At 35.6% G+C, this 288,358-nt stretch overlaps 1 protein-coding gene across 1 annotated transcript; it reads left to right on the top strand.

The window, feature by feature from the left end:
* The first annotated feature begins 91,127 nt into the window (after positions 1–91,127).
* LOC145660616 (pickpocket protein 28-like) lies at positions 91,128–242,503 on the top strand. Its single transcript, XM_081725891.1, has 12 exons — positions 91,128–91,294; positions 96,177–96,281; positions 102,223–102,443; positions 143,511–143,744; positions 145,719–145,830; positions 156,831–156,946; positions 179,553–179,751; positions 191,621–191,888; positions 197,879–197,935; positions 201,990–202,107; positions 214,070–214,155; positions 240,904–242,503. The coding sequence occupies exons 1-12, from the start codon at positions 91,157–91,159 to the stop codon at positions 241,026–241,028; spliced, it is 1,779 nt and encodes a 592-aa protein (XP_081582017.1). The 5' UTR covers positions 91,128–91,156; the 3' UTR covers positions 241,029–242,503.
* The last annotated feature ends 45,855 nt before the right edge of the window (positions 242,504–288,358 follow it).

The following is a 288,358-nucleotide window of genomic DNA, read 5'->3' as shown; positions in this document are numbered from 1 at the left end:
TTTACTCCGTACCCTTTCTTAAATATATTTTTAAATGTTACACCTAATTACAATTTTCCGAACAAAATCGAAACTTCTTTTTAAATGTGCCTTGTTGTGGTCAAATGGTTCAAGTGCATTGGTTCTGGATTAGATTTCCAGTGAGAGCTAGTGTATCTTCATCCAAGAGATGTGACACGTCGGTGCAAAGAAGAAAGTGTTTAAATAAGCCTAACCAAGCTAATCAACAAAAGAAATAATACAATGTTACGAAATTATCGTAGAAACGTTGTTAATATTAGGTAGGTTCGACTGGAATGTCCAAACAATTGTTAATTCCAAAGGTCTTTGTTTTCGTCCGGCGGGAGCTCATGTGGTTCGGATTTCACGTTAATCAGTAGGTCCACGTCTCATATAGCCTCGCTGCTGAAAGGGACGCTAAACTCAAAATCACATCACACATCTTTGTTTTCGCCTTTGTTTTAGCTCATAAATGTCTCTGTTCATAAGCTCCTTAGTGGTTAGCGTACGCGCCTTTGGCGTGGAAGACCCGGCTTCGATTCCCGGCGAGAGCTCACGTGGTTCGCAGTCCACGTTAATCAGTAGGCCGACGTCTCATATAGCTTCGTTGCTGAACGAGACGTTAAACTCAAACTCAATGTCTTTATTCATAAATGTCTTTGTGTATGGTTTTTCATATACGTGGCATGGACATTAAATTTTGATTTCTACGCCATATGTATCTAATTACATACACATGGCAATCAACGTATTAAGAAATGTATAATAATAAGAATTATTATTATTATTATTATTATTATTATTATTATTAATAATAATAATAATAATAATAATAATAATAATAATAATAATAATAATAAACAGAAAACGATACGATCACTTACATAATTTATAAATATAAGTTAACATTTAATAAGCATATAACTGCAATGGAATTAAGTTGTTTTTCTCTCTCCCTGAACGCTACAGCCCTTATTGTTCTAACGCGTAGAAGAGAACTTGTGGCACCCGCGATTTGGGGCGGTGTGTGGTCACAACTTGGTATCCCTTTGTTGTTAGTCCTAGCTTTCTAGACGGATGCAGTTATTACCGGTAGAATATACAAGCAAATATACAAGCGATAGAATATACAAGACTTTTGTATTACTATTAAAGTAAATAATTACACTCATTCCTTCAATGTGATACTTGTGGTTGCTTAACCGTATACAGACAGCTGATCCATGGAAAAATCGTTAATAATAATAATAATAATAATAATAATAATAATAATAATAATAATAATAATAATAATAATAATAATAATAATAATAATAATAATAAATAACAGGAACTCGACAAATATTCTTGCAAATAATAGGAAAAAGCTTGCGTCACACTGTTCACTTTGCTGGACACACCAGTGTGGCGCGTTATACCGATTGTGGCACACTCGAATATAGGGTATGTTTTTTTTTATTTTTTTTTTCAACTATTCCAACTGCTTCAATTGAAATGGATCTATAATAATAAGAGAATGAATTTAGTCTTCTTACCCTTCTATTTAGAAATAAGGTTCGCGAGAATTTCATAAAAGAATAATATACTCAGAATTGTATATAGTAGTTTGTTTTATTCGAAATTACATACTTCCTGCAACTGTTTTTTGATTGAAATGATTTGAAATGAAATTTTTAAGTTTTACGTCCCACGATTATGCCGGATAGGCTAAAGGAGACAGTGATGATAAGAAATGAATGAAATGGTGGAATGAAAAAAGTGGGATAAAACGGGAGAACCTCGAGAAAATCCACACACACAGTGTTTGTCCAGCACAAGGTTCACTTGGCGCGAGTATAGATCGAACCAAGGACTCCATGCACCAAAGGTGAACGCTCTACCACTGAAACACCGTGGTCTCTGAAATTACTTATGGAACTACCGAGAACTATGCTGTAATATTTGAATGTGTTTCAAGTTTACAATAATTAGTTTAGTTAAATTCATTATTAACAATTAAATAATTGCATTCATTATTAACAGGTAAATGCTGCTGATGCAAAGACTTAAATCTAGCGATACCGCGAGCGTAAGTATTAAACAGAGGGATTTTAAAGGGCCCCCTGAGCTGGGGGCCCTGGGCTCCATTGGCTCCGCCCTTAATCCGCTAATGCCTATAGATTATAAATTAAAGGGGACGGGCCGGGTCCGTTCTAAAAATTCCGGCCCGTGCAGACCTCTAGCTCCTGTGTATATGCTATCTGAAAATACAGTAGAGTTTCGCTTATCCGACATAAAACAGGCAGGCAGAACGCCGGATAATATGGATGTGTTAAGGAAAGACCTATAAAAAGTCAAACTATGATATAATTTTACACATTACGCATCTAATTATCATCTTTGCAAGAAACAAATATAATGCATTGACTCAGTGACGTATCCAGCGTGAGGTCCTGGAAGCTGTCCCTTACCAAACCTCAAGCACTTTTTAATAAGCCTACTTTTTCCCTTTTGAGTTTTTTTTTTTTTTTTTTTTTTATTTATGTCAGATTACTTTGAGTCAGTGTCCAAACTGTGGACAATGCGTTGTTGTTATAATTCTAACAAGTAACACTTCCCAAGTGTAACACTCCGATTTTGATAAAATTTGGCAGGTAGATACTATACATAAAATAAACAAATAAGTGCTTTTTTATTTTTTATTTATTTATTTTTTTTTTGCTGAAAAACGGTCTTAGGGGACAAAAGCCCTCACCCAAAATTTGAAAGTTGACGCTCGAAAGGCAAAAACAAGTAGACCAAAGTGAACGAAATTGTGAACAGATATTGCGGACATAAAATTAGAGAATACGTGTTTTGTATTTTTCTGGAAAAAACGGTTAGGTGGGGCACAGATTCCTCCAAACCTTTGATCATGAAATATCAAAAGTGCTAATAACAGTATGTCAGAAGTGCCTAAATTTACATGAAGAATTGGAACAAAACTTTGTGTTAGGACAATAAGCAAAAATAAACAAATTCTGCTTTTTTATTTCCTGCGAAAAAACGGTTTTAGAGGACAAAAGGTCCCCCGCATGAATTTTGAAATTTGACGCAAGAAAGGCAAGAAAAAATGTACCGAACTGAATGAAATTGTTCACAAATGTTGTAGAGGTAAGATGAGGAAATACGTGCTTCGTATTTTCCTGAAAAGAGAAAAAAAACTTTTGAGTGGACCGAGGTGTTGAGTGTCGGAAGGATTGGACCGAAGCGAATGAAATTGTCTGTAGATATTGGATATGAAAAATAAAGCCTCTCGTGCTTCACAAGTGTCTCCATCAGATTTCTTCAAATTTGGCAGATCAACAACAAGCACAAACAGTATAGCGTATTTTGTAGTATTTCACGAGGCAACTTTAACCCTTACAATGTTTTTCCGCATAAACAAAAACACGTGCCGATTAATTTCCTGTTTGCTGTTGATGTGCCAAAATTGATAGGGACATCTTTAAAACACGATAGTCCTTATTTTACATACAGTCTATACAATATCTACACACAATTTCATTTGCTTCGGTCCACTCCTTCCTGCACTTTTACGGTAATATTAACTTTTTTTGGAGGGGCTCTAGGCCCCAACACTGTTTTTTCATACAAATTAAAATGCATTTCATTTATTGTTTTGCAAATTGTCCCTATACGAAGTTTCGTTGCAATTCTCCATACTCTTTAGGAACTTCTGACGTATACATATTCATTTGCACTTTTGATATTTCCTAATCAACAGCTTAGAAGGTCCGTGCCCCGCTCAATCCCTTTTTTTTCAGGAAAATACGAAACACAATTACTTCAATTTACGTCTAGAATATCTGTGCACGATTTCAAAATTTTGGGTGGGGAATTCTGCCCCCTAAAACCAATTTTTCGCAGAAAATAAACCCGTTTTTTTTTTTTTTTTTTTGCGTATTGTCCCTACACAATGTGTCGTTCCAATTCTTCATGTCCTTTAAGCACTTCTGACATACTGTTATTAGCACTTTTGATATTTCACGATCAAAGTTTTGGAGGGGTCTGTGTCCCACCGAAACGTTTTTTTTTTTTTTTCAGGAAAATACGGAACCCATATTCCCTCATTTTTCGTCTACAATATCTGTGCACAATTTCATTCATTTCGGTTCACTTCTACTTACCTTTCGGGCGTCAACTTTCATCATTTTGGATGGGGGATTTTGTCCCCTAAAACAGGCATTCGTTTAGTTTTTGCGTATTGTCCATACACAAAGTGTCATCGGAATTCTTCGTCCTTTACACACATCAGACATATTGTTACTAGCACTTTTGATATTTCATGATCAAAGGTTTGGAGGGGTCTGCGTCCCACCTAACCGTTTTTTCCAGGAAAATACAAAACACGTATTCCTTCATTTTACGTCTGCCATATCTGTGCACAATTTCGTACACTTTGGTCCACTTGTTTTTGTCTTTCGGGCGTCAACTTTCAAAATTTTGGGTGAGTGCTTTTGCCCCCGGAAAACAGTTTTTCCGCAGAAAATAAAAAAAAACATGTATTCGTTTATTTTATGTGTAGTATCTGCCTGTCAAATTTTATCAAAATCGGAGTGTTACACTTGGGAAGTGTTACTTGTAAGAATATACCGTAATGCCATTGATACCAGGTGGAATTAAAGAACAGTTTTAAATGGGATTACAATTTCGTTTCCGGTCTGTTTATAACATTACTGTATTAGAACGATACACTCATTGCCATTTGCTATTTTTGTTATGTGATATACGTAGCAGACAGTTTTCCTTACATGTCTCTAGAAAATATTTTTTGATTTCGTGTGAGTTAGAATTAAGTTTGACCGGTTCATAAATGACAAGTAAGAAACGTTTAAGAGAAATACAGAACTGTTGCATTATTATTATTATTATTATTATTATTATTATTATTATTATTATTATTATTATTATTATTATTATTATTATTATTATTATTATTATTATTATTATTGATATTTTTGAATCATTAGAATTACGTGCTTACGAGGATTCGTGTCGGGTCCCCTCCGAAAAGAAAAGCTGGATATGTGCCTGCACTGAATGATAGACGTATGAGTCAAGGTATAGACGAGCGTGCTAGGCGATCGAGTCCGGAGCATCAGAAACAGACTAAGACCACAACTTGCAGTTCTTCTTGCCGATTGATGCTGCTTTTTACCTGCTATGATATGTCGGATAATAATGTGAAATAAACGAAGGTCAAGACCATGGCGTATTGGTGTTTCATGCACCTAAACCTGTAAAATATTTGTGCCGAAAACATCTTTCACTCACTAGCTAAATTTGAGGGTATGATCGCTCATCTTGCCTTATAAATTATAGTCTTATAAAGAATATATATAGCATAATAAAAACCTTAAGACCAAATTCAATGATTTTCTATAGTTTTATTTTTTAATAACGGGAAACTTGTTTATTTCATCACGATAAATCATGTTTGATATTAAGATGTCTGTTTCTGACTATATATATTTTTTATACTTTATTGGAGACATTTTTTTTTTCAAGAAAAGAGGATGATAAAAAAAGCTATACAACACCATAAACTGAAAGCAATCGGTATTACTAATAGTACACTAATTCTAAATAAATACGTCATCAGAAGAAACAAAAAGTTATTTCCTAATTGTATTGTTTCAGTTTTATTAACATAAAAATTATACACTTTCTACAATGTTTTGTAAAGAAAAAAAATTGAACAGGACCGGATGGGATTCGATCTGGTGTCAAAACAGTATAAGAATTACTAGTCCGTCACTCTACCCACTTGACCACACAGATTTTCTTTTGTTGCCTATCTTTTTCTTGAGAAATAAATGCTCATGGCTATAGAGCATGTCACTTCCAAACTTAAGACAACAGTTTTTCTCTTTGTTTATATTTTCCGTATAACATCTTGCTTACAGAAGCTAATTTATATTTGGCAGACAATTTACACCCTAGATTTAAGCCAATAAATGCAATATTTTGCTCCAATTTCCAGTTCCTTGATTCAGTTGTTCTCCTACTAATCTTGTTATTCCCTCTGCAATCGTGCTGTGCTACTCCAAAAATTCCCTCGAAAACATTATTGCCAGTATACACAAAACCGAACATAATTTTGTTTTTTGCTTATATTTTTATTATTTTATTATATTTTTTGGAAATATCTCCTTAGATGGATTGCTTTCTATTATCTCCACGTACTAATAACTGAATTTTACCAATAAACATATGGAAAATGGAATAATTGCGAAAAATTGTGAGTTACAGTATACGCGCAATATTTTTTGCGCATGGGAGTACATATTAAACTGACATCTCATGTGCCATCCCGACTTCTAGTCCATGGTTATAAAGTAGGAGTATCATACAGTGGACAACCGATTACATGTTTCCGATGCCAAAGCTCTATGCATACCGTAGCGAACTGTGTACTGAAACGGGGGGCTCAACACCGAGGGGCAACGAGTGTAATCCCGACCACTTCTCCGTCAATTCCTCGCATGACAGAACTCGGAAAAGTGACTCCTAAGACATCCTACAAATTAGCCCCACCTGTCATTTCTACGAAATCTGGTAACCAAGAAGATGATCTTGAGCATCGACCCTCGGTTCCGGACCCAAAGGAGTTCCCTGCACTTACAATAACGTCTCTTGAGAAAGCAAAGGACGATACCCAACTTCCCAGTAAACGAGTGCCTTTATCGCCTACATCGGAGGCCTCCGGCATACGAGTAGAGCAGCATATCACCTCACACAACATGGAGGTTGAACCACATCCCTCACCAGTTGAGGATAGTGAGATCCCGAAAGAGACACAGGAAGAGCATCTTGAACCCTTTGAAAGCGAGTTTCTCCAGCATGAGACACAAGGAATTAAATTTAGCGATATTATTTCTAAACAAAAAAGACGCAAATTATCCCGGAAGGAAGAACTGAATTCTCACTTGGAAGGCAGCCAAGTCTCTCTGTCTTGCGATCGAGACCCACGGACTCGCCCACAGCAGGTGTTTGAAACAGATACATAAGGTATTGGTCTTCAAGGTCAATGGATACGAATTCACCCCAAGTAGTGTGGTGTGTGCCTCCGTTGGTTTGTTTTTTTTTTCTCTACGTCACGTGTGTACAACACAAGTGCCCTCCGATTCTAATAGTGCAAGAGTGCAGAGTGGAACAGCGGTATTTATCACGTATACAAACAGGAAATCCTTGAGTGTTAGTTGTGTTTAAATCTACCATTGCCGTATGGTTATAATTTCACCTGCAGCACTTATATTCATAAACATCTATCATGGATTTTGTAAGTTATTTTTTGCTTCACTTCTTAGTTTTAAGACTCATATTAACTTTGAGTAGCATAAACTTACGTAGATATCGACATTGCACAGAAGTGTTATACTACGAAATTTTCCTCTATATGACTGTGATAAACTCTTTATCCTTTCTCACGATAAATTTAAATCGCGCAAGTAGTGACGATAAAAAAGCATATTTAAACCAATTTCTCGTATGTCATAAACCGGATGTAGTTTGTGTGCAAGAACTTATACATGATTCATTTCACAATATGATGGACTATGATGTGTTTGCTAATTTAGGACCCACCACTGGAGTAGGGATGTTTATCAGAAAAGGATTGGGGCATACCAATCTTACTCTCTCCCCTGACGGACGTATTATTCATTGTGTCATACAGGGGCACCTGGTCGTCGGACTATATGCTCCTTCTGGCTATACAGCTAAGAAGGAACGGGCTGAATTTTATGGCCAAAGTTTGCCACAATTCCTGCCTCCTAATATTTCTCGTATGGTAATCATGGCTGATTGGAATACCACTGAAACCAGTGCAGATTCAATTCCGCCCACCCCCCCTTGTCCCGCATTTTTGGAATTTTTGCGGGCTTATCACTTACGGGATGTAGTCATTGTTTCCAATTCACCGAGGACCTATACCCATTGTACTTCACATTCGAAAAGTAGGATTGACAAAATATACGTCACTCCTGACTTATTTCACACTATTATTGACGTACAGACTATTATACCATCTTTCAGCGATTATGCAGCGATCAAGCTCCACATAAAAACAGATCAACCCTTGCCAGCCCTTAGCAGGCGAGGATACTGGAAGTTAAATACATCCTTACTTCACCACGACGGTTATCGGGAGGAACTGGAACAAGAATATTCCTATTGGGAAAGGATGCAACAATATTTTCCAGATCTCGCCTCTTGGTGGACGACATTTCTTAAACCTAAGATCGCTCGGTTCTTCCAAGGTAAAGGACACGAAACACGACACGATCGGCAGTTGATGTTTGAATTCCTCTATGAAGCATTGCGTCAGGCATGGTGTGCGGCCCCCTCACTACAGAATAAACGCACAGTGCAACAGCTCAAACTACGACTCCAAAATCTCCAGGCTCCCACACTCATGCCTTCTTTTATTAATGAGACCACATATTATAGGCTTGCCCAGGAAACTGTCACTATTTACGACGTTGCACGTCTATTGCACCGGCGGAAACAGGCTACAATAGTAGCTTTCCGACTCCCGAATGGTGATATGACTAGTGATTCGATTCAGATCCTAAATGTTTTCCGTGAGCATTACCATAAATTAGTACAACCCCGACCTTCTGACACCAATGTTACAACTCAGTTTTTGTCGATTATTCCCAAACTGATTACGGAGGAAGAGGGTCGTGATCTCATGCGCCCCATAACTTCTCAGGAAATATGGATGGCCCTCCAGGCAACAAAAGGAAAGGGCGCGCCAGGATATGAAGGTCTGCCGTACGCGTTCTATAAACAATACTGGACTTTTCTTTCCGATACCCTAGTCAAGTTATTTAATACATATTTACAGGGAGGCCCCATCCGCGGTAACGTCGGAATCACAATCTTTATCCCGAAATCCGCCACTTCCCAGACTGTACAGGAGTACCGACCCATCACTTTACTGCCTACCGATTTGAAACTTTTTACCAAAATTCTGACGGCACGTTTAAAACCCATATTGCAAAAGTATATTAGTCCATATCAGGCAGCCACCCACCCCAAATATAACATCTATTATGTGTTACGTTCGTTACGGGATTTTATAGCGTACGTGCAAACTCGGCGCATTAAAGCGGGGGTCCTTGGCATAGATTTTTCTTCCGCATATGACTGCGTTGATCACGGGTTTCTTCTTCAAACTTTAGACGCTTGGGGATTTCCTCCTGCATTTCAACAAGTCATAAGACAACTATACCAATCGGCCCAATGTCGAGTACAGATCAACGGTCATCTTTCTGACATATTTGCTCTGCAACGCGGATTACGGCAAGGTGATAGCATCTCGACGAGCCTCTTTGTGATAGTTCTAGATACCTATCTCCGGGCTCTGGCTAACATTACCTCTCCCGGTATACCGGAATACCATCAATTACACGTCTTCGGATTTGCGGATGACGTAACCTTAATAGGAACTACGCCCAAAGATATGCTCACCGCCATCCGCATAACTGACGAGTTCACCCAGTGCTCCGGCTTGGCATACAATAAACACAAGACCAAACTCCTGTCATTTCACGGATTCTCCCTACCCTCTTTACCTGATTCACGCTCTCACATTCCCACGGTTGATGTTTTAACAGTACTCGGCATAACTTTTCATAGCGATGTACGCAAACAAATGGATGCTGTCTGGCGTCCTATAGTTCTTCAGATTAAGCAGCTGCTATACTTACAACGGTTCCGAGGTCTGCATATCATACATAAGGTCCAATATCTTAACCAGTATGTTGCTGCTAAACTTTGGTACTACGCGCGTATCTTTCCCCTCCCTTCTGTTTACGCTCGCCAAATTGAATCTGTATTTATGTGGTTTCTTTGGCGGGGCTACTACTTCCGCCTCCGCCACAACACTATTTATCTTCCTCGCAGCGAAGGGGGCCTTGGACTCGTAAACATTCGTCTTAAAAGTCAAGTTCTATACATGCTAGATGCGTATCAAGACGTTGAGCCCCACATGGACTATACACGGGTGTGGATCGAATGTTTCTGGCCCGAATACTCCCAACCAAGGAATCCGCCTTTCTGCAGATTTGGCAAATTATGTCCTACCTATGTCACCAATCTTGTTCAAGCATGGACATATTCTGGTGCGCTTGCTTCCCCTACTACATATACTCACCAAACCTTATACCAGCAATTGTGGAGAGCGTCACTTGTAGATGTGAGAGTCCGGGTACAGGATATGTTCCCCAATAAACAATGGCGCCATATTTGGCAAAATCTAAGAACCAATGTCCTCCCTTTGCACACACAAGCGGTATGGACGACCATAGTTCATCAACTGCCTGCCACACAAGAACGACTTCTGCGCATTGGACGTACCACAACCCTCACCTGCAAATATTGTGGCCACTCCGACACACTATCTCATCGCTACATGTCATGTTCAGGTGCCGATATTATTTGGAACCTCCTCCTTCGTATGTTGAGCTTGATCTGCCGTACACCTGTTTCTTTATTTACAGTCGATCTCCTATTCTTTCCTGCATTTCAGTATTACCCAAAAACCAAACATAATACGGTCCTCTGGTTAGTTGGTACCACATTGTTATATGTTCATCATTCCATGCCGTGGAATGATGAATGCTTATATTTCGATTTTCTACAACGGGAACGCCGCAAATATTTTTCAGTCAATCTTGAAAGACAATCTTTCAGTGGTTTTTTGCAAGCAGCTCTGTCCCACCTGTCGGGAAAGACCGGGAGGCCATGAATTGTGCTTGTGAACTTTTTCCTTGTTATGCATAACCATTATCATCGTACAGCGGAGTAAGTTTGCTCAGAATCACATCTTGGACTCTCTTCCCAGTGGTCGGTCCTAGATTACGCCTATATTGTCTCCATGTAATTTTGCTATGTAATATTAGTGACAGAGTACAATAAATATTCAGTGGTTTGGGTCGATACACTATCAATCACATGTTTGTGTGTTCAAACCCGGTAACAACTTGTTTCTTTTTTTAAGTGTCTTCCTATTTTCATCCGGAGGCTGAAAATATTTCTTTGAGTAACTCATTGAAAACTTCTTTTGTTTCAAATTCGATTAGAACGGAACATTATATGAATTGCGAATCTTAAATCGATAGCTAAAAAAAAAAAAGTATACTCACTACTCCATTATCCTCTGATTTGTAACGAAAAACTATTTATAAACAGTGGTGACTTCAGAAAATTATCCCCGGGGGGAATTTCAATATGCGGGTGGAGGGCAAACATTGGTAGTCCACATTGAGCACGATCGAATATGTGGTCCTGAAGGCGGAAATTTCTTAGCTCGAAAGGGGTCTCAAATACTCCGTCAAATCACGTCCTGACAGTATCATTGCTTAAAAGCTTTTCGTAGCAAATATAATATTACACTTATTTCTCGTTCTACATTTAGAATTGGTAAAATCATAACTTACAGAGGATTATAATAAAATCATAAAAATTACAATACCAATCATGTATAAATTATCCTGTAAGTTACCAACTTTGGGTCAGATTAAAACTCAAATATTTGTTTTCGGATTGCACTTAGAAGTAAGTCCTCTCTATATAATCCTGATTGGAAAGCCATGTATAACTCTAATTAATTAATCAATATTTATACAAATATTTTTTTATTTTACTATTTTTACTATTCAATATTATATACACTTCATTTCCAAAATCAAAATCTCGAAAATGTATATTGTACGAGTGCAGATTCGGAAATAAATGATTATTTATCATATATATTGGTCTCTATTCGAAATTCTATTTAATCGAATCCGACAAGAACACAGACAGAAACATTGAGAACAGGTGAAAAAAAGAGAGAAAAAGGTGATGTACCCGGCGGAGACTCGAACTTAGTTCGAATGGTGCTTTATAAGGCGAACGCCTTAGACCACTCGGCTATGGTAACAACTAGTGATTGTAGCAAAGGCTTCGAGTAGTAGTTCCTATTACAGAATAACGTTTTCTATTGCCTAAAATTTAAACCTAATTTACTTTGATATAATATATCTATTGATTTGTTTCATGAACACGTTTTCGTTACTTTGATGAATGATGTATGTTGTTGATATAGATTCTATTACACGTTCTTTCGTAAATATTATAGAAAGTATCAGGGTTATTCATGATCTTTCATGGAAATTGACTGGCGCATGCGCAGTACACAGACAGTTCAATTGGAAGGCGAGGAAGGAAACGCTAACACACTGTTAGAATGTTTCCCTCACAAGGAGTAGTTCCCAACCGAGGGATGGCGGGACGCACTTTCTCCTCCTGGGGTGGCGTGAAGGGTTTACGAAGTCCCTTCGTTGTGTTAAAATTCTTGAATGATTATGCACAATATACAGTCACATCTTCTACACATTTGGAAGTGATAAATCGTAGTATAAATAAATCGTCCTCCACACACAGTGATTGTTGCTTTTCCAAGATTATAAACTGGAACACTTTTTATTTCAGTAGAATATAAAAGTTTCCATGGGAGGGGTTACAACCCCCTGGGTCTTTGATATGTCACCGCCTAAACTGTAACTTTCAAGTTAGAATCGAAAAATGGAGACATGTGACCTACTAAATATATTTTTAGTTCATTTTACATTTTCATAAATAAAATATCCACAATTACAATGACAGTAAATGCTAAGTAATTATTGTAAATGTTTGTACTTTCATTTTCCCTCTTTCTTCTCAACTGAGCTTGAAAAATGTAAAAATGGGAGGTTAAGAGTTTCAAATATTACATATATTTTAGCGTATTACGAAATTATAATTAATAGAATCCAGCAGGATCACAAACAGAAACGTCAAGAAGAGGTAAAACCAAATTGTACTGTGGTGGGTTTCGAACTACTCTTGAATGGTGCCTTAGAATGTCTAGCCGAATGCCTTAGTCCACTTTTTTTTTTTTTTTTTTCATTTTCTTTATTACAGTAGAGTTACATATAAATCATAAAGTACAGTAAGATTACATGAGTATCAGAGAACAGTTCCTTGTTTTCTATTAGTAGAGTGACAGAAATCAGAATACACGATTACATAGTGGTAGAACGTCCAAGGTCAGGGCGTTAGTTATAAGCTTGAACAAGAGCTACATCGAGGAAATGTTCAAATAGGGTTTTTCGTCTGGTTGGTGGAAAATGTCTATATCTGGTATACAAGTAATCCTGGTATTCGGTGATACGGCGTAACTCAGGAGTAAAGATATAATGAACAGTACTCGAGATTAACCACAGCACTGAGTTGTGTTTAGCGTTGGGAAAGAGACGGAAATCAGGAAATAAGACGAGATCACTGGTAACAGAAGCTGGCACTGTACGGCAAATAGTACTGATCATTCGTTGAAACTTCGCCCAAATATGAGCTGCATTACAACAAATTGTTAATCGATGGTCCAAGTCATCGACACGACCACATTTGATACAAAGGGCACTGTCACTGAAATGTAAGCGATGTCGTTTAGCACGAGTGTCCACAAGGTCGTTCACCACAGCGTACCAACTCGAGATTGTCGGTCCAGAAAGGTGAGAGGCAAAGATATTACTCCATACTCTCGTCCATTGTCTTGCGGGGTGCTTTTCGTAGAGGCGATGAGGAGGGAGAGAAAGTTGGCTAAGTAAATACTGGTACAAGTCTTTCACTGAACTAGGCAACCCAGCCGTCAGACTGGCAGTCATATAAGCATAGGAACAAATAACATCACTATAATACCAATAAACATCAGGAATATGGCAGACATTAAGGGGAAATGTATATGAGACAGTGTCATGACAGTAAGAAAGAAGGGCATGGCTGATTCCCGTAAGGCTGGTTGTAAGGCTCTGGAAGCCTCGGAACAGAAACAAAGCCCGAGCTTTTAGACCGACGTGGATAAGGTTGAGACCACCAGCTTTTGGTGAGAGGCATGTGAAGGGATACTTAACTCTAAAGACGTGACCATGCCAAAGAAACCAATTAACAACACTCGTAATGCGTTGAGCAATATCATTGGGCATAGGAAGCAGCTGACACACATACCACAATTTGGATAGAGCATAAGTATTCAGAAAGTATATCCGAGACAATAAGCACAGCTGGCGTGAACGATGAGACTGGAGAATATGCCGGATGCTGTTTACGAGTATCTTATAGTTCACATGGACTGTTTCAGAAATGGTAGAGCAAAATGTGATGCCCAAGATTTTTAACTGAGGCACTACATTAGTGATAAGTGGATACTCAGAAGAAGCTTGTGTGCCAAGAACCAAAAGCTTAGTTTTCGACTGATTGATCTGAGCGCCAGATAATGCGGTGTATTCCATCAAACAGGTATCAAGGGTGCGAATATCACTGCAATCGTGGATGAAAACTGTCACATCATCAGCATAACTGCAGACTCGTAAGGTATGACCATGAAGGGAAAGGCCGGAGAGACGAGCATGAATACTATAAAGAAGAGGGCAAAGAGAAATGGCAAACAAGCTCATACTCAAGGGGCACCCTTGACGCACACTTCGTTTGACACGCACAGGCTCAGTGAGAAATCCATTGATTTTAAGTTTACTTTGAGCATTGTCGTACAAGATACGAATCCAGCGAATGAACTGCTCCCCGAGACCTAACGTGGAGAGTATACGCCACAAATAATCATGGCGGACGCGGTCAAAGGCTTGATGGAAATCAAGTGACAGGAGAGCATGACAGGCAGAAGAGTCTTCAAGGGTAGCAATAACGTCACGAATGCACTGTAAAAGATGGTAGATCTTCTTGTTTTCAACACACGCATATTGGTGAGGACCCACTAACTTGGCTAAATAGGGGCGTAAGCGGTTGTTCAAGCAGCGAGCGAGAATCTTGTAGTCAAAGTTCAGCAAGGTGATTGGCCTGTAATGGGAAACGGTAGTAGGATGTGATTGCTTCGGTAAAAAGATAGTCACGCCAGCCGCTTTATACGGGGTCCTTGCAGCAGGAGCAAAATGTTCGTTCACTATAGCAGTTAAGGTATCACCAATAAGTGGAAAGAAACGTTTGTACCACTCAGCCGGAAGGCCATCAATTCCAGGAGATTTTCCAGACGAAGCACTCATAATTGCGGTTTGCACCTCTTCTTTGGTGAATGGAGTTTCCAGTGATTGCGCTTCACGTTGATCGAGCACACATGGGAGGCGATCTAAGAAGGAAGATGGTATGTCAACGGTGTCCGATGTGCCATATAAGGTGGAGTAATAGGTGTAAAAAGTCCGCTTAATACCTGCAAAGGTATGGTGGATGTTGCCTTCGTCATCCTTGATGTTCTCAATATATTTGCGTGTACCTCGTTTATATTCTGCCAAGACATGGTAGAGCGACGGTTCTTCTTGAGGGTCGAGGACTGTAGATTTGCTGCGGATTTTCGTTCCTTCCATGCGACGGCGGGTCAGACACAACAATTTAGCTTGATACTGCTTCATGAGAGGTAAGGCAGAAGGGTTATGGAGAACAGCACTTTTAGCATCAGCCAAACAACGATAGTAGAAATGGAAAAGAGTTCGGTGATCACGCTCCCGCTCAGCACAATACCAGCGACAAAAGCTGGCAACACGTGGTTTGAGATATTGATACCACCAATCAGTAACAGTCCGAAAATGTCTCTGCTGGGTTAACCACTTCGTCCACTTGGTTATAAAAGATTCGCAAAATTCGTGATCCTCAAGAAGAGAAGTATTAAAATGCCAATAACCAGGCCCGCGTTCAACCTTGACATCAGGTATACGCAAGGTAACAATATAAGCACAATGATCAGAAAATATGGTAGGCACAATTTCAGCGTCAAATATGTTGCGAATCAGCATGGGACACATGTACATGCGGTCGATGCGAGAAGCACTATTACGGCTAACATAAGTAAAGGTTTGGTGACGTGGAGAGGTAGACAGCCAGCTATCTTGGAGATGAAGACCTTGTGTTAACTCCTGCAGGGTCGGACTATAATTAAACCCCGGAGACTGGTCTCCAGGATTTAAAACACAGTTAAAATCACCAGCAAGAAGAACCATGTCACTGTTGGGGAGAATGCAGGAAGCCACATCAGATGCAAAGAAATTGTTACGAGCCACACGTGCCTGAGAGCCACTAGGAGCATACAGGTTGAGAAGGTGAATATTACCGAGCCGACCACTGATAATACGGCCAGTTGGGTGTAGTAAGATAGGGGAAAACTGAACATGATGCTGAGCAACAATTGCCGTTCCAGTGCCAGTGACAGTAAAATTATTGTAAACAGTAAAATTAGGACCAAGGTCTAACACTTCCAATCCAACTTCTTGCAATAATGCTATATCAATATGTGCTTGTTGTAAAAAGTCACGCAGCGAGAATAGCTTGGTATTACTATGTAAATTATTAATATTAATAGTGGCAATCTTCAATGTCATTGAAAAAAGAAGGAACCATACATAGAAATGAGAAGTGGGCATGACAGGCACGCTCACATCACAGAACTTTCAAATAGGCACTAAAAACAAGGGCGGAGCACAGAGATTAAAAAAAAAGGAAAACAATAACACATTTGTCACAATTCGCACTTAGCACCAGCACTGCAATACACACACACAAAAAGCAAACATCAGTATCAAGAAATGTGCCAAAGGAAACCAGGATTACCTATAAATATTATAGCATCAGAGTTGATTCTGCGAGGAATCATCTGGTTGAGAGTCAACAGCAGCAGGGACAATTGGAATATCAACGTCAGGAAGGATCTCAGTCTCTTCTTTATTTTTCTTGAACAGTTTGTCACTGAGTTCTTGGCGTCTCGAACGTTTAATTCGAGACCGTTCGCCAGTACCAGAAGCAGAAGTAGGAGAGTTCACACTAGCGCCCACGACTGGAGGTTCCACAACGAGAGGAGAAGCATCAGTATTAACAGTGGAAGGTGACAAATCGTTCTCACCATCGACACTTTCTAGGTTGCCAGGTCCGAGCACGCAGGAAACCACAGAGACCGCCGGCGCCATAGAGCTGGTAGAAATTGGCAAAACATTCACAGAAGGGAGAGTTCGTGCACTGAACGCACTATCACTGGTCGTCATACCTGTGGTGGGTAAAGCCGAAGAGTTGACGCCGCTGTAGCAGAAGTATGCGGAGAATCACTGACGACCAAAGATGACAAGGATGAGGAGACTATCGGTGGACGATCAGCGACAGATGTCGATAAGCTGCGCTGTGCGACAGACGGAACTGAAGAAACATCATCCGGAGGGATGGCAACAGAGGGGAGAGGGGGGTAGTCGCTATCCTGAAGACGAGGTGCATGGTGCTCATGAAGATTATCTGTTGTTTGAGGAACATTAATGTCCATGGAGATCTGATGGGACTGAGGTGCCTCAGATTGCAATAGGTTGGGAACCCGATCCTGAGACGTCACTGGTAGGCTGGAGAAGTGAGGAACAAAAGAATTCACTGCAGCATCCAAACTAGTAGCATGACGTCACTGCAGCATGACGTCGCAGCACTGCAGCATGACGTCATAATCTTAACATCTATTTTTTCCCTTTTTTAGCCTATGTTCATTATTTTTTGGCGGGCTTATTTTTGAACGTAGAAGATTGAAATTTTGCACAAACATTCAGTCTACCGAGTAGTATTTATCAGATTTTTTCCGATCTCTGCATTAAAACGGGAAGGGGGTCCAGAGAGGGGGAAATTGAGAAAAGGGATTTTTAGACCAAAAAATCCCGTTTCTCACGATTTTCCCGCCTCACATACATGATGGAGACACGAGAGTCATATCGTCTGAAAGGCAGTTCCATTCTGAAGATAATGACGTTCGAATTATCATTCTAGGGTAATTAGGGCCATCTCAGTGAATTTTTATCCAACTATACTTCTGTATAGGGTAAAAGTGGAGCATGGTCGGGAAATTTTTTCTGGCGGGCCTAATTTTTCACGTAGAAGATCGAAATTTTGCACAAACATTCAGTCCACCGAGTAGTATTTACCAGAAATTTTTTCCGATTTCTGCGTAAAAACAGGGGGGTCCAGAGGGGCAAAAGATGAAAAAAGGGATTTTTAGGCCAAAAAATCCCTTTGGTCAGTATTGTCCCGCCTTACATACATGATAGCGACACGTGAGTCATACCGTCTGAAAGCCAGTTTTATTCTAAAGAGAATGATGGGCGACACATGACCGTAGAGTAATTAGGGATGTCTCAGGAAATTTTTTCCCTAAGATCATGATGTTTTGAGGTAGTTTTGGGCATGGTGGGAATTCCTGATAAAATTTCTCCCGCCCTTACTACTAAGATAGAAACTTGAAATTTGGCACACACATTCAGTATACCAAGTACTATTTCTCCGATTTTTTTAGATGGCTACGTTCACACAGGGGGGGTCCAGGGGGGGCCAAAATTCGAGAAAAAAATTCCTCCGAAATTTTCACTTTGACATTTTTTCCCGCTTCTGGTATATTGTATGAGCATGCAAGTGATACCATTTGAAAGCCAGCTCTATTCTGAAGAGAATGAGGTATGAACCATGATCCTAGCATAAATAGTGACGATTCAGTAGCTGCTTGACGGAAAGTCTTAAAAATAGCCCAAAAAGCCAGGATCCGGAAGAAAATTACATTTACTAACTTAAGAGGTTCCGAAAACACTATACTTTTTATCACAAACGTTGAACGCACCCCCTCCCAGCATATCGATACTAACGAAAGTGACCTAAAAATGACTCAAGCAAAGTTAATAACAAACTATTTAGTCATTATCTGCTATGAAAGTAATAATTTCAAACGATTTCTCCCGGAGTGAATTTCAATACGCGGGGGAATAAATAAAATTAATATTGTAAATATACTGGCAACTCTTATTGAGCACGACCGAAGGTTTTGTCCAGAGGTTGGAGGGGTTCCATTGCTACGGGGTTAATCCCATCCTTGCCTCTCCCTAAAATCGTCACTGCTTGATGATGAGATAAACAACACCGATTTCATTTTTCGACATTGTTCCATCACGTTTTAGAAGTTGAACTTTTGAGAACACTACAATATGTCTTCACTTACTTCTATAATGAATTTATATAGCCTACCTAATTTCAAGTTCCTAATATGACAAACTCCTAGATACTCTTCATTTGATTTGAAGGGGAAAAAAGACAAAATAAGGGAGACAGAAAATACCACAGTTGTGTTTGGATGATAAATTTGTTTTGTAAACTACGAAGAAACCCTAATTGAATCGATGAAATATTTATTTATATAAAGAAAATTATTATTTGTGTGGGAATGTGCACTAATCTCATATCCATTGGCGAGGAAAATGTCACCTTGTTAAGAAACTGTGGCAGAAAAGAAACTATTCTTTCTGCGTAGAACAAAGAATTTTAATTACATACTTGGTAAAGCAAAGTATCGATAACATATTTTTCAAACAATCTTCTGCATTATAACGGATATAATATAGGAATTTTCTGCCAAAATTGGGTGTTTATAAAAAGAATCCATACAAGCAAGGAACTTTGCACAGTTGTATTACTTGACGAGCTTCAGTTTTTAAAGGATTACTTTAAAATGAGGAGATACAGCATAAACTATAAAGATTAAGGATATGAAGTGAATGAGAAAGCACACAGTTTAGTAAATAATACATCTCTTTGGATTTATTCGTTAGGGATATATGGAACTTAGCTATAGAAACTTTATTATTTTGTGCAGATATTTTTGTTTCTATGGCAGAATTCGATCACTACATATTTCATTCTTACTCAAATTGTGCATTGGGGCCGCGGTGGCTCAGTGGTAGAGCGTTCACCTCTGGTGCTTGGGGTCCCGGGTTCGATCCCAGCCCCCGCCAAGTGAACTTTGTGGTGGACAAACACCGTGTTCGTGGGTTTTCTCGGGGTCCTCCCGTTTCCTCCCACTTTCTTCATTCCACCATTTCATTCATTAGTCATCATCACCGTCTCCTTTAGCCTAACCGGCATAACCGTGGGACGTAAAACACAAAGATTTTCAAATTGTGCATTAAAATGAAGAGGATAAAAATACAGCTTTTGGTGTATAATATATTTACATATCTCTATCAGTGGCTTGTAAATCAACAGTAATAACATCTTTATTTATCAGTGGCGATCTTTAAAGTTTACAAAAAATGTAATTGTTTTGCAGTAGACATAAATGTTTATTGAGTATAGTTTATTTTTCTTAAGAAACTTCTAATTTTGACTTATTTTTTTCAATGTTTATATTATTTTTAAAGCTACTACTATATTTTTATATCTAAGGATGCTGAAATACATTAGAAGACAAGAATTTATATTGAAAATTAGTATTAAAAATATGTTCTCTTGTTTTTTCTTTGTATATGTAATTTAAATATCAAATGCACATATTTCATCTTCCTTTTCTTGTGAAGAAAAAACATCTAAGTACTTATTACACGAACAATCCTGGCAATAACCGCACATTGACGAACAAGGCAGCCTAGTGTTGAAACAAAAGCCATTCTTGCTACAATTATCTTTACACTAACAAAATATTAGTGCAATATTTCTGAAGGAGCGGGTTTCCGTATCAGAACAAACTGTCACAAATTTGATGTTAGGTTGTTTCCATCCCGAATTTGTAGGCTGTAATGAATTTCCCTTCCATTACTGCACATCATAATGTACCAAATTTCACAAAATTAAATCCCCACGTTAAGCGGGTTTGCATATCCAGGCTCCTAACTATGAAAACATTTACGCTCACTCCAACCTCAATCATTTCACGAATTCAACCTGTTTTACGTATGTTATTAGGACATAATATCGATTGTGATTTATTCTAAAAACACTTTTATACATTGCAAGAGCTGTAACGTCCAAATATTTACTGAGAACTCATAGTCGTATCGGAATAAACAAAAGCGAGTATGGAACAGTAAACTGCTTTCACAAGAGGCAAAAGAAGAGGTGCAAAGGCGTGCAAACGGTCGAGTGGTTTGGGTCGATACACTATCAATCACATGTTTGTGTGTTCAAACCCGGTAACAACTTGTTTCTTTTTTTAAGTGTCTTCCTATTTTCATCCGGAGGCTGAAAATATTTCTTTGAGTAACTCATTGAAAACTTCTTTTGTTTCAAATTCGATTAGAACGGAACATTGTATGAATTGCGAATTTTAAATCGATAGCTTAAAAAAAAAAAAAGTATACTCACTACTTCATTATCCTCTGATTTGTAACGAAAAACTATTTATAAACAGTGGTGACTTCAGAAAATTATCCCCGGGGGGAATTTCAATATGCGGGTGGAGGGCAAACATTGGTAGTCCACATTGAGCACGATCGAATATGTGGTCCTGAAGGCGGAAATTTCTTAGCTCGAAAGGGGTCTCAAATTCTCCGTATATTATACACCAAAAGCTGTATTTTTATCCTCTTCATTTTAATGCACAATTTGAAAATCTTTGTGTTTTACGTCCCACGGTTATGCCGGTTAGGCTAAAGGAGACGGTGATGATGACTAATGAATGAAATGGTGGAATGAAGAAAGTGGGAGGAAACGGGAGGACCCCGAGAAAACCCACGAACACGGTGTTTGTCCACCACAAAGTTCACTTGGCGGGGGCTGGGATCGAACCCGGGACCCCAAGCACCAGAGGTGAACGCTCTACCACTGAGCCACCGCGGCCCCAATGCACAATTTGAGTAAGAATGAAATATGTAGTGATCGAATTCTGCCATAGAAACAAAAATATCTGCACAAAATAATAAAGTTTCTATAGCTAAGTTCCATATATCCCTAACGAATAAATCCAAAGAGATGTATTATTTACTAAACTGTGTGCTTTCTCATTCACTTCATATCCTTAATCTTTATAGTTTATGCTGTATCTCCTCATTTTAAAGTAATCCTTTAAAAACTGAAGCTCGTCAAGTAATACAACTGTGCAAAGTTCCTTGCTTGTATGGATTCTTTTTATAAACACCCAATTTTGGCAGAAAATTCCTATATTATATCCGTTATAATGCAGAAGATTGTTTGAAAAATATGTTATCGATACTTTGCTTTACCAAGTATGTAATTAAAATTCTTTGTTCTACGCAGAAAGAATAGTTTCTTTTCTGCCACAGTTTCTTAACAAGGTGACATTTTCCTCGCCAATGGATATGAGATTAGTGCACATTCCCACACAAATAATAATTTTCTTTATATAAATAAATATTTCATCGATTCAATTAGGGTTTCTTCGTAGTTTACAAAACAAATTTATCATCCAAACACAACTGTGGTATTTTCTGTCTCCCTTATTTTGTCTTTTTTCCCCTTCAAATCAAATGAAGAGTATCTAGGAGTTTGTCATATTAGGAACTTGAAATTAGGTAGGCTATATAAATTCATTATAGAAGTAAGTGAAGACATATTGTAGTGTTCTCAAAAGTTCAACTTCTAAAACGTGATGGAACAATGTCGAAAAATGAAATCGGTGTTGTTTATCTCATCATCAAGCAGTGACGATTTTAGGGAGAGGCAAGGATGGGATTAACCCCGTAGCAATGGAACCCCTCCAACCTCTGGACAAAACCTTCGGTCGTGCTCAATAAGAGTTGCCAGTATATTTACAATATTAATTTTATTTATTCCCCCGCGTATTGAAATTCACTCCGGGAGAAATCGTTTGAAATTATTACTTTCATAGCAGATAATGACTAAATAGTTTGTTATTAACTTTGCTTGAGTCATTTTTAGGTCACTTTCGTTAGTATCGATATGCTGGGAGGGGGTGCGTTCAACGTTTGTGATAAAAAGTATAGTGTTTTCGGAACCTCTTAAGTTAGTAAATGTAATTTTCTTCCGGATCCTGGCTTTTTGGGCTATTTTTAAGACTTTCCGTCAAGCAGCTACTGAATCGTCACTATTTATGCTAGGATCATGGTTCATACCTCATTCTCTTCAGAATAGAGCTGGCTTTCAAATGGTATCACTTGCATGCTCATACAATATACCAGAAGCGGGAAAAAATGTCAAAGTGAAAATTTCGGAGGAATTTTTTTCTCGAATTTTGGCCCCCCCTGGACCCCCCCTGTGTGAACGTAGCCATCTAAAAAAATCGGAGAAATAGTACTTGGTATACTGAATGTGTGTGCCAAATTTCAAGTTTCTATCTTAGTAGTAAGGGCGGGAGAAATTTTATCAGGAATTCCCACCATGCCCAAAACTACCTCAAAACATCATGATCTTAGGGAAAAAATTTCCTGAGACATCCCTAATTACTCTACGGTCATGTGTCGCCCATCATTCTCTTTAGAATAAAACTGGCTTTCAGACGGTATGACTCACGTGTCGCTATCATGTATGTAAGGCGGGACAATACTGACCAAAGGGATTTTTTGGCCTAAAAATCCCTTTTTTCATCTTTTGCCCCTCTGGACCCCCCTGTTTTTACGCAGAAATCGGAAAAAATTTCTGGTAAATACTACTCGGTGGACTGAATGTTTGTGCAAAATTTCGATCTTCTACGTGAAAAATTAGGCCCGCCAGAAAAAATTTCCCGACCATGCTCCACTTTTACCCTATACAGAAGTATAGTTGGATAAAAATTCACTGAGATGGCCCTAATTACCCTAGAATGATAATTCGAACGTCATTATCTTCAGAATGGAACTGCCTTTCAGACGATATGACTCTCGTGTCTCCATCATGTATGTGAGGCGGGAAAATCGTGAGAAACGGGATTTTTTGGTATAAAAATCCCTTTTCTCAATTTCCCCCTCTCTGGACCCCCTTCCCGTTTTAATGCAGAGATCGGAAAAAATCTGATAAATACTACTCGGTAGACTGAATGTTTGTGCAAAATTTCAATCTTCTACGTTCAAAAATAAGCCCGCCAAAAAATAATGAACATAGGCTAAAAAAGGGAAAAAATAGATGTTAAGATTATGACGTCATCGCCTCCTATGTCTGGACGCAGGACAGTCTGAAACCATACGTAATGTCTTCTACAATGTTTCTGGACTTGAAAAAAAAAACGGACGAAAAAGCTCAAATAGAACAGAAATAATGCAATGTACCATGAAAAATGCGTATGGTACAAATTGTACCATAAGATCCCCAAAGGGTTAAAAGCCCCTTCTTAAAAATAAGATGACACTTACTACAACATTTTCAAAAATGTCGCCTACATGGTTGTCAGTCCACCTTCCGAATAACTCCAAACTCATTAGCCAACTAAAAGGTCTTTTTCACTGCATTAAATATTAGGCGTACTACTGAATTTCTGAACCCTTGGAACACTTTCTGTACGCCCCTCTTGGAAGAATGCTTGAATGTGGGTTTTCTCAAAGTGGAAATTTCACTAAATCAGATATTCGTTATATGAAAAGATAATATGAAAAATGATTATATTGAATTATTATTATTATCATTATTATTATTATTATTATTATTTTAATAATAATAATAATAATAATTCATTATACTTACCTTAGCTGCTTATAATTATCCTTTATCGCACAATGGTCAATACCTTTCTGCTTGTCTGCCGAAGAAACGGTTTCTGTATTTTATATAAGCGAAGATTGCACATGTTAATTTTCAAAGTGAATGCGTAATATCATTTCTGTTACTGCTCCACCGACGCCCTTGCGGGACTTAACTTCTTCAGCAACAATATGAAATTTCATTTACTTTTAATTAATACTTGGTTGTCATGTTATTGACAAGTACCATTCATTTCATTATTTGTCTTAGCAAAAGTCACTTTTTGTCTTTCAACATTAGTCACTAAGTCACATGCATAACAGAGCTCTGAACGCACAAATAAGCAACATCAATTTACACAAAGTGTTTAAAAATGCCGCAGCTCTTATTTTATAGGAAAGAATTTATAACGATACAAACAAGATTCTACTAATACCATTCTGTGAAAGAAAATTTACTCGAAGATAGTAAAATTAAAAAAAAAAACATAAACTGCATAAATCAATAATAATGAAATCTTAAAGAAGTAATATTAGCTTTAAAAACTCATGATCTAGTTGCACATACAGCTAATTAACACAATTAATAAAATGCCTATATTCATGTACGTACACATAGTCATCAAAATAATAAATACATCTTAATAAAATGCAGCTTACATAGCTAATACTCTATTGGAGCTACTTTGGGCTGCAACAAAGCTTGTAACTTTCGCAAATTGAGTTAAGTAACTCCTGAATTGATTCCAGAGGTATAATGTACACATAATGTACATAATAATGTACACTCAACTACTTTAGCAATGATAGAGATAAAAGCTCGTTTGAAAAACAATGATTAAAGATGTTTACTAATCATATAGAAATAAACGGTGCAGGGCGTTCGTGCTCACCGCAATATTTATTTTTTGAAGCATTTCCAGATCTTTCTCAACCTGTATTATTCTTCAGATAAGAAAATGCGGAAAATTTGATTATCAAAGGTTCGTATGTCGTGGCAAACGGTATTAAATTTACTTTCTCCCCTCCCCATTCCTTCTCCAAGTATTTTGCTTTTTCGCCACCAGATGCTCAGTTTTTCAGCTAGCTGTCATTACTAGCGTCTCTAGTGGGAAGAACTGAAAGATCGTACCAGTCAGTATGAATGCGTCCAGGAAACCCCTGACTGAAGTATGCACACTTGAACTGGGCGGGACAGAGGTATCCATCCAACAACCTTTTTAGTGCACCTGCAGTCTATTTACAACAGGTCTGTCCATGAATTGGCTCCCGGAGCCGAAGCGTGAGCGAGCACGAGCGGAGACAAGAACGGGTGAGCACAGGTGTTGGTAGCTTCGCCCCTTCCACTACATCCGATAAGTGTTGCCAACCACACACGATGGCAAAAAACCTACGGCCAAGCCTGGTCAGAAATTCGCACGATGTTGAAGCATTGAACAGACGCAAGCGTGAAAGTGCAGGTGTGCTCTCCCCCTCCCTATTTCGAAAGCAGTGACGCGATAACAATGCAGGAAATAAAATTGGTACGTTTTTTGGTCGAGGAAGACGCATGGTAGAGGTTACAGTTAGCGTTGAAGTAACTAACAAATGAACAAAAAAGAAAGAAAGAAAGAAAGAAAGAAAGAAACTAATATTAAACCTGTCAGCTTACAGACGTAAAAACGACTGCAAACATCGGGAACGAATTGTTTCAGACCTTTTTAGCTTGCTTACACAATTCGTGACGTTGTATTACATTAGCACTCGGTCTGTAACTTGTCACCGCTTCACGTTTGCTAAGTTGTAAACGCCTTTCGTTGCTAGATTGATAGCAGAACGACGAGAGGTTGAAAATAATAATAATAATAATAATAATAATAATAATAATAATAATAATAATAATAATAATAATAATAATAATAATAATAATAATAATATAATATATTTATTTTAGTGCCATGAACAGCCAGATAGCAAAAATACAGCACTTAGTCATAAAACTAAGGGTTATAACACACATCTTATATTCCTTTTAATGTTAATACATTTGTTTCGACGACAGGAGGTCATTGTCTATCTTATAATATACACATAATTTTATTATTTCTATCTTGTCTACATAAACATAATTAATTCATTATTCATTAAAATAGTTAGTCAATTTTCTTAAAATTGTCCTTAAAATAAGGATGCCGTCAAACATACAGATATACTATATAAAACATACATACCTATTAAAATCTATACGTCAGTTCAATAAATACAGTTATCCCGATAATATATTAAAAGAACTTGTCAGTTTTCTTAAAATTATAGAATTTTTATTCATGGGAATCATTTCCGATGCTTTTCTAAGGTTATATGTTGGTACCCTTATACCTATATTATGTAGGCAGTATTCACTACTATATCTATTATCTAAAATTTTCTGAATAAAGTTTTTCTCTATCATTTTTCTTCTTACATGTAATTCTTGCAACCCCCAGTATTCGTTCCAGTAATCATAACTATGAGAGTAGTAATCTTTTTTCTTATTTCTACACAATAGTCTAATGAAACATTTTTGAACCGATTCAATTTTGCTACATAATGTTGTGGATATATTATTCCATATAATTGCACCAAATTTTAATCTGGGTCTTACAAGTACCTTAAATAGATAGACATATGTATTTGCATTTTTAAACTCAGGCCACTGTCTAAATACAAACCCTATAGTCTTTCGTGTTCTATGTACTATGTCATTAATATGATAATTAAATTTCATATTCATATCAAATATTAGGCCTAAATCTTTAATCTTTTCAACTTTCTGCAGCGATATTCCATTTATGACATATTTGCTAACATAGTATTGCGTCTTATTGGTATATGAAATAAACTTAGTTTTATCACAGTTTATTTTCAGTAGATTATTTTTACACCATATACTAATACTATCCAAGTCTTTTTGGAGTAAGTAGTTATCATATTCGCTATTCACTATTCTGAATAACTTCAAATCGTCCGCATATAATAATATATTTGAGAATTTAATCTTTTCCGTCAGGTCATTAATAAATAATGAAAAAAGAAGTGGTCCTAAAGGAGATCCCTGAGGTATACCATTCTTTATGCAGCCATTACTGGAAGTTATATGACCAATTTTCACTCTATATTCTCTGTTTGATAAATAACTTTGGAACCATCGAATATACTGAGAAGATAGACCAACATTGGATAATTTACGAACTAGAAGTCCATGTTCTATAGAGTCAAAAGCCTTTGACATATCAATATATATAGTGTCAACCTGTAGTCTGTTTTTAAGAGCTAAGTACGTAAAATCTGTAAAATGTACAAGATTCGTAACAATTGATCTGCCTTTATAAAACCCATGCTGAAATTCAGTTAGTTTATTTTTTACATTAAAGTATATATGGTTATGTATTATTATTTCAAATATCTTACTAAATGCATTAACTAATGTGATTGGCCTATAATTTTTCATATTACTTCTATCTTCTGTTTTATGTACAGGTACAATATATACTTGTTTCCATGTCGATGGAAACTCTCCACATCTGAGAGATTCATTGAATATATTTGCTAGAATGGATGATAACTCAGTACCACATGCTTTTATTATATAGTACGGTATGTTATCTGGACCAGGAGAGGTACTTCCATTAATCTGTTTAATTGCACTAAGGACATCCGATTCAGAAATATTAGGTATATTAATTATATCTCCGCTACAAATAGGTGATGCAGAATACATGTTATGGCCATTTACATGACTTAGTCCCAAATTAAAATTTTCACTGAACATTTCTTTAAACAGCTCCACAACATCAGTCTGTGCAGTAGCTACTGTTTCATTATATTTCATTTCATTAGGTAATTTTTTGTCACCTGAGTTTTTAAATACTTTCCAGAAGACCTTATTGTCACTAACAATGCTGTTTTCTAAACTAAGATAATAGGCCTTTCTCGCTTCTAGATATTTCTTTTTTACAATTTTACGTAATGTAGAATACCTTTGGTACCACATACTGTCATTGGTTTGTCTTGCTTTGACGAAACATTTAGTTTTCTTATTTATTAAAGTTTTTAGTTCCCTATTCATCCAGGGGTCTTTAAACTTGGGCTTATTAATGACTACTTTCTTAGGTACATAAGTATCTAGAACATTATATATACTATCATAGAAACTGTTGGTCATAGTGTTAATATCACTTGTATCTACATTCAATTCATTCATTGCCTTGATACCTTGATATACACCTAAGAAGTCAGCATTCTTAAAATCACAAACTTTTGTTTGGTTAAAGATATTGTCTTGATTGTTATTATTACTTTTAATTACCTCCCATTCAAAAACAAAAGGTGGATGGAAGCGGTCAATTTTTATTAAAGGTGGGACATCATACACAATGGAACTATTATCCATGTTGGTTAGCAACAGGTCAAGAACTTTATCTTTCCTATTAGGATAGGAATAATAATAATAATAATAATAATAATAATAATAATAATAAAAATATCATGTTCGAAATATGCATAATACCTGCTTGAGTTCTGCCGTAAATTGCCACTGGATGCTAATGTAGGAAAAGAAACAGAGATGGGGAACAAATAAGATTATTTGAGTAGATTTTATTCGTAAATATATTATTCAATTAGAAATCATCCAAATAGTGTATACTTATTAGATTTCCGTATTATTATTATTATTATTATTATTATTATTATTATTATTATTATTATTATTATTCCTAGTATCATTCGGAACAAAGAGGGATGAAAATGGGGATAGGAGGAAATTCATAACGAGGAATTGCATAGTTTGTAGCGCTCACCTAACATTGTTAGGGTCATTAAGTGTAGAAGGCTCAGGTGGGCAGGCCATGTAGCCAGAATGGAAGAAATTAGAAACGCTTTCATAATTTTGACTGAAAACCTAATTGGAAGAAGACCACTAGTAAGACCTAGGCGTAGATGGGAAGATAATATTAAGATGGATCTTGCAGAAATAAGAGTACAGAGTAGAAACTGGATCCAGTTGGCTAAGAACAGAAGTTAGTGGAAATATTTTGTGAACGCGGCATTGAACCTTCGGGTTCCATAAGCCATAGAGTTAGTTAGTTAGTTAGTTAGTTAGTTATTATCTAAAAGAAATGTTCAAATGTTGTTGAGAGACAATTACACAGAAAAACTGAGTTCCGACCAAACACTAATTTGCCGGAAGGAAATTCCAGTGCAGTCCAGCCCACTTTAAGCGTTATCTGTGGAACCCACGTTTTATGTTCAAGACATTGGGAATAATTGTTCGTATCATTCAGTTGAAACGTTTCTTTCCGAGTTTACGCTGTTACAGTAGGCCTACAACGTTGTGACTTTCAAAATCAATCAGTAACTATCGAAGAAAGACACGCGTGTAGCTTCAGTCGTTGATATGATTTAACATTCTTTTTCACTTTTAACAAGCCACCGGCAAGCAACCAGCCAAGGACAATATAGTTTTCATTATTAAAAAGACACTCCTTGTTTTAAAAAAACGCAGTAATGGTAGTCACTAATGGTCACTCTTAAAAATGGAAAATCTCTTTGGATCTCTTAATATTTTGTTTGATTCTTTGCGATCAAAGTAACTTTAAAAGTGGAGTAAGAAATACTATTCTTCCTATTGATACTGTATTGATCTCCACAACCAACCTCTTGCTAAGCCTATTCGTACACACATACATGCATAAGCTAATTTTCTGGAGATAATACTTTGATAACTACAAACAAGTGTTACAGTATTTTTTTTTTGTATCAACAGATTCTCTCTTTTCCTAAAAAAAAAAAAAAAAACGAGACAACATAATATAACAAACCCACACTCGGATTAAGAACTTGGTTTTATATATATTTATTTGAATATTATATATATATTTATTTGAAAACTGGTTTTACATTGGGCAAACTAGCAAATTTTTATAAATGTAAGCTTTGGTTTGGTTCCACCACATCCTTCTTCAACAAAAGAAAAGAAAAACAGAAGGAAAGGAACGTTCATAGTTTATCATTTGATTGCTGTTACAAGTTTGTGTTGTCTATAGTTAACGGTTACCACATTGTAAAAAACACTTTACACTAAATGGCAATCAGTTACCATACATACTTTTTTATTTGGTAAGCTAGTGATTACCCCCAAGGTTGACAACACTTCCGCTCCTCGAAGGATGAAACCCGAAGATGCACGAAATACGAACAACGGTATTTGCACGTAGAATGCTCGTGAGCGTTCACGAGGAGAGTTTCCACTATCTGCTCGCCATGGCCAGGGCTGGTCCAAACATTTCTACAATTTTGATTTGGCTTCAGGTGAATCTGCATATCTCAGCCCTTTGTTACTCTCTATCTATCCATCCACTATGTAAACAAGTATCAGTGAAAGAAAGGCTGAGAGCTAACACGTTCTCTGTGAAGGACGTTGTCATTCCTTTTACTGGTATATCTAGAGAGTTTTCCGCATTCTCTTTCCAAGATGAGATAGAAACTTAGAAAGCATATTCAGTCAATTGTTATAAAATAACCATGGGCGTAGCCACGGATGTTTAGGGACCCTTGGCGAATTAGTACTGTGGGGCCTTATTATTTGGGTTGGTGACACAGACTCAAACATATTTTACATTTTACATACACACATTCATATACATATTTACGTACATGTGTGTTACACATAATTTAATTAATTAGCGGAACCCTGCCCCAAAACCCGCCTCTGGGAGCTGGGGTGAATGTGCACCCCCTGAAACATAGAGGTATGCTAATGGTCTGAGGAAGAGCACCCTTAGAAAAAAAATCTTCGTTTCGTATTGTTTAACTTCTGTATAATTGGAAGATTTTATTGTCACAACTATCAGAGCCACACAGAGATGATCCTGCATTCCTCGCAGAACTTCCCTCGTCGCTCCCCAAACTTTCACACTATTCCCTCTCTCGGCCCTCTCCCCCGCAGTAGTTTTAAGAATTTTTATATGTTTAAAAGCGTACTATTTACAAAAGCGCTATTTCAGTCCTACAATTTACCATTTCGCAAGAATGCATTGTGATTTTAGTACTTGTTACCTTTTCTAAGTGTTAATTATACATATGTTGCGCCGTAGTGGGGGCATTCCTGGTGGGGGCCAATCTTGCCATCCCCTCGATACAACTCTACCGATAATTACAATTAGCGCAGGCACAAGAGAAATATTTTCTTGTAATATAAAGTCAAAATTAATTTGTATCATTATTGCAACAATTTACGTTTGGACCCGCTGTCTTGGACCGGTAATGTAACATTAGAAACTTCTCAATGATTTTCCGTTTCTAAGTTAACTGAAATTCAATAGCAAAGTGAACAAACTATTGAATTTTGTACAGGGTGATTTTTGTAAAAAAAAATATATATATATATATTTGGTTGCAGAATTTCTAACTGAATTCCAATTTTCACGCGGTTTGTTACAAAGGATCAAGGAGAGATGGGAGATTTATGGGACTATGTTTACTGGTTTAAATTCATCAGTAATAATATCGACCACGCCTGAAGAAAACAGCAAATATTCGCCAGTGTACCTTAGAATTGAAACGAGGTTTTGGATTTTTGAAGCGGAACTGCAGAATTCAAATTGAGTGTTAGTGAAAATACAAATTAAGTGTTAGTGTTAACACCCATAAATCACATGTTGAATAGCAACAGCCGGTTTCTTGCGACAAACGACGGAGAGAATTCTTGGACGACCTAAGGAGTCTGTAACTGACATCTTCCACAACACCCACCTGCGGAGGCCGATGCTTCCCTGCCTCACTCAAAAGCTATCCTGTTTCTTCCAATTTATTAACTAGATCCCATTTTTGAGATTTTATTATACACCAATCGCGCATTCAACCAGAAATTACTCAGTATGGAGGATGAATATTTCATTTTCATAGCGAAGGAACACCAGAGCTCCAACAACTGATTTTCTTCGTTCTTTAGCAACTCATTTTCCGTCTCTAGGAAAGGATTTTTTACTCACTGCAGTTTTTCCTTTTTTAATGGAAAATACTGTATGAATTTTAAGGTCATGGTTTCTAAATATTGCACAGTGTATTGAATAATTGAGAATTACGAGCACGAGGCTTGATATAATTCACAATTTTCACTGAATCGTCCAGAGAGCTTTTCATTTTGTATGGCACATCTCGTGAGGCTTATGTTTCTCTGTGAATACTACAATGGGCCCATTTCGCTAACGGAGCAATCGATTGGATGCGTACTATATCAGTTCTTTATACTTCCCAGTCATTGCTCGACCACTGTCTTTACTAATGTCTACACAATGTGACCAATCTATGTGATTCTCCATCATAAACGAGTTAAGAATTTCGAACATATGTTTTGTCGTTACGTGTAGCGGCAGCTGTTTACAGTACAAAATGTCTTCTTGTATGGTACTGTCATGCCCATATCTTTTTCAGATTGGAATGCGCACCCCCTGAGATCGTCTTCCGGAAACCAGGTTACGAAAGGCTACTCTAGAGTGACTATTACAGAGAACTATTTATGTACATTACAATGATAGGAACCACTTTATTAGGAATTTTACTGTAAACACAATTTATATAAAAATATTTGTTCACAGTAGAAAGACTCGCAACAACGTATTTGTTCGTTCAGATTTTGTATGCATGTTTTGGTTTTATTTTTATTAGTCATTAGCTATACTCTCTTAAATGCTGACTAACGATATTTTCTTCGGTATGTTTAATGTTGCTCACATATCCCTTTATTCTTAAATTGTACTTGCATTTGGTTTATTCAATGTATTTGCCTGCATATGAAGCAAACACTCCACAAGAATCTATAAATGTAGCCTCACTTATTCTATTAGTACGTTTAGTAGTATCTAACACCATTGGGCGTAACTAAACTGTTGCATTAATAAAATTCATATATGCCAATTTAGCTGTAATGGACTGTAAAAGTACGCAAGCAGTTAATTTCTTTTTTATGTAAAATAAACGAAAATTAAAGAGTAACATTTCCAAAAAAAAGTAATAAAATTACAACTTTTTTCTGAAGTTAAGGTTTTGAGTAGCTGGTTTTACTATTTTAATGGTTAGGCTATATTTTTCTTTAATTTTTGTTCTAATGTAAACTTAGACTTGGTAGGGATGTGAAGGAGATATAATGACAGATTTTTTTTATGATGTGAGTATCCTAGAAGAGGAAGGGTTCAAATACTACAAATCTATTCTACCAATGTGAGAAACGCACATAACAAAATATTGTGTTAAATTTAAAAATCATTAATACAGATCTTTAGTGATTAGCAAATGACTGCTCAAGATAATTGTTTGAAAAATTTATCGAGTTAGTAGACAGAGACTAGTTCTTAAGTAGAGTAGGAATAAAATAGAAAGTTTATTATGCTGCAACCAACATTGTGCAAGAGCACAACTGTATTATTATTACAACAGTTTCATTGAAATGCGTCTACAAAAGGGTGATAAGAGGGTTAAAATAGTTTCCATTAACCGACATTTTAGCTACTATTTAAATAATTTTAGCTACTATATGCACTTTCAGACATGTTTTACTATTTATCTTAAAATATTTTGACTTTCCTACCTGATAAAGCTGTTTTCCTTATGCGTACCACTGTCATCAATAAAATAAAAGTAGTTCAAACAAAGCAAATGTGCCAGATGAATATAATAGAAGCAAATGCTTCAAAGTATGAGCATGAAGTAAAAACACCTGCTTCGGAGCAAAAGGTCAAAGTATGAAAATTTGTTTTGACCTGTATAGTAAGATCTACCCTTCAACCTTGTACTTCCCGTGATCGAAGCAAGCAGTTCATTCTCTGTATTACATGACTACATACTACAAGCTTCTAATTTAGTATTACAGATGCAAGGTCTCAAAAACAAATAGCGTCTTTTAGTTTCTCTGAGGTGTTTATATACGATGACATTTTGGCATAAATTCTGTGATAATCATACACTTGTAGGTCAGTAAAAAAAAAAAAAAAAAAAAAAAAACAGAATTTACTTACATTTTATATAAGACCCACATCTTGCATTCAGGCATAAGACAATATTCTGCTATACCTGCTTCATCACAGAGTATGGGAAGTGCGTCATATATTCATTGTGTCGTTTATGTTGTCCTTTGGTCTTATTTGGACAATATCAAATTTCATCTTCTTTAAGATAACGCAGAAAGGACTCTACGGTACCCCGTCTGCTGAATCCATTATATACCTTCTAGAGTTGCTAAGTCTAGGAACAAAGCTAAGTCTCGGGTGGCATATACTGACAAGGAACGGACATGAATCTGTCATCCGGACAACCGAATCAAATCTAGTACATTCTACAAACATAACAAAGATAAGTTACGCACAAAAAGTTAGGTGTCATGGACAATGGAGTAAGTCCTTGGGCCCATTAACCCTGTTAGCATAAACAAAATCGTAGACTCGCAGTGAAAATAGCTATTGCATCAACACTGTTCATAGGAAAGTCATGGAGTATAGTTCATTCTCTTTAGCATGAAACAAGCTTTCCATGGATCTATGTATTGGTATACGAGCTTCTCCCTTATATCCATTAAGTACATCAATACAAAACTTGGTACTTTCATTTCTTATCCCCTATAGTATTTTTCGAGATACAATTTGATTGTTTGCTTTTACCCGGGGCCACTCCAGAAGGCTCCAAAGCTAATGGGAAGGTTTTCTAGAGAAACTTTTTCCGGCATTATCCCGATTTTCCCTGTTCAAGTACGTTATCGGTGCAATACATAACACATATAGAAACTTTGTTTCATTCTAAAAAGAATGAACTATAAACCATGACTTTACAATCAGCAGTGTTGATGCAATAGCTACTTCACTGGGAGACTACTATTTTCCATATACTAACAGAGTTAATGAGACCCAGGGAGTTACTCAGTTTTCCACGGCACCTAATGTTTTTTTTTTTTTTTTTTTTGCATTAACATGTCTTTGTTATGTTTATCGAATAGACTAGGTTTGATCAGGATATCCGGATGACAGGTTCATGTCCGCTCCTTGTGAGTTTAGTATGATTGAAATGAATTGCAAACTAGTATTTGTGAAGCATGAGACTGATTCATTTAAAAATAGCGTCACTGTTACCATTCAGAAATGTAAATCTAATTTTAAACATTACCCACATTTAATTTCAATTGATCTTTTTTCAGATAACTGAAGCAATCTAGTAATAAAATAGCTTTAATTACGAGGGCTATCCAGAAAGTAGATTACGTTTTCGTCTGTGTCCGCTAGGGGCGGGGCTAGCGCGGCCATCTTGGGGTCAGAGCGTTGCGCAGCTCAGTCGGCATCTAGCCGTGCTAGTGAGAGGTTCGTGCTGTGCTCCGTTAAGATACTGTGACGGTTTGAAATGTCTGCGTTAATTGAAAATCCCGCGAGCTGCGAGGTGCGTGCAGTAATAAGGTTTCTGACAGCAAAAAACTGTAAACCGATAGAAATCTATCGGCAGCTGTGTGAAGTGTATGGGGACAACATTATCACTGAAGGTGGAGTGCGACAGTGGGTCATAAGATTTAAAAATGGCCGAACCAATGTTCACGACGAAGATTGAAGTGGGAGACCCAGCAAAGTGACTGCCGAACTTGTCGAAAAAGTCGATGTTAAAGTCCGTGAAAATCGAAAGTTCACAATAACGGAACTTTCTTTGAGTTTTCCACAAATTTCGCGAAGTTTGTTGCACGAAATCATCAGCGAAAAGCTTGGTTACCACAAGTTTTGTGCAAGATGGATTCCAAAAATCTTGACAGAGGACCACAAAAATCAGCGAATGGCTGCAGCGTTGCACTTTTTGGACGCCTACAATAAGGATGGTGACTCTTTACTCGATCGCATCGTTACTGGTGACGAAACATGGGTGAAACACGTGAACTGTGAAACGAAATTGCAATCAATGCAGTGGGGGCACACAGGTTCTCCCCAAAAACCCAAGAAATGCATGCAAACAATGTCGGCAAGGAAGATGATGGCGACTGTTTTTTGGGACAGAAAATGTGTGATTTTGGTGGACTTCCTGGAAAGAGGCACTACAATAAACGCTCAAAGGTATTGCCAAACTCTGCAAAACCTCAGAAGAGCAATTCAAAACAAGCGCAGAGGAATGTTGAGCTCTAAGATCTTGTTGATTCACGACAACGCCCGGCCCCACACGGCAAATGTCACGCGTGAAGTTCTTGAATCTTTTCAGTGGAAGTTGTTTCCTCATCCGCCGTACAGTCCCGACCTGGCACCGAGCGACTTCCACCTATTCCCAGCAATGAAGAAGTGGCTGGCTATGCAGCGTTTTGATGACGACGAACAGCTGCAAGAAGAGGTAACGAAGTGGTTGAAGTCGCAGTCGGCCGAATTTTTCGACGAAGGAATTTCCAAGCTCGTACATCGCTACGATAAATGCCTTAATTTGAATGGTGACTATGTCGAAAAGTAGTATTTGTGTGTGGCTTTCATCTGTATATAATAAAATTTGTTTCCTATACTTTGTTGATTTTTTATTCCAAAACGTAATCTACTTTCTGGATAGCCCTCGTATTTTACAAATATCTAAACTTATAAGGCCATCTGGGATAAAAGAAAATCTGATATTTAGAAAACTTTTATAAAATCGCAAAACTTGATAACAATTTTAACAATAACTAAATTTGTTTGTAATATACATCTCTTGAAAAAATTCAATATATACGAATATAGTAATATAAACTATTAATTAATAATATCTTAAACATAAGATCAACACCTATAATTATTTGACAGAAACTAATTTTATTTACAGTTGAATTTCATTCTACACGTCATAGAAGTACATAAATATGAGTCTCTTTCATATAACAAATATAATAGTTTTCAACTCATCATATATTTAAAACAATGTTAATTATAACCTCCTGGCATCCAACTAGTTAAAGAACAGTTATTATATCCAATTTTATCTAATACCCTTTAAAATGCTTTCGACCGGTTAGATACTAATTTGCAACTGACGCCTGAAATCAAACATTCCAATTACGACAGCAATAATTCCCAAAGACACAATTATTAATGCTACAAGTTTAATGACTCTAGCGGCCAAAGCTGATATAAATACAAGTACACTAATCAAAACTTTCTCTTCCAAATTGAAGCATAATTACGAAACGAAATATCTCAGAACATCACCTAACTTTTATTCTATATTTCTTTCTTCTATATTTTGTTCTATATATATATATATATATATATATATATATATATATATATATATATATATATATATATATGTAGTTTGTTTATTTGTATGTTTGTGTATTTGTTTATTTATTTACTACACAGGAAAAAATTGTGGTGTTAATTCAAGTCAAATTTAATACAGGACAGTGATTCCAGCGAAACTACCACTATGCGATGTTAATTCAACACACACCTCGCGATGTTAGCGTTTAACACAGGCGGTGTGTTACGTTTTTAATGCACAACTGGTGTTGAGCGGTGTTAAATTCGGATCTGTATTAGTATTTTCGGGGTTGATTCGACACCATTTCAAGGTCGGTAGTGGGTAAAGATGTTGAGTGTTATTTGTGGCAATGTTGCATAGTGTGTAGTGTGTAAATTATTTTGTGTTAATATTACACCATCTCAAGTTAATATAGCACAGTCCCTGTGTTATTTGAACATCATTTTCTTGTTATTTCAGTACACAATCTGTGTCATAATTCAAAGGCAAAGTGGTATACGTCACACCATTTTGGTGTTAAATTAACACTCTGTGTGTTGAAACTCAAGGTCAGACCACCAGATTAATACTGTTTCTGGTGTTAGTTCGACTCCAGTTCTATGTTACTACGACACCTATTTCGGTGTTGAAATAACTTAGTTTCCGATGTTGATGGAAACATTATTCTGTGTTGGAAATGCTTGCGGTGTGCATGCTTACTGAGGACTCTACTTTTGAAATAAGAATAGTAAACTACAGAACGTTTCATTTAGAAAATCTTCATAAACTTTTTTGTCGCCCTCCCCAGCACTTATTGTGAGTATTTCTTGATGGTTCGAAACACAGCCTTCAACAACAACTTGTTCAGGAATGATAGAAAACTCTTATCTACATCCTTAAAGTATATTTACCTCTTAATCGTGTTTGTACTGGTTTTCCGCCATTTTTGAAAGTTTCTGGTGTTGACTGGTGAGCTCTAGTGCAGTGCAGAAATGATATAGCTATACGGTGTTGTTCCTCGCTGTTGACATATTTCTTCAGAAACATTATGCAAAACAATTGAGAACATATGGTGTAGTTTGCACGTTGACATTTTGCGTATACATGAATTTGTTTAAGTATTCCCTTCTACTGTGTTTGACTGTAGTTTCAAACATAAGCCTTTATACTTAGATTGCCAGCATATTTGGCAATCACGCAGGAAACGACATCGAAGATTCCACACTTGTGTTAATTTAACACACAGGCGATGTGCCATTTCAACTACCGGCATTCGACTCACAACTCCAAACGGAGATTGAGTTATTTTAACCATCTGTTGGTGTTATGTTTTAACACAATTGCGTTAACACATAGCCATGTCTTCGAAATAACACAACGATTTTTTATAGTGTATATCCAAAAAATAAACGGTATTTGGAGGGTTCAGTTCACATGTACATAGTATTTATGTGAGATTATAAAACAAACATAATATGTTTTATAGAAGTGATTATACATACAGATAAATTATTTTACATTGTTATTTATATTTCTGGATATTCTTTAACACTATAAAATTCTTTCTCTATTAGATACTTTTTAAAATTTTGTTTAAATTTATTTAAGTTTTTCTTCATTTTTATGTGGGATTTCCCTTCTCAATTTAGAGATACTCCTTTTATGCATTGGGGCCGCGGTGGATCAGTGGTAAGGCGTTCACCTCTGATGCATGGTATCCTGGGTTCAAACACTGCTCCCGCCAAGTTAACTTTGTGGTGGACAAACACCGTGTGCGTGGGTTTCCTCGGGGTTCTCCCGTTCCCTCCCACTTTCTTTATTCCTTCATTTCATTCATTTCTCATTATCACCGTCTCCTTTAGCTTAACCGGCATAAGCGTGGGACGTAAAACCCTAACATTTAATTTTTATTAATTCATTTTCGCTTTTTCACTCTTCCTTTGTAAGGAAATTCAATCGTTACTGACTAAGCAATGAGAAAAGTGTGTGGCTTCAGGAGAGACTACTTTGACTAACCAAAAAGTGTAGCTAGCAAACCCCAGTCAGACATTTCGTTCACACTAACTTAATATTTAACAACATGTATAACTTTCATTTGTTTTGCCTTTCTACTTTTTCATTATTGAACTAGATACATTTGTGATTGATCCATTTCAGCTGTTCCACGAAATATTGGTGGACCAGGTCCCGTCCGTCTCTTGTAAGAAACGATCGTGGATTTACCTCATTTTGTAACACAAGTATAGGGTGCGGCAGAACCAACTAAGCAGTTTCAAGGAGCAATAAAAAGTAAATCTGGATATATAGAGAAAAACATGTTTTTATTTTCTAAATTAGTACAATATACTATTTTACATTCATTTAGTTTTGAAAATAATATCCTGAAGATGACGGCCGTTAGCATCAATACATTATTTTAGACGATCCCTGAAGTTTCGAGCAGCTCTTGCACACATATAGCGGGATATGGCATTCACTTTGTCAATAATCCGCTGTTTTAACTCTGGTAGGATGTGAGGGCGACTTTTGAAAACCTTTTCCTTCAGATATCGCCAAGGAAAGTAGTCAGAAATGCTCAAATCAAGTGACTGCTGTCTGAAATTCTCAATACAACAGCATGTCGTCGAGCAAAACGTTGCGGCGATTGTTGAACTGCTGTTCTCACCCGCTGCACATTTTCTGTTGTTCTGACGGATCTGCGTCGGCCATGTGTATCTATTCTTAGTGTGCTACCAGTTTCCTCCAACTGCCGAACCCAGGACCGAATTGTGTTTGCATTAGGAACGGCATTGTTGCGTGGAATGTTGGACTGTCACCGAAAAGCTCCTTGTGTAGCAACCACAGATCTGTTGTTTTCACAATAAGCGCGAACGGCAAAACCACGATGTACACCGGTCTAGACCATATTAGCTACTAAAATGGGGTCAACGACGGAACAAAGGCAGACCACGTGCAACTGCGTACCCCCACCACAGCTCTCGCGGTAATCGATAGAAACTGCTTAGTCGGTTCTGCCGCACCCTGTAGTACAGCTGAACTATGTTTCATACTAGACTTTCATTTTGTTGTTATGCCTACTAGCTATAAAATTCTATGCTATGTTATTATTATTATTATTATTATTATTATTATTATTATTATTATTATTATTATTATTATTATTTCTAATATTTTAGAAAACATAGCTTGTAGAGCGACGAGTGTGGGACAAGATGGCGCTATTAATTTCAATGCAAGCAAGTTGGTGCAGTACCAACGCAATATGATAATACATTATACTACTGCATTACCAAACAGCTTAAAACAAATAAATGTCATTCACTGATGAAACTGTTCTCCAGAGATCGTCCTGTGAAACGGATTATTATTATCACCATTTATGCATTAGTATGGTCTATATTAAGAAATTCCAAGAGTGTAAAATAATAACACATACCATACACATACATACACACACATGCACACACCTTCATACTTTTCCATACTATTCATATGTATTCTTCATACATACTTTTCTTTTGTCTCCGCTAGTCTATTTTAATCCTCCTCGTGTAAATTACATCAGCACCAACGTTACAGGCATTTGTGTTGTTCGTATGCATGGGAAAGTTTGCGCTGACCATCTTGACTATTACGTCAGCTTTCTACATGGTGTTCTATTAACGTTTATTCACAGATTAGCCCAAACAATTCAACATATTATTGGAAGTGAGACGAACACACATTCGAAGGTTGATTGCGACAGTTTGGTGATTTACACTTTGATGATAAGATTAGCCTACAATCTTGCAGGGTTGTTGGTGACTATGAACGGAACCTGATTCCAGGAGGAGATTTATGGAAAACGGCGCAAGAGGTTGAATAGGAATTGGAAAATGTGAAAAAGTGGACAAATTGACAAAGAAAGAAAGAGATCCAAACTTCAAGTCTGCTTTATACTGGTGCTACTTTTGTGCTACGAAAAGTATCATTCTAACGAAGTAAAATTTAATCTTGAACGACAATTGACATGTTCTATGAACGTTTGGATGAAGTACTACATTACCAGTCCAGCTTCATGAAGGATTATCGTATTTTCAAATATGAAAAAGGGAGAATTTCGTACAAATGATTTTCGTGACTAATCTTCTACAAGTTTTGACTTTCTTTTCTATCTCAAATATTATGGTATTAATCTATGTAGGTCATGGTTGGTTGGTTTGGTTTGTGGTTTGTGGTTGAAGTTACACAAACATATTTATACCAATTTTACAATGTTATTATTCAAAGTACTTACGTCTTCAATGCAGTGAGCATTTAACTGAAGTAAATAGTTGATTCTCCACTTCCCTTTATACTTCATTTGTAGTTATAAATTATAAATTATAACGAATACTTTTCTTTCATTTTTACTTATAACTTTCCTTTGATCTAGGTGTCTGTTATGAAAACCAAGTATCATGATAATACAAATCTAATTTGATACATTTGATATAGCATACATAACGACTAAAAACGACTATTTATTTCAATCAGCAAATTAAAGATTAAATAATATATCCAGTCATAATAGAAAGGAAGAAGATACTCATTGCACTACAAAACAATTACCTCTCTTTTCTTCTGTTCCTTAGACATTTGTTATGCTTGGAAATAGAAAGTAGCATTTGCGTGTTATATCTAATCCACTGAGCATTTTTTGATTTAATAAATAGACATAAAATTTTTCGAGGATCCAAACAGATAATACTATTTTGACACTTCTCGTCTCAAAAGCGAGACAAAAATTGTCATGTTTCTCGTTGAATAGAATATTCTTGAATGGAATAACATTCCAACTTCAAGTCTCGTCTGCTTATGATCGTGATCTCGTGTCGTGATCTTCACTAAATCATTCCAATATTAAGCATTAGCTTATGAATCAGTGGCTGCAGTCTATTAGAAAAGGAAAGAAAATTCCCATCCTTGAAGGGAAAAATAAAATAAACAATTAATTTCGTAATTATTCTTTAATCCATTACCCACAACTTTTTTGCTTTGAAACATAATAATTATCTCTATCGCTTCTACTTTAAATCTGGCAGGGGAAAGTAGTGAAGTTGGCATATTTTGTAAACTATGTTTATAAGTAGTAAGTAAATAAAGAGTGTCATTGTTAAGGAGAGACAGATGACAATATGCTAATTAACTATGTATTTTCCTACATATTCGCTATATTCAGTACATAATTAAATAACATGTTCACTAAAATGAATACTACCAACTAATACTAGTAATGAACGGCATAGTTTTCAATTTCATACAAGTTTGTTTCTTTTTATTTTGTCAGAATTACACTTAAATATGTTTTTGTTCAGCTCGATGTGGCCTACTAATTCATACATGTCTTTGGAAAACATTTTGGTTAAACAACAATTAAAATTTCAGAGGTTAAAGTTAAACTTATATCTCATAAACCATATCATAGAGCATCGTCTATCAAGTATCATAATAAAGAGCTTAATCAAGGTACATTTTAGTACTGTATTAGATTTCTCCCAGCATGTAGCTCCTACGGTGTTAATTTTACGGTTATTAATTAATTTTTGTCCATTTTCTCGAAAAGTATACACATGATCTCTTACGCTCAGGAATATAACTTTGTTCAACACAATTAGAGCTATCATTTTTCTCACTTTTGAACTTCTCTTTCGTTTAGCGCTAATCATAGTTATTGAGGCGAAAGGGCCCTAGTTGAATTATTTTTTGGGCCGCTCAAATTTGGAAGTGACCATTTGTGTCTAACACATTTACGGAGAAAATAAAAAAACATAGGTTGAAATGAACACACACACAAGATTAGCCTAGGATTTTCTGGTAAAATAAGTTAGTTCAATTTTATATATAGTCAGTTTCCTTTGTTGAAAAATAAAATTTGAAACAACTATTGCATTTACTTCATTTAAACAAACTAAAAGTACTAACAGATCTAAAAGTAGATAATATTTCGTTCAACATTCCGCAATTCTACTCGGAAATTCAGGAGACCAAAGTGGTAATGATCATTAATGAAATGGCAGAATGAAAATAAAGCAAGACAAAACGGGAGAACAAAGAGAAAACAAACGTACACTTTGTTTGTCTACTACGAAAGTAAACGATATAATTTTATAACGAACATTTTACTTCAGATTGATTATAACAAACTAATTCTTTTCTTTTTCTTTATTCTGGTGCTAAACTTAAAGGTTGGTGCTTTTGGAAAAGCTGCTAGTATATTAAAACAATTTCAAATTATCTAAAGCACGAAGTGATTATGAAATAGTACGGCAGTTCTTCTATATATTAATTTGTGGCACATGACTGGAAGGGGTAACACTGGGAAGAACGTTTTTGAGTAACAGGCATGCCTATGTACAAAGTATAGCTTTACTAGTTCTTATCTCACTTTCATGAAGTAATGTATCCGTCTTCTTTAAGCCTCATAAATGGCTCTTTATGTTTGTGGTTGAAGTTAATCGTGGGGGAAGGGGAAGAAAATGAGTAGCTTCAATTCCTAAAAAATGCTTCATCAGCTTTGGCCATCATTTCAGATTTTCATAAAATGAAGAGCGCTGTTTCACTATCTTAAAATTGCTTCTATTGCTCAGGGTGGGAATTGACCATGAATAAGGTGAAAAAATCCTTAAAAGAAGGAGGAAAAAAACGATCGCATGACTAACTACTTGCAATAACAAACTGTGTGCCATTCATGAAAGGAGATTACATGACAATTAACTGCGTGAGTAATTATATCAGTGCGGTGATGAGTATTTATCAGCAAATGAACCAACGCCCTGTTACGTGTTATATGCAAGCATATAGTTAGCTTTAAGGGAAACGCACAACATCTTCTGAAACATTACTTCGAGAGGTATTATTTAAATATATTTTCGCTCCGTGTTATAGCATCATTTGACAATCTTCTTCCGAAAATGAACTAATCTTATACAAACACAATTTTCAGACTCTTCTCTAAGTTCAAACCCACTTTTCAAACATTAGTTAAAGACTTATACCAACATTTAAAATATACGAAAATATAGAAAGCAGGTCTGGTAGTATCGATAAAATAATATTAGATAAAATAATATTTAAAAAAAAAATTAATATTTTCAATCCATTCGTTATAAGCTTCAATTCAACAAAACAATAACAACAAAGCGCATCACACATTTTTAAACGTAATACAACGGTTCAAATCCAAGGTCATCGTTTCGTAAGTCTAGCCGCTAAAACAGATGTACAACTAATTCTAAACAACAATAGAAACACATATACACCATATTACAGTGGCTAGGACTCATCTAAAGTGATAGTTCATGTTTCGTTTCCTCTAGGTGCTGAAAACGATCGGAACTCCAATCCAACAACAGCAGTAAAAATAAATCCACCACAAATTGTTGAACATATTAGAGTGTATCGAAATTCATCTTCATCTATAGGTACACGGTTCACATAGTTTCGTTTCCACAGAAGCAGAAACCACAGTCCAAAATCAAGAACAGCAACAAATCCCGTCATAAATTTGGGAAAATATTACAGTGGTGTGCATTCAACCTTAAACTGTGGATCCAAAGTCTCATATGATATAACCACTGTTTTGTGAGCAATTATCTCGAAACCGACAATAGCAATAAAATGTAAGTAATTATAATCTCTTGAACACACAATTGGTTGGAATTTAAACTACAATTCAAGGACAAGAACAAAAGAAATTTCGAAACATTTTTTTTAATTACTCTGATTCGGATTCCACTTTAAACTGTGGATCCACGTCTCGTACAATATCGATGTTGACAGCAAACTCATTGAAATTCAACCACAGAAATAACACTAAACCGATCATAACTTCTTGAACAAATTAGAATGCTTCGAATAACATTCACCTATAGGTTCACGTTTCACGTGGTCTCGGTGTTATAAGGTATCAAAACCACAATCCGAAAACGAATAAAAATAAATCACATAACGAATTTATAAAAATATTAGTGTCTCAACACTCAGCTAAGTTCTTCCTTGTTTTATGTTTCCGCAGATTCTCGTTTTGCACAATTAATTTATTGTTTTGCTTTGGAATGTCCCGATTTGATAGCAGTGCCAGGAATGCCAGAAAGTTCCCAAAATTTCTCAGCCTTGAGAATAACGTGTTTTATAACATCATCCCTTTCATCTTTCTGCATGGGTTCACGATTGAGAAAAAGAAAGTAGCGAAGCACTTCCTCTTTAGTAGTCTGTTGAGATCCTTTTCTAGGGGGTCAAATCTTGCAATAAATTACCTAAGAGTCATGCTTCAGACATTTGTTTGTCATCCTTTCGAAGCACTGGTCGGTCTGGTGTGGATGAAATTGGAGGAACCGCGTCCTCAGGTGGTTCTTTTTCCATACGTTTACTCATTTCTGCCTTGGTTATAATCTGTAAAGAAAAAAGCAAAGACATTTAAAAAGTTACTTAGTGTTATGAATGTGCGCTTTCAACTGAAAACTATTTTTGAGGTGGGCGGGGGTCAAAACGTGCCCTACAGACCTGAAAATTAGCACACAATTTTGTCTCAGTAACTGTAACAATATGGTAGGGGGCACAAAAATATTCGATTTTTTTTTTTTTGTGATACCCTACTGTCTCACTATTGAAAAACAGCTGAATCATTTGAAATGTCTTCTGAACATAGCACTTTTGTCGCGTTTAGTATTCATCAGTTCACTTTGATTAAGGAGAAGAAGGAGGTCTAAACAAACGTTCCAAATAATTTTCGGATTTGCATTTGCATTTGCCACGTTTAACTGAAATTCCAGTATCATAGAGCTTTGGTGTTGGAAGACGACTTTAAACTTCCAACAAATAATTTTTGGGAACGCTCGGTGTTAAAGTAAGATACTGATAAAATATTGAAAATAGGTACTACTACTAATCCGTAAATAATGCCTAATTATTGAATTGCCCTGTGAAAGATAGATTTACGCAAGTTGTAGTGTAAGTAGAAGAAAACATACATCTTTTGATTCGGTATTCAGTAAGACAATTTAGGCATTCAGAGCACAAGGGAATCAAGTAGCATTATCTAAGTTGTAGAAAAATAGACCAAGTGTAAAGGAAAAGATTAACTATAAGAAAAAGTTTACACGTTCTTTTTTTATCTTATAAGAGTTATTTGCAATAGTATAACATTAATCTTTCAAGGCCTTAAAGTACATTGAAGTAGAAATCTTAAAGGTGATATATGAACAAAATACCAAAAGTTAACTTGATTTCTTTGTGTACTGGATGCGCCTATTCTCTGTATAAAATACTTGTTTCCGCCACCAATTAAAACTCAATAATATGTTGTTCGTCTGTAGTGAATTACACGTGATAAATGCGACTTCTCTAAGAACATTCTCTTGCAGTTGATTGGTTTGGTAAACACCTTGTAGGAAGGTAAAATTTTCTTATTGTTTAAAACCATAATGCCAAACAAACTACACATAAGCACGGTATACAGTCTAGAACTGGCCAGAGGGTGTCAGGACCAGCTAAAAAGGAAAACGACTTGGTGTAGCAGTAATCAGTGATGAAAATTTTCTGGAAAAATTTGAAACGGAAAATTTTCCGGAAAATTTTCTGGAAAATTTTCCCGGAAAATTTTCCGATTCATAAAAACATACTCCACTTATTCCTACATCGTTGTTTAGTCGAGATGTGAGGTGGAAAATTTTCTTCTATATTTTTCCGGAAAATTTTCCGTTCTTAACAAATATCAGTGGTTAAGTAACAATTCGTCAGTATTCGTAAAATTGATTGAATTCATATATAGAAACGTTAAAAAGTGAAAGATCGTTGAAAAAATATGAAAATTTTTATGGCTTAGACAATTTTCAGTACGATGTAGGAACTAGTGGAACAATTTTTCATTAATCGAAAAGTTGTCTGTCCTGTACAGTGATGAAAATTTTCCGATTCATAAAAACATACTCCACTTATTCCTATATCGTTGTCTAGTTGAGATGTGAGGTGGAAAATTTTCTTCTATATTTTTCCGGAAATTTTTCCGTTCTTAACAAATATCAGTGATTAAGTAACAATTCGTCAGTATTCGTAAAATTGATTGAATTCATATATAGAAATGTTAAAAATTGAAAGATCGTTTAAAGAATCTGAAAATTATCATGGCTTAGATAATTTTCAGTACTATGTAGGAACAAGTGGAACAATTTTTCATTAATCGAAAAGTTGTCTGTCCTGTACAGTGATGAAAATTTTCCGATTCATAAAAACATACTCCACTTATTCCTATATCGTTGTCTAGTTGAGATGTGAGGTGGAAAATTTTCTTTTATATTTTTCCGGAAATTTTTCCGTTCTTAACAAATATCAGTGATTAAGTAACAATTCGTCAGTATTCGTAAAATTGATTGAATTCATATATAGAAATGTTAAAAAGTGAAAGATCGTTTAAAGAATCTGAAAATTTTCATGGCTTAGATAATTTTCAGTACTATGTAGGAACAAGTGGAACAATTTTCCATGAATCGAAAAATTGTCTGTCCTGTACAGTGATTAAAATTTTCCGGAAAATTTTGAAACGGAAAATTTTCCGATTCGTAAAAGAATAGTCCACTTATTCCTACATCGTTGTTTAACCGTGATGTGAGGTGAAAAATTTTCTTCTATAGAGAGAGAGAAACACTGTAAAATTTTATTTCCCAACTTGAAATACAAAATTTTCCGGTTCCCGAAAGCTAATTGGAAAATTATAATTTGTTGCTGACTAACTTTCCTCTACTGAAATTCAATTTTGTAGCTCTATGTGCAGTTAAATATAGTGGAAAATTTTCCACCTAACATCACTATACATAATATCCAAAATTGTCAGGCCTATGAAAAGTGTTTTCCACTTGTTTCTACATCGTGATGAAAATTTTCCGATCTATGAAAATTCCTCTTACTTGTTTCTACAGAGCAATAAAACTTTCCGATTCAGAAAACCGTTGTTTTACTTCTTGCTTCGAAATGATGAAAACTTTCCGACTCATAAAAAATTCTTCAATTTTTCCATATAAGGCAGAAAATATTTCGATTCATGAAAAATTGTTTAATTTGTTCCTATATAGTACTGAAAATTGTCTGAGCCATGAAAATTTTCAGATTCTTTAAACGATCTTTGACTTTTTCACATTTCTATACATGAATTCAATCAATTTCATGATTGCTGAGGAATTGTTACTTGATTACTGATTTTTTTTAGAACGGAAAATTTTCCGGAAAAATATAGCGGAAAATTTTCCGCGGAAAATTTTCCGCCTCACATCACTAGTAATGGTAGACGAAGCATGACCACCAATGAGCGTCTACACTTTGCTCTTAAAACAATACAAGAACACAACATTCAAATTCGCGTCAAATGCGACAAGCCCTTAATAAACACATGATAGGACAGGATTATGTATAGCACGATCACAACAATTGATGACTGAGATGATTAAGTCATTGGATATGAAAATATTTTAGTTTAATGTCTCATTCGCATGCTCTTAATACTAACAAGTAGACCTCACCACTTCGCCGTTGAGTTAGCAAAAGGAAACAACTACTGTCCTAGAGTAGGGTTGAATATAAGATATTGACAAAAATTTTAGCTGCTAATGAGCACTAGAAATATGAGAAAACGAAATAGAAACACGAATGTGGGAGAGCCATCTACAATATAATTTGATAGTTGCAAGACCGATATTTTTTCGAAATAGATGGATGAAGAATAGTTATGACTTCAACTATGTAAACCGAGTTAGGAGAGATGTTTTTATGGCATTACAGATCATGGCCGCCATCTTGGAATCCGCAATATTGGATCGCCGTCAACTTTTTCAAATGGAAAGAGGGCCATGCGAGGTATCAAACAACAATGATTTTTGCCACCCAATCTCATACACTTATTAGTTTTTCCATATCTAGAACGTTTAGAACTTACAGTTCTTTCAATGTTGAAAAATTCGTTGTTTATAGTAGATAACAGATAACTATAGTGACGATGAATATAGCTCCAGAGATAGCATTCTTACTGGACAAAATTACGGCAATGCAAGAAATGAAACTCCTCAGCATTCATAAAATGGTCAAAACAGAATTTTGCAAAGTACCATGAGCACCTAATAAAAAATGAAGCGTCACAAATATCACAAAAGTTAATGCCGGGAATATTGAAAGCGTGCTTCTTCGGCACTTCGAACCATTCGATCGGCTCATCAATATATGCTGATTTACAAAATGCTTATTGAATCATTCCTGTGAAGCGAGGAGACTGAAATTGATTGTACACAAGGGAATGCAGACTGACAAAAGTATCTCTGTCATGCAGTTTTGAATGGAAATGTTCGTCCTTTATTGCATAGTCACATATAGTACGCCAATGTTTTGTATAGTCTAAAAAATTACATTCAAAGGTTGAAATATGCCGGTGGTACCTTTTGGAATTTGTCACACTTCCACTGATTTCCCAGGTGACGCTATTGTACTTCGCACCTCTTCATTATTAAATAATTCTCAGATATCCAGCATAAGTGAATTTCTGCTCCCTGTATTCGACCAATAGCAATTCACATACCATTCCGCTTCCACACTAGCTTCTTGATTGTTTATCTCATGATGTGCCTCCTCTAGAATATCCAGAGTGCATTCCATTTCGAATTCCAATTCTTTATCCGCTAGGAATCTAATTATGTCATCTGCGATTACTCTTTCCTGTTCTGATATATTTATCGCATTGTGCTTGAACCGTAATGTCTGTAACTGCTGCAGGAGGTACATAGCAATGTTTGCCTTATTTAGCGATATGGTGTGTCGTTTTTTACTCTATAATTGTTGCCTGCACACACTCTACCTAACACACACACACACTCATGCACCTCACAGAATTACAGGCTTAATGCAATAAACGAAATAACTATTTCTCAAACACTTCCAAGTTCACGGGTAGAACTCACAGTGAGAATAATATATTTCCTGCACTTGTCTCCTTACAAAGAGTTTGTCGCTGTAGAATGTGACACGATGCGCGTAAGCTTATACCTTATACCGTAGCTGCTACGACCACGAATGCCTTTGGCAACCAATATTGCTATTCTCTTCATCGTGCTGCCCCGACTGCTTATAGTTTCAGTTTGAATCTACAAACGCACACACGAAGTGGGGAGATCAGAACCACTTTATGAATGCTGAGGACTTTCATTTCTTGCATTGCCGTAATTTTGTTCTGTAAGAATGCCGTCTCTGGAGCTATGTTCATTGCCACTGTAGTTATCTGTTATCTGCTACAAACAACGAATTTTTCAACATTGAAAGAACTGTAAGTTGTAAACCGTTCTAGATATGGAGAAAGTAATTAGTGTATGAGATTAAGTGGAAGAAATCATTATTGTTTGATACCTCATATGGCCCTCTTTCTATTTGAAAAAGTTGACGGCGATCCAATATGTCGGATTTCAAGATGGCGGCCATGATCCGGAATGATATAAAAACATCTCTCCTAACTCGGTTTACATAGTTGAAGTCATAACTATTGTTCATCCATCTATTTCGAAAAAATATCGGCCTTGGAACTATCAAATTATATTGTAGAGGGCTTTCCTACATTCGTGTTTCTATTTCATTTTCCCATATTTCTAGTGCTCATTAGCAGCTAAAATTTTTGTCAATATGTTATATTCAACCCTACTCTAGGACAGTAGTTGTTTCCTTTTGCTAACGCAACGGCGAAGTGGTGAGATCTACTTGTAAGAAGACGAATGGCTAATAAAAGTGAATGAAGAGAAAATTAAATTTTTGTATTCTTCGACTGGAATCAAACCCGGAAAACATACAGCAAGGACACACGCGGTACTTACTATTTTTTCATAAGTTTGTCCCAACCGAGATACTTGTTAATCTCCTTTAAGTCCTATACAATTCAAACACATAAAGACACATTCACAGAAATACAAAGGACAGTTAATGATATCTACCATACTCTTTAGACGGATTCAGAGACAATGAGATCATTGGAAATTATTGAAATATTAGATATAATGAAATTACTTTCGTTTAACTTCCCAGGAGACGAATAGTTAATAAAAGTGAAAGAAGAGTAGTTGTTGAGTTGAGTAGAATTGGGTTTAACGTCCCGCTCAGTAGCGAGGCTATATGAGACGTGGACCTACTGATTAACGTGGAATCCGAACCACATGAGCTCCCGCCGGGAATCGAACCCGGGTCTCCCATGCCAAAGGCGCGTACGCTAACCGCTTAGCCACGGACGAGCTAAGAAACTAATTAAGAATAAACTAGATTTTTGTGCTTTCCCACCGGCGCGCCATTGAAAACGGAATCACTTCCCGATACTCAAGTGATTAACGGAAACTGTTTTATTTATTTATTTACTAACTTATTTCAGCTGCAGCCAAAATACCACTTTACATCGGAACATCAAAAACAAAGGAACAGACTTTTAAAGCAAGTTTGCCGAGGCTTATATATTAAAGGTGTGCCTGAGGAACTGCTTAATCACATTTATGATGGGTACCTAAATTTGAAACATGGAAACTAACAATTGAAGACGTCAGAGGAAAATAATATAACCCTCAAAATCGTAAATAATCATGTAAATAGCCTATGTTGCTTGCCGGTGGATCTGTTATCCCTCTAAGAATTACAGAGTTTGGTCAACAGATCACAGAGATATGGTTAACCATTAACATGTTCGCCATGTTAACCATGGTTAACCATAGAGATATGGTTAACCATGTTCGCTTGCAAAATAATACCAAACATTTTTCTGTTATTATTTTTTCATGTGTATTATTTCATGAAACAAAATATAAATGTTGTACTAGAGTTGAGAACTATTCCTATTACATTTTTAATCGACAACAAATAGTTTACACTCATCTCTTCTGTCCATTTTCTACACATTACCTGCAGAGATTATTCGAAGTAAATGCTTTAATTAATTATGTTTTATTGACGTTTGGTCATATGTTAATTAAAACTTCAAATATTTCAAAGTTTATTTTATTTATTTATTTATTTATTTATTTATTTATTTATTTATTTATTTATTTATTTATTTATTTTTTATTTTTTGGTTATGACAAAGATTAGAAATTAAATTTTCCCCTTTTGTACCATTCTTAATAATTTTAGCATTTTAAAATCCATTATTCTTAATTACTAGTAAGTCCAGCATAAATAAAATAAAGAGTTTGTCTGTGTGTCATTGTGCGGAATGTGGACCAGAGGAGTGGACCGAGAGTTACCAAATTTTTGTCACGAATACCGTGGTGCAGGCCTCAGACTAAGACGAAGCGTTTTGTGTTTTCAAAATTCAAACTAGGGTGTCTCATGGGGGTGCGTTTACCAGGACATAAAATTAGTAGAAAATGACCAATATTAGTGTCGAATTTATAGTTTTCGCGGTCGCTGAGATCAATGGTGAAACTCCGATCGCATCTACTTTCAAATTCACCCGATTCGGCTGCACCCCGGGATCACTGGGAGGGATGCCGAGGCATGTAAAAATAATCCAAAATGACCGATATTAGTGTCAAGTCCATAGTTTTCAAATTAATGTTGATACTTCCATTAGAGACGACTTGCTAATTAAGCTTCCATTCTGGCAGGGGCTTTGAACCAGGGGGTCTCAGGGGGTGTTTACCAGGATATGCAAAAGTAGTAGAAAATGGCCGATATTTTATTACTTTCATTGTTCACATAGATATAGTTATATTGTTAGATATAGTTCAATAGTTATATTGTTAAAGGTTTGGATATACATTTCAACAATCTAGCGATTTCAATAATGAAGAAAATTCTAAATGGAAAGTTGGTACGGACTGTTGTATTTGATAGGGTATGAAGTTCCTTCTCTAAAAAATTTGAAGTCTCTAGGCTGAAATTTGTAAGGGAAATTGTAAATTTTCGTGAAAGGTAAAAAATTCACGAGAGAGATACGAAGACTGCAGTAACACATATCGGCAAAACTTGTCCATTTAAACCAACCTTAAGACGCTTCTTCCTATTTCTCATGCCGTTTTATTTTCCATATGTATGGTGTTCCAGCAGTAGTTTTACATGTGCCAAATTGGTTCATTTTCGTCTTTGTCTTGGCATGTGCACTTTGTGTAAGATACGATTTTCTGGAGGTATTTTCCTATATTTCGAGTACGTCATATGTTCCAGAAGACGTGGGACATGATACAAGTTTGTGATTTTCACGCTCTAACAGAATTTGAACCATGGGTTAAGAGATATCTTTTCATACGTGTCGACTGTAGGACAATGTCACAAACAAAGAGGGACATTGATACAATCAGGTTCTAGTTACTTTCTACCAAAAAGTGCACCAGATGTAATAGCATAATGTACAACGTTATTTTCCTAATTTTTGCACGTGGGACGGTGTCCCAACAGTGGTGGGACATGTTGACATTTGTCATTAAGCTACATGTTGATATCAACACACATTGACCACATTTAAATATCGATCATGCGATCCCACTACTGACATTCTTTGAGTTTACCCAGTTTCTTTGTGAGTCCCCTTGCACAATTTTAACTTGACCTCAGTTGTTGCATCCTTATTGGTATCCAACCGTGCAGATCACATTGCATCGGATTGATGAAATATTATTGGTGAATTGGCAATGGCTTTCATGTTCTTGATGCTATTTCTTACATTTCCGACGCTTTGAACTCACGTTTACTGAGTATAAGTGCATCTCTGGACATTTTTCGTTAAGTGTTTCCACACATGTGAATCACCCTGCTTCATCCGTACCTGGTGATTATACAACCACACACAACTGGCATGGTGTCCACCATTTTGTATTTGTTCCTGATATCGACTTAAGACAAACGAATTAATGTTACCTGGTAGAAACCCTATCAATTCATATCCGTTTAGACCAATTTTCATTTGGCAGATTATTCAGGACTCCCTACGTTCCTTTGGAGAATCCCTTGCGCGTGCATGGTAGGATTGTGAAACATGCAAAATTCAATACAACAGGTATGACTTCTTCAGTGAATTTTTTACCCGCCCCCTTTACGTTGGATAGTTTCCGAATTATTGGCGTCCGAAAGTCATTTTCCCACGCTTCCGGCACATTGTAGATCTGAAACTATGTCCGATAGCCGAAAGTTCAACAGAACTTTTTTCTTGTCTTAGTGTCAGGAGTCACCTCCCAAGAGTTGTAACACTTATTTTGCAATACCCGATATATATATATATATATATATATATATATATATATATATATATATATATATATATATATATATATATACAGTTTGTTACAAAATAACTGCACCACCTGCTAAAGCTACAATGTTTTAATTTTCTCTAGAAAACTGTTAATTATTTTAATCTCTAAATGGGCTTAACGTATCACACAATTGTTAGCCATTGGATTTTGATATGGTTTTGTTCGTTACTGCTCATGGATTTTGTGTGCTCTTTGTTCAACAGGTTGCAGTGCACTCAGAATGGAAATGGCTGCCTCATGTATGCACAAGTGAGTGGTGATCCGCTGAACCTTATCAATGAAAATTTGTTCCATACGTGACCTTTTGTGCTTGTGAGTTGTTGTTTATGATTTGCATATGATATTTAGTGCTTTTTGATTGTTCCTTTATAGTTAGTGTGATTACGTACTGAAACTGGGTAAAATACTGAACGACACATCCCCTTGTAAACAAGGGAAGATACTAGCGTTGTACCATTGTGGCACTTCACGTCAAATTGCAAAACAATTTGAACTGCATCATTCAACGGTTGGTAGAGTTATTAAAAAGCAAACAATGTATAATAAGTCCTCTTAGAGAAACAAATGTGGCCGAAGCGAAAAACATGCCTTTGGATAGACAGAAAAATAAAGGCCCTAGCTCTGATAAGCAGATCATCATCTTCATGACAAACTGCTCAAACTGTGTCCTATGATAATGATATTAGTGTAAGCTACGTGACAGTTGTTATACGGCTAAAGGATCAAAGAATTCGTAAGAAAACACCTAGAAAGAAGCCGATACTTAAAGAAAATCACGTAAGAGGCAGAAAACACAGTGGGCCGTATGCAGAGTCATTTTGAAACGTAATTAGAGCCATACTAAAGAGTTCGACTAACATAAGGTTCCTGTAGTAGTCAGACCTTTAGTATGACGCTAATCATTCCTCAAAATGACTCTGCATAAGGCGGAGTATGTCCGAAGCGTGGGGTGTTAAAGAATGGGAACATGTGATTTTCTCCGATGAAAAAGTTTAGGGTGCTTAGGAATGACAGTGGCGTCCGACTATGGATGAGAAGTGGGGAAGAACTTAATAGCGACTGTATATCACCGACAAAGAAGTTTGGTGAAGATGTAACGGTATGGGGCTGTTTCACGTCAAAAGATGTCGGAAGACTAGAAATTTGCAACAGGTCATTTAATGCACAGTATTACATGGACATTTTAACCGTAAACTTCTATCAACAGCAAGGGATCATTTCTCAGGCAAAAACTTAGATTACTTAATATTTCAAGATGATAATGCGCCGTGTCACAGAGCTGCTGTGGTTAAGAAGTGGTTTTCAGACATGCATATCGAAAGGTTTTGGTGGTCTCCACTTATGAATTCTATTGAAAATTTATGGCATATCATGTCCCGCAAGCTGTCAGGGAAGTGCTTCCAAACAAGGAAGGAGCTTATTGAAGCTGTGGTGCAAGTTTGGTTCCATGAGTAAGACATATCCTTGTACCAGTCTCTCGTGCGCAGCATTCCAAGTAGGTTGGCAGCACTGAAAGCGACACATGGGAAACATACAAAATAGTGAATGGGGTATATACACAGTTATGGTTTTTACCCACTTAACAGTACTGTTCAAAAGACTCGCAACCATTTCTTGTTCATTAATGAGATGTTTTCATGCATTCATACAAAGTGTATGAAAACAAATATGTTCAATCTTTCTGCAATAATGGCTATTTGTTGCGCATTATTATGTAATATATTGTACTTGAATCATTTGTCTCTATATATGTAGTAGATAAAACATCAAACGATGTATCAAAAATAATTTGAAACCACTGCAATTAATATCGCTCATAATATATCTAACAATTCGCAAAATGTATTGATTTTTCTTAGGTGGTGCAGTTATTTTGTAACAGACTGTATATATATATATATATATATATATATATAATCAAAATGACCAAAATCAGTGTCGAATTCAGTTTTTGAGGTCGCTGAGATGAACAATGACATTTCCGATGCCGTGCCCGACAAAATGGTTTGGGGAGGAGGATATATAAAAATCATCGACAATGACCGATACCAGAGAGCGTTTTAGTAATAATAAAAAGTGACTGAGTAACGGAACATGCTACTATTTATTCTTAATTAAACCCAGCTATGCGGATAATTTATACTAGTATTTAAATAAAGTACATTGAGAAAAATGATTGGGTTAAAATTGATCCTAATTGTGCACATTTTAACCCAACCAGGTGACTAAAATTGCTCCGACCCAAATAGGGTCAAACCGTTTAGTTAAATTGGGTTGAAATAAATTCAACCCAACGTCTAGTTAAATGTAGGAGTCCAACCCAACGATCTAATTGGTGTAAAATGTAGGGATGCATTCGAGTCGAGTCGAGTCGAGATTTAAGCCTGTCTCGACTCGTCTCGAGAAAATGTTGTCTCGACTCGTGTCTCGCCTCGAAAATATGTTTCTGTCTCGACTCGTTCAATCACATCCCACAAGGGACATCACTCAAATGTCCGGCTCCAATTTCAATGAAACTTTTTTTGCTGATAGAAGGCATGTATGTATCATTACTTGTGATGACAAATTTTTGCCATGGTGCATGTTTTCTATTTTTTTTAATAACTTTTAAGAATTGTGATGTGTTTATTAGAGATTACTACAGAAGTCCCTTACTACCCTTTGTAAACGGAGCGTTAATGTAGAAAAGTGAAGAAAAACCATGTGGATACATATAAGTCCTGGGGGGAAGTCGTATGGTAGATATTACCTTGATGGCAGCCATCTTGAAATCCGCCATTTTGAATTAAGGTCAAGTTTTCAAAATGGGAATAGGGTAATATGATACATAATTTCGGGCTAGAATTTAATTAGAAAAATAATGGTGAGGTTAGTTTTAAGATACACCCATTTGGGGGAAAGTTACAGGCATATTAATTGTTTTTACTTACTGTGTGCGTAAGTCCCTTCTTACTTTCGTCTCAACACCTGTAAATCGATCGCAACGGCAGAGCCCGGTTTCGCACTAGTGTTTAGAAATCTTTAAACTCACTTGAGGCAATATTTGCGGATTATTGTATTGTATTTTGCCTTTAATTAAATTTGAACCCACTTCATGATCTTGTGTAAAGTATCACTAAAAGAGAATTTCTGTTTTTATGGAGAACGTAAGCATGGCAATTATAAAAGGTGAGTAAGGTGCGTATGTATTTATAAGAAAGTTTATTTTACGAGTCTTTTGTGGTTCCGCCAACCTATTCTTTAGTTGTTGTTTTTTTTTTTTTTTTTTTCAAAATACTCATATCCCATAAATAAAAGAGCTATTATAAAATTTCTTACCACTATTCTTTAATACTTATAAAATTTTATTTATTGTAAAAGCACTGGCGAGATATTTCTTATCGCCCACTAAAATTATGGTGGAGCTCCTTCGTGGCTAACGGTTAGCATACTTGCCTTTGGCGTGGGAAACCTGGGCTTGATTCCCGGTGGGAGTTCATGTGGTTCGGATTCCATGTTAATCAGTAGGTCCACGTCTCACATAGCCTCGCTGCTGAACGGGACGTTAAACTCAGAATCAATTCAACTCAAAATTATGGTTTTGACTTTATTATGATGTCATTAGTTTAAACGCCCAACTGCCCAGTAATTATAAACATTGACTACATTATAAAATTGTAATTTGTGACGACTAAAATATCAGAAATTAAAGATTATTCTTTGGGTTTTGGAACATTTTGAAAAACGTGAAAAACTGGTACTGCACCGATACAACACACCTTTTGGATTTATCATAACATGTCTTACATAGCTTTGGTTCGATTCTCAACACGGACTGCAACTACCCGTTAAATTGTGCATCCGAAAGGCACTCTTTGTTAAACCTCGCTTATCACCGCTCATCTTAATAATATATATAACTTCACCGCGAAGCAAATATTGCATTTCTCTCTTTCATCCTAACACAAAACAAAACTAACCACAGCTGTGACACGAAGGAGCTATTTCGAAAAGAAACAAGCTATGCTTCATAGAGATGTGTACCAAATGATAGAAGTATAAAGTATTGTTTTCTTTACTGTTTATTGATATCAGTTGGTGTTCTTAATGAGTTTACTCATTAGTTTAGAAAGAGTATATATGGAATTTGGATATATGTTGTCAAATGTTGGACATATGTTGGACATATGTTCATTGTTTTATAACTTAGTGTTTACAAAAATCCTTTTAAAAAATACCTATTCATAGAAGTGAATGATACTTATCTTTACTAGTGGCATCCAAGCAGTCCATTTATTGTAATACTAGCTTAATATACCCATTCTTCGCATGGGGGCTGTATTTGGAAGTCAACACCTGTGGAAGTATCACCATTCATTTCAGTGACCGCGAAAACTATGGATTTGACACTAGTATCAATCAATATGGGCTATTTATACATGTCTCGGTATTCCTCACCCGCTGACACCCGGCCCGCATACAGTAGTAGCTGAATTTGCAAGTCATCGCTGATGGAAGTGTCACCATTGATCTCAGCGACCGTGAAAACTATGGATTTGACACTAATGTCGATCAATTTGGATTACTTTTACTACATGTCTCGCTAAACGCCCCCCTGAGACCCCCTGGTTCCAATTTTGACAAAAACGCTTCGCCTTAGACTGGGACCTGGACCAAGGTATCCGTGACCAAAATTTGGTAACTCTCGGTCAACTTGTCTGGTAACCAGGTCGGTCCCAGTAAACGTCCCCCCCCCGAGACCCTCCTGGTTCGTAATAAAAAAAACGCTTCGTCTTGATCTGAGGCCTGAACTAAGGTACCCGTGACCAAATTTTGGGATCTCTCGATCCACTCGTCTGGTCCCCAGGTCGCACACAGACAGACAGACAAACACACAAACAAACTCTTTATTTTATTTATATTAGATAAGATATACTATGTAAAATAGTCTCGTATCATAATATGTGATTTACAACAAATGTTACATTATATATTATCCGTAGCTCGTGATATGCTGCAACATATTAAAGCCTCAGAATAGTTGGGCAAGCGAATAATCCAGAAGTTACGTAACCCTATTGCGTTCATGGGAACGAAAACACAATAATTATAACTATGCTAAATTACTATAGACTACCAACTGCTCATTCAGAGAATTTATGAAGTTCACTTTATCGCAATAGTTTTATACAAACTAGATTTAGACTACGGATAATAGTTTTATACAAACTAGATAATCAATTATTATTATTATTATCATTATATTTGAAGTACAACCAAATACAACGACATTAACTATTAGTTCTAATTAACTGAATTGAGCTGAAAATTAAATCTTGATCTTTAAAGATTAACTATTAATTTTATGCGTTCTGTACCTTTCTGAAGGAATAAAAGCTGGAATTGGTTTCAAGGCTGTTTCTGAGTGAATACTTTCTTCAAAATAATATTAAAAATTATAGAAAGATTTTCGAGACATTCGAGTCGAGTCGAGATTTTTAAGAGCTGTCTCGACTCGACTCGTGTCTCGACTCGAAAATTCGAGTCGAGAAATACGTTTGTCTCGCCTCGTCTCGAATTTTACAAAGTGTGTCTCGACTCGAGCGCATCCCTAGTAAAATGGCGTAACCGGTTAATACGATTAACCCAACAAAGTGTAAATTTCATCAACTTGATAATGCGTTTGACCAAACGTATAGTTAAAAGTGAACAAGCGTAGGGTAAGAAATGAACACATTATTTCCCATGCAGAAGGGTGGAGTGCAAATAACCCATCAATGAGGTAACATCGACCACGGTGGAATTAAAACATGACGAAATAATGGGTTAAAAGAGTAAATATCACATTAACCGTTACGGGATTTAACACAACATGTGGTTAACATTTAACCATCAGTTGGTTACAAAGATGACCCATCATAAAATTATTACCACGTTACTTGACATTTTCTTGAAGACAAAGGATATCGCCTTCCTAGTGTATCACAAATAACTATTTACTGGCTGTGAATATTTTCATTTCTGAGAGCCAGAAAGTAGTTATTTCAAAGCTTTTCGCAGCATATTTGGCATTTATGCGAAGCAGCAAGTAACGTTCTATGCTTTCTGTAATGACCACAATAATAGTTAAAAAAAAAAAACTTGTGAATAGTCTGACAGCAGTTACACGAGTAATAGTCAAGGGCGCCGATTTCTCTGTAAATTTAGGGGGCCCATTCAGATGCAGAAGGCATATATGAAGATTTTTAAGACAAATTGCATTCAAATTATGTCAAACATTGTACATTCATAAATACAATGCGGGCGCAAACCTAAACTTTGGGAGGTCCGGCTCCCCGCTCCCCCCCAGGGGGCGCGCCCTTGATAACAGTTGCGCGATCTGTTATTCTTGTATGCTAGGACGTAAGAATAACAGATAAGGAAAAAAGATTACAGCACTACTATTCATGCATTGTGGCTTCGATGCAATGATTTTTCTTTTTGGTACTATTTCTTCATCTGTAGCCCTCCGCTTGAGCCGGAACTAACGTTGCTACTGTAATCGTACTCCATCAATATACAACTATATAATTTCAAGAGAATAGACAGTAAATAACAAACATGTGTTGTAATTTTTGTAGTAGCCTACTAAGTTGTCCACGTAAATCAGCTTCCTTTAGACTATATGTTTCACGCATTATGACACTTTCCGTTAACCAGGTATGACCCAAATGTTTGTCTAAAATTCTCTACAGTGACATATAGTCATTTTGTTGACCCAACGAATAATGCAGTTGGATTGCAAGTGATCACCCATCGTTCCCAAACAACCCAGTTTGGTTTGAAACTTTTTAACCACCCGGCGTGGTCATGTTTCAACTCAATCATAACTAAAGAATATTTTTCAACAAAATACGGTGATCTAACGAAAAGACACAAACAAACTTTCTCTTTTAAAAAGTGTTTAATAGTGGAGACTATTAGACTTAAAATGTTGATTATGGAAAATATAAAACGTCGAGAAGGTACACGATAACTGACTGCTTTATTCAGCTGAATTAAATTTTTTAAACGTATATATAAGCAAATCCCTAAAACAAAATTCCGTATCACTTTCCCTATCTTAAGATTTTTTTTTTAAAGTCCTTTGTTCACTGCGAAATGTTTAATGCCTATACATATTTTAGGACTGTGCGATGTGTATAGTAACTAACAGTATAAGAGATTTGCATTGCATTTCTAATGAAATAAGATATCCTCTGTCTCTCCCTAAACTTTGTTGCACGTTTGCCACATTTACGAAAAGTATCTTAGATTTTAATGATGAAAGTTTTGAATTTTTTTTCCTTTTTTAAAATTATAACTCATTTTTTTCTTGAATTATCTTTTTGGAAATGTGTTATCTCCTCCACACTTTCAAGAAGAGAAGTGAAATTTTCTCTCACAAGAAAGTAAACTATTTCTAATTTATGTAATTTATAAATACATGCGACACAAATATATGTATGCTTCTCCAAGATACCAGTATTAAAATATATGACTTTTGACCCCTAACATTTCAAAAATAATTTACATTCCCAAGTTTAAGGGATGCTTGCGTCCATACGGGTCCAAGTTTTGATTCAGAGCACTTTTGTATTGGAATGCCACTGTTTTATCTGGTTCACACAACATTCAATTTAGTTTATTTCATATATTCTTTGATCATCACTTCATTAATTCTCAAGAATTTTACTCCAGACATTTTGGATATGTACACATTAATAGCAATACGGAGCTATTTTCTGTGTTATTCAGCTTTATGAGAAACTTTTTGTCTTCCAAAATAAAAATTATGCCTCGTAAAGTTTTATTATTTTTTTCCTATGAATTTACGTTCTTGTACGCTACTTATTATCCTAATACACTAGTTACTATTTGTAGGTGTACCCAATACTTGTGAGTGATATTAAGAATATATCAATTTACTATCATTGTAAAAGTTATTTGCAATGAAAACTTGGTTGTGTGAACTCTTAGACACGCTGTATAAGATATATGTTGACTATATTGCACGTTATGATGTGCAGGTGGCTTATTGACTAGTTTTAATAAAGAACAAGGTACGCATGCAAAAAGGGAAGGAAAATACGTAATGCATTAATTAAAGAGAATGGAAGTTTAGTTTTGTTATTAAGAGCTACACAAACACGTTTAGTCCCTAAAGGGCGTCGTACTACATGGGGTACAAACATGTCACAATATATTTCGTGTCATGAAAGTGGCTACATATATATATATATATATATATATATATATATATATATGTGTGTGTGTGTGTGTGTGTGTGTGTGTGTGCGTGTGTGTTTGTGTGTGTGTGTGTGTGCAAATTTAATTCCACTATGAAGACTTTATCTTGAATAAGCATAACAAAGAAGTCTTTAGTGTTAACCAGAGAATCATAGGAAATTCATCACAAGCAGCTGGAGTAAGTACAACAAAGTTGTAAAAATAATTATTTTACTTGATTTAAGGACATAAATTACTTAAATTAAATTAGAAAAATTCAATGAATTTTATTAATCAAGAGTCAATAGTACATTATTCAACTTGTAGCTAGAATAACAAATAAAACACAGTTCTGACCAGAGCAGAATGAAATATATTAAAAACTATACTTACAATGTGTTACAGTTTCAAGGACCTAACGTCCTCTTCATCAGACACCAACACTCTGTGTTAGTGTCTGATGAAGAGGACGTTAGGTCCTTGAAACTGTAACACATTGTAAGTATAGTTTTTAATATATTTCATTCTGCTCTGGTCAGAACTGTGTTTTATTTGTTACTCTACTTATCCAGAGCCATGGGGTTTGTTCATTGGAGCTAGAAGTTTTTGCTACAATGCGAGGCAATATATAACCTCATGTTAAAAAAAAAACTAGAAATCTAATGAAGGGGAGTCAGTAAGTTCTCTAGGTGTCAACAAATGAATTGCAAGGTGAACCACTTGCAATAATAATAATAACTATAATCAAAACTTTGTTCATATATTTAAAAGTTAAATGTAGTTATATTTTATAGCCTGACTGCTACAAAATTAATAATAATAATAATAATAATAATAATAATAATAATAGTGATAATAATAATAATAATAATAATAATAATAATAATAATAATAAAAAATGGGTAGTCAAAAAAGTAGTAAATATTTTTCACATTAGAAGGCGTTACTGTCACAAATCTCATGATACAGAGGGGGACAAGCGGGCGGGCCCCCCGGGCGCTGATAGCAAGGAGGCGCCGAGCGAAAAAGAAGAAAGACAACGTGTCGGAAGAGTAAAGGACGCGGCGCCCCCTAAAAGAATTGGTGCCCCCTATTAAATCAATATTGTTGTCGGTTGCAAAGAAATACATTTGCATAAAAGTTTTCTTGCACAATTGAATGCCTGAGAGTGAGAAGGGGCTATGCCACACAACCTGAAATTTTGATGTAGATACAGTTCCTGTTGGTGTTGCTAACAATTTTTCCAATTACCCTGTTGATATTTGAAGGCAATAAGCCATTGCCCAATAACAATAACCGTACGTTATGCATGTTGTACTTAGTCTATTAAAACTTCATTTTTCTCAAAATTTTCTGTTTGTGGCATAGCCCCTTCTCACTCTCAAGCAATCAATTTTCAATAAGAGTCACAAGTGAGTTTTTATTACTTAAAAGGAAGTTATTATATACGATTTATTAATGATGATGTGATATACAAGGTGTCGAGTAATAACATAGTGTACGCAGAAGCGTTTTCAAAATCGGAAACGGTCAAAGTCTGAAATACATGTTTGAGGTTTTCATTTTGATGAGTTTGGTTAGTTGGTCCCGCTTTTCTACTCAATCGGAGTAATCACCATAGTGAGAATGAAGGTGTGATAATGAGAGGAGTGTTTGCGCGAGAATCTTAAAAATGAAGGTAAACAAGGGGAATAATAACATATTCGATATCGGACCCAATGAATTTCGTGTTTTTCAGAGGGTAATTACTACTAGTGATTTTTAAAAATTTATTCACTTATGAAATGCTTCCAATTTAAGGAATTTATTTTAATCATTTCTCCATCAACTAGTCGTATCGTCCGAATATGTTTTCTTTGCATATGTATCAGTTATGCTCTGTTTTTTCTATCTACATACCGACAAAACATAAACCTTCTGAATTTCCGTTATGTTTCACAAAAAATCTTTTACCGTAAAAGAACTAACTAACTCTATCACCTATAGATCCCAGAGGTTCAATGCCGCGTTCATAAAATCTTTCCAATGACCTCTCCCCTTTCTCAACTCTCTTTAGTTTCTACTTTGCATTCCTATTTCTGCGAGATTTGTCTTAATATTGGCCTTCCATCTCAGTCTAGGTCTTCATAATTTACGTTTTCTGACTGGATTTCCAGTGAAAACTTTGAAAGCGTTCCTACTTTCTTTCATTCTCGCTACATGACCTGCTTACCTGAACCTTCTAGATTTGATGACTCTAACAATATCTTGTAAAGGGTGTAAATTATGCAGTTCCTCGTTATGAAATTTCCGCCTTTCCCAATTTCGATTCCTCTTGGGTCCGAATATTCGTCTCAGGATTTTATTCAAAAATGCTTTCAGGTTGCGTTCTTCCCGCAAACAAACAATACAGAACAATAGGCATGATTATCGTTCTATATATTTTAAGCTTTAAATTCCGCGACAGAATTCGCGACGACAAAAGATTTTGAACTGAATGTATTCCTTGCTTTCAGTCGCCACTTAATTTCTTCGTGGGTATGATTTTGGTCTGTTAATATTGATCGTAGATATTTGAAAGTATCCACTTTACGGAAAATATTATTTGATACTTTGACGCATCCATAATTTGCAGTATTACGAACCCAGTGAATTTGCATGTACTTAGTTTTTTTCTGCATTTGCTTCTAAACCTGCAAGGATTTAATAATGTCATTGCATTTCTTTCTATCCTTCTCCTATCATCTATCAGATTTACATCTTCTGCATAGCCATAACCTGGTGAATACTATTCACCTCTAGGTCCTGTCTCCTATCTTTGATTTTCCTTATAGCGTACTCCAGAATAAAGTTGAGTAACAATGCTTACAACAACTCTCTTTGTTTGAGGCCATTCTCGACGAGGAAGCTCGTGGACAAAAATTTCCCTACTCGGACTTTACTTTGGGATTCGTTTAAACACACTTTATTTAATCTAACTAGCTTTTTCGGCATTCTAAATGCTGTAAGGAAGTTGTTAATATTTATTTCCTAATAGAATCATAAGTGTCTCTAAAATCAATAAATAATTGATGCACCGGGGTATTGCTTTTCGAGTATTTGTCGAAAGGCAAATATCTGGTCCATACTTGGTTGATTTCGTCTAAATCCACACTAATAATCCCCAAATAATTTTAAACGCGTATGGGATCAATCTTGATAATAATATATTTGAGAGGATTTTATAGGATGTTAACACAAGAGAAATGCGTCAGTAATTATTACAATCCACTTTGTTGCCTTTTTAGTGAATTGGAACTATGATTCATTCTTTCCACTCTTGTGGTAATTCCTCCTTGTTCCAGTTCGTATATCTTGTTCCACAACTTTCCCCTCTAGCTAAAATTAACCCAGCCGGAATTTCGTCTACACCCGGGGATTTGTGTTTCTTTAATTTCTTTATAGCAATTTCTACTTCAGTTCAACTAGGCTCTGAAATTTATGGTTTTGCTTTTCATTTCCTTTTTCCCGCGAACATTAGTTTTTGCCTGCGTGTTAAGCAGATCATCAAAGAAATCTTTCCAGCCATTCAAGGTGCTATCTGTATCTAAATAACTAAACTAACTCTATGGCCTATGGAACCCGGAGCTCCAATGCCGTGTTGACGAAAGCTCTCCACTGACTTCTATCCTTAGCCAATTAGATCCAGTTTCTACTTTGTATTCCTATCTCTTCAAGATAAATCTTAATATTGTACTCCCATCTGCACCTAGGTCTTCCTAATGGTCGTTTTCTGATTCGTGTTCCAGTCAAGACTTTCAAAGCGTTTCTACTTTCTTAAATTCTAGCTACATGACCTGCCCACCTAAGCCTCCTAGACCTGATTACCCTAACAATGTTGAGTAAACCGTATAAATTATGTAGTTCCTCGTTATAAAGTTTCCACCATTCCCCATTCCCGCTCCTCTTGGGTCCGAATATTCGTCTCAGGATCTTGTTCTCAAATGTTTTCAGTTTATGTTATTCCCTTAGAGTAACCATACAGAACAATAACCATGATTATCGTCTTATATATTATAATTCGACAGAATTCGCAGCGACAAGAGATTTTGAACCGAATAGTAACACAAATTCCCTGCTTTTAGTCGACATTTAACTTCTTCGTGAATATGATTTTCGTCTGCTAATATTGATTCTAAATATGTAAAAGTATCCACTCCACCAAAAGTATTATTAAATATATTAATGCATCCATAATTTGCCGTATTACGGTTCCGACAAATTTCCATGTATTTAGTTTTCTCTGCATTTACTTCTAAGCACATGTTCCTGTAAGTGTTTAATAAGATCTCTGCATTTCTTTCTATTGTTCTCCTATCATCCCCTATTAAATTTTCATCATCAGCATATGCAGTAACCTCAACTCTAGGGCCTGGTTGCTATCTTTGATTTTCGTTGTAGCGTATTCCAGAGGAAAGTTGAATAATAATGGCGACAACGCATCTCCTTGTTTCATTCCATTTTCGACTTGAAAGGTCGTGGACAAAAATTTTCCTACCCGGACTTTACTTTGGGATTCATTTAAACTTATCTTAATTAATTTAATTATCTTTCTCGGTATTCCAAGTTCTGTGAGAACGTTATATAATGTTTCCCTCCTAATCGAGTCGTAGGCCTTTCTAAAATCAATAAATAGTTGATGTACCGGGTATTGTATTCCCACTTCTTTTGGAGTATTTGTCGAATGGTAAATATTTGGTCGATAGTTGATCGATTTCGTCTAAATCTGCATTGATAATCTTCAATAATTTCATTGCGTATGGGGTCAATCTTGCTAATAGAATATTTGAAAGGACCTTTTAGGATGTTGACAGAAGAGAAATGCCTCGATAATTATTAGTCAGTTTTGTCGCCTTTCTTGTGAATTGGAACAATGATTTATTCTTTCCACTCTTGTGGCAATTCTTCCTTGTTCCAGATAAGGAGAATAAGTTTGTGTATCTTGTTCCACAATTTTTCGCCTCCAGCTAAAATTAACTCAGCCGAAAATTTGTATTTCTTTAATTTCTTTATAGCGATTTCTACTTCTATTCGGTTGGGTTCTGGAATATACGGTACTGAGGTGTGTATCTCCTTTCCTCGAAGCCCATTAGTTTTTTTTTTTTTTTGGCTGCGTGTTAAACAAATTGCCAAAAAAATCTTTCCATCTGTTTAAGAGGTTATCCGTATCAGTGAGATCTGTTCCGTCAGCTTCCCTTAATAAAAGCACGAGGTTGATAGCCTTTCTTAAATTCGTTGATCCAATTATACATGTCGCGAATGTTTTTATCTTTACTATTATCTTTTTATCTATTATCTTCTTATTACTATTTATCGCGTTTCTTTGTTCTAAAAGTTTTGGAAGTTTCCCACCGAAGGCCTGCGAAATTTTGTGTAGTTATTTCATTCGGATTTTGTAGCCAACGTAATTTTGATGTTTTCTCTTCTCTTCTAGCTTAATGCATTCCTGGTCGAACCATGATTTATTCCTACGTATTTCCGCGTGTCCCAATGTTTCCTTTGCTGAAATTTTAATCCCATCTCTTATTTTAATCCAAATATCCTCAACACTAGTGCACCCCGAATCTTCTAAAACCGAGAATCTATTCGAGACTTCAATCTGGTATTTGTCTCTTACCTGGTTCTCTTCCAATTTCTTTAAATTAAATCTCTCCGTTTTTGGACATAGAATATTACCTTTATTCAACGATAATCTCTTTTGTATTATCGCTGCTACCAGATAGTGATCAATGTTACAATCAGCCCCTCTAAACGACCGGAAATAAATTATGCTAGATTGCCTTCTTCTATCTACTAAAACGTGATCAATTTGATAATGTGTTTTTCTGTCTGGTGAGGTCCAAGTGTGTTTATGAACGTCGCGCTGTGGAATTTTGTGCTCTTCACGATTAGGTTTCTGGAGAAAGCACTAAAATTATCCTATGTTAAATCACAACCAACAAGCAAGTAGGAAACTATCGAGATCAAATAATATCAAGCTTAGCTCCCGAAAGCAAAATATAATGGAGCCTGGGAGGCGGTGGAGTGACCACGTATTACCCAGTTAAACATGCGTCATGTGAGCCATCATAAATCTCTATGAGCAGTAGTGAAAGCAGGTTTGATACTTACAACTAAACCGTTGTAAGTTTAAAAAAAAAAAAATTAAAAGGATATTAGCCTGGCCAGCCATATGGCGCATATTACTGCCAATGATAATGCTCAGATCCTGATTAGTGCTTATTTGGCTCCTCTTCCTCGCCTTATATATTACAGAATACGTTAATTTGTTGCACTAGAAATTTCTTGCGTGGTCGTTTCTGTGTTACATATTTTAATGCGCTTTCTTTTCTCTTTGGAAATGATCCTACTATATAAAAATGCATTCAAATGATAAATTTGTGTAACTGGGATTGAACACTGGTTTCTTTATGAACGACAACATGGCCATTGTAGATTTCAACTAATGAACTATATTTTTTGAAAAGTGCCCAAAGTATACCCTGGGCGCCAGGCGGGCATGCACATGATCACTGATTGGGTTCACAGGCTATATTACCGACTTCTGTAGCCCAGTATATGTAATGACTTCGATCAATATAATGCTTTGCTTTATGTTGTGGGCATAGTATATAATATTTCAAGTCAGAATCTGGTAGCAAGATTCGTCACCAGTTTTTCTCTCATAGATCTAATGTATACAAGTGCCTATCACCAAACTAAAGTAATTGGTTTCCAAGTATACAGGGTGGTCCATTTTAATCTTTCCACGGACATATCACGTAAGCCGTTGAACATAAATGAACCGAACAAAAACTGAAATAGAAAATGCCACGGTTCCCCCCAGGGACGCCCTTCATGGGGACCAGGGCCCAAATTTAACATTTTAAATAGAAACGCGGGCCGAGTGATACCTCGTTCAATAGATCACTAAAAACAGTTGTGGCAAAATATTTTTCATATCGGTCACCGTACTCAAAATGGTCGCCAAGTCATGGTTCCTCTATGAGATAAAACGTCCAGTGCCACTAATATGAAAACGGTTGAAGATAAATGAACAGATCAAAGCGTGAAACAGGAAAATATCATTTGCACGTCAAAACGATGTTATCGGGCTGCTCTCCAAGGCGGCCCTTTATGGGGGTCCAGTATTCAACTTTAAAATTGTCAATGGAAATATGTATCAAATGATACCTCGTTCAATAGATCTTCAAACACTAAACAGTGTTGTGGCAAAAGATTGCTCATATTTGTACCGTATTCAAAACGGCCGCCAAGACATAATACTTGTATCAGATAAAACGTCCAGTACCACTAATAAAAAATATTGTAGATAAATGAAGAAAATATTACTATATAGGAAATCGCAGAGGGTATTTATCACTGCGCGGCTCAAAAATAAACTGAAATGCCAAGCAAAGGTTTTAATAATACATTTTTAGAACCTTGCAAACATTTTGCTGCCCCCTTCGCCCAAGAGAATTAATTGCAATGCGTGCAAGAAGTTTGGGAGGCATATGCATCATTATGTGCCGTTTCGTTACTGAAAATCACAACTGAAATTACAAGTGAAAGTTATTCGGAATGTAACTGTGGACAACATCTCAGTGAACCTCATATTCTATTTCCTAAATTTCTCTCGCAGGTGGTATTGATTAGGTTGGAAATAGCCATGCATCCTGCTACGCCCATTATAGCCAATATTGTCCTTGTCTTTCGTTTCCACTAGGGGAATATCGGGATGGTACATTCTGTACTGCCGTTGACTTTCCACCTCTTTGCCCACTAATTCGCGATCTGTGCATTACACAACTGCACGTCATTAAATAAAGTCATGTCATGTCTATTCTCGTTCAATCTTCGTGAGTCCCTTCGTGTAGCGAGGGGACTCACGAAGAGAAGACATCCCGGACCTGGACGTAAGAGGTGAGGAGACTCACAAAAGAAAAGCCCAGAACAAGATATGCAAGAAGACACAGAAGGAAAAGAATCGAACCAATATCGTGTAGACGACTATTGAACAAAACCAACGTTTGTAAACATTGTTCTAAAAACACAATTGCTCGACAATTTTATTTCGAATTTCAGTTGATTCATTTTTGTATCAAATCATTCCCTGCAATAAAAATTGAAGGTATTATTTAACACGAATTTTTCCTACTTTTCCTTATTACAGAGACGTCTATCTTTTATATAAAAGAAAGTTAAGATAATTTTGTTGCGTAGATTCAATTTCAAAAAACCTGAGGTTATTATTTCAAATCTCACCTTTCCTTCCCGCTTACGTATTTACAGAGGAAGGTTGCATCGATAATATTCTAGGAATTAGAATTCCCCCTTTGCATCATGACACTTTTACTCTAAACATCTTTTTCCTGTCGCAACATTCTCGAGCCGTGGAAAAATAAGTACCGAAAAATAAAAGTGAAAAATCGAACAAATTTCGTGCAATGAATATTGTAGGTATGATAGTTCTCCTATTCACATCTTTCTCTTTTTCAATCTTCTAAATTAAAAATATAAGTTACGTATCAAATCTCTAACTTATTTTCCTTTATATTTTGATTTACAACGGAATTACAATATGTATAGGACTTATGCTTTAATTTTCACCTCTTTCTCTGACAAAAATTCTCGAGAAAATGAGTCAGATGTAAGTGAATTTATGAATTTATAAGGGGTTGTCGACATATTATGTAACGGGGCAAAGGGGAGGGGCAGGATGTTGGGCCTTGCGTTACAAAATGTGAGAAAGGGGGAGATGGGGTTTATGATTTCGTCACGTAATGCACGTTTTCTGCTGTAAGTTTTATTTTTTATTCTCAGATTTATATGCAATCATTTAAACAAACACTTTAATTCAGTTCTCTTTTTTCATAAATAAAATAGCAGATTACCTGTTCCTCGCGCAGGTAGAATACGTTTCATTTCGGACATAAAGGGCTCCAAAACAGTCACCAATCAACTTAGGAACCACAAAAACTATGAATTCGACACTAATATCGATTATTTTTGATTATATATATATATATATATATATATATATATATATATATATATATATATATATATATATATATATATATCCCCTAGGGTGGTCCTTAATCTTCGATTTCCGAATTTCTTTGTTCCCAACCCCTAAATTGGTTCCATGTCGGACCAAATTAATCTGTGAAAAAAAATGGGCTCAATAGAAGAATATTTAACCGACCCCCAAGCGACCTAAACCTCTGCATGCATTTACAATGTATAGTATATGGCAAAAGTTTGTAATAAACTCTTGTAACTTAAAAATGATTGAGGGATAGGAATCATATCTTGGATAGAGGTTGTAGAAGTAGATCCATACCTGATACTGAGTAGTGACCGAGATGAGGCATATCTTTACGTTCACCATCTTGGATTCGGGCACAAAATTTTAAATAGAAATGACCTCGTATGATATATCATTTTGAGGTAGCTTTTGACGACAAACAGACGTCTGCCTTTATTTTCCACTTATTTCTGAACATGTAATAATTATCAACTATGGAAAATAAAAGCTCCGAAGTAATACAACTTAATATCCTGTGAGTTTATATCTCTGTACGGGCTGCAGATTTATAAGATTGTTGAATAGTTTCCCTTATTTGAATTAAACCATAAAGTAAAGAAAGAAATGCACATGCCCATCTACTTGGAAAGAAGATATGAACTTTCAACGTGGGTTGAATACATTGAAAAACATTGTGGTGGTGAATGATGTTGCAGAGAGAGGTGTGAAACTGATACAAGAATACTTGAACATTTTAACAATAGACGAAAAAGAGAAACAATACATATTGCAGATAGTCAATGAACACAGAAAAAAGTATCCAGATGCTACACAAATTGGCTTAATGGTGCAGTAGAATTTGGCTAGTTATCCACAGCCTTCAGCTTTCTTTTAATATCACTTTAAACATTCATTATATTATTTATATAATTTCATTTCATATAAATAATTTCAATATAGGCTGGTATGTATTTCGACGGGATGTAATTATATAACAACATATATAATTATTTCCTTGTTAAATGTATGAAATAGTTTATTAATATTTCAGTAACCTATAAAGAAAAACACAATACTGAAAGATAATAAACTATTATTTCAAAGCTAAAAAGACTTAAATGACCAGAGATAAGTTGAAAATATAGGAAGATGTGTTTTTATAATGAAAGGTTACCCAAAAACGATGTCACAAAACATCATTTCCATTTAAAATTTTGGGTCCGAATACAAAATTGCGGACTTCAAAATGGCCGCCATCATGCTATTTGTCAAGGTCAGATGTGAATTACTTCCAATCCCTGTATCCAAAATTTGGTCCCTTTCCCTTCAGCCGCTTTAAAGTAAGAAGGGTTTATTCCAGACTTTTCCTATATATTAACATATTGGATATGCATTCAAACTTTAGGTCGCTTGGGGGTCGGTTAAATATTCTTCGATTGAGCCCATTTTTTTCATGGATAAATTGGGTCCAACATGGAACCAATTTAGGGGTTGGGAGCAAAGAAATTCGGAAAAAAAAATTTGCCATGTAATTAAGGACCACCCTAATATCCCCTTCCCTCTCCTCTAAGTTGCACCTTCAAAGTGAAATGAGAAAACTGATCCCAGGGCTAAACCTTATATATGTTGGAAATTTGATCCATATCCATCGGTTGGCTCAAGAGTTATTAAGTTACAAACATAGTGACTTTCATGATTGGTGACGAACCCAGCGTGTATCACAATAGAATAAAATTCCGTTTTGTGGCTATCGCAGCAATGCATTTATGGAGCACACTTTCCTCGAGTTAGTTGTCAGTGATCGTAATCAGAGTTTGAAAATGCCCTCGCGTTTCTGAGAATATTATTTATTTTTTTTTCTTTGAATCATTATGTACTTTTTTCTTTTCAGGGGTTTCGCATGTGAAATTGAAGCAACTCTTTCTCGTGAAAGAACATTTTCCGTGATGGAACAATCCACGATTCGCAGATCAAAATAAGATATTAAGATCCTAATTCGTTGGATATTCATATCGTACTATTTTTAAAAAAAAAAAAAAAGGTTTGAATTTGAATATTTCTGAAGAAATGGAGTTTATTCGCATTCTCGCACTGATTTAGGACAAGAATTTGAAAAGGGGTAAACTTAAGTCCAAAGTCCATAGAAGATGCTCGAAAATTTGTTCACAGACGACATATATCTCCTCCTTTACACATGCAGCCACTTCGAATCTGTAGTCGAAGAAGAGAACTTGGCATCATCGACACTGGCGAACTTCAAATGCACGAAACATCCTGGATCCCTGAAAAAGAAGTCGATGTCAGTTCTTTGGATGCTGTTTTACCTGATCTTCCGGCAGTATTTCCTTCTTGCTGTCATCGGTGACCTAAAAGATATGTGCGATCTCCTTGAGGAAACGATAGTATGCAGTTTTCTAAGAATTAAGACCGGTTAATTAAACAAACTTATGGTGTTAAAATATTATTACAGTTCTACCATTTTCTAATACTTTAATTTGTTGAAGAAAAACACAACAAATATATTCAGAATGCAAGCATTTTGTAATAAAACGTTCTACTTTTAAAAATATTTCTTTATTTTAATAACTCCGAAAATAAGCAAAATTGGTGAAAAAATAAAACTCAAAAAGTGTTACGTAACAAAGGGGAAGGGGTTTGGCCTTATGTTACGAAGTGTGACAAGGGGTAGGCAGAGAGTGAAAATTGGTCAAAAATAGCGTTATGTAATATATGGACGACCCCTGATGATTTTTTATCTTTTTTGGGGGATCTTAATCTCTGGAAGGCAGTCTAGATATTTGTGAACAGAAATATACGAAAAAGTACGTAAGTCCAATTTCTAGATATTTGTGAACAGAAATATACAAAAAAGTACGTAAGTCCAATTTCAACGTTGAGCTGCTTAGTCCAATGTTTAACAGTGTGAGGGCTCTTAAGAAAGTGGGTACTTTTATATACATATTATTTTTTATTTATTTATTTGTAGCTCTGCAGTAAAAGAGTCAAAATGTACGGTGGTTGTTTTTCCATTGGCATACCTCTAAGCGTTCTCACATTATTAGAGGTTTCAAATTGTCGAAGTTAGGTTGATGGTCTAGTTTCGGCACTAATTTCAGTGGGTTTTTTCCGATCTTCATCTCTGCTTCTATGGGTCGTCTCCAGGACATAGTGCTTTCCTTGAGAATGTTCTTGAAAAGGAAATTTAAAAAGTAGAAATTTTCATTTTTCTCATCTACAGATGGTTATTTATATTAGGCTTATATTGGTTGCGAGATATCTATATACTTTGGTCCTATATAATATTATATTCAAAATTGATTTGGTTTTATGTTTGGAGTTCAAATATTTCTATAAAATGAAAGATGCGCTAAAGCACCTTTGATTTACAATTCAAATCAAACATGTTGGATGCAAAGCTATGTGAGCTATCTCTAAGTAATTATGTATTTGTACGATTTCAGTTGAAGTATTCTGCTGCTTCCTTTGCTTTAAAACATATACAAAGTTACGCATGGCTGGCACTGATTTCAAAGACACATATCTGCTGTATGAGTTAGGTTATACAACAAGTAAATGCTTAGTAAGTTGGAACTTCGTTGGATTTTTACAAGTAGTGCTATACATATAATACAGAATAAGGTAATAAATTTATATTAAGCGTTGAACTTGGTTTAGATTACAAGTAAAATATGTTAAAAAGAAAACTTGCATGTCAAATTTTATAAGCCAAAATTAGTCGCGGTATCTTGAACTTCCAAATCAGATAGGAATTGCTCTATCACTGATTTTTTTTTTTTTAATTTGGTAGTGTATAGGTTTGGTTAGTTATTGGTTGTTGAAATTTAGCGTCCATTTTCAGTACCGAAACTATATGAAATATGGCCTTACAGCTTACGATGCATTCTAAAACCCTGTAATGTGTTCAATTCTCTACACCCACAATCAAACTCGGGCTCGTGTGCGAATAGATATAACCAATAGCTATTGGATCTCATATATTGTCAAGAACTGCCAGGGGTGACGAATGAATCGTCAGAGTTCAATCCAATGATTGCATGTAGATACATGTGTGTCCCTCACGTTAAGAAATGTTTCTGCGGCGATGAGCTTACGCAGATCAAAATTGGCGGTTTGCATTTCACTCTGTGTCCACGTTCATAGTCCACACCGAAAAATGTGTTCGAACTAATGCTTGGTATTTTCGGGTAAATGGGTACACGGTCGTTGTTCGTTACCCGGCTTAAGTCAATCGAAAGAAAACTCAGGTTGGACCGCTCAGCCCGTTTGGCCTGTAAGAGTCGTTTGGATTGTTTAGTTTGTTTGTCTCGTATGGCCCGTTAAAACCAATAGACTCGTTGGAACAGATCTTACTATTCTTCAAATATTAGTGACCTTTCTTTAAAGTAATAAAGTTGCTGAATAGGCTTGTCTATGAAACAATAGTTTAGGCTGTCTCTTCATGAAATTGCCTTGAAACTGACCTGTCACCATTCGGCCGCAGGGCCGCCGCAGAAAGCTGGCTGGTAGCAGATACAATCTCCGAGCCGCCTGCTCAATTACTGTTGTTTCGCCGGTAGCTCTACTGGTATAATCACACTCATTTTCCCTCTTCTCCCGCTATCCAGCAGCTGTACTGAAATCCTTCTAGATGAGATGAAAGCGCGAGTGGACGTGCGTGTGTCGCTCCGGCAAAATACGGTTTACAGGCTGAGCTGGAAAGTGACCACTTATCTGTGGACGCGTAAAGACCATGTCGAAGTCTGCGAAAATAGATAATAAGAATTTTAAAATTTTACGTGAATATTTGTACAATATCTAGTGTGTTTTGTGTATTACATGGCAGCTTTTAAGTGTTAGAAACCCAAGACCTGGACACTAAAAAGGAAAAGTAATAATAACAAGCTTGCATTTTGTGCAACTATAGGAAGTGACACAGTGTGAATAAGCTGTGAGCGACCTAAGTGTGAGTGAAGTTCTCCCGCGGAAACTCATCCTGTATCATGTGTCGTACTAAACAATAGTAAAAGAACACAGTGAATATAGTGACATTTCTGGCCGACGTAAACATCAACATAACAAGGTAAGTAGACTTAACAGTTTCCTTTGTTTTTCTCCATTGGCTTGTATATGCAAAACAGATAAGAACATTTCGACATAAACAGGGGGCGGAATCCCCCGAGAGCTAAGAAATACAAATTAAAACGGATAGACTACAGCAATATTCAAGTGGCTCGTATGATGATATGCTTGATAAACAATAACAAGGACATTTAATTAGTCGAAGTGTAAATTTAAAACAAAATAAAACTATGAACAAAAAGAAAGATGAAATATTATCAGGCGATGAACAAGAATTAGTAAGAGAAAATGACAAATATCAGGAGGAGGGATCAGTGGGAGATATATCAGAAACATATGAATCTGCTTTGGAATTTGTGAGACAACGCAGTAAAAAACAGCAAAGCTAGTGGTGCTATTGCAGAAAGCATAAAGAAGGGGCTAACAAAATGGCTCATTCAACAATCAAAAATTCTAGGCAAAAACGAACATCTCAGAGTGGAAAATGAAACATTAAAGCAGAAAAATGAAAGACTTAAGACCGAAATTGAAAAATTAAAAGCAGAAAATGGAAAACATGTAGAAAACAAACCAATATATTCCTCAGTTCTTATGAGATCACAATATATAGGACTCCCTAGCAAAAGACCGCAGGTGATGCAACAAGTGATAACAAAGCAGAAGCCCACAATATTTTTGAAAGGAAAAAATCGACAGTGAAACTGAAATACACCGAAAATTCTGTTCAAGTGTAAACCCGGCAAAAGAGAAAACAAAAATCACATCACTAAGGAAAATGAAGAACGCAGTAATTGTAGAAACTGCTACTAAAGAAGACATGAAAAAAAATGACAAGGAACAAGGCACTTCAGGAAACGGTAATGGTAGAACAACCCAAAAGGGGAAAAAAAATATTACTCATTATAAACAGTGCCTCATCTGATTTCAAAGATTAAGAGATAATAGAGACACTCATAGAACAAAACTTCGAAACAGAAAAAATAGAAGAAGTACAAAGCGAAATAAAACCAAGATTTCGAATTAGACCCAAAAATCAAACAAAATGTCATCTAGTCATAGAAGTCATCTATAGAATTAGAAGAAGGTTACTACAGAATGACAGGGTACACTTCATGTATGAGGCCCATGCAATAAAATATTTTATAACGATTCCCGAGTGTAGGGTGTGCTGTGACTACTAAACATAAGTAAGTATTGTAAAGAAGAGAGTAGAGTCTGTAACCAGTGCGGAGAAAATCATGCCCGGGAATCGTGACCGACTGGATAAACAAAAATTAGGATGGTATGGAGATGAGACGAGACGAGACTTTGTACAGTCTCAGTTTCGTCTCGGTTGATAAATAGTAGTCTTGGTCTCGGTCTTGTCTCGAGTCAAAAATCGCCATCTCGGTCTCGTCTCGGTCAACAGATGCTTGTTTCGATCTCGTTTTCGGTCTCGAGGGTGAAGTTTCGATCTCGGTCTCGTCTCGAAAGTATCGAAATAAATAGTGTGAAATTAAAATTCTGAAAGTATTATTATCGTACAGCCTGTCGTTTCCGCTTCTTGTTTTTTGCCTTCATTCTTGACTTAGAATTATGATTTGGAGTACCTCTTCATAGCTAATTGGCTAGCGCTAATGCTTTCCATGGGTGTGTTCCAGGTTTAATCATCAGTGGGTGTATCATACCTGGAATTAATATTGCAATGGATGGATACTGCAATAGTAACCCATATTCCACTTTCAGTAATAGATTTTGTTTCATATAGCCTCAGTAGTGCCTACACAATTAAACTTTATTAAATTAACTCCAGTACTATGCAATACTTTATTTCATTCCTTTGAATTAGAATTGTTCAATATCTCTTAACGGATAACGCAACACATAGTAGCACGGAAGTATTTAATCGTACCGAAATTGAAATTGTACGATTTTTCATTTATTATCCAATACGTTCTGCTTTGATTGTCATTTGAAAACAGAATATAACGTTCATTATCTTACCAAATAGGGTAAATTATTACTAAAATATATTTTGTTTCAAATTGATCAAATGCTTTATTACCGTTTCACATCTCCGTGTTTAATTGACACTTTATAACACGAGCTTTCTGAACCTTGTGGTGGGAACTACGGTACTCATCTTTGCTAAGTGTGGTATTTGGTCGGATCACCAAACAAGTTAGATTCAAAGCCCGATGTTTCGCATAGTTCGCGTCTCACTTTCAGTACATTCTGTTTCTTATACAAGTTCAGATCGTCGTAATGCATTATATACGCATATATTCATTGCCATAACTAGGTAAGAGCAATTGGGGAAGTGTCCCGGGGCAATCACCCATAAGAGCCTCGAATAAAATAACAGTCAGGCTTACAAAATTTCTACTCTGACAATTGAATGAAGGATAATACCTTAAAAATTGAAGAATTTAGTGCTATAATTTGAATAAATTATCAAGGATACTGCAGACCTATCTGTTTGTACGCCAGGAAAAATGTCACGAGTATCACACGTCACGGTGACGGCGAGTGTCACGGTGGCGACGAAATCAACTTTGGGGGTCCATAGAGTTATTGTTACTCAACTAGTAGTTATCCATGAGCTCTTAGCGGTGCATGTGATCTTTATTCGTTAAAACTAATAGTGCTTTATGTACGTTGAAATTTTATATTGATTAAAAATTTCTTGCGAAACATGGACATACATATTATGTAACAATATAGGTAATTAGAGCTTTCTGTATCTATTTTTTCTCTCTCGCCAAAACAAGTGATTCTTAACTTTCTAGTTTTATCTTGTGTTAATTTTCGTAGTTTTTCTGAATGAACATGAAGGATTGAATAGGCAAAAATATGTTAATCGCTGTACGACTTTCGTTAAATTTTGAATCTATTTCTACCTTACCTTACCTAGTGAAAGTTATATATAATTTATATCTGAACTTTAGAGGTAGACTATGCTAAGCAATTTTTGGTAGAAATTAAGTTAAGAGTACTCTTTTAATAGACTATGTTCTTTCTAATGGTGCAACAATGTAAGTATAAAAGCATCCTACTACTTTATAACTATTTACTATAGTTTGCAAAACAGTACTATAGGTTTAGCTTAAGGAACCGGTTTCGCTTTTCCTGTAAAATTACGAAATTATGACTTGGTTTAGTTTACCTCTGTGGTCCAGATATAATAAAATCATTACAATAATCATAATCAACCATTGTCAGTCCACTGCGTGATGAAGATCTCTTCAAGTCTTCTCCACAACTATGTATAATGGGCAATTCTTTTCCAGGTTACTTTCCAGTGGTTCTTGATTTCGTCACACCTTGTATGCAGACGTTTTTAAGGCTGTTTGTATCTCGCGGTATCCTGTCTAGAATTGTTTTCGTCCAACGATCATAATTTCTTCTTGCAATATGTTCAGCACATTTTCCAACTCATATTAAAAATATTTCTTACTACCACTCATTAGTTGATAAATTTATTTTTATATACTTGGGCTAAAAATCGTTTAAATCCGCTACTTTTGGAGTACAGACATGCTACTTTTTTATCTTCGGATCTGGCAATACTGACTCAAATATTTAAATCACCACAATATGAGGACCCCCATTTCGTCTAGTGGCTAGGACGCTTGACATACGTTCACGTGGTCCCGAGTTTGATTCCCGGTGGGGTACAGTTGAACGACCGAAGTGGTTTGGTTTCCACTATAACCAGTAGCTCCACGTCTCTTTAACAACCCTAGCATAACCGTGGGACATTAACCCTTTACTCGGCAGTGTTGCTCTCAAGCAATATCGCATTCTATTGCGTTATCCGCACGAATTATAACTTCAGTGATCATTTAATTGGCATTATTGCTTTCATACAACATTCATATACATGATTTGCGGGTCGCTTCTTTAGATACTTCTAATCTTCGTTAACAGGGGACAGTCAAATTTAGTATTGTGGAAGCTTTTTCTCCTACGTTCCACGAAAGTTCTTTCTTTGTTTTTTTTTTATTTGTGGTTTCTTACTCTGTAGGAAAATATTTCAACGAAACTGTTGGTAATTACTGAGAGTATTCTTATTATATTTTACCAAAATAGAGCAATGAGTTCAGTAGCCGCACATAACACCTATTGTATGGCAATGTTGCTTTGAAATAAACACACTGTATTTCGTAACCAAAGTACAAAAATACTTAAAAAAAATACGAAATTATTATCAGGAATACATGATTCAACCATAAAAGCAAACTAAATATTTAGATGGTAATGCTATCAGTACTTGCCAATTAAAGGATTAAATTAAAACAAACCAAACCAAAAATCTACACAATGTGTATTACAAACTGTAAGTCCTGCAACTGTAAGTAACTGTAGTTAATAATTGCATATAGCTATATAATATGGATCGAGTTTGAGGCGGTCGGTGGTCAAACTAAAACAAGTGCAAATCTGAAGTGTACAGTGGACCACATACATTCTTGAGGTACATAATCCGTGAGTTAAGGAACCGAACTTACGCCAACTCCAAGATTAATTGCGCCTGGTGGAGCAGCTAGAACAGCAGCATGAAGTTCCCCCCAATTCTTAAAAGAACAAATTGTGAAAAAAGCTTTTGTGCAGGAGTGAGGCAAAAGGCTGGCTGACGAAATGACAAAAGGGAGTCTTTGCATATCTGTACTCACAGTACATAACATAGTACCAGAAAAAAATATACCGAAACCAGAGGCGCCGATGAGAAGATAACAGTCGGGAAACTAAAATAATTTTACAATTAACTCAAATGAGGGATTATATAAACAAGTTAACTTGCTTCAAATGACTATACATATATGCGTATCAAATACTATATGGATAGATTATGCGTATATGTATTATTTTTTAAATGCAACACTGGCAACACTGCTATTCATTGAATCCAAACGGGGACACTTCCAGAATCTGCCGTAGAACTGGCAATTCAGTTCGCGATGAATAGCAATGTTGCCGGGTGAATGTAAGTAAACGTTTTATCATGATAATTTCAAACTGTGTTTTTCATTGTTTTCAGGAAATGCATCATGTAGACAGATCCTTAACACACCTTTTGATGCAGTGAAACATCACCTCTGTTGCCAATTCAGAATGTTGATTTATGAAAACCACGTTTTCCCTAGTAACCCCTTACAGAGGTCTCATCCGATTAGGTATCGGTGGAAATGGAAAATTCTTTTTTCATTCCATAGTTTCCAAGTTACTCCAACTATTCAAACTGAAAATGAACGACAGAGGATCCGTACGAATGAGTTATGAATCAATTTACGTCTTTTGTAAAAAAAAAAAAAAAAAAAAAAAAGATTTTTGTTTAATTTAAACTTCTTTCGAGGTCATCGATACGTGTTACAAGTTGGAAGTTAACAAAATCTGTCATTTTCTTGGGCAAAACTAAGAAAATTGCGAAAAGGATATTAATATGATATTACTATGATTATTCTCTTAAATGAGAAAGGATCAAATATATTACATACTCAAATAAAATGCAATTTATAAATGAAATATCGACAATATCTAGAACAAAACACGATAAAACACGATAATCAATACCATAGCATAAACTAACACAAATAAAGAACTTATCATACAAAGAATTAGTTCAAAGATTAAATGTCATTCATGTTAACTTTGGTTACAGCTTCCGAAGGAACTAATGTCTTTCCTAATAGCATCCATTTACTGTTAGTATACTTCGAAGGACCCTACAACTTAAGTTCATCAATATTGCGTAAACCCAAAATTCGAAAAGTTTAGGATTAATTAGTTTGATACCTGAATGTGTTACGATTATTTATATTATCTTCATAGAATTCAAATAAAGTACAAATCACAAACAAAATCGTAATGGTATTTACAGTGAAATGAAATAAAAATAAATTGATTATAGTTTTCTCGGACGACTTAACCTTAGCTTAAGTGACATGACCAACGAATTCGTTTACGTTGCATTAAAAATCAAAAATCTTAATACAATCTTCCGCGCTATTTACATCTACATTTCTTTATTTCCTATTTCGAGAGTTTTTGCCATGTAGAAAAATTCTACGAAATCCAATTCAAGAGGAATTAGATCTAATGACTATCTGCTTTCTAAGAGTATTACGATTCTTATTATTGTTGCTACTAAGATTAGGTTTAGTTACATTACCGGTAAAATTAGGTTCAGTTTTCATTCGTTTGACTGGTGACGAAATGTCGTGTCTTTTAACAGAGCTGTACTTGTTCTTTCCATAATATTCACGGTAATTTGTCCTATCACGGTTTCTGTTTCATGAAGACTTCCTCTGATCGTCTGATGTGCCACTGTCCTTCTTCTTAGAAATAGCCGCATCGCTGTCAGGCGGATAATTTTTGTCTGACTTCTTTCCTCTTCTATCAACCCATCCTTCTCTTCGCCGATCGTTTGGCTTCCATTTGTGTATCTCGTCGTCTTTTCTCGGTACGTATCTCTCCACTTGCCCTCCTGTTCATCATCGCTGCTTCCCATGTTTAGCCTTGCAACATCATCAGAAGTAAGTTCTTTGCTTCCATTTGCTTCAAGGATTTGCAAAACAGGAACAGTATCAAAAACACGTGAGTCACTCTTTGTCTGTGGGCTATCATTGGATGGAATATTGAGACTATATTCTGGAATCGTGCTGATTGTCTTGGGAACAAACATCGTTCTCCGCATTCTCGTTGTTTTGATCCATTGCACTTTGCTCAATGTGTTCAATAATTTTAGCTTCAACTTCTACGGAATTTTGATGTAAAGCGTGCTGATTGTCTTGGGAATAACCACCGTTCTCAGTATTCTCATTGTCTTGATTAATTACACTGTGTTCTATATGTTCATTAACTGTAGCTTCAACTACTTTTACGGAATTTTGATGTAAAGGCTGCTTCAATATATGCTCAACATCTTGTGCTAATAGTGGGTTTATTTTCTCAATCATTGACAGAGCGAATTGTTCGAAAAGATCAGCTATTTTTGAGGATATCTTTTCTATATTAACACTTACTTCAAGTGTATTTTCACTTTCATTAACACTCATTTTAATATTTAGGAGTTTGTTTACTTAACTTCTCACAAATCTCCTGAATTCCTGAGGCGACAAACCACCAATTTATAACGACCACTAAATGTGTATTACTATGAAAAATACCAATTTGTAATTAGCTTAATGCTTGTTTTGCATATTTTAAATATCGTTATAGCCCTGAGTCCGTATATTTATATAATCTAGATTACTGTTTTATCAAAATCCATCTAAACACTTCATTTTTTATTGTAGTATGTAATAAATTAAACATTTACACACTTTTAAATGTTGTACATGTATATAATACAAGATGGATTCTCTATATATTATATGCTTTCCGTTGCGATGACGACTTACAAAACATATCATATCACTATCACAACACAACATCAATCATAATAACAGAAAAGAAATTACATCTATTTCTCTTTATATTTTCTTCTTCTTCCTTTTCAACAGCTTGTACATATTTTAAAAGCACATTTCGCCCGTATATACAAGTTATTATATAAAAATTACACAATACCGTTACAAACCTAAAGTTACACTTTTCAAATGATAGTACATGAGGTTATCATATATTTCATACTTATACTTTAATCATAAACTTAACACATTATATTTATTATTCAGTTTTCCAAACTAAACACTATAGTATTGCAAACATCCATATTTTAGAGGCCTGTGCAATAAGATGGAGCGAAAAATATAGCTTTCTGAGTATCGAATTCTAATAGGGCTTAACAGTTGCGTATTTGCGTGCTAATTAATGGAAAAACAATGAGAAAAACCACACCTTGGATCCTCAGTTCGGTCAAACAACCTACAATTTGAACAAAATGACAGTAAAACCAAAATTTACCTTTACGCAAGAAATATACACATTCCTTTTTTCATTTCTACAGCATCTAAGTACTCTAATTTAGTTGTGTGACTTCATGTTTGTTAATAATTTGTTGATTTGAGATATTATACATTTTGTTTTCATAATGATTTTGCAACTCTTTGCCCATTTCTCAGGTTTTTTTTCATGAAATAGGCCAGAACTCACCACGAGGAGGTGGCTGCAATTCGAGTTCCACCCTCACCCTAACCACCCATCCTACCAATTAGACTGTGCTAAATTATGTTGATTTAGCCAAGGACGTTGTCTTAAATTCAGATTTTTTAAAACAAGTTTTGGCATTCTGAGTATTGAGAGCAAAGTTGCTCTAATGCAGCCATCTCTTTTTTCTTGTCCGCATTCTTTTCTGCAGACTCTGTGACAAGTTTGATTCATCTCGCAACTTCCTTAATATGGCATGGAATATGACAATTAAAAAGTCAAACTCATGAGCAAATTTTTTAACGCATAAGTGAAAAGGTTACATTTTTTAAATCTATCAGCTCACTGTGGTCCGTGGTATCAAAAAATTTATTGAAGGTACCATGAAAGGTCTAACAGATTTCTCCATAGGATGGTTTCTTGCTTCTAGCGTTCTCCAGTACCCCAACTGTCGAACGTGTTGTCTTTCATCCAGTGTCGTAACTAACAATGTGTCATCTGGATGACAGAAGAAAGCGTTTCTCTCAATCACAGGATCGATGATTCTTTTAATGTAGTTTGGTAAATGTCTCGTTGTATGAACTATCTTCAGAATATATTTATTTCTGTATTTCACTAACTGATATCTCATTATGTCTAACCAGACAGGAGTATATGCCTTTATAATGCAATTTACAAGCACTTTGAGCTCATCAGTAGGATTTCTTTGAGAAATGTACAGACCCGGTTTGCACATGTCAGCCATCGGAAGTAACTGACAGGTCCAGGATCTCTTGTAGCCACATCTGGAGCGCACTGTCTTATCTGAATTGCTCTGTTAGAACTTTTATGGCACCTTCAATCAATTTTGATGCCACGGACAATAGTGAGATGATAGATTGGAGGAAATGTAAGCTGTCGCCCTCTTCAGTATTCGAAAACTTGAGAAGAGAAATTGTCTTTTCACTTATGCTTGACAAATCTGCTCATATGTTTGACTTGTTAAATTTTCCATGCCGTATCAAGGAAGTTGAAAGATGTGTCAAACTCGTCATGGAGTCTGCAAGAAAAGTGCGGAGACAAGAAAAAAGAGATGACTACATTAGAGCAACTTTGCTCTCAAGACTCACAATGCCAATATTTGAAGAAAAGGGTCTGTGACATATCCATAAAGGTTCTGAGCCACAACAACCGATTTTGATCAAACTTGGTAGACTAATGGGGAAACCTTGCAAAACTAATGTACGTAGCAGGAATTTGTCTAAAATGCTGTAGTTTCTGAGATACAGTGGATTCATTAAAGATGATATTTGTCGTGATATCTCACGAACAGCTCCACCGAGAACAAGCAAACTTTACAAGCCATAGTAGATACATGATAGCTTTAAAACGAAATTAAAACGAATTGTCTGCACCTGCGCAGAACTGCGAATAATGCGCAAATAATTGTGCGCATGCGCATATATACAAAACGTGAAGACTGCGATATATGTTTATCTTGCTTAGTTTGAACTACATGACGAGTATAACATAATGCAAGAAAAAAAATCTAGACTCAAAGGTGAGCGTTTGCAAGCAACTGAAGTGAGATGATGTTGAAGGTGATGTGCCCCCAGATACCCCCTCTAATTATGACACTGTCTGGCTTCTCAGTTCTCAGTCATACATTTCCATTACACCTGCGTAGAAGTTATATAGTTAACGTTAATAGTCGCTATATTCGGGTCATAGTGATATCAAGTATTGTAAGTCATCAATGCTGCACAACAATAACACAATATTAAGAGAGCGTAGGGATAAACTATCAGGCCTATGATCGCGGTCTATTGGAACACATCAGTGTGATGCAGGCATCTATGCTTCAAAGAAGCTTGAACAAATCATAGGCCATAGGGTTACCTATATATAGGTAGTGTGGTTATGAGACGAGACATTTGGAGTTGTGTTGTCTCGTCGCATGAAGCAGCCGCGTCGCAAAAAGTATAGGGTGGTTTCGTCTCGTGTCTTTGTCTCAAAGCCTGTGCCTGTGGTCGGTTATCGTGTCGAGTCGTGTCGTCTCGCAGAACATTACGAGACAAAAGTCGGGAGACAATGAAGGGAAAACTGACTATATGCTAGTCGAGAACCGAACAAGTCTGAGTAACTACCGTCGCTTATTTTTTACGTTAGCCTTTCCTTTAGAGAACTGGGTAGTATTGCTACGATACGAAACGGGATATTCGGGCAGTCGCATCTCGTCTCCTTAAAACACTGTCACGTGTCTCGTCAAGTAAATAATATAGCGGTCTCGTCTCGAAGTGTTGTCGAGACGAGACGATAAATGAAATAGGACTCTTGTCGTAGCAACACAACTGAAAGTAGCTGCAAAGTATCAGTCGTGGACATAGGTGGTCGGTAACGGTCATTGGGAATGTTGAAACCGGTTGGAATGTATCCTGGTCGCAGGCGAGAAATATATTTGTTAATTGAAATGGATATGTACTGTTTATGTATCATCGCCCTCACTATCCTCAGCCACTATTGGTGGCGTGAAAGTAAACAATGAGGAGAAAGATCTTGCTCGCTCCGCTTATACAGATTCATATCTAGCGTGACTAAAATAATAAATAACAGTAGCCACATGCAAACAACATCCAAGTGGGCGAAGTTCATTTACACAATTACACACATGTCCTTCTATCGCACTTAAACCCGGTTTCTTGGCATCCTCCTTAATGAAAACTGTGTATGTTTTGACTAAACGGAAACGAGAATGTATCTTGACCCGAAAGAGACCATGTTGTAATTGGAATCCATTAATACGGACGACACCATTTTGGATGTGTCTAGCTAAATAGCAGATAGCCTGAGCGAGCTGATAGATACCGGTAGTTAATATTTGAAGGTCTTCAATTGAGAAAACGGGAAAGTTTGAGAAGTCTGTATCACGTAAAATCCTGTAACCAGATCGTGCTGTCAGTAGATTGTTCTATTTAAGGTACTCAAATAATGGGTTTTCCTCAACCGTGGTAGACTTCATGGTCTCAATTATTGTGGTTGATTTCCCTTGATCAGAAAGTATCAAACATCTCATGTATGACAGCAGCGTGTCGAAAGTAATTTCGTACTCTATGGGACTCTTTGTTGTTGTACGATATCTGCAATATCTTGAATTTCATTTTGAGCACCCCATGAGGGGCTTCCACTGTCCATCGTAGCTTTGTGAGAATTCCCGATGAATTCGCATGTTTACAAGACAGTTGACTTTGTTTGGTCTTAAAGGCTGGCATTAAAACTCAAATGCCGCGAGTTTCAAGAGTCTCCTTTACATTTCGAAATCCTCTGTCCAGATCTAAAATGTCGTTACATATAAACAGATTGTTGATCTCATCATCTGAGGAGAGAATATTTCTGAAAATATCTGCATCACTTTGTTTCGCTGTGAAAGGACCATATGTATCAACAATGTAGCCGGTATTTGTCGTTAAAGTAAATGGTTTTCAAAGATGCGCGTGCTTATGCAGTGCGAACGAGTCTTTTAAATAACTGTAATTCAAACTCTTTTGGTGATAAGCGCACGTTCTATCTGCAATAAAAATGATCTCATCAGTTGCTTCTAATAATTGCTTCAGAACGTCAGATGTTATTTTATTGCAAATATTCTCACAATTCTAGAGTGCACATCCGAGATAATTAGGAACAATGTCACCTTTTTAACTAAGGTGAAAATACGTAAACGGTGAACTGACGTAGGAACAGCAAGGACATGAATAAATTGACGGTAACTTAGATCCGTTCTAATGTTACAGAGGTAGCTGAATAGTGCTGTTTCTCGTGATATGTTTCTCAGCTTCAACGAATTCAGTTTCCCTACAAGTTCATGAAAGTTTTGTTTCGATACACATGTGAGGTCGTAATACTCGCTATCACGTAACAGACTCTGAGCCAGCTTTGCCATAATTGTCAGCTGCGCAACATTCACTTGCTGTGGTGTACTGTTAAGTAATGTATAATGAGGGACTGGAATTGTGTCTGTGGTCGAAATAATATTCGATGTCAAGCTGTGGATGTGAATTCGATTGTTCAGATAATGAGTTGGATAGCAGCGATTATTCTTTAGGATGTAAATTCGAAATTCTCGAAATGCATGTTGCCGTGCAGCCAACGTCACGCGATTTCGTTGTGTCTTCGACTTGCAAATAAAAAATATCGTTTCGTAGACATAATACATTTTACATCAAAAATAACCAAAGACTTTACCTTTGAAGGCGATGAAGACAGAATGTGAAACTCTTCATCGTTATCGGCTACTGACTCCGAACCTGTACTGCCACTATTATTGCTCAGCTCAGACATCGCGTCCTGAGTAAGTTACCAGTGGAAGACTGTGTGCTTTGCTAACTTGAAATCCAAGCGTCCGTCACTAACTCGTGGATTCCGCGGTAATTCTTATAACACCTCTCGCAGACATCTGCATTGAATATTTTCAGTCTCTTGTGTACTCTTTCACTCACTTTAAACTGTTTCACAGTTTGTTTTTTACGTCGTGTCATGTTTCGAAATAGTTTGTTACACATTGCAGAAACGTCACTCATATTGTGAAGGTTTTTCCTGAAAGGTCACACACAACATTTGAATTCGCCACTTTCTCCAAGCTCTGTTACAAAAAATGGAAACGAACTCGTTCAGTTGCAGACGTCAACCGAAGTAAAAGTTGACTTGCATCACTGCACAGAACTCGATAGTATGTCTGTGCAACAGAGCCTCAAGTTGCGTTGTGTACTCCATAAATCTTTCATTTCTGATATTAATGTTCACTATCTGCGTTACAAACAAATGTGCAGTCACTTTCAGCAGTGTTGCCACGAGACGAGTCCTTTTTCATGCCTCGTCTAGTCTCAACAATGAGCGAAAACGTCGCAACGAGAGCGATCTATTATTTACGAAACGACACACGCGTCAGTGTTGTAAGGAGACGTGATGCGACAGCCTTAATGTCCCTCTCGTCTCGTAGCAATACTACCCAGTTGTATAAAGCGAAGGCTAACGTAAGAATTCCGCGATGGTAGTTTCTAAGGTTTGTTTGGATCTCGACTTGCATTTAGTATTTTTCCCTTTATTGTCTTGTAATGTTCTGGGAGACGACACGACAACCGAAACCATGCACAGGCTTCGAGACCCAAACATGACACGAAACTAGCCTATGTTTTGGCGACGAGACTATTTCACACGACGAGATGAGACAACCCCAAAGGTCTCGTCTCATGGCCACACTACCTGTATATATAGTTAAGCTTCTGAAGTGGTCAAACCGGAGAATGAGGATCATCCCACATACAGTATTCATCTTTAACACGTAATTAAGAAAATTCTGAATAATCAGAGAACGGGAATTATTTGCAACAAAAACATATAATGGAGTATTATATTATGAAGAAATTAAACTTATTATAGATACGAAAGGTAAGAAAATGAAAATACCAATAATTACTAGTTCTAGAGATCTCTAGTAAATGTTAAAGCTAGTAAGGAAGATCCCAGAGCAGTTTAGTGTATGAGTACTATGTCTGAGCATTTACCAAGGCTCCTCCTAGATGAATATTGAGTTGGCACCTTTCCACACAGGTCATTTCCAAACCTGCTCTGAAATTCTTATTGTTCGTTCAAGTTCTCGATATAAAATGGATTAACGTGTATGTATCTGTAACTATTGTAATTAAATCAATTAACGTCTAAATGTATATTAATTCATTTCAGTAATATGTTTATTAAAAAGTCGTTCTCATAATATAGATAAACTGATTGCCGCAGTTGAAGATAAAGAAATTATGGAAAATACTGAAAAGACCGCTATTGCAATACTAAATGGAGATGAAGGACAAATGGAGAATAAAGAAAATATTTTTACTATAGAAGAAACCGAGAGCAAGGAAGAACTTTCGAAAAATATAAGGCCACTGATACAGGTAAGACGAAATATTTACGGATTGTTGTATTTGATGAATGCTCTCGATTATACACTATTATCTATGAGAAGTAAATAAGCATTTTAAACAAAGTAGAGTATACATATCGTCATACCTTAATGGATACAAAATTGAATTCTCACATGTATTTTGAGACTAACACGGAAGGTCCCACAAGTTATCACTAAAATCTCATTGCCACATAGCACATCTCATAGAGCATCATGTGAAATGAAAATGAGAAAAATTTAAGGTGCTATAGGCCAGAAGGATAGGAGCTACGGGGCTTCAAAATTTGAATATCCAAAATAACATATCATGGAATTATGTACGTTTAAAGTAAATATATTGAAAGCCGTTAAAGCAATCAAACCGAAAGACGAACAATATAATGAGTACAAAATTTCGTATCGAAAACCACAAGCAGTGTTGCCATAGACGAAACAGTGTTGCCAACTCAGCATAAAAGTATTTTCTTTGAAATAGCATCATATACAAATGCGCACAAATTTGAAACGCACTATTATCACTAAACATAACAGTGAAGTGTAGTGGTGCAGTATTGCACACAGTTGGAGTTACGTGTGCGAAAATGTATAATGGAGAATTCTGATATGTGGCAGCAGAGGTTAATAAAGGTATGCATCAGAAACAAGTGAGGGTTTTGTACATACTTTTGTAACGCCGGTGGATAAGCAGACAACTCGCGAAAACAAAATGATACACATGAAGAAAGAAACACGTGTTTTCTAATTCTGTAAACTGGTTCTTCAGATTGTCTTGTCAACATTTGGAACAGTACCGTCTTGATTTATGTCTTCCGTGTTAAGTTACATATTCTTTTACTTTCTGCCCTACATACCGTATGATTATGTTTGTACAATTTAATATTAACATATTCACATTGAAAATATAATTATATTATTACTACCTCATTTCGTTTTTAGTCGGCCCGGACAGACGTGAGGTCTAGAAGGCTAGACAACCGACATATTAGTGATCGCGGGTTCTAATCCCGACTCGAACATGTTTTTGTTTTACTTTTCGCCTTACATTTCATTGTTATCTTTCTCTTTTATAGTGGTTCGGATCCCACTTCACACTGTAATTTCTGTCCTATATAGCTTCGAAGCTAACACAGGACATAAAAATGGCATCACTCAATTTAGTTATTCAAACGCATAAATGTTTTGTGACACTGCTAACATTTTGCTATGTTATAATATCGGTGTTATGCATTTGAACTAAATTCATAGTATTAGACCAAGATTCCTTTATTACCATCTGTTGCCACATATCTGACTTCTCCATTGTGCATTTTCAGCACACGTAGCTCCAATAGTGTACAACACTCTACCACTACATTTCACTGTTATGTTCAGTGACTACAGTGCATTTTAAATATGTGCAAATTTGTATATGGTGCTATTTCAACAAAATATTTTTAATGCAGAGTTGGAAACACTGCTTCATCTATCGCAACACTGTTTGTGGTTCTAGATAGGACATTTCATTCTCATTATATTGTGTAACATATGTTTTGATCGTTTTAACGGATTTCAAGATATTTACTTTAAACGCACATAATTCAATGATATATTATTTTGTATATTCAAATTTGAAGCCCCGTAGCTCCTATCCTTCTGGTCCATAGCACCCCTTAAATTTTGCTCATTTTCATTCCTCATAATGCTCTATCAGATTTGCTATGTGGCAATGAGAGTTTAGCGACAACTTATGGGACCTTCCTGTGCAAATATTTTGGCAGTTGTTTCACTTCCTATCCAAATACAGGTAAAATTAAAGAGATAGGTTAGATTAAATTAAATTAAATTGTAGCCATTTTGTAAACGGTCCCCACACGAAAATTGATTGGTGAACACGATTTTGATTTTGAAACGGAGGAACTATTGATTTTGGAACGAAGGTTGCATTTCAGATTACATCAACATGAGCTATGGATTTCAAAGATTTAATTGTTTCTTTCACATCGTGTATAGTTTGGATGTAAGTCACCAAATGTTGAAAATCGCCTACAAACGTCTCTCTACAACACATGTTCTATGTGGTGATCATTCTACATAATGTAAAATCGTAATCGTCGTGTGTACTAAGACTACACATGGAAGATAATATCTAGTGAAATGTGGTCACATGAGATCAGAATTTATTTTCGTGTCACATTTCGCTCGGTTTCTCAATATACACCATCTACTTCTGATGAATTAGAAGAAAGAAGTCAAGAATCGTTACATTAGGTGATCTGGGAAATTAGCAGGACCTGGCAATCAATCCATTTCCCTGGGAGTTGTGCATCGAGCTATTGACACAACAAAGCCATCGTGTTGAAATAAGAAAGAAAGTTGCCGTCTGAGCTCAGAATTGAAGAAAATACATGTTTTATGTTAGGTACTATTGCGTCGTTAAGATAGCGTCGATGAAAAATGGGCGAATTATGCGAGTGTGTGATATGCAACACCAGATCATTAACTTAGTTGGGCTCTGTCCTTTACTAGGGTCAAACCAGTACTTATTACTCGCATATCAGCACTTACAATAATGGCGATTAACATCCTGATTGAAACAGAAATAGATATCATCGCTGAATAGTATGCCAGGCGTAAAAGATGTATCCAGTTTGTGTAGGCTTTAACCCACGTACAGGACTCTACTGATATATATATATATATATATATATATATATATATATATATATATATATATATATATATATATATATATATATATAATGTCATGCTCATTTATTTTATATTACATACCACACCGTATACGAATGCCAGTGATTGGTAGCTATATTCAGATCATGGAGGATTGGTTGATACTACTTTACAATGAGAAACAGCGATTACTGCATTTGGCCTTTTCACAAACGATACTAGAACCGTTGTTCTCTGTATCAGTGGAAACTTCGTGACGTATCTCCTACAGTACCAGTTTGTCGAAATTTCACGATCATGTACATAACTGTGCTGTCAATATTAAACGTCAGTTGTGGTATCGTTTCTTATAGTCCTCTATAGTATATCTGGAACTGTGTTTCCCGGATATTAGGATAATCTCTACTTCCAAGTTTCAGCCCTCCTATACTACCATTTCCTATAACAGATTTTACTTTTACTTCTAAGGTTTCAAAACAAAAGAGTGCAAAAACACATTTGATTCACTATGTACTTAATGACTTCTAATTCATGCCTAATCCTATTTGTTGGGAGCTCAGTGGTTGAGAGCTCATATCTAGTGCGATGGTTCCCTGGTTTGATTTCCGGCCAGACAAATTTATAGTAGGTCTCTTACAGTTTTCCACTTCCTCCTACATTATGATTCCATTAATTACCTTGTATTCAATCCCTTTCATTTATCCTCTCTTTCCTTCAGCTTAAAAGGCATAAGTGTTGGAATAGAACGCAAAATTTTGATTTTGAATATTTTTGTTCAAATCGTACAAAGTAAAAATCTATACGTCGGGTTTCAAAATTGATCCGTGTAGAGTAAACGTTGCAATAGACTGCTTCTCGATATAAATTTACTGTACTAAGCATATATTTGATCCCATTTTAGTTTCTACATTGAAAGTTGTAGAAATTCCAGTTTTCGATTTAAGTATTGATTTTCTACACAACATACTCATAAAGATAACAAACAATTGATATATTTTATTTTACATAGTTTTGGTATCCAAAGAATATGTCTTATCTCTCTCACATTTGTCTATTGAAACTAAATCGGATAAATCTATCATTTCTTTGTACAGTAGAAAATTCACACCTACAGCTTGGAAGTTCACTATGTTTACAATGTCAAAGGAAAATACTTGGTTGTTATTTAGGTTTAAATTAATACATAATTCAACTAGAAGACTTCTTTTAAACATATATGTACACTCATATCCAAAATAATTGTCGCATATCTATAACTGTCTTCTTGTAAGAATATAATGTGATAATGATTTTGCAGGGTACTTGTAATACATATACTCGGGAAATGTATGTTTGTGGCAAATTTCATAGGAGAAGAATTATAAATATGAAAATTAGAATGAGTAAAACAAAAGGTTGCTAAATGGACAAGAAAGCTTTATTTTCGTTTCATGGTTCTTATTTACTGCTCTTTTGACATGAAATTTGCCACATACATGTCTTTGCCGATTATATACATACTAACATTATAAGAAATACAGGGCGAATTCGTTATCAAATTATATTCCTACTACAACATATTTATAGACATGCGACAATAATTTTGGACATGAGTGTACATGCAGTGTTCAGCTCAAGTTGGACAAAAAACATTATAATAAAAGAAATAGCAAGAGCAGTGTGTGCTAACTTCGTGGTCAGGGCTGTACGTAGAATATACGTAGAATATGCAATAAAGTAACAGTTAGTGTAACGAAGTGATTTGTTCAGCTTAATGCAAGAACTAAGCTCTCTGAGATATTTAGATAGAGTCGTCATCCCTTGATGGTTATTCAAGTTCTCTTGATATATTATTTTTTGTAATTACGCGTTGTTGAATAATGTAAGCAATAAAAGTCCAGGGGATTTTCTCAGATACCTCTTTGCTGGTGTTTGTTTTCAATTTTCACATATCGATAGACTAAGCTATAAAAATCCATATCCGACTATTTTTGATGCAAAAGTGGATCCTCGTAGATCGGAAAACTTTCGATTGATCTAGTAACTTTCGATTTTATTATTATTAGAGTAAATTATTATTAAATGCTGATATTACATGTTTTAGTAATAATAATAAATTTTGAATTGACTCTTATAAATCAACTACTATCTTATTTAAACGAAAATTGCTCATATTTCTTATTTTAAAATGTCAATTTAAATATTATACATTCATTTTAATACAGAAGGCTTCAGAAGAAAGAAACTCGAACCATGATGATATTCATGACATCGCAAGAACTGTGGATCATCATCAGAACGAAATTGAGAAATTGAAATCAATTTTAATGGTACGTATAAACTACAGTATTTGAATTTATTTCATTATGTTACATAGGTGATCGTATAGCGATAACTTTGTTTATCTTATTTAGTTAGGGCAGAAGTGCTATTTTTACAAGCACTAGCTTCAAAATAAAAGAAGAAGAACGAATAAAATATATGTCAAGGTATAATGGAGAAGGACCCACTTGGGAAAGTAATACTTCCGGAAGTACTTTTTATTTTCGCACGCTACTCTAGCCAGTTGTTTTACGCGCTATCCTATCCAGCTGGTTTAAGTTGGTCACAAACTTTATATCATGGGGGTCAAGGTTGAACAAAACGAGCCCTGCGGGGCTCCTAACCTGTTCCTATTCCTCCTCCTCCTCATAGTACTACTATTACTACTACTACTACTACTACTACTACTACTACTACTACTACTAATAATAATAATAATAATAATAATAATAATAATAATTATTATTATTATTATTATTATTATCAGCACAAAAGTAAGTAAATAACTTTTTTGAGTATTATTTTCATCTTATTTTAATAAGAAAAGTGTTATAAAAATTTAAAAAGATTTTGGATATTGTGATCTATGTTATCCGCTGAAAACTGCACAAAATCTGAAGGAGAAAACTCGTTCACAATGCTCTCCTCACTAATAGATGCCAACACACACTGCTTTTATTTCACAATTTCCGAATAAGGAACAAAGAATCCCAGCTTATTGGATTCATTTGATATCGAATCCATTGATTGACCCAAATACATGGTCCACCTCCACACCCCAGCCAAACATTATTAGCGGTATTACAGAACGTGGTCTGGTTGCGTACAATATGAATTGGCAAATCGACTCTTCTTTCACTTTTGATGACGTGAAGCGCTTCAGAAAGGTATGCAATGATTGGAGTACGTACTGAGTTCCTTTTTCCCTTTTTTAAATATCTTCATTACATGAATAGGTTAAATTTCATTTCCCGGATGTCAGCCTTAATGACCTTTCCTGTTGTGATTATTATACGTGTGGTATCCTCTTCATGGCTATCTTGTTTTCTCTTATGCCACATCTCATTTATAATAAATGTTGCCATATCTCGCAAGCATTCTACGTCTGGGTTTCCCTGACTGGAACTGACTAAAATATGTTCTTTATAATGCTCTAATAACTTTCGTTCAAATCTTTTAGGCGAATAAACGTTTGTATGTCCCACTATTTCACACATCTTTACGTGAAGATCACTTATAGTCATATAATGCGATTCAATATCACTTTCCATCCAATCACAAAGACCTTCAAAGGCACTCATCATTTCTGAATCTTTGAGACGACCTGGAAGCTTATTTTCCTGCTTAGATTTAGTAAGTGTTGACGGTAGCACTTTAGGGATCCCTGTTTTTGTTTTTATTGTAGCTTTCAAAGGAATCTTTCGTGACATCTTTTGGATACACAGCATCAGCCGCTATGAAATCTACACACTGATTGACTCTTTCTGAAACTTCGGTTCTCCATTTATCTCTGTACATACTTCAAGTATGTAATCACGAAAATGTATGGTTTGAGCTTTGCCTAAATTTTATACGATTTGGATACCGAAGATCAATGTAAGACTCACAACGAAAGAAGCAGTCAGTCTCCCAGTTGAGTGGTTCACCTTCTGAGAGCAACCGCTTGTTAATTGGCTAGTGAAGTTTCTTTAGAATATCTTCCAGGACTACGAATTCGTCGAGAGTTAATACAATCCCTTCTACAAGACTCATGGACTTTAACATGCAATTCTGACTGTGATATCCATTCTAATTGATGCAGAAGCTTGATGTCATTTCGTTCTTCTGCAAATGATTTAATAGTTCTAAGTCATTTTTCCGTCACAATAACGACACAATCCACGGTGTTCGCAGATTATGCACACATTTTTGCTTCGGTTAGAATTGTTTCAGTTGTATGTATCCATGCTGGTCAGTCTCACGCTTCATTCGTAGTGGTTTTATCTGAAACAAGTAAAAATGGTTGCATTAGCATCAACATAGTACCATAAAGCTTATTAGACATATCATAAACACTAATATTACGTAGTAGATTTTTCTGTATTATAAACAGAAATTCTAAGATGAAACTTTAAGCTTAATAACGTTAAAAAATAAGACTATTGTACTGTCATTAGCTTATGAATAAATAGGGAATGTGCCCATTTTTTCAATTTCAGTTATTTTCGTACCACCCTATACAATCTTCACCAAAATGGTTTCGGTTACTATAGGTTTTAACATACTATTCAGCACAATAGAAATAATAAAATCATATCATCTCTAGCGCTTAACGATTTATCTCTAGATTATTCATTCCATTTTGTCAGCGCGAGTATAAATACTATTCTTTTGATTTCATTAAATTTTGAATCACCCTGTACATTTTTTGCCAAGATTGATTTTGGTAGAATTTTAATATGTTATTTAGCAAAAAATATAAATCGAATGGCGCTATTTTCAGCATTTTAGGATTTGTTTCTATGTTTCGGGAGTATTTTTTTTTCGCTCAGTTACTACGTAGTCATATTTCACAATATCAACAATTTTGAACCACCCTTTAGAGATTTCCCCAAGGTGAATTTCGGTGAGGTTTAGTATGTTATTCAGCACATTACATAGCGTCGAATGACACAATTTCCAGCTTGGTAGGACTTTTTCTAGGTTGTGCCTCTTTTACTTGTTAAATGACTAGAATATGTATAAAAATACGTGTAATGTATAATCATGTGAGACGCCATAATAAATAGATATATATTACTGAATTGTGAAGAAAAGTTACAATTATTGTAAAAAAATAGTGCATTATACGAATTTTAGACTGGCGTATGATTCTTCAAGTGATCATCACAATGAGTAGCACTGAATATAAATATTAAGAAGTGTGGTGGTTGTAACGGGAATGAACTTTAAAGAAGCAACATATTGCATTTGTATGATTGAAATGTGTGATTTTCAGCTGGTGCAAAACCATCCACTGTATGGCGCCCAGGAATGTACTCCTTTCACGATCATGATGCAAAGACTTTCTTGAAGTTCGAGGTTAATCACCGACAACCATACTATAACTTCGTAGGTTTTCATCGACTTTTAACACTTGCTTTTCTTCTTTTTCCTCATCACGTCATTATTACTCAGTTATTATTACTCAGTTAATCATCACGTAATTATTACTCAGTTAATCTTATCTTTTCATTAGAACTATGATAGGATAATTCACTTCAAATCATGGCTTGTAAGGTTTATTCTTTCTAGAGAAGGAGGCTGCTAATGATACTATTTCACGGGGCGGCAAGTCGTCTGAGACCGACTCTGAATTTGACCTAAAAATCATCAACAGTGCCTAAACGCTTCTAGTGGTAAATGAACGTACCAAACAGAATTGGTTTGTTAAGTTGGGTTCCGCGACGTAACATTATTGTGCGTCGCAGTCACGGACTAACAAAATATTCTGGTGAGCTCCTCAGGATAACCCCCAACGTGGGTCCTTGGAAGAGTGTTTGTGCATTTACAGACGAGTACACCATATATAATGTCGCTGTCGTTTGATGCTCCCTGGAATCAGTAAAGAGAAAAAGTTAAAGTTATAAATGCACATGACAGTTCTCAACAAGAATAGTCGTCTACAGGTGTCCAATTTTCTGAGTATGCGGGATATCTGGACGGTTCCGGACGATTTCCAAAATTAGCAGAATATATTGTTTTCCTTTTACAGTGGTTTACGATGGAATGGTTCAGCATGTCTTCCTTTGCCGATTTGACACATCACTACAGATTGTTCGTTAGTGACATCCATGAGAAACAAATCCAATCCTGAAATGGTCAACAAATATTGTCTTCTTCGTGTCACTCACATATTGCCGAAAAGACCATATCAAATCTTACCTATGAGTTGGATTGTTTAACGCCTTCTCACTCTCTGTATTCTCTTAAAGTCTTTTCCACTGAGTAGCCTTCGCCCAACATCTCGATTACGTCATAGCAGGTAGAACTTTCCTGAATGTCGGTAAGTACAGCTTGCGACCAAGAACTTATTTGGATCTGAAACTCCTGACATCTTTTGTTACAGAATAAATGGTTAGCAGAGCGATGACAGAAGTGTATGGTTGCAACCAAAGACGACTTCAGTAACACATCAGGTAGTGAGTGCAGTTTTCATTTCTCTAGTCTTTGAAAGTGATACTCATGAGATGGACGTTTGAAGCCCGAAAAAGTTTAGGTTGTTTTTCAACATGACATTTCATGGACTACCGAAGAAAGACAAAGATTCAGCATAATTTACACTCACTCGTTATTAATCCTTAACTGCTAACCTGTTTATAACACTTATTGGATGTGAATTTACAAATGTAACGTATACATCCATATAATTATATATATAACTTATAAAATACAAATACAGGATGATTATGCAGTTAAGACTATGCTTTTGGACCTAAGATTTTTCTACTTCTTTGTGAGTATTGAATCTCTTCATTCAGTATTTAGCCAACTACACGCTATGATAACATTATCAAACGTACAAGAACGTTTGTGCAAAATATGTACGTTTGATCACAAACACTAAAGAATAGACTGGAAAGTGTTCCTGTAACTACTACGAAACAACAGAGGTTCGAACTAAAAACTACAAGTGAGGTATAATTTTGTATTCTAGTATGACAAAAAGTTTAATAGAAAGAACGTACCTCATGCAGTAAACGTATAGTAGCCCACTTGCTGGTAAATGTCGGTCGTCGATATAGCAACGCGTTGAAGGATTGGCGCTGGTGTGCCACTGGATGCAGAGTTTCGTCGAGTCGAAACAGATATAGGGTGTTGAAGCTACCACCCCAAACTTGCGAGGACTACATTTTGGTCCGTGCTCCTTCGATTTGTCGCGGAGAATTGCGAAGGGTCCAACACGAACCATCCGCAGTCATGTGCTTGCGGTTATTATTATATATTATATTTTCCTGGCGAATTGTCCCTAAACTCAGCTCAGGGGGTCAAGAGTAACCTCTGCCTCTATATTATGAAGTGAAAAATCTTGAGAGGAGTCCGTATAATTGTATGAATTCGAATAACAACTGTCGCCGATCATTAGAAAGTGAATATGGGAAAACTATGAAATAAAGTAAACAGACGTGCGTCATTTTATTATAAAATTACATGACGAACGCATTTTATCTGATACCAAACGGTTATCTTCGAATATACACTGTTAAAGGAGCACTCTGATTGGCCAAATTAGAAAGATCTCAACGATTTAATCCTCTATAAGCAAGGTTTTCTTAATCGTCTCCGTGGCGTAGTCGGAAGAACACGCGCTTAGTAATCATAAGGTGGGTGGTTCGCGCCTATTCCGGTATACCTTTTTAAGTGCTTTTTATACTCACTTTAATGTAAACAAATCACGCATATAGAAGATTTAATATATTTTGATGGAATAATCTTGCGGTTCGTCTCGTCTCTGCAGCTGGTGGTATAATTTTCAAAACGGAAGTGGCGCTACCGCGGATCGTCGCTGCGGGTCCGCCAATTTTTGGCGAGATGTCGCTAGTTGCCCATCGGTTGTCAAGTGACGCTTACGGCATGAGGTAATTATTTATTTAGTATATTTCTGGCATTTTCTATATACTCGTAGCTTAAGTTTGATTATAATGATTGAAAACAATTTTGTGTTCTACTGCAAACATATTCTAACTTTATTAATCAGATTTAGAAATTCATAAAACAGAACTTTCTTCTCAACGTTTTTCGATGTGTTAGTATTAAGAGAGAGAAAATCATGGAAGGGGCTATATAAAATGGAAATTATTCTTAATGAGAATCAATTGCTGATCTTTCAAATTAAAATTGAGAATGTAACCCTTCAATTACGAGGTTATTATTATTATTGTTATAATTTCAAAGATAATAACCATACAATGTACTTCTCTCGAATTTTAGGAACTGAAATTGTCGAAAAAAGAAATCAATAACGAAGAAAAAGGACAAGTCTTATCATTAGAGAGTTCAGAGAACGTGAAAGAGACTTCAAAAGATCGTTTAAAACCTATCATTTTGACTTATCTAAAGAAGCTGAATCAAGATGTCACTGAATACTGTTCCCGGTCAAGTCTTCATGGTTTTCAGTATTTAGGGGAAAGAAATGTATCGTGGTTTGCAAGGTATGTATGTCATTACAGCAGGTACTCCTTACTTCCATAACATAAACAAGCACATTAGAAAGGTTTGATTATAATTATGTAGAATTAAGATATACTAGTTACAAGAAAATAGAAAAATCTCCATTTTAACTTTCATTATTATTTCGGAGCTATTTTAAAACGATTTTAACTTATTATCAAGCATTAAAACTATTTTCAATATTGTGGAGCATGTACGAAATGCAAACTTGGAATTAAGGAAGTTATGTATTTTCAATTAAATTTCTTACATAATAGATCTTCTACTATTCACCCGATAGAAAGTAGTCAAGAAAAACGGGGTACAAATGTTTGAAGAAAGACTGGAGGCGAGAAAGGAGGCAAGTCAGTTTTCTTATAACTTACCATATTTTCCACTGACTTAACTCCTTTTTACCTTGTACGCGAAATCTTTAGCATTAAATTCTTTAGTTACTAGCCTTCTTCTCACTGTGGAATTAGTCCATGCAAACTACACCTTTCAGAATACATAATTCTGCTGTTAGCACATTTCGACCATTTCTTGACTTACCTCCATTTCCCCCCGTGGTTTCATTTCTGTTCAAAACACATGTTCATAGGCACATGTGTTGTCTACGATTGGCAACATTAAAAATACGAAAGATTTACTGTATATGGAAGATGTTAAAGAGAAATATGTAAGATATTAACGACATGTGATATACGTAACATTCAATATCAAACGTGCCATAAAACGATAGGACTTCTGGAGAAACTTAAGATCTGTCCACTCCACGACGACAAAAAAGACAGGAGAAACTTATTCGATTGTAACTAAGTGTGGTGTTTGTTTTGTGCATGAATTCTAGGTCACTCCAATTCTCTAGGTTTCAAACTTGACAGGAATAAGTCATTTCATTCAGTACATCGTCATCCTTGTGAAGACTAGGGCCTGGAAATGCAGCCTCATTAATAATTTATTCGATCACCCTTTATCTTCATATGTTTACCCTTTCGTCTCACTTGCAAATACTGCTCTCCTGGACTGGAGGTGAAAAAGTAGTCTTGATAAAGATATGCACTATTTTGGTCTGTCTCGTATGTGAGTCAGGGTTTTGTTTATTCCCATATGACAATCATTTGAAAAAAAAAAGCATCTGTAAATGCCATTTTATTTGTTAGTTATTGGTGAGGACATATCCACGGGACTGCTAGGGTGGTATCATTCGTTCTCTCCATTGACATCTCGGTGTGTTGTTACGGCAACCACACGCTGTCTTTGTTCTTAAATTTTAAAGATAAAGTATTTTTATGGATAATAATTCATTAATGTCGGGTTCGAGCTCACCTTCTCACAAAAATCCCGAACTCATCTGAGAGATATAGAAACAATATTTAGTGATAACAATGTGTAAAGGCAAGTATCGTAATCCACACAGTTTGATACTTCGAAATTAAATAAAAGAATTATATATATATATATATATATATATATATATATATATATATATATATATATAAATCTGAATATAACTGTCGGAGAGTATTAAAAACCAGTCCGCTTTTGCTATAAACAAAATCTACATTTGCAGTCGGAGAAGTTAGAAACACTACAAAATTATAAAATGGCACGTTGTAGGTAGAAATGGATGATCAGAAATAAACGAATCTATTCAACCTAGATCAAATTGGAACATCGTGTTTCATTGGAACGTCAAGGACTAGTGAATATTAGTCGTTGAGTAATATTGTGTTGTGATCCCCTAAACGCCATTGAGGAGGAGATTGAATCTGTGTTACGTGGACTTTTCTATGTGGTCATTGATTCTTAGTTTCAATTTGCCTACCCTTCTGAAAGAGGAATATTGTCAATTAAAAGTACGGCTCTATACTCCCAGTTTCCTTCGCTGAGTTAAATGTCAGCCTTTTTGGCAGAACAGCGTGGCGAATAATGAAACGGCTTCAATTTCTGCTAATTGTGGCCAGGAAAGTCATGATGCGGAAAACCGATCATGGAACGATCATACCTGTTGCATTACTTCTAAAGGCAATTCTGCTTTATAAAGAGGCTTTAGTTCTTTAATTCCTTTATAGCAGTTTCTATTTCTGTTTGGTTAATAAATAAAGTATGGATTTACTTTCCCCTGACACACTAATTTTTTATTGCGTGTTAAGTAAACTTTCAAATTGTCTTTCCACCTGTTCAAAATATTATCCGTATCCGCGTGAACTTTGCCGTTCGGCTTCTTTAATATATACGCGTGTGGTTGATAGACTTGGATGCTAATGCTTTTATGTTTGCTAATGGTTTTATGGATGTACCTAAAACTGCAGTGTTTGCTTTTATCTTCATGTCCAATAATTTTAGCTTTTCAAAATTTACGATTCTTTGTTCTAAAAGTTTCTTTTAGATTCCCTGCCTGGTATCAATGAAATTGTATCTAATTCTATTAGTTTAGTGTATTTCTGGTCTAACTATGGGTTGCTCCTACGATTTTGGCGCTATATATATATATATATATATATATATATATATATATATATATATATATATATATATATATATAGGTATTAGGGTATTAGGGTTGTCCTTAATATTTGATTTCCGATATTTTTTGGTCTCACCCTCTAAAATGGTTCCATATGGGAGTAAATTAAGCCAAGAAAAAAATAACTTCATTGAATAATATTAAATAGTGCCAAAGCGATTTAAAATTTTGAATCTTATTACAATATATCCTATATGGAAAAAAATCTGGAATAAACTCATATAATTTAGAAACGGCTTAACGAAATGCGAGATACCCTGGATAATACAAATAGAGGAAGAAACATACTTAAGTTTGTATAGTACTGTAATAGCGGCCATCTTGAAATCCGCCATCTTGGATTCAGGTCAAAAGTTTCAAATAGAAAGAGGGCCATATGACATACCTCTTTGAGCTAGCCTTTTACCAGAAGCACAAATCTGGCACTATTTTAAAAAAGTGAACTTGATAAAGTTCGTGTAGATAGTTTATTATGACACTACTCCCTGCAATATGGGTCATGTCAACGATGCTTGCATTCTGCTAGAGCAGTAGCTCCAAAATAAACTTCTTCACCTTCCTTGTAGACAAAGTATTTATGAATTAGTTTTAAAATGAGTATTTGATAAGTGTTGGGTTTCGTTTGTATCTGGACCGGACGTTCTCCTATTGAAGTGTTTTCAGAACAAGTGTCTAAAATAAAATACACGAACTTTATTCCAGGAATTGATGATGATTATGTAAGGAACGATATTTCCGATGTAAGAAATGAAGTGTTGAATTTTGCTATCAAACTCCTAGAAGCAGGACAGCGCAGAGAAGATTACAGGGAATTTTTAGAACTGGCCATCATATTCTTGGGTGGCATACCTCCTTGAGGAGTTTTCTTTCATTTGTCTGGAGCAATTCACCATGTAAGGTGGATGGGAAGAGAAATCTACTATTTAAAAATATTTCTCTTTCGCCAATAATTTCGTTTAACGAAGCAAATAGAAACGGGTCTTCGGAGAGTTTGCATTTTCTGATACGACTATGTGTTCAAGCTTGGCTTAAACGTGAGCAAGTATCACATTCACCATTACAAGACCTGCAATTTCTAAGAGGTTTGTACAGTGATAGACAAATGGATGCTGAAATTTCTGAAGTGGCTCTTTCTAAATTGTCACGCCAATTCCGGTACTTGATGGAGGAACACGTAGCATTAGGTTTTTTTGATGATGGAATTACCATAATGGATAAACAGAAAATGGTTGAAAGAATTAAAACTATAATCTGAAAGCTTGAAGCATGAAAGAGGTTTGACGCAAGAAATGATATGATATTTTTAAAAAAGAGAAACCAGTGATTTTATTACAGCAAACGCAAATTTTCTTCGAGAAATTTAAAATACGCAAAGGGTTTCTTAAGTGTGATCCGATTTCATGGCCAAATAACAATAACTATCTTCAAGAAAAGACAATAGTTAAATTCACCCACATAACAAACGGTGCAGCAGAAAGAGAAGTGAAACTTTTAGAAGGTTACAACAACGTTATTACGAAAACTAAGTAGCAGAAACAGTTTCTTTTGCAGATAGTGGAGGCCCACAGGCAATCTTTCCTTATATGCAAGAAAAGTAAACTATATAGCAAATAAGATTCATAACTTTGCAAAATGGTACTACATAAATAAGGAATATTTCAATTTCTTACAAGTTATTTTTTTTCTTTTTCCTCATAGTGGTCTATGAATCATCTTGGTGTAAAAACTTATTTGTAGTTCATAGCGAAACAAGCAGTTTGTTTCAGTTTGTGTAAAATACTTCAAAACTTCTTACAAATCTGTGTTCCATAACTAGAATAAAATAATATTACATCGAAGCATTATGTTTTTTACACGTAAAAACTCTTACATGGATATAGGTAACTTAAAAATAATACCAGATTTGTGCTTCTGGTAAAATGCTACCTCAAAAAGGTATGTCACATGACCCTCTTCCTATTTAAAAAAAATTGACCTGAATTCAAGGTGGCGGACTTCAAAATGGCCGCCATGATAATGCTATAGAAGATTAGGTTGGTCTCTTCCTGTAGTTTCATTGTCTTAGATATCTTTCCATTCCTATAATCTCTCTCTTCTAAGCGCTGCTACCAAGTGAAGGTCAGGAGGATGTTACAGCTTCTCTTAATGACGAAACTCTAATTAAGCTACACTGTTTTCTACCTAGTAAAACGTGATCAATTTGATTATGAAGTCCAACAACACGTGTGACTGTCGCGACATGATAATTTTGTACTCTTCACCACAAGATTTTACATATAAAACGATACCATCACAAGTTTAAGAACTTCCGAAGCCTGTTTCGACATTATACACTGTGCGGAGCTGTTATCGAAAGTCATAATTTGAGAAAAAAATACATGCTGAAATCATTTTAATTTCCATGCGTTCTTCAGTCCATATTATTCAGATTATTCAGATGTAACATTTCAGATAAATGTCCAGATTTTACACTTGGAAAACATGATAACCTTAGGATCGATGTATCACTTTCTGACAGGTATTTGAAAGCTATGAACATTCTGTATTTCGTCTCTCTTACTACCACACATTTCTCCAAGTTCTGACCTATGATAAATTATGAAATAAACTTTCTTTCAAGGCCCATCTTGTTTTGTTGTAAATTTCGAATATTATGATAAATATGCACTTTAAATAACTTACCTCTCCCATTTTTAAGGGGTACATCGTTGCAAATAGCACATCCTTTTGAATACGTAGAAGCACGTCGAAAGGAAAGCGCAAAATTTGTTTATTTTGACTGCTATCACATCTCTGCTTTTAGTGGGTGGAGGTGAAAGAAAAGTTCTTGCTTCCAAATCAATAACCTAAATCTTTTCTTTCCATTCTCTCAAAGAACATACTAATGAATATAGGGCAAACGGGAGTCAAATAGTAATTCATTAGGTTGGCAGGGTAATAATCCCTCTCAGAGTATAGGAGTAAGAGTCAAATAGTGTTCCTTCGTTATCACCATCCATTTCTTATAAAGCTCTTCTCTTAAAAAGGCTCATCCACGGGACTTAATGACACGTAATTAAATTTTATGTGGACGGATTAGAATAAAGACGGGAAAAAACCTTTTTGCACAAGAGGACCGATAAAAACTGTATGTTGGTCGATATAATCTATAATAATTAACAATTAGTTCTTTTTACAAAATTGATTTAATACTAATCCCTATTAACGATTGAACTGTCCCCTTATATTGTAAGAACCGGGATGCACTAATTCTCAGATGTGAAGTGAAATACTCATTTGTTAGTGTGCTTCTAATCAACTCTTTCGAAGCTTTCCATTCATCACTTTGGGAATGATGTCGCAGATCAAATAGAATGTTTCCAGGGAAGGGGGGGGGAAGCACATGTGGCCGCTGACTGTAGTTTGCCCACCATTGAATTAGTATTAAGGTTCGGTATCACACCTCCAATTTGAAAACACGCTTTGAAACTTTTAACTTCAGCAAACACTGTTTAATGAGATCAAATACTTTCACCTTCACACCAACTAATGGCATATAGCGGGTCACGTACATGTTTTGAGAAGTCGAAGTAATTACATGAACCTAAATTCTAACTTTAATTTGTAAGTTGTATCGTTATTCTTTTCACCAAGATTTGTTAGTGAACGGAGAGGGAAGGGAGTGGATTTATAGGGATTTGTTTCGGTTTTTTCCCGACTATGACTAGCTCCTATGTCAGCGTTCAAAGCTATCTCAGATTCTTAGAACTGTCTCTTGTATTATGATACGTATAATGAAGCCAAGAGTTTAGTTGGTAGGCGAAAGCGTTACACATCGATAGTTTAATAAAATATTGTGCTTTTTCAGAGATTGTCTCCTATTTCTTTTTTTAATGCCCCACCAAAATTTAACATTGAAATAACGTAAAAAAATGGAATATTGACCCTTAACAATCTCACTTATTAACCCTTGACACCCTCGACCTCGTGTAGTGGCATATAAAACACTGGACCGTCGTCTAAACTCCCACCCAGAGATGCATTCACCTTGCAAGTCAGCCAGAGACTGTTCTACAGAACTTGGAATTAAGCCCGCACGCATTCCGGCCAATGGTCATCAATAAACTTACCGACGAGGACATGGAGACATCAATCTGTGCATCGATAATGGAGGTGTAAGTACGGACGTTTTGGACACATAACACTGTCATAAGCAGTGGGGTAACAATGGGCGATCCAAGAGGTGCAACGCACCGAGACCTCCAAGCACGCTAATTACTCAGTAGGCTACTAAATACTTATATTTTGTTACTCGTTTCTTATGTGCGAGATAATATAATTGTCAATATTAAAATTGCCGACAATTTTAGAAATATTTTTTCCTGTTTTTTGGAGTCCCCAATTTAAGAGTCCACGCTGAACCCTTTTATTATTCAATACTGAATACTTACACTGTCATTCACTTTTTATATCGTTATTACTCTACTACATCTTTTTGGAAAAAAAATCAGTGTCAGTGTTAAAATTGCCAGCAGGTTTAGTAACATTTTTTTTTTTGTTTTGCCCCCCCCCCCCAAACCTATACGACCATTTTTTTACGTGTGAGGAATAATCATTGTGATGAAATAGATTACTTACAACTTTCGTAAATTTTGTTTTCCGTGTTTCGGGTACCCAAGTCAAGGGGTCCTCGCTAAACTCGTTTATTACTCGGTACTGAATACTTACATTCTGTTATTTATTTCTTATGTGGAAGAAGTAATGATTGTGAAATTTTAGATTATGTGTGTTTGCGTAACATGTATTCTGTTTTTGGGCCGTGCGCCCCCCAACCTAGGAACTCACTGAACCTGTTTATTACTCAGTATTGAATAAGTACTTACAATCCGTTATTCGTTTCTTATGCGTGAGAAATAAAAATTGTGAAATTATAGATTACTAGCAATTTTGATAACATCTTTTTTCTGTTTTGGGAGTCCCCAAGCCCAGTAGCCGATGCTAACCTGTTTATTACTGAATATTTATATTCTGTTATTTGTTTCCTATGTATAGAACCATGAACATCTCATTCCTGAAATTTTACTCAGCAACCAAATCGACATACAAGGATGTAAAACGCAGAGATTTGATGGAGCATCAGTAATGAGCGGAGTTTGTATTGGTTTACAAGCAAGAATTATAATTACACCAAACGCTCCGTACGTTTATTGCTGTGCGCATAACTTAAACCTTGCTATTGACGATGCTGCAAAAGTCTCCACATATTTTCCTTTTTTATGCTCTTCAATACATTTTCCTCCTTTAGTTCTAGTGCTCCTAGATGATCACTTTTAGCTCTTGGAGATGAAATGGCTTCCAAACTAATAAAGAAAACTCTGAAAAGAAAACAATGTGGGAAACAAACAATGTGGGTCTAGGTGGGAAAAAGACCTTTTTAGCTGTATGGAAGACAGAATTGCTGATGTTCAAAAATCCCGTACCGCAATTTGCCTGGCAAGTAAAACAAAAGTTCAGAGCAGGTGAGACATTAAAGATGACAGAGACATTTGAAGTTGTGTAGATGCTAGGCATTTAAAAAAAGATACTAATTCCCATGTATGCAACTTCCAAAAGTTTGCAGTCTTCTGGTATTGCTCTCTCCAGAGAAATGTGAAGAAATCACTTCAGCAAATGAAAGATATGCGGGAAAAGTATGATGAGCTTCTAAAATCCACAAAAGACCTGTGCTCGGAATTGAGTATTTCAGAAATATTTCAAGAGAAACGCCAAATGTCTGCAAAAACTATTTTGATGAACTTGCTACGGATAGTACACTAGATGTATCGGAATATATGTTTCGTGTCACTGTATTTAATCCTATTCTAGATTGCATTGTCACAACTTAGCATCCGTTTCCACGGAATGACTGAAGTGCTCAATAGCTTTTCTATTCTGCGAAAGACGTTCCGAAATCTGGATATGACTTTACTGCAAAGTACAGTAGTGATGAAAGCTCAGATTTTCCACAAGAAATACTGGTATTCAGATATTATAATAGGGCTAAAATAGGCAACCTTCGAAAATGGCTTTGCTCTTACTGGAGAGTGGGTATTCTACACCTTTTCCCGTTGTGCTTACCGCACGTGTAATCAACCTCGTATTTATATATTGTGCGCTCATGTGCTCTAAATAATTTGTCCTCCCCCTCTCCGCACAAACTTATGTTTGAAACAAGGTCACAAACCGTGATTTTGCAAACATACCAACTCTTGTTGAGTAGCAGTTTAGGTATTACAACTTACAAGAGTTACAACGTAATTTTAAATGACGTAATTCTCTCAATGATGATTATGATGTCGTGTTCTGCCCAAAGGTAGGTGTTTGACCCAAAACTCCCTGGGGAAGGTGAACACAAGGTAGTTTACCGTTGCCTTCTGTGGAATGATGATGATACATTAAGAGCGGGACCTACAGCTTAACTTGGGATCCGAACCACATGTATCTCCACCAGTTATAAAACTCGGCATCCCTTGACTACAAGGCAACGATCTTAACTACTCATTCATTGGTGACACATTCTCTCAACTCTGGCATGTAATTTATTCATTTAGGCTTTAATTTACTCTCCGAAGAAAATGCATTCAACTAATTCTTAATCAACCGCTAAGTCATTTTTATATTTTATAATTTCGCTTGCATTATGATTTAATGTCTTAAATATCAAATATTTACTCTTATCATTGTAATAATAAAATACGGAATTTAAAAAAAATCAGAAATTTTGCCGTCCCCTAACTTCTACCACCCTGCGCTCAAGCACAGAATAGTACTTACCTAAATACGGGCCTGTGTGTAATGTTTCTAACACATCCAGTAAGTGTGGCTGAATGCTCGATCTCGAAATTAAAGTTCATGAAGAACTACTTGAGAAGTAATACTTTACAAAAATGGTTAACAAATGTTGCTAAATTAAAAGTGGAACAAAAACAAACTTCAAGACTAAACATAGACAAGATTGTTTCAGAGTTTGCTTATGCTTAAGCTAGGAGAAAAAGTGTTCTGAAACGAGTTTAATTTTTTGTTGTATTGTAAGGTAGCTTGCGCATGTTTGAATTTTTGAATTCATTACAATAAGTTTATTTTGAAATTGTTTCTACAGTTATGCAGTACCTCTGATATTCCTTTTTATTTCCTAATCATGATGTTCTTCTCTGTAAATAACGTGCAAATATAATTTCTTATGTTTTTGTAAATGTATGTGAATAATACTTTTTTTCATTTTGACTAGTATTGAAAAGACATTTCACTTACTTTGCACAATTGATATGGTGCTGTGCTTGTTAAAAGCCCTGTAAAATTATCGTAAATTATGAAATGCTGTAGTATGTAGATATAAGTTTTCTATCTTGTGATAATTTATTACTTTGGAGAGGGTTTCATGGACGTCGCGAAGATAAGCGTAAGAAATAAATGTAATTAGAATCTAATACTGGAAAGTAATTATTATTTTGAATTTTGTTCTGAATTTTGTTTTGTTTAGGCATATTTTTATTTTTATACATACTGTTTAGAACAGCAAAAATAGTTGTACTAAACATCTTCAACAGGTGCGGAGCTGTTTAAAAATCAACTTAAATGAAAGAGGATCGGATTCGATATTTGTAATATGAGTGAACTGACCAAATTGGGTTTTAATCCATTTGCTCTTAGAGAAGTTACTGTATCCACTATATACAAGAAATAGTTTCTGCTGTTATAGAAATAGATGGATATCATAAGATCTCCACAATAGATATATTAAAGATCCCACACAAGCTTATTACCAACCAGAAAGAGGGGATGGCTGGCAAAAGGTTGTGATAAAATGGGGATCGTGATAGGAATTAGGTTGAGAATCACTGCTTTGAAGAAAAGTATTTCTGTGCATGTGTGTGTGTGTGTGTGTGTGTAATATTGTTTGTTGTTTTTACTATTATATTGAAAAATTCGTTTTCTTGTGGGGGGCCCTCAAATATCCTCTTGCACCGGAGCCCCAAAGAGTTTTGTTACGGCACTGGTCGTAAGTATTATTAATGTAGGAATGAAATACGTGTAGATGTGAAATGACTTTCTGGCCACCTTGTGTATAGATTTTATGTTTACTGATGTGGGCAAAACAGAAATGAGAGTATGGAATGTATGTTTTCAGTTTCGGAGAAACATTTCTTTCATAATTAGTTTTGATGAACGAGTAGTTTAGATTTAAGTAGATGACTTCATATTTTTATCGACGCCTCTGATCTGCTATGAGTTTTTCCTATGAATTTGAAAAGGGGTAGACAGGCTGTTATAAGAATAAATGTCAGTTGAGAAGAAAGAAAGAAAGCTTGAAAATATTTTGCTGTTTGTAGGTTTTCGAACTGTCACTTTTAAAGAATATTACTTTACTGTTTTATTTTCCCATTTTCCAAATATTTCCTGGCTTTCTTTCATCATTTATACTTCTACCCAAAGTTATGAACTTAAATCCATTACATTGTTACGGAGGCCCGTAACAATAAGAAAAAAAAAATAATGTGTTGGGGTGACACATGGCGTAGCTTCAATAAGACCTGGGTCAAGACTCCCGGTACATCTCGATTTCAGCCGAAAGCTTGGTTGAACTCAAGCGGTCGAATCGCACCCGAAGTGCATCGGATTCTTTACTGGGCCCGGCGTCCATCATGTACCATCGAGACCCAGAAATGGTAGAGCATTAAAGTTAATCAATAAACTTGACACCTACGAGAGGTGGGCGATCGAAACACTGGTATTTGAGGATTGCACCTTCATACAGCATGTCCTCCAACATAGGAAAGAAATTGACCTCCTTACTACATATAATTACCTAAGGGATTCTCTGGAAATTAAATTCATTCCCTCAATTAATTAGCTTTATTAAAGAAATTGAAAAGGAGAAAAAAATACAAAAATGTCTTAACCACATACCACTCGGCTATGGCCGAGAATGACACTTCGATTTGAAAGTTCTAGACTACTACTGGCTAATTTAATATAGGGTACAGCGGGGTAATTTGAATAATTTCAGACATTTTCTCATATATATCGGAAACTGTAATTGGTATTCAAATATGAAATTGTGAACAAAAACTTTGAACCTTACTATTACATAACAATTTTTCTTAAGATAGTATCTGAGATACATCATTGTGAAATTTGGGTATTCAATTTCCCCGCCGAAATTTCGAAAAACGTAAATGTGAGGGGCAATTTGAATAACGAGTGGGGTAATATGAATAACCAACAAAATAAACAAGTCTTATAGAAATAATGTATAAACTATTTAATAATTAGATTGCAATTTCTACGGTAGTTGAAATATGCTAGTTTTGAATGAAAAGAAGTAGGCCTACATAAATTGTAAATATGCGTCATCTATAGCTATCTTTTTGAATGTAGGCATACACTAAAAAAAATGTTCAGAACACTGTCTAAGGTAAAGAGCCGTAATTACGAATGACAACGACAACAGATAAACTGTTTTCGACCTTCTGCACCGACACAGACTTCGTAGAACTATGTCTTACACCACTGGCAACGAATCCAGTCTCCCTTTCTAGCAGAACATTCTGAATAGTAATTAAGAAGGTAAAAACAGCAATTCCTTGTTTGACTTTCATTGCCTGCAGCCATCTTTAGACTTAGGCCTACATTTTCGTCACTGGAAGGGGTAGAGGATATCAGTTTCTTTCGAGCATTGATTTGTTTTTTTTCTTGGCAGGTTCTGTATTAGCACTCTTCTTTCTTTTAGTGTCTTTGGATTTTGTTGCACCCGTTGCTTGCGTCTTTCCTCGGAGGTGTTTTATTCTCATTGCCCGAATATTTTCAGAAGTTGAGTGGCATGATTTTCCTGCGACACAACGTCTCTTCTGCACACAAACTTTTTCTGGGCTGGGAAGCACTTGTATGGGTTCATCTTCGTTGGGACAAAGTTTTGAGAGCCATGACCGGAAGAAGAAGGCGAGGTGGTTAAGATCTTCTTCCCGAGAAGACTGCTCCTCAAAATGTATAATAAGGCCATACGTTTCCGAAGGGGCGAATCGAAATTCTTCAATAGCTTGTGGACTAAACGAGTAGATACCAGTACATGAAAACCCATTAACTACCAGTCCAACAGAAGGTGTCCACTTCTAGGCTTCAGTGAACAAAATGCAGAACTGAGATTTACTATTCACTGACCTCGGGTTTTAGTGAATCCAGATAGTTGCCTCTTGGTGGTAATTGGCTTTAAGGGCATTAAAAACAGAGCGATCGAGTGGTTATAATACGTGTGTTGTGCCTGGAGGTAGGTAAAGCATTTCGATGTCATGACTTTGGTAGAACTCTAAGGACAAAAGTTGTGAGTGAGATTTTGGGTTTTATAGTCCGTATTTAGGTGTTGTACGCCTTTGAATATTACTACAGAAAGTATAAAAGACCTTCTGGCATTGCAGCTTGCTATCACCGTTACATTTTCCCCTTGCTCAACAATGTTCAACTTACCACCTCTTTTCTACCCTTTTCTGCAAAAATTTTAGGGGTCTGTTATTTAGAGGAAGATTACTTTCGTCCATATTATAAATACGGTTACGATGGTTTATGGAGATCATACTCGTTCATTAATTTTCCCAGTAAGTCAAAATAAGAATTCGCAGTTTCCTTGTTAACACTAAAAGCTCTCGCTTTTGACAAACAAATATAAAATAGTAGGCCTATAGTTCTAATGTCACTGATATTCCAATTGCCCCGTTTTGAATTATCCAAATTGCCCCGCAGTCGACGAATATTCCATTCAGAACGTGGTACGAAAACTGCTGATTAGTTGACGCCAGTGTACAGTATATCAATGCCCCACCTGCTACTGATACGATTATAATCCAGAGCGGTTTCATTTTATTCAGTTAATAATAAGGAAAGCTTAAGGAAACAACGTTGAAAATTATAACGACCTAAAAATACACACATTCGTATTTACCTTCCAGCAAACAAAAAATCGTATAAACCTTCAGAACCGAAGGAATAGTTTGTATTTCTGAGGGCGACTTCTGCAAACCACCACCTACAAATCCACCACAGGTTCACTAACATGGCGAGCCGCGTTTCCACTCCAGCTGGCAAAATGCTTAACATTATTCAAATTCCCCGCCTATTCGAATTACCCCGCTGTACCCTATATGAGTGGTCATGAGTTTCCCTGAAATACTTGAAATAATCACAGAACCAGCTGTTTAGCTTTTCCATGGATATCTGCTAGTCGCGCACAATTTGAGTTTGTAAGAAAGCTGGAAAAATTGAAGTAAATCTCAAATGAACCAAATTTGGTCGAAACAACGGGAAAATTACACACTCGTCGGGCGTTATTAATATTGGTGCTCATAGTTCTAATTCAAGCTGTCAACAAGGGACGAGTACGTTTCAGCTCGTTCCGAGACTATCTCATTACAACAGAATGAAAATTTATAAAATTGCTAAAATTATTCTCAAATTCTCAAGTTTCGAGAAATCTAATTAAAATACATTACAGCATTAATTCAGACTATTTCTGCCTAATACAGTTCGAGTCTACAGTGCATAGACTTTTCTACGATACCCAACCCGGCTGGGATCAGTTTATGCTTGCTGACACAGCCGACCAACGCGGCCACAATAATAGGGAAAGCTTTAGATTTCATTGGTCTGCCATAGGCAAACAGAGACTAAGTTCGCTTTAAAAATCGCTTAACTGTTAATAATTCCTAACCTTGACAAAATTCACCTTAGAACTCTCGTTTTTGGGACGGAGGAGGAGGTTGCCTACTCCCGGTCTTGTTCCTGAGTTGGCGGACATGGGTGCATGTCGACTACCTTACTGTCTTTAACATTCGCGCGCTATCTTTTATTCTCCTTACATGTTTGCGAGTGTTCTACTCACCGTGTGGATTCTATCTTAGAGTAACCTTTAAAACAACGCGTATCGAGTTCAGACAGACACTGCGAAAAAGCTTCTGTAGGACCCCGCGGGGCTCCGAACTCGCGTTTTTATACTCGGGAAGTAGGGTAACCATAGCCTTGGGTCGACCCACCAAAGGAGGGATAGGATTCCTGTAACCTTGGACACGCCTCTTTAGAGTGAGATGGAAGAAGACACAACAATAGAGAGAGAAGATGTTATTTCCGTATTTGTCTGAATACCGGAAATCGCATCTGTTTATGAATTTCTGCAAAATCCAAATTTTTCATCAACACAAAGTTTTATATGAGAAAGCAAAAGTAATTTGTTAAAATGAACAGCAATTTAGCTGAATGTATTAAAGTAAATTTAATGAGGGAATATTCTCCATGTCGCGCAATTATCGTTGACAACAACATTTTTTCTCCCTACATCTGTTAAACATCACAGATCGCCGTGAATTCTGCTTACCATCACTCACATACCAATCTCTCTTTACCTAACAAGTCCTCTTTACCTATTGCGTTCATTTACACTCCTAACGCAAAAGCCAGGAATCCAGGTTCCGACCGGTTCAAAGCAAGTTTACGGCCTTGTACGGCTTCGCCAGTGACTTACTTCGAACCTAGGATAGAACTTGCACACGTTAGGTATGATCATGTATACAGTCGGCCAAGCTTCCTGTTGCGTTCAGCCAACCAAGTACAACTCAGTCTCATACTTCGTCCTCCTATTACCTAACATTTCCACGTGTACCGAGCTCGACTGGGAGTCGAACCAGGACACCTCTCATTCGTGTTCCACCCCAGCAGGAAAACGCTGTTTTCCTATCATGGTGTCACTGTGAATATGAATTCTATCCACATTATCGATTCATTATTAGGTTTTAATTTTGTTTATTTATTTATTATTATTTTTTTAATTATTCTTTTCTGTTGCTTGTAAGTGCTGTTTAAACTTAGAAAGAAGTAAATTTCTTATCTGTCTGCGCTTCCGGTGCTAAACTCGGTGACGATTTCCGGCAACAATCTCTAGTAATGTTCATCATTTGTGTCTCTCTCAACTTTACATATCTGAGGTACGTGTGTTTGGTGCCCGGTTACAAATAGTATCCTGGGACAGGGCCGTATTCTGAAGTATAGGGGCTCAAAACCTGTATCGTAACATCCTCCTCCACCCATTGGAACTGAAGGTCACTCTATGACCTTCAGTACAGTGGGCGCCCTCGCCCAAGGTATAGTGGGGGGTGGTAGTGGCATAGCTTGACAAGTATGTATGAAAGAAAGAAAGAAAAAAAAACAGTTTATGTTCACCCCGTTTCCTTACAACCGACTATGATCCTGATACATTACTATTTTTATTATTACTCAGGCTACTACTGTTCCTCAGTTTGAACTCATTAAGAGTACTTATCTTTTCTTACACCCAGTAGGAAGTCATCAACACTCTTATGACTTATTAGACTTTATGGGAAACTCATGACCTCTGTATGAAACTCCTACCTTTGTGAACGTTTCCATATTACTTTAGCCCACTTTGTTATACTAATTTTGTTATAGTAGTACAGCGACTTCATCAGATTATGTCTACAATCTACCTAATGTATACCTTAATACACTTTAACATTCATGCTTCATTCATGTTACACTGTCCTTTTTGTGATTTCTTTTATAATTTCTATATTTCGTATATCATTCTTTTACTATTTCCTTTGTTACCAGGTCTTTTCGCTTTTTTTTTTTAACAGTTCACACACTCACTAGTATGTCTCTTCATGATTGTAATCATACGTCCCTGCATTATAGAACAGGTATTATCACTTGACATTATTGTCTTTCCATACAGGTCTTGGAATCTGTAGTTCCGCACCAGGTTTCATGGAAGTAAGAGTTCGGCTATGATCATGTTCGCACTTACTCGTAGTTATGCATTTTTCTTGTGATTCCATGGGCAAGTAAACCACTGGATCACTGCAAAATTACTCTCAGTGTTACACTATCCTCCATTGGACATCTTGGCAACATACTTCTTGCTCGGCTTCATTGTGAGCTAGGTGTTAAATCCATGGGTGAAAGTAGTGGCATGAATCTTGTTTTTAGGTATGCCAGTTCAGACTAGGTGGATCCCATGGGTCATACTAGTACGTTTCCATGGGTTTACTTCCTTCAATGGGGGCTTTTTAAGTTACGAGAGATTTAGCCCCAGAGACAGATGGGAGGCGTGACTGTGCCTCTAGTAATTTAAAGAAGCTGGCCTATCCGGTCCGTAGACCAGGTTGGCTTAACTGGGAAGTATAGATGCTAGAGAAGGCCGTGTGTGCTTAGGGGTATGACCTTTCCTTCAGCTGGCTTGCTCCGATTTGATGGTCTGTCTTTCCCTTTGAGTTTGGATATATGACATCCCGTAAGTCAGTGTGAGGTGGCGTATACTGCCTTTAAGGTTATATGAAATTCAGCTTCACTGATAGGGGCTTTTAAAGTTATACGGGATTCAGCCCAAAAAAACAGATGGGAGGCATAACTGTGCCTCTGGCATTATAACGAAATACTGGTCCGTAGACCAGGGTAGCTTCTATTTGAAGTATAGGTATTAGAAGAAGGAAACTGAGCTCTGTACGAGCGTGACGGTGTGTTTCTCTCGTAATCTGGACTCTCAGCGTGGAGATCCTGGGTTTTCTTCTGTTTCGGCTGGTACTTGTAGACGATAGAAGGCTGGTTAGTGGCGGTTGAAAGTAGGTATTGCCTCTCTGATGGGGAGGTGTTATGGTGATAACGTCTGTTTCCTTATAGAGATTCAATGGATGAAGCAGGAGAGGAGACTAGCCTCGCAATACTTCTAGGAGTCCTCTGTTTGATCCTGGACTGCCAGATCGGATCTTTCTACTCCTTCATCCAAAGGAGGTACTTCGCTCGGGAATGGGCCAGTCTACGCAGGTTGTCTGGGGTGCACATCTGGGCATCGCTTTCGTATCTGTGGGCTAACGAGAACAAATATATTAATTCAATTATACCACTTTGTGTTGTTCTGAACACATTCCACCCTTATTATTCCTTCTGCTTACACCATCCCTTGTGTACATAAACAGATCGTAGTATAATGAATACTTGTACACGGTGGTGTGTGTGATGAGGTTCTACTGTATGGGATAACATCCTCGCCAATTATCACTAGTTCATTCCGTATAGATATTGTTATCTTCCGGTGCTTGAAGATGCTTTATTTTCTGTATGTTTTCATAGTTTCAAAGGGGGTCAGCCTCTAAACTGTGTCACTATTTTATGGGCGTCAAGGTCTGTACTCTAATCGTCGTGACATTAGTTGGGTTACAGCGCCTAACATGAAGGAAACAGTGCCGGAAGTCGTTATCTCACTCCTTCGTTCATTGACTTATGAGTTCGGATGAAGCCAGAAGTGTATTATTTTGTCGGTGATGTCTTTCCCTGTGACAACAGATGACTGTGTGTCAATAATAATTCCTGCGTATGAACTTTGTGTGGTGTTTAATTTGGTGTTTATTAGTGTTTATTAGAGCAGCATATTCGTATTTGCAAGGAACAAGAGAATACTATTATTTGTTTCTTTATTTATGTGTTTGTGTCTTGTGTTCCATGTTATTGGGGTAGTGGAGTGTTAACTAATCTTAGATTCATTACAGGTACGTGCTTAAAAGTATGTCTGCTGTATAAGCGAACTAGGGTTTGTCATGTTCTGACACCAATTTGTCACTGTATTGGCACTGGGTTTCGTAATTAGAAGAATACTTTTATCCATAACGTGACCACAAGTTATTATTCACAAAGTCACTATGTATTCCTACTCCTTACGTATAACAAACGACATACTTTTCAGCACAACCCAAGGATAACTTAGTCTAATTGTAATCAGTTTTCCTACTTATATATATATGACTTTAGCTATAAAAGATTTCCAATATTACTGAATAATATATGATCAGTATGGGATCAGTATGGTTTCCGCAGGGTTGCGCTCGAAATAAGACAGATCTCTTCCTGAGTATTCATATTCGAAATGGATTATTATTATTATTATTATTCAAGACAAGATAACGTTTTTTTTTTAACATCTTAATGGAACAAACAAACAAACAAACAAAATTCTTGTATTCATATCCAAGGCCTTAACTTTGGTCAGGTGTTTCCGAGTCGAAACAGTAATTTGCGACAGTGCGCGCAACCTTGCGGGCATTTTCTATGATCGGCAGAGTGAGCACAAACTACCTTGTTCCAGTATATATACATATACTTCTAAATCGCAAGAGAATCTATCAATTGAGTGAGGAGATCTAATGAAGTCAATTGGTTCTTGTTTTATAGATATGCATTTTTTTTTTTTAAGGGTTTAGAGATTACCTGTGTTTCTTTTACCGTTATCTTCAGCATTAACTTTACACTTACTGTATGTGAGTTGGGTATTTGATCAAGTTACCAGTTTGATTTTTGTTTCGAATTAGTTTCATGCAGGCGAGACGGGATAGTCCAGCCTCCAAAATGTGTCAATATTTCCTTGTTATTCTGGATTTGATTCAGAATTCCAACTTTTTTTTTATATAGTTCTTGTCTTTATTATTATTATTATTATTATTATGTTACTTCTTCATTACCTGTACCACCCTAAGGGCTAGTATTTTATACTCCTCCTGCATTCTTATACTACCATGCTGACCACTTATATCGCAGAGTCATAGAGGACTAGAAGATAAGTACGCTAGGTAGAACAAAACAAAAGAATCTATACTTAGAAGTAGTCTCCTTAAAGTATGTCCATGTCGAATGTTTGGTCGCTAGCCGTTTGGTCCTGGATTGTAGGCCTAACTGATGTGGTTGTCCTACTCAGCCCCTTCCTTCTACACTTAGGCACGGTTAGGCTGTATCTGTAAGAAATACTCGACACAAACAAAAACATAGAATTATACAGGGGGTGACTGGATTTCATCATTTTTTTTTTTTTTTTAAGTGTGGGGAGATTGCTAATATGTCTATTATAATTCATTCATACCAGAAAATTTTTTCGGTTCATGCCTTTGCTCTGAAGCGCGTAGTCCTATTTACTGCCAATTCTGATTTGTAGAGTTCATCTATAGTACAGTATTATTATGGTAAACTGCAGTTTTGTTTTCGTTAGTGGCTGATCCCAAGTATGGTATGCATTCTGGTCGTAGTCTCTCAACCCTTTGAGGGGGGTTAGCCCTCATTTTACCTTCCATATAACTACAATAGCGGCTCATTCAAGCGCTGTACTTCATTGGGACTAAAGACAAATTCGTAGTCAACTGTCAGGAATGACAGTTTAAGGCATTACTATCATTGTTATTTTGATGCCGAAAAACTGGAGGAGGATTTGGCCCGCGGGACTCAATTCGGGATTAGCCACTGATTGATCATGCCGTTCTCAGGTGGTTGCGTTTTTTTTTTTTTTTTTTTTTTTAATGACTGTATACCCATTAACTATTGAAAGTTATAGTATGTACGGAGTTCTAATAGTAAAGTTATAATTATATATTAGGTTATAATAACTTCTATACGTGTTACAATATATATATTTTTCATTTCTACTTTCTAGGTAAGTACTAGCCTATTTGGATTTCGATGAAGTGGTTCAGTTAAGAAAGTATTAGACATACCCGAACTCATCAATCTAAACCTCTTCGTCGCAACAATTACTCAGCTATTAAATTGGTTTGTTAGCCAACGGAAGGAATAAATGTTTGGCAGGTGTTCACTCTTTTTTATTAGGTATGTTTTTTTTTTTTTTAATGGTTTTACTGCTTTCAATGACTATCATTTACAAAAGTATCTCCAGCTTGATTACTGTTAATCGCAGCCGTTTACATTGCCGATTCACCGCTGCCATGAGGATTGTTCCGGGCTTAGCAGTATCACATTATTAAATTTGATACGTACAAGAAGTTATTATAGGGTTTGTTCATAACTTTTCCATGATAAATCTTAAACGGCTAAAAATGCATACACAAGAGAGAATAGTTTGAAGCAAGAGCGGATGTTGACTTCCGCTGAGTGTGATAGTTACTGATAATGCACACTCGGGTTTTATTCTCTTCTGCAGCCTTTCGTTATAGGTTCTATATTTCTTTTTTTCATTTATTTGAGGCGAAGAACAAGGTGGGGAACGATCTTTGATGTCCATTACGCAAGGTTGTAACTAGGGGTGTGAATACAGAGCAAGATTAGTTTGTATATATATTATATATTCCGTAAGCTATTCCTCGTTTCACATTCATTTCCGGTACTAGATAGAGTTATATTCTGAACAGAATGTCCATCGTTTTACCTGTGATCATCATTCTCTTGGGTAGGGAAGTATTATAACAGTAGTGGTGAGCTTTTTAGCTCATTAAGCCTTGATTGTCTTAGCTACTTGATCATATGTGAGGGACCTGGAGTCCCCTCCACCTAGCCACTGCTAGGGGGGAGCATATATGTTTTCTCTGTGACGAAATGCCATAGGCTGCTTCGACGGAAGTTGTATTTAGTTTGAGTAGCTGTAAAGTTAGTATTTCTCTACCTTTCTTTACTTTCGGGCCAGGTCCGTCTCGTCTGGATCTCGTTTGATTTTTTTTTTTTTATAAGTAGCCGACTCTTGTTTGTTTAAGGTTTTATATGACTACCTATATAATTAACTAAGCTTCTGTATATACTATAATATTACTATACTATATATAATACTATACTATATATACTTATATGTACTATAATAAGATAATGTAAGTCTGTAACAAGTTATATTAACATATATTTTCTATTATATAATGCACTTATGTATATTAGAAACGCTTGTCTTTGCTAGACCTATACAATTGCCTTGCAGGATAGCAAGTAAGCGATAGTGAACATTAGTGCATTCAGCCAGGCGTCAGGCGTATTATATGGCTATACACATAACTAAAATATAGTTTATATATTGCATACATTTATCATCTTAATTTTTGAGTATAAGTATATTTATATCTATATCTTAGAAATATTTAAATCTATTTATCTATCTATATCTATAACTATATATTCTAGTCTACGGACTGATATTCTGTGCGTGCTAGCACTAATATATATGTACTATGTGTGATTACATGTTTCTTAACTATTAATCATCATTTCGTTCGGGCATATCTATATTGATACCTATGATACATAAATTCTAGGAATTCTCTAACTCTGTAGCCCCAAACAAGTCGAATATGTCTATATTAATATAACCATTAAATATTATTCAAACTATATCAAGCTTAAGAATATTATGATACGAATAGAATATTATGATATGAATATAATACCATTAGTGTGCTATATAAATTCACTTAATTATTTATAGACTATCTTTATAAGCTATATACAGGCTTAATTTACTATAGACATTAGTAATTCTGTTTTATGTGGCAAAGCGTGATATAAATGAAGCCTGTTGGAGAGGGGTACGGGAGCAAATTTGTCCTCTATGGGATATAGACGCGTTCAATGGTGTGGATTGGGGCGCGGCACACTACACATTTGTTTACTGTGTAAGCACACGTCACGCATAGTGTAATGTGGGAACAGGGGCGGCATATTATTTGTAATTCGTTCTCGTAGCAGACTTTACATAAGAATTTGGTCTCAAATTGTACCTTGTTATTCGCATTTTGCCTTTGGTCATCCATCTCTTTATTTTCCGATTCGGTCGACCTTTCTTCAGCGCCGACTTTACTAAAAGGGGAGGAGTTAAAGGAAATACAGCTGTTTACGAATTCAGTTCCCTTCATAAGTAGTAGATAGGCACAATGTTTAGAATATCTAGCGTGTTCAATAAAAGGTGAGTCGTCGGGGTTCCAATTTTTTAAACCAATACCACAGAAAAAACATTGCACATGATCTGATTTTTCCAGATAGAAGAACCCAGCTTTTGCTAACTCGGCTGGCTTTTGTCTTAAACCAATTGGCCAGTGTTTAAAGGAGGATTCCCTTTTAGCCAAACTTGAAAATGCCCTATATTTTGGTTGTTGGGGTCGGCCTTCTTTATCAAGTAATGGAGGAGTGTGGGACCTTTGTAAGTATTGTTCCCGCTCAGATTGAGAGTGTGGGAGCACTTGGGGCTCGTGCCTATAGGTGCCACATACATCATAGTTTGTTCGATAAGGAGTTTTCCTGGGAATTATTGGGACATTACCCACATCAGGACAAAATGGTGACCAACGACGGTGGCTTGTTTCAACTCGGTCTTCGCGGGTCCAGGAACTAACTTCTAGATGACAAAATACACATTTGACTGTATCAGGAGGGTTGAGGAAATAAAAGCCATCGCGTGCGAGCACTTGTGGTGAGATATAACTTACACTCCAGTGAGCAAAGGTTGCCAACCTCTCTCGTTCGTCCTTCAGCAAAGAAAAAGGTTCGTTTTCAAACTGACGTCCCGTAGATGTAGACGGTCTGGTTCTTGGCTCCATCTGTAGGAGAGGATAAAGGTTTTGTTTTGATTTTTTTTAACACATGTTAGGCAACTTCTAAATATTCCGGGGGTGAGTCTCTCGGTCTTCTAACGGAACGGGGAGATGTTGGTAGGTACTTTACTTTCCCTATTGTGGACCTAATGTTTTTCTTTTAAGGGGGGTGCGGTTGTTTTGGTAGGGGAATGCCTTACTTATGGAGCCTTGTTCAGGTTATTAACCGGTTATTATTCTCGTTATTATGTCTATTTATCCATCTTATTTCGGTACATACATTTTATATAATTTTATCCGCATAGCTATGTAGCTTATATATGTAAAATTTCAATATATATTTAAATTGTTAAAACAACGCATTTCTGCTACGAGAGTTCGGAAGTAACATTCCGCCGGAGGTGGTTAAGACTAATGTTATCTGATTTCCTGTCTACATTTAACTATCGGTCGGCGTAAAGGGATTTAGCTGAAGGCGTGTTGTTATTTAGGATTTGAAATTTCAAGGGAACATTTCAAAGGATAAATATATTTCCCTTTTTTTTTTTTTTGACCAGCTCCCTGGGATCGTCTCACAGAAGTGCCTGCCACATATTGTCTATACCGCGAGTATGCTTTAAGGATCGTTGTGTAAGCACAACTGAGGAATGATTCTTGATGGGGTAAATAGGGACATTTTAATCCCTCAGTCTCAGGACACATAACCATGGATGTCTCAAGAGGATAAGTATAGGTCCTCAAATTTACAAAAAAACAGGTGGGGAATAATCGTGAAAAACGGCACGCATCCAGCTCTGAGTCGGTAAATATGACAGAACCGGCCGGAAGTCGGGACTGAAGATAATCAACTGCCTGTTGCAAGGTACATTCTCCGTAATCATAGTCTGCCCCAGAGAGCACTTCGTAGGCCGTCACAGCGACTTTATCATTTTCGGGCAAATTTGCAAAACTAATTTGGGGTGCAATGATATAGGTTTCCGGCGTTACTAAGACTGGCTCGTCTACACTTCCGCCGGGGATGGTCAGAAATACTATCTCTTTTGGTATATACAACAGGTTGGATAATTCGCAACCTGACATGGCTATGAAGCTTGCTTTTTCGAAATGCGATTGGGCTCTTACCAGGTTTTGATACAAGTTCGCCATTTTCGTTTTTTTTTTAAAAGAAACAACTTACTCCTATTCTGTAAGGTAAAAAAATGAAACAATAATATAACACAATATTTTATCTCTAACTCCTAAAATACATAAGCTATTCTTAATCAGTCTTAGTAGTACTATGTGGGGTGTTGGCCATGACAACTTGTTGGATTGCATTTATTGCGTCGTCATCTGTTGTTTCCGAATCAGAACGCGAGGAGCTAGTACTGCTATCCCAAGATAGTGTGTCCAAATCCAGGGGGTACGCACGATGGGTAAATGTTCGATACATGTGTTCCACAATAGCATGACTGCAATATGGCATCTCTATGCGGGTATGCCCTGAGATAGGGCATCTTAAATTAAGAGGCGCAATTTGACATTGTTCACGTGGTGTTAGAGGAATGCTCTCAGGTTGGAGGTCCAACGTAAAAAATTGTGGGCACCATTTTTTAATGATCCTTGAAGTGTGGCTTCCCCAAGTAAATATAACGCTACCAGCTGGAATCTCATCGGACATCTCGAATAACGCGGTACTTAGAGAATGTCGTCCTGATCCATATACCATATTTGTTTTCTTTTCAAAGTGTGATATGTACATACGATGGAGGACAGGCAAATCGCGTGGTTTAACTGGAGCAACTAGTCCGTAATGTTTGGAGGCGAATTTGGGTTGCTCCTCGGATCTTATGGGATATGTTTTCAAAAATGAAAGCTCTTGCGGTATGTACATGGCGGGTTGCACCTCTAGGCCGACGGTAGCAATGAAAAAAGCCTGGGCGACTTGAAATGCATACTTGCTTTCGAGATCAACAGTCTCTCCGGTCATCTGATCGTCGTGTCTGCTTGCCATAGTGTTTCTCTATAGTTATTCGATCTGTATGGGGAAATAAAAAAAATGTTAATGTTTCTTCGGAATCGTAGGATCTGTGACATCTTAACATCCGTTTGAAAGCAACTGGACTAAATAGCTTTACGGGTAAACTGATGATATAAACTATATACTTGTATCAATTTGGCGTAACTACACATATGAGGCGCTTGATTATGGGGCTTGTAGGGACAATAAAGGTTTGATATGTCCTGACAAGTCATATACTCAGGGGTTAGGTGTCGCACATAAGGTTGCAAATCAATCGCGATCATTCGATCAAGCTCACGGCGGAGGTACATCTGTACTTCTTCTCCGTACGTTAATATCCTTGCCCCCTGGAACAACCGCTTTCGCACCCAGGTGATAGCTTCATCGGGTGTAAATCTTCCTAGTTCGTATACACCATGAGATTGTTGCTCATATTCGTATACGATTTCTTTATCCGGTCTACTTAAACTTTCGAATGGGATGGGCGGTTTGAGGAGAAAGTTTACGGGCGTTAAGGGACCTTGATTATCTTCGGGAATGAGTAGAATAGTGAGTTCTTTCCACACTTTGATCCCATTATGTAACTGTACACCCTCCATAACTAACAGGTTTGCGGGGGTAAACGAGCGGAAACCGCTTACCTCCCTTGATACGCCACATTTTTTCTCCATATTTATGACAGTTGATCCCTCTCCACTGTAAAGTGAGATTCATGATTATTTGAAAACGTAATTATAAATAGGTCCTAGATTTCTATTCTACCCTAGCGTAATAAAATCCTATCATTGCTTACTTGCTAATATGATTTAGGTGTTGTAATCTATTTACTTATTTATTTATTATTTATTATTATCCTGCAATAACGCCTGACTACCTAAGTTCGCCTGACCTGTGCACTACATGTGTCTATGAATCTTAATCCCAGCTCCCTTTAATTTCCTTGGGATTGAGATGCTGGAGTGTTTTGCACTGTATTTAATGTCCTCGGCTGACTAGGCCTGTTGTCTCGTCTTGCATTGAGTGCCCCATTACGGGGTCCATTAACGTTTCTTCTATCATCTTTTAAGGTTCCAGCCTGAGGTTTATTCCCAGGAGCTGAATCCTTCAAAACAGTCCCATTTATGTGAGTTGTGGCCCAACATTCACGTTTCATATGCGAGGGGCGTCCACGTCTGAAACAGGTATACTGCTTCCTTGCTTGCTGTTGTTTCTGCTTGCTAATCTCCTTCTGCGATACGGTTACTGTTTGCAACCGTTTTGGCACTGCCCGGGAAGGAAAGGCTCTCTTTCCCTGTGTTCCCGTGGATTGGGTGTTTCGAGTACTACTGACTGATTTTAAAGGTTGTTCCTGTTCCCTTCGTAACTGTGAGTAAATACGAGCCTTTTCAAATCGCTCCAAAGCACTCTTAATCTCCTCCAACTTATCACACCCGCGCTCAATCACGTAGGCTAACGCATCAGAAGGCAAACCTCGTAAGATATGCTGAATCTTGTCATCTTCACTCATTTTTGGAGAGACCCGTTGACACAATTTGAGAATCGAGTAATAGTATTGAGAATATGTTTCGTAGGGCGCTTTCCTTTTACTCCATAATGATGCGTGAGGGTCGCTCAAAGAATCAGTCGTTCCGAATGCTTCCCGTAGACGTTTGGCCGCATCATCAAAACTGGTTAGTCCTAACAATTCCTCATAATGCAATTCGTAAAAATCTCGAGCAGGTCCATATAAGTATGCCACCAAGTATTTGATGCTATCTGCGTCAGACCAGCGATATAATTTGGCCGCCACGCGGTACGCTTGTAAGAAGTCCTCGAGGGATTCCTCGGGTTGTCCTCCATATTGATCTACTTTGATTGAAGGAACTTTCGGTTGAATAGTTAGCGTTCCATTAGAAGTAGCCATTTTGCTGTGCCAAGCAATACAAATCAAGCTTTTAGGTACTTACGTAGAAGCTGGGAGACTACTTGGCTCAGCAATTGGACAGTTGTACTACCTGCAAGGAAAAATCCTATTATCCTTGCATCTTTTACCACTCTATAAATGCATGCATGCAATGTTCGAATAATTCCCGTTGAGATGACATTTTTGTTTCATCTAGCCGGCTAGATCTCTTCTACCTCGTAGCATATTGGTTTCTCCGTTTCAGTTTCAATGAGCTCGTCGTGTTGTCACCTTCTTTCCTTGTCCTACTAAGAAGTATACTTTCAGTTACACACACAAACACATGAGTGCTAGTGGGAAATATTGAATTTGTACGAAGAGTAGGGGAAATATTACTCTTCCATACTGCTGCCAACAAAGGGGGGAATTCCCCAACCAACACTGGGCTGTTACTCACCCATTCACACCTTACAAGCATCAAGTAGGACATTTCCATTTTAGTCCTGAATCCATTCAATTTCATTCACTTGAGTTGTCTCCTGCTTTTCTCGTGAGTGGTACTTCTTTAGTCGTTCGATGTTAACGACCTTTATCTTCCTAGGGTTCGCAACTAGTTCAAGGCGACATGCATTACTTGGAAATATTTTTCGCAAATAGTAGGGCCCGACATAACGCGGCATCATCTTTGTGCTAACATCCTTCTTCTGGGGATACCATCGGCACAGCACCAAATCTCCTTCTGTCAATTTAATCGACTGTCGACTTACATCCACTCGCTGTTTGGTCTTCCCTTGATTCCTTATAATGGCTTCCTGTACCAATTTTCGTATGAGACGCAGCTGTTGCTGATGTTGCTGAACCGACGGGTACTCGTATCGAACCCTCGTTTCGTTAGGAAAACGTGCCTTCTGTCCAAAAAGGACCTCATACGGTGAGTACTTCCGCACTTCCGAGCGTGATACATTATAGGCGTAGGCGCATAATTTCACATACTGCGCCCAGAGTTTAGGTTGTTTCGTAGTATATTTAGTTAAGAAAGCTGCTATTACCGCATTCACTCTTTCAGTCCTTCCATTAGTACTCGGTTTAAAGGACGCTGTCCTTTTGTGCTTAATTTCGAACAAGTGGTTAAATTCTTCCATTAACCGGGACATAAAATTCCCTCCTTGATCCGTTAGTACGAATCTGGGAAGTCCGAACACCGTGATTAGATTCTCTAGAATTGCTCTCGCGACTGTCGATGTCTTGATGTTTCTCAGAGGCACACAAATAAGCCAGTGACTTAAGTGTTCCACCATTACCAAGATGTATGCGTACCCTTGACTTCTGTGCAAAGGACCGTATATGTCTAGTCCCCATACGTTAAATAACGAATTTTCTACCGGAATAGGATTCAACAATCCTTGCTTTTTCTCCCGGGGAATATTTACTCGCTGACAGAGATCGCAGCTCTGTACGTATTCCTTAATGATTTTTCCCATACAAGGGAAATAATATCGTTCGTTGACCTTCGCGTACGTCCTAGAATATCCACTATGAGCGCCGTGAAGTGGTTCGTCGTGCGCCTCTTCCAAAACCTTTGGTATCATCTTCTCAGGAACCACAAGCTTGAAATCCTTTCCCATGACGCGGTACAAAATTCCATCTTGCAAACAATAGGGTCGAACTTCGGTACCAGTCGGATCTTGCTCCTTAAGTTGAATCAGTCTGGCTACTGTGGCGTCTTCATGCTGTAGGTCCTTCACGTCGCATTTGGTTCCTACGCAACTGGGATCCATTACTAGATTAGCCCAGGCCACTTGTTCTTCTTTTATTTCCTTTCTTTCTGTAATGTCTTTTTCTTGCTGGGACGGATAACGCGACAATAAGTCAGCTAGAACATTGTTACTTCCCTTCACATGCGTGATTGTAAATTGATAAGGTTGAAGCCGGAGGGCCCACCGCATCAAGCGTGAGTTGAGCGACTTATTTTTCTGGACTTGACAGGCTCCTGAACAATCACTAAATACGCGAAATGGTTTATCCGCTAGGTAGTAATGGAAATGGAGGATAGTCTTCACTATAGCCAGTGCTTCCCTTTCGGGCGACGAGAACCTTGTCTCGGCATCATTAAGGACTTTCGAGAAATATGCCAATGGTCGTTCCCCCTTATCGTCTTGAACCTGCGCGATATAACCCCCTACGGAATTTAGACAAGCATCCGTGTACACCAACACCTCCCTAGCGGGATCATAATGGGCAAGCACGGGTGACGTGGCCAACTTTTCCTTTAATGTATCCCAGGCACGTTTCTCTATCTCGCCTACTACAAATTTCCGGTTCTTATTAGTAAGATCAGTCAGCGGTTTCGCTATTTCTGAAAATCCTTTCACATACATTCGGTAATACGAGCAAGAGCCGAGAAATGATCTCACCTCTTTCACCGTTGTTGGGTAGGGTATCTCCCGTATGGCGCTAACTTTCTCTGGATCTACTCGCACTCCATTTTTCCCTACGGTGTGACCTAAAACCGACGCCTCTTCGTAAGCAAAGAATCACTTCCCAGGGTGCAACTTTAAATTGTGTTCTCGCAACCGATCAAATATTCGCACTAACTCATCTAACATCCCCTGGAAGGTCGAGTGAGGCACCATAATATCATCCAAGTATATTAGTAGGGTCCGCCATTTCATATCGCTGAACACCGCGTCCATGGTTCTTTGGAAAAGTGAGGGTGCAATGTTCAGTCCAAACGGCAAACGTTTAAAATTGAACTTACCAGCGCTACAGACGAACGCTGTCTTGTCTATATCGTCCGGATGTAAGGGCAACTGCCAATAACCGCTCCTAAGATCCAGGGTTGATATTAATTTTGTCCCATTAAAGTGTGCTAGGATGTCATCGATGCGGGGAATCGGATAAGGCAGGGGTCTGATAAGTAAATTTAACTTACGAAAATCCGCACAGAAGCGAGTAGAACCGTCCTTCTTCCCGACTAGAACGATCGGGCTGGCGTACGGGCTGGTCGAGGGCTCTATAATTTGTAAATCTAACATTTTCTGCACCTCCTGAGCCACCAACTCGCGTTGTTTCGGCGTTTCACGATATGGTGGGTACGCCACTGGTATGTCTGTTGTTAGTTCTATCCTGGGAACGTACACATTTCTAGCCGCTGTAAGGCAGGTTTTGTCCCAGGCAAAAACGTCTCTGTACTCCATGATTAACCCTAATAACCGCTTTCTCTCTTCTGGGGAAAGGTTCGGACCGATATTCAACGCTTCACTTAAGTCCTTTATGGTTGACGGCATCTCTCGGGTAGGGGCCGCCAAGATGTCGTATTCAAAATCGTCGGTCTTTTTGGATATTTGTATGACCTGATGTACATATGCCTCTTCACCTCCAGAGAACTCCTTTTTGGTCTCTGGATATGGCTTCAGTGTGCCGAGGCAAAATCCTTTAAGCACGGTTTTTGTTCTCTCTCCAGAGTTAGTTACAGATATTCTTAGGGTACCATCAATGTTGTAAACCGGTCCCTGATGCATAAGGCGTTGATATCCCTCCCTAGCACCTTGAGATGGGGTAAATTCCCAGACACTTACATCGGCTTTAGGAGCCCTTATTTCCACGTCCCGTTCAGAATGGGGAGGAATGCACAATGTTTTTGGTAAGATGACTTCATACGGACCCGTAGTTTCTCCTGTTATTTCTTCATTCTCGCGTTCGTCTGGAGGGGTTACTATTATCTCGGGAGTAACCCCAACGATCGTTTGTAGTTCATTCTCCCTCGAACCTCTTCGGACCCGGCTCTTCCTAACCTGGAGGTTTTCGGTCGGATTCGCTCCACATCCCACATTATGTCTTCTCTTCGCCACACCTTGAAGTCTTCTCACAGTCGAAAATTTGCTAGTTCCCCTCTGATTACGCTGGGGTTTCGGGCTAATTCGCTCCCGTGGTGGGGTACTTATCTCCATGGGCTGGGTCATGATGGTGGGTCGCACTTTCCACAATCGTCCAATAGATCTTTTCGTCGGAGGCTTAAAGGGCCAAGTTCGCCTTTGATCGCAGTCCTGCCTGTCGTCACCCAGCGATGTCGTCACCTCCCCAGGTAATATCCTGTAGCTCGGTGGGGTCGGTTTCCATTGCTTCCTCCGATTATACCAAATAATATCTGAGAGGTCTACTCGGTGCACGGCGTGAACATTATATTTACGAGGGGTTTCGAAATATACCTTACTCGTATGGTTCCCCTCTCGATCAATCATTTGCAAGTGATTTGGTTGCACCGAGTGCACGAATTTATTCAGGAAATCAGCTCCCAGAATCACGTCAAAAGGAGATTTCGTGTCTAGTAAAGCCATATTAACGTACCGTCGTACCGGGGGACCCGGACGATCCTTTAAGAAACACAACACCCGTATAACCGGTAGATAGTCTGACAGTTGTAAACCCACTCCTCTCACACGAACATGCCCCTGTAGACGGTCGGGGATTAGGAAGCGTTGGGGTAAGAATCTTGGGTTCAGAATACAAATCTGAGATCCTGTGTCCACCAGAGCAGTTCCCGAGCGATTTCCAATCCGGATCTGAACGGTAGGTAACAGCCCATAACCGAAACCCAGACCATGCTCGTTTTTCTCCTGGTTTAAATACATCCTTTTTCCACTCTTGAGAGCATGGGCCTGCACTGCATCTTCCGGGAAAATGTCATTCTCTGGCAATGCGTCCACAATAGAGGGGTTCACCACACGGTCCCATTTAGTTTTTAAGGAGTTAAGATGTCCATGACCAAGTCTACGACTAATTGCCTCTGCTCCTTCAAACCTCCTCAAAAGCGGTATCCAGTCTCTCCAACTAGCTGTCGTTTCGTCCACACTTTGTAACAGCCTCCAGAGCAAATACGGACGTAGACCGGCTAAAATTCGGTAATTTACTTCGAGGTCTGTAGGTGTTCGCCCAAGTCTGCGAAGATCCCTAATTAACCGGTAGATAAACGCTTGACTGCATTCCCCCTTTGTTTGTTTTCTTGTTTTTACACTCTGCTCTAACCGCGCCTTGTACTCAAAAGATGGAAACGCGTTCTGTAATAATATTCGAAACTCATCATAAGTGATGGATCCTAACGGTTCTATTTCTAAAGTCCACCAGTCAAGCACAGGACCGGTCAGATATGCGGTTACGTAGCACATTTTACATCCGTCATCCCAGCCATATATACGGGCTACAATAGAATATTCTTCTAGGAACCGATCCGCGCTCTCCAAAGGTGAACCACTAAATTTTGCTAGCTTCAGTTCGGGGCAAACACGCGGAAAATCTCCGTCAGATTCAGTTTCCGAAAAGATAGGGGAATCTGGATGCGGTGGAGGACTCGGGATGGGTGGCCTCTCTTTTCTTGCTGTTCGTCGAGATTCATCCTGCGTAACTGGCGGGTTAGAGAAGGTCTTCTCTTTATGTGCAATTGGTGGTTGATTATTAGTTTCTATTTTTGGATTAGAAGTTTCGTTATTCGCTGGTAATTCAATAATATTGGGTCTGATTGCCTGATTTGCAAGGATGGTCCCTACGACCATCGTATTTTCATTCAGGTGAGGTATAACTTGAGATTCTGCGGGGCCGCCTGACAAAGGACCGATGTCGGAAGCCCGTGGTGGCTTAATATTTACATCAGGATACAAAGACGCGCCGGCGATTGATGCTCCTCCGGGCCATTGGTTATCCACTTTACCCTGCATCAATTGTATATGGTCTGCAGGTAGTTTCACATCTGCTGAATGTGCAAATGTCCAGGTGAAGTATTCCGGGCTCTCCGAGTGTAAAAAAGTAGCATTCGGAGCCGCATTTACCGTACCATTGCCTGTATGTGATTCCTCCGTAACATCACTATCCAAATATCGTTTTAAAACCCATACCGGAATCGTCTGCGCACTTACCGATACACACTGTGGTAATTGTTCCTCTGTACCCGCTTGGACTGCCGGCGGCCGCACCAGTGGTTCAGATTTTTCATCATTAGTGTCCAAGCCTCGTAACGCTAACTCAAGATCTCTATCAACGCCCCTATGATCGTCGACTATCGGGGAACTGCCTGCTACATAGTCGGTTTGTATTGACCGTGTAACATATGTTTTTGGTTCCATTCCCTTTGCCTTCTCTTCAATTCGTTCTAGAATTGTGGTTAAATTAGTTAAGTCTTGCGTCGCAATTCTGGATGGAGAAGTAATTTTCTCTGTCACTTCTCGAGAAATTGCTTCATTCAGTAGTGACTCCGTATCCGTTGAAGGCTTTGGGTCATGTATACCAGTGGACATTGAAGGCTGAAAGTCATACTTGGGGTCCCATTCCATACTAGGGAGTCGGGAAGTAGTACTAAACATGTGGACGGGAGAGTCGGCCGTCATGGCCGGGCTGGCTGAAACTGCTGTCTCGGCATCCTTCGCGCTTCTACTCGGTTCCACCGTTTCCCAATTTCCTACAATCGTTTCCGCATTTTCGAACCGAGGTGTGTTACTTTGATCATCTTCCGTCAGTGCAGGTGATGACTGGTTTGTTTCTTCCGCCCTTTCAACCTGAAAGCCTGCATAGTCCGCAGGTTGCACAGGATAAGACTCGGTATCGAACTCCCCGGCAAGCTGCTGGTTCGCGACCCCCTCTTTAAACCATGATTCTAATTCTTCGTCTCCACTGAGACTTTCAGCGTCCTCATCGTCTGTAAACACGAGAAACTTTCGAGGAGCAGGGACAGGCTTTTCTTTCTTTACTGCCGTAGCAGAAGTCGAAGGCTGGGCATCGTCGACCGGACTCGAGGCGGCTATCGGAGTAGGTTCGGAGCCTTCTCCCTCTATCTCAGCCACGGCGTGGGGTGCTGGAGATTGTGCCTCGATGGGGGAGTCGCTTTCTGCCCAAGTATCAATAAATCTTTTATTTTTCTTATCATATTTCCATCTTCCCCATTGAGGTTCGCGAGTTCCTCGCTTCCAAATCTGATTACAAGTGGTTTTTGTGCAGTAAACATTACCAAACTCGTCGATACAAAACGGGTGTTCGTGATTAATTTCGTACCATATGTTCGGAATAAATTTCCTTTTTATTTTCCGTAATGTCTCTCGGAAATTCATGGTTATTCCCTACCGGTGGGTACCCGAGGCTGACAACAAATTGTTATAATACTAGAGCCGCGACTAACGACACACTACCATCCGTACGCACTAAGTACCCCCAAAACAATTCAAAATGATATAGTACTTACATGAAAAATGAGCAATATTTCCTACAGCAATATCCTTAGTTAACACTTTAGCATTTTCGTACTCTATGCATCTCACTTATAAAAATTGCATTTATCACATTACATAGACACACTACCTTTCCACATATATCAAACACAGGACGACTACGTCCTCTTATCCACATTAGACCACAAAATCACACAAATATCACTTGATAATGAGAAATCATACGTTGACAGCGAGCGATGGTACAAGTACAGTAAGGCAGCCGGCGCAAGGCAACTCAAATACCCGGCGCCGAAAACACCAATTATGTTACGGAGGCCCGTAACAATAAGAAAAAAAAATAATGTGTTGGGGTGACACATGGCGTAGCTTCAATAAGACCTGGGTCAAGACTCCCGGTACATCTCGATTTCAGCCGAAAGCTTGGTTGAACTCAAGCGGTCGAATCGCACCCGAAGTGCATCGGATTCTTTACTGGGCCCGGCGTCCATCATGTACCATCGAGACCCAGAAATGGTAGAGCATTAAAGTTAATCAATAAACTTGGCACCTACGAGAGGTGGGCGATCGAAACACTGGTATTTGAGGATTGCACCTTCATACAGCATGTCCTCCAACATAGGAAAGAAATTGACCTCCTTACTACATATAATTACCTAAGGGATTCTCTGGAAATTAAATTCATTCCCTCAATTAATTAGCTTTATTAAAGAAATTGAAAAGGAGAAAAAAATACAAAAATGTCTTAACCACATACCACTCGGCTATGGCCGAGAATGACACTTCGATTTGAAAGTTCTAGACTACTACTGGCTAATTTAATATATATGAGTGGTCATGAGTTTCCCTGAAATACTTGAAATAATCACAGAACCAGCTGTTTAGCTTTTCCATGGATATCTGCTAGTCGCGCACAATTTGAGTTTGTAAGAAAGCTGGAAAAATTGAAGTAAATCTCAAATGAACCAAATTTGGTCGAAACAACGGGAAAATTACACACTCGTCGGGCGTTATTAATATTGGTGCTCATAGTTCTAATTCAAGCTGTCAACAAGGGACGAGTACGTTTCAGCTCGTTCCGAGACTATCTCATTACAACAGAATGAAAATTTATAAAATTGCTAAAATTATTCTCAAATTCTCAAGTTTCGAGAAATCTAATTAAAATACATTACAGCATTAATTCAGACTATTTCTGCCTAATACAGTTCGAGTCTACAGTGCATAGACTTTTCTACGATACCCAACCCGGCTGGGATCAGTTTATGCTTGCTGACACAGCCGACCAACGCGGCCACAATAATAGGGAAAGCTTTAGATTTCATTGGTCTGCCATAGGCAAACAGAGACTAAGTTCGCTTTAAAAATCGCTTAACTGTTAATAATTCCTAACCTTGACAAAATTCACCTTAGAACTCTCGTTTTTGGGACGGAGGAGGAGGTTGCCTACTCCCGGTCTTGTTCCTGAGTTGGCGGACATGGGTGCATGTCGACTACCTTACTGTCTTTAACATTCGCGCGCTATCTTTTATTCTCCTTACATGTTTGCGAGTGTTCTACTCACCGTGTGGATTCTATCTTAGAGTAACCTTTAAAACAACGCGTATCGAGTTCAGACAGACACTGCGAAAAAGCTTCTGTAGGACCCCGCGGGGCTCCGAACTCGCGTTTTTATACTCGGGAAGTAGGGTAACCATAGCCTTGGGTCGACCCACCAAAGGAGGGATAGGATTCCTGTAACCTTGGACACGCCTCTTTAGAGTGAGATGGAAGAAGACACAACAATAGAGAGAGAAGATGTTATTTCCGTATTTGTCTGAATACCGGAAATCGCATCTGTTTATGAATTTCTGCAAAATCCAAATTTTTCATCAACACAAAGTTTTATATGAGAAAGCAAAAGTAATTTGTTAAAATGAACAGCAATTTAGCTGAATGTATTAAAGTAAATTTAATGAGGGAATATTCTCCATGTCGCGCAATTATCGTTGACAACAACATTTTTTCTCCCTACATCTGTTAAACATCACAGATCGCCGTGAATTCTGCTTACCATCACTCACATACCAATCTCTCTTTACCTAACAAGTCCTCTTTACCTATTGCGTTCATTTACACTCCCAACGCAAAAGCCAGGAATCCAGGTTCCGACCGGTTCAAAGCAAGTTTACGGCCTTGTACGGCTTCGCCAGTGACTTACTTCGAACCTAGGATAGAACTTGCACACGTTAGGTATGATCATGTATACAGTCGGCCAAGCTTCCTGTTGCGTTCAGCCAACCAAGTACAACTCAGTCTCATACTTCGTCCTCCTATTACCTAACATTTCCACGTGTACCGAGCTCGACTGGGAGTCGAACCAGGACACCTCTCATTCGTGTTCCACCCCAGCAGGAAAACGCTGTTTTCCTATCATGGTGTCACTGTGAATATGAATTCTATCCACATTATCGATTCATTATTAGGTTTTAATTTTGTTTATTTATTTATTATTATTTTTTTTAATTATTCTTTTCTGTTGCTTGTAAGTGCTGTTTAAACTTAGAAAGAAGTAAATTTCTTATCTGTCTGCGCTTCCGGTGCTAAACTCGGTGACGATTTCCGGCAACAATCTCTAGTAATGTTCATCATTTGTGTCTCTCTCAACTTTACATATCTGAGGTACGTGTGTTTGGTGCCCGGTTACAAATAGTATCCTGGGACAGGGCCGTATTCTGAAGTATAGGGGCTCAAAACCTGTATCGTAACAACATAAGGTAGAAGTTTATTTTTTTTTAATACTGCAAACGAACTTCTTAGTTTGATACAAGGTTAACCTTCTTTTTACGAAGTAGGATGCAAACACATCCCAGTGCTAATTATTTTTTTCGTTGTTATTGTTGTAAAAATATTTCTACAAGGTCAAGATTCAATGACTTTAATTATTCACTTGTATGAAATATTTTTACGTTAAAGGCTATTGTACTAAATGAACTGTCTTCTAAATATATACAAATTATTCGAGCGGGTGCAAGTACACCCCAATTGCTAAATCATGTTACTTCTTAAATATGCATGGTTTTCCTCAACGACCACTAGGTAGTAGCCCAGGTAAGCTTTCTTTTCATAGTTAATTGTTCCTATTCTACAATTATCATGCACAAATATGGTAGTGTAGGGACAAGGATGATATAAAGCTTTTACCTTTCTTCTCTGTCTTATGTTGTATGTAGAAAATAAATTTGTCTTAGGCAGTGGCGTATTTAGGGGGCCTTCCGGGTGTATGCCCCCTGAAATCTTACTTACTATAGTAAAGTATACGAAATATCTTGCAGAATTTTCACATTTTCAGGAAAAGCCCCGCCCTGAAAGTTAGTAAAGCCCCTCCCGAAACAAAATCGTAAATACACCACTGGTGTTAGGTATTAGAGGACGGTTTACTTCTCTCGAATATTAGTGATAATGGGCCATATGCAGAGTCGTTTTGACGTATGATTAGCAGTCATACTAAAGGCCTGACTACTGCAAGAAACATATGTTAGTCGAAGTCTTGAAATTTTTCAGTTAAGTTTTAACTTTCATATACATTGTATGAATATTTCGAACAAATTTTTCACTGATTTATCACATACGTAATAATCTGTTACCACCTATCATGTGCTTCGGATCTGCAAAATCGGTAAAGCTCCAAATTCTGTAATGCATTGACTGTTCCTTAAGCTTGTTCAGAATAGGGAAAGTATCGAATTTTCTGTTCATGGATCATACACGTAATAGACGGTTCATCTGAGCGTATGGTTTCCTAGGCTGTGGAATATATAACCACGATCACGGTTTACCCAGTCCTGAATATTTCTGAATTTTTAACAAGAAAATTCAACATATCGTTACGAAACTTTTTTAATACAGAAAAGAAAATTATGGAATACATTTAAAAAGATTGGAAAATCAATCACTGTTCCAATTCACAAGAAAGACGACAAAACTGATTGTAATAATTATCGAGGCATTTCTCTTAACATTCTATTATAAAGATTTACCCCATACGCAGATGAAATTATTGGAGATTGTCAATGTGGATTTAGTCGAAATCGACCAGATATTTACCATTCGACAAATACTCGAAAAGAAATGGACATATATTACCCAGTACATCAACTGTTTATTGATTTTAGACAGTCTTACAACTCGGTTAGGAGGGAAACATTGTACAGCATTCTTACAGAATTTGAAATACCGAAAAAGCTAGGTCTATTAAGTGTTTAAATGAATCCCAGAGTAAAGTCCGAGTAGAAAAATGCGAGCTTCCACGTCGAGGTTGGCCTGAAACAAGGATATGCGTTATCGCAGTTATTATTCAGCTTTGTCACGGAGTACGCTATAAGAAAAATCAAAGATAGGAACCAGGGCCTAGAGTTGAATGGTATTCACCAGGTTATGGTGTATGCTGATGATGTAAAACTAATAGGAGAACAATCTAAAGAAATGCAGAGGCCTTATTAAACGCTTCCAGGGACATGAGTAAATGCAGAGAAATCTAAATACAAGGAAGTTCACAAGAGTCGTAATACGGCAAATTATGAATCCGTTAAAATATCAATTAATACTTTCGACAAAGTGGATACTTTCAAATATCTTGGATCAGTATTACAGACTAAAATCATACCCACAAAGAAATTAAACGTCGACTGAAATAAGGAAATTCTTGTTATTATTCAGTTCAAAATATTTTGTAGTCGCGAATTCTTTCAAGGAATTTAAAGCTTAAAATATATAAAATTATAATTATGCCTGTTATATTTTATGGTTGTGAAACATGGTCGCTTACGCTGAGGGAAGAACGCAGACTGAAATTATTTGAAAATAAAATTCTGAGACGTATATTTGGACCCAAGAGTAACGGGAATGGGAAATGGCGAAAACTTCATATTGAGGAACTACATAATTTATACGGTTTACCAAACATCGTTAGTCATCAAGTCTAGGAGGCTCAGGTAGGCAGGTCATGCAGCCAGAATGGAAGAAGGTAGGAACGCTTTCAAAGTTTCAACTGGAAATTCAATCGGGAAACATCCATCAGGAAAACCTAGGCCCAGATGGGAGGACAATATTGAGATGGATCTAGCAGAAATAGGAATACAAAGTAGAAACTGGATTGAATTTGATAAGGGAAGAAGTCAATGGAGAGCTTTTGTGGCCATAGAGAAAGAAAGAGAGAGGGAATACATTTAAGTTAAGCACAACTGCACAACAAACATAAGTGAATGGCTAGCTTTTGCGCTTCTACCGTGAAGTCCGGGATTCAACCCCGCATTCGACCATTTTGACAAAAGTTTTTCTTAATTCCATCTGTGAATGTAGAGATAATGCGAGTACTGTGAGTCCTGGCCGAATTCCTTTCTAATCTTTTTTAAATCTTTGTTATTACTAATTACCGGCAGTGATGGGTTTGCGAAGAGGGTTAGCGTAAGGATGTCTTTCGGATTGAAGCCTCTACCCCGAAATTACGGAATTTCTAAAACAAACTAAATATTAGTTTTGCCTTTACTCATAAACTTCAAGCTGCCCTCAAATAAAAAATTAAGAATTTTTAGAAAAAACTAAGCATTAATAAGAAAAGCCCTTCCCAAAATACTTTTCTAAATCCACCACTGATCATCAGTATAAAATGGTCTTCAAGGTTGTATCTGGAAGATTATAGCTAAATATGCAAACGAAACGAAATATTTGTTATGCCTGTACTCATAAACTTAAGCTCCTCTTAAATAAAAGTTTGGAATTTTTAGAAAAAACATACATTATTCAGAAAAAACCCTCCCAAATATTTTTCTAAATCCGATACTGATTATTTCTATCAAATGGTTTCAAGGTTGTGTCCAGAAGATTATTGTTAAATCATTGCACAGCTACAGTATAACGGAAATATGGATTTACACTTTTACGAATATATTAAAAACCGTTCGCTCTGACGGATATATTAAGAAACATAAGTTTAATTACGTGCTAGAAGCTAGAGTACTAAGCTCTAAGAAGTGAAACACGGATGACTAAATAGAAATGATCTAGAAAAGAATAAAATGTCGATAATTTAGAAGTTAAAATAAAGTTAAATAGCGTCTACAATTGTCCTCAAATACTGCGTAATTTATGTTTACTTTAATTCATAAGCCATGCTCCAGCCATCATGATAGTGAATTCCAGAGCGAAATATGGTATTTAGGTCATGGAACCTTATTTAACTTTAGAGTATACTATAAGAAAAGTATTTAAACCGAAAAATCATGAAAATGAAAAAAGCCAAAATTTCCAAAATTCTCGTTTTTTTTCTTCAAAAAAGCCGGCTTTTTATGTGCAAAAAGCCATCGATTCAAAAAAGCCCGCTTTTTTGCATCTCTAATAATAATAAATAGAATAGTAACAGCAGTTCTCCTCTGAATACTAAGTCTGCCCCCGGAATATTTTTTTGAAAGACACAGTATAAGCTTTAAAAGAGATGTCAGGGACCAATCTTTTGTGCAAAACTCTACATGATTTTTCATTCCCATAACATTTCGATTGAACTGAAGAAAGTATGTATTCTGAATAATCGGTTGTGATTACTAACAAATTGAATATGAATTGTGTCTGCATAAAAGATATCACGTAATAAGTGCCTATGTATCACTTCTGGTTTTAGTAGAGTTATGAACGGAGAGAAAAATGTTATTGAGACGGTCAATTAATTGCAGGGAACAGCATTTCACTAGATTATTCTTTAGGATCTATAGTCATTAACGTTAAAACCGGAAATGGCTTATTTTTACCACTTCCGGTTTGAATATCAATGCCAACGAACTCGGCTTCTAATTTTTGAAATTCTACATCTTGCTAAAATAAATTTCAATCCATCATTTTTTTGCCTCCTAGACATACTGTCGAACACAGGGACAGACAGTGTAATTATAAAGAGGAGTCTCTTTTACGGAGTAGTTAGAAATTGTATTTTTCAGCGTACGAAAGATGCAATTGACTGATGTACTTACTTGATGATAGATATCTGATTCATAACATATTCATAACGTTATACACAGGATATAATATCAACCGTCCTAATATATTTTTGTTCTTTCAGGCTTTTTTGGATTCTGTGTTTGTGCCTGAGCTTCACTGAGTGTACTTTCCTTATTTTAAATTTATGGACAAAATTGGACTCTGCACCGATAGTACTAGTAGATAGCAATGTTTCCGTATCATCTATTCCGTTTCCTGCTGTAACTATTTGCAGTGATTACAAATTGGACAACACGAAAGTTAATATTTCAGATATTAGAGAACAATATATTTCAGGTAGCCCTAGACCTGACGAGTAAGTACATCTCGCTTTAATTGGAAATTCTAGATAGAGAATCTAAATAGAGATCACTATAATGCTTCCGTAGAACATACTTTTAAGCTAGTTCCTTCCTTTGCACATATTTAAAATTCATGTCATAACAAATTCCACAAACCTAGAAAGCTAATCTAAAAGACAAATAAAAAGTTAATATTGGCTGTTCAAGAGTTTGGTATAATATATTTTAGAAAATAAATCTTGATAACTACTTATAATAACTAGAGCCCGGAAATTGATCTTCCCAGATCTATATATGTTACTAGAGCATACTGCAAACAAGTAATTTCGGAAGAATTCATGTCATTGCCAAAAGTTATATCTGCATCATCTTCCATAACACTAACAATATTCTTTTAGTTTTCGAAATCTAGATTAACTCTTCCAATGTGATCAACTTTTGTTGAATATGTGCACCGTTGTTATCAGATACAACACACATGTCCCTGAGAGGATCATTGAAGATTTTCAGAGAACTACATGAAGTATAATGTTCTTCCTTTTTAAGCTTGGAGACAGTGGACAGTGAGTGAAATCTATACTCTAGATATCTTATCTATTCAAGTAACTATCAAAATGTACAAATAGTGCAGGAGCCATACTACTGACGACTGTTGCACGAAAGTGTATAGAGAATTTATCTTCAAAACTTATTTCCTATCTCTCCAGGAATAGTTTTTAGCTTGGATACGCATTTCTGGTATGCAGAAGTTTCTTCTACAACCTACAAGATATATATCCCAGTATACGATGTATGTCAAACTGATTCAATACAAGTTATTGAAGTACTTCCTGCGATTCATTGTCTGAGTGGATGTGATACTACCAGCAAATTTGGTATAAAACAAGCAGCTTTAAAGCTGGCAGAAGACTACTCATACTTGATTAAAGACTTTGGAAGAGATGAACTGTCAAGCTCAATAACTGAAAATGCTGAAAAGTTTTTGATAAGGATGTTGTCTAAGGATTTTAGGAAAATGGATGACTAAAGAATCATAAAATATCATCGATTGTAAACATTAGATTTCACAAAGCTTCCAGCAACATCATCTAGTAAGGCATTATATATGAAAAGCGATTATTTACGAGATAACTGATGGTAGAGTATGTTAACAGATCTACGAGATATACATAATCTTATTGAATATGGATATGTGGAATTTGAAGCAGGGTGTATTTCTCAAATTACCGCACAACACCTTCCTCCTGACTTCACTCACATTTCTACTTGTCACAAGAATGTAATAGTGTGTTCCAGATTCTGTACTTGTAAACGTTCAAAGTGCCACAAAGATTGGAATTAGTGTCTATCGTATTATATATATATATATATATATATATATATATATATATATATATATATATATATATATATATATATATATAGGTTATATTTCACTAATAACCATTTACTGCTTTTACTTTTTAATAAGCATAATTATAATCACTCTTACGTTTAAGATCGTGTAAGTTATCGAAATGTATATTTTACCTTAGTAATGTTGCAAAGAACGCAGTGTTTTCATTAATAAAGCATTTTATAATCTTTAAAACTATTTTTTCTTTCAAAACTGTTTGCACATGATTCAAAAATATGTACTGATTAATTTTGGTCCTTTGGAATTTTGAGCTAAAAGCAATAATTTCGCAGATATAGGCTATTTTTCACCAACGTTAAACATTAGCTGGCAGCCATATTAGCGGCCATTTTGGGAGAAACCTCCCAATACCAGAAACGCGTACCCAAGCTAAAAACCATCCTTAGCCATATAGGAAACAAGTTTTGAAGGGAAATTCTCTATACACGTCCGTGTAAAAGTCTTCAGTAGTATGGCTCCTAGACTAATATCAGATATACGGTACCTTGTTATTAACTTTTATTTTATAGTGTCAACATCTGTTCTCTATTTAGTTTATTTTAAATTCAAAATATCTCTTCTTTGATTACAGGGAAGGTTTCATACACGTTTTACGTTCGATTTGCCAGAATTATTCAGCTTCTAGTCATAATTATAAAAAGGAATGGAAGGAAGATATTGGTATTTCCCAAGGATTGTCAAAGGTAATTCAAAGTAGCAACGTTTCCTTAAAATATTATTTTTAAATATCATATCCAGGGAGAGAAATAGTGGCGGTGTGGACGCTCGTCAAGGTTGTAGAAAATAAAGTCATATTTTGAGTTATTAGAGTCTATTTCCAATAGAAACTTCGTTTTAGACAAAATCCTTCTCAAACATTTCCTTATTCCACCCTCGATTTATTGTATCCATATTCGGCCTAACATTCTCGCCTATTTCCTCTAAAATTTTCGGAACTATACGATTTCAAGAGGAAGCAAATCTTTTGATTTCCTAATTCAGTAGGAGACCAAACATTTTATGGGTTCAATTTTAACGTTGAAATGCACACATTTGTTTAGGGTTACACGTATGTAGCTGTAATACAGTTTATTCAGTGTTTGTGACCATTTAATAAACAACAAGACACATATTTAAAATTTAATGAATATAATGCATTGTTTAAAAAAATCTGCTGTACAGAAATGATTTTCGTAAATCAAATACACCAACGTTATATCTATAAAGCTTACAGAAAGCAACTGAATTCGTTTTAGAATGAGAGGTTTACACTGAACATTATTTCTAATGGTCAGACAACTTAAATAATATAAACATATGGAAGACGAACAAAGCAGATACACAAAAATATTATGTGTATATTAAAAGTTTTTAGATCTAAAATAAAATTATTCCTTATTTTTACCACCCATAAAACCTTCTGACTCGTGTGTTCTTCTGCCACAAACAAAATAATTATTTCCAAAGCTTCAATGATAACTCATGTTGATTTCAAAACTGGGATAAGAGAGAATACTAATGTCTATGTACAGCATATATTTCAGAGCTAAGGTTATAAAATTTCCGAAAATTTAAAACCTCGAAAAATAGTTTTATTTTGGAAAAAAATATAGGGAAACTAAAAAGTTTGATGTGTACCTTATTTCTCTCAGTATACCTCATATTCAATTGCATTTAAAAGTTGAAACTTCCTGCTTCAAATGTGAAAAATATAATTTATACAATATACCTAAATAATAATAATAATGGAATTAAATAAAAAAGAAAGAACTTGATTTAAATATTATATCTTCGAGTAAATCTACTGCCAAAATTACTCTCTCACTCATTACAATATTAATTAAACTGTTAGAAATATAACCCAGATATTTTGTATTGCAATAAGATGGATTTCTAGATTGTAGATAAGATGAGAGTTTACGAAACTCGATTCTGAAAGAGAGAGAATGGAAATGTGAGAGTTTATTCGTTCCCCAGACTGCCGAAATTAATACATGTTGAAACTGGAATTTTGAATAAACATTCTGCATGGACCATAGACCGATGACAAGAAGGTTTACGAAATGTGACTCCTAATTAAGGAAACATGGAGGTAAACACTTTATGCAACTCCAGTGAATCGAACTTAAAACAACTGTTTTGAAATATATAAAGGTAACCAAGAAACTTCTGTCGCTTTTTGTGGAGGTCTGTGTTCAATTAGCCCTCATACCTTGAGTTCAATGCGAGTGAAGATAAGGCGAAGGTCAGTTGCAGTTGTGGGTATATCCAACATACTACCTGGTTGTGGCATTTCAGTTATACTGTGAACGTGCGCAAGAACGGAGTGAACATGAGACCCCCACAGAGTCTCATAAGGGCGTCTATACTGTACGAGTTGAAACTAGTGTCAAACGCCGCTGCAGTAAGGACGGAAGATATGCCAAGCCTTGTTTGAGAGTGTGCTGACAACATGGACAGTGAAGCGATGGTTTAACAAGTTTAATGACTGTGACGAAACACTCAAAGACATACCGTGTGCCAGCAGACCAACACATTAACGGAATGATCTTCAGGCAGCAGTTGAGACGAACAGTGGCCAGACATGAGCAACTAGGACTGCAATTCCAGTTGTAGCCCACTATCTCTTACTGGTTCGTTTTAAACAAATTAATATTGAAACCGGAAGTATTTCAAACCTCAAAGACTGCTACTATAGGTAGAACACTGCAGGGAATGATGATGAGTTCACTTAAGACGCTGAAAATATATTTGGAAACTTGCATATCCTTCTACCCTTTTTTTGTATGAAAATAAAAGTCGAAATGATTTAATTTTTAGCATTTTCGGTTCGAATAGGGGGTAAACGCAGTATATGGAAACTATTCTTGGAAGGCTGATTTATTCCAGACAAACTTGTTGACATATATTTTAATGGAAATCATATTAAAACCGAAAGTACCATTACAGTTCAATCTCTTTCCATTCTAGTGGCGTTTCGGGTGGTGGTGATGCGTTCTCTTGAGATGTTCAATCAAATGCAAAAATAGCATGTGTCTATCCACTACCTTTTTATTTGTGTGGCGATCAACGTTGAAACACCAAGTAGTCGATTTGTACCACTTCCGGATTCAATAGAGAGTTAACGGAGGAGATGAAGCCTTTCATTTGGACCTTGAATCGAGTAAAAAAATGGATTACCAAGTAGAATTGAGGGGGTGAGCGCAACAGTGGTCTAACGCACATTTTTAAAAATGGAGAAAAATCTAGGTAAAGGTAAACACATGTGGTTTTTGGTGCGATATGTGTATGTACAATGTGTGACACTTTCAACCACGTGTTTTCTTTTGGTATATTATACAAAAAAAAAACATATGTTTAAGCAACTCATTGATAGGTACGTTCACCTTTAAAAAATACAAGGACGATCTTGAACTGCCAACTGTAACAGCTTGCCCTTCTGGAAAGATACCTGTCAATAAGAAATTGACGACCTGGTTAAGCTGAGTGACTACACTACCTGTTATGAGGATTTCTGCAGTGACATCCTTCAGTGGCCAACTGCAGAAGCCATGTTTAAAGTAGACAGGGAATATGAAGATAAGCCTGGTTCCAGACAGACAGAGATAGTAGTTTAGAAGGGAATCCTGTTGTCATTTGTAGGACACTGATATGGTAATTACCGTTGTTACTACGGGCATTCCGTATTCCTATTCTACTCATGTTCCTCATTTTTATTTGATACTCAAATACATAGCTCAAATGCATTTAATAACTTTCTGTTATTTTTTTCCAAAACATAACACAACAGAAAATGTTGTTATTTTGGTTACAAACTTTATGTTTTCTTTCGACACAACTAGTTTTATTGCAGAAACACGTTAACTGCAATTTTTATATACTTTTTTATGAATTACGGAATCACAGTTATTAATTACAGGCAACATCCAATTCGCGAACACATTAAGTAATATTCCAAATTTTATGAAACCCTCAAAATTGTTATTATCAGAGATAGATTTTTTATTTCGTTTTTCTTAAAGTTTCAAAAAGTGCATTTAGCTTGTTTCTAAAATAAACGATTCAAGTAGAAATACCACTGACAAGAAAAGATGAAGAAGAATAATGCAATAAGTAATTTATTCTAAAGATACATGATTGTTTCGCAGTGAATTATATTTCAATTGAGCATACAGTAACTTTCAAGACTGAAAATCAATATTTTTTTTAAAGGGAAATAAACTTGATAAGCAATGTTCTCAAATGTATGGTCACTAATGTGAGGAATTAATTCTTCGTATTTTTTGGAAACTTTCTGGAATAAGTTTTGTCACCATCAATCTTAGGTCCGATTCCACATTAAGACGATTTCGGTTTAAGGTTTTAATACGGCAAAGAGCAGAAAAGGTCTGCTCACGTAAGTAAGGGGTAATGAGAGGCATAAAATGTTGCAATGCATTTTTAGACAGCTCTTTATACTCGCAGGGCATAAATTTAGTAAAGTTGAACATTTAAATTTACAAACGTAGGTATAATTTCTAATATACAGTACATACCTCTGGTAAGGAACTAAAGGATATCTTTCTTCTTATTTCTTGAATTATAAATAGCTACTGTATTGCATATTTCTTGAATTATAAGTGTCTATTTTCTTGTATATATATTTTCTTTAAATTTTAAGTACATGTTTTACTATATATTTTTAAATTATAGTTGCCTGTTGTATTGTATATTCCTTGAATTATATGTGTCTACTTAACTCTATAAAAAATCTAATTACTTTCTTTTTAGTAACTGAAAAAACCTTTTTGCATAATGGAGTTGTGAGTTCCATGTTATTACAGCACATTTCAAGTTTTAGGTGTCTGGGATCCCATAGCTAGATCACACGGACCCCACTTTGAGAACTACTGCTTTAGCTTAAAGGGCTTAATCGTGGAACGTTAACCTAATTTTTCTTTAATGTTCATTTCATTTTAAATCCAACTCGGACAACACCATTCTCCACTCTCTTCTCAGTAAATTTATAATTGTCTTTTTCTCTCAATTTGTGCGTTTGTGTGTGTCAAAATATTGCCTTAAAGATAACTACAAGCTCTATAAGAGTATAAACGCTTGAGAATTACATAAAAGGTAAGTTACATAATTTGAAGCGATTGTCAAAATTTAATCAAGCGAGCCAGTACAATTTGTCGAGTAGAATGTAGTGAGTGGGGAAAGGGGGGTAATTCCTACAAGATCCTAGTATCACATTTTCTAGTTATAAATGGTCAAAGCAAGAATGCAATTTAACTGTTAAAAACGAATTTTGAACACAGCGCGTAGATTGACTTGTATAGCTTTCATCATTCACTTTTTTTTTGAGAGAGAGAAGAGGCTTAAATATTTCACAAATAAGATTTTCATAAATTTATTCTTCTCGTGCGAAGAAGGTGAATTTCAACTAGTTATTTTATTTTTTTTAAATGGCATAAACAGTGAAAACGTGCTTCGAAAATCCAGATTAAGGTAACTATGTGTCTAATTATTTTTGCATAATTCTTTTTACACCCTCCAGTCAACATTTTAAAAGAAATTGTTGATTCTATTTCATTAGTTTTAGAATATACGTATGCGTAACCAGGGCAAGAGTGAACGCTGGGGCAAGAGTGAAAATGGTATCGACGAACAAGTGGCAACGTTGGTAAACAAACGAATATTGAAAATTAGTCCTGCACGACACATGTAGGAACGGAAAAGGAGGGGAGCCGTGTGCGTGCAGTGTGAAGAGCAGCAGAGTAGAAAGTTTGTTGCAGACGAAAGAAGTAAAAGATTCATAGGTAAGTGTCACAGTTTATAGCGTAGTTTCAGCTGAAGGTGCAGGATTGGAAATATTTCCTGGAAAAGCTGTATAAGTTCGTATTTCTTATCAGTGGTACGCAAAAGAAAAAAAGTGCTCTGGCGGGAAATGGCAGAAAATTTTTGGAAGATACCTGAAGCGGGGCAAGAGTGTACGAGGCAAGTGTGAACGTTCAGAGTTACCGCTTGTTTTAAAGTTGGGTAAAGAAAATGTAGGAGCTAACACGTAACATTGAGTAAAAAACATTTCCAGAGGTAAGACAAAAGTTGGCGGCTATAGACTACTAACAAAACGTTTGCATTATCGTTTAGCATTTCGTATCCCGAGTTGTTGAGCATATGTCATGTCGCACGGGAACACAAAAGAAGGTAGAAATTCACATCAAAGTCATCCACACTCATGGGTACGCCCAGCCAATTCAGTGGGAAATTGTTTTCAGATACATCAAACAGTGAAATGAGGATTTCCTGTATAATATGCGAGTGGTTTCACGAATAATGTTCCAATCTTAATCAAAGGAAGTCTGTGTACGTGTGTGACCATTGTGTGCACCGGAAGTAACATTTTTGTGCTTCGTGATTAATGTTGAACAGATTTCTCCTATTTTCATATTTTGTAATTATAGCATGTATGATATACTGTACTCTAACATTTGTTGGCAGTTCTATTTGACACTAATCTGTTTGGTATTTTATAACTTCCTTAGTTCCATGTAATCAGTACATATATATCTGTGATTCAATGTATTGTTTGGTGTTTATGCCTACGTTTCTATTTTTTGATTGGACTCTACATCGTTGCCCCAACCATTATTTACTCTTACCACAGCATATGGGGCAAGAGTACAAAATGTTTCCTTCGTCAAAACTATGTTATTCCTCTGTATCCTCTGCTCGATTTGCCGCAATTACACTGTATATGTTATTAGAGATAACAGGCTTTCACATAAAGAACATATTGCGTTTTTCTCTGTCACCATTCCACCGCAATTCTTTGATTTACAGAAAGTGTTCACTCTTGCCCTGGTTACTCATAACTACTTTTCCAAGCTTATATTAAGTATGTATAAGAACAATTTGTGGAAGGTAGAAATCTGATATTTAATTATAAGTCACGATGCTTCAGCAAGAGACCAATTTTTATACTCAGCATTGTGGTTCTATTTTGGGCTTTTAAGATTAAGTGCAACTCATCACGGATCACAAATCAATCACCTTCTCACAATCTTGTGAGCTCTAAGACTGACGAGTTGAATGCTTAGGGATTTAACGTAACGTAACCGAGACTATATGAGAGGTGGGCCAACAGCCTAACGTGGGATCTTGAACCAGATAAATTCACACTGGGAATCGAGCCCAGGTCTTCCGCACCGAACACTAGGACAGAGTGTACTTCCATGTTTCCCATTTATCGTTGCAACAATTATTTGTAAGTTCATGATCAATTTGTCATTGTCTTCTTTAGCCTAAATGTCATAATCATAAAATGTTATATTAAAAGTTACATTTCTTCTGGATCTGACACGAACTCTTCCAGATATAATATAAAATTCCAGGACACAATACTGTCTTTCCACTCGGTAATAACTCAGGCTTATTGACCATATTTTGATTAAATACTGGACGTGGTTTATTTTTTCAGCATGCTTTAAAGATCTAATAGAGTGACGCGGATAGCTCATATTTTTATTTCCCTTCCTCTTTGCTTTCACAGACAGACCATTATTCCATTGACATACTGCGTATCATAAATTCGTTTTAGAAGCAAAGTGCCTTCACTTCACAGGTAAAGCAGAGACAGGATACACACTTCGAACAACGCTTCAATAAATATTGCTTTTTTGTGCCTATAGCGTATAGTGATGACTCACTGAATAAATAATAGCTTACTACTGAAGAAAGTTTCATTGGGTCAACAGTCTCACACCAACAAACAAACAATAAAAGATCCACACTCGTCATATTATTTGTTCAAAAATAGAAGAAAAAGAATATAGTTGCAATTGCAATTATATTTATATTTGCAGGTAGTAATGCGCTTCTTTACAAAAATAAAATTAGTAATACCCACAATGATCATGATTCAATAAATATCACATAATATTACTCTGGTCTACACCTTCTCATTCATTCATTCTGTAGAGTATTTCGTTTGTGATAAACTTAGTGTCAGCAAAACTGCATAGAACTACTTTCGCTGGTTTCAACTACAACCATTGGGAATGAGTGGAATACCTTAAAGAAAGCGTGTGCTATGTTTTATCGAATTTAAATCATGTTTACGTAGTTTCTACAAGATAATAATTTTATGCATGTGAAAACCTGCAGCACGGAGAGGATTTTTCCCCTTTTACTCCCTTACTTTGATAGATTCTTGCTACATCAAACAATTAAATTTTTTTCAAAGATTGCAGGAAGACACATACCCAGTTTAATTAAAATGAAGTAAGTTTTACGAGAGTTATGGTGAAACAGACAGAGAGACAGACGGACAGAAACACAAATTCTGATTGAATCAGCTTACAGGTACTTGCTATTTCATTTCAATTACTTACAATTTAGTTTCGGATGTAAATTTCTTTTTATATTTTATTAAAGGGAAAACATGTAGAACACTCTTACTTTTGATCTGCCTAGGTAGAATCATACCTGCAGTCTTACGTTATTATCTTAGAAAAGAATAAGAAAAAATCTAACAGAATGACACCATATATAAACCTCTAATACTACAAGTAAGGCTGTTCCTTCGACGGAAGGAAAAAGGTAAACATTTCAAGTAATGCCTCTTCCTTCGAAGAAAAGAAAAAAGTTCACTTGACGAAAATTCGAACATGGATCAGCTGATGTTTGTAGTTGAGAACGTTACCCATTACGCCACTTACTCATATGGTCTTTTTTTTTTTAAATTTTGCTACACACTTTAAACATTCAGCTTGTGATTTTTGTTTCTGTCGTCTTATCATACAACAGTTTCTCTACTTTCCTCCTTGTCACACTGTTCGTGTTATTTATTGTGTAAATTGTATTCGGAAATGTAATATATTTTGTTGTTTTACGAGAATCCACAGATTTAAAAGTTTTTAAGCTCAATTACATTGTTAAGCGAACTAATTTTATCATATCTTCCATCGCTTCACTGGGCAAGAGATACTATCCCGCGAAACAACATGCGTTACTTCATGTGACAGTAGGGGCGTAATTCAGGGAGCAGAAGGGGGCAATTACCCCCCAACAGTTTGAGGTTTACGTATACTTTAATCGATTGTCTACTAATATATTAGTACAAAACGTAAAAGTCTTACGCTAATGGTGCTCTTGCCTCCCTCAACTGAAGTCCGAAATGAGGCCCCTGTGTGACAATTAATACGACTATGAACTTGCGGTGAATGTTTGAGCGTTACAGGCCTTGCAATGTATAAAACTATTTTCCGAATAAATCACATTCGACTTTGCGTCCTAATAACTTATATAAAACACTTTGAATATTTAAAATGATTGTAGTTGGAGTGGTCGTATATGTTTTCATGGTCATGACTTTGAATACTCAAATGCGCTTAGCGTGGTGATTTATTTCTACTTATGTGAAATGTACTGTATAAATATTTCAACGCATAGGTCCTGGGGCCTTCAAAAGGTTAAATAAATGCGTAGTTTGAGGCGCTTCCTGTAAAGCATATCCCATCAAAAAGAGTGAACCTGCCACAAAGTAAACCTAGTGCCTTAAAGGATAGCATATGTTTCGGTCGCTTCTAGAGAAGCAAGAATTTCTACTGTGTGTATCGTTTTTGAATGCGCTGTATTTCAGTTTAAATTTAAGTTGCCGGTGGCAATAGCCGAGTAGTCTCGGGCGTTCGGTTTCGGATCATGAGGCGCAATCCACTGCGGGTTCGAATCCCTCTAAAGAGCAAGGTCGGAATTTTAACTGTCCTGGATATGTATGTGTTCGTGTCCTTATCGAATTTGGTAAAGGCCATGTATACGAGGAAACTCGGGTTGCTCTGGAAACTAAAATATGATCGGTTAATCTTTTTTCTTTAAAGAAAAAGGTCAGTCGTAGATTGGTCGTTTGTCGTTCTAGGGGTCTCTGGTTCGATTCCATGTCACGTTCCCTACTTTTATTCTGTACGAGTATAATAAACGCGCCGTATTTGATTAAAAATGAAGTTTTGTATTTTGTTTGAAAAATCTGCAATGGTGATAATTTAGTAAATACTCTCCGAGTCCTTAATTCCATATTCCTGCTTTTGCTAATCAATTTGACTTTTAACAAGCAACTGTTTTGAACGAACTGAAAGGCTCTTTATTTATGCAAGCGGAAATAAGTAACGCCTAACAGTTGGTAGAGTAGTGGTTTTCTAAACTGCAGGCCCGGTTTCGATTCCCTCCCTTTACATTTTTGTAACATGTTTCATTTACAAGGCTGAGCTCCAGTTGGATGCTGCTAAATGAAGGATAATCTCCAGTAGAGAAATTCAGTGATCTTGCAAAAAAGGAAGAAAAATGAATGGAGAAAACGAGTTGTAGAGTTAATTCTATCAATGTTTGTATATTTGATATTATCCGTACATATCGTGCATTTTATGATGAATATTGACACTATATTTTCCTTTTTTTCTCTTTGTGTCTCAATGTGTAAAATTTCACAAATATTATACAAATCATGAACCCTCAGCTATATTTGCAACCTAACGGAAATACGTTAATACGGATAAGTTCTCCAACTCGTTTGAGTTTTATCAAATTTTGCATTTTTTATATTTAAAAATAAATTGTCAATAGTTAGTATTTTCAAAAGTTATTTAACGAATAATGAAATCAACAATTTCTTCTTTCGAAGTAGTATTACGTATGAGTCAGTAGTGCCGGAACCTAGGAGCTCACACCTTTAGACCCCCAAGATTTTCATTGGGGTTAGGTTGTTCCCCAATCCATCCATACTTTTAATTGATTTGCAGGTACGAGTACTGTTAATAGTTTCAAAACTCAGCGCAAAGCTTTGAGTTAGTTAAAAAGATAACCTACCATATATACCGCATAATCTATACGTATATTATTTGATACGCGGATATGTATAGTTATTTGAACTAAGTAAACTTGTTTATATAATCCTCATTTGAGTTAATTATAAGATTAACTAAGTCCCCCGACTGTTATCTTCTCATCAGCGCCTCTGATATCCGTATACTTTTTCAAGTGGCTGTGTATAGTTTTATGTGTGCTTCATACAAACAAGAAGTGCTGTGAGTACAAGTATTCAAAGACTCCATTTTGTGATTTCGTCAGCCAGCGTTTCCCTCCACTTCTGCACGAAAACAATCTTTACGATTTGTGCTTTTAACAGTTAGGGTCAACTTCACGCTGGTATGCTAGCTACTTCCAGGCGTAATTAATCTTGGAGCAGGCGTTAGTTGGCTTGCCTAACTCACGGGTTTTGTACCTCAAGAATTTCTGTGGCCCACTGTACATATTGATTAGACACTAGTACAATCAACGCATTTCACAGGTCTGTGACAAGACTTTGCTGACGAATACACTCGATTAGTTCATGTGTCACAAGCTTTGTGTTACACATGACGCACAGGATATCAGACATACTCTGAAATTGTGCAGGAACCAATGTTTGTTCTCTATTCTTTGTGTGTAATGACTTTAAGATGGAATCAGTGCAAGTTCCATTTACTGTCTGTTCTATAATTATAACGAATATGTAACATTTGGTTATGTAAATTGATTCAAGAGAATTTTTTAGTGTTTGAAGCAATGTACAACGGTGAACACAGAATGAAATACATGTTGTTCGTTTCTGATAATGAACATCATTCAGGCACCTCTGACTCTATCTTTACTTTGATAATATTGTTTATTTATTTTATTTATTTGATTACAGCTTTATTCATACAGAAGTGGCTTGGAATGCAGTCTTATACACGATGTTTTGACACCGCTTGGATTCTGTTATACCATTAATATGTTATCACCTGGAGATATGTTTACCAACGGGACGTAAGTTTGAACTTATCATCATATTCTTTTTTTTTCTTTTTTTAATCGAGTGACTTGGGTGAATATAATAGTAAGCGCTATTTCTTGTGAAATTGAGGTATTAGGTGGAATGGCTTGATGTCGAAGCAAAGTACAGTGCGGTTCAATTTCGAAAATGTACTCCCATGCGCAAAAAAAAAATGCGCGTATACTGTAGCTCACGATTTTTCGCAATTATTTCATTTTCCTTATGTTTATGGGTAAAATTCAGTTATTAGTATGTGGAGATAATAGAAAGCAATCCATCTAAGGAGATATTTCCTAAAAATATAATAAAATAATAAAAATATAAGCAAAAAACAAAATTATGTTCGGTTTTATGTATACTGGCAATAATGTTTTCGAGGGAATTTTTGGAGCAGCACAGCACGATTGTAGAGGGAATTACAGAATTGGTAACAGAACAGGGGGACAGTTGAATCAAGGAACAGGAAAGTGGAGTAAAATATTGCATTTATTGGCTTAAATCTAGGGTGTAAATTGTCTGCCAAATATAAATTAGCTTCTGTAATCAAGATGTTGTACGGGAATATATAAACAAAGAGAAAAACTGTTGTCTTAAGTTTGGAAGTGACATGCTCTATAGCCATGAGCATTTATTTCTTAAGAAAAAGATAAGCAACAAAAGAAAGTCTGTGTGGTCAAGTGGGTAGAGTGGTGGATTAGTAATTCTTATACTGTTTTGACCCCAGATCGAATCTCATCCGATCCTATTCATTTTTTTACGAAACATTATAGAAGTGTATAATTTGTATGTTAATAAAAACTGAAACAATACAATAAAGAAATAACTTTTTGTTTCCTCTGATGACGTATTTATTTAGAATTAGTGTACTATTAGTAATAGCCATTGCTTTCAGTTTATGCTGTTATATAGCTTCTTTTATCATCCTCTTTTCTTGAAAAAAAAATTGTCTCCAATAAAGTATGAAAAATATATATAGACAGAAACAGACATCTTAGTATCAAACGTGATTTATCGTGATGAAATAAACAAGTTTCCCGTTATTAAAAAAGAACACTATAGAAAATCATTGAATTTGGTCTTTAGGATTTTAGCACGCTATATATATTCTTTATAAGACTATACTTTATAAGGCAAGATGTGCGATCATACCCACAAATTTAGCTAGTGGATGAAAGATGTTTTCGGCACAAATATTTTACAGGTCTAGGTGCATGAAACACCAATACGCCATGGTCTTGACCTTCGTTTATTTCACATTATTATCCGACATATCATAGCAGGTTAAAAGCAGCATCAATCGGCAAGAAAAACTGCAAGTTGTGGTCTTAGTCTGTTTTTGATGCTCCGGACTCGATCGCCTAGCACGCCCGTCTATACCTTCACTCATACGTCTATCATTCAGTGCAGGCACATATGCAGCTTTACTTTTCGGAGGGGGTCCGACACGAAAGCTCGTAAGCACGTAATTCTAATGTTTCAAAAATATCAATAATAATAATAATAATAATAATAATAATAATAATAATAATAATAATAATAATAATAATAATAATAATAATAATAATAATGCAACAGTTCTGTATTTCTCTTAAACATTTCTTACTTTTCATTTATGAACCGGTCAAACTGCATTCTAACACAAACGAAATCAAAAAAATATTTTCTAGAGACATGTAAGGAAAACTGTCTGCTACGTATATCACATAACAAAAATAGCAAATGGCAATGAGTGTATCGTTCTAATACAGTAATGTTATAAACATAACGGAAACGAAATTGTAATCCCATTTAAAAGTGTTCTTTAATTCCACCTGGTATCAATGGCATTACGGTATATTCTTACAAGTAACACTTCCCAAGTGTAACACTCCGATTTTGATAAAATTGGACAGGCAGATAGGTACACATAAAATAAACGAATACATGTTTTTTTTTATTTTCTGCGGAAAAACGGTTTTAGGAGGCAAAAGCCCTCACCCAAAATTTTGAAACTTAACGCCCGAAAGACAAAAAAAAGTGGACCAAAGTGAACGAGATTGTGCACAGATATGGCAGACGTAAAATGAAGGAATACGTGTTTTGTATTTTCCTGGAAAAACGGTTAGGTGGAGCACAGACCCCTCCAAACCTTTGATCATGAAATATCAAAAGTGCTAGTAACAATATGTCTAATGTGTGTAAAGGACGAAGAATTCCAGCGACACTTTGTGTATGGACAATACGCAAAAACTAAACGAATACCTGTTTTATTTTTATTTTCTGCGGAAAAATGGTTTTAAGGGACAAAAGCCCCCATCCAAAATTTTGAAAGTTGACACCCGAAAGGCAAGATGAAGCGAACCGAAATGAATGAAATTGTGCAAAGATATTGCAGACGAAAAATGAGGGAATACGGGTTCCGTATTTTCCTGAAAAAAAAAAAAAAAACGTTTGGGTGGGACACAGACCCCTACAAAACTTTGATCGTGAAATATTAAAAGTGCTAATAATAGTATGTCTGAAGTGCTTAAAGGAAATGAAGAATTTGAACGACACATTGTGTGGGAACAATACGCAAAAAACAAACGAATACGGGTTTATTTTCTGCGAAAAAATGGTTTTAGGGGGCAGAATTCCCCACCCAAAATTTTGAAATCGTGCATAGATATTCTAGACGTAAATTGAGGTAATTGTGTTTCGTATTTTCCTGGAAAAAAAGCGGTTGAGTGGGGAACGGACCTTCTAAGCTGTTGATTACGAAATATTAAAAGTGCAAATAAGTATACGTCAGAAGTTCCTAAAGAGTATGGAGAATTGCAACGAAACTTCGTATAGGGACAATTTGCAAAACAATAAATGAAATGCGTTTTAATTTGTACGACAAAACAGTGTTGGGGCCTAGAGCCCCTAAAAAAAAAGAAAAAAAGAAAGTAAATATTACCGTAAAAGTGCAGGAAGGAATGGACCGAAGCAAATGAAAATGTGTGTAGATATTGTATAGACTGTATGTAAAATAAGGACTTTCGTGTTTTTAAGATGTCCCTATCAATTTTGGCACATCAACAACAAACAGGAAATTAATCGGGACGTGTTTTTGTTTATGCGGAAAAACATTATAAGGGTTAAAGTTGCCTCGTGATATACTACAAAATACGCTAACTGTTTGTGCTTGTTGTTGATCTGCAAATTTGAAGAAATCTGATGGAGACGCTTGTGAAACACGAGAAGCTTTATTTTTCATATCCAATATCTACAGACAATTTCATTCGCTTTGGTCCTCTCCTTCCGACACTCAACGCCTCGGTCCACTCAACAGTTTTTTTTTTCTTTTTAGGAAAATACGAAGAACGTATTCCCTCATCTTACCTCTACAACATTTGTGAAAAATTTCATTCAGTTCGGTCCATTTCTTCTTGCCTTTCTTGCGTCCAATTTCAAAATTCTGGGTGGGACCTTTTGCCCCCTAAAACCGTTTTTTTCGCAGGAAATAAAAAAGCCGTATCTGTTTATTTTTTGCTTATTGTACTAACACAAAGTTTTGTTCCAATTCTTCGTGTAAATTTAGGCACTTCTGACATACTGTTATTAGCACTTTTTGATATTTCACGATCAAAGGTTTGAAGGGGTCTGTGCCCCACCTAACGGTTTTTTCCAGAAAAATACAAAACACGTATTTCCTAATTTTATGTCCGCAGCATCTGTTCACAACTTCGTTCACTTTGGTCCACTTGTTTTTGCCTTTCGGGCGTCAACGTTCAAAATTTTGGGTGAGGGCTTTTGCCCCCTAAAACCGTTTTTCAGCAAAAAATAAAGAAGCACTTATTTGGTTATTTTATGTGTAGTATCCACCTGCCAAATTTTATCAAAATCGGAGTGTTACACTTGGGAAGTGTTACTTGTTAGAATTATAACAACAACGCATTGTCCAGAGTTTGGACACTGACTCAAAGTAATCTGACATAAAAGAACCTCAAAAGGGAAAAAGTAGGTTTATTAAAAAGTGCTTGAGGTTTGGTAAGGGACAGCTTCCAGGACCTCACGCTGGATACGTCACTGAGTCAATGCATTTTATTTGTTTCTTGCAAAACATGATAATTAGATGCGTAATATGTAAAATTATATCATAGTTTGACTTTTAATAGGTCTTTCCTTAATACATCCATATTATCCGGCGTTCTGCGTGCCTGTTTCATGTCGGATAAGCGAAACTCTACTGTATTTTCAAAGATAGCATATATACAGGGGCTAGAGGTCTGCACAGGCCGGAATTTTTAGAACGGACCCGGCCCGTCCCCTTTAATTTATAATCTATAGGCATTAGCGGATTAAGGGCGGAGCCAATGGAGCCCAGGCTTCGGGGCCCCAAGCTCAGGGGGACCTTTAAAATCCTTCTGTTTAATACGAAAATATACTAATCAACTTATTATATTATAGGCTTCAGACCGATGCTATTTTTTTTCCCGCTCGTTACGCTCGCGGTATCGCTAGATTTAAGTCTTTCTATCACCAGCATTTACCTGTTAATAATGAATGCAATTATTTAATTGCTAATAAGAATTTAACTAAACTAATTATTCTAAACTTGGAGCACATTCAAATATTACAGCATAGTTCTCGGTAGTTCCATAAGCCTATGAGGCTGTGGAAGGCAGAAAAGAAAATTTATGCACTGGAACTATTCTTAACATAGGGCCCCCTTAAAACAGTCGGTTCTAGGTCCCCAAAAGCCTTAATCTGCCCCTGTCTATAAGCAATATTTCACGAAACGCTGGTATTTTTTAACAAATGTGTTCGTCATCAAGTTTTCATAAAGTAGTCCCTTTCTCCTTTAAGTAATTTCAGAGCCCACGGTGTTTCATGGTAGAGCGTTCAGCTCTGGTGCATGGAGTCCTTGGTTCGATCTATGCTCGCGACAAGTGAACCTTGTGCTGGACAAACACTGTGCGTGGGTTTTCTCGAGGTTCTCTCGTTTTATCCCACTTTCTTCACTCGATCATTTCATTCATTTCTTATCATCACTGTCTCCTTTAGCCTATCCGGCATAATCGTGGGACGTAAAACTTAAAGATTTCATTTCAAATCATTTCAATCAAAAAACAGTTGCAGGAAGTATGTAATTTCGAATAAAACAAACTACTATATACAATTCTGGGTATATTATTCTTTTATGAAATTCTCGCGAACCTTATTTCTAAATCGAAGGGTAAGAAGACTAAATTCACTCTCTTATTATTATAGATCCATTTCAATTGAAGCAGTTGGAATAGTTGGAAAAAAATAAAAAAAATAAAAAAAAACATACCCTATATTCCAGTGTGCTACAATCGGTATAACGCGGCACATTGGTGTGTTCAGCAAAGTGAACTGTGTGACGCAAACTTTTTCCTATTATTTGCAAGAATATTTGTCGAGCTTCTGTTATTTATTATTATTATTATTATTATTATTATTATTATTATTATTATTATTATTATTATTATTATCAACGATTCTTCCATGGATCAGCTGTCTGTATACGGTGAAGCAACCGCAAGTATCACATTGAGAGAATGAGTATAATTATTTACTTTAATAGTAATACAAAATCTATTTACTTGTATATTCTACGTCACATCTCTTGGACGAATAACTGCATTCGTCTAGAAAGCTAGGATTAACAACAAAGGGATCCGAAGTTGTCACCACACACCGCCCCAAATCGTGACTGGCACAAGTTCCCTTCTACGCCTTAGCACAATAAGGGCTGTTGCGTTCAGGGAGAGAGAGAAACAACTTAATCAACGTAATAAGAAATGTATAATAATAAGAATTAATAATAATAATAATAATAATAATAATAATAATAATAATAATAATAATAATAATAATAATAATAATAATAATAAACAGAAAACGATACGATCACTTACATAATTTATAAATATAAGTTAACATTTAATAAGCATATAACTGCAATGGAATTAAGTTGTTTCTCTCTCTCCCTGAACGCAACAGCCCTTATTGTGCTAAGGCGTAGAAGGGAACTTGTGGCAGTCACGATTTGGGGCGGTGTGTATAAGATAGAGTTATCAACTTAGTCTCTTTTGTTTAATGCTTTATGTCATTTCTGTAAGAAACTTTAAAATAAGTTAAATATTACTTTCCATCAGTGAATAAAAACATAATATTTTCTCTAAGTGTACGTATTTCTAATACAACTTAGTTTAAAAATTTGGAATCTATACATTAAATAGGAAATAAATATATCCAAGACTCCAAAAGTGCATTACCACCTGCAATTCTACATTCCCTGCAATAGCAGGAAACCCAAAAGCTTGGCTGTTGTGTTGGTTCAGAATTCGAAAGGCGTTGGACCAAACCTCAATTCCTTTCAAATATATCAGTGTGGCAAACTGCAAAAAAGAGAATAAAATAATTGTTAAGAATGACGGTTTTATTATTGTGAGGGAAATGGATGACAGAAAAAAAAACTTACAAAATGATCTTACTTAAGAAGTCAAAACAAAGTGAATGGTACGAAATGGATATCAGAGCAAAGCAGTTTCTTTCCTTTTTCCACAAAAAAAAAAAAAAAAAAAAAAAAAATCGGAAATAAGTAAATAGGTTACAACATATAAAGGTTTAATATAAGCGCCTTACAGCACAGAAAATGGAAAGAGAGACAAACACAGACTAAGGGACACCATTAGCGTAGTAGATTTACGGGCCCCCATGCAAGATAAACAGATGGGACCCTATTTGTAAACCCATTGTATTATTATTATTATTATTATTATTATTATTATTAGTAGTAGTAGTAGTAGTAGTAGTAGTAGTAGTATTGAAAACTCGTTTCCTTTCCCAATCTCTGTTTCTACCTAGAAGCATGTCTGCATATAGCGGTCTGTGTGCAGTTTTTGTCAATGAGCGGACTCCATGGCCAAATGGGATGGAAATCACCGATAGAGAGGAACAAAAACACTTCTTTATGATAAATTCCAGGTCAAAGTTCAGAGCACTTGTTTTGACAAATCCTTTTTCCTTTCTCTGTTTCTCGGGAAGACAAGTTTTTCAATCTAAGAAATTACGGTATATAATATTGCAAATTTGCAACTGGATTTATTTACATTGCTGTTTGTGGTAATAAATAAATTATCATTGGAAGACGTTATTGTAGAAATTAAGTTTTGTTTCGTCACCCATCGCAGATCTTAGGGGCCCGTTATACCTCGCCTTACCCAAGATCGATATCGAAAATTTAGGATATGGATATATCGATGTTGATATATTTGCAATTTGGAATGTTGATATGTGTCAATATTGATATCGACGATATTGATATATCGACATATCGCACAGGTCAGGATTCGAAAACTATATCGTGAATACATAATCAAAATCTAAATATGTTCTATAATAACGTATCCAACGTTGAGGGGCAAGGGGGTGAAATCGAACAAACATTTTACGCCAAAAAGATTCGTTAAAATAAAAGTATTTTTACTTCCCCGTTAATAGAAGATAATTACTGTAATTTATATTTTATCTCTGTTTCTGATTGTCATCAGAAATCAGAAATAGTACACATATTTACATACTATAGCAATATACTTTGTAATTCTAAGCAAATGAAAGGATGAAATTGTTGTCATAAAGTGAAATGTTCTACAAAGTAACCATAATTCATTGTCTTTATTTCTGTCAGTAATTTTGATACAAATTCAGAACTACAAGATAAATAAAAATAGAAACGAGATTTAATTACTTTTTTCTCTCATGCTAAAAGACGTCTGCATTTTGCTGAGATTGTCATTTTTTAATCTATACGTCCCTTGTCTCGGGCTAATTCTGGCTACCGGGGTTTCGAGGTAATCAGTACCGGAAAGTGTGACGTTTGCTAACTTTCACTTCCTCACAGTTTGTTAAAAGATATTTTATAATTCATGTTGTTATATCTTCGTTATAAATAGATTTTTGATTGACTATATTCATGGTGAATTAGGAACTTTTACACTCCGCATAAAAAAGCAACGGCTAACACCTTGCAGCTAGGCCATCTGATATATACCTTCTTATCCCATAATCGTGTCTGGTAGAAAGACCCCACTCTCTCTCCTATATTAAAATCAGCAACAACATGAGGACAATTCTAATTTTAAAATGTACATGTATTAGTGTCAATAAAGTGAAAGATTAAAAATGATATGAAACGAGATTCGTAGTTTGATGTAAAGGGAAACAAACATATCTCAATGAAAAATTAAAACCAATAGATACTTGTTAGAGTGACGGAAGTAACACAGAGAGAAAGAAAAGGAGATAGAGGAAGAGAAAGAAAAGGGAGCGCAGATAAAAATATTGGATTTAAACGTAGTAAGAAAAGAACCTAACATTATAAAGTATCGTCTCCAGAAACCCAACAGTAATATAGAAATAACGTTTTTGTTATTTTTGTCAGAGCTATTCAAATAAATACGTAGAGGGTGCTTGAAAAATTCTGTAAGTCATTTTCAAAATTAATATCAAACTTGATCAAATTAAGTACTCAATTTGCATTGAAACTGAAAAGTTCCGAGACACATCCAGGATCATGACAATAGTTAAACACAAATCCTGTCTTTCCACGTGGTTCGGTTGCAAATTCGGTAGGGTTCATTAAACGTACAGATCTGAAATAATTATTATAAACCAAGTAGGTGGCGTAGGTCATGCCTTCCAATCCAGACTATTTATGCTACCTAGACAAAAAAGAGAAAGAAAATATAGAAAGAATGCAAAAAGAAAAACTGAATGAGTCTTCTTTTACTGCTAAATTTCTACCAGAAAGGGACTACATTAAAAGTCGAAATTTTATCATAATGAAAAGTTATCAGTGTCTAAAAGGAAAATTGGATATTGATTTGTGACAGGCGTAGCAAATCTTGCATATTTCACATTTCGTACATGGATGAAAATACTGAAGGATATAGGATGGAAGCGACTTATGTGTAAAATTAATATAAATAATTTTATATATAATAAATAATATAAAAGTAATAAAAATAATATAATTAATAAATAATCTCTCTTGAAATTACCCAAAAGGAGCTATTTTTTTTAATGATTTATGAACATTTGTCTTTTGCGAATATCCACTCTTGATTCCACGTTATGCGGATATAACGTTGTAATTAGCAATGATTGGATGAACACACTAGAGCTGAAACGGGTCATCGCAGTGAAACGGTGATTGGATTGAGACTCGGTAACCCAGAAAGAAAATAAACTTTGTGATTTTCCTTTACTTAGATTGTGTATTTGTTTGTGTGCGTGAAAGAGAGAGGAGAAAGATGCAAGACATGATAAGGAAACGCCAAAAAAAATCGATAGAGAGAGAGAAAGGGAGACGGATATAAATATGAAAACTACTTATCACTTTGTATGATGGAAACTGCACACACTGTTTATTTGCATTCTCGCCTTGTAAATTCTTCAACCAACGATGGTAGTGATGGTTTTATGAGAAGAAAATATAGTACCTGAGGAGAATTCAAGGTATTCAGTTTGGAATTCCAGGACGGTACAAATACACCCATGGTTACTCTACCCCAAACATATTTAACAAAAGGTATAGTTTTTCTTTCCATCAACTATTAAATGAAAAGTGGATACTAGAGACCAATTAAGAGTTTCGGATTGTTCTAGTAGCCCCCGTAGTTATAATTTGCCCTTTCTCAACCAACATTTGTAAATCGTCTCTATCATGATACAGGTGTTCGCTTCCACATTCTTGCGGGTTGTTAGTTCAGTATCAGAAGTCACATTATCATTCTTCACGATCACTTTGTTAAAAACAAAACACCTTAAGCTCGGCCAGGATTCGAACCTACGAATTCAATCTATACTACTCGTGAGTAAATTACGTTAACTCTACACTACGCAGCCACCTGAAAGCATAACTCAAATGTTATTAATTTAAGTTATGCTCTTTGGAACGAACCGACTTCTTTCTGTAAGAGTATTTACACCAACGTTCGAGCCAAATTCATTCATTCGAGAACCTGTAGTCAAATTAGTGCCCACTAATAAACGAAATAACATACAATCTAGGCAAAATACAGAAATGATAACATACTATGCATTAATTACGACGTGCAAATCCAAACTACATGCCGTAAACTTCGCCAACACGTAGTGGTCCAGTTCCTGGTAAATATCGAACGTCGGTATAGTGACGCGTCGATTGATTGCCTCTAGCGTCCTACTGGTGACAGGGTTTTGTCGAGTCGAAAGAGATATCTAGAGTCGGGATATTAAAGTTAACACCGCGTAGCAGCGAAGACTTCATTTTGGTCCGCATTCCTTCGATTCGTCGTGGAGAATCGCGAAGGGGCCAACAAGAACTATCACCAAACATATGTATGCGGCTATTATTATATACTAGCTGAATATACCCATTCCTTGCATGGGGCAGTATTTGGAATTCAGGGACTGTGGGAGCATAACCATTCATTTGAGAGACAGCGAAAATATGGATTTTACACTATCAGTCACTTTGCTCTTTTTACATGTGTCGGTATCCTCTCCCCGTTAGCCCCGACCGGCACACGATGGTAGGTAAATTTGCAAGCCATCACTAATGGAAGTGTCACCATTGATCTCAGCGACCGCGAATTTTTGGATATGGCACTTAGTATCGGTCATTTTGGATTACATATACCTGTCCGGCCCGCAGCCAATTAGGGTGAATTTGGAAGTTAATGCGATCGGAGTTTCGCCATTGATTTCAGCGACCGCGGAAAGTATGAATTCGAGAGTAATATATTTCATTTTATACTACTTTTACATGTAACGGTAAACGTTTCCCCTGAGACCCCCCTGGTTCGAATTTTAAGAAAAGTATTTATACTTTGCGTTGCCTGGACAAGATATCCGTTTTCAAAATTTAGTAACTCTTGTTCAATTTGTGTGGTCAGGCCGGTCCCGGTGAACGCCTGCCTCCCCTGAGACACCCCTGGGTCGAAATTTTTTTAAAAAAATGTCTTCTTCTTGATCTGGAGTCTCGACCAAAGTACCTGTGACTAAATTTTGGTAATTGTCGATGTAGTCGTCTGGTCCCCAGGCCGCACACAGATAGACAAACACACCAAACAATCTATTTATATTATTTATATTAGATTACTTTTTCCTGACGAATTGTCCCCGAAGTTAACTCCAGAGGTCAAGGCTAACCCTGCCTTTACATCATGAATTGATAAATCTTGAGATGAGTACGTATAATTGTTTGAAATTAGATGGTAACTGTCACTGATCATTTGAAAGTGAATATGGGAGAAGCGTGATATAAATAGACGCTCGTCACTTTGTTGTAAAATTACATGGCGAGGAGATTATATCTGATCCCAAACGTTTATCGTCGAATATATACAGTTAAAGGAGAACTCTGATGCCGCATTCAAAAGATCTAACCGATTTATATATCTAAAAACGATTATTTCTTCATTGTCTCGGTAGCCAAGTTATTCTTGCGAATCGTGTATGTGTCTTCCGCACTGGACGTAAACAAATTAAAATGAAGGTTAAACAAAATATTCCTTCATTTATTACATTGTATAGTTTGCGCCTCTTTTGCAGTTGTTCAGATCAAATCCAAACTTGCGCGTTGTGCAATTCCTAGGACCATTTTGCTAAAGAATGCCCCCAAAACAACGTCCGCCCTTCAAAGTTCACCCGTTAGTTCTCCTATGTTCCTATCAATGAAGGAAGTTCGTATTACTGACCCGGATGTTATTGCCCCTCTGGAAACTAATGCAGTACCTCAGTCTCCTTCTGAGTACCAGGCTCAAGAAATTCTCCAGGAAGGACTACTACCTCAGGTAGCTGATCAACAGTCAGTAAAGGATTTACAAGTGGATTCTAGTGCTCCCATGGACGACGACAATCAATCTGTCGCGCAATTGATATCAGACTCGAGCTCCACCCTTTACAGGAATGTGCAATCACTCACCAGTGATTCCGCCAGCGAATCTGATCTCGGTGCCCGTGTATATGAAAAACGTAAACTTTCCAAATTAAAGGCAACTGTTACTGGAGTTTCAATAACTTCTAAAGGACGTCGTTCTTCAGATGTTACACAAGTTTCAGGTGCACGAACACGGGCCACCTTGTAAAAGTTGAAAGCTGGCACCCCGTTGGGAATGACTTATAATTATCTGCCTTGTATTATTGTGGTATCATTTTCAGCCTTTAATGCAGTGTTTACCACTTCGTTTCACTTTCTTTTTGTTTATGTATAGTTTTGGTTTTGGCACCATTTACCTAAATGGATTTACTTCTGTTAAACAAGAAACGTTAAGAGATTTCATTTACAAAGCAGATATTGATGTGTAGTTCGCTCAAAGGTGTAAGCTCCCTCGTAGCTAAGCGGCTAGCGTACTCGCCTTTCGCGTGGGAGACGCGGATACTATTCCCGGCAGGAGCTCATGTGGTTGTTATTGCACGTTAATCAGTAGGTCCACGTCTCACATAGCCTCCCAGATGAAAGGAACGCTAAACTAAAATCAGCTTAACTCGCTCAAGAAGTGGCCATTCCAGAATGTGATTATCTTTCCAACCATACATTCTGTATTCTCTTATTATCTATCGTAGTGATCTAGCTTTTAAGACAGTTGATGATCACCCAAATAAACTAATCTCTATTGGTATGCTTGAAGGCATCAATTTATGTAATGTTTATGCCCGGTTTGGTTCTCATAACAAGAGAGAGCGCCAAGATTTCTTCAACACTATTTTGCTCAGGCTCTATTTAATGGCACTCACCCTTGTATATTAGGTGGAGATTATAATTCAGTTTTACATCCTATCGTCCAGACTCCGAACTTTAACTTTTCTCCTGAGCTCCAGCGCAAAGTAGACACATATGATTTAGTGAATGTGTGGCGTCATTTTCGGCCCTCTAACCAGGTGTCTCATTTCATACTTCAAAATCATCTATTCGCTTGAACCGTTTTTACATAATCCACTCACGTGTTGCACAAGTACGCGATATTAAGCTCGAACCTGTTTGTTTTATAAACCACTATTCTCTAATTATGTGAATAACCCTTCCAGTATCCATTTTTTTTTGAGAAGTAGTCCCCTTTGATATTTTAAGACCTCTGTACTTATGGACGGAACCCTGAGTACCAACATTTAATTCGAGAGGAATGGCGGATCATATTTCAGTTAATATCACTCTATCAGGGCAAACTTATGTATATTTGGGACAAGCGAGTTAAACCGAGATTTCCCTCCATAAGTTAACAATATTGTATTCAACGGAACCAGGCATGCAATATCAATACAACTATTATTATAGTCTTCTCAAAGAATACATGCCAGAACAATTGCACGGCCGTCCGGTTGAGCCTCAAATTCAAGAAATCAAAACACATTTATTGTCATTGCATAAACAATGCATGCGCGGTTTTTTCTGTTAGAAGCAAACTTGTCCTGGCCGATGACATGGTACAAACTAACATTGTACAAATTTAAAAAGAACGACTCAGAGACAAACAAAAGTTAATTTCTTCTATTAAGGGCAAGGATGTCCGAATTTACGAAGGTTTACGAAGGTTTCCCCAATTTATTTAGCATTATAAACAGTTGTACGCAAAACCTATTGTAAATAATGAAGATTAATCTCTTTTGGACTTTATTCCTCTAAACCTAAATGTAAATGCTCAAGAGCATCTCAACAGTCCCTTTACACTTGATGAAGTCGAGAGATCAATTCAATTAGGGAAACGAGGTAAATCTACTGGTATTGACTCTTTACCATTAGATTTTTATATTACTTTCATTGATATTCTTACCCCATTTCTTGCGGATCTCTTCAATGAATATCGAGATACTTGTACCTTAGGAGAATATCTTTCCACGAGAAGTACTGTATTAATCCCTAAACTGCTTAACTCTAACTTCATCGACAATTATCGTTCTATCAGACTTTTATGTTCGAACTTAAAAATTTTAACACGATGTCTAGCGCTTTGTATCAAGCACTATGCGGGAGAGTTATGAAGTCCCTGTCAATGTGGACATAGGCAACAATCTTTAATTTATGAGACCTTAGCTAACATAAGAGATTTTATAGCCTATCATGAATCTGCCTGTTCTACGCGCATTACTATTTTATCTACAGATTTCTCGAAAGCTTTCGATGTGGTATCACACGGGTACCTTCTTAAAGTTTTACACAAATTTGGTGACAATGGTGATTTTCTGTCCATGCTCCAAGGAGTATATCATAACAGGACAACTATACTAAAAATCAGTGGCGGTCTCAGTTCTGTCATTCCTTTCTGTACTAGTATTCTTCAAGGTGATAGCATTCCCAGCCTTTCATTTAGTTACTCGATTCCACCTCTCATATACGCGGCACAAACCAGACTAACTGACATACAAGTTTATAAAGCTTCCATTTCTGTCGCAAATTATGTTGATGATGTTCATTTCTTTGTCAATAGCATTTCTACCTTAGAAAATATTCAGCACCTTCTACACAGGTATCAAGAAATTTCTGGAGCGATTTTATATAAAGACAAAACATAACTATGTATACACTCCGAATACCGGACTAGATACAGTTCGTACTATACGATTGCTGACACAGTTAAAATCCTAGGTATTGAATGGTAGAATAACACTAAACAAACCATTAACTACAATTCTAACATAATTGCGAACAAAATACGTGGTCTTCTAATACAGCATAAGACTCGCAACATGAACCTGATCTGTAGGAATTTATTTCTTAAACAAAAGTCACGAGTCTTTTGTGGTATTTCTGCCAGGTTTATCCTCAGGTTTCTCCACAAACACATATACATTTCTCAACAGTCCCTTTGTTCTTTCTGTGGCAACACAAGCTGTTACAAATTGCACGTGATCAACTTGTGCTTTTACCAGCGCAGGGTGGCGTAGCTTATATAAACATTGCCCTTCAGGCGAAATCACTACTGCTGAAAACAAGCATTGAATTGTTTACGAACGATAAGATCAGTGTGTCGTCCTTTGTTCTATCTGCATGTTGAGGTTGCATTGACCTTGAAGCTCCGATTCTTATTTTTCCTTGGGGACTCTAATTCCAACACTTGTGTGAGCCCGTCTTAGATATCGCTTATGCATTAATTGAACGAGCATAAATTGAGATACTGGCTGTCATAGGCCTGTAGTGACATTATCTAAGAAAACAAGATGTCGTCACGCCTAACGTTCAATTGAAAGAACCACAACTTCATTGGAATTATATTTGGCGAAATAATAATGCTCCCTTTGCACTACCCAGCAAAAATCTCTTTGCTATTTTATCGTTAACAATAAATACGAAACGCGAGACAGACTATATCAGCTCGATAATGTATGTTGTAATCTGTGTGACTACTGTTATAATATAGATACTCTTGAGCATCGATTACAATATTGTACAGAGATTCAACGTATATGGAAGAAATTTATTACACTCATAAGTAAGACTTGTCATTCTTCTCCATCTCATATTACTGCTACTGATGTTCTGATATATCCAGATTTTAACTATTTTCCTAAAGCAAAAAATAACAGCGTACTCTGGCTCGCTGCATATACGCTTCTTTATCTGCTCACCACATATCGGAAATATCACATTGATGTGTATTTGTCTTATTTACGGTACCATTTGCAGAAAATGAATGTCCAGTATAAACAGCATTTTGCAAATTATTTTGTTGTCTCAGCTCCATAACAATTGTGTAAACTTTTCGGATATGTTAACAGTTTTGTAATTCAACTGATCATGTATTGCTTTTTCAACTGCCAATGTACATGTGATAGAACTGTCAATAAAAATGTTTTTTTTAAAGTTGAAAGAACACTGGCCTAGTAATAAAAGGATTGTTGGTTTGCGCCCACCCCAGGATGCCTTTTTTTTACTTTTTAAAAGTGCTTTTTAGATTCACCTTAATGTAAACAAATTACGCACTTAGGCGATTTAACATATTTTGGGGAGTAATTTTTGGTGTTCTTTGGTGTTTCATCGCATCTCTGCCGCTGGTGGTATAATTTTCAAGACGGAAGGTGGTTCATGGCCGGTCACTGCGGGACCGCCAGTTTTGGCGAAATGTCGTTAATTGTCTATCGGTGGTCCACCGACGCTTACGGCATGGGGAAAGTACACTTATAATAATAATAATAATAATAATAATAATAATAATAATAATAATAATAATAATAATATTTTTTCTGCTTGCATGTGTAGTTTTCATTTCGACTAATAATAATACCAACATGCGGAGTCAATCTAACGAACGTTCTTTGAATATTAGGCAGCTCTTTCATGTAGGCTTCCATTTCCCGAAAATCCACCCAGGTTGTTTTTATCCACCATAAAGTCTGTATGATATAAGATGGGATCGATCTTATGTATACATAAAAGACGAAACCAATACTACACATGTTATTGTCGAATAACTCAAGCTTGTATGCAGCGTTACAAAATATTTACATGGTCGCATTTATTTGGATACATTTTTAAAATAAAGAAAATAACAATATGTAAAGACAAAAGCAATTACCAGTACTAACCATTATCAATAATAATTACTACGGAAGACTAAAACGAATAACTGAGCTATTTACGACGGGACTTACACTTAAACTACAGGGTATGTTAAGAACCACTCTGTTCTATGATCCCCAACGGACTTGAACCTATGTCCACGCTCACAAGACGTAAGTAAATATTTTGTAACGCTGCACACAAGCTTGAGTTATTCGACAATAACATGTGTAGTATTGGTTTCGTCTTTTATGTATACATAAGATCGATCCCATCTTATACAGACTTTATGGTGGAGAAAAACAACCTGGGTGGATTTTCTGGAAACGGAAGCGGAACGGAAACGGAAATGGAAGAACTAACTAGTATTCAAAGAACGTTCGTTAGATTGACTCCGCATGTTGATATTATTATTAGTCGAAATGAAAACTACACAGGCAAGCAGAAAATTTCTTATTATAATTTTTATATTTATTATTATTATTATTATTATTATTATTATTATTATTATTATTATTATTATTATTATTATTATAAGCGTACTTTCCCCGTGCCGTAAGTGCGGTGGACCACCGATGGACAACTAGCGACATTTCACCAACATTGGAGGCCTCGCAGAGACGACACACCGTGGACCAACTTTCGTTTTGAAAAATACACCACCAGCGGCAGAGATGAGATGAGACGCCAATTAACCATAAAAATTACTCCCCAAAATATGTTAAATCGCCTAAATGTGTAATTTGTTTAGGTTAAAGCGAGTCTAAAAGCACTTTTAAAAATGAAAAGAGCATACTGGACCACCAAACCTTTGATTACCACGCGAGTGCTCTTTCAACTTGGCCACCAAGGCGATGAAGAAAACGTCGTTTGTAGAGGGATAGATCGTTGAAGTCTTGAGTTTGGCTAATAAGAGTGCTCCTTTAACTGTGTATATTCGACGATAAACGTTTGAGATCAGATAAAAACTGCTCGCAATGTAATTTTACAACAAAATGACGCGCGTCTATTTACTTTATTTTATGGTTCTCCCATATTCACCTTCAAATAATCAGTGACAGTTGCCATCCCAATTCAAACATTATACGCACTCATCTCCAGATTTTTCACTTCTTGGTGTAAAGGAAGGGTTACTCCTGACCTCTGAAGCTAACTTTAGGAACAATTTGTTAGGAAAACATAATCTTATATAAATAAAATAAGAGTTTGTTTCGTGTGTTTTTCTGTCTGTGTGCGGCCGGGGGACGAGACGACTAGACAGATAGTTACCAAAAGTTGGTCATAGGTACCTTGTTCCAGGCCCCAGATCAACACTAAACGTTTGTTTTTAAATTTAGAGGTGTCTCAGGCTAGGCAGGTGTTTATCGGGACCATCCTGGGAACCAAACAAGTTGACAGAGAGTTATCAAATTTTGGACACGGATACCTTGGTTCAATTCCCAGACCAAGGTGAATGATTTCTATGAAAATCTGAACCAGGGGTCTCTCGCAGGGAAAGTTTACCGGTACCAGACAAGTTGAACAAGTGTTACCAATTTTCGGTCACGGATTCCTTGGTCCAGGCCCCAGACCAACGCAAACTCTTTTGTTAAAATTCGAAACTGAGGGTTCTCAAGGGGACGTTTATCGGGACATGTAAAGGCAGTAGAAAATGACAGATATTACTCTCGAATTCATAGTTTTCGCGGTCGCTGAAATCAATGTTGAAACTCCGATCGCACTAACTTCCAAATTCATGCTATTTGGCTGCGGGCCGGACAGGTAAAAGTAATCCAAAATGACCGATAGTAAGTGTCATATCCATAAATTCTCGGTCACTGATATCAATGGTTACACTTTCATTAGCGATGACTTGCAAATTCACCTAGAATTGTATGCCAGTCTGGAGGCAACAGGATAGGATACCAAGACATGTAAAAAGAGTGTCAAAACGACTGATATTAGTGTCAAATGCATACTTTTCGCGGTCGCTCAAATGAATGGTGATACTCCAACTGTCGCCGACTTCCAAATACTGCCCCGTGCGAAGAATGGGTATATTCTGCTAATATATAATAATAGCCGCATGCATATGATTGGTGATAGTTGTTGTTGACCCCTTCGCGATTCTCCGCGACGAATCGAAGGAATGTGGACCAAAACGAAGTCTTTGCTGCTACGCGGTGATAGCTTCAATACCCCGACAGTAAATATCTCTTTCACTCGGCAAAACCCTGTCACCAGTGGTACACAAGTGGCAATCCTTCGACCCGTCGCTATAACTACGTTCGACATTTACCAGGAAGTGGGCCACTAAGTGTTTGCGAAGTTTATTGCATGTAGTTTGAACTTGCACGTCGTAATTACTGCATAGTATGTTATCATTTCTGTATTTTTCCTGGATTGTATGTTATTTGGTATATTAGTGGGCACAAAGTTGTCTCCAGGTCCTCCAATGAATTACTTTGGCTCTCACTTTGTTGTAAATAACCTTAAAGAAAGAAGCAGGTTCGTTCCAAAGAGCAGAGCTGAAATTAGTAACATTTGAGGTATGCTTTCAGGTGGCTGCGTAGGGTATGGGTAATGTAATCGAAGGTGCTTTTTTAATAAAGTGATCGTGAAGAGTGGAAATGTGACTTCTGATACTAAACGAGCAATCGGTGAGAATGTGGGAGCAAACAGCTGCATCATGATAGAGACGATTTATTTATGTTTGTTGGCAGAGGGCAAATAATAATTATCGGGCTACTAGGAAAACCCGAAACATTTAATTGGTCTGTAGTATCCACTTTTCATGTTATTGTTCTTAGAAAGAAACACTATACATTTTGTTAAATATGTTTCGGGTAGAGTAACCATTGGTGTATGGGTACGGTCTTAGACTTGCAAACCTAAAAATCTCTCATCGAATCCACATCATGTACCATGTTTTTTTCCTTTCCAAACATTCTGTACCAACGTTGGTTGGAAAAATTAGAACTCGAGAATCCGAATAAACAGTGCGTGCTGTTTCCATCATACAAAGTAATGATAAATAATTTTCATCTTTATATTCGTCTCCCTTTCTCTCTCTCACTATGCATCTATCTTGACGTTTCCTTATTCATGTCTTGGACCTTTCTCTGTCACACACAAATACACAATAAATGTAATGTAAATACACAAAGTCTCTTTGTTTCTGTGTGTTACTGAGTCTCAATCGAATCACCGTTTCACTGCGATGACCGCTTTCAGCTCTAGCGTGTTCATTCTATCATTGCGAACTGAACGTTATATCCGCAATAGGTGGAATCAAGAGCGGATATTCGGAACACACAAATGTCTGGAAATCACTAGAACATGGCTCGTTTCGGGTTATTTTAAGAGAGATTTTATTTATATCAATTTTTCACAAAATTCCTTTCCATCCTATAATTCTTCAATTTGTTTTATCCACGTATGAAATGCGAAATATGCAAGATTTACTACGTCTATAGGGAACCTACATCCAAATTTCCTTCTAACATTTATAAGTTTTCAATATGAAACAATTTCGACTTTTAGTGTACGCTCTTTCTGATAACACTTTAACAGTAAAATAGCACTCATTCGTTTTTTCTTTGTCTTCTTTCTATATTTTTGTTCAGTTTGCATTAATAGTCTAGAATGGACGGTATGACCTACGCTACCTCTTTGGTTTATTATAATATATTTTAGATCTGTACGTTTAATGAACATTGCCGAATTTGCAACCAAAGTACGTGGAAAGACAGGATTTGTGTTTAACTTTTGTCATGATCCTAGATGTGTCTCGGAACATTTCAGTTTCAATGGAAATTGAGAACTTAATTTGATCAACAAGTTTGGTATTAATTTCGAAAATAGCTTAATGAATTTTTCAACCATCCTCTACGTATTTATTTGAATAGTTCTGACAAGAATAACAAAAACGTTATTTCTATATTACTGTTGAATTTCTGGAGAAGATACTTTATAATGTTAGGTTCTTTTCTTACTATGGTTAAATCCAATATTTTTATCTGTGCTCCCTTTTCCTTTTCTTCATCTCCTGTCTTTCTCTCTGTGTTACTTCCGTAACTCTAACAAGTATCTACTGGTTTCAATTTTTCATTGAGATATGTCTATGTTTCTCTAGATCAACTAATGAATCTCGTTTCATGTCATTTTCAATCTTTCACTTTATTGACACTAATACATGTACATTTTAAAATAAGAATTGTCCTCGCGTTGTTGCTGAATTTAATGTGGGAGAGAGGAAATGGAGAGAGAGATAGCGGGGTCTTTCTATCAAAAATGATTATGGGATAAGGAGTTATATATTATATGGCCTAGCTGCAAGGTGTTAGCTGTCGCTTTTTTATGCGGAGTTTAAAATTTCAGTAATTCACCATGAATATATTTAATCAGAAGTGTATTTATAACGAAGGTATAACAACATGGATTGTGAAGTCTCTTTTAACAAACTGTGAAGAAGTGAAAGTTAGCAAACTTTACACTTCCCGGTACTGATTACCTCGAAACCCCGGTAGCCAGAATTAGCCCGGGATAGGGGACGTATATATTTAAAAAATGACAATCTCAGCAAAATGCAGACGTCTTTTAATGCGATAGAAGAAAGGAATTAAATCTTTCTTTTCTAGTTGTATTAATGTTGTAGTTCTGGGTTTGTGTTAAGATTACTGACAGAAATAAGGACAATGAATTATGATTACTTTGTAGAACATTGCACTTCATTGTCACAAGAATTTCATCTTCCGGTGTGTGTACTGTTTGTAGATTTGAGGGCCTCCCCTTGGCTGAGGTGTGTGTACAATCAGAAACAGAGGTAAAAGATAAATCACAGTAATAATTTTCTATTAAGGGAGAACTATAACAATTTTCATTATAACAATGTTTTTTCGCTTAAACCTTTTGTTTGGTTCATCCCCTTGCTCCTCAAAGTTGGATAGGGAATTACATAACATATTTAGATTTTGATTATTCATTCCAGATATAGTTCTCGGATGTAGATTGTACGGTATGTCGATACATCGATATCATTAATATCAATATTGACACATATCAACATTCGATATCGGAAATATATCAACATCGATATATCCATATCCTAAATTTTCGATACCGATCTTGTGTGTAAGGCGAGGAATAGGGAGCACATAAGACTTGCGATGTGTGACGAACCAAAACTTAATTTTTACAATAATGTCTTTCAATGACAATCGATTTATTACCACAAATAGCAATGTAATAGGTTCCCTTGTAAATTTGCAATACTATATACTGCAATTTCTTACGCGCCAAAACTTCTCTCTTCCCGAAAAGTAAAGAAAGAAGAAAGAACCTGTCAAAAACTAGTGCTTCGAACTTTGACTTTTCATTTATCATAAAAAAGTGTTTTCGTTCCTCTCTATCGGAGATTTCCATTCCATTTGGCCATTGAGACCGCTCATTGACAAAAACTGCACACAGGCCGCTATACGCAGACATGATTCTAGGCAGAAACAGAGATTGGGAAAGGAAATGAGTTTTCAATAATGAGAAGAAGAAGAAGAAGAAGAAGAAAAAGAAGAAGAAGAAGAAGAAGAATATAATAGTTGGGTTTACAAGTAGGTTCACGTCTGTTTATCTTGCATGAGAGGCCCTCAAATCTACTACACTAATGGTGTTCCTTAGTTTTTGTTTATCTCTCCTTCCGTTTCTCGTGCTGTTAGGCATTATATTAAACCTTTACATTATGTAACCTATTTTATTATTTCTGAGTATTTTGAAAAAAGGAAAAAAACGTTTTCCTCTGATGTCTATTTTTTCATCTTGTTTCGAATGATTAAGTAAGATATTTTTTTTAACTTTCTGCGTCATCATTTTCCTCACAATAATAAAACATTTTTGCAGTTTACCACTCCAATATATTTGTAATAGAATTGAGGTTTGGTCCAACGACTTTCGAATTCTCAACCAACACAAGAAACAAGCTTTTGAGTTGCCTACTATTTCAGGAAAAGGAGGTAATTGTAGGTGGTAATGCACTTTTTGAGTCGTGTATTCATTTCTAATAAGTACGTAATAATATTTAAGACCTATTATAATGTTAGATCTTTCCTTTTCAGTGTAACATACCAATATGAAGAAGAACTACCACGATTAGATAATTGGAGCCTAGAAGGTGGATACACAAACAAAGAAGTATCTGTCAAGAATTATTTCAGACAATATTACCCCAAACATATGGGATCAGCTGGCATTTACATTGCTGTCCCTGAAGGAATAGACGAGATAGTTTGTATGGAACACAACCCGAAGCATCAGGTGTGATACCTTATCTATTCATTTGTGTATATACGCATTATTATTATCGTTAACTATCCCAAAGTAGTTAGGAGTTAGCACCCTTTACGAAACGCCAAATAAATTTACTGATAATTAAACTCTCTTCGTGATTAAGTTTTATTGAATAGAGATTTTTGATAGAAATGTGAAAATTTCTATATGCCTATCAGTATATTTACATTTGTAACCTCGACTGACCTGTGCACTTTTGTATATATAAAGCCTCGACTGACCTCTATTAACTCCCTAATTATGTTAGTCAAACATGTTAAATTATGTTATTCGACTTACCAAAATATATATGGCTTACTACGAAGAAATTCTCTATCCAAGTCCAAGTCACACGGCGTGAGACCAGGAGATCTTTTCTTTCCTTTCTCGTGAAATATGGTCAGACAGGCAACGTTTCCGAAGATCGTTGTCAGACAATTTACTAGCATTATTTGGACACAAGCAAGTGAGTATATGTTCTTCTAGATCCCAACAAACAGTACACAAAATATTTTGCAAAATAGTTGAATGAAAGTTTATATTTGCTCTGCTGGAAATTACAATTTATCTATTTGAATGCTATATCATACAATAGTTTAATTTTTGATTGATGCTACATATTTTTTTAAATAGGGTTCTCTTGTACAGAGCAGCATGAGCGTTTATGTTCACTGTAAAACTCTGCCCATAGTCTACCCAACCACCCAAACATTTTCGTGACTCGTAATCACGCCAGGATAACCTCGGAGTCCTCCCGCGGACACTTCTTAAGGAGCAACAAATGCATAGACCTCGTGACTACAAACCACAAATCTAGCAGCAGATAGAGTAATAGAATGAGGTTCTCCTAATTTATCTTTTCTTCTTACATAATCAATTTAAAAATAGAGAAAGAGAAGTGGAAATGATGAATACAAAATAATAAGAAACGTGAGAAATACAAAAATAAATAAAATGAATTTATATATTGACAAATGACCAATATGCTTCAAAGAGGACAGCAATATGTTGTTTATGAAAAATATGTAATAAGTAAGATAATCAACAATGCACAGAAAATTCATTACACATACTGAGTATTATAATACACTTTTTATATAGATAAACATACTCGGAGAAAGATGAAAATTTCTTTTAAAAATTCGAACATAAGTGAAAGGAGGGTTTACTTCTGTATTGTTTTTTTTTCTAACACTGATAACCTGCTCCTATATGATTAGTCATGAAAGGTCGAATGGAATATATAGAAAACTAGCTCTTACATGTCCGCGATGTGTTCACAACTGCAAAATAATTTGATATGTTGAATACCCATTTCTTGCGTATTCAAAATCTTACAAAATGTAAGATGTTACAATTTGTGTTTCTTACAAAATGTTTTAGTTTCTTTCAACGATTTTGTTACTCATGTATAAGAGAGTGTTTCTGTTTATCTCATGTGCACTCTGCATTATATATTATGCACACAACACGATGTACTGTCTTGAACATGTTCTAAACCATAGAGGTTCATCTTAAAATGTAGGCACTTATCGTGCTTCAACCCAACAACTTTTGTTGGCTTCTTGAAGTGTTTTGTGGACGTTGGGTTGCATTTACCTACGTGGTTCAGACACTAGCAAATATAATGGATTTGACTAAATGTCGTCATAACTGGACGAAGATACTTGTGTACCGGGAAGTTGTGCAAAATTGTAGACAAAAATACAAGCAGGTTGAGATAGGTACACCTAGAGAAATGATCGGTTGGGTGTTTGGATATGTCCATAATCGGTACTGAAATGTTAGCAATAAAAGAGCTACCTGATGCAGGACACGAAACGTTTTCTTCATTGTAGGAACAATAAAGCCTTACAGGAAAGTCATCTTTCTGAAACAACTAATTGAAAATATGGACTTGTAGTGACCAATTGGTCAATCATAGACGGTTGTGCCCATTAAGACCTTTTCTGACGAGGAGGCGATCTAAAACATAGCAAAGTTTCATTCATTTTCACTGAAATCTAGAACATTGTTATACTCAGCTATTTTTTAAAAAGTGAGCCCGTACTGGACCAATGGTTAGTGATTGGTGGTTGTGCACATTGAGAATTTTTCTAAGGATCACAATATCTACAACATATCACGGTTTCAAGCAATTTTACCGAAATCCAGAATACAGTTATCTTCTGCTGGTTTCAAAAAAGTGGTCCTGTAATGGCCAAATTGTCAGTGATTTGTGCTTGTGGTCACAGAGACTTTTTGTCAGGATTACATTATATATAAGATATAACCGTTTCAAGTAATTTAACCGAAATCAAATTTCTATAAGGATTATGCGGGGTCCTTTCCAATTGTTTTGGAAACCAATACTAGTTTCCTTGACTAAACACAACCTCCTACCCAAAAGACAGATATAGGATCGCCTGTGACCAGATGTCAGGGAATGGATCATTGGCTCTTTCTTTCACCTCGTTTATTTGGTGTATTTTCATAATTTGCTCCTTCATTTTCACTCCAAGAAATCCAACTGAACGCAGGCATGGTTTTGGGACACTCAAATTGACACGTAAACAATTAAAAAATCGAGCAAGCAAGATGGGTAATCAGTGTAGTTATGATATTGCCGTTAAGTCCATCTCTATTTTTTCAATCATTCGAGATTTAAAATGAAACAATGTTGCAAATTGAAGAATTAAAATTACCATAGTTTACTTATTGTAGCTACATTGTGAACTACAAAAAATACGATATTCGTTAAGTGGTTATCAATCGATTTCCTCTTCCGTCTGTAAGAAAAATCAGGGAAAATGAGACAGACCTAAAAGGAAATTGTTATAGTCTGGGGTCATTTTCTCCGACTTTATCTTTAGGAGAGATAAAGTGTTTGCTGCTAGAAGTATACACAAACAGTTAATGTGCTTATCTTAATTCTGTCGGTGTATTGTTTGTCACTTTCTCATAGTGATCAGATCAAACGTCTAAACCTCAATTCAATGAATACAGAATATTTCTTAAAGAAAATACAAGCAAAGTTAGTCCATGAGAAACAGAAGGTTTAGAAAGAATACTCACAATATGAAATTAATGTGATAATTGTTGAAACAATAAGTGGATTGAGTCATAACAATTTTTTTTTAAATTTTAAGCACTTTGTTATCATCGGACGATCTGTTGCCAAAACTTGAAAACTTCCATTACAACGATCACCAGGTAAATCTTATCTTGGATAGGATATTTATTTTAACATTTAGCCCTTTCACAGAGGAAGTCGACTTTTGTCGACAAAAACAAAATTTCCTGAACATGCGAATGTCGACTATAGTCGACGTGTTGAAATTTGTTTGTCCGTATCTTGGCTTTGTCGAGAGTAGTCGCCAAAGTTGTACCGTTCATTTTTTTGTGCTCTATTGTTTTCGATAAACAATAGAAATCACACAGAAAACCTTTGGCGACTACAATCGAAAAAACCAATATACAGACAAGTTTTAACACGTCGACTATAATCGACATTTGCAGGTTAGGAAATTTTTTTCCGTCGCCTTCCACAGTGAAAGGGTTAGACTGCCATGAGATTGTAACGTGCCCGTTACAAGTAACAGGGGAAAAAAAATATAAAAATAAAAATGTAAATCTAAGATAAAAATGGTCAAATAATATTAATGTATTTAATATAATATGTGTTAAAGAAGGAGGCTTAAGCTTTAAAAAAAATTCATCTTCTTTTAAAAATAGGAGAAAAAGACATAAATGAAATAATGACGTGTAAGAATATTTCCTTTGCTATTCACAATCAAGAGTTTCAAGGTCTTGGCTTATGCGCTGGTAGGCGTTTGCGCATGGTCACAGCCTTGCAACCGCAAACAGCTTGCCTCGGCTAGCTGACTTGGGTTGGATTATCCGAACGTGCAACATCTGAATTGTTTGGTTGTCGAATGAATTACGAATCGAAATGAACTTTTCAGCTTTGCTTCGCTTTTTCTTGTCTTGAAGTCTTCGTTGTAGAAGAGTGTGATATTGAAGTGAAATAAGAATAACCCTAATACGTGAGGATTATGATAATTGTAATATTTCATTTAGTGCAATATTACGTGTGTTTGTTTGTTCTTCTAAAACTAGTGAAATTAGTGTTGCTTGAAAAGTCGATAAAAGTATTGAAAGGGAGGCTTGGTTTAGCTCTCTCTGATTCTGTTAACAAGCAGCAAATTACAGAAAAGTATCTTTGTAATACTCAGAATCACATAATTATAATTGTTTCTGAATTTTTTGTCAAAATTGTGAATGTGGGAAATTGTGGATATACGTCCCATTTTCTCAATTAAGTTACTGCTTGAATGGGGATCGTTGAAACTAAATCCTGAGCATAACCTCACTATACAGTGGGTTATTCTTGTTTGATAAATGAGTCCAAGGCAGTTGAGGGCAGAAAAACTAAAAAAATAAGAGGTAAAAGGGCGGGGTTTCAAAGGTGAGTGATTTTTCGATTTTCCTAATACATTGTTTGTCTGCGTCAATTATGTGTTTCAGTGGGTCGTCTTTTTGATTTCCATTTGACTAGCCTTTCCGCGGAATATATAGAGATTTAACGTGAGTAAGCTTGGCAAATCCAGGGGAGCAAAGGTGGAGGGATTATACCCGAAACATTTGAAATGTATTTGTTACCCTATTTCATTTCAGGTTTGAAGTTCATGATTTTGAATAAAGGAGTAAAAATAGAAAATCTTATTAATTCTGATTTGAATACTTATAAACTGAACGTAAAAATTATTTCTTTTTTTCTAAAAAGTAAAAATTGTTTGACGTGTTCGTGTTGTTTGAGAGTAATGTTTGACCGGTTTATGTTTGATAATGTTTTGAAGTTACAACGCATTTGATTGGATGTAGTAAAGTCTGTTGCGGTTGCTTTCCGTCGTGACATTTCATTTCCAAACTAATTTGCGTTAAATTAGTTAAAATAGTACTTTTTAAATAAGTATCAACGGAAACTTTTCTTTTGATTTGAAAGAAAAGGAAATCTTCATTCAGTATTGATTAAAGGTACAAATTAATTTCTTGATTTTAAAAGAAAGAAAAGATATTAGTAGTAAACAAGAGAGGTCCTTGACTGGCCTAGAGTTTAGATATTTGCGTCAAACTTGAGAGGTTCCTGACTACCCTGGAGAATATTGTTTATTGTTCAAATTTAAAGATTTACGATACATCGGATGATTCTTTCTGGAACTTTTATTATTTTTGTCGCTTCTAAAACTGATGAATAAAATAATTGATGAATCCAGATTTGATTTTGGCAGCGAGGAAAACACAGATTATTGTAAAATTTTGTAATAAATATTTTTTCCTGAAATTGTTGTGTTGTTATTTGCTTACATAATTAATATTAATTTGTGTTACAACACCCTCTGTATTTCCGAATTGAAAATAACAGCTGAGCTTTCTAGGTGTTTGTGCGTGTAAAGCCTTTTCTGCGGCCAGGTTGGATTGGGTTTCCCCACCTTGTCCGCTAGGCTACGGATAGGGGCGTTACAAATTGGTTCCAACCCAAGTCCCAACTGGATTTGTAACCGCGGACCTTTCAATCGCACCACCCAGTGTTTTACCAAAATTCGTACGTGTTTCCTCCTTCCGTATGGATTCAAGGGAATCTTCGATTTTATGAACGTCTCGAACTTCTGAATCAATCATAAATCTCAGATGATTCAGCTGGATAGCACTAGGCGCCTGAATTTCTAATAATTTGGATTCAAGTTCTAAATAATCCAAATCACACTGAATACTCGCATCATTCTTCCGAAAATTAAATCCATCCTCACAAATAAAAATTGAGGCCATAAAGTTCGAAATAGAAGAACTATCTCGTTTATTAGAGTGATGATCAGTTAACATTTCATCCTTTGGGCCAGGCTCATCACCAGATTTAATTCCCCTCAGATGTTTATGTTGAATAATCTTCTTATAATTTAATCTAACCCATTTCTTACCACCGCGTAGAATCAAACAGTTTCTAGCATAATCTATAACTGAGTTTGTTGATCGTAAGAAAGGCGTTCCCAGAAGACACATGCAAGGAATTGTTCCACAATCTTAAATGATATTCTCTCAAAATGACCTGAGAGATTCAAAGTCAATATTATCTCCCGGTTCGTTGAAAAATTTAACCCGGACGGAGCATTTACTACCTTTTCAGGAGTCAAACTAATAAATTTTTCTAATCCACAAAGCCGCACTAAGTCCAGTCGAACAATGTTAAAACTTGAACCTCCATCCACACAAATGTCAGTTAAATAATTATGAATTTTACCAACCACAAAGGAAGCGACGGTATTATCCATTTCACTAGGAATAGTTTTGACTAAAGCATTAGGTACATTAAATTGATCAGACCATTCATTCGGAACCTTGTTTTTTCCATGAACCTGAGATTCTACTTTCAAACGATTCTTTACATTAGTAGGGTAAGAATTATTTAATCCTTTATTCAGAGAAATATTTTTATCACCCACTGGAAATTCTCGATTTTGAGAACCCTGATCATGGTTTGACATTACTAAATTAGTCTTTTTCCGAGAAGAACCCATCTCCCTATTATATTCCAACTGATTTCTAAAATTTAATTCATGTTTATCAGCAATATCCATTAACTCGGATCGGGTAGCTGGGATATAATAATTCAACATTTTATATCTATGATTTGGATTCTTGCCGGCTACGATGATATTAACCATGTCTGACTCGCTAACCATAAAATTCAATACATTCATAGCAATTACTATGGATCTCACATATTGATTAACTGATTCAGACAGGCGTTGACGTCTATAAATTCTATCAGAAATAAGTGAATGCCATGCAACAGGCGTAATAAAATTATTAACAAGCCTAGATTTTAACTCATTCCAAGATATTTGATGATTTAATGCAAACAAAATTTCTTTTAATAACGAACCTTCACATTTCCCGACAAGAACAGAAAGAATCATACTCAAAGAGTAACTAGTATCCATTAGAGTTTCCTCAATTTTTGCTAATATCTCAAAAACTAGGAAACTATTACTGCCATCTGTTGTTTTAAATTCCTTAAATTTTAACTCTAGAAAATCATTAGTTCTTTTAAATGTATACTTCATCAGGAGATTATGCTCAACATTTGAAGATTCATTAGTACTAGGCAAAGTTGGCAACCCTGTTAATACATTGGTACCCATTTGAGTTCTCTTGGGTGGAGAACAATACCGCGGATGTAACGAAGTCTTGGGAGTTGAATTTCTAATTTGAGAAACCCTTCGGTAATAATCTCTAAGATTCAAATACCTTGAAGGAACCTCATTCTTATCACAACCTGAATTTCCAAAATTTCTCGAATTCCTATCATTATCAGAACTAGAACTTATTAAAGGCTCATTAAAAGTAACTTGCCTCTGATCTCGAAAAGATTCATTCAAACTCCCAATATTAACAAATCTACTAAAATTGTATTCATCCGCAGGTGACTGCAAACTACCCCCACATTCCAAACTATTAGTTCTCATAGTTGGTTGTCTAATATAAAAACTCCCTTGAGTTGGCGGAGTCAGTGACATATTCAACTGTCCAAAATCAGATCTAGTATCTGTTTCTAGATTACCGGTTCTATTTAATGTTATCAATTCTGAATATTGCTCCGGAATATCAATACTCAAATACTCCATCGGATTACACATAAGTAATATTATCGAACAATAGAGATCTAATACAACACAAATAATATAACTATAATACATAAAAATAAAATACTAACTACGAACACTACTGCGACCCAGAATTTTTGACCAAATGGAAATAACCCTAATAATTCCTTGCTTCACCTTAAATCTAATTTGTAACGCCCCTATCCGTAGCCTAGCGGACAAGGTGGGGAAACCCAATCCAACCTGGCCGCAGAAGAGGCTTTACACGCACAAACACCTAGAAAGCTCAGCTGTTATTTTCAATTCGGAAATCCAGAGGGTGTTGTAACACAAATTAATATTAATTATATAAACAAATAACAACACAACAACTTCAGGAAAAAATATTTATTACAAAATTTTACAATAATCTGTGTTTTCCTCGCTGCCAAAATCAAATCTGGATTCATCAATTATTTTATTCGTCAGTTTTAGATGCGACAAAAATAATAACAATTCCAGAAAGAATCATCCGATGTATCGTAAATCTTTAAATTTGAACAATAAACAATATTCTCCAGGGTAGTCAGGAACCTCTCAAGTTTGACGCAAATATCTAAACTCTAGGCCAGTCAAGGACCTCTCTTGTTTACTACTAATATCTTTTCTTTCTTTTAAAATCAAGAAATTAATTTGTACCTTTAATCAATACTGAATGAAGATTTCCTTTTCTTTCAAATCAAAAGAAAAGTTTCCGTTGATACTTATTTAAAAAGTACTATTTTAACTAATTTAACGCAAATTAGTTTGGAAATGAAATGTCACGACAGAAAGCAACCGCAACAGACTTTACTACATCCAATCAAATGCGTTGTAACTTCAAAACATTATCAAACATAAACCGGTCAAACATTACTCTCAAACAACACGAACACGTCAAACAATTTTTACTTTTTAGAAAAAAAGAAATAATTTTTACGTTCAGTTTATAAGTATTCAAATCAGAATTAATAAGATTTTCTATTTTTACTCCTTTATTCAAAATCATGAACTTCAAACCTGAAATGAAATAGGGTAACAAATACATTTCAAATGTTTCGGGTATAATCCCTCCACCTTTGCTCCCCTGGATTTGCCGAGCTTACTCACGTTAAATCTCTATATATTCCGCGGAAAGGCTAGTCAAATGGAAATCAAAAAGACGACCCACTGAAACACATAATTGACGCAGACAAACAATGTACTAGGAATATCGAAAAATCACTCACCTTTGAAACTCCACCTTTTTACCTCTTATTTTTGTAGTTTTTTTTGCCCTCAACTGCCTTGGACTCACTTATCAAACAAGAATAATCCACTGTATAGTGAGGTTATGCTCAGGGTTTAGTTTCAACGATCCCAATTCAAGCAGTAACTTAATTGAGAAAATGGGACGTATATCCACAATTTCCCACATTCACAATTTTGACAAAAAATTCAGAAACAATTATAATTATGTGATTCTGAGTATTACAAAGATACTTTTCTGTAATTTGCTGCTTGTTAACAGAATCAGAGAGAGCTAAACCAAGCCTCCCTTTCAATACTTTTATCGACTTTTCAAGCAACACTAATTTCACTAGTTTTAGAAGAACAAACAAACACACGTAATATTGCACTAAATGAAATATTACAATTATCATAATCCTCACGTATTAGGGTTATTCTTATTTCACTTCAATATCACACTCTTCTACAACGAAGACTTCAAGACAAGAAAAAGCGAAGCAAAGCTGAAAAGTTCATTTCGATTCGTAATCCATTCGACAACCAAACAATCCAGATGTTGCACGTTTGGATATTCCAACCCAAGTCATCTAGCCGAGGCAAGCTGCTTGCGGTTGCAAGGCTGTGACCATGCGCAGACGCCTACCAGCGCATAAGCCAAGACCTTGAAGCTCTTGATTGTGAATAGCAAAGGAAATCTTCTTACACGTCATTATTTCATTTATGTCTTTTTCTCCTATTTTTAAAAAAATGATGATTTTTTTAAAGCTTAAGCCTCCTTCTTTAACACATATTATATTAAATACATCAATATTATTTGACCATTTTTATCTTAGATTTACATTTTTATTTTTATAATTTCTTTTTTATTTCCTGTTACTTGTAACGGGCACGTTACAAGATCCAAAATTGGGTCTTAAGTGCTGATATTCGTGAGCAGGTGATACTCAGTCCTGTGTATGGTCTTTACGGCTGTTTCAAGTCTACATATCCGTATATAGTATCATGTCACTTGTTAACATGTTAAAAATTAATCTTTTGGCTCCAGAAAGATACAAAATACTTGTAGTCTGGCCCCAAAAAGCAGGAGGCGTTTTTAACATTGGCGTCAAAATGGGCGTAGCATGTTGATTCCGTTTCGCAATTTTTTTATTACTTGGTCCCACAGAGTGTTATAAACAATCTGACCTTGGCAGTCAACCTGTTAATATCATCACTAGTCGTAGCATTTCTTCGCTTTTCCATTTTCTTTCACAATATTTGTCACGTTCTTAAAGAAAAAACATTTTTCTCAAACAATGTAAAGAGTTATATCCTGCTTCTTGTTTGTTTACTATGTTGATCACTTCTTCAACAATTTTTTTTATTAATTTCTCGTTGGTTATTAGTTCACTTCCAATAATGTTCTCGACAATCATATTTCGAAACTTTTTCACCTTTTCTCCTTCGTCTCTGTGAATTAACAATACTTTTGCCTAGTATAGTATAACATTTCACGTGAAACATTTGATGAAATTTGCAATCTTCAATTTTCTTTTCTAGTTCTGAAGAAAACATGCAGATTATTTTAATCAAAATATTATTTTACATTTTGTTCATTAATTTTATCTCTATATTCTTCACAGCGTTACTTCAACTTTTCCATGATGCGTTAATTTTCTGTTCTAATTAGTTAATAATAAACGTATCGATCTGAAAACTGTGCAAATCAAATTGTTCTAGCAGATATTAATCTACCATTTCTCTTCGGCAGACTTTGTTGCAGGACTAGTATGAGGAAACTTATATGCAGGGTTCTTAATCCAATTGTACTTCTTTCTTTTCTTTTCATAATTTATGGTTGTTGATTATTGTGTCAGTTCCTTATAAGACTTTCATTATTCGATTCGAACCTATTTCCAACATACCTGCCAATCATTTTCAATTCAAAAATCTCATGTAAATCAATAAACACTGCAGAAATTCATTCTTTCCTTTTAAATATTGTTCTACTACTGTATCCTTAATAAGTCAATAGCATATTTTCTGACTGCGGGTGGTCCAAACCGAAACGGTTCTGCCTCAACTTAATTTTTTGCATCTAAATAGGACCTGGTGTTCTTTATTCTGTAATTTTACTTCCATTGGATACAGGTCAGATTCTGTACTCTTCACACTTTTCTAGAAATAATTCCTTAATCATGCTGACACCGTCATTTGAAAGGCATTTTTCTCGTGCACCGTATTTCATGTATTTTACAACGTTCTAACAACAATTCTGTGTTCCCTTCCTCTTGAGTTACTAAATATAAATTTACGGATGTTCTTCGTTAACACTGGATTACTCATTTCAAACATTGTTTTGTCAAACTAGTCCTAGATTATAGCTAATATTTCTCATGGTCATTTACCTTGTTTGGTTCGTCAGCATTGAAACTTTGACTTCTGTTCTTAATTTTTAAATAAATTTTTAATATACCTGCAATTTACATTTTTTGTAAAGCTAAAATAATAGAATATTTAATTGAACTAAATCAACCAAAAAATAAGTTATCAAATATACAAAAAGGGAAAAATATATAGAAACAAAAGAGAAAGCAAAATATTGCTATACATGTGAAAAATGTTAATAATTTTTCATTTCTAATAATTTCTGGTTTCACATTGATATCGCTGTGTTCGTTTGATATACAGTGACATGGTTAAAACTAATTCCGTAATTATATTTAAAACTTGTAAAGTAGACTATATTAACTTTTTTGAGATAAGAGGAATTGAAGTGTTTCTGGAGAGAAAGAACTCAATACCTGTTGAACTTATTATTCCTTAGTATGCACACAGTAACAATTCGAGAGCAAATACAGTTTTAAAGAAGATACATTTGTAATTGAAATACAGCAAGAAAACGTGGTATAAATTTCGGCTCAGTCTGTCTCAAATCTCTTTCGTTATTCATATTATTAGACTAAATATATGATTTTATTTTTCAGGTTATGGTTCATAGTCCGTGGGAGTTTCCAACAATGGAGGATACTTTGTCTCTAGAAACTTATAAGGATACATTTATAACAATCAATCCTTTCATGACAGTTAATGATGAGAATATTAATGGATATCCTCAAGATACAAGAAACTGTTTGAGACAAAGTGAAAGAAAACTAAAGTTCTTTCAAATATACAGCTATAAAAATTGCCAATTTGAATGTTTGGTAAATGCTACTATAAATCGTTGTGAATGTGCATTATTTTATATGCCACGTAAGTTGCAAAAAATTTAGAAATATTTTGTGGAATTAATTAGATGTTCTATATCCTCTTAACTCCTAGGCGCTCCTAAATGAGTATAATTCATTACAAAGCAATTTGCTTCATACATAAAATGATTTAATGTTTTATTTCTTTATCATGGTTTTGCATTGCAACTTCGTTGTCAGCATCTATCAGAGACTAATGTATCAGGATATTTTGATCGTAGGGTTAAAAAAACGTTTGACTGTATTTTACAATATCGTTATATGTACCAGTAATATCCTACAATGCCATCAAAACAACTAACGACCAACACTGCTTTTCATTTTTAATTCAAATAAGTTAAAGATTGGCAAAGTAATAGTATGTATCACGTGCGAACAGCTTTATCATGCTTCAGAAAGTAAAGAAAGTTCTTTCTTTAGTTCCTTTATTCGTCTCTCACCATTCAAAACACCAAAAAGGAAACTTCATGGAATGTTGAAATTGCAGAATATATAGATAATGGAGTTTACATGATTTTCTGCAGCGAGGTTATATGATACGGGACTACTGATTAACGTGGAGTCCGAACCACAAGAGCTTTCGCCGGGAATATATAGATAATGGAAGAATAAATGATTAGTTACCAGAACAATTTCTTGAGCCAGCAGAGGAACTAGATATGCTATCTAATGGAGTAAGCTTACCCCGACCAAGAGGCACAGTTCAGCGACAGGTGATAGTTCATGTGACGTGAGTGTGAGTGTGTGTGTTTGTGTGTGTGTGTGTGTGTGTGTGTGTACGTGGTCTAAGAACGCCTCGTCGACGAATGCAGCAGTCATTCCCCCAGGTTGTGGCCTTCGATCGTAGACGAAAGGTGACGTATCGCGAGTGTGGTTTGTCCTCACTTTATATTGGTGCCGGCAATGGACGGAATGCAGCTACAGTGCAGCGCATATGAACTCGATAGCTTCCCGAGGGCGCTAAGCAGTAACGCAATGGATTTCAACGACCATGTCATATCACGGGCCTCTACAAATACCACTTTGTGCATGACTCTAAGTTATACTGCCACAAGTATTGGAGGCTACAACTCTTTCGCAAACTTGGCGCATGTAGAGAAAAGTGCACAGTATCTTACTTCCACATAATTTCACACTCGTCTGAATCATAATACCGTTGCAGTAGGTTAAACGAAGTTTGCATTTCGAAGAACCTCTCGATAAAGGAACAGGTGTTATGATGTGGAGTGTCATTGGATTTCGTACATGTTGGTGCCTTCTATCCACTCACAGACGTTTGATCAGCTCTTGGTACATTGACAAATGGGTATTGTCCTACACATCCTGGATAGAGAGAATGCTGCTCTGCTCTTTTGGGGTAGTGTTTCGTAGATCTCACCTGTTAAGCGTCTAGTTGATTGTTGCAAACCAGCTAACTCCCTCACCTACAATTAATGATTTGCAGAATGGTGTCGAAAATACATGGCATGTCATACTTTAGGAGGGCTTTCGAGAGTAAATTTTGTCGATACTTCGCTACGCTGTAACCAGTTGCACTGCAAAGGGTGGTCCAACAACCTATTGACCGTATGTAGTTCTGTTCCATTGTCACCACATTGTCTCGTGCCTTCCAGAGCGCTAAGTTCAATAATTTTCTCTTTGTATCATACGTCTCTGGTTGCTAAATCTTAGTGGTGCTATCTTGATTTCTTTTTCGATGACGAACAGTGTATTCTCCTCTCACCATTAAATTTTACACCATTAAATAAAGTTAGTATTTAAAAGCTTTGAAATAAAATGGTATGAAGTACAAATAGCTACATACTATATTTGAAATGTTCTTTATCTTAGGACTAGAATAGTCTATTGAGTATAAACTTGTTTCAAACAAATCAGGATATTTATTGAGTAAATATTGAGGATTCTTGATGAAGAGATAAATTCATGGAAATTTTTAACTTTGCTGTAGAAAAATTTGAATAATATTTACTCTTTTATTTCCGATACGACCATGATACATTAAGAGGCATTGTTTCGTTTCTCATAAATCAAATTGCACTGTTTGGAGATACAAACGCTGAAATAAAGATCAAAGAAAAACATAGAAAAAGGCGCAGATGCCTTATAGATAAATAGAACTTTAGTTTCAGCGATAAATCAGAAACTATTACAGTCATTTGACTTTTTTAAATATATTTTTGACCTTCAAACTATGTTATGTATCGGTATAGCAGATCTTCAGGAACAACTGTGTCCACTAGTTCTGTCTGTCATCAAATATAAGAGAAACGAGTAACGCAAAAAAGTTATATTATATGAATATAGAGTCAAAAAAAGTAGATCACACCCACTTCCTAATTATTGTAATGAAACCGGAAGTGATAGAGAATCTGGCTTTGATTCTCATTCTTTAAAAGTATGTAGTTTCCCAATGGAAATCGTAACTAATTTTTTTAAAGTCTATTAGGGATTATTTTATAATTTAACTAAAAGTGGTGTCGTTTCTTGGACGGGCAGAATAAGAGATAATTAATATTAAACTGTCAATTAGCCGCTCCCTCCTTTTCTTTCTTTAGGAGAGAAATTTTCGAATATTCTCAGACATATATTTCCTTGTTTATAGTGAAAAGTTGTTATATCAAATTTCACACCCTCGACTCCAGCGAATCCTCACATTTCTCAAAGGCGATTCGAAAAATTGAATATTATAGAAATTAAGTTATTTTTTCTTTTTTCGCGTAAGTTTCGAAAATACATGAAAAATGCAATTCTTTTAATAAAAATTTTATATTCAAAGCTTTTTTTAATAAGTGTAGAATCATGAGCTGATGTATTCTTAAAGAGGGTTCTTCATTGTTTTATCTCTTGTTTTAAAGATGAAATTAATTTTCTGAGAGGACCTTACATTTCGATGTTAAGTAACTGGTATGGCTTCTACGACGATGAGGACTTATACTCTTTTAAATAATAATATATAATAGTATGTTTTCAAAACACACGTACATAAGACGCTTTTAGTATATAATGGTTGATTGGTTTGCGCTGTGCAAACTGATTTGACCCAAGTCTGTTAAGAATGAGTTGAAATTGGATTTTGTTCTCTTTAAAAAATCAAGATAGTGAACAATGGGAAAACCTTGTATTTCGTGAAGCTCAGTTATAGAATTTTGACAGTTTTTACAAAAATAAACTTTTCCTTCACCTTTAATTTAAGTACACTTTAATCTAAACAATGGATATATAATATCTCACAACCAAATACCATACGAGCATACGTTTTTTTTAAAAATTATACTTATTTCATTTGTTAAAGATAAACGAATACACGATAACTTCAATGAAAAGCATTTTGTTACCAGAAAAATATCTGCTATTGTTTCCCTTGACAACATTTATGCTGCACCATTAAACATGTAGACCTACAATATTTTAATTTATACATCATAATACCTGAGTCTGTTCCAAAATACTCTAATTTATTAAAGGAAAGCAAATAGGGCCTAGATCATTCTCAATTTCCATTATGATTCATTTACGTTATTTCTAAAAACAACAGTTAATTTGTTATGTATATATTAGTGGGTAAATAAATGTTGTAGAGTTAAATGCATCACATCTTTCAAATGGACTTTTATGCAAGATTTGAAAGTTTAAAAACTCAAGATTGAAAAATGACTTAATGAGTGATTATCTTAGTATAAGAGATAATTCTGCCAAGTAAAGGAGAGGTTTCCACTTGCCTTTAATCCTGAAGTACGAGCTCAATCTCTGAAGAAGTCACAGCATTCAAATTGTGAGTGACAAATTTTGAGTTAGGTGATTTCAAAGAAATTCAAGATTCAACAAGTAAAGCTCAAACATAAAGAAGTCGTGGTACCAATTGTTGAAACATTTCTACTTGAAAAGTTCTTTTCCATCCATACCAATAATACTGTACAGTCGAAGAAGAACAATTTAGGCGAAAATGCTCCTTCTAGTGCTGGCAAACGATATAAACAAATAATCTCTAAGTTATTTTTCCTAGACCTGTTCTGTTCTGAGTAGGGAGAAAAAAGTCTGCGATTCTTCCCATTACCCCTTTCCAGTATATACATACAGTCTATTCTAATGTGGTATACTAACAAATAAGCTATATCATTACTTATAGCATTTACAAAATCATGCGATCCGTATAAAGAATTTTAAGTTCATTACTGTAATACATTGTTAGTTATTCTTGGATAGAAATGTTGTGGATTGAGATTGAGAAATGCTTGCGGTTGAAATAGGTGCAGTAGAGAATATAACATCCGGCTAAGCATGCAGTATATGAATTTATAAACACAGAAGAGTAAGGTTTAGACACAATCTATGAATATTACTTTAATGGAAATAACGTAAGATAAAAAAACTTTTTGCTGAACTTTCTGGTTGTATGGGTATCACTTATCTTCCTCACAAAGTGTCAACTATTTTGGTAATCTAGCAATTCAACAAGCATTACATAACATATTTTAACAAGTTTTTAATATAATTACATAAATACATAAAATGTATTGAATATAAGTAAAATGATTATTTTTAACTCAACAGAATGTATACTCTTATCGCTTTGGCAACACAGTAATGAGTTCATACTACTTACGGGGACATTATTCAATTTGCATGACTACTCAATGTTTCAGTCACTATTCACAGATTCAAATATATTGTGATTTCTAACTGTTGTTCCAAGCTTCTACGTTTTACTTGGCATGATAAACATAAGTTTTATTATTATAAGCCATGCTTTTATAAGGTATATAGTATACACAAAATGTTAGCAGTAGAGAAAAGTACAAATTGCTTAAAGTGTTACTGAATAGATGAGGAGAAATTGTGAACCAGTTTTACATTTCATATAGATGATAAATTATTAGTTGAACAGTTATCACGGTGTTTCTTACAGATATATGGGTTATTTTAAATGATATTTTTCTGTTAAAATATTTGGAAACTACTAGCTACTAAGGAAAATGTTAATCATGGTTTGCATACATCTATACAAAACATCTATCGGTCATATGCCAAGAGCTGATAGACTACATTATTGGCAAAAATGAATACACTGACAAGAACTCTACACTCTATTAATGTACAATGTTAAAAAGAATCTAAATGACTGCATGGTACAGCCAACGTACAATATAGACGAAGTTGTAGTTTTAAAAGTAGATTTTGGAAAATATAGGAGCATATTTATTTTATTCGTACTGTAATATAATTTCAGCTCAATGTGTATTTAATATATATATATATATACGTCTGATGAAGTAGCAGTTAGTGCCTGATGAAGACAACAATACGTTATTGAAACTGTTACACTGGAATTTAGTTTTTAATAAACAAATATATATACTCTCGTCAGAAGTGTTTATTATTTCTTTATCTAAAGGATATTACGCATAATGCTGATATATATATCCAAATAACTTCACATATCCCCTCAAGCACCAGGCACCAAACCTATAAGCATTTCTGGGAAGTAATTAAATAATAATAGGCCTATACGAAAGTTTATTTTAAAAAAACAGAACTCAAAAATGCCCTATTGCAAGAATGAAACAATATTTCACCAGTAAGTGTAACAAATTTGCTACCCTTCATATTATTACGGAAGGACTCAGGTAATTTCAACTGATAAAGGGAAAACCACATAGTTTAAATTTAAACATGTTATATTTTCTTAATATGTCATTTGTACGATTATTTTTTCTATGTATAATTTCAGAGTTATTTAATTTACGTTTTTAGAGAAAGAATCCAATTATTAGTTAAAAATACCAACGTTAATACATACATACGTGTGTAAACTAATACTTGTAACTTAATTAAAAACTTTATATCTTCCATAACATATATGAATGGCATTACTGGAGTAGTATGAAGCATGGTGTTGCATGGCAACTTTTCGAAGTAATTTTTCTATCATAATATTATACTACAACGAACAACTTTATGTGCAAAAATAAAATTAAGAAAGTGTTTTCCTTTTAGGCGAGCAAAACACTTCTTATTGTTCAGATCTGTCTTGCTATGTGTGGAAAATAAAACGTAAGTAAAATAAAATGAAAAGACACATTTTTGTATTAGATATTTTTTCAATATTTAGCGATGTTATTTGTTTTCTGTATATAAGTATTCTTTGTATCTATATTAATTGACTAAGTTTTAGTTATTGAAATTTTGTATGTAGCACATTTAAGTTATGACAAAAGCCTCATTGGTTTTGCGTACACTAGGACCACTACTTATACAGCAGTACTTCGTTTATAAATAAGAACGTTAATTCATACGAAACGTATAAATATTCTCATTTACCAGATACGATTTTCATAGAACAAATCGTATATGCCGTATTTAATGGTCGTATTTCAAATTTCACAAAACAAATCAAGAGTTAGTCTTTTCTAAGGTGAGTCTAATTTGAAAACAGGAAAGCCGCATGTTCTGTTTCATTTGTGGAATTAAACATCGTAATGAGAAACTTTTACGGGAATCATTCTGTCTTAAATAGTCTCCTTTGCTCCTAAATCATCATTAAAAACGTTACTAATACTTACCTTCAGATATAGGAGGGAGTTCGTATACTTCTTCGTTGTGAAAACCTGAAACAGAATGGAAACTATTTTCTGGGTGCTGTGTTATTATGCAAATTTTTAATTACAGTAACATGTCAAATTTATTGATTTATCAAATTTATATATTTCAGAAGGATATGCGTTTAATATTACTATGCACATTTTAAATGTAAGCCAAGAAATAAACCTCTCAGGTAACGAACATTGTTTTCATAAATCTTCCGTTTCCTTTAGGACGATACTAGTAATGAGTAAAATAGGGCTATCACAAATTCAACACCCTTTTGGAAAACAAATAGAACACGTTATGGAAAATGTTTGAACCAAGAATTTCCCGTTTGCTAGTGCGCATTCAAACTTTGAGCCAAGCATATTCTACTTCTTAAGAAAAAAATATCCGATGTCAATAGCCACTTTCAACAGAATTTCAAAGTATCGTTTTCTAATAAACTATTTGCAACTTCAACATCATGAATAGTGTTAAATATTTTAATAAAATTCAAGTTCCACAAGTATGGAAGAAGTGTCGTAATTAGAAGTACTGAATCTAGAATATTATACTTTTTTCTATTGGAAAAATCCGTACAATTATTATTATTATGAATTTCACATGCTATTATTATTCATGACCTAAATTTGTTATTTTTTGTAATGAATATTCCCCTGTATAAAATATACGAGCGCAACACATATACAACGAGTATCGAGACGCAAAAGGAAAATCTAGTTTACATTATTATGAATACTTGTTGAAGTAACTATTGTAGTCACGAAAAGAATTACGGGAGGCGAAGATAAATATTTGAAAGGTATATTTGAAAACCGTTGCTCATTTCGATATTTATTTGAAGAAAAGTTAAATGAAAAATAGTTGTTCTATTCAATTGATAATATAGTTTTAAAATGCATTTCATGCGTTGCAGCTGTTGTTTTTGAGAGAAATTTAATCTTTCGTATCTTTTTAGGGTTATTTTTAAAAATGATTTTAAATGGTTCAACTTTTACCACACATCGGTTATGTTATGAATACAAAGCGAGAATTAAGATATTTTACAAATTTTCCCTTAACACTTTCGAATGCGGAATTTTAAACAATCATGGAGGACGTGGCCACATTCTTAAAGAAAGAGTTTATATAACGAGCTTTTCTTTCTCTCACGTGAGAAGGTAGTGAAATGTCTTATGTTCGGTCCATATGGTAACTTCTAATTTCCTGTAAAAGATGCATATCACACAATGATAGTCTGGCTTGAACTAAATTCTAGGTTCGAAAATTCAATTCAAACGATTTATTTTATTTTTATGTGATAACTATTGAGACGACGTTGACACCACTCTCGACTGACACTTATCACAGGTCACTAATCTTTGCGAATCGATTGTGACATACTTTCTTGTTTTGAGATTTGTTACCTTTCGTGCCTCAGCTTTTCTATACCATTTTCAGACGCTACGACGTCGCTTCTGTGTTTTGAATGATATATAGAATTTTATACGGTGTTGCAACCCAAAAACAGTTAGTTTTATAGCTCTAGGGAACAGTTTGAGACATTGATTCCCCACAAACGCCACTGGAATTGCTGCTCTACAGGAAAACTCGCTGTTCACATTTCCGCGTTATGCCACATCGGATTTTTTCATTTTTCTACGGCTAATCTATCATGTGTTTTTTTTTATGGGTGAATCCTGTATCAAACTCGTTAGTGACTGGATACTGTGCACACTGTAGTTTACTCCCTACTGTACATTTGTTCCTTCTGCAGTCTTCTTGTTGTTATACATTTATTCGTTTCTCTGTACGGACTCCATGATTTCTGAACTTCAGAGTTTCATATTTTCCTTATTTGGCAACGCTGATAACCCAATTTTTGCTTACTTTCTTTCACATTTTATGCCAGTGATTTTAATGCCATAAAATAGTATGCGTTCCATTTGAGAAACTATATCTTTGTGTTGGGATGGCAACACTCTTTGTGTGACACTACTGCCGTGTTCTTGGTCACGTGTCCCCCTCCCGTAGGTATCAGGTTACCTGCATATATTTTTCATTTTCTGTCCTTTTTCCGGCACTTTTGGGGTATAACTCGGAATAGCCTCACCCGGCCGCTGATGGTATATGTATTATACGTAGTGGATAAACAAGGAATTTCCACACCGAGTGACTATGACCAGGATGATTAGGGATCTACAATTAGTCACGGTACCAATTTTCATAAATCTAGTTGTTACGGTTCGCATACGTTCCTTATAAGCGTCGCAAACTGCTTTGAATAATAGTAAGGGGTCGATCTGTTGCTGAAACAGTGCTCCAAATATAATGCATTTTATAGGATACTTCTAAAACGAAGAATTTTTTAGACTATGCCTCTTCCACAGAAGTGGCCAGTTCCGAATTTAGTCTAAATCGCGTGTGTTCAATATTTATTGCTCTATTAAAAGTGTCTGCAGAATATCTTTATAAACCGTCCTTAGTACAAGGCATTTTACGGAGATATCAGCTACAACAGCAACATCAATATAAGGTTGTCGCTGACTGCTGGGTGCTGGCACACGTAGGCATTTGGGGAAACGAACGTGCTAACACATCAGCCAAGAACGTGACATTGAGGGTGATTGCACTGGAGAAATATCTCGCTTGCACTCATCTCATTAACTATCGTCCTATGGATGTGATCTCACTGGAAAACAAATTGATTTGAGGCAAGTGAGAATGAACTTTACTAAGTAAAATCCAGTGAGGACTTGGCAGAAGTCGTCACATACTACTCGCCGAGATGAAGTTATCCTTACGTGCTTGGATATTGGACATTATCATATCAATCAGTCTTGCGAAGTACGTGGTGCTAATAGTACTTACTATGGAGATTTAGTCGGCCCACTGAGTATTCTTGGAAAATCACCAGACTACTAAGGCATCAAAGAACGTTAAGGGCTGAATACATGTCTGAATCAGATTTAAGGGGATAATGTGCTTTCTAGTGCCCTATTCTCACTTATATTTCTGCGATTGCAATAGTTTACGCATTCTGACTTTTTTTCTTATAATGTGTTACTCATTGCTTTTTAAAAATAGTTTTCTAGCTGTATCGTTTCCATTTTCTTCCTAGTCTTCTAGCATTTTCATATTTCGTATTAATTTTATTTTGTTTTTCTCTATTTTTAAGAACTTTTACTTGGATTTCACATTTTTAGAAGGTTAAATCATGTAATTTATTTCTTAAAGGAAAGAAGAATGCTAGAATGTTTCATGATTCGAAAAAGTGGAAAATCTAAAATATCCGTAAAGTCGTTACTGCTCTTGAACTAACAGAAATCCCAGGTGTTTCAGAATACCAAATATCATTGTGTTATGCCACATTTTATTAAATGTCTCATTCTATTAAACGTGCACTGCACTTATTATACCAATCACTGTAGTGGGTACTCTAATTTGAAAATTACTTCAGAACTTTACCAACATAACATAACTATTATTAGAAATTTTTATACAATACAATAGTGAATTATATTAAAAATATTTTTAATAGGAGATCAGTCGAGAATACTGAAGGAATGCAACTGTAAATATGCGTGTACGGAAATTCAATACAAAGGTTCAATACAAGTTACATACTTCGCTGAAGAGAACAGAAAAAACAATAGGAGGTAAGTAAGTTTCTATTGATGGAATTCACTTAATTAACACTTGCTTATCTATCTATCTATGCATCTATCTATCTACCTATATCTATCTATCTATCTATCTATCTATCTATCTATCTATCTATATATATATATATATATATATATATATATATATATATATAACATAAAATAGTGTTAATACGAAAAAATTATAATAATAAAAGCGAGTATTACAAAGATGACCACTATTTTAGCATGTTATTCAACACCAAGAATTGTAGGTCTGTTGATAACGGTTTGACAGGAAGCCGGTGTGAAATTAAACAACGGTGTTAGATAAACTAGACGGATTAAGATGGTAACCTAAAAATTGGAACAGTGCAATGTTGCTCTTCAATCTATATCCTTGTTTTAGTAGCACTATATCGCACGTGGTTAAGAACTTATTCAATTTGTAATATTGATAACTTTATTTTTGATTTGTGATCACTCAAATCTTTCGTTTACTAAGCAAGATTATGTAGCAAACGTATAACAATTATTTCAATATCTGTGAATTAGACATATACATGTATCCTGTAATCCAAGTTACTTTCATTGAGGATCTGTTTTAGTTTTTACTTTGAGTTCTGAACAAAGATTTACATCTTATATTTGATGTTAGACCAAACTAATGTGCAACATATTATATTCCCTTCAATATTTCAGAGAATATCTTTTTGTGAGTATAATTGTGACCAAATTTATATTAACAAAAGTGATTACATCTGTTTCTGATTATTTTGCATATCTTCTAGATGTTTATAATTCTTTAAGTCTCTTCAAAATGACCCTAAGAAAAGGACGTTTAAGATCGTGTTGAATTACTTTACTACTAATTTATTGGTCATGCTTATTTTCGATCGAGGAAGCGCGATTGTGAAATTGTAACATTAAAGTCCATAATGTTCCTCTTTCTCACCGAATATATTTCGCGATTCGTAACTATCCGTAAATAGTTTATATCAAATATTTATTACCCCATGTAATAGTCATTCCCGTTTCATTAGGATGAAAATGTTTCTGTAATTGTTTGGCAGGTGTTCCAAATAATTTATGTCACTGTATTTTACTTTACAGTTTTAAGTTTAATTTATAAATATAACATATATTATGCAGTTATGAACCACGTTTGTTTTATACTTATTGTATACATGTTGGAAGAGTTCGTAAAAATGTTAATTGGATATACTTAAGGGTAAATTGAAAGTCGCTATTTAAGCATATGCAATTAAAAGAATTATGCTTATTTAAAACAATTAAGTTATTTCAGTTAAACTACATTTTGTTCTTTTTGAATTCTTAAGGTAAATAAATTTTAATAAGATTTGCAGAATTTTCCAAATATTAATATTTTTAGTTATATTATTTTTCCATAATCTGGAGATTTTCGTGTCCATATGCTTAAAATTTGAGTAGTATGTAAGCTTGAGTTGGCACTGGCATTATTCTGATGAGAAGAGAAGAATAATGCATAAAGTGTATGGGCCATAAATAATATCCTTTTGAAATGTCCAGTTGTTGCAAGCTATTGCCGGTGTCATAAATTAATTTCGATAGATTCTTGTCTACGGTAGAATTTTAATTAGTTTGAACGACGTGGAAAAATCATAGCTTGAAATATTGAAGTATCCCATATATTGAGAGTAGCCGCAGTTGAAAGTAAAATCTAAATCTGTATATGAAGAACTGAGATCAAATTACAACATTACTCTGGTAAACGAATAGTTTAAATTTTTTTTAGTTGAAGTGACTCTTTTGAAGTATAGTTAAATTTTTATTAAACCAAAGTCTACTTTTCTATTGAGAAGCTAGACCACATATTCTACACATGTTTAATATAAAATTTGCTAAGTTTTGTAAGAGTACTACGTTAATTACAAATGTAGCTGAGTAAATGCCTTCAGATTACTCCTACTAGTAGAATGAGATAAGTACGCTACATTCCCAGCGCAATGAACAATGTTTTCTGACGTAAATTGGTAGGTTCTGGGCAATAATTTCTTACTTAATAATGTTTTGACTTTAGAGCAAATTTAATGCGCGAAGTACAAAATCCATGCGCAAATTTAATGCGTTAATGCGCATTTAACGTTCATAATAAGTACTAGAATACCTGTAGTTTACACTCAATTTGTAATTTTCTACAATGGAATTATCATACGCATTAGTTCGCAGAATACTAATTGAAAAGCTTGTTTGCGAACACAGCTTAAGTCATTTATAAGGATTTGTCATTTTTTGTGATATTTTAATATCCCAAGTTCCTCTCCTTCCAAACATGTCCAAATTATACATGTCCAAATGTATCATGTTCACCGACGTGATTATATTGAAATAATAATTATGGAGAATGTAAACATGATATAAAGTGATGTATAAGGTCCATTGATAGCAGAGAAATTAATTAAATATAAAAGCCACTGAAATACAATTAACAGAAATGTGAGATTAATTGAGGGGAATTGCAAAAGAAGTAAATATAATTATTTTAATAAAAAATAATCATTTCATATAGTGGCAATCTGTACGAAAAAATATTGTTTCTAAAATCAAATGTACTGGTTATCAATAGTCTGCCATAAAATGGTAATTGTACTGTTAAGATGAGTGAATAGATATGAAAAATGATTGTGTAGAATATTAAATTCAAGAGTGAGAGTAGTTTCTGTCAATGTAGGAAACCAGTAATTTATATTTACAAGTATGAAAACTATTCAATTATGTGCATGAATATTTACATACCATTGACTTGAAAGTGGAAAATCTCAGAATATAAAGAAGAACAAATTTTGTTTGGCTAATATAGTGAATTGTGAACATTGATTCATTCCGTAAGTACACAAATCTATCCCAAGAATATTATACAATATGGTTTTATGTGATTCGAATAATTATTTTTTAAATTGTATTTCAAATAACTTTCTTCTAACTGTAATTGAATCAGTTGTATGAGAAGCCAGATTTGTAAAATAAAGTTCTGAATTTTGTGATTTAAATAACATCTACGAAAGAAAATCTCGGGATATTAAGAGTAGTTCAACTTTTACGGTTTATAAAGAGTGGCTTAATGGGTGTCGAAATGTCACAAACTAAGAGAGAAATACGAAGCAGGGAATACGGAACTTCTTTTTAATGTTTCGAAATTTGAGTTTTATGGACTAATTGGCCATCCCATACGACTGATTCAATTTTCAACAGCTATGTTTTAATCTTGTTACTTGTTTATATGAGATCGGATTCAAGAAATACTGAGCATTTTAAAAACATTGTGTAGAACATATCCTTGTTATTCGACTTTCCTCTCATTATGTGTGGTATCAGTTGTTTTTTTATTTTTCTGTTTTAACTATACTGTATGTATTTGTACTGTTTTATTATTATTATTATTATTATTATTATTATTATTATTATTATACGTTTTGAAAATACACGTAATATTAAATCTTTAGTAAGATTGTTCGTACATCATCAATACATTTAAAGATGTAATGAAAGACCTGTGAAAGAAACGAAATTTTGTGGGATATTTATGTGGTTTGCGATATTCATAACGGAAGTATTGATATGTTGAGAAACTTTACACACTTTATAATTTCAACCCTCTAATAGCTTTTTCTACAGAACTTTTATAACACTTCCTTCGGACGGGAATTGACACATTTAGTCGGTGAAGGGATGAAGTTGTGTAACTCGAAAAATCGTGTTTTTAGTTATGACAACTATACATTCTAATTTAATGTTCTATCTATCACAATAAAATCATAGCAGAATTAAACATATTAAAGGAGATACGAATTTTACTAATTGGACGTATCTTGAAATTAAGCGTCGGAAAACTTCTTCGGGGAGGCGTAACTAATGTAGAACTTACTTGCTTGTTTACCGAACTGAGTAGCTCAAGTGGTAGAGTGTTGGCTTCGCATTCGGGAGGTTGTAGGTTCAGTTTCCGCTGCCGACCATCCTAACTGGGGTTTACCAGGGTTTCCGTCAGTCCTACCAGGCAAATGCCGGGATGGTTCCTACTAAACAGGCCCTGGCCGATAACGTCTCAAATCCTTTCCGTTGTTATTGATGTTAAATATTAAGTATAAAATGGCCTCTGAGCTCTATCTGGTGATGTTAAATAAATAAATAAGTTATTTTGTGATTTTTCTTTAAAACTTTTGAATAAGGAAACTTGCTTAAACTATTCTTTAGGAATAATAAAAGTACAACTCGTTTTTTTTTTTACTACTAGTCTCCGTAAAGAATAATTTTTGTTATGTATTAATAGAATTCCGTTCAAATTCAAAGGAGAACTGGTAGTACATTTTAGTTAAGAAAGACCCATATAAAATTTACATTTAAAGGTAGCACAGGCCTACAGAAAAAAATTTTTTCTTGGTGCCTAAAATTTTAGAGCTGATTTTAACTATGTGTGGGGCGCTGAATCCAATAATGTAAGCAGTTTTTTTCTATCAGCTCTACTTTGGTAGATACAGGCTACTGTACCAGTAGTGTTATTTACGTTACAATGTATGTGGAAGAAATATTACAATCCAAAATAAATATGTAAATTATAAATGATGTAACCACTATTTCTGCATGCTTCTTGAAATAGTATTCAAAATAAGCAAAAGAAATACAAATATTCTCGTAATAACAAGTTTGAATATGATCTTATAAACTCTGCAACTCAAATAAATCCTACTGTGCTCTATAGAGATTTCTATTTGGAAGAACGGCGCTCTTTTCTCATTAGTGCTGCTATCTGTCGGTACTAAACGGAAACTAGTCATATAGTAGTTCCAGGAACGTCCACTAGATTGCATTGGTATTCTACTTGGCTAGTGGATCGTAGTTGTTGTCTTGCAGGTGGAGTGACATGTTGGAACATGTGAGTTTTGTTCTGAAATCATAACTTGTATCGCGTATACTAAGGCTTTATATTTAACATCCGTGTTAGTGGCCTGAACATAAAATGAGTTCAAGTCGAAGAAGTTGTGTTAACCATCCTGATGTGTTTTGCTACATATGTGGTGAGTACACATTTAAAGACAATAGAAAACATATCAGTGACTTTGTAAAAAAAGCATATCATGCATATTTTGGTGTACGCCTAGGGGACCAAGATAAAACGTGGGCTCCACATATTGTGTGTAAAATGTGTACTGAACACTTGCGACAGTGGACAACTGGAAAAAGAAAAAGTCTTAAGTTTGGTGTTCCAATGGTTTGGAGGGAACCCACAAACCATGTTGATGACTGTTATTTCTGCCTGGTAAATGTTACGGGTATGAATAGAAATAACCGGAACAAGTGGACATATCCTGATCTGCCTTCAGCAAGACGTCCAGTTGTTCATTCCGATGAAATACCAATCCCAACGTTTCACCACTTGCCAGAGCTTTGTGAGACTGAAAACGAACGTAGTGAACATTCTTGTGACATGGATGATGGAAGTGACAGTGATTATGAGGGAATGTCAACAATTCCTCAACAGTTTAATCAAGATGAGCTAAATGATCTAGTTAGGGACCTTAATCTTTCAAAAGAATCGTCTGAATTACTTGCTTCCAGATTGAAGGAGAAAAACGTACTAGAACATGGAACTAAAATCACATTCTACCGAACAAGGGAAAAGGAGTTTTTACCATTTTTCACTGAAGACACAAGTCTCGTATTCTGTCACGATGTTAGAGGTCTCCTAGAACACATGGGTCTTCCAGAATAGAATCCAGATGATTGGCGCCTGTTTATTGATAGCTGCAAGCGAAGTTTAAAATGCGTCCTTCTACACAATGGCAATAAATATGGCTCAATTCCAATCGCTCATTCAACACGACTGAAAGAAGAATATGAAGCAATTGCTTTGGTTATGGAAAAAATTAAATATCAGGACCATCAGTGGGTGATTTGTGTGGATTTAAAGATGGTGAACTTTCTTCTTGGACAGTAAAGTGGCTACACAAAATATCCTTGTTTTCTATGTCTGTGGGATAGCAGAGACAAAGCAAACCATTGGTCAAAAAAAGAGTGGCCGCAGAGAGACGACATGGTTGTTGGTAAGAAAAATATTATTAACATGCCTATTGTTGAGTGTGACAAAATCATTTTGCCACCTCTACATCTCAAGCTCGGTTTGATGAAGCAGTTTGTAAAGGCGCTAAATAAGGACGGGCCGTGCTTTGCTTACATGGGAAACAAGCTACCTCAGATCAGCACAGAAAAATTAAAAGCTGGAATATTTGATGGTCCCCAAATAAGACAACTCATGAAAGATCCGGCTTTCGTGGAGTCCATGAATGAGACTGAACGTAGAGCTTGGACCTCATTTGTAGAAGTTATCAAGAATTTCCTTGGCAATAATAAAGCTGATAACTATGTTGAGCTAGTGAACCAGATGCTTAATGCATTCCAAAAACTTGGATGTAATATGAGTATCAAAATTCATTACCTGCACAGCCATTTGGACCGTTTCCCAGACAACGTAGGCAGTCTGAGTGAAGAACAAGGTGAAAGATTTCACCAAGATATTAAAACAATGGAGGACCGCTACCAAGGAAGATGGGATGCCCATATGATGGCAGATTACTGCTGGAACCTAAAAAGAGACTGTGCAAAGAAACATTCAAGGATGTCACGAAAACGAAGCTTCCGAAGTGTTGAATAGATCGTTTTGAACAAATTATTTGATTTTTTATTCATAAAAACTATTATAAAATGTAGTTACAGAGTTATTATGTCCTTGATGTTTGTGTTTATATGGTTTTCATTATTTTCAAAGTGTTCCAAATAACAGATTTAAATGTCATAGTTTTCTTTTCACTTACAGTAAAACAGCACCTATGCAATTTTCAACGTTGTAGCAGGTCAGTCTTGAATTCCTATATCTCAAAAACTAAAGTTGTTAGGGGGAAACTAACGCCATATTTGGATTCAGCGTCCCAATTCTACTTCAAATCAGCTAAGAAACACCCGGCACCAAAACCACTGTAAGCCAGTGTAGTTATTTAGAGGAATTTGATGGAGGTAGAAGGAGGAAGGAATTATAACTCTCCATTCTTAAGAACCTATCATATTCTAATCAGCCATATATGAAATGAGAACTATTGAAGGGTTGGATTCAAGACCCAGATAAATCCACTTTTATAAATTTTTCCGGAGCGGCCTGCTTTTTGCTCTAACTTCACGAAAAACACTGTATGTAGATACCTCCTTTGCATTATAACACTGAATATAATCATCGTATACATATAATTCTTGTACACAATATAGAGTGATATTTTTCTACTGGAATATGTGAAAATCTCAAATTCGCTAAAAATTTACCTACCTGATTCTTTAATCTAACTCTTCAGTTACTACAATCGCCAGATTTCGTCATAGGTTTAGAAATTTATCCTTTCTTTACCCTTTTCAGTAGTATTTATTTCTTTTCTTCTAGCAACGAGTCATGATCTTTATTCACATTGACATTACTGAGGTCCTAAAATAGGTTGCTACAAAAGAAATCAAAATTCTTAGCTCATTTTAAGATTCATCATGAAAAGTTCTAAAATGCACTAATTTCCGCTCACACTATAGATAGTATGTTTTTAACGGACATAAGCAAACACTTTTAGGTAACTATAGAGTAACGGAAACACTAACTAGTTCTTGTTTTGAAATTACAAACAGAAAAAAATATAAACAGACTGGAAAAATAATGTATTTATAGGATTTTCAAAACAGAACTTCCAACATGTTCTCAAATGCTTTATAATCACTTATACTAAAGTTTTCATAATGTTATAATGCATAAAATTTAAGCTACTTCATTTGAAGAAGGGGGGCGCGGTGGCTCAGTGGTAGAGCGTTCACCTCAGGTGCTTGGGGTCCCTGGATTGATCCCAGCTCGCGATGTGTGGACTTTGTGGTGGACAAACACCATGCTCGTGGGTTTTATCGGGTTCTCCCGTTTCCTTCCACTTCCTCCATTCCACCATTTCACTGATCTCTCATCATCACCGTCTCCTTTATCCTAACCGGCATAATCGTGGGACGTAAAACTTAAGGATTTCATTTTTTTCATTTGAAGGAAATATGAAATTTTACTCAAATAGGGAAAAGGGAAGGATTTTTAAACTAATCACCAAATCTAGCAACTTTCATTCATTTTCTCATTTTTCCATTTTCCGAACGAAATCTCATAAACGTGTATGAATCAGACAGAATGCCCTAATATACGTGACGGTTAGGGTAACTATATAGAATCTACCAACATATTAAGACTTACGTTATAAAAGTAGCAAACATACCTAAATTTTATATTTTCTGGGTGTTTTCCAGTGTTGCTTTTCTAACTTTCAAACAAGATTAAATTTCTCTCTCTCAATGTCAGGTTCGTTGTTAGGACACTATGATGATCCATAAATAGCTGCGTATATCTTCTTTACATGAAACGTCAATAAATATAAAGGTTACCAACAAACTTCTTTCGCTTTTTTTGGGGTCTGTGTTCAATTGGTCCTCACATCGTGAGTTGAATGCGACTGGAGATAAGGTGAAGGTCAGTTGTTGGTGTGGGTATATCCAATATACTAACTGGTTGAGGCAGTTCACTTACACCCTGAGCTTCTGTAAGAACAGAGTGAACATGGGACCTCCACAGAGCATCATAAGGGCGTGTATGCTGTACGAGTTCAATCTGGTCAAACGCCACTGCGGCAAGGCAGAAGACATGCCAGGCATTTGATGAGGATGTCGTGACTACGCGGACATGTTTAACGACTGTGACGAAAATTGAAGAAGTCACCACGTACCCGAAGACCAACACATGTACAGAATGATGATGTTCAGGCAGCAATTGAGGCGAACGGTAGCCAGACATGAACCTTTTCTTGTTTGTACCGGAAGAACTTCGACTACAATTCAGTGTGAGTGGAGAAACCATTCAGCAGGACCTCCATCAACTTGGGAAGCACTACAAGTTGGGTCGAGGGGTCCCACATGATTTGACCCCGTGCCAGAAGGCAACGCCAGCAGATAACTGTTCCTTTGCTGCATCGTATGAAGAAGGAGTCATTTCTGGACAGAGTGTTGGCATGTTATGAGAATTGATGATGTACGGAGCTCTCGGGACCGTCATCATTGGATATCATTATATGAATCGGTTCCAAAACAATTGATATCAGCACTGCACCAGAAGAAGGTTCCTCTATGTGTTTCGTGTACTGCTCGCGGAATCGTACATCGGGAACTGCTACCAGGTGGTCAGAGTACCAACACAACTTTATACTGTCAAGAAAAACTAAATACTCCGGCCAGCACTTCTCAATCGCAAAAGGGTCCTTTTGTTACAGGACAACGCTAAGCCCCACGTGGCTAGGATGACCCGGGACACCATTCTACGCCTTGGATGTGAAACACTATTGCACCCGCATACTCCACGCATATTGCGCTTTCCGATTATCATCTGTTCTATTCCTTGGACAATCATCTTAGAGGACGCCAGTTCAAATCCCTAGTAGAGGTGCAAAATACACTTAACACCTTCTTCGCTTCACGGCCCACTAAGTTCTAGCGCGATAGAATCCATGGTCTTCCAGAACGTTGGCAGAAAGTCGTCGATGTTAATGGGGACTATTTTTGAACTTACAGGTGCGTCTTAGGTGACATATCGATGTACAAATGTTGTGAGCGAAAAAGCGACGGAACTTTTTTGGTTACCTTTATATTTAGAACAGTATTATTGTCCCCTTTTGATTTAGTCATTCCATGTTGGACATTTCGGGAAAATTTTAGCTACCCTGTAACCTGTCATGAACTTGTAAAGTAGAAACTTGATACATGATATCTGAACCTTTTGATATAAATTTCGTGGGAAAACAATGACGCATAAACCAATTACTACAACCCGGAACCCATTCGTCGATGGCACTGATGCTGATTTGTCCACGTACATATAAGAACACTTTTATAACATCAAAGTAACTTTCTCGGGCTATTGGCCAGGTGAAAATATCTTTCGACGTTTCGAATGCAAATAATTATAGACATTGCATTAGAAACGTCACCAGTCAATATTTTCAACTGACTTACAGCATGAGAAGCCTTAATAGAATTACTTTATCAAGAGAAATTCGACTTTTTCTTTGGAATAACATAGTTGGACGTGACGAATGAGGCTACATGATATACTTTTTTTTTTTTACTAGACGTGTGTCAACATTGTAAGTAAAGGCAAACGATACGTACTTTTTTTTTTTTTTTTTTGTCTGAACATGGAAATTCAGAGTAAATGGAATAATGGTATGGAGCTTCGTTTCGTAGTGCTGGCTTGGTAAACTGGTTCTTTTCCATGCTTATGCCACTTATGAAGAACCGCAAACTCTGCTGGTGGAACCCAGTTCTTCTTAAGCATTATACAAATCTAAACGTTAATACTCTGTCTAAAGAACGATTGTTCCTTTGACGAAACAGTGTAGGCATTTTATGCGTGTTGCTCTGAGCTGCGTTCAACTCATCAAGAATGTTTCTCAACTAGATTTCGCATAATCTGAAGTAGACTGTGCATAGTGAGAAAACATATGTATACTAATGTCCAAAATTATTGTTGCATTTCTATAAATATGTTTTTGTAGGAATATAATTTGATAACAAATTCGCCCGGTATTTCGTACAATGTTAGTACGCGATTAATCGGCAAAGACATATATATTGCATTATTTATGGCCGTTGTTCATTAAAACCTTAACATTGGTGAATTCCTTCTAAATCTATTTCAGATTATGCGAAATCTATTTTACAGTTACGAAGCATTCCTGGCCGGTACCATGCTGCATTCTATTCCCAAATTAGTTGATGATTGCTGGCAGATAGTTAAGTGGTTTTCAGAATGAAACACATTTGGGCATTAACAGATTGAATAACCACCCTGAGTATCTTATTTATAAATGGATTGTTGATATGTCACACCCACAGCATCAAGCACGGGGTTGTCAGTGTTGTAAACTTTGTTAAACTAGCGTTTTACTATTCGCTTACTTATGTTTCTGAAGAATATTGTTTCATTTGTGACTATGTTACGAATTCCAAGGTATCACCTCTTCTAGTATCGTCCTGTTTCACTCTAACGCCTACAGCCAACTGAATACAACTGAAAATTCTCATCAGTAAGTTAAATTTATATTATTTTTTTAACCTCTAAGTGAAATATAATTGTATCGCATTAGGTACTACCATACTGAAATCCAGCAGAATTTCTCCGTATTCCTTAGCTCTTCGAGCTACTTGTAATGCTTCCGCGTGACGAAGAAGAAAAATAGTTGCATTTTAATTTTGTTATTAAATATGCTCACGTTTTTCTATACTTCATCGCCGCAATCTTAACTAAGATCTTACATTCTTAAGTTGTATGGACTTTCACGCTAATACTCATAATGCTTGCATGGTTTACGAAAAACATTAGGCTAATATGCCTTTCATATTCGCACTCATTAATAATAGGGATGGCCACAAAGTTCCGGTTCCGGCGGAACCGGTTCCACGAGGAACCGGTTCTCGGAGATCCGGTTTTCAGAACCGGTTCCAGACCTGGATCCGAAAATCCGGTTCCAGAACCGGATATTAAGGACCGGTTCCAGACCTGGATCCGAAAAACCGGTTCCGGAACTGGATCTTCAAGAACCGGATCGGTTCAGACCCGAAAACCGGTTCCACCAGGAACCGGTTCTGACAATCTCTAATGAATAAACCTCACTGCTATCATGCATTGAATTAGAAACTAGTTTTGTTGGCTTAAGAGTTAACATATGGCTAGTTTGAACAAGAGTATTACACTTCGTATTACAATAAATACTTGTTTTGACTAGCAAACGTAACTCTTAAACAGGTAACTAGTCATTATGCATATTTCAGTATAATTTAGCTTCTATGATTGCCAATAGGAAGCTAATATATTGCTTATTCTCTTTTACAGTGAGGCATTTCTAGTGTTTTATTTTGAGAATGATGAGTTCGTTATGAAAATCCGAAGTGAATCTTACAGTGTAACAGATTTCTTAGGTAAGTATCTACATAGATTATATCTACATAATGTTTAGGTTATAACAAATGCATTTGAGACGTAATTATACACCTGTCATGCACTAGTACAATATACATCGATTTATGGTTATAGTAGTAGTTGAAAATGTTCCTCGGGAACATCTAGAGATGACTGCACGGTGGCTTAGCGGTGGAGCGCTTATATCTCTGCGGGGCTTCCTGGTTCGATTCCCGTCCAAGTAAGTTTGTGATGGACAACATAATGCCCGTGGAGTTTCTCGAAGTATTGCCGTATCCTACCACATTCTAATTCCATCGATTCTTTCTCCATCATTCACTTGCCTTGATCATCCATCTCCTTTAGCCTAAAGTTCATAGCAGTGAGACTTAAACTTAAATATTTAAATTTTCTTTTCGAACAACGCTATTATGCTTTATTAATGAGGAACTATTGTGAGCAGAGATCTAAAGAATAATGTGTCTTCCACTGAATGCGCAATGGAAATACTCGTATCTCTTTGTTTGCACGTTTTCACCGTGATTATGAAAACGTATTTAACAAGGAGTATTTGCTATAGTAAAGTTAATGCCATTCTGAGCGCATACAGAAAGATTTAATATGAATCGTTCAAAGGAAATGAACACAGAATAACAACGACGAACTAGATATAGGTCCGTAAGTATAGTGCCACCCACAGCTACACTAAGTATCATACATACACCAAAAATGTTGATAAATTACTGTTCACGATTTTCACAGAAAGAAAATTATATATATGTCTGTTAAAAGATTTTAAACTTTCTCATAACAATGACTATACAGTATATATGACTGTATTTTCATTTATTTTCGATAGTGTCAGAAGAAGGATATGTTAGATATCCGAAACCGTTACAAATTATAATTTAAAATAAAGTGGGTTTTAAGCTTTGGTCAGTGTCTCTTTTGTTAAAATAATCAATCCAAAGCCATGAATAGTCTTACTAAAGAAAATTAGTGCACATATAGTAAAGCAAGGTTTCCACAATATTTGTTGATGGAATTGTCTTCCCGTGAAGATAGTCCCAATCACTTTTAATAATGGAGCAAAAAGCATGCTATAAAACAGGTCTGACAATACCCCATAGAAGAAGATAGTTCTCTTTATAATATTATGAAAATGAGGGACAATTATTTTCTTTCAATATGCAGTCATTAGTGATTTTTGTCATACTTTCAAAATTAGTGCTGAAATATTAATGTATACAGGGTGTAATAATCTTCACGTAAGGACACCACCACCAACAATGGATGTCGAATACTTGCTTTCTGGTAACAGCACTAATTATTGTTCTATGCGGTTTCGTTAGCATTGATATTTGGTACACACTGTTCCAGAAAGGGTGAGCACATTCTTTATTGCTGGTTTGAGGCAAAACTTTTCTAAGTTCAACTTTGGGTATTTTCGGAAAACAGTCAAAGCTGCTTGTTCGAACCTTCAAGCCAATCTTAGCAATCGGGAAAAATTGTGCAGATGTATTTTTTCTTCTCTTAAATATACTGATATGTAGGAATGGTATTAAGTGTAGAAAAAGTAACATTGATTGAAATACTTAACACTAGAGTGCTCGCGCGGATTACTATTGTAGTCCAGTGGGTTTCAGTTTTCTAGTATCTGAGGGTTGGCAACACTTATGATCTTGAGCGGTCGTCTACCTTCCTCCCCTATTTGTAGAACACCATTAGTCGAGTGGTATCTCCCAAAGTCAAAGCATTGTTGTTATGAGGATTGTTATTTTCTCATGGACTACTATTGTAATCCGTGCGAGTACTGACGTGACAGTTTGTTTTCTGCCTAAAGTTTTAACTGTTCTTGTTTTGAACGTATTATTTCATATTATTCCCTCAAATATACGTGATATATGTTAGTTTAAAATGTCCGAGCAAGAACGAGAACAGATACGACAGTGGCTAAGAGAAACTGAGAGTGACGACGAAAGTGTTTTGGGTATAGAAGACGAAGACGAAATAGAGGAAGATGTTGTCGAAGAACATCATAGTGACTCTGAAGAAAGTGGTAGTGACGTTCTGGAAGAAATAGAAGATGAAGAAAGGAACGAGGTTATCCAGGAAGACAGGTTTCACGATGAATTTCACATTGGCAAGGACAGAATTACCAGATGGTATATAGATCCACTGCAACCAAGAAATACGCGAATACAGCGTCATAATATCATACCTACACTGCATAGACCTGGTCCTCGAAATGAAGGTAAAAATGCAAATACTCACCTAAAAGCGCTTGAATGCTTTCTGGACACTGAAATAATATAGAAAATAGTCGACAGCACTAACATTTACATAGATAAAATAAGCTAAAAGTATTTGCGTGACAGAGATGCAAATCTAACTGATGTATTAGAGATAAGAGCACTCATTGGTATTTTGTACTTGTGTGGGGCGCTACATGGAGGTAGAAGAAATACTAAGAGTATGTGGAACATAAGTACAAGGACTGGAGTAGATGCCTGTTATGTAACGATGAGGGAAAAGCGTTTGAGGTTCCTAATGCGATGTTTACGCTTTGATGACATAAGAGACAGGCAGAACCGAAGACGTGTTGACAAATTTGCACCATTTAGGGATATTTTGATAAGTTTGTGCGTAATTGTCAAGAAAAGTACAAATCTTCAGATTACCTTACCATTGATGAACAACTTGTCTCTTTCAGGGGTGGATACCCATTTCGGCAATATATGGCCAAGAAGCCAGCCAAATATGGGATCAAAGTATTCGCTCTGACGTCAGCATGTAACTATTACACGTCAAATTTGGAAGTCTGTTTGGATATTCAGCCTGTCGGACCATTCAAGATGAGTAATGCTTCTAAAGATGTGGTAAAACGCCTTGTAGATCCTGTAGCTGGAACCAATCGTAATATAACGGACGACAATTGGTTTTCGTCCCTTGCACTTGCAAAAGAGCTTCTTGAAGAAAAATCCCTTACATATATTGAAACACTAAGGAAAAACAAACCAGAAATTCCGGCATGTTTTCTAGCTGATTGAGACAGAGAAGTGTATTCAGCTCTTTTTGGATTCCAAGCTAACTGCTGCTTGGTTTCATATGTTCCTAAAAAGAACCAAGCTGTCTTGATGATCTCAACAATGCATAACACAAAGGCCATAGATGAAAACAGTGGTGAAGAAAAAAAAACAGTAGTTATTACTGCATACAACAACACTAAATTTGGAGTTGACATATTGGACAAATTGTGTCGCCAGTATGATACAGCCAGGAACTCCCGAAGATGGCCACTCACTCTCTTTTTCCACCTGTTAAACGTTGCTGGAGTAAACGCACTCATTGTTTTCAAAGCAAATAACAATGATGCTATTATCAACCGTAGAGACTTCCTGCAAACTGTGGCTATGGAACTTATCAAACCTCAAGTGCACAGACGCATTCATCTACAAATGATACCGAGAGAAATAAAACATCGAGGAAGAGTTTTGCTGAAGATTCCTGAAAATCCTGCTCCCCCACCCCCAAATGAAGGAACAGTAGGACGGTGTCATTTTTGTGGAAGAGGAATAAACAAGAGTACCCGAAAAAGATGTTTCAGGTGCAGTAAGTGGGTCTGCCCTGACCACCAGCGTATCGTTTGCACTGACTGTTTTGACTGAAACTCCCAAAATTGTGCCTACGTTTGACCTTTTTTCATGTGTAAATGTGAAATTTGCAAATACTTTAAGAACTTTTTCATTTTCTTATAACAATTATTAACACTTTAAATGCAAATTTCATTTTTTATTTCAATTTTGTAACCAAATTGCAAGAAAATAAATAAACATTTACAAAACTATAGTAAATTGCATACGCATTGTAAAGGTTTGGCTTATAATTCTTTTTGTGTATTAAAAAATAAAACGATTGCACTGAAATGTATTCTTTATTGCTTGTAAAACCCATAAAATAATGTAAAAAATATAGATTGAATAACCACTAATATATATAGATATTTATCAAATGGACTACAATCGTAATCCGCGCGAGCACTCATGGTACAACATTTTCATGCGAGTACTGTAGTGTACTCTAGTGTTAACAATAGTGATGAAATGCGTAATTATACTTAATGATACAATATTGAAATCTCGCAATCTATTTTTTACTTTCATGATTAAAAGGCTGTTCACTCTTATACACGCACGTATATACACAAAAAGTGATTTAATGCATTCCAACGAAATTTAGAGTACGTTAATTAGGTAATTCAGTTTTGTCATTTTTGTTTCCGTACGTAAAAAATATTTAAATATGTAAAAGAACCTCTCCATATGTAAAAGAAGAATGAGAAGAAAGACATCGAACAAAATTCTCGCATACGTAGTAAAATAAAAGACAAAGGGGAACAAAAACAACGTTTGCAATGGATATGAATTCCAATATGTTGGAAATCCTGTTATATTACTCTAGAAGGAACTCGTCTTGAGTGGTCATGTTAGCTAAGTAATAAACCGTTGGACTTCAAATCGTAGGACTGAGTTCGATTCCCATTGAGTCAACTCTTTTTTTGTATGGAATTGTTTTTGCGCAATGCATGGAAAATTATATAAAATAATTACGTTAAAATATATTAGTTGTATATATATATATATATATATATATATATATATATATATATATATATATATATATATATTCATATAATCATTTCAGAACAAGTAAATATTAGGTTTAAATATAACATCTGAAATGTGTTAGGTATTCACAGAAATTCAGCATAATATATCACTGATTTGAGAACTTCATGACTCAGCCATATGCCGAAAATGAGTTTACATGTAGCGTTGGTTATTGAGGGCAGCTACACTATTCGGTTGTGATATGACAGAAGTCACGCTAATAGCTTGTGTAATATCGAGCTGCAACGAGTGTCCCTGAGTTGAGAAACGTCACAAAAATCATTGACTTTCGGCATTATTGAGAGCATTGACATATGACGTTCCTTAAATCAGCGATTCAAATGTTAATGTATAACATCTTAATATATAGAATCTGAAGGTAGAATAGAGAAATGGGAGGAGTGCTGGGGCTAGCCCTTACGTAGCCAACTGCATGAAAAAGGTAAAACCAAACTAAACAAAAACAAACAGTGAATATTGTCAAAGTTTAAGCGGAACTGTCTTTTCTACTTATAAATAAAACTCATGTTGCTCCTGCATTCCTTCCATTTCCATGTTTTAGCATAACTTCCTAATTCATAGTCATGTAATAAACCTACAATGCTGCACTGCTTTTTTTTTTTACCTTGGTGCATTGTACTTTTGCAATGAGAAGTCAAGTATTGACCATCTCCGATATCGGTGTCACAGTATCAAATTTCTATTATCATCTCGAATGCTCGCTGTTTTGCACAAGGTTAGTATAGACACTCAAGACTCTTTCCATCTTCTTTCCTTTGGTAATACTTTTAAATGATGTACTACATGATTCCTCTTGCCATTTGCAAGTTTTGAGTTTCATCCCGCATGGGACTTTCCGGGGTACTCTTGGGCAAATGATGTTTACCTCGATAAGGGGGAATTTTGAAATTATGAAATACGTGTTTTCCGCTTCTGACACCTTTCCCACCGTTTCAGACTTTTAGAGGAACCAACGGACCTCATGGATACCGGAATTTTGAATTCTCTCTCTCTGTCTCTCTCTCTCTCTCTCTCTCTTTTTTTAGATACAACGCCCTCATGCCGTAAACGTCGATGGACAACTAACCAATGGGCAACTAACGACCTCTCGCCTAAAACTGGCGTATCCGTAGCAATGATCCGCGATGCTCACTTCCATTTTGAAAATTATACCACTAGCGGCACAGGCGCGAAGAAGCGCCAATGAACCACAAAATTACTCCCCAAATATATTTTAAATCACCTATATCCGTTCTTTTTATGTTCAGGTGCTAGGAAGGTACCCCATGGTATACGACAACCATCAACTTTATGGTTACTAGGGGCGTGTTGTTCCTACTTCACCACGGTGGCGATGAAGAAAACCTTGCATGTAGTGAGATAAATCATTGAGGTCTTTAGTTAGCAAATCGGTCAATTCCTGTATCTCGAGTTATATTAGGTTGTACCGTTAATCTTTTCAGATTTATTGCTTTCTTGCTTCCATCCATCTCCAAGAATTGAGAAAGTTAAGTGTCAACCATCCAAGCAAATGAGAGTTAAACTATCAACATTCGCTTCTGCGGTTTGCAGGTCAAAAGTGTCTTCCGTCCTGCGGCGCTTTTTTTTTTCACTCCTAGCATCTTCACTTCTCAAAGATGTTGGCTTGGTCACTTCTCAGCAAAAGCAGAAAGTTATTGACCCCAACAAGAATGAAAGGGAGAAGAAACCATTCATGAAAACTGTCACTGAAGAATCCATAAAATCGGTGGTAAGACTACGGGGACAAATTCATACGAAGTACAAATTGGAATGACTTTACAAAATTGCAAGTCATTAACACTTTTTTTTTCATTTTGAACCCGTAGCTGTTCACTGGATTCAGAACTCCAGTGCTTTGAATTTAAGCACGCATCACAAATTCCTTCTGAATATTTGTCAAGCTGATTCGTTGAGCAATTGTTTTGCATGTTTGGCTAGTCAAAATCCTGGAAAGCTACATCACGTGAGATGGGTGACAACTGCTAAGAGAATGTTGCGCCTTTACATCGGAACGGAAAATACATCAGTAAAGCTGAAGATTATGGTTTCCTATATAATGAATGTATATATTCCTGTATGGTTCTATAGTAAAAGCGAACCATTGTGCACACAAGGAGCTAAACATTTATGGAAACTTACGTTATTCTCTAGATGTATGGACTGAAATACTAAATCAATTACCGATTCAGCGATAATGTGAAATGCATGGTTTAGTCCTCCCGAGAATTCGCTTCTAGTAAACATAAGAACATAAGAAGGCTAGGTTAGAGAAGAATTTTCAAAGCAAAAACATTGTCCTTATGTATCAGTGTGAAACATGCAAAGTTCATGAGGTCAAATTATACGCAGAAACCTGCATTGCATGATGAACTGATCTGAGTGTGCTTGACGGAGCCATCACTAACATAACACCTGAGCAAAGATGAGCTGCAACATAATATAAAAATTTCTGCAGTTACAAGTGAAGAAATAATAAGTTTTCCTTGTCACACTCACGCAATAGAGCGTATGGTAAAATTAGTGACAGAAGCGGTTAGTTCTTTGTGTGGTGCAGACTCTCGCCATGGACTTATTTTGGTAACTTTAAAATCTCGGGGGCGACTACCACAGTTTACAAAGAAATCAGAATACAATCTAAAAATGAATAACTGAACGTAAATATTAGAAACACTTGAGAACCAGTAATCTGCAAATGCAAAATTGAAGATAAGCCCAGGAGTGTAAAGGAGGGCAGAACTCGAACTGCAACCATCTCCTCGTGGTGAATACATAGTAATTTTCAATCTAATAAATTTACTTGGAAATAAACTAAGAACAGCAGGAACTATGATATAATGTATCTCAGCATGTTTATTGCAACTTTTAAAATGTTTTACGTTTTCCAAATGTATAAAAGATTGAATACGTTTCAATTTATTGATTTATGACTCCATTGTGTCCGATACCTGACAGAAAAATCACTAACATGTTTCAATATTTTTGCGGGATTTTTACAAATATACATTAATATACAAGATCATTGACCACTCCCAGTTCAGAGGGAAGGCATGAAGTAAAAAAATAGGGAAAATCTTTTTACATTATGTTGGGACTGTCTGGAGATAAAGTTTACCCGGTAAGTGGACTGTAGTTTAAAGTTATAACTATTTCACTCATTGTCTTTTTTGAAAAAAAATCTACGGTTTCTTCATTTTTTTTTAAAAATTTTCTAGCCGACGCCGACACTTCATAAAGTTTAGGTATCGTTTCGAAATTTTCTTTCTGTTTTATTAACCACATTTGGCCGAAAGCACTCATTAAAGGTAAGAAGATTTCGAAAAACGTTTTTTCAATGCACCCTAATCAACACTAAGCCAAGACATTCCTTCTCGACGTCAAACCACGTGTTCAACGGGAAGGAAGAGTTATACTACCAAAAGAAAGAAAAAAAGAGAGAGGGTTGTCAGCTCTTATTCACATAATATTCCTATTGCTCTTTTATTTAAAAAGGAAAAGAAAAGTTCTAAAATTTATTATTAAGATATTGTACTTCAAAATTTAGAACATATCATACCGCTAACTGCAAAAGCATTTTGATGATTATATTTCTCTTATTTATCAAATATATCTCAAATTTATATATCAGTCAAATATATATCAAATATCAAATATATCAAATATACTCTTTAAGAGGATAGCCGAGGCAGTGAGAGAAGGACAAGAAAGTAGAAGAGTAGAGAATACGCAAGAGGTTAAGAGGATGATAGATAAATTAGGAAGAAGAAATGAGAGCACAGTGCTATTTAGTCTAGATGTTAAGAGTATGTTCCCGAGCCTTAAGAGAGAAGAAATATTGAGAATAATAGAAGAGGAAATGAGTGAAAAAAGAACAGAAAATTGGGAAAGTAAGAAGGTAAGAAAAGGATTAGAGGCATTGTTGGAGAATGGATACCGCATAATCAGACATGATTGTTAAAAAGAAGGAAGGACTTAATACAGGATTTTGTTTGAGTCCAGTACAATCAGATATAATAATGAATCAATGGGAGAAGGAGACGATAGAAAGAGGAGGAGAAAGACTGCTTCTTTGTTGCCGTTATGTGGACGACTGTTTAGGGATATGGAAGGAAATAAAAAGGCAGCTGGAGAAATTCATAAGGGACGTGGAAGATGAAAAGAAAGGGATTAGACTAGAAAATGAAATAGAAGTAGACAAGGAGATAAAGTATTTAGATATGAAAATTAAGACGTCGGAAGGAGGAGAGTTTATTACATCCTGGTACCAAAAAGAGTGTGCAGCGGGAGTATATTGCCACAAATGAAGTGATGTAGATTACGGTACAAAGAAGAATTTCATAAAAAGCATGGAAGAAAGAATAGGGGAACTAAACACAATTGAAGAACAGAGGAAAAGAGATTTAAAGAAGTTCTGGACACAACTAAGGAGAAATGGATACAACGAAGATAATAAGGTCACAAGAGACATAGCAAGAGATAGAAAGAAAGAGGAAGAAAACAGGAACAAAAAATGGTTTGGAATAGAAAGCGTAAGCAAAGAAACAGAGAAGATAAAGAGAATTCCTCGGAAAGTAGGGATTAGGACGTACAGGAAAGGAGGAAACAGAATAATTGAACTAGTCAAAAGAACCAAGAGAAAAGCAATAGCGGACAAAGATCAAAGGGGAGTAATATATATAGTGGGATGCGCGGAGTGTAACAAAATTTACATAGGAGAAACAAAAAAGAAAATGCAAGAAAGGATCAAACAGCACCAGGATGATGTAAGATTGGAAAGGGATAACAATGCGATATACAAGCATCAAAAAGAGACAAACCACAGGAGAGGGTGTGAAGGAGCATTGGTCATAGAAGTAGAGAACAGAACTTTGGTGAGAAATTGGAAGGAAGCTAGGGAGATTATGAAGGCAAGAGACAAGGTAATGAATTGAAATGCAGGATTCTCGATAAATAAAGAGTGGGAGAAGATTCTGCTTGAAGAAGAAGAAATGAAAAGGAATAAGAAAGAAAGAGGAAAAATTAATGAGGAAAATAAGGATAATTAGAGGACAGAATATATCCAGCGGAAAAAAGTAAACTTTTAATTGGACACGTGTGCAGCTAAAAAGTGAAAGTGAAAGTCACACAAGTGTTACTCTTTAATGAAGGGGTGGAGCCTAATTATAAGTAGACCTCCGGAGAGTATATAAGTGATGACCAACTCCCAAGCAGCCAGAAGAAGTGGAAGTCGGATGAAGATACACTTATTGTGTTGAAACTGTTACATGATACTGTTTTTTACATATTATCACATATCCTTGTTCAGTGTGTTATTGTGTATTAGTCAAATATATCTATATCCATAATACTCAATTAAACAAATTCTTCAAATTTAATCATCTAGATGCTTCGTAATCAACATTCTGAAGGACGAGTCGATTTCGCAAAAAAGTTGCGAGTTCCATAGTTCATCTGTTACAAGCGTTATTTTCGTGGCGTATACCCAATTACTTGTGTACAGATTTATAATATGCCGGCAAACTGATATGCCTCAGAAGCCATTATTATTGCAAAAAAAAGAAGAAAAGAAAAAATAAAAGAAAGAAAAAAAGCATTTTAACCTCTGCTAAGTGTCTACTACGAATAATATCTGTTTTGGTTTAGGGAGTGCGAAGTAGGTCTGCATCATATTAGCGATTATGTGTATGTATGTAAATTAAGATTTTCTGAGAAATTACAGTTTTTATTGATGATAAAATTTACCTAGCAGTTATCCCTCATTTTCCGTGTTCGCTTCTTGAAATACCAAATTTCATCTAGAATTTCTTTTATAGAAGTTAATATTATTTCTATTTCACATTATTGTAACTGACAAAAGCTTTAAGTAGAGAAACATCAAAGCAAGCATGATATTTACGTTTGTTCACTATCGTCGCCATCACCGAAACAACCTTTAATCCGTTACTCACATTAAAGTTTGTACTCGCTAGGAAGCCTTTTCTGCGAGTATCACCTTGACAGATATACTACCAAAGTTCTTATTAATCCACTAGTAAATACAATTATTCAATCAACTAGGTTTCTTTTCCGATCAATATCCAATTGCTTACCACGGCAGTAGTAAATGGCATGACTACATGTGCCAGTTTAATGTTCAAAAGTTACTCATTAACTATTTACAAGTCATTAACTAAAACCTGCTAATTATAGTAAATTGGCAATGATTGCTTTACGTATGTTACTCAATGAGCAGACTGTTCTGAGAAGTAGTGTTTGTAGTTCATGTGGTGTTGTTTCTGTGACAGTGTCATGTATTCATAGTATTTTATTTATATTTGTCGTATTATTTTTATTCTGCACCAACTAGTCGATTAAATAAGATTATCATAATAATGTAAAAAATCTTTTCTTTTGTATACAAGAAAATCAAACCAGAAGTGTTCTCACCATTGACATTGAATCTAGGTGAACTTTTTCGCATTTTCAGGGCATACAGAGTAGGATTTCTACTTTCTGAGTATAATCAATTCTTACCAATACTTTCTGAGTATACCAACAGTACTTCCATAAATTGTGATTTTCTTGTGCACAACAGTGGTTAGGTATTACCAAAACAAGTTTAGTGAGATTGTTTCGAGCTTCGAGATTAAAGTACATTAAGCAGTGATATCTCGCAATGAGATGAAAGTTTCTGTTAACAGTATGAAAAGTAACAAGGTAGAACTTATAAGTAATCGACAGTTAACGGTTTAACCAAGTGTAATAATGCCAGTGTTACCTTTTTGTTACCGTTCACTATATTTACACATTCTTCGACTAGAGTGAATTGCTTGTGAAAAGAAGTGTTTGTTCCTCAGCCACTAGCTTCAGGATTTTGTCATTGAAAACAATCATTTGTTTCTGGCTGATTTTTACTATTTTTACTGAAGTTACTCAAGATATTGGAGGCTACACCATTCCATCTATTTTTTAAAAATAATGGATCGGTTGATGTAATTAAATATAGATACATAAACATATTAATCGCCAGTTACAAGGAGAAATGCCATAATGTATGAGTCCGTTGCAGCTTATACCGATTACTATGATGCTAATCAACTTAGTGTGTTTTTAATATACAGTTTCATTTCCTTGTGTTTTTATTTCGACAAATAGCAATCTATTAATTACAAATTCGGGGCTCTAGTTCTTTATTAGTTTAGTTGTGTCTTATTTAATTATAAATACTTCCATGAGCAATAAAAATTGCGCGTATACTATAACTCACGATTTTTCGCATTTATTCTATTTTCCTTACGTTTATGGGTAAAATTCAGTTATTAGTATGTAGAGATAATAGAAAGCAATCCATCTAAGCAGATATTTCCAAAAAAAAATCAATAAAATAATAAAAATATAAGCAAAAAACAAAATTATGCTCGCTTTTGTGTGTACTGGCAACCATGATTTCTAGGGATTTTTCACTAGCAGAGCACGATTGCGGAAGGAATTCAGTAGGGAAGTCGAGGAGTTGGATCAAAGAACTGGATAGTGGAGTAAAATGTTGCATTTATTGGTTAAAACTTAGTGTGTACATTGTCTGCCAAATATAAATTAGCTTCTGTAACCAAGATGTCGTACGGAAATATAGAAACAAAGAGGAAATCTCCTGTCTTGAGGTTGGAAGTGACATGCGCTATGGATATTAGCATTTATTTGTTAAGAAAAAGAGAAGAAGCAAAGAGTAGTTTCCGTTGTTAGGTGGGTAGCGTGGTGCATTAGTAGTTCTTACACTATTTTGACACTAGATCGAATCCCATCCCATCCATTTTTTTTACAAATTATAATGTTCATGTTAATAAGAACCGAAGTAATATAATAAGAACATAACTTATTGATATTTTGCTGTAACGACATATTTATCCAGTATTAGAGTACTATTGGTAATAGCTATTGTTTTCAGTTCATGCTGTTGTATAGCTTTTCCTTATCCTGTTTCCTTGGGAAAAGAACAATTTTGTCTCCAACAAAGTGTGAAGGATATATACGGACAAAAAAAGACATCTTAGTACCAAACGTGATTTATCGTGATGAAATGTACTAGTTTGCCATTATTAAAAAAAAACTAACTAAATTGTTGAAGTTGGCTTCTCTTTAGCTTTTAGCTAAAAATATTTTTTTCTTTATAAGACTATACTTTATAAGGCAAGGTGTGTGATCATACCCACAAATTTAGCTAGGGAGTGAAAGATAATTGTTTATACAAACATTTTACAGATTTAGGTGCGTGAAACACCAATACACCATGGTCTTGCTTATCTGACCTTCCTTTGTTCCACATACCGTATGATTCGACATATCATTGCAGATAGCACCAATCGGCAAGAAGAACTGCAAGTTGTGGTCTTAATCTAGTTTTCATGCTCTGGAGTCTCTGGCCTAGCGCGCCCGTCTATACCTTGACTCATATGTCTATCATTCAGTACAGACACGTATCCAGGTTTTCTATTCGGAGGGGGTCCAACACGAATCCTCGTAAGCACGTAATTCTAATGTTTTAAAAATACCAATAATAGTAATAATAATAATAATAATAATAATAATAATAATGATAATAATAATAATAATAATAATAATAATAATAATAATAATAATAATAATAATAATAATAATGCAACAGTTCTGTATTTCTCTTAAACTTTTTCCTACTTGTCATTTATAAACCGGTTTACTTTGGAAACTGCATTATAGCACAAACAAAATGTAACATATTTTCGAGAAAAATTAGCTAAAGAAAAGTGTTTGCTACGTATGTCACATAACAAAAATAGCCAGAAGACATTGAGTGTATCGTTCTAATATATTAAAACTAAAAACAGAACGGAAACGAAATGTTAATCCTATTTAAAACTGTTCTTTAATTCCACCTGGCATAATGAGATTATGGTATGTTCTTAGAATTATAAGAAGACAACAGCACATTGCCGAAAGTTTGGACACTGACTCCAAGTAAACTGATATAAAAGAACCTCAAAAGGGTAAAAGCAATCTTATTAAAAAGTGCTTGAGTTTCTGAGGGGGACAGCCCTCAGGCAATCACGCTGGATACGTCCCTGATTCAGTGCAGTGCATTTATTTGTTATAAAACATGATTATTAGATGCTTAATATGTAAAATTATATCATAAGTTTTACTTTTAATAGGTCTTTTCTTAACCCTACAACGGTTGGGCGGAAAAAAGTTTCATAAACGGCCGGGCTGGGTCTGACAGACCCAAGAAAATAAAACTGCATAATTAATTTGTAAATGATGTTTTAAAATAAAAACATACTTTTATGTAATTACAGGTATTTCTGAAACATAAAAAAGCATTTCAGCTCAAAACTGTGTTTTCGCTTATTTTTTTTTTAAATATTTGTAATTGTTTACATTTTTTAAAGTAAATTACATGAGTTTTCGTAAAAAATATATAAAAATGAATACTTGCTTAAATGTTGTTATGGATAAGTAATATTGTAAAGGACACTTACGAGTTTATTTAACATAACCTAAGGCACAACCTATGTTGAGATGTACTGAATGTCAAGGGGTAAAGTTATTAAGTTTTCATAACATTCATCACACATCATTTTCGCGTGGCTTAAACATAGTCATGCTTCACAAACTGTGCAGCAGTATTTAGTTTTACTGTCTTTGCATCTATGGCATCTTCCCTTCTTTCCTGATTCCATATAAGTTTGTCTGTCCACCTGGAGAACAGAAAATCTTGCTGCAAGAAGCCGAGTTTCATGTGAGAGATTTGATTGCGTTGTGCGCTGCATAATGTAGGGTCTTGGCAGAGATTTCCCTGGCTTCTTGAGCTAATCTCTTGTTATTTTATTTGGTTTGCCCTGAGAATGAGATAGCCATTTAGTGCGTCAATGTTCATGACTGCGAAAAGAAGACAGAGTGGACAACGCCTGGTTCCTTTTGCGACTGTATATTCACCATACATAGCATCAACAACGTCTACACCATCCTTAATTTTGTTGTAATATGTTATTATGCTAGGTTTCTTGTTTTCACCGATTTCTAAGTTAATTTCATCATCATTATGCAACAATCATGGTCACTAAATAATTTAAAATCAGTATCTGCATCGGAATCATCCAGTTCACTTTCATCGTCATATAAAATTCCTTGTATTTCACTCACAGAAACGGTTTCAATTTCCAATATATTCTAAAGTTGCTCGTAATACCAACTGAAATGTTGTTCGTATATACACACTCTAAAAATGTCGAATAAGTAATCACAATAAAAAAATAAACTTCTTAGAAGATTCTTGACACTAGCAAAAAAAAAGTTACATGAACGGTCGGGCTGGGTCTGACAGACCCACGCGAGGTTCGTAGCTCTACTAAAAGCAACATAACAATAATTCAAACTGGTTTGAAACACTAGCTTGTCTTATCGGGCGTTTCAGGAAGGTATACGAAGTTACAACTCAAACCAATATCTTTAAGTTGGATTTGTTTTTAAAAATATAAGTAGATAGGTCTCACAGACCCAGCCCGACCGTTCTAGGGTTAACACATTCATATTATCCGGAGTTCTGCCTGCCTGTTTATGTCGGATAAGCAAAACTCTACTGTATTTCCAAAGCTAGCATATACATGAACTAGAATTGTATCGTCCTAGAACAGATAATAGTGTGAAATGTTTATATTAAAAGGCTGTAATAAAAAAAAAGCATAAGTACTGTTTTGGTAGCGTGAGAACAAATTAAAAACAATTCAATGTATTTCCTAGGTATCACATTATCATCTTATTGTGTCGATGTGTATTCTTTTTTAAACATAGTTTCAAAAGTCATACCATTCGCAATATTTCTAAGGAAATCGAAAGAAAAATTCCTATGTGCATCTTGGGGTAAAGTCGCTTAAGTGCATGGTCCGAAACCGATTCCCACGTTAAGGTATAGATAGAGTTACCATATTTCAAAAGTGCAAATCTGGGATGCTACTAAATTACGAAAAATCTTTGAAGTGCTTAAAATTGACAGAAGTGTTGAATACTAACTTACCTTCCTCTATTAGATAAAATTATATTATGAGTACAATTTTCAAACGTAATAGTATACGATCGTAAAAATATCTGACAAAACAATGGTTTATTGCAAAATACTTTGACTCAAAGAATAAATTATAAGTAATAAACTTGTTACTTTTCCTGAAGAATCTAAGTCTTGAATGAGACGGAGGGTGTCGAGCGGGGTCTAGGTCAAAACCCCCATAGCCAAAACCCCCACACTCAAGAAATGTCAAAACGCCCACACGATCGGTCATAACCCCCACACAAATGGACAAATCTCCCAAACGCACGAACGTTCAAAACCCCCACAGCCAAAACCCCCACACTCAAGCAATGTCAAAACGCCCACAAAATCGGTCAAAACTCCCACACAAATGGACAAAACAGCCACATATAGCAACAGTCATAATCCCCACATAAATGGACAAAACCCCCACACAAATGGTCAAAACTCCCACATGCAGAAATTGTCACAACTGCCCCACAAATGGACAAAACCCCGACACAATCGGACAAATCCCCCATACTCTGAAATGATCGTGATTCCACGTCTTTGTTGCGGCTCTTTATGACGCCCACTTTAGTGTTTCTGTCATTAGAAAACAGTGCATGAAGAATAGTTGCAACATCAGTTTAAGTGGATTAAAAAATGTTACTAAAAAGTACAAGGGCAAGACATACAACCAGGATCATTTCAATGTGGGAGATTTGTCAATTGTGTGGGGGTTTTGTCAATTTGTGTGGCAGTTGTGACAATTTCTGCATGTGGGAGTTTTGTCCATTTGTGTGGGAGTTTTGTCCATTTATGTGGGGATTTTGACCGTTGCTATAAGTGGCTGTTTTCTCCATTTGTGTGGGAGTTATGGCCGTTGGAGGTTATGACCGATTACCAGTGTGGGGGTTTTGGCTGTGGGGATTATGACCGTTCGTGTATTTGGGAGATTTGTCCATTTGTGTGGGGCTTATGACCGATCGTGTGGGCGTTTCGACATTTCTTGAGTGTGGCGGTTATGACCGTTCGTGTATTTGGGAGATTTGTCCATTTGTGTGGGGTTTATGACCGTTTGTGTGGGCGTTTTGACATTTCTTGAGTGTGGGTGTTTTGGCTGTGAGGGTTTTGACCGCTTCCCGTCGAGCGTAGTGCTTCGAACGATTGCCTTATTTGTTCTATCTTCCCGTGGGGCAGCCTTAATTCGACTTGATCCTAAACGGATTATTCAGAAGTCGAAGTCGGAAGATGTTCCCCATTTTTGCAAAACACTCTTAGTCGATTACAATCTGCCTCACTTGTGAGGGGACGGCCCCATGCTGTAAGCGTCGGTGGACCACCGTTAGACAACTAGCGACATGTCCCCAAAAATTGGCGGTCCTGCAGGACGATCGGCGGTGGTCCCACTTCCATTTTGACCATCAGCGGCAGAGAAGCGTCGGAACGCCAACGAACCACAAAATTATTCCTCTCAAATACGTTAAATCGCCTATTTGCGTAAGTTGTTTTCATTAAGCTGAATCTAAAAACAATTTCAAAAAAGTAAAAAGGTGCCCTGAGCTGGGTACGAACCACCAACCTTAGAGTTTACTAGATGTGTGTACTTCCGAATTCGCCACAGAGGCGATTATGAGGACACAGATTGTAGAGTGATAATCGTGGACGTCTTTTTAATATTTCTAATCAGAGTGCTCCTTTAACCGTGTATATTTGACGATAACTGTTTGGAATCAGATCAAATGCACTCGCCATATAATTTTATAACAAAATGGCAAGCGTATATTTACTTTTTTCATAGTTTTCCCATATTCACTTGCTATGGATCGGCGACATTTGCCATTTAAATTCATACAATTATACGCACCCATCTCAAGATTTTTCACTTCATGATGTAAAGGCAGGAGTTACTCCTGATCCCCGGAGCTCAAGTATTGTCCTTATATTAAAAATTCGTCAGGGAAAAATAATTTATAATAATAACTTCATGCAAATGACTGGCAATAGTTCCTGTTGGTTTCTTTGCGATTCTCCGTGGCAAATCAAAGGAGCGCGGATAAAAAAATGAAGTACTCGCTGTTACGCGGTGGTAACTTCAATACCCCCTGATTCTAGATATCTGCTTTGACTCGACGAATTCCTGCCACTAGTGGCACACTAGCGACAATACTTCGACGCGTCGCTATATCGACGACCGGCAAGTGGGCCACTAGGTATTGGCGACGTTTACGGCATGGGGAAGGTAATAGACAAACAAATCAATAAATAAATCTAAAGCCTTATAAAAAAAGTTTTCCCAAAATTTACATGTAGCAAAATCATTTGTTGGTATTCCAGAACTGTAAATTCACCTTTATTCATAATTTACTTCTATCGTAGTTTTTGCATGATTATGATATGTCTGAAATTGTAACACAGGTCATTAATACTTTTTTTTTTGCTTTAATCAGATTTAGCAGTTTTACTTAACAGTCGGTCATTTGGATCTGTGATTTCAGAGTTTTAGAGATTTCCTTAAATTTTTCATTTCTACAACAGTTTGCAGCTAACACCATTAACGTATCTCTTTCGATATTTCCATAGGTAATGGCTTGGTCACTCCCAGTATATTTCAAACAATAAACTACGATGTCTTACTCCATTTATCCGAACTACATTTAATATCCAACAACTGTTTTCATTTTCCCTTCAATCTGCAAACTTTCTACTAGGTTAAAACTAAGCAGTTTCTATTTTCTTCCTTTCTTTCTAAAACAAAAGTGTTCTTTAGACAACCTAGAAATGATGACTCTATACTATACTATGTTGCATAAGGCATTTTATGTAGCATATCATTTGACAGTTGGACACTTTCTTCGTATATTGAAAGCAACAGGGATTAATTCCTTCTACATTTCCATGAGAAGTAAACAAATTCTATTTAATTCGTGGAATTGTGCCAATTCACTAGGTCCAGAGAGTTTTTAAGATTATTATTATTATTATTATTATTATTATTATTATTATTATTATTATTATTATTATTATTATTGACTTAAATTTTCCTGAATATTAAGCAATATTTCACAAAAAGCTGGCATTTTTAAACAAATGTGTCCGATATCAAGTTTTCATAAAGTAGTCACTCTCTCCTATAAATAATTTCAGAGGGGCCGAGGTGGCTCAGTGATAAAGTGTTCACCGTTGGTGCATGGGATCCTTGGTTCGATCCCAGCTCGCACCGAGTGAATTTTGTGATGTACAAACACCATGTGCATGGGTTCTCTCGGTGTTCTCCCGTTTTCTCCCACTTTCTTCATTCCATCATTTTATTCATTTCTCATCATTATCGTCTCCTTTAACCTAGCCGGTATAACCGTGGGTCGTAAAACTTAAAGATTTGATTTCAAATAATTCCAACCTAAACAGTTGCAGGAAGTATGTCATTTCGAATAAAACAAACTACTCTATAAAATTCTGAGTATTATTATTAATTATATATACACTTCTATCGGACCTTATTGCTAAATCGAAGGGTAAGAAGACTAAATTCACTCTCTTATTATTATAGATTCATTTCAATTGAAGCAGTTAAAATAACTGGGAAAAATTAGAAAGCTATACCCTCTATTCCGGTGTGCCACAACCGGATACCACGGCACACTGGCGTGCCCAGCAAAATGAACAATGTGACGCAAACTTTTACCTATTATTTACAAGAATATCTGTCAAGTTTATTTTATTTATTATTATCAACGATTCTTTCACAGATCAGCTGTCTATATACAGTTAAACAAACAAGTATCACATTGAGGGAATGAGTGTAATTATTTACTTTAATAGTAATAGAAAGGTATATTTTTTTGTATTTTCTACGGGGAATAACTGCATCCGGTGTAGAAAGCTGGAACTAGCAACTAAGGATCCCGATGTACCAACCACACACCACCCTATAGTCGTGAGTGCCACAAGTCCTTTTCTACGTCTTGGCACCCTAAGAGTTGTTGCCTTCAAAGAGAGAGAGAGGAAAATATCTTAAGTCTGTGACAGTTGCATCAGTACCATTTTTATTTAATTTTTAAATAAATCTTTTTAATTCAATTTTGCATATAATTATAAACGTTAGTGAATATCATTTTCATTTTCATTTTTGTGTGTTCAAAGAAGCAAAGAACATTCTTTATTTTCCTTTACTATCCGAGAGTAAGATGTTTTCTTTTTTTCTGTATACCTGTCGGTGCGGCGAGGACAGTTGAAAAGACCCTTCTATTGTCTCTTAATAGCGCTGCCTAAGCCACATACGTAGAAGACCACACACAACAGAGGACCCTGCGTGAGCCCAAGAAAGGAAAACAAAACAGCTTTTAGCATCATTTTGTGAAATTGAGAAAAATAATGAAGTCTGAACACATTGAATAGAATCCAAGTGGAAAATAATCTCTGTGAATTTGTCAAAATCACAGCATAGACCATATGTCGCCACGCAGTACCAAGATAAAATTTTACACAGGTCTGTAATTTGGTTCAAAAGCACGCACGAGACTAATAGGCGCCGAATCAACCCCTATAAAAATTTTAGATATAATATGTGAAATTTAAAAAAAAAGTCACGTACGTTGGAGAGACGACGTTCGAACACCGTAAATAGGCGGAGACCAAGAGAATCAAAATTAGGACATCGAAATAACTTAACGAATAAGAGATCAGAGACGAAATCGAAGACACCGTTAGAGGCGTATCCTCAAAGATCGACAAGTTAAAAATTCAAATCTCAAGGTCAGTCGTATACAAGTACATCCCCGGGAAACATCAGATCACCACAACACAAAAATACACCCGGAACTTACACACACACTACATTGATAATTAAAAGTTAATCAACCGAGAGTAATGTGCGGCTAAACTCACCGAAGCCGAGGGTGCGAACTTGCAATTTTTCTTAGGCATCGGAACTTACACTTTGATCCTCTTTATATATATATATAAACTTTTAAAGCTGTTAATATATATATCGCGAAACGCTTACAAACATTTTTTTTTTGAGTGACAGAATTTCGTACTTATAAACATATTCACGAGCTATTACAGACAATTAGGATGACCTACATACGCACCGAAAGCACTTGGACTAGTTTCAATAATACATAATCAGTTTTGAAGTACTATCAACAATACTTAAAAACAATAAATACTATTTATCCGTGTAACACTATACTTCTGACACATAGAGTGATGTTGGTGCAGTGTCACGTTTCTGAGTGTTGTTAAGAGTGAAGGTAACCAACAGAAATTGACCAACAGAAGCCCCACTTTGATGGACCAGGAAACGTCCAAGAGCGACGCCCCTTGCAGTTTAAGAGGAGGACGCAGCAGGAATCGAAGAGAGGAACTCCGGATCCAGGACACTTCTCACGGAAGAAGGAAGCCAAGAAACGCAGGGATATCTGTATGTGTGTGGTCAGCTCAATGGTGACTACGAAAGTGGTGAGAGCAGTGTGGACGGCGAAAGGTAGGACCCATCCAAATTATTTTTTGTTGATGCTAAAAGGGAAATTTTCGGCATTGAATAAAATGCAAGACGCTCGCGATATAAAAGTTGGAACTATTTGAAAACTGTAAACGCATTTACACCGCGTGGAGAAAAGATTTTCCAACTTGAACTATAATTACTAAACATTAGAATTCTTTTTTTTTTTTTTTTTTTTTTGAGCAAGGCTTATTGAAAATAGAGAGACTTTTTACAATGGAACTTATATCTCTCTCTATATATATATATTCTGTGACTTCAGTGAATATGTCGTTGTTTTTATTAAAGAGATAGTAGTTTATGTCATTATTCTAACTGTCACTTAGGATTTTTTAAATAATATATCAAGAAAGTTAATTTAAATGTAGATCAAATAACAGGTTGTAGACCTTTAACGACTCGAACGGTGAAATTTGACATGAAAGAAGTATGTACTTTACCATATTGAAGTTTGTATGAAGTGAAAGTGCATCATCTGCGCTATGGACATGCAATATTAGAAATTTAAGATAATTTAGAACAAGGCGTAATAGGTATTCCTAGAAAATATATTCAAGACATTGCTCCAATTGTCCAAAAATTATTGGGTTTGTAAAGTCATTTTGCATATGAAGTTAACGGACTAAATGAGTCTATTTCGATCCATGTGCTAGTAAAACTCTAATAAATAATACTGTAATATCTCAGCAAAAGTATGTTATGTAAGAGAGCTAAGAGATTAATTAGTGATTACAATATATGCGACTTGTCTCGCTATTTATCATTTTCTTGGTTAGACATACGTAATCCGTAAATAAAGCGGAACCGACATTATTTCAGTCAGATAGAAGACAGATGGAAAAACACGAAGTAGGCTAAGTAAAGCCGCAATTATTACGTTATTCTGATCCTCTAACAATCGAGCGATCAGAAGTTTATGCGCATAGACTAACTAACTAACTAACTAACTAACTCTATGGCCTATGGAACCCGGAGGTTCAGTGCCGCGTTCACAAAAGCCCTCCACTGACTTCTATCCTTAGCTAATTGGATCCAGTTTCTACTTTGTATTCCTATCTCTGCGAGATCCATCTTAATATTATCCTCCCATCTGCGCCTAGGTCTTCTTAATGATCGTTTTCCTATGGGTCTACCAGTCAAGACTTTGAAAGCGTTTCTACTTTCTTCCATGACTACATGACCTGCCCACCTAAGCCTCCTAGACTTGACGACCCTAACAATGTTGGGTAAACCGTATAAACTATGTAGTTCCTCGTTATGAAGCTTCCGCCATTCCCCATTTTCGTTCCTCTTGGGTCCAAATATTCGTCTCAGGATCCTGTTCTCAAATACTTTCAGTCTATGTTCTTCCCTCAGAGTAAGTGACCATGTTTCGCAACCATACAGAACAACAGACATGATTATCGTTTCGTATATTTTAAGCTTCAAATTCTTTGACAGAATTCGCGACGACAAGAGATTTTGAACCGAATAGTAACACGAATTCCCTGCTTTTAGTCGACATTTAATTTCTTCGTGAATATGATTTTCGTCTGTTAATATTGATCCTAAATATTTGAAAGTATCCACTTTATCAAAAGTATTATTTAATATTTTAACGCCTCCACAATTTGCCGTATTACGGTCCCGACGCACTTCCATGTATTTAGTTTTCTCTGCATTTACTTCTAAACCCATGTCCCTGCAAGCGTTTAATAATATCTCTGCATTTATTTCTACTGTTCTCCTATCATCCCCTATTAAATTTACATCATCAGCATATGCCATAACCTGGTGAATGCCGTTCAACTCTAGGCCCTGGTTGCTATCTTTGATTTTCCTTATGGCGTATTCCAGCACAAAGTTAAATAATAATGGCGACAACGCATCTCCTTGTTTCAGGCCATTTTCGACGTGGAAGCTCGTGGACAAAAATTTTCCTACCCGGACTTTACTTTGGGATTCACTTAAACATATCTTAATTAATCTAATTAGCTTTCTCGGTATTCCAAGCTCTGTAAGAACGTTGTATAATGTTTCTCTCCTAACCGAGTCGTAAGCCTTTCTAAAATCAATAAATAGACTAGACAAATAAATGAAAATATACGGCCATATACCAATCTTATTGATGATACGGAGAGAAAATCACGAAAACTCAATATATTCATGTTAACAATCTCGAGAGAAGTCTTTGCATTTACTATTAATATTCATATGTTATTTGATTTTTTATGTATGTATGCATGTCTTTAATTATGATTTTTATACATATCTATATATGTTTGTGTCTATTGATTTTCTACTTGTGTGAATATGTATATATATCTATAGCCTTTATGCATAATCAAATAGTAATGCTACACTCATTGATTTTATGTATTTAATGGTGTATTCTTGTTAGTTAGGTAAATGTCGAATTGCATATTTAGTGTACTTATACCCCATTCTCAGTTAATAATTTCAATAATTAGAAATAGTTAGCAGTCAGGCAGTAGGTTTACTTAACTCCTTTAGATCATTCTATGTTTCTTTCATACTTCCCACGAATCTCAAATCAAAGTCATGACTTGTTTCTCGACTTTTTTTTATTTCAATTTACTTCAACTTATTTCCACTTACTTCAACTCGTTTTAACTTATTTTAAATCATCCCAATATTTAGTTTTCACCCAAATAAGATGTGGGTAGTTATATTCAAATTCCATCAAGCGATATAATATCTTAATTTCGTAATCTTGGAAAGGTCATAGTCAGGACATATCAGCTGATCAACGTAAACTATATACTTAGCATACGATGTCAAATAATTAGGTATTTTCAAATGCAAGATTGTAATTTAACCAGTTTGGTATGATATATATGTAAATTATAAATGCTCTATATAAGTCCATTGCACTTCCATGCTTAAATAAATAAATTAAGTAAATAACTGTTTCGTTTTCTGTTTATTATTATTATTATTATTATTATTATTATTATTATTATTATTATTATTATTATTATTATTATTATTATTATTATTATTATTAATTTCTTAGGAAGTTGACTGCCATATGTATGCACACGGTTCTCCCGTGCAGCGCCTCGTGTATGATTTTCCATATACAAACTATATATTCCAAGTTTGTTGTGTTCGTGTTATAGATGTGTTTGTAATTAGATTCATATGGCGCAGAAGACAAAATTTAATGTCCACGCTACGTATATGCAAAACCATAGACAAAGACATTTATGGCGGTAAAACAGGGCAAAAATAAATAATTACTGGCGGATTGTTGCTCATAGTGTACAGGTGATAACGGTTAACAGTGTTAAATTTAAACAAATAGAATTTTAATTAAGCACGAATTTAACTTATAGTGTACAGTGAGGAAGGCTCAGGAGTTCGCTAGGATCGTTACAATATCGAACCCCGTGAAATGCACTGCAAACCTTCTGCAAGCCCCCAGTAATGTTCAACAGATATTGTGTATTAATGCTCATTTAAATGCAAACCTACATAGGCCTACGCACTTCAATACTCAATGAAGGTGCAGACTATTCATGAGTTTCAACATTAAACTCTCTCACCCACTGTATTCTCCTAACATGTCTCCCAACGATTACAACATTTTTTGGTATCTCAATCACTTCCTAGTAGGATAGCTTTACCTAGAGACCACTGATTAACCTGGTATTGGATGTTTCACTTTCTTACCTTTGGAGTTGACAGTCACCTGTTGGACATTTCACACACAAATATCTAATATTCACAACGTTTCTTCTGTAACTTCGTAATATCGTATTATTTCTTTGTATTATTCATTAGCTTGGTTAAGCTTGTTTAAACACTTTTCTCTTTGCACTTACTTATTACCTATACCTTAACGTTGGATAAAAATACACTAGCTCTCACAGGGAATTAAATCCAGAACCAATGCACTTGAACCATTTGGCCACAACGAGGCACATTTAAAAACAAGTTTCGATTTTGTTAGGAAAATTGTGATTTAAAAATATATTTAAGAATGGGTACGGATGAAACGCACTGAATTTTCTCGCTCGAATTTCTTAAACTGACTCGTGTTAGGCTGCAGCTATTACTGAAACATTTATTTGGGAAATGCGAATAAAATAATGGGTTTTGGAAAACTTTGTTCGAAGCAACTTACGTCCAAAAGTAAAGTACCCATTGGTTATATTTCTATTAGAAATAACTTGTGTCATATATTAGAATTATTAAGGAAATAATTGTATGTGAACTATGAGCAAAAGCGTCTGAGTACTTTCTGAGAAAATCGCCAAAAACGTCATCCCCAAGAATAAAATATCCCTTGTATATCTTTTCAGGACAAACGAGTTATGCTATTTATGAAATACGAATGCCAATAATCATGCCTGTTTGATTGTTCATAAGCCATTAGATATTTAAACCAAATTAACTTTTATATCCCTTGATAGAGAATTATTTTGCGCGTCGATTGAATAATGTCTTTCTTAACCTACCCGAGGGATATTTGCCTTTAGTTGCCAATATAGTAAGAGCTTTTATAACAATAAATGGTCAATATTTAATGGTTCTGATTTCTATACCCGTCTTTATAATATGAGCTCTCAGCTGCCATTAGTTTTTGTTTTTCAGTAGAGTTGTTTACAAATCTGGTTAGGAAATATTCAGATTAGGATGTTCGATTTAATGATCTACGCAAATAATTGAGGAAATGGGATTCCGCGGTTTTTGTTGCGCTGCCATTGCTATCTCTTCATCTGATGATTCGTTATTTTCAACCGTACGCTCGTGATATGAAATCGGATCATGTCGCTGCGCATGAAACCTACTCAAATGCATTTGAATAATTAAACCGAATAAAAATTTGAAGAATTAAAGATTGTTCTCTGTATAACTTTCTCCAAGATTTTAATTATTTTTTCTTTGATATAATTACCTAAGAATCGGTTGAAGCTTTTCCGCATCAGAAATGGATTAACTGTGTTGCTCGTTATGCAGTTCTCGGCCCGATTGATGCAAGTCAGATGCTATGGGTGAGGTATTTGATAGGAGTTGTAAGTTACTCGCTGCTAAAGTTGGTAATGGGCACACACTATTACCTAAGCTTATGTCTGTCCTGTACACAATGATGAAGTGGAAACTGCTCAGCTATGCTGCAGTTGTTACCCACCGGTTGAGGTGACGGACATAAAAATATGTTCTTCATTTATACTCAATACCGTGTGGACTTTCATCTGAAATTTTGCCTTTACTTACAGCGTTTCATCTAAATTAAGTAAGTTTGTTCAAATAACCTGCGAGGGATGCCTGACAACTTCCTCTCTATGTATCTATATCTATCTATCTATCTATCTATCTATCTATCTATATACTTATTCAAACAACTTCTAAATTGAAGACTCAAAAATTCGAATTCTTGTAACTTTTCCGAGAGAATATTTGAAAATATCTAACTAGGAAAAGGTCTATGAACAGATTCAAATTCGTTTCAATAATTTTAAGTTTAGAAATTAATGATTGTAGTGTATTATTACGTAGCAAGTATCCAAAAAATTGAGAAAATTATAACAGTTTTATTATTATTTTTCAGCTAATTGTGGAGGTATCCTTGGTTTATGTCTTGGATTCAGCATTGTCAGCCTTATGGAGATCATATACTTCATATTAATTAAAGTAATTTGTAATGTAAACAAAATTAGAAAATGGAGAAGATAAAAGCAAATGTCATGTGTTTTTGGACAAACGAAGATGACATATCACAAATGATATGTGTTTCACTTAATGTCTTTTGTAAATTTCTTGTTGGTAATGCAGCTAACATAAGTTATTTTTAATGTCATTTGTTATAAGATGATATACAGGAGCTAAAATAATGACGACAATGGAAATAGCCATTATATACGATATCTGAAAATATTACTACGTACGGTGCAAGAATTACCTAAGTATTAACTTATAATTTTCAGATACAGGGGAAAATGATCGTGTAGAGCTTCATGCATCTAAAACAATGGATCCTATTGTAGTTTCAGAATCCTAAGATACTTCCATAATAATTTTTACACACACATTTTGGATTAGACGAAGTAATTTATAGAATTCAGAGCAGAGGTATATTTGGTCATTTTCTAGAATATAAAAATTACTTAATTTCTCTGGTAATTCTTACAAATAAATTTCATTTCCATGTAGCAGTGAACATTACTTTCAGGATTTATGGAACTAGACCCTTTATCTCTTTACAAAAGTTTCTAATAATAAATAGACTGTAATTTTATTCTTAAAATATTACATCGTAGCTATCGAGAAGAAAATATTTGCAAAGTTTCTCCTCCTAAGCAAGAACTAGTATGAGCTTCACAATTGCAGAGAAAAATGGTCCTTCGTTGATTATTAAGCTAATATTTATTATTATTATTATTATTATTATTATTATTATTATTATTATTATTATTATTATTATTATTATTATTATTATTATTATTATTATTATTATTATTATTACTAGAAAAGTTGACTTGACTAAGTTTCAAAATCATAACAAGCTCATTACATCAATATTTTACAGACGTATATAGTACACGAAGGTTTATAGCCCTTCAAAGTTTGAATAAAGGATTCAGTGATATTTTTGCTTCTGTTTCCAAAAATGTAAAACCCTAAATTTGACCGTTCATGATGCTACCCAAAGTCTCCAGATTACAATATTTCACAAGCTTGTATAAAGTTCTACTACTATGCCAAGTTTGATCTACATCGAATAATTCGGTCAAAAAGACCAAACCAAACATTAGATTATGGCCTGTGACAAAGGAACCAAGTAAACAACCCCATATTTTTTCACAAGCAGGTCAAGGGCGACTAGTAACCCAAGCTCAGTGTATTTGTTTTACGGAGGTATGACAGTCTATACACAAAGTTTGATGACCCAAACTATAAAACAAACACTTGCAAACCATAATAATTTTCACGCCTCGTATCATGTCATTTACTACAAAGCCAAATCCTGTTCAAATAAGATTATTTTCTTTTCCTGAAAACGTAAATATATTAACCAGATTTTATAGTTCTTAACACATGAATCAAACAAATGCACACTGTAAAATTATCTAAGCGTCCTAATCTTATCAAGGTCTACCAGTTGTGATTTATATCTAGTGAATTCTAGTAAATTCGTGTGATGTGTACAGTTCTACGTTATTATTATTATTATTATTATTATTATTATTATTATTATTATTATTATTATTATTATTATTATCATTAAAAACAATGAAGGGTGTCATGCATACGAGTTTGACCGTTACTTCAGACCAGAAACATCAATGATAAAATATTCGAAAGAACAAGATGTTTTAATAACCAAATAATTTGAATAACCCTTACGTTTAACGGAATGAAACTTCCAGTTGCCAATTCCAATATCAGTAAAACAACTTTTAAAGCGTCATGTTAAATATTTTAGTGTAAATTGCTATTAAATAATATTTCATTCAACTTGCAGTTCTTGTATGATTGTATTGATTGCCATACATCAATTCTACAATCTTCTTCAAGTTACTCAAAATATAATGAACTAAATTATATACGAGTCATATCCGAAAAGTAAGTTTTGAAAGTGCTCCAAGAGGCACATCTGGTCAAAGTGGAATGGGCTTAAGCAGGAGTGAGGGAGGAAAATGTAGTAATAACCTGGGTCGAATAAAGTTGTTTATAGTCACTGATGAGAGAACTGTAGTGCGATAAACATGATTGCGCATATACAGTCTACATTACTGCGAGGTAAGCATAGTTATCAGGTTTGTCCACACAAAGAAGCTGCAAACTTCAGAAATCCACAGGCAGTTGTTTGAAATGTAAGGCTCTGACATTCTTATGGATATGAAAAGAAGAAAATCTCATAGTGCAAAAGAACGGAATTGGATGACAATATTTGAAATGTGTGATCAATGAACCACGAACTACTCAGTGAAACAGCTTTGTTCCTTCTTTCGTAGAAGTTAGAAACTAATCTATGAACATTTCAAATTATTCTTTTCATATTTAAGTGTTCAATAAATAACTATGAGCCTTCGGGGAAACAGAGCATCGGAGTTCGAGTCCGCGCTATCCTACATTGTTTCGGTGTTGCGGATTACTGATATTAATGACAAATAAAACTCAGTAGTTATATTTTTTTTTTCCATAAACTTACAAAGTTACTTTTTTAAGAAGTATTCCGCATAAGCAATAGAGCAACCTCCGTGAAATAAGATGTTCAAGTTCAATTTGCATATAGTTTAAGTAAGAGTTTTCTATAACAATTAAACAACATCTGATTCCTTGTATTCCTGGCCTCGACATATTGTAAAATATTTATATATTATGTATTTTTAAATAATTTTACTTGAAATCTAAAACAAGCTAGTAAATATGTCATTTCAGTGAGACATTAGATTTTCAGAAGAAAATTTGTTTTTTGTTACTACGAGAAATACTTCTTTGTTATTGACATTGCATGATTCATAAAAATTAAGTGCAGATCATCCGATATTTTCTGTCTTATGTCATATACATGTTGGGAACGAAACTATTGGAGTAAAGTTGTTAGGGAGACTCGGGATAAGATTTACTTATGCAACATATCGTGTGTGTGGAAACCTTTAGTATATCAATACTGACTTAAAGAAACAGTATTGCCTGAATGCTGTATGGTAAGATGATCCCCTTATATAATAGAAACAATTTCTATTGTTCCTTCATTTTCATACCCTTATTCTCCTACCGATTGTAATTCGTTTTGATCATGTTTATTTTAATTTCATACTGAAAACCACCCGTTTTAGAATAGTTTCCTTCTTACGATTTCCAGTAGAATTAATTACTTCATTCTTGCGTATGATAAGTGATTGCACGCCCACAATTTCGTAACGTTCGTTAGTGAGTAGCTCACATTTCTTCTAAACCTCTAATCACAGCTCTAATCTCAGCTCTAAACACATGTATTCTTTTGAATTATGTGCTTTTCTGTGATAAAATAAAATGAAAACAACATTATCATATTTGAACACAACTAGGAAACAAAAACTTAAAAAGTATGATAACTGAACACAAAAAGTTAAAAAAAAAGTAGCTTTTAAACTCAGGAAAGTGACAATTATATGTACGGCAGATGTGTGAAATTACGTGTGAAGGAACAGGATTCTGAATGCAAGTGTATGTTTGTGTGTAAATTTGTACACCAAATATATGATGATATGATACCCTACAGCTGGAAAATGTTTACACCATATCTTGTGAACCAATGTTTACCTGGACTGATAGTTCAAAAAATGTATTTAGATATAGAACATACTACACGTAAATTATAAGTGACACCTTCGAATGACTTCAATACGTTCTATAGCTTTTATTCTATTCAACTTTGAAATGTATTAATCTTCATTCTCGGCGTCTTATAATTACGGAATAACAAATTTTTACCTTCCATTTTATTCCACTTTTTATTTTTCTCCCAATGTTCCCTACAAGATCGCAAAATTTCTTGCTTTTAATTGATTGATTGCGGAGTTAATTAAGACGTCAGTATCGTGGCGATGTGTCCATGTCACGATATGCAATATTCATTATAGTCATTATTTTGGTACTGCATAAACACAATGCATGTCACTGAAATATCTGTAAATGAAAAAATATGATATTTTTTCCATTTCAGGTATAAATCAGGCGTTGCCTGAATAAAAGCTATCCAGGTCGAGAAGAACACATATAATGTACGTATATATAAGAATCGAATGTTTATTCTTGTACTTATTTAGTCACAATAAAAGATAAAATAATTGAGTAATAAGATAAAACTCAAAAACATCAATTCCTACTTATTAGCCAAAATTTGGTACGTAGCAAGCTGCAATTTTCATAAAAAGTTAAACAAAGTTCATTTTCCACCCTTTTTAATTAAATATTAAACCAAAGCTAATTTATAGGATAAATCTCCTTACATTTGCATTTTAGAAAAGTAGTAAAATTGGTAGATTTTTTTTTTTTTTTTGCTACGAAACATGAGTATTATTGATTTGTTATATAATCAAAACATTTCTTCAGCTAGAAACTTGTGCAGGACTCTTAACATTTCATTGAAGCTCTTTATATTTTAAGGTATTGTTTTATCCAAATGTTAATATTTTCTTTTTTAAGACCGGCAGAAGTAAATATATATCAAGTGGCCTAAAACGTAATTAGCTTTTTGAGCATCAAATCACACAGAATGGTGTCCCAAATCACACAGAATATGAGTTGCACTGAGTCCGCTTAACGTTATTTAACACATCTAAAAAAAAACTAATAGATGTGCAAAATTTTCGGTAATTTTTATAATTACACGTAAGGCATTCCGTCGTGAATACGAGTCAACTTTTCGCAAATATGCAATAATTTTACAACTTCATATCAACAAAACAAAACAATAATAAACAATACAAACAAAAAAAACAACAATAAATGTTGCACTAGTCCGTGGAAAAATTGGTACTGTTCATGGGAAACATTATTTATTTATTGAACAAATTCCAAGATACAGCATACCTTTGCCATTTTACTCAGGGAAATCTTAACAAAAGAAAGAAAAATAACAATACAACAACAACAACAACAACAGAAAAAATAAAAAAATACATTGTCAACAAAGAGCCTGAACGTAATATTATTTCATCAAAATTCTTTTAATTGCTCTTTTAAACACCGGGTAGATTGAAAATTGTGCACATCAGTTGTTACTTGAGGATAACGGTTCGGTATTCGGTAAAAAAAGAGAGATCCTGTATAATTGCCAATCTAGAACGGGCAAGATTTAAAAGGTGGGCATTTCGGGTTATGCGGGAAGGAACACGTAAGGATAATTCCTGAAGCAATGTTTCAGGTCTCAAGTTTCCATAAACGTTTTTATGAAGAAATTTCAGGTTAGAGATATTTCTGCGTACTCCCGGAGTCTGGATATTAACATGTCGCAAGAGTTCCTCCTTAGATAACACTGGTCGACAGTGAAAAATTTTCTTTCATGAAACAACGTGTTCCTTATAGTTTTGGAGCAGCTGAAAACGAATCTGATCTTAATTTTGGCTCTGCACGCTCAGAGTTTGAAATAATGTCAGTTATTGGTTAAAATTTTAAGGAAATTACAGAACTACAGGTTTGTAGCCTCTCTGCTCCTTTCCTAACTATCCCATAATAACAAATGATACCTCTTTGAAAAGATTATGGGACAAAAATTCCAACGGTAATCATTTAGGACCCATCGCGCCCAATTTGTAGAAGAAGAAGAAAATATTGAAAAAACTGGGGAAAACTTTTTTAAAACACAAATTTAGAATGGTTTGCAACATTGATAGTCACGCTACGCAAACATAAGCTCAGTAAACAATACTCTATACATTCAGGTGTGCTATATTTAAAATATCAGATCTCAAACATAAGGGGAGTAAAATAGTGTGGAAGTAATTTTTTAAAAACGGGAAATTTTTCATATTTGGAGAAATTGAGAAAAGTTTGCAACATTACATTTGCGAAACTCACTCATAAGCTCAGTAACAAACACCTAATACATTCAGGTAAAATACTCACAGATGTTGCTTGAACAGAAGTTTTAAAAAATGCTAAATGAAGTTATAATGTACGTAAATTGTCAAGGATTGTTTTGCAAAAAATCACCCTTTTTATGGCAAAGCAAACGTGGTCAAAATTTCTTGAGAAAAAAGTGGCCTATTGAAGCCCGGTAACATTCCCTGGGTATTTTTCCTCCCTCCCAGTCACCACTCTACTGTTGCTCAGTTGTCTGAAAGTTTGAGCGTGGAGCAGGGAGTTTGTACACGTCTTCCTATCGTGTAAGTGTTTTTGTGACTGTCACAATGCCTCTAGATTGTGTTACCCCTCTCAGATCATTTTTGTTCTGTCTGTGGAGAATACATAGTTAACACTACATAGATATTTTTATAAAAAGGCCTTGTGTCTATCTTAAACATAAAGTAAACATAATAAAAATAAAAGAGAAAAAAAGAAAGAAAAAAGGAAAAATGATTCTTGATTGGTAGAGATAACAAATTATGTTACGTTATCTATGATTTCAGTTGGAATAGTAGTCTGAAGAAGGAAGTGATATACTTCCGAAACTGTAACATTTCTCGTTAATTTATAATAAAGAATATAGACAGCCTTGTAAGAAAATTATGTTTAATTTATGTTTAACATTACACTGCCCGCGCGGATTACTATTATAGTCCAGTGGCTTTCAGTGTTCTTGTATCTGAGGGTTGGCAACACTTGTGACCTTGAGCTGTCGTCTACCTTTCTCCCCCATTTCTAGAACACCATTAGTCGAATGATAGCACCCAAAGTCAACGCACTGATGTTATATGGATTGTTATTTTCGCATGGACTACTATTGTAATCCGCGCGAGTACTGATGTGATAGTTTGTTTTCTGGCTAACGTTTTAACTGTTCTCGTTTTGAATGTATCATTTCACATTATTCGCTCAAGTATATGTGATATATATGTTAGTTTAAAATGTCAGAGTAAGAACAGATACGACAGTGGCGAACAGAACCTGAAAGTGAGGACGAAAGTGTTTTGAGTATACAACACTAAGATGAATTAGAGGACGATGTTGTCGAGTAGTGACTCTAAAGAAAGTGGTAGTGACGATTTGGAAGAAATAGAAGATCAAGAAAGAAACGGTGTTATCCAGGAAAACAGGTTTCACGGAGAATATTACATTGGAAAGGACAGAATTACCAGATGGTATATTGATCTAGTGCACCCAAGACATACGCGAACACATCGTCATAACATCATACCTACACTTCATAGTTATTAAGATAGAACAACACTTAATTTGGAGTTGATATATTGGACAAATTGTGTTGCCAGTGTGATACAGCCAGGAATTCGCAAAGATGGCCACTCACTCTCTTCTTCAACGTGTTAAACCTTGCTGGAGTAAACGCTCTCATTGTTTTCAAAGCAAATAACAATGATGCTATGATAAACCGTAGAGAATTCCTGCAATCTATGGCTATGGAACTTATCTGTGGAAGATGAAACAAGGGTACCCGAAAAAGATGTTTCAGGTGCAGTAAGTGGATGTGCTCTGACCACAAGCACACTCTTTGCACTGACTCTTATGACTGAAACACCCAAATTTTGCCTAGTTTTAACCTTGTTTTCAAGTGTAAAAGATAAATTTGCAAACAATTTAACAAATTCTTTTTACTTTTTAGAACAGTTTTTTAACACTTTAAATTCAAATTTCCTCCTTTATTTCAATTTTTAATCTAATAGTAAGAAAATAAACGAACAAAACAAAAATATAGTAAATTGCATACACATTGTAAAGTTTTGTTTTCTAATTCTTTTTGTGCATTAAAAACAAAATGTTTGCACTCAAATGTGTTCTTTATTGCTTGTAATAACCCACAAAAATAATGTAAAAAATACCCATTGGATAACCACTAAGATATATGTATTTATCAAATGGACTACAATCGTAATCCACGAGATCACTCATGTTTCAACAACTTCATACGAGTACTGTAGTGTTAAGGCTAAGAGGGAAAAATTAATACTATTGGCAAAGAAGGCTTAGAACTATATACTTCGACAGCAAAATTGATGAAGATAGGTAGTGGGTACTTAGTGCAATAAGTGTGCGTGGCATTTCCGGTCGTAGTTGAATAACAAACTTCAAGGTAAAATGTCGTTTGGTGTTCCGAAGATATGACGTGAGCCAGCCGACCACGTAAGTAACTGCTACTTCTGTGCAGTATACATTCAAGACATGAAAGGGAAGGACAAAAAAATCCAGACAATATTTCGATTACAATAAGACCTGTCAAACACGGTAATAATGTTCCACTTTCTGTACCTCCAGCAACATGGTCTCTGGAAGAGGATAAAACAAACGTAGCTTCTTCAAAATCGTAGAGCTCAGAGTCAGATTTTGAATTTGAAGAGAGAAACAGCCCACATTTTGTAACACAAAGTGATTTAAATGACCTTGTTCGAGATTTGAAACTAACCTACTGACAGGCTGAAATTCTTGCATCCAGACTTAAACAATGGAATGTATTTGACGTAAGTGCCACCGTTTCTTCATACAGGAAATGACATGCACCATTCAGAGTTTTTTTTCAACTGGAAGATACACTTTGTTTTTGTTCTGATGTCAATGGTTTGTTTGCTGCTTAGTACGACCTATGTGGCACGGGAGTAGAGACTTTTTATAGACTTCTCAAAGAGGAGTCTTAAGGCAGTTTTAATACATAATGGCAATATCCTCCCAACTGTATCAATTGCTTATGACACACAGGTAAAATGAACGTATGACATAATGAAACTTATATTAGAAAAAGTTCAGTACAATGTCCTTAAGTGGCACATTGTTGCCGATTTCAAAGTTATAGCATACTTACAGGACTACAGAATGGATACACGAAACATTGCTGTATCATATGGGAACTCGAGCCCGAGATAGTCACTACCAGAGGAAAGAATGACCACGACGCAGTACAATGCAAGTAGGTGTTAAGAATGTTGCAACCCCTCTCTAGTTAAATCTGAAGACATATATCTTCCTCCATTCCATACAAAACCTGGCCTTATGAAATCTTTTGTGGTTGGAGTGGACAAGAGTGGAGCTGGATTTTAGTATTTGACACTAAATTTCGGAATCTCAGCGCTAACAAAGTAAAAGCTGCTGTGTTTGTTGACACCCAGATAAGAGATCTAATGCGGGACCATAACTTTGATGCAGCGCTTAGCGTTCTTGAGCTGCAGTGTTGGGTATCATTCAAGAGTTTGTGTTCCGGTTTCTTAGGCAAGACAAAGGATGAGAACTACAAAAACACTCGTGGAAATTTGTTGAATAATTACGGGAAGCATGCATACAACATGTCGCTGAAATTTCACTTTCTGCACAGTCATCTAGATTTCTTTCCACCGAATCTCGACGGCGTAAGTGATGAGCATGGCGAAAAGTTTCATCAAACAATAGCAGCAATGGAAAAACGTTACCAAAGTGGATGGAAACCGAATATACTTGCCGACTATTGTTGGGGATTGGTTAGGGACACCGAAGACACCCATAGGAAGAAGGTCAGTGAACACAACACACAACGAGAACAAGATGGCGGACGATCGGTAACCTTGTAACTGTGCTCTCCCAAATGTGTTTGTGTTTAGTGCAATTATGAAACTAACTAACTAACTAACTCTATGGCCTATGGAACCCGCGGGTTCAGTGCCGCGTTCACAAAAGCTCTCCACTGACTTCTATCCTTAGCTAATTGCATCCAGTTTCTACTTTGTATTCCTATCTCTGCGAGATCCATCTTAATATTGTCCTCCCATCTGCGCCTAGGTCTTCCTAATGGTCGTTTTCCTATGTGTCTTCCAGTCAAGGCTTTGAAAGCGTTTCTACTTTCTTCCATTCTAGCTACATGACCTGCCCACCTAAGCCTCCTAGACTTGACGACCCTAACAATGTTGGGTAAGCCATATAAACTATGTAGTTCCTCGTTATGAAGTTTCCGCCATTCCCCATTCTCGTTCCTCTTGGGTCCGAATATTCTTCTCAGGATCCTGTTCTCAAATGCTTTCAGTCTATATTCTTCCCTCAGAGTAAGTGACCATGTTTCGCAACCATACAGAACAACAGGCATGATTATCTTTTTATATATTTTAAGCTTCAAATTCTTTGACAGAATTCGCGACGACAAGAGATTTTGAACCGAATAGTAACACGAATTTCCTGCTTTTAGTCGACATTTAATTTCTTCGTGAATATGATTTTCATCTCTTAATATTGATCCTAAATATTTGAAAGTATCCACTTTATCAAAAGTATTATTTAATATTTTAACGCCCCCACAATTTGCCGTATTACTGTCCCGACGCACTTCCAAGTATTTAGTTTTCTCTGCATTTACTTCTAAACCCATTTCCCTGCAAGCATTTAATAAGATCTCTACATTTATTTCTACTGTTCTCCTATCATCCCCTATTAAATTTACATCATCAGCAAATGCCATCACCTGGTGAATACCGTTCAACTGTAGGCCCTGGTTGCTATCTTTGATTTTCCTTATAGCGTATTCCAGCACAAAGTTAAATAATAATGGAACATATTACAATATTTTGAGCAGTATCTAATCATTAAATGGCTGGAGCACTTCGTGGTAAAATTATTATCTCTAAATTCAACAAGTGAGTGAATGTGAGTTAATTCCGTCAACATATAGCTTTACATCTCTCTAAAAATATTTGTAAACATGGCGCCTAGAAAACGCACTGCAGACTCTGGTACCATTTCCATCAATAAAGACGATCTTTACAGACAGGTTTGCGAAGAAGTCAGAAATGCTATTCAAACACCAGAAATCATAAAAGCGATTGTGGAATCGATAACTGAGTCTGTCACAAAACTCGTAGTGCAGCATTTAGAGGAAACAATAAATTTCAATACAGAAGAAGTTAAGGAACTGCGACGGGAATTAAGCAAAGTGACGACACCATAGAAGAACTTAGAGACAAGGTTGACGAACTAGAACAGTACCAACGACGTTAGAATATCAGAATATTTGGTATCCCTGATACCCAGGCAGAAAACACCGACAAAATTGTTGTTTCGTTGTTTGAAGAACGTCTGGGAATAAAAGTCACCGAGGAGGAAATATCCAGAAGCCCAGATTTGGTCCTAGAGCAGCTGACAAACATCGACCCATAATCGTGAAATTCACTAGCTACAGGATACGGTCCTTCGTTTTCGAGAACAAGAGGAAACTAAAAAACACAGGCATCACAATAAGAGAAGATCTGTGCCAGGCAAAACTAGAGCTCCTGATGAAGGCTTCGAGCAAATATGGGGCTAAAAGAGTTTTTACGCAAGACGGCAAAATCGTGGTTGTGAATGGTGATTCTAATCATTTCATAACAACATTGCAACAGCTTTCGAACCTTAGCTTTTAAGCAGAGTCAGTGGGTTAAAGTGGGATATTGTTTACGAGTTACTTCGGGTAAATTTCCATAGTTTGTGTGCTATAATTTTTCAATTGCGACGTACTCCAACTACGGAAGAAGAACCGTTAATTTATGCTTATCACAATTTAATACAGAATACAAATGGTGTGTAAAATTTCGTGTATAAATTGTGAAACGCGCATGGCAAATTTGTTAAACCACCATTGTAACGTTCCGCCCAATGTATGCCAACTTTGGAAGAAGAACCGTTGGTTCACTCTTGTCAATTTTAATACAGCAAGACTATAGATAAAATAGCCTGTTCTAAAATGACTCCATTTTGTATTTGATTGGTCTACTATACTCTTGATAAAGTAATGTAAAATCAAAGTATTAAAAGCATAATAAAATGCTATGTGAACTAAAACAAGAAAAGTATAGTAAATGCAAATCGTTAGGTTATTCCACTTGCTTCACTCATCCAAGTTTAAAGGAGAAGCATTACATTTTCAAAAATATATCCACAGGTAAAGAAAACCTAGTCTAACCTACTCCAAATAAAGAGCATGAACTCTCTACAATTTGCATTCATAATATTATAGCAAAAAAAAAAAAACAGATTTCTCTTCTGAATGTTACTACAACATATGTAAACCTTCTGCGGAGTGGGTATTTAAGTTAATGTAGCGAAACAGATGCTATGATTGTTATAGTGCTGTTACTATATTGAAGAGATTGAAATAGGTTTTTAACACTCATCTATAACACGAATATCAGCGTAAACATCATTTACTAAGCATAATTGTAAAAATTCACACCACATAAAATAATATTTTGTTATATTTCGTAATCGTTTCTGATCTATGTATTTTTAATTATATATTTTTTTAAATGTATTTAACAATTTGAGACTACAGCACAACAAGCATAAACCATGCTAAATTGTAAGCACGGATATTTTGCCGCAAAGTTTGTACTCATTACCATCTACTATATTGATACGTTTATTCTTTTGCAATTCGTATTTTCTACTTTTGATAGTGACAATTATATTTCTAGTGTTTGTATAGGTATAATATTTATAATGTATTCAAATTTGTGTATCTTAATTGGTTGTTTGGTTGCTGCAGGTCAAGGTAAGCTAATAGAATATCTTAAGTTAAATATCTCCATATATTTACATAGTCATCCATGCACTCAGGTTATATTCAATTTTTATGCAATACTCAGTAGATTTCTAATTTATGAATAGAACACCATATATAGTAGGAACCAATACAACTTTCACGAACAGTACTAATGAATATTTTATACAGCATAGACTTCCCGGTAAAAAATCAACGAAGCTTGGCATTGCTCAAGCAAATGTTCGCTTCCTTGCTCCAAAAGTTGACGAATTGCGAATCTTGGCAAACGAGGAAAAATACGATCTTATTGTCATAACTGAATCATGGCTAGATAGTGCTCTAAACTCATCAGCCGTTGAAATAAACAACTATCGTTTGTTGAGAAGTGATCGGACGGACAGGCGAGGAGGAGGAGTTGCTGTATATTTCCGTAGTAGTTTAAATGTGAAACTGCTTAATGTTGATGTCTCGCATAAAGACAAAATTGACTGTGTATGTCTCAAAATCACCATAAATTCGGTTAGGTTAGGCATATGTGCCATATACGGGCCACCCAGCGTTGCATACACTAAATTTTCGATGCTTGAAGAAATAATCACGAATGTAGGCTCTATGACTGATAATCTGCTCATCACAGGAGATCTAAATTGTGATTTTCTTACGCCTTCGAAGCGTGACACAGCTTATTTATGTTCAATACTTGATAGCTTTCAGCTATCGCAAATCTTAAACCAACCAACACTCATCACTGAAACCACTGAAACACTTCTTGATGTATTTGTTACTAGTAATATCAATATAATTCACTCCAGTGGAGTAAAACTACCAATCGGTACTTCAGATCACTCTTTAGCATATATATGTTTGCAATTAGAAAAGCCAACAAAAGACAAGAGCAAAATAAAGACATATCGCAATTTTAAGTATTTTGATCAGTCCAAATTCACTAGTGATATAGAACGCATAGATTGGAAACCAATTGAAAACCTACCTGACGTAGATAAGAAAGTCGAATTCTTAGAAAACACCATATTTAGCATTTTTGATAAACATGCCCCTCTATGCTCTTCGAGGATTACAAGAAACAACAGTCCGTGGTTAACTGACAACGTCCAGCTTCTAATAAAATTTAAAAAAAATCCTGCATATCTCAAATTCAAAAGGAAAAGAACTTATGTTCTTTGGAATGAATACAAACAACTACGGAACTTTACTACAGCCGTGATACGACAAGAGAAAAGAGCATATTTCACACAGTTTTTCAATAGTTATAATCTGAGCTCCAAGAACGTATGGAATAAATTAAGAACCCTCGGTATTAGTAGTCGAAATAATTCCCAAGCATTACCAGATGATCTTGCAGAATGCAATGAGATTAACGCGCACTTTGGTGAAATTTGTAATGATAGAAATATCGACAAGATTGCAGTTCAAAACCGCCTAACTGTATATAATAATACTAAATTTTGTTCAAGTATGAATTCATTCAAACTCTGTAATATAAGCAACTTTGATGTTCAGAATGCTATTAAAAATTTAAATTCGAATTCAGCTGGACACGAAGGCATTACAGGAAAGATGCTTAGACTTGTTTTATCACCATAATGTCACCATCAACACATATAATAAATTATTCCATCACCACATGCTCCTTTCCATTATCCTGGAAAGAAGCTTTTGTAATGCCTATAGCGAAAAAGCAAAATGTATCATCTCTAAACGACCTTAGGCCTATTAGCCTATTACCAATATTGTCCAAAGTTATGGAGAAACTTGTGCATACCCAGCTCAATGATTACGTCATTAATAATAATATCTTACCCCTACACCAATCAGGCTTTCGCAATTCACATAGCACTGCCATCCCTACTTCATATCACTGACGACATTTTTCGAGCATTAGATAACAACCAGATATCATTCCTGGTATTATTAGATCTTACTAAAGCATTTGATTCAGTTCATCACGACTTACTCCTAGCTAAAATGAAACACTATAACTTTTCCACCAACACGATCCAGTGATTCAGATAATATCTTTCAGATAGGCAAGAAAGAGTGGTACTAAGACATCCTAAACTTCCAGTATCAAACCGAATCAGTCTTCAAAGAGGAGTGCCACAGGGATCAATACTAGGACCTCTGCTATTTTGTCTATATACAGCAGACGTACCAAAGATACACTCTAGAATACATTTGTACGCGGATGATACACAACCCTGCTTATCCACGTCTCCAGAGCACGCCTTACAAAGTGCAGCCTTCATCAATGAGGACTTAGAAATATTTAGTGATTGGTGCTTGTCCAATTCCTTGAAAATAAACGCAAGCAAATGCATATTTACAGTCATGGAAACAAGAGAAAATCTTAGGAAATTGGAAACTGGACAAATTAATATTTCCATTCGAGACACGCCATTAGATTACTCACCTTCAGTAAAAAATCTCGGATTAATACTAGATGGTGAGTTAAACTGGAAGCGACATATATCTACTGTATCTAATAAATCAATATCAATTCTGCGATTATTATATAAATATAATGATTTTCTAAATCAGAACACAAAACTGTATTTAGTGAACACGCTTATTTTTCCACTGTTCGACTATTGTGATTCTGTATATGGACCAGCCATTACTAAATCCTTAGCAATATCAATCCAAAAAGTTCAAAATGCGTGCATGAGATTTATCTGTAACACGCGAAAATGTGAACACATACTGCCCTTACTAAATCAAAACAACATTCTAACAATGTCAAGGAGGCGCTTGTTGCATCTGTACTGCCAGATACATAAGGTCATACACAATAATGACTCCCTATATCTTAAAAGTAAGCTGACGTTCCGAAATGAAATCCATCCATACGAAACAAAACGTTCCCGTACATTTAACATCCCGCGGCGTACATTAACAAAAGCAGCGAACTCATTCCATATTTCAGCTGGGAGAGCCTGGAATTCATTACCTTCCGATATAATCGAGTGCAAAGGATTCTTGACCTTCAAATGTAGAGTAAAGGATCATCTTTTACATCAACAGAAACTTAGCTTGAACACCTACGCCTTAGACTGCAGCAAATAAACCAATTTTGTATGCATATTGTAGTATAGAGGAAAAGTATTAGGCCTATTGTATCTGAACAACTATTATATTCTTACTTCATATTGGTTTTCTTCAATATATATATATATATATATATATATATATATATATATATATATATATATATATATATAATATTAGTTTGTAGTTAACTAAACGCTATATGTTTATTGTCGTTATATATGTACGTGTATAATTTCTTTATATATATATTCCCATGTGACATTCCTGATTGTACTTTTGTTGAGGTTAGGTGGTAGAGTAGCCTACGGCTGAACCTCACCTCATGGATAAAGGCATTTTCAATTCAATTCAACTAGGTGAATCATATGGAGTGTTTTTTGGTCCCATATATATTTCTGTATCACAATGTAAATATTCATATTGTACATACATTTCTTTGTTTACTCGAGTTAACCATTTTTTCTCGCCTAGTAAACAGCAATCTCTATGACTCTTTTAATATAATGAACGTATTGGATGTGTGTTACTGAGCTTATGTATGAGTATCACAAGTGTAAGTGTTGCAAACTTTTTTTCAATTTCTCCAAATATTAAATTTTCCCTCCTTTTTAAATTACTTTGACACTGTTTTACTCCCCTTGTGTTTGAGATATCTCTGAGTTTTTAGTATAGCACACCTGGATGTATGGGATATGGGTTACTGACCTTATGTTTGCATAGCGAGACTGTCAGTGTTGCAAACGTCTCTAAATTTCTTTTAAAAAACGTTTTTCCCAGTTTTTCAATATTGTCTCCTTCTTCTTCTTCTTCACGTTGAGCGAGATGGGTAATTAATGTTTACCCTTGAAATGTGCATTCCATGCCCTTTCCAACGAGGTATCATTTGTTATTCTGGGATAGTTAGGAAAGGAGCAAAGAGGCTTCAAACCTGCCCTTCTGTGATTTCCTTAAAATTTTAACCAAAATCTACTATAACTGACTTTATTTCAAAATCTGAGAGTACAGGACAAAACTTAAGATCAGATTCGTTTTCAGCAGCTCGAAAACTATAAAGAACACCTTCTTTCATGCAGAAAAATTTTTGAAGTTGAATTTTGTCGAACAGTGTAATATTCGAAGTGCGGGAATACAAAAATGGACTACGGCAGCAAAGAAATTGAGAATAGAATAAAGTTTGGAGAGATGTGTAGGATTTCTCATGGTCCATGTGAGAGAGCAGTATTCGATCTTGGGTTCTATTAGAGTTTTGTAGAAAGTTGCTAATCAAACCTCAGTCCGTAGTTCAGTAAATCGATGACGAAACCCCAACATGCGCATTGAATTGTTAAAAAGACCAAGAGATTGATCAGGTATTTTTGTTCTGGAAATTTTGAATCCAATGTGCTCGTCGCAGAGGATCTCCAATCACAGAAAAAAGTATGATCTTCTGACAAAAGGAGAGCAAGTAGCCTTCACATCACATGACCTAAACATCAATCTTCAAACACTAATAATTTTCGTACAGAAAGCTGACTACGAAGAAAAGCTCAGCGTTTGGATGTCACATGATTTGACTTAAAATCATTTACCGGTTTGAATGTCTATGTACGAATCTTTACTGAAACATAAGTTACTCTATGCATTTCTGAACAAATGATACAAACTGGATAAAATACTACGAAAGCGTACGAAAGAGATCGCGTTCTAAGCGAGTAAAAGCTTCACAATCAGTGGAAAGTCTACACTGATGTCCAGGTAGATTATCTTCTAAGTTTAGTATGGTTGGAACGTCATTGTGCATCACGAACTGCTATCGCCTGGCAGAACGAAAGGCTCGGATATCCACCATGAAATAGTGCGCGTGCACCCAGCTATTCAAAAAGCTTGGTCGAAACTAGCCAACAAAAATGTTTGCAACATGGTCGGAACGCCAGATCGATAACATCTTTAAGGAAATTAGGGAAACCTACTCGGAAGATTTTGTCTATCCTATAGCTCTGACCAGGTACTATTAGAGTACTCTTCTTTTCGATCTCTAAAGAACTTCGAGAATGATATGAAGTTTCATATAAGTGATGTCTATGGGAACTACATGTTACAATTGATTGATCAGAAACCACATACGCACTATGGTGATTGGATTACGATTTTTCAAGAAAAATGGAAGCAGGCCATCAACTGAATGATGCATTTGTGGTTTCATAATGTTACATTTAAATAATAATTAACGTATTCTCAATTTTTATCTCCTAATTCCCAATATTGTCTTAACAACCTGATATATATATATATATATATTGTAATAGCCTAATTGTATGTGATCAATTTTGAAACATTCTTACAATAATATGCTTAGCAATAAATGTGTAATTTGTTTTTATCCGCTGTTGTGTATGTTGTACAGAAATACCTACTGATTCACAATTAAAGTTTATTATTTGAAAGATGATAAATAATGAACTTAGAACCATGCTAAGTGTAACAAATATTGTCTTATGAAGTCAAATATGTATTTGTCTGTAATCTTTGGTATTTAAATAATGAATTTCTGCATCTTATGATATGTCTAATTAATTGTATAAGAGTAGTTGGTGTGAGTGGGGACAGGAGTAAGTGTGGACTGGAGAGTTCTCTAAAATATGGTAAAGAATTTATCCAAATTTGAAGTGTGTCACTCGTCTGGTAGAAAGGTTTTAACTAGTATAAACAGTACAAAAGAATACCCCTATGCCAAAAATGGGTTCATGTTTTAGCATGCGATCAAGTTTCGTAGATCTTGGAGCGTTTGGCTACCCAGAGATATTTGTCACAGAAACACCTGTGGGGAACATTGTACGGTTAAGAACAGATTATAAGGCACTTATAAAAATTGAATGTACTGTGTTATGTTTGTTCAAGGTATAGCCTGCATTTATTTTTATTTATCCACTTTCAGAACGGTTAGACACCGGTAGATTTGTTAGTATTCAGTATTGGGTTTTTAGGATTTAGTATATTTGATTTCTGGGCTCTCGGCATCTAAGCCCGTTACGTTTGAGGGATGGGGTCCCTCCGCGAGCACACTATCCGGAGAAAGGGGAGAAAAAAGGTTGGGGAAGGACGGAAGCGGCCTGGGACCTATAAGTTAGATACCACCCCGGCAATTGCCTTGTGGGAATGAAAAAACCCTCGAAAACCTCATTCAGCGTGGCTGGACTGAAAAAACATTTTACACTTTTTCGACCGAGTGCCACCACCGGAAATTTAACCCGGGATCGCTCACACCGAAGGTGGGAGCGTTAACGGCTGCGCTACGCGGGACCACTATTTGGATTTTCTTTAGTCCAGAGACGTGCCTCATCACGAGTTCTTTTTTATGTGCTAGACTAAAGCTTATTTTGTTTGTCTCCACTTTATCCGTACTAAATATCAAGTCTCAGAGCAAACCGTAATTACATATTTTTCATTATTTCAATGTTTCTGCAATAAGTAAATGATGTTCAGCAAATATTTCTAATATTAGAGTTTTCTTAACAAAATTAAACATATTTTTGAAATATTGACATTGCTTGCTTATTCTACATTTGCCATAGTACAATTTTCAAAATGTTGTGTTTTTGGCTAGAACTGCAGCAGAAATATGAAACTTGGACCTATTAGCAATAGACAACAGGTATTCTGTCCCCATTGTTCAATATTTATTGCCTGAGTTAACATATGGTAGGTAACAGGGTTGTCCCCTTACCCCAGAAAACGTTGTAAGTGGGGACAGTAACTGATTTTTAATAAACATTTTATTGTGGAACAGATACTTACATTACTTAAAAATCGACCTATACTTATCAGGTGTACAAACCAAAGTTAATATGACCATACTTTCAGTTTGATAATCCGAAAACCATTACTGGTACAGTACTTGAAAGTTGAACGTTGCAAAACCTTTCCACACTTATCCCAACTACCTCTAATTAGTTATATTTATTTTCCTTGAAATGTTTGAAGGAAACTGTATTATCTCCGATGTTAACTTACTGGTAATTGAATGTAAGACTTGATATTTCTAAATGTTGTTATATTTTTAAACAAATACATGTAAATAATTATGAACTCACTTTTTGTAAAGTCCTGAAGTAATCGCTGTGCTTTTCTTCAATCATAGTACCAGTCCCTTTCCCTAACTCAAATACTTCTTTCAATAAAGCCTAAAGGCGGAAAGTGACGAATAAGGAGAAAACTTTAACCAATATATTTTGAGCATTGAATTAGCAATTACAGTAAAGCTCAAGTATGTTGTCACATTACTGCTGGACATTAAAAGAAGATAAAATACTCAAGAACTTTAAGCACATGAAAAAACTGACAATTTCTTTAGTTGGAATACGAGGCACGTCAATAAAATAAGTGTACTAGGAAATTTGTTATTGTTATATGGCTATACTGGTATATAACTTAGCTCTTACTCTTTCTAGCGAGCCCAACCACGCGTCAGCCCAACCACAATTGTGGCCACAGTAACACCTCCCGTGAAAGATGTAAATAAAATCTGCCCCCAAGTACAATATCCGCAGCGTTATCCGTTATCTCGTTGTGAAGGAAAAAATATTCGTCTGAAGTTTTTAGAATGGCGAAGGAGTTTACGAATCGTATGAGTGTGTTTAAATGGTGTCGTTCATTTAAAAGCGGTCGTACTTATGTGCACGATGAGAATAGGAGTGGAATACCGTCCATTTTGACTGATTGGCTTGTTGAAAACTTGAGGAAGCTGTTGGGGGTGACCGCAGATTGAGTTTGGATGAACTTTTGGTAATATTTCCACAAACCTCCAGATCTCTGCTGCACGAAACGATCACACAAACAATCGGATTTCATAAACTGCGTGCATGATGTGTCCCAACACAGTTGACAGGGCAACAGAAATTGAATTGAATTGCAACCTTCAAAGAGTTTTTGGAGCGGTATGAACTTGAAGGTAGTGATCTTCTGCAGTCTATTGTGTGTGACAGGGGATGAAACTAGGATTGCCTACCTTCAGACTATAATCTGTTCACCTCCTTGAAGATGCACGTGGGTGGAAAACAATTTCAACTGACGAGGAAGTGAAGATGGAGCTGAAGAATTGGGCTGAAGAAGGTGGCGGCAACTTCTTTGATTAAGGCATAAAAAATGATCCCTCGTCTCATCAGAGGAATGACGACTACGTGGAAAAATAAATCCCATATGTACTAATGTAACCATTATTGTTTTGTTTTAAATATTTTTTGAAACGTACAACAAACTAGTACACTTATTTTCTGGACGTACCTCGTATTATGAATGCAAAATACGTACATAACCGCTATAAGGAAACATTACTTGATAGGAAAAGACGGTTGTCCATATTCCAATTCAGTGCAACTATTCTCATAAACGTGAAATCATATTTAAAAAGAAAAAAGAGCTTAATTTTCAACATTACTCTTACGTAAATTTTAAAAAATTTGATTTAGGCTGCCTTTGATTCTTAACTAAACTCCTGACCTGACATTGAGTTTTATATTGCATAATATTTCGCAAGTGAGTATAATTTCATAGACATACTATTGAATTAATAGCAATCGTAACTTCTGATTATACATCTGACGGGAAACCACTCTTGTAACACAAACAATACATAAACCGAGCTCAATAGTACATAAAAAACCGTAGATTTTCAGGAAACAGACTGAGTGCCCAACCAATAAATAGGCAGTATTTTGTTGGATTAAGTTATGAAAAATTGCGCAATACAAAATACACAATTACGAGTGATTTTCCCGTACTAGTTCAAATTGAAACATTTTACGTATCTGTAAGTGAAAAAAAGGACATGAACAGTGTGTCCTACCTAGGTGTAGACTATGAAAGCACCTTAAGTTAATCATGTGTAAAATGTCATGCCGGTAACAACTCTGAAAACTTACCCTCGTGATTGGCAATCGACAGTATGTTTCAGTCAACTTTTCAAAAAAGTCATTAAAATAAACTTTCGAAAAAAGCATTTGTTATAATTACAAACAAGTTACGCAATCAGCTTTTATTCTTTAGGATTGGAACTAACGTCGATTATAATTGGAATTAGGAAAATAGCGATTAAACTGGTTACAAATTTTGTGACCTGGAAGACTCAAGACCCAGCATAACTCGAACAATACCAACACAGAGCTCCTTCGCGTCTAAGCGGTTAGTGTACGCGGCTTTGGCGTGGGAGACATGGGTTCGATTCCCGAAAGAAACTCATGTGGTTTGGGTTTCACGTTAAATCAGTAGGAAATGTCTCATATAGCCTCGCTGCTGAAAGGAACGTCAAACTCCAAATCAACTCAGTACCAAGACATCACTATAGTGCTCCCAATTGCTGAGATAAGAAAGTTTGCCTTGGGGGTCCCGCTCCAGTTTACCAAGCTAGCAATGATTGCTGATGATTCCTGTATTATCGTTCACAATAACAAATGCATGTTTCTCAAGGAATAGTATGTTGTATCTTTTACAATGACAATGAAATACGTATACATACATGTCAATTATTTCAAGATTTACTTAAATGTTTAATATAACAGTGAAACATCCTTTAACGGACACCTCTATAATACGGACACCCTTTTTTCTCCTGGCAAAAATATTTGTTTCCTTATCAAACAACCCCCCCCCCCCTTTTAGGACACTCTCAGATACGGACGCGGACAGTCCTTTCTTCCCCAGACGTTTAAGTAATCTCTTCATAACGGACAGGAATTATTCTCGGTTCTGCAATATATTATTCCTCACAAGCATATTTATCATGAGTCTAGTGAACTATCAAACAGAACATCTTCAAGCTGAACTTGAAATTCTTTTTTTTTTTTCTGCCCGCAATAAACTGCTTTTTGGTGGAAATCCTACAAAACCTTCAATACACGATAACACTCATGCAGGGTGTCGTATGGTCAAGAATTCTATGCGAATTATCTTCCCTTTCGTAACAAATTTAGTCCTTTTGCCTCTGGGCCTTGCATCTTTACCGACAATTTCATAGATAACAAAACAAACATTGTTTGTTTTACAATAACATTTTCAACGAGCAATGTTTCCTCTCTTACATTTCTGGAAAAATAACATTTTTCTTTTACTTATGATGCTGGAACAAGTCTGGATTGGAGTTTTTCCGGCTTCCTTTTCAATTTTCTCTAAGAGGATATTCTTTGTGATTGGGGCTGGGTCAATAAACATATGCACTCCCATATGCGTTTTCCTCCATTCCGCCAACAAAGATACCGTGCCAGTGCAGAAACGCGGGCAGACACACACACACAGACACATGTTTCTTCCGTAACCGTACTGAGGATCCTCAGAGGACACTTGCTAATTAGTTTAATACCCTTGTAGAGGGAAAATTATGCCTTTTTCGCTAAACTAAACAGTTTAGCCGATTAGTTGGTTCCTAATGCATCTTTTGAGAAAGTCCTGAAAATTTGAAATGAGAAACGCTTACAGGGTGATGACATGTACTTAAAAAAAATTAACATACATGCATTATCTTTGCAGTACTTGTATACGAATATAGTAACACATCCTCCAGCAATAATATTATTTAACATAAATGAATTTCTCCTTCATTCCTCCCAGTAATTCAAATACGTACTAAATAAAGTATATGCATATTGAATTTTACGTATTTACGTTCATACACAATGTATTTAGTGTATATTACAGCACAGAATTACCGTTGTGAGAAATTAAATTTCTGTAACCTCTCTGCAACGGACACCTCTAAATAACGGACAAAAATTCATGTCCCATTGGTGTCCGTTCTTTAGAGGTTTCACTGTATTAATAACTCAATCACTTATAAACTCGATGAGTATGTTAGTTTTTCTTTGCAGTCATTACAAAACACTATAGAAATATCGTAAAACTTTATAAAAATTAGAAACCTAATTTCTTCAAAATTTGAAGTTTATGGTTATTAGCTACATGTTTACAGAGTACACGAGGTTTGTTGCACGTTGTTCTGCGGATCGGTGGATCTCTTTGGATACGTAGGGAAACTACACCCACCTAATCGGTGTATGATTCTTTGTTGTGCCTTAATTTTCTTCCTTTTCGACCGGATAGAACAAGCAGCAAAACAAAATTATTGTTTAAATTTTAGGAGTAATTCGACTTCCTGCAGTCTTATTTTCTTTTGTAAAGTGAAGACGATCAAATACGATTTTACAGTCGTGCTATTACATATAGTACATGTTGGATTATAGATCAAAACCTATTTCTGCTTCGCATATTTTCAGAAAGAACTAACGCCAATGCTTGAAAAGCAAACGTAGCAATTGAAACAATTTAACAAAACCTTATATAGTATATTCCGCTTGTGGGAAGATCAAACTTTTCTTTAATGCTTTTAAATATTTTTTAAGGTTTTTGTAATTTGTGTTGCTATACGTACAAAGGATTTTGTTGTGTTTGGTGCGAATAAAATATCCTCATGAAGAAAATGATCTTCAGATCTCTTATATGTCTGTAATTATTGTAGTTGTTTTGAGTTTAGCGCTCCGATTAAAGTGAGGATATATGACAGGTGGATTGAGAGTTTAATGTTTGTTCCGAACCACATGAGCTCCTGCCAGAATTGAAAAGTATTTTCGGAATAATATATGTCGTCTCAATGAGTTAGTTCCCATTGAGGTTGGAACCGAGATTGTACTATACTTGGAGTTATGAAACCGACGATTAAATTGGGTACGAATTTTGGAAATCTGTGACATAGAAGTGGTTAGATTTATGACCCAGTATAATTCGAAACGATCCGTAGACGATGAAACATCCTTATGAATTAGATAAGAGGAATTAGTGTAATTCCAATCCTTCTTGCTGGCCTAGCAACACTACAGCAATTAAGTCACGGTCAAATGGTGTAGACTGGAGTTAAATAGCTCAGTAACTTCTTTAGCTCTGGTGTTCTGACAAATATCGACTACATTAGTGCGTTGATAGTTGATTTCTGTTTGTTTCTGAAGTGTTTTATCAATACAAAATGTGAATAATTACGTCTAAATCACATGAAATTTCAATTTTCGAAGTAATTTATTTCAGTACAACCGAATCCCCTTACTTACACTCCTGTTTGAAAGATCAATTGCAGGATTATTAATGAAAATTCGTGTCCTTCAGTTACACAATGGGTATTATTACTTATACATTCACATCTCTTCATCCGAGGACTACGAGACTTTTCTACATGTTCAACCCGCTCAGGTATCATATGTGCATTCTAATAGTCGATCACCTATGTCCGTCTTTCTCATGCTAGAGTAAATATAATTAAAGTGAGAGGCATGAATTTGCTTTTTCATTTACATTGAGATACTCTGAAACAAATGTGTAAGTGCTTACGGTATGATATAGTGATCACATCAGTGGAAGTGGTGGTCATAGGTTTCTCTTTTTGTTATTGACAATGGAAAAAATGTAACCTTTAAGTTTAAAGTCCCATGGTTATGCCTTCTAGGCTAAGGGGGAGATGGCGCTGATGAGAAATGAATGAAATGGCGGAATGAAATAAGCGAGAGGAAGCTAGAAAACCCACGAAAGTGTGTTTCCCACCACAAAGTTCACTTGGCGCGAGCTGGGAACCAAGGACCCATGCATCAGAGGTGAACGCTCTACTATTGTGTCACCGCGGACACCTTATTTAAAATGAAATATGAGTGGTCTACATGAACATTGATCACATATTGCTGCACATATTAGTATGGATGGGCGTCAACCTACCCTTCACTATCCATTACAGTTATTTACTTGCTGGAAACATCGATTTCTTTTGAATCATATCTCTCAATTTCTTTTCACACCAGCGCTCTTCATACGCTTACTAATCACGGAAGACTATTGAGGAAACTTGGCAAATTTATCGCGATTGTGTATTGTCTGTGTCAGCTTCCAAACATATTATATATTAACAGTGATTTACAAACTATAGCACCTCGTTATGTAATGAAGAATGTCATTTAACCTAATGAATTTCCTGCATTATCATTTACGACGATCTCATCGGAATCTCCTCAAAACAAAACCTCTCTACTTGGTGTTTCATCTCCCCCCCCCCCTCCGAATCAAACCCAGAAAATACATCCAATTTATTACAATAAGATCTCCAGGACCCAGTCTGTCAAAGCAGGGACACCTCTTCCATAACAACAAGTTGAACTTTCCTTACACAAGAAGAAATCAATTAATCGATTGTGAATTCAAATGAACCACAAACTGATATGTCTGCCTTTTCTAGTACTACCACCTTGTAATTTCCCAACAGTATAAGAAACGAAACACGAATGGAACGTTCCCCGATTTCCCGATTCCCCGTTCCCCAATTTCAACATAAAGGTGACGAAACGGATCAATTTACCAGTATACAGATAATTGACAGACAATTTTGAATCCCATATTATTGGGCTTACGTTTCATTTTATTTTATTTTTCTCCGTGTCATGTTCATGCATTTGCCTTTAGCTTGAGCGTGTGTTTTGGTATATTATGCAGGAATTTTTCACTGTAAAAGTATACATAAGAATATGTTGCTGCTGTTTTGCTCATGTGCGTGCTTATGTGCATGCGGATCCTTCTTTCAATGACTAGGTACGGGACGTAAAAGATTATTTTCAGCTAGTTGGGATTTTTGTATGCTGCCCTATGTAACCTAAGGTCTCGTCACCCGAGCCTGGACACTAACTAACACGTTGCCGAACAAAACAAAAACAAACAAAAATGAAAGTTTTACAATAGCAATCCCACCTAAAAATATATAACAAATTTTACGTCGTCCCTCAGACGACTTGCTCACATTGTATCACTATATTACCGATGTTTAACGTTACCGAAATACACACATTAACTGCAATAATGATTCGAATAGTTATTTCCTCACTGATACTAGACAATCATTAACAATTTTACATACAATGTCTCAAAAGTCTCCTGACATAAGGCAACTCTGTTATTATCAGAGTTATAACAAAATGTAAGAAGAGAAACCATCTCCAAATATGAAATTTTCAATTTAAAGTGAACGATTTATTTTAAAATCGGACGAGCCGTTTTGGCTGTACACTCTTTATGCATCTAATGTTAAACGAAAATGCTACGTTGCCATTTACATAGACCCACAACATAAGTGAATGAAGTTATTGTTTGAAATGGAGTCTGGTCATCGACATGTTAGCGTAAATGACAATAACTTCATTCACTTATGTTGTGGGTTCAAGTAAATGGTAAACTTGCATTTTCATTTAATATTAGGCACATAAGGAGTGTACAGCCTAAACGGCTCGTCCGATTCCAAACATTCCTTCACTTTAGATTGAAAGCATTATATTTGGAGACGGTTTCCCCTCTTACATTTTTAAACTCTGATAATAACAGAGTTACCCTATGTCAGGGGATCTTTAAGGCACCCTGTATATGACGAATTTATTTTCAAATTTCACTTCAGTCCCTGATTTCTTCCAATTATTACTTTCTCAAGTTTCATTTGAAGAAAATAGCCTTCTTGTACTACCTATTACTTTTCTGATGTACAGCTAATGATCCAGGAAACCAAAACATATACTAACCCCCTAGTAGATAGTATTTTATATTCGTTTCATACAGCAATTCTCAATCTTGTTGGTCGCGTCCTGTGTACAATATATAAATGCTTTTGAACAAGCGATTTCTATTTTACAGAGTGCCAAGATTGTTACTCTACAATCTAAGTAGACCACTTCTCCATGCGGCCAGTCTTTTCGACCTATTACGCTGTTTATTATAGATCTCAGGATTTTCACCAAGATTGTGACAAAATTATTTCATCGTATAATTCACAAAATTATAGATTCCTTCCAAGGTGCATTCCACCCATCTTTTAACATTTATACAGCTCTTTCGAAACTATAACATATCATCTCTTACTTTTCATTTAGATGTATAACTACGAGTGTCATTGCATAGATTATGAACGAAATTCTGACAACCTGACCACATGTGTTTATTTTCTCTCCTACATGTTTATAAATGTCCTATTGCTTTTACATCAATACTTCAGGATTATACATAAATTATACTCTCCGTGTCCACACAAATGACCACCTTTTCCCAGATCTTCCTATCACAAGAGGTATTTGTCAGGTCTGTGCACTATAAATAGCTTATTTTGAAATAGTATTAGAATCTTTGTTGTATAAATCACTACAATATTGCACTTATGCATTAAAAGATTTCCAACAGTTAAATGTCCATGAATTTTCCGATAATATTGCTGTTCTTTTTATAGTCACTAGAATAAATATCCCACCCCTGAGTGCTCTAATTATATAACTTGGTGCCCAGCATATTTGCAGTTATGAAAACCCCTGAACAAATGCAACCAACTTACCCGAACACTTTCTCACAAATACATCAGTTGGTAGCACTGAGTCACATCTTTGTGCAAGCAAAATTGTAAGTAGATGACAGACGAAACAGTTCTTTATTCTGAGATGAATATTTATTGTTCGAGACGTGTTGTCCAACACCATATACTAATCTCAACATTTCTGTGTATGTAATGTCTTATTTCATTATATGCTGTATGTTCAAAGAAATAAAATCACTAACCAAGCATAAATCAGGAAATGCTTGAAGGTAGCTGACAATATCAAATCTAGAAAAACTACAGGAAATAAGTTTGAAAATCATTGCCTCCATTGACAGACATTCCTTAATTCTTCTCATTCCAATATTCGGATTATTATACTATGTTTCTCTTTATTAAAAAGTATTGTTTACGTAATTGGTATTTTATAATAATAATAATTATTATTATTATTTATAACAATAATAATAATAATTATTATTATTATTATTATACTGAAGTCATTTCTCTGAAACAAGAAAACATGAAGATACCACAGTTGTTAGAAAAATCCGCTACGCAAATACAACATACGCTGCAATTGTAAACCAAACATCTCAGAATTCAACTCAGGTCCAAGGACAACAATCCCAATGGAATATTAATAGTATGCGGTTTAGGAATGGGAAGGTCGGTTCCCCGAGGCAAGACAAAAACAGCAAGTGTCAAGTTATACAAAATGTTATAGTTAACAGTAGAAAGCATTTGGTTTCTGATGACACGAAGGCACTTGGGAATCTCAAAACTAGATTAACATTCGTGGAATCAAAAAAAGTGAGTAATAAGCTAAAAGTAAATAAAAGAGCAGTTTTTGTAAACAGACTTGTTCCGACTCTTACATGTGAAGAATTATCGATATTCTTTTTAAAGACAGAGCTGACATAGACGTAGAGAAATGTGTAAAATTGAAAACAAAATATGGCAGGTACTCTTCTTTTTACGTTTCTGTCTTGTCAAATGATGTTGATGATATCTTGAATACTAATGTGTGGCCGGAAGGAGTTCGTTTTGCTGAATTCTATCGTAATCTTACAGATAATATTGTCTGTGTGAATACCGAATAAATTAAATAGAAACATAATGAGCAATCACTAAGATAAGTCAGTTATATTGATCTATCAAAACGTAAATAATTTAAATTGTAAAGAATTAGATTTTACTGACGAAGTGAACTGCATTGATTATGACTTAATATGGATATGTGCAAGTTGGATTACACATGACACAATTCATTGTATACAACCTACTGAGCAGTATAAAGTTGTATCTAAAGACAGGAACCTTCAACTGAGAAATAAAATTACAGGTGGAGGTTGCATTATTTTGGTAAATAAAAGATTAATGTATGACGTAGTACAGGTACCGCTTTCGAGCCTAGAAGGGATTATTATAAAGCTATGTATACCGAAGAAATCCTATTATTAATAGGTTTGTATTATCTTTCATTTAACTTGCCACCCAAAGAATTTGTAAATTGTCACGATTGACTGATGAGCCGCAATAAAGGAGGCGAACGAAACGGTCCCCACGGGTGCTGATAGCAAGCAGGCGCCGAACGAAAAAGAAGAAAGAAAAGTGTCTTAAAAGAGTAAACAAAGCGGCACCCCGTTCAAGAATTGGCACCCTATTAAATAAATATTATTGTCAGTTTGCAAACAAATGCATTTGTTACAAATTTTCTTCCTTTCTCCGCTCGCAGTATAACATTTTGGATAAGAGTTACAAGCTTTTACTTATTAGTTAAAGGAAGTTATTATAATCTGTTAATGACAATGTGATATACAAGTCGCCGAAGAATGACTTATAGTGTACTCAGGAGCGTTTTCAAAATCAGAAAATGTCGAAGTCTGAAATATCTGTTCAACGTTTTGAAGGTGATTAGTTTGCTAAGTTAATCACGCTTTTCTGCCCAATAGGATTAATCACGATGGCGAGAATTAGGATATAAAAATAAGAGGATGAAAAAAGACACGCAAGTTGCTGTTTGAGTGGGAATATTAAAAATGAAGGTGAACAAGAGAAATAATAATATATTTGAATTTGTACAGTAGATGCTAAATGGTTCAGAAATTAACCTAATGAATTTCGTCTTCTTCAAAGATTAATCATTACCAGTGATTCTTTTTTATTCCATTGACATATGAAACGCTTCTAATTCAAATGAGGTTATTGGGATCATTTCTTCATCAACTAGTTGTATCACAGGACGTTTCTGTGCGTACGTATCAGTTGTGCTCTTTTTTATCTATCAACACACAGGCAAAACTTAAATTTCTGAATTTCCGTTATGCATTACAAAATATTTTTACCATAAAAGAAGTAGCTAACTCTATGGCATATAAAATCCGAAGGTCAATGCTGCGTTCATAAAACTTCTTCAATGACTTCTGCCCTTACACAACTGAACTCAGTTTCTCCTTTGTGTTACTATTTCTGCGAGATTCATCTTAATATTGTCCTTCTATCTGCGCCTAGATTTTATTAATGGACGTTTTCCGATTGGATTTCCAGTCAAACCTTTGAAGGCGTTCCTACTTTCTTTAATTCTCTCTGCATAACGTGTCCACCACAGCCTTTTTGATTTGATGACTCTAACAATGTTTGTTAAATGGTGTAAATTATGTAGTTCCTCTTTATGAAGTTACCGCCATTCCCCACTCCCGTCCTCTTGGGTTCGATTATTCGTCTCAGGATTTTATACTCATATACTTTCAGTACAAATACTTGCGTTCTTCCCTTAAAGTAAACGACCTTGTTTTTCAAATATACAGAACAAGAGGCATGATTAGTGTTCTGCGTGTTTTAAGCTTCAAATTCCTTAACAGAATCCGCGATGATAAAAAACATTGAACTGAATAATAACACAAATTCCCTATTTTTGAGGACATTTAATTTCTTCGTGGGTATGTTTTTTCCTGTTATATTGATCATAGATATTTGAAAGTATCCACTGTATCAAAAATATTATTTGATACTTTAACACATCCTTAACTTGCAGTAACAGTGAACTTCCATCTATTTAGTTTTTTTCTGCATTTGTTTCTAAACCCCCAAAGTTTTAACAATATATCTGCATTTCTTTCTATTGTTCTCCTATCATTTCCCATCAGATTTACGTCTTCAGCATATGTTATAACTTGGTGAATACCATTCAACTTTAGGCCCTGGTTGATATCTTTCATTTTCCTTATAGTGTACTCCAGAATAAAGTTGAATAAGAATATCGACTATGCATCTCCTTGTTTCAGGCCATTCTCGAAGAGTAAGCTCTTGAACAAGTATTTTCCGTCCCGGACTTTACTTTGGAATAATTTTAAACACATCTTAATTAATCTAACTAGGTTTTTCAGTATTCCAAAATTTGCAAGAATGTTGTATAATATTTATCTCCTAATATAATCGTAAGCCTTTCGAAAATCAGGTAATGGAAGAACCGGGATATTGTATTCTCATTTCTTTTTGAGTATTTGTTGAATGGTAAATATCTTGTCCATAGTTGATTGATTTCGTCTAAATCCACACTGATAATCTCCAATAATTTTATCCGCGTATGGAATCAATCTTGCTAATAGAATGTTTGAGAGGATTTTATAGGATTTTGACACAAGAGAAATGCCTCGATAATTATTACAATCTACTTTGTTGCCTTTCTTGTGAATTGGAACAATTATTGATTCTTTAAACCCTTGTGATAATTTCACCTTGTTCCACACAAGGATAATAAATTTGTGTATCTTGTTCCACAATTTCCCCCTGCAGCTAAAATTAACTCAGCCGAAATTTCGTCTACACCCGGAGATTTTTTCTTCTTGAATTTCATTACAGGAATTTCTATTCCTGTTTGGCTAGGCTCTGAAATTTATGGTTCAGCTGTGCAAAGTCCTTTTCCCCACAAACATTAGCTTTTGGCTGTTTGTTGATACCCTTTCTTAAATTGGTTGATTCTCTTGAACATGTCACGATTTTTTCTTTTACTATTATCTTCAAGGTCATTAATTTAAGCTTTCCAAGAAATCGGGTTTCTCTCTTCTAAACATTTTGGAATTTTCCTGTCTGATGTCAACGAAATTTAGTGTAGTTTATATTCTTCGGATGTTGTATCCAACGCAGTTTCGCTTATTTTTCCATCCCCACTGTAAACATTTACGGTCACAATTTACTGACCGATTACTGCCAATTCTAGCTGCCAAACGATTACCCTAAAACTTACACTATTAATGCTAAATTTATGGTAAGGCATGAATATGGCCTTTTTATAACATATAACTATACATTTTACAGTAATACCGTAAATTTTCGAGTAATCTCTTGGCAGCCAGAATTGACGGTAATTATTCAGTAAATGTGACTATAATTTTTACAGTATCCGTTAGTATGACGCATTCCTGGTCGAACCATGATTTGTTCCTACGTATTTCCCCTTGCCTCAATTTATCTTCTGCTGAAACTTTGATGCTATCCCTAATTTTAACTAAGTATCCTCAACTTTGGTGCTCTCAAAATTTTCTAACAACGAAAATCTGTTACACTTCAATCTCATATACCCTCTCCCCGAGTTCTCCTCTAATTTCTATATACTAAATCTCTCCGTTTTCAGATGTTGAATATTCCCTTTATTCAAGAATAATCTTTCCCTTTTGTTATCGCTGCTACCAGATAGTGATCAGTGACACAGTCAGGTCTTCTGAACGAGCGAACATCAATTATGCTAGACTGTCTTCTTCTATCTTCTAAAACGTGAACAATTTGATTGTGTATTCTTCCATCTGGCGAGGTCCGTGTGTATTTATGAACGTCGCGTGGGAGTTTTGTACTCTTCACGATAAGGTCTTTGGATGTTCCAAAGATCACGAAACTAAAGCCGTTGTCATTACTTTCCGTATGCAGACTTTCGTTCCCTATAGACGGTTTGAAAATATTCTGTCGCCTTAGCTTCGCATTAAAATTCTATAATAGAATTTTCATATGTTATCACGGGACTTTGGTCGAATGCCCGTCTTAAAAAGTGTCTTTTATATCGTCATATTTATTTTCTGTTGGAACATGTACATTTAAATCAATAATATTACCGACCCTTAAGAGTAATAAAAGATAGTCTATCATTAACAAATTCAACCCGTTTAATAGCTGATATTAAAAGAATCGAAATTGAAATGCTATTTGTGTGGTCACATACAGAACAATATTACAAAAGTTTACATATATTACTGGAAATTAATGCCGTCACCGATGTCGAACATTTTAAAAGCACATAGTTTCTAATGTATTGAAATCTCATTCCTTATCGATAGTATGAAACGTTACAAATAGTTGTACTGTAAATTTCCATAACTGGTCTCCAAGTAGATCTGTATTCCAACCAAAGGTTTTGTTAAGTTTAACAAAAAAAATCCAAAATACACCTCTTGAAAACAGATCTTATTTGTAAAAAAATACATAATGATCGCTTTTGGCTGTTGCAATTGTCTCCAAGGAGCTTGATAAAAGAAGCAACGTAGTATAACAACAAAAGCTGCTTCTCTTATATGAGAAAAAAGAGGAAGGAAAAGCTTGGTGTGGAGAATGTAGGGGTCCGCCGAATTCTATTTGGCACCGAGCTGCCGAAATCTCTAGCTACGGCTCTGTTGGCTGAATAAGTTATTAATTGAGAAAAACGTGAAAATAATGCTTCTTGGGAATTTCAATTCTGTATGTATTGATTGGCATAATGGAATCGTAAAAACTAAGCATTTTCATCTATAAACAAAAGCTGAGAAGATGTTAAAGTTAGTCTATTTTTAGCTTAAAGGAGTATACAGTGTAAACAACCATTTGACTCTCAGTTGACTTATAATACATTGGATCTTGTTCTAACTAATATTAGTGAATGTTCGATATGGCTTGATGTGAATTCATTAGTGAAAGTGAATAGGTTTCATCCACCTTTCGTATTCGAATAGCAGGTTGAAAAAGTTAAATTTCTTGAATGCAGATAATACTCAACCTCAAGGTGAGGTATATGACTATGTAAGAGCACACTTCTAAAAACTGTACGAGGACATTAAAAATGAAAAGAAATTCTATAGGGTTTCAAGAAATGTAAATAATAGTACGGTGTTATCGAATGATCATTTGGAAAATATATTGAAAGTAAATCTACCGAAAAAGCGTACTATACAAAAGAGGTAATACATATCTCCTTTAATTACTAAAGTTAAAAGTATTAACTAATAAAAAGACAAAATATTTTGCAAAATTTAAGAAACCTGGTAATTTAATTGTTTATAGAAAGTTTTTGCTTTAAGAAAAATTGTTAAAAGAATATACAACAAAGTAAAGAAATGCTACTTTGAAGAATTGGAAAGTTTATTTTTGGAGTAATTTTAAAAAGTCCCAAATCAAAATTGTACCAAATAGAATTTTGTTCAAAAGTACCACTGCTGCAGAAGGAAAGATAAATACTGAAGTTTTTAAAGATGTACTTTATAATAATTTAAGTTAAAAGTTAATACACTAGGTAGTGCTGTAGTTAGTAATCTGGACAGCAATAGTACAACTATTAAAGTAATATGTGAAAACGATGTTACTGAAGTAATAAATGCACTTCTGCAATTAGCATTTTCAAGAACCGGGAATTTTCGTAATTATATTCATAAAGCATGCTCGAAAGAAATAGCTGAAGTTTTGTCAAAAAATATGCAATACCTCAATAAGAGCAGGATTTTTCCCATTTAAATGGAAACATGTACATGTTGTACCGGTTTACAAGAACAACGACAAGTTAAATCCAAGCAATTACAGGCCGATAACCTTATTAAACAAATACTCTAAAATTTTGGAACTATCGTTCACAAACAGTTGTTTTCTAATGTAAAACATATATTGCAAAGATTAACAGCACGGCTTTTACAAATAGAAATTAGTTGTAAGCAATCTCTGAGAAATAAGATATTTTGCCTACTATACATTGAAAAGTAGATATAAAACTGATGTTATATACATTCACGTGAGTAAAGTTTTTTATTCAGTTTATCATACTACTTAAAAAACTGATAAACATAGGGTTAACATCCTTGTATCTAAACGTTTTTGAAATCTGTTTGACTGGTAGAACATATCAAATTAAAATTGGAAATGTGCTGTCAAATTTCATCTTTTAGTAACGATGTTAGTGAAGGTTTTTCTCTGGGTTCATTACTTATCCCAATTTTTATCCCATTTATAATAGTTAATTAATAAATGGGAATATCCTACATTTTTGCACTGTATCACACTGGATTACCAAGATACATCACAATATCTGGTGTCACGGCTCGTTCCTTGCGAAGTTGAGGTCCAACCGTTAATATCTTTTCTCGAACCGAATGTGTTTTGTGTGTGTCTCTTAAATGTGTTTTGAGCGTGTCGTTCTATATACTATTTTGTTTTCAGGATAAGATAGTCACCATGCTTGGAAAAAGTACTAAATCATATTCTGATAGTTCTGTATCAGATTGTCGGAAAAGGCATGTGGCATTTGGTATATCTTTCACAACATTTATTTCATGACACAAAAGGACATTTCAATGAATAATGTATTGCCTATTTTGTTCAATAATGTTCTGCTATCTTTCAGCACAAGCCCTCTATAAGCCTGATACACACAAGCCCTTTACGATTAAAGAATTCTTGCCGTTGTTGGATGACGGCTTCGTTCAAACTATTCAACTACCGACAGTATTCTTCGGAAGCGATTGTTTTGTTCTTAAGCAGAAGCTCAAGAAACACGATTACTTTAAGACCCCAGAGCAGTGAGAGCATAGTCTTTCTCTGATGAGTATTTGCTTTCGTTGTCGTTTGAAGCAGACGATAAACCTTAAATTATTGTATTAAAAAGATACATTTCTTTTAAATCTCATAAATGTTTCCTAATAATATATGAAGTTTTCTTCTCTCTTTCCACTCGGCAATAACGCTAGTTTATCACATACCTTGTGATGAAATAGAGCACATGATTTCTTTTACAAACGTACTGGTAGATCTAATAGCGTCATGTGAGCAGAGTATAACTAATGCGTACCAAAATGCGTATTAAAAAGGTGTTTTTACTTCACAAAAAATAATTTAAAGACATTAATATAAAAGAAAAAGCACCGGAGGCAAAACCACTTCATCTTCTCGCCCTATTGCTTTCAGTAATAACCCACTGAACAAAGTTGTTTCCCATTAAAGGCAAAGATAATGCATCTACAGCCTGACCTTTAGGAAAAGCAAACTTGTTGTATTTTCCGAAAAGAAAAAAAACTTGAATTATACTCGTATAAGTAAGTAGTAACTTACACTTATAAAGAAATAAAATTAAAAGCACTAATAATTATGAAATATAATTAAATAATTATATTAAATAAGTCTTACTCTGATTCTTAACACTCGCTTTCACATCCATTCAATCACTGGAGTATTTCGGGCGTGGTTTAATTAGTTTCGGCAAAGATACTTTCTTTCATAACCAAGATTATATAAGACGGTGATTGACAATTTAATATTGACTTTGAACAACTGTAAAATTTTCAAAATTTATAACGAATTTGTTGTTCTTGCTTTGGATCCTTTCACCATAGAGATTAGGTTAAACATACAATTGAAGGTGCAACTCGAACCATTTTAATGTGTACAAGAATTTACGATGTGTTTTGAATGCTTACTATTGTTGCATTGGAGCTTGTTTCCAACATTGTTATTATATGATACGTATATCCTCACTTTAAACTGAAATACGAACCACAGTAAAATTTTCAAATTGTTGGGGGGAATTTTAAGTTTTTCGTGTCTCTGGACTGTGGTTTAGGTCCTGTTTAGCAATAAACTATATTTGACTTATAAGTAAGGGTGAATTACGAACCACTCTAATGTATTTCATAACATATGGTTAACCCTGCAGTGGTCGCTTGCGGACTCTCAATCCGCAGTCAACAATGGTTGAATTTTTTACCGCGCAAATCACCCCTCCCCCTTCCTGTTTTTCATACCTCCTAACAATCGGCTTCTGCTATCAGTACAGAATTGCACTTCGAAGCGTGCAGTAGTGTTGGAGATATTAGCTAATGCGGAGCGTGAGTCCGCAGCGACCATTAACGTTAGCTAAATATAGTGGTTACCAGAAAGATGTGGGAAAGCTCAGTGGGAAATAATATATAAATATGACGAAGAGAGAAAGCGTATCCAGCGTTTGTTGGATGAGTGCTCAGTCGATGGAAATGATACCGTGTATGAAGATGAGAGAGAAGACGACAATTTGACTGCTGAAATCATGGACACGGACACCGAACAGGAAATATCTGATGAAGAGGAAGTGCCACATATCAAGCAAGTTAGTCCATTTTATCTTGGGAAAGATCACAAGACAAAGTGGAGTGTGCACGTACCCCCGAAAAACGTAAGAACAAGATCAGTGAACATAGTGACGCATTTACCTGGTGTAAAACAAGCCACGAAGGATTTGAAAGACCCACTCCAAATTTTGAAATATTTTTTTCCGGAAGAAATAATGAACGCTATTGTAGACAATACAAACAGAAAAATTGCACTTGTAAGACAAAACTATACGCGTGACCGAGATGCAAAAGAAACAGATGTTGCTGAAATTCAGGCCCTCATTGGCCTGATATATTTAGCAGGCGTTTTGAAATGTGGTAGGCTTAACGCTGATGACTTGTGGCGAACGAATGGTACGGGCGTAGAAATTTTCAGATTCACTATGTCTCTATCCAGATTTCGATTTCTTTTACGTTATGTTAGATTTGATGACCCCGCAACTCGTGAACAGCGCAAAGCTCAAGATAAGTTAGCTGCGATTAGATTCGTTTTTGACCCATTTGTTCAAAAATGTAAAACTGTTTACACACCTTTCGAGTTTGTAACCGTGGATATAAAACTTGAGGCATTCAGAATAAAATGTGCATTCCGCCAGTATATACCTAGCAAACCTAATAAGTATGGAATTAAAATATTTGCTCTTTGTGATTCAAAAATGTACTATACAAGCAATTTGGAAATATATGTTGGCATGCAGCCTCCGGGACCTTTCCGAGTGGATAATTCACCGTCATCTGTGGTTGAAAGACTTTGTGACCCAATAAAAGGGACGGGTAGAAATGTCACCACGGACAATTGGTTTACGAGTGTGGAACTAATGAAGACCTTTAAAGTAAACTATCGATTGACATTGCTGGGTACCATCAGAAAAAAAAAAAAAACAAGAGAGAATTACCCCTTGAATTCTCAAAGCCAATTAGTCGTCCCGAGGGATCATCGATGTTTACTTTCCACGAAGATTGTACCTTGGTGTCATAAATTCCGAAGAAGAAAAGAAATGTTCTCTTGATATCAAGTATGCACCATGATGACAGTGTTGATGCCGAAACTGGAAAACCAGAAATGATATTGACATACAATGAAACTAAAAGGGGTGTTGATATGGTGGACAAATTATGTTCTGTCTATGACTGTGCAAGAAACACTCGCAGATGGACAATGGTTGTGTTCTATTCTATGCTCAACATTGGAGACATAAATTCCTACATTGTTTACAATGCGAACAACTGTGACTTGTGTGTTCCTCGACGAGAACTTTTGAAAGGGTTGTCCCTACGAATGGTAGAGAGCCTTCTGAAAATTAGAGTAACTGTCAGCAATATTTCTGACAGTCTCAAGAACCGAATTCATGATCTTCTTGGAACGGAAGCTATTCAAACCTTACCAGGAACTTCCAAAGGCGTCCGGGGAAGGTGCAGTAACTGCGACAGAAAGAAAAACCGACATACAAGGTATTTTTGCATTCGATGCAAAACATTTTTGTGCTTAGAACATTCATCAGTGGTGTGTGTAGAATGCATTGAAAGTGCCTCATGGGAAAACTATGTGATTGGGATAATATTACAGAATGTAATTGTATCTAGAACGTGCGTAGTTTGTATTGAAAGGCCTTCATAGAAAAAAATCAGTGTTGACGGAAAATGATACATTTTTTTTTCGAATGACACTATAATACAACAATATGCATACAACTTCTTTTATATTGTATAACTCTGAGTTACAATAATGCTAAACAATTGGGATTTTAATTAAATTTTATCACTTAAAACATGTTTTGTAACTCATTCTAAAGCAACGATTTGCTACAAAAAAAAATTAAATAAACAGAAATACGCTAGCGATAAATACAATCACTAAATCAAGTGATGAAATAATAATAGTTTTATAACAAGTGTTTTCGTGAAGGTGAATATTTTGTCATTAAAATAGTTAATATTTTTTGCGATTTTTGTAATATCATTTGCGATTTTTGTAATTTTTGTAGTATGCAATTAAAAACTTTAATATACCTCCGGAATGTCAGTTCGCAGCGACTACTCATGTCATAAAAAGAGCGCGACTACAGCAGGGTTAATAAAGTTTTATTGCTATTGTTTAAATAGAGTATAGATCTAAAGAACGGATCATACTTTAAGTTGGAATCTTAACCACTTGTTATGTACTAATAAAATAAATTGACTTCTTTCATTACTTCTTCTGGAATGGAACTTCTGGAATGGAAGATAACTTTTAGCACCAAAAGTGTCTGAATCGAGGGTATATAATTTTAAAGTTGGATTCCGAACCACTGCAATGTGTTCAAAGCTTTATGACTGATTTTGTTGCCATATTCTTGTTTGGTTGGAAATGGATTGCTTTTAACACAGAACCAATACTAAGCAACTATCCACAATTTAAGCTGTAATACAAATCACCGTAATATTATTAAAACCTTTGACTGGATTTTAACTTATTCTTGCTTTCGGATTGTGCTTTAGGTTGTGTTTAGAAGTAGACTCTATAAAATGGGAAGCCATAAAAAAAGGTGAACTTTGAACCAGACTATGTGCTCAAGAATATTTAATGGGTTTAGATTTATTGCTGTTGTTGGATTTGACTTCGATTACATTCATAACCGAGACTATACGATCAAAATATTATGACTGGGTTTGTTGTTATTGTTTTAAGGTTGTAGTTTAAGCCTATTGTAGCAAATATACTATGTGAAACGTGTACCAGCAGCTTAAGTTAAAATTTGATCTACTTCAATGTGTTCAATAATGTATGCCTGGCTTTGTTTTTATTGCTATTGTTTGATTCGAAAAGAATCGCTTTCAACACCGAGACATGAGGCAAGAACACACAGTTTAAGGTGGAATCCAAGTCACTATGGTATTATTTACAAATTTATAAAAACATTTGTCCTTCTTTTGGATTGTGGATTAGGATTCCTTTTCTAGTGACAGTATGTGAAACATGGACTCATAGGTGAAGGTCAAAATGAAACTTGAAGAATATATGATATACGTATTTTGTGTTGGATAGGAGTCACCTAGGTAGATTGCTTTTGACGCCGAGAGTATATGATACATGAATCCACAGTATATAGTAGTCTGGAAAACTGTAATGTTAAAAAATACCTTCGGAAATTCTAATTTCTTTCTTTTTGGATTGCAATCTAGATCCTGTTGTCTAATAGACTAGGTGATACTTGGACCTATAGCAGAAGATGAAAGTCCAAAGCTTATGATGGATTTACTTTTATTCCTGTTGTTGGATTAGAGTTTAGATTGGGTTCATCACCGAGGTTATATAAAGCGTGGATTCATACTTGAAGATGGAATTCCAACCACTCTAATGCACTTAAAAACATGATATATTTTTTGTTGTTATTTCCCTTGGACTGCTGTTAGGTACCTTTCAGCACCGAAACTATGCAAATTGAAGAACCATACTCTAAGGTGTATCCTGTTCCAGCGTAAGGTGGAATCAGAACCACTATGATCTTTTTAAAAAATTATGAAAATATTTGTTTTTGAATTGTAGGTTACGTTCACGATGAATTGAATTGGGATGAATAAACGATGGGTGAATGTAGTACTGTGAAAATTCTGGTAACTTAGATTGAGGGCGCTCGGGAAATGCCCTAGAGGGAATTTCGAAGCTATAGGCCCAAGAGCCACCTCTATAATCATCACTGACTGGCATTTCAATAATGTGTTTTATGGTCTTATGTCCGTGTTCCCATGCTTTCCCTCCCCTCCAACTGAATATTTCATATTTTTTTATTCCAAAGTTTTGTGCTAGTTTTCTGCCGAAACCTTCAGTTTTGTACTCTCATCGGTTTCGAGTTAGTTAATTATTTAAGTTTAGGATTCCCTTTCTGCATCGAGGTTATATGAGACGTGGACTCAAAGATTATGATGAAATTCAAACACAGTAATCGTCCAAATTTTGTCAGAAACTCCCACTGGGAATCGAACGTGTGACTACGTGCACGAAAGGCGCGCGTACTAGCTACTAGAACAACGGAAAGAGCGTAATCATTTTCGAGTCTTTTCAGAATTAAGTTGTACTTGCATCTTACAAGTTGTGTGTACTTGCAGTATAAGAAACAACCATTAATTAAAATTATAAGAAAATCTTAACAAAATCCTTATAAACGTTTAAGAATATGTTGAAAAGACCAGAAATCTCTCACTCTCTTTCCCTCCCATGTCGTGGTGCTATTTAAAAAGTATACTTCAAAAATAATAATTATTTTAAAAAAAGCTCTACAGTCACACCTACAACTTTGGGCGGCAAATAGTCTAGTTTTTTTAATGCATAAGTTTACATTAATTAAATTCAAAAGTTGCATTCTAAATTCTTTTTAAATTGTATCAAAAGTACCACTATTTGTCTTAGCACTAATGAGAACTATGGATTCGCCTTTAATATCCCTCATTTTCGATTACTTTTAAAATGTCACTCTTCCCGATTCTTCATAGATGAACTTGAACGGCATGGAAACAGTCATTATCCATATCAGCGACTGACCCGAAAACTACGGATTCAACACGAATATTGATCATTACAATTATTTTTAAATGGTCAGCTCTCCCATCCCCACCCCTTGGGATGCTAGGGGTTCCTTACTCTCCCGAGTATTTCTTTCCAGATTGTAAGACATATATTATCAAGTTTAGTTGGAATTAAACCAAGTGTTACATAATTATGTAGGAAAAAAATGTTTTAAAATTAATGGAGGTGAGTCTCGAACTGGAAGTGGCAGAAATCAGCGACTTTCGGTTTACGATTGATCACTGTAAAGCAAAAGACGTTAGTAGAAAGCTAGAAGCTGTTTCTGAAAATAGATTAAGAGTCTTAAGAATGCATATTATCTCCGTTCTTAACCTAGAACTAAACCAGGACGTGGTAGCGTTTAACTATTTCCTGTTTTTAACGTTGATTGCTATGGAAGAAAAACTGTAATAGATAACAAAACGCTGTTTTCCATAATCGATTAACCGTCCGTTCTCATCTCCATCCTTAACCCGATATTAAAACCGGAAGTGGTAGATATCAACCATTTCCGGTTTTAACGTTGATCACTGCAGAGCAGAAACCGTAACTCGGTTTTCTACAATCGACTAAGAATACACTTCATCTTCATCCTTTACCCTCTACTAAAACTGGAACTGGTAGATATCAACCTCTATACGGAAGTAGGTTGCAAGACGCAGTTTTCTGCAATCAATTAAGCACCCCAAGAATATAATTGTGTCACCCATCCAATTCCTCTACTAACACCGGAAGTGGTATAAATCTACTATCACTTCCTATTTCATTATTAATTAAGAAAATATTGTGTGAGCCTCCTTAGTGTTTTCGTCAGGGTTTATTCAATACAAGCCTTCGTCTCGCTGAAGGCTTTGCCCTCAGACCCGCAAATTTGTTCGGTATAACGCTTTGCATCTCAAACCTGCAATCATCAGTGTTTGCTCGATTTACGGCCTCGCACCTCACATACATGCAAGTATACTGAATTTCAGTTGAAATACCTGGGGGCTTTGCTCCCAGGCCACAGTGTTTGTTCGGCCTATGGCCTTACACTTTATATATCAGGAAGCATACCAATTTCAGTTCAAATACCACGTTTCATTTCTTCAACTTTACGGGATCCCGAGATATAAACATCTTAGTATTATAATAATAATTGCCTTCAAGATCACAAGCAAAAATGTTGAAATATGTACCTAATTATTGGGATTACAGAGTAAGATTTATAATAATATTGTACAGTTAGTACTTTGGTCCATCCCGTCCGTTACTCCGCACGAACCTCTTGGACGAAACTGAATTTGACTTTTGTTTTTTCAATTGATAGCTAGAGTAATTATCTCGAAAGAGTTCGTTAGTAGAGGATCATAAACCGGGAGGATGCTGTTTTCGACAATCGACTGAGCATCTCAAGAATACATTTTGTCTATCCATATCACTCTAATAAAATCAGAAATGTTAGGGTGTGTACTAAAATTCCAAAATAAAATTTCATGACCTTTTCTTTAACAAACTAAAACCATAGACGTTTTTGGCGGTGAATTTTGACGTGTTATGGAAGGAAATTTTCTAGTCTGTACTTATATTTGTACATATAAAATGAGTCATGACCTAAAAGCAAAATTTCGTTGACTTTTTTTGACTCTCATGACCGTTTTCTGATTTCGTGATTTTTCTAAACCCCTTATGTATCCTATAGATACCCTGGTAATCTAGTGTGACTTCCAATTTCAATTTAATATACATAGAACATGACCTATAAGAGAAAGCGAGAAGAGATTTTAAAAAAATGAATTAGCGTTCTTAAAATTGGTACCATCTCTTCTTTTACCCTGTAATCAAACGTAATTATTAGAAATCAACCACTTTCGGTTTTAACGATCATCGTTGTACAGTCTTGTTCAAGAAATCTTGACCACTCATCCTGCTATGAATGATTATATTCTTGCAACCGCAAAAGGAAATTATAATGCTGTGGCTCTAAATCAACTTCTTAATCGACCAAACAAAATTCACATTTATTTGATTTAATTCTAACTGAAGGTAAGACTACGGGCCTTTTCAAAAAGAGGCAAGAGGGAAAGTTTTCTTGAACAAGACTGTATATGACAAACGGCAATAGATAGGCTCGGTTTTTGTATTCGATTAAGCGTCCCTAGAATATATTCCATCTCCACTCTAATCTCTAGTTTATAACATTAAGTGGTAGATATCTACTAGCCTACAGCTTCTGGTTTCAATTTTAATTGATACATATTGGGTGGTGCTGTTTACTGTCTTTAAGAGATTTTGTTTTAAATGAAAATCCTAAAGCCAAATTTCATGTTTGTAACTTTCAGAGATTCTGAGATACCGACATGCTATTATATGAGTAATAATTCATATTCTCACCTTTTTCCTTCCCCTTTATTACTAAGATATAGAAAGAATGCTAAAACACGTGTTAAATTATTTTAAATTGGAAATCCAAATACCAAATTTCAAGTTCCCAGTCCTATACTTTTTGGAGATAAGGGTATCTTATTAAAATAACTTTCACTCCAATTCCTCCTCTTTTCGTGAATTTTCAAAAAAAGTTTTTAGTGGTTCCCCACGTCACAAATCCTATGTAGGCGTAAATTCAAAGTTTCTAGGTAGTCCCTAGAGCAGTGGTTCCTAATCTCCGGGTGCGAGTCTCTGACAGAATTAAAATCAAAATTACAATTATTACGAATGTTGTAACAAACATTAAGTTAAATATCATTTAAAAACGAAATAACTATTGTGTAAGAACTGTGGTTTCATTAAGGACAAAACTGGTAAAATATAATATTCCACTGCACTAAAATGCTATGGAGGAGTCTTGCTGGAAATAAATATAAATTTGTGAGAATATGGCTATTATTGTATGCAAGCCCGTTCTTCGTACGGGTAGAATAGGTTTATGGGAAATATTTGAAAGTTATATTTGATCACCCTTCCCCGTTACGTAATTTATTTGAACAAAAGCGAAATAAAACCCCTAGCTCGACTATGTTCAAACATGTGTTTCATACGATGCAGTATTTATTCTTTGCAAGAAATCTAAATTCTCTTCTGCTTTTACGATTCTTTTTTTTTTTTCGAAGTGAGTTGATAAAATAGAAATTTCCCACGTGCTAAATATGTTTAAAAATTCATTTCAGACTTTTCAAACACTTTGCCATGTCGATCATTTTATGAATACAAAACGGCAAGTTAAAAGTTTTAGAAATGCCCAGTAACCTCTTTTGGGAGCAGAATTTCCGAAAACGCTGGGGCATGTCCACATGGTGACTTCGTTAAGTAAAAAGTTTATATACCTAGTTTCATCTCCTTGGCTTGGAAGATATTTAATTTTCGCCGTATATATTAAGTTCTCCACCCTCTTAGGATACAAATTTTAATAAAACTTACATGGTTAAAAATGGCTTCAGCCAAGTGCTAACAATGTTTTAAAATTCTCAATCACTTTTCATGAGATGAGACGGAAGGGTAATCTCTCTCCTAGAACGCTGGGTTGCATGTCCACTTGGTTTTTATATTAAATTTCATCTTCATATAGGAGAGAGATTAATTCCTTCCTCCTTCTGCTTAAAAGGAGAATTTCGAAAACTCTGAAATACGTATTCCATTCTTTTTAGTTCTTTATAGAAATCGTCTCTTTTCTCCATCTTTAAGAGGGAAGTTTCTGGAAACGTACGTTCAATTATTTTTAGTAAAGAAATCAAAGCCAAATTTCACACTTCAAACGTAAACAAATGCAGAAATTTTAATAGGTATACACTATCCTCCATCCTCCTCTTATAACAGAATTTTCGGAAAAGCTGAACATGTATTGGTTTGTTTTTAATTGAGTTTAATATTGAAATTTCACGTCTCTAACATTAAGAATTCTTACATTTATCATTTTCTAAAAATAAATGAAATAAAATACAGTTGAAAAATTAATGTTATACGAATTACTCCTTTCTTGTTTAGGTGCGGAATTTTCAGAAACTATGAGAAACATGTTCAGTTACTTTTAATGGTTAGTTTATATGCCTAGTTTCATTTTCCTTTCTTCAGCGTTTAGCAAGATACACTACCCTATTTACGCCCCTACGGATACATATTTCCAAAAATCCTTCCTTATACCTTGCTTTCGTCAAAAAGAGTATTCTTGCTAATTATAGTATTACGGCTTGGTCGATAATCAGTAACTCACTTATGCTGTCTTATATACAGTATAGATTATTAATATTATTGTTATTATTTTCGTTGCTATTACTGATGATTTGAGAATGCAATATTGCAACTAAAATTGCAGAAACGGTCAAATACATGCGCGAATGATGTGGGCGTGAAGTATGTAGGGTTTAAGAATGTGGGCGCTTGTTAAAAAGGTTGAAACCATTGCCCTAGAGGATCCCAAAACTTTAATTTAGAAAACACAGCGTCTTTTATCATTTCCTACTTTATAACAGTACAACTAATAATCTATAAGAACATTGTACTTCTGCTAAATTACCTCGCTGAACGGTAATAAATGATCACCGAAGGCTAACATGAAATGGAGGTTCCACACAACTAGATCCGCTTCTTCTTTAGTTAACTAAACATTAAGTATAATACCGAAGTGCCATTATATATAAAGCGAGATTGTAGAAAAAATGAACCTTTCCTCTAACAGTTAATAGAATAGCAAATCATGGACCCAATAATAATAATAATAATAATAATAATAATAATAATAATAATAATAATAATAATAATAATAATAATAATAATAATAATAATAATAATAATAATATAATAATAATAATAATAATAATAATAATAATAATAATAATGATAATAATAATAATAATTCAATTTCATAAAAATAGTATTCAAAAATAGATAGAGGAAACTGTAGTCTGGTAATAATTAAAACATATTAGCTACTTCTCAACCCACAGAGGAAGAGAAAAGTTGAAAATAAGAGATGAAAGGTAGAATGCAGTTGGTCGATTATTTGAGAAATGGAATCAAATATTAGGAATTAAGGTGGATCACCACCCGGAAGTCACTATATGCATTAGTTCCTTGTCTTAACCAATGCGTAACGAAATGGTACATATTATAAGTATTTCACTATAAAATAGAGTTATGCGTTAGCTACAACATAAGATAATATTTCCTGTGCTTATGTATTCTGTTATCTAAAAAAGTAATATATAAGAGAAAAACGTGATGAGTTTTAAGATGAGTACGCATGATGGCGCTTGCTGTTAGATCTTGCTACTCCTGTGCTCAGTTTCATGAAATTTTTACTTATAAGCATAAATTATTTTACAAGCAGTTATCTCTTTACGGAATATGGATATTATATGACCGTTTTTTGTGTTATGTTTTAAATTTTATCCAAATATTATTCTAAGTTCAAGGAAATAGTTTTAGCGGCTAAATCTCATGCTTGCGGAGGACGCCATAATGCTTCGTTGCCAAACTTGTATGTGTGCTATTGTTGTCATGGTAGTAGGGCAATTCCTTGTTAGTGTTTGAAGTCCAGAAGCGGAACCTGTGAATTGTGACAAAACTATTATAATTAATAAAAGTTTAAAATGGGGAAACGGGAGGAATCATAAAAAAGAAAAAAAAAAGAATCCAACT

This window comes from Thermobia domestica, chromosome 9, assembly GCF_964235325.1.
Source record: "Thermobia domestica chromosome 9, izTheDome1.hap1.1, whole genome shotgun sequence".
NCBI lineage: Eukaryota > Metazoa > Arthropoda > Insecta > Zygentoma > Lepismatidae > Thermobia > Thermobia domestica.
The sequence above is the reverse complement of the archived record's forward strand: the minus strand, read 5'-3'. Positions and strand labels throughout refer to the sequence as shown.

Coding starts and splice junctions, on each gene's coding strand:
- LOC145660616 (XM_081725891.1), top strand. CDS start 91,157: ATGGAAAATACTGAAAAGACCGCTATTGCAATACTAAATGGAGATGAA. Junction 102,444..143,510: donor AATGTATCGTGGTTTGCAAG/GTATGTATGTCA, acceptor TTGTTCTTTCAG/GCTTTTTTGGATTCTGTGTT. Junction 214,156..240,903: donor CAGTGTAACAGATTTCTTAG/GTAAGTATCTAC, acceptor ATTATTTTTCAG/CTAATTGTGGAGGTATCCTT.